Source organism: Corythoichthys intestinalis, chromosome 22 (genome assembly GCF_030265065.1).
Source record: "Corythoichthys intestinalis isolate RoL2023-P3 chromosome 22, ASM3026506v1, whole genome shotgun sequence".
In the NCBI taxonomy this organism is placed as follows: domain Eukaryota; kingdom Metazoa; phylum Chordata; class Actinopteri; order Syngnathiformes; family Syngnathidae; genus Corythoichthys; species Corythoichthys intestinalis.
This window is the reverse complement of record NC_080416.1, coordinates 6,137,832-6,426,189: the sequence shown is the minus strand read 5'-3', so window position 1 is coordinate 6,426,189 and position 288,358 is coordinate 6,137,832. Positions and strand designations below refer to the sequence as shown.

At 38.9% G+C, this 288,358-nt stretch overlaps 10 protein-coding genes across 19 annotated transcripts in view; 4 read left to right on the top strand and 6 right to left on the bottom strand.

Moving 5' to 3' along the window:
- Window positions 1–15,901, bottom strand: part of ripor2 (RHO family interacting cell polarization regulator 2) — a 60,788-nt gene extending 44,887 nt beyond the window's left edge. The window contains exon 1 of one of the 4 annotated variants that reach the window (XM_057827573.1): window positions 15,768–15,901. In XM_057827573.1, coding sequence (XP_057683556.1) covers window positions 15,768–15,828 — 61 coding nt within the window. In that variant the 5' untranslated portion in view covers window positions 15,829–15,901. Of the gene's footprint in view, window positions 1–2,710; window positions 3,051–9,343; window positions 9,917–15,767 lie in introns of those variants that run through there. The other 3 variants (XM_057827572.1, XM_057827571.1, XM_057827574.1) reach the window with 3 other exon arrangements.
- Window positions 15,902–28,109: 12,208 nt separating this feature from the next.
- si:dkeyp-120h9.1 (Y+L amino acid transporter 2-like) lies at window positions 28,110–45,525 on the bottom strand. Of its 2 annotated transcripts, XM_057827972.1 has the most exons (13): window positions 45,246–45,525; window positions 42,725–42,961; window positions 41,518–41,693; window positions 41,306–41,448; window positions 37,276–37,401; window positions 36,713–36,857; window positions 35,030–35,153; window positions 34,702–34,805; window positions 34,521–34,617; window positions 33,078–33,227; window positions 32,813–32,996; window positions 30,017–30,156; window positions 28,110–29,764 (listed from the first exon to the last, which is right to left on the bottom strand). In XM_057827972.1, exons 2-12 carry the CDS (start codon window positions 42,845–42,847, stop codon window positions 30,062–30,064), a joined length of 1,467 nt encoding a protein of 488 aa, XP_057683955.1. In that variant the 5' UTR covers window positions 42,848–42,961; window positions 45,246–45,525; the 3' UTR covers window positions 28,110–29,764; window positions 30,017–30,061. The 2 variants fall into 2 exon arrangements, with proteins under 2 accessions (XP_057683955.1, XP_057683954.1); XM_057827971.1 differs by having other exon boundaries at window positions 28,110–30,156; window positions 45,246–45,524.
- A 1,664-nt stretch (window positions 45,526–47,189) lies between these two features.
- On the top strand, window positions 47,190–63,695 carry stmn2b (stathmin 2b). The gene is made up of 5 exons (XM_057827974.1): window positions 47,190–47,368; window positions 55,899–55,994; window positions 56,058–56,230; window positions 62,694–62,885; window positions 62,967–63,695. Exons 1-5 carry the CDS (start codon window positions 47,350–47,352, stop codon window positions 63,024–63,026), a joined length of 540 nt encoding a protein of 179 aa, XP_057683957.1. The 5' UTR covers window positions 47,190–47,349; the 3' UTR covers window positions 63,027–63,695.
- A 1,923-nt stretch (window positions 63,696–65,618) lies between these two features.
- On the bottom strand, window positions 65,619–69,894 carry hey1 (hes-related family bHLH transcription factor with YRPW motif 1). The gene is made up of 4 exons (XM_057827973.1): window positions 69,686–69,894; window positions 69,525–69,608; window positions 69,119–69,200; window positions 65,619–66,506 (listed from the first exon to the last, which is right to left on the bottom strand). Exons 1-4 carry the CDS (start codon window positions 69,851–69,853, stop codon window positions 65,995–65,997), a joined length of 846 nt encoding a protein of 281 aa, XP_057683956.1. The 5' UTR covers window positions 69,854–69,894; the 3' UTR covers window positions 65,619–65,994.
- A 33,162-nt stretch (window positions 69,895–103,056) lies between these two features.
- zbtb10 (zinc finger and BTB domain containing 10) lies at window positions 103,057–146,522 on the bottom strand. Of its 2 annotated transcripts, XM_057828146.1 has the most exons (5): window positions 145,569–146,520; window positions 122,089–123,091; window positions 113,502–113,558; window positions 111,602–111,777; window positions 103,058–109,242 (listed from the first exon to the last, which is right to left on the bottom strand). In XM_057828146.1, the coding sequence occupies exons 1-5, from the start codon at window positions 146,193–146,195 to the stop codon at window positions 108,976–108,978; spliced, it is 2,130 nt and encodes a 709-aa protein (XP_057684129.1). In that variant the 5' UTR covers window positions 146,196–146,520; the 3' UTR covers window positions 103,058–108,975. The 2 variants fall into 2 exon arrangements, with proteins under 2 accessions (XP_057684130.1, XP_057684129.1); XM_057828147.1 differs by lacking the exon at window positions 113,502–113,558 and having other exon boundaries at window positions 103,057–109,242; window positions 145,569–146,522.
- A 2,687-nt stretch (window positions 146,523–149,209) lies between these two features.
- Window positions 149,210–165,826, top strand: tpd52 (tumor protein D52). Of its 5 annotated transcripts, none has more exons than XM_057828222.1 (7): window positions 149,210–149,377; window positions 156,897–157,024; window positions 157,853–158,001; window positions 159,026–159,127; window positions 163,722–163,763; window positions 163,870–163,918; window positions 163,982–165,822. In XM_057828222.1, the coding sequence occupies exons 1-7, from the start codon at window positions 149,359–149,361 to the stop codon at window positions 164,087–164,089; spliced, it is 597 nt and encodes a 198-aa protein (XP_057684205.1). In that variant the 5' UTR covers window positions 149,210–149,358; the 3' UTR covers window positions 164,090–165,822. The 5 variants fall into 5 exon arrangements, with proteins under 5 accessions (XP_057684205.1, XP_057684206.1, XP_057684203.1 ...); XM_057828220.1 differs by lacking the exon at window positions 149,210–149,377 and adding an exon at window positions 154,263–154,908 and having other exon boundaries at window positions 163,982–165,826; XM_057828223.1 differs by lacking the exon at window positions 163,722–163,763 and having other exon boundaries at window positions 163,982–165,819.
- Window positions 165,827–170,062: 4,236 nt separating this feature from the next.
- znf704 (zinc finger protein 704) lies at window positions 170,063–228,973 on the bottom strand. Its single transcript, XM_057828145.1, has 9 exons — window positions 228,096–228,973; window positions 222,358–222,527; window positions 179,404–179,507; window positions 178,547–178,809; window positions 176,416–176,516; window positions 176,082–176,352; window positions 175,889–176,023; window positions 173,809–173,900; window positions 170,063–173,730 (listed from the first exon to the last, which is right to left on the bottom strand). Exons 1-9 carry the CDS (start codon window positions 228,381–228,383, stop codon window positions 173,616–173,618), a joined length of 1,539 nt encoding a protein of 512 aa, XP_057684128.1. The 5' UTR covers window positions 228,384–228,973; the 3' UTR covers window positions 170,063–173,615.
- A 5,233-nt stretch (window positions 228,974–234,206) lies between these two features.
- Window positions 234,207–273,144, bottom strand: pag1 (phosphoprotein membrane anchor with glycosphingolipid microdomains 1). Its single transcript, XM_057827826.1, has 7 exons — window positions 272,872–273,144; window positions 246,597–246,822; window positions 246,453–246,510; window positions 245,498–245,594; window positions 245,253–245,425; window positions 243,380–243,763; window positions 234,207–235,399 (listed from the first exon to the last, which is right to left on the bottom strand). The coding sequence occupies exons 2-7, from the start codon at window positions 246,776–246,778 to the stop codon at window positions 235,073–235,075; spliced, it is 1,221 nt and encodes a 406-aa protein (XP_057683809.1). The 5' UTR covers window positions 246,779–246,822; window positions 272,872–273,144; the 3' UTR covers window positions 234,207–235,072.
- Window positions 273,145–281,682: 8,538 nt separating this feature from the next.
- On the top strand, window positions 281,683–286,401 carry mrpl53 (mitochondrial ribosomal protein L53). Its single transcript, XM_057827828.1, has 3 exons — window positions 281,683–281,822; window positions 282,154–282,266; window positions 284,930–286,401. The coding sequence occupies exons 1-3, from the start codon at window positions 281,728–281,730 to the stop codon at window positions 285,043–285,045; spliced, it is 324 nt and encodes a 107-aa protein (XP_057683811.1). The 5' UTR covers window positions 281,683–281,727; the 3' UTR covers window positions 285,046–286,401.
- Window positions 286,402–287,041: 640 nt separating this feature from the next.
- Window positions 287,042–288,358, top strand: part of fabp4a (fatty acid binding protein 4a) — a 2,857-nt gene continuing 1,540 nt past the window's right edge. The window contains exons 1-3 of the mRNA XM_057827827.1: window positions 287,042–287,193; window positions 287,356–287,531; window positions 287,599–287,700. Coding sequence (XP_057683810.1) covers window positions 287,121–287,193; window positions 287,356–287,531; window positions 287,599–287,700 — 351 coding nt within the window. The 5' untranslated portion in view covers window positions 287,042–287,120. The remainder of the gene's footprint in view (window positions 287,194–287,355; window positions 287,532–287,598; window positions 287,701–288,358) is intronic.

Here is a 288,358-nt window from a genome sequence, read left to right as displayed (position 1 = left end):
CTTGGCCACTCCAGAACGTGCATTTTGTTCCTCTGAAACCATCTTGAAGTTGATTTGGATCGTTGTTTTGTTGCAGCATCCATCCTCTTTTTAGCTAGAACTGTCTGACAAATGGCTTCAGGTTTTCCTGCGAAACATCCTGATAAACTTTTAAATTAATTCTTCCATGAATGATTGCAAGTTGTCCAGGCCCTGAGGTAGCAAAACAGCCCCAAATCATGATGCTCCCTCCACCATGCGTCACGGTGGGGATGAGGTGTTGATGTTGGTGAGCTGTTCCATTTGTCCTCCACACATGGCATTGTTACTCCCAAACAATTCAACTTTGGTTTCATCAGTCCACAAAATATTTTGCCAAAACTGTCCAAGTGCCTTATTGCGAACATTAAACGAGCAACAATTTAGACAGCATTGGCTTCCTCCGTGGAGTCCTACTATGAACACCATTCTTGGCCATAGTTTTACATATAGTTGATGTGTGCACAGAGATATTGGACTGCTCCAGTGGTTTCTGTAAGTCTTTAGCAGACACTTGAGGGTTCTTTTTTACCTGTCTGAGTATTCTGCGCTGAACTCTTGGAGTCATCTTTGGTGAGAGAAGCAACAGTGCCAAATTCTCTCCATTTGTAGACAACTCCTCTGATTGTCGACTGATGAACATCCAGACTTTTAGAGATGGTTTTGTATTCTTTCCCAGGTTTATTCAAATCAACAATCCTTGATCGCAGGTCTTCAGACAGCTGTTTTGACCAAGCCATGATGCACATCAGACAATGCTTCTCATCAAGACAATTCTCACCAGGTGTGTGTTTTATAGTGGGCAGGGCAGCTTTAAACCACTCATCAGTGATTGGGCACACACCTGACTTAAAATATTTGGTAAAAATTGGTTTCAGTTACTCTTTAAGTGTCCTTAGGCAGAGGGTTTACTTACTTATTTCCCCCACCTTCTGTCATTGTTTGCATTCTAACCTCATTAAAATATGAAAACCTATAAATGTTCAGGTGGTTTTAGTTAAAGCAGACAATGTTTTTACATCTGTGTGGTTTTTTACAAAGATCAGATCACATTTGATGGTGATTTTATGCAGAAATGTGAGAAATTCCAAAGGTTTCAGATACTTTTTCATACCACTGTATTAAGTCAAAATGAAGATCAGGTATAGCGACAAATGTTAGGGGGAGGTGTACTAGTGCCCTACCTATAGCAATAAATAATAGTGGTTAGAAAGCAAAATTCTCATGCTAATTTTTAAAAATTGAGTTTCGGAAAAGAAAAATATTACAATGTTTTGACGTGAAGTCTATCAAGATGCGAACCCATTGCAAAGTTGATTGTGATTTTGCATGAGGGGCAGGTGTATATGTGCCCCATCAGGAGAAAACTATGCTTTTTTTTTTTTTTAAATTGTTCCAGCGAGATAATAAAACTTCACTTTGTACAACAGAATCTGCCAAATAACAATAACTGTGGAATATTTTTACAAGTGCACTTGCTCACCAGCTTGCCTGAATTCAAATTCAGTAAGTGCTTTCAAATAAGTGCTTCTAATGAGAACATAAAATGAATGCTACAATTACTAGCGATTTCACATTAAAAGCATGTGTAACAGGGCTACAGCTATTGTATAAGCTATTTTAGTAGTCGTTTAATCGAATAACGAGTCCGTTCGAATAATCGAGTAATCGGATGAGGAACATGAAAAATTAAAATAGCTAAGCCTCAATCGGTATTTAAAAAATAAATAAATGAGGATCTAAGTACAATAAAAGAACAATTGGCTAACTTACATAGCAAAGGTCCGCTAACTTAAATGCCATAAAATGCTAAAAAAAAAAAAATTCCAACGCTTTCAATGGTTCAAAGACATATTCCCACAAAACACACACACACAAAAAAAAAAACAGCTAAATATACTCATAAACTAAATAACGAGTAAAAAAAAAAAAAAAAAAAAAAAACATTAGCTCAAACAAAAACTTAGCTTATGTTTGTCTTAACAGGGAACAGCTGGATTCAGCCATGTTAAATGAGTTATGTCAGATTCACTGTTGCCACTAGAGGGCAATGTATCCACCCAAACCAATAAAAACTAAATGGAAACACTTTCAAAACAAACCATTACAGCGCCACTTTAAACGAATACTAGAAGAAGCAAAATTTAATCCGAATCTTTTTTCTAATTACTCGAGTTAATCGATTAATCGTTGCAGCACTAATGTGTCATAGTGACACTAAGTGATAGTTGTCAATATTTGTTGACATAAATCAAGCCAAAGGGACCAAAAATGTGCAAAAAAATTCTGCAAACAGAACCTTCTTGTTTACAACACTTCAAACTTCTTAAGAAACATTTTTTTGCTATCGTTTGATAAATTATTTGTTCTTGTTTTCGTCTTTGATAGTCCACCGTTATGGTGCGTTTGCTCACCGCGGTGTCCACGGAAAAACGACGATTCCCCATAGAAATATGACGAAACTTGCACAGCGCAGCACATAAAAAGCGAAAATAACCTTACGCCTCTTGTATTTGGATATTTAAAGACGAGAACGGGTGCAAACTCGAGGTAAAAATAGAAAGGATTCGCGTGTCCTCAAACGCACCGTCGTCTGAATACATTGGCCAAAATCACTCTCGCTTTCTTCTTAATGCGCTCAAATTCAGCCGTGCTCCACTGACCCACTGGGAAAACAGGAGTTTCGACTCACCTATGCCAATATGGATATCCGTTTTTCGTTCAGTAACGCGGCTGGTCAAGGTTTTTTTCCGGGCTCGTCTACCTGCTCCCCTCCATCCATCCGCTCACTCATTCATCCAGGGAGCACCAGCAGCCACTTTCTCCTCCCTCCTCAGCTTGTTTCTCGCAAGCAGTTTTTTGTTGTTGTTTTTTTTAAGATAAGATAATGCTAAAAAAAAGTGTAGCTAAAAAGAATAAATCTCAAGGGTAATTCTGTGCCGAGTGTCGGTTTGGCTTCTGCCGTTCGTCCAGTCCACTACTAGAGCTCCCACTCCCACACATTCCAGTTTGTGTTCGGCTTGCTCCTCCTGGGCAACAGCCAGCCAATAGGAGGTTAAAGGGGCGGGAACAGACCAGATTTGACTTCCGCGTTTGTACGGGAGTCTCAAAAGGTCAAAAACATAACTCAAGCACAGCGAAACATCAACATGCATTATATTTTCCCTATTTCTGTTACATTTTTGGGATATTTTACATAAAAAAAGGTTTTTAAGATGCTCTTTTTCTGTTTCAGCAACATTGACTTAATTTTGCAATAGGATTGTGTTTACAAACTGTCTAAAACTGGTGTCAAACTCAAGGCCCGGGGGCCAGATCTGCCCCACCGGATCATTTTATGAGTTCTTCAATAAAATAAAAGAGATAATAATAAATATACGGGAATGCTTATCATTAGTGGTCCCTAACTGTCGTACGGGCAAGGTCTAGGAATTCTGGTTAAGTTTAGCCTCGGTGTAAGGGTAAGGGGTTAAAGGTTTAGGGCTCGGTGAGGTGGCGTATTTTGGTTATATTTTAAGGCTGGGGGGTAAGTTTTCCCAATGAAAGGGAATGCATGTGATTGGTCGACAGTTAGGGACCACTAAAAGTAAACTTTACCTAAATATACTAGAGAAATCTGAGATTAAAATAGAAAAAAATGTAAAAATGCTAAATTGAAAAAATGAGCATATACTCTCCCCTATTGTAGTTTTTTTTTCCAATTAAAATAAAAATTAAGAAAAAATATATACGGAATAAATTTAAATCCATAAAAATGAAAGATTGAGAAATTCAGCAACCTGAGAACATCATTAGGATGTCCTGATCGCATATTTTTGCACCTGAGTCAGTCACGTGATTTTGAGAATCTGCTGATACAGAGTCCCGATCCGAAGCTGATAAATCTTTTTATTTTTTGGAAAAAAAGTTCTAAACATGTTACAGTACTGTATCGTTTACAGTACTTCCTCTTCCGCTTTTCCGAAAGTGTTGCGGATTACAAAACGTATATATTTTTGTTTCTTTTGGCAATGCCATTGTATTTCTGGATTGTGTTACTTTTTAGCCCTTAAAAAAATAAAATCGATTAATAAAAATTAAAAAATTGAAACCCGATCCTCTGAAATACGCGATCGGATCGGGGACATCCCGACTCCCGAGAATATATTAGTGAACAAACTTTCATTCGCCCCATAACAGTCCAAACGGATTTGATGTCTAGCGCTGTCAATGTTTTTTGTTTTTTTTTAAAATCAGATGAATAACTTTTCTTCGTTTACTAACTACCACAACACATACTCCGTGAATACTCTACCAAACTGGCAGTGAATGAGTTAACGACAGTCCAAAACAGGCCCGTGAGTCAATAACAGAGTCTCTGAAGTAACATAATGGCCGCCATTACTCTTAATGTGTCTTCCTGCATGTGTCGTACACCGAAGAGACAGCGTTTATCATCCTTGTACTTTTCAGAACATCCATCTTTGTGCAAGTCACGCTAATTGGCCGGCGCAATAGGACGCGCTGTTCCGCCGGCTGCGTCCAAATCCAATTGAGCCAGCGTTCTTCCAAGAAGCAACGGGAGCAGAAAATGCTTTTGTCCCTTTTGATCCGTCACTCGGCATTAAACCGCTAGCGAGGGAGAAAGGAACGGATTAAAAAAAAAAAAAAAAAAGGGAGTAACATCACCAGAAAATACTAGGGGGAAAAAAAGGAATGTGGTCATTTTACATCTGTAATAGTGTCCTAAAGTGTCCATCAGATGGCGCTAAGGTCAAAACATAATTTATCGCCTTTCAAAGTTAGCTAACAAGTTAGCATGGTGTGAAGGATGCTAAAAAATGTATGTTACACAATGATTAAAGCGTTATTTTGCATTTGGGGCCAATTTTGTGGTGCCCCAAAGTGTCTACCAGATGGCGCTAAGGTCAAAACATTTTTGTTGCCTTCAAAGTTATGTCGCTAATAAGTTAGCATGATTTGGAGGATGCTAAAAAATGTATGTTACATAATGATTAAAGTGTATTTTGCATTTGGGACACCTTTTGCAATGCCCCGAATTGTCTAGCAGATGGTGCTAAGGCCAAAATATTTTTGTCGCTTTTAAAGTTACGTCGCTAACAAGTTAGCATGATTTGGAGGGCGCTAATAAATGTATGTTACATGATGATTAAAGCGTATTTTGCATTTGGGGCACCTTTTGTAGTGCCCCAAAGTGTCAAGCAGATAGCACCATGGTCAAATATTTTTGTCGCCTTTACAGTTACATCGCTAAAAAGTTAGCATGATTTGGAGAACGCTAAAAAATGTATGTTAAATAATGATTAAAGCGTATTTTGCATTTGGGGAACCTTTGTAGTTCCCCAAAGTGTCTTACAGATGGCGCTAAAGTCAAAAAGTTAAACAATAACTCTTTCTAATCTTTGTTATAATTGCTATGCTAAAAATGGAAGCTAAGTAATGGTTATGCTGCCATTAAGTTACGTCGCTAACAAGTTAGCATGATTTGGAGGACACTAAAACAATGGGACGCTGAAAAAAATGTATGTTTCATAATGATTAAAGTGTATTTTGCATTTGAGGAATCTTTTGTATAGCCACAAAATGTCTTGCAGATGCCGCTAAGGCCAAAACATATTTGGTTGTCTTCAAAGTTATGTCGCTAACAAGTTAGCATGATTTGGAGAACGCTAAAAAATGTATGTTACGTAATGATTGAAGTGTATTTTGCATTTGGGGCACATTTTGCAATGCCCCAAAGTGTCTAGCAGATAGCGCCAAGGTCAAATATATTGGTCGCCTTTGAAGTTACGTAGCTAACAAGTTAGCATGATTTGGAGAATGCTAAAAAAATGTATGTTACATAATTATTAAAGCGTATTTTGCATTTGGAGCAGCTTTTGTAGTGCCCCAAAGTGTCTAGCAGATGGAGTTGAGGTCAAAACCTTTTTGTCACCTTTATAGTTACATCGCTAACAAGTTAGCATGATTTGGAGGAAGCTAAAAAATGTATGTTAAACAATGATTAAAGCATATTTTGCATTTGGGGAACCTTTGTAGTGCCCCAAACAGTCTTACAGATGGCGCTAAAGTCAAAAAGTTAAACAATAAGTCTTTCTAATTTTTGTTATAATTGCTAAGCTAAAAATGGAAGCTACGTAATGGTTATTGTAAATTCTGCGCTAGGGGCAGGTATGGCAGTGCCCCACCATGTCCAATACATGGCCCAATCGGGAGAAAAAGCATCTTAAAGTTTTGTTCAGTTTCGTTTGACAAAAATCACTAGTCAGACATTTAAAAGTTGACGAAGGTTGGCTAAGTCGTCAATGTTTCAGTGCATTTTTAGGTTGACCTGAAAATTTCACCCCACAGCCCAACATGGCTATTTTCTGCAAGCGTCTTACAAGACGCAACAGCTGCTGTAAAGTCCGGCCTGTAATTACTTCGTCGACGCTGTCGGGTCGTGACTCTAAATTTACCGCCGTCCACGTACGATGACGTAAATGCCCATTTTCTGACGTTTCGTCGCACGAGAGTGTTTAAAAGTTCGAACGTCCTACATGCAAGAGCGCGGTAAGCTATCGACAGGTTGTCACCGTCATGCGTTTTCCTTTCCGAGACATCTGCAGCTGTCCAGAAAATTCCTCACATGTTCCCCATTTTTAGACAACTGGAATGCATAACAATACACAGTGGTTGAGCCAACAAAAAACATCTTGAACATGAACAAAATATGAAACGCCAACAAAGCTGGCACACTTACAAACCATACAAAGAAACATTTAACTGGAGTGGAACTTTGCTGCTTTTAGCAAACCAGCTTAAAAAATAGCAAGTCGTATAAAAAGTTTATAAAATGAGTAGCTTGCATGAGCGCTATTCTGCTCGTGTTTGTTATAAAATGAGCGAAGCGTTGCACACCGGCGTTCCCTTTTATTTTGGTGGTGTTCCACCTATAAATAATCAACCAGCCTGTCTAATGTTAGCCTTCCTTCTCAACTGCACTGCAGCAGCACTACAGTATGACTGAGGCCTACCTGCCGAGCGTATCGACGTGTTCTTTCACCGTAAAACAACAGTCTTCAAACAGGAGCACCCACGTCGCACCACTTTTTAAAAAAGTAGGCTTTCAAAATCAAATCCTTTCTCCAGCAAAGTTAAATGACTCACAAAATAAATGACCAAGTGGGGAGTACACAGCTAATTAAAACATCTTTCCATATGACAAACAGCTTAAATTTTTTTTTTTTAAAATGTTGAAAATGGCTTAATTCTGGGTGGAAAAAAAAAATTGAAACTCAACAAATTCCACATGATTTGCAACCAAGCAGCCTGCACTGAATTTCAATTCTTCCACCCACGCAACAAATGGTACATCACCTCTTAAGCTAAAAACAATGACCAAACCACTGAATCATTGGTGTCAAACTGGTGGCCCACGGGCCAAATCCGGCCCATCGCATCATTTTGTAAGGTCGCTGAACGTACAGTAAATCAGTTTTTTCTTCCCCCAAATTCAATTGATGTAGTGCATAAATCAGAATAGTTTCTGCCCCCCGCCCCACTTTCGTTAAGTACATTTTAGGGCTGCAGCTATCGAATATTTTAGTAGTCGATTAATTGATGGACTAGTTAGTTCGAATAATCGAGTATACGAATAAGGAACATAAATTAAAATACCCGAGCTCAGCCTCAAACAGTATAAATTTTAAAAAATGAGGATCTATATAAAACAAAAGAACAATTGGCTAACTTACATAGAAAAATTCCACTAGATTAAATGCTAAAGTTTTTTTTACAATGCTCAAAACAAATTGTTCAGACACATATTCCCACAAAAAACAGCTAAATATACTTATAAACTAAATTATGAATGGGTTAAAATTAAAAAACATTAGCTCAAACAAAAACTTAGCTTACGTTGGTCTTTGCAGGGAGCAGTTGGATTCAGCCATGTGAAAAGAGGCAGACCAGAGGGCAGTGTACCCACCCTAATCAATAAAACTAAATGCAAACACTTTCAAAATAAACCATTACAACGGCATTTTAATTAAACGAATACTCGAGGCAACAAAATTTAATTCGAATATTTTTTTCTAATCGAATACTCGAGTTAATCGATTAATCGTTGCAGCACTAGTACATTTTAATTCATTTTTTCCTATTTTTCATTAAATCCCAGAAAGTGAAAAAGTATACAGATTTTTTTCTCTTTTTAATAAAAATTGTAATTTAAAGAAAATAGTAAAAAAAAATTAAAAAAAAAAACACAACTAAATATTTACCATTTCCCACTAATTCTATTTTTTTTAATTAAAAAAAACTTAAAAAAAAAAACGTTCGCACAACTTTCAGGTCAACAACTTCTCCAAAAAAATGAAATAAGGTTTACCAATTAGCCAATCGTTTACCTGCCATTAACAGTAATGCTGCAACAATCAACCACTTAACTCGATTAGAAAAAAACATTTCGAATCCAATTTTGCTGCTTCGAGAATTCGTTTAATTAGAATAGCGTTGTAATGATTTGTTTTGACCGTGTTTGCATGTAGTTTTATTGATTTGGGTGGATATACTGCCCTCTATGGGCAACGGTGAATATGACATAACTCATCTAACATAGCTGACTCCAGCTGCTCTCTGTTAAGACCAACATAAGGTTATAAGTTTTTGTTTGAGGTAATACGATTGTTTATACATTTGTAGTTTAGTTTAGGAGTATATTTAGCAGTTTTGTGGGAATACAATTTTGAACAATTTGTTAAGAGCTTTGTAAAAAAAAAAAAAAAAAAAAAAAAAGGTAGCATTATACATATCGCATTTAGCTAGCGGACTTTTGCAATGCAAGTTAGCCAATTGTTCTTTTGTTGTACCATACGTAGATCCTCATTTATTTTTTTATACTTGCTCTTGTGAAATGAAAGTGCAATCCTACATTCTTTGAGGAAACACTCAGGTATTTTATTTTGTATTCATATTTAACGCTCTTTTGAAAGTGCAATCTTGGAAACTCAAATGTTATTCCAAGCATCAACATGTTTTCCTTTGATTTACATCCGCAAAAATGTATCCTGCAACGCAGTAAATGTCTGTAATCCGATTACTCAATTATTTGAGCTAACCAATCGATAGATTAATCGATTACCTAAATCATCGATAGCTGCAGTCCTAATTGGCAGCACGAGACGCATGATCCAATTTTGACTGGGAGAAATTGACCAGTCAGAATGGATTGGACCTCTCGCGCCGTCAACAGCAGGCAAATGAGTTAAACATTTCAACAGTATGGGCATGAGTTTGACACCTCTGATTTAACTCAAGTAACCCCCATCATTGATCATCCTACCATCCTCACAGAAGAAATCTTCTGCCTCCTGACGCATCATCGCCATCTCATCCACATCGTCCTCCATCCCGGCCATCGTTTTCTCGGTCTTTTTATTCTTCTGGCGGTGCGTACAAGTGAGCGCTCGGCGACTGCCATGCAGCGAGCCGCCCAACTTTCACCCACGGGGAGGACGCTTTCGTAATATCCTGTGCAAAGCTGAAGTGAGAGTGCGCGTGCTGGTAGAGGCGACAGATGATTAGCGGGAATAATTAGCCGTGGTGTTTTGAGACAAGACACAAGCCATCAAAGCATGTGTGAGAGATTCCGTCACGCTCCATTCTATTTTTTTCAAAATGGACAGGCTTCAACAATGCGGCTTTTAAAAGCTTTGGCGCTTAGATTTACATTTGACAGTCATAAAAAAAAAAAGCACTGGGTGAATGCATAAGTACTAGGGGATGTAACTGTACACATACGTCAAGAAAATCACAGCATTTGAAAGTTAAAAATTTGTTCTATTGGCTAAAACAAAAAAACTGTTTATTATTAAAGTGCAAAAATAAATAGAAGAAAACATCCAACTTGTGAATTTGTTACAGTTTATGTGCAAAAAATAGACAACACACGCTTTTTTTTGTAGGAATCAACTGAGGTAACCGTTAAAGTTAGGTAACACTTGCCAGTTTTGGCAAATTTTATACTAAAAAAAAGATACTGTACTACCATTTTCAATGTCTGATTACACACAGTTAATTGGAAACAATTACCAATGGACATATACTTCTGCCATAAGATATACTTTTATATTAGCTGAAATGAAATAAAATGTGCAAATAGTTTCTAAAACAAACAGCAGCTCTTGAAATAGTGTAAAAATACTCAGTTTTAATGACTTCAGCCGAGGGCTAGAGTAAAATAACCTTTTCCTAATTTGAAAACAAAAAATACACTTCAAAAAGTGTTAGTAATAATGCATTTGATAGTTCCCACTCTGTAAATTGCCAATACTTTCCTAGTAGGGATCAATGATCAACTACTTACTTCGTCTGTTTTAGTTTGTCTGGTTTTTCCCGTAATGCCAGTTGTTGGTTTAGGCTCTTTACCTCTGCCGCCCCCTGGATTTTAGGAGGACTAACTGACTTGGAATTTTTGTTTTTTGTTTTCGTCATACATATTCGCCATCTGATTGTGTGCACCAAACCATGATGTCTGTACCATAATGGCGCAGAACGAATATAAACTGTAATTTTTGGACTGTAAAGCCCTTTTCACTTATTTTCCGTGTAATGTGACACGGGATATAACCATGTCATAGCTTTCAGACATGGGGAAGATGTACTGGGAATTATCCAGTTGGACACTTTCAGACTCGTGCCGTGTTGGTGACTCGGCGCTCTCTATGCGGCTAGGGCGTGGACAGGATTTTTTTTTTTTTTTTTTGCCTCGTTCATGAGGAGGAAAGCAGCGAACAGGAAGGGGTTATGGGGGACAGAGGAAATCGGAGAAGGAACGAGAGACAGAGGAAGCTCAGATAACAAGAAATACATTGAACACCTACACTAACTATGAATATGTTGGTGCCATGGTTAGTTGTATTTCCAGTTGACACCATCTGGGGGGCCAGATGACCAAGGAGAAGGGGGGGGGGTCAGAAAGATAAGTGACTGGGAGGGGTGGAGTGTATACAAATCAGCCATGTGAGGTGTAGAACCCAGTATTTGTGCGAATCCCTTGTGAGTGTGAGTATATGGGCATCCTAATCTGTGCTGCCTGATCGCTAATCCTGACACCAATTTTTTCTACTTCACTGTGTCTTATTGTATCCAGTCATGCGTGAATCCCCTCAGTGGACGGGATTTTATAACACTGACATTACGTACTTTTTAGTCGGCATCGGCAACAAAATAAACATCACATTTCCAAATCTGGTTAATGGACCATCTCTTCCTTGGCACTAAGATCCAGTAGCAATTTCGTTATGTTTCCAGTTTGCCATGTGGATAATTGCAATGTTTACCACTTTTTGTCTTACTGCGAAGAAATGGTAAATGGTGTTATACTTATATAGCGCTTTTCCACCTTTCAAGGCGCTCAAAGCGCTTGAGGAAATGACAATCGGCCCGCCATGATCTATATGTCATCGGCCTTCACGCTGTGACCCGGGACTCAACTGGCTGCTTTCAAACATTACGCTACCCGGTAAAGTCCCGTACATTATACTAGGACGTGACCTGGTTAATGTCAGTGTCATTTCAGTGTCAGTCAACCCAGGAAATAGCTTTCAGACATAAGGGCAACGCGTTTAAATACCGGGATATAACCGGAGTTAAGCGTATGTCTGGAAAGGACTTAAGTCGGACTAGCCAAAGAATACGCAATGAAGAGGAAAAAAATATTTCTATGTCACACTGGAGTATAAGTCGCATTTTTTTTTTGGGGGGGGGGGGGGGGCAATTTTTTAATTTAGCAGAAACCAAGAACAACCATGAAACTTTAATAATAGTATAACGGTGAACAACAGGCTAAGTAGGTAACTATTAACATATCATATTTACCGTTTTTTGGATAACTACAGCGAAAACAACAAAACAATCTCACAGCTGTCTCAGTGTAAAAAAACATACAGTAAGTCACAAGCCTAGCCAAACTATAATTGCAAAACAATGAATCCATTCATTTACAATGGCACATTCAACTTTCAATGTTTCCTTTCACTCTTACTGAATTTCAACTCAGACCTGTATAAGAAATCCATTGTTGGTCATTACTATTGACAAAAACTAAACAAAACAAAAAAACTGGTCTCGGTACAAGAAGTGACCCTCAAAACCAATGGGAAGTTACCTGGAAATACCCTCAAATCAACAGGAAGTGACCAATGACAGTTTGTGTGCATAAAAAACCAACACATCCTTTTTTGTAGGGATCAATTGGGGTAACAGTTAAAGTCAGGTAGCACTTCCATGACTTGCAAATGCCCTAAAATCAAAAGGAAATGATCCAGAATGTACTGGAAGTGAAAGTAATTGACAAGGAAGTGACCAAAAATCTACCGAATAACTCATGGTAGAGCAATTTCTCCAGAAATGGCATTTTTCTCGTAATCACGTTTCATCTTTGCGTGCCTTCCTGAGTCGTTTCCTATTGGAGCAAGTGGAAATAGAAAGTAGGCCTTCATTAGCACTTTTCCTTAAGACTTCCTCTCAGGGGAAAACTTGCTACAAACTCATTTTCGCTCCCGGCAGAAGACGTGAGGCTCATTTAGACTCAGAATGTCGAGAGTTCGAGGTTTAATATGAAGGTTTTCTTCGACAAATGGACAGCGATGGACATCCAATGCAATTGGAGTGTGAGGGTCCTTAATTTTCAGACTATAAGGCGCACCTGACTATAAGCCACCACCCACCAAATTTGACACGAAAACTGCATTTGTTCATAGAGAAGTCGCACTTGACTATAAGCTGCAGGTGTCCTAACTGTATTATCGTATATTTACGCCAAAAGATATTTACCGGTAACACTTTGATTGCGGCAGCCAACAGTCAACCTACCTGCTGTCAACACTGTTTTCGTCCAACATGCCTCCTAGCATGCATTGCGGCACTACAGCTGTAAATAATCAAAATTTATTTTCTGTGCTAATTATTTCTTCAGTTACTCTTTCAGTTGTTTCATGAATTGCTAGCGCTGGTATTTGGCAACACTTTGAGAGTGGCGCTATAAAACTGTCATAAAACCATCATAATTATGACATGACACTGCCATGAGCATTAATAAATGCTTATGACAGATGTCATTTTGTGTTATCCAGCAAATGATCTCACTTTTGAATGGATGTAAAAGATCCGAGCTGGATTTAAATGGAGAATTAGTCAGAGGTGGGTAGAGTACCCAAAAATTTTACTCAAGTAAGAGTAGTGTTACTTCAAAATATTATTACTCAAGTAAAAGTAGTCACCCCAAAAATGTACTAAAGTACAAGTAAAAAAGTAGTTGGCTTATATTTGTTGTTGGATTTTTTTTTCAAACAATGGATTTTTTTTTCTGAGCACAAAATGTTGCTATAATGTCCCTTTAGGGGCACTGTTTTTTTTTAACTTCAACTTTTTTTTCCCCCACTTTTTTTTTTTTTTCCTCTTCCATGTCACAATAGGGGTAATAATGATCATGTACAATAACCCATAACATAACCACATTAAGCCAAATAAATACAAAAAAAAAAAAAATTAATAAAATTGAATTCTGACTAGAGAAAAAACAGTTACCGTATTTTTCGGACTATAAGTTGCACCTGAGTATAACTCGCACCAGCCAAAAAATGCGCAATGGAGAGGAATAAAACATATATAAGTCGCACTGGAGTCTAAGTCACATTTTTGGGGGAAATTTATTTGATAAAATCTGACACCAAGAACAGACGTCATCTTGAAAGGCCACCTAGCTCTTAGCCCATGATTAGCTATTAGTTTTCTAGTTTTTTTTTTTTTTTTTTAAATTTCAGTAAGAGTAACCTCATTTCACCAGTCCCTGACAAGTTTCTCGCCAACTCCAAACCTTCTCTCTGCTGCTCGATGCTGCTTTTCAAATGCATATTTTACTAGTTGCAGCTTGTTATCTGCAGAATATGATTTTCTTTTCAGTGCCATTTTGTTCAGCCCTTCTGAGTTGTTTTCATAAGTTAACCGTCAATGTTGTGACACAGGCCTTGACCACCCTCTTGCGGTTTAGTGTGAAAATAACATGTGAAATGATATAATAATGTGTTAATAATTTCACACATAATGTGCTCCAGAGTATGAGTTGCAACTCCAGCCAAACAATGGAAAAAAAACTGCCACTTATATTCAGAAAAATACGGTACATAAATGAATCATTATACGTCCAAAGAGCATGAGCGCCCTCTGGTGGACAAAATAGTTCCTAGTTTGAATAATGAAGAGTTCCTTCATAATTACTACGGTATTTTGAAATTAAAAGGATCATATCTACGGTTTTCTATGGTCAATCGGTGACAAATAAAAACTGGGTAAAATCCACGCTTTTGAGTCATGTTGAGAGCCACACTCTCTATCAAATACTTTTCAAATACTACATTGTTTACGATGCTTTAAAGGCACAACATGATTGAACAGGCAGGCGTGAAGCTAGAACGGCAAGCTTGCGTCTGATTGATATAATGGAGTCATGTGATTATTGTTCCGACCTCTCATTGGTGAAATCGGTAGAGCTACTCTTAGCATCGCTAGCAAAAAAAAAAAAAAAAAAAAATCTAGTTAAAGAGGAAAAATGTAACGACTCATGTAGCCCAAAGTAGCGGCGTAAGAGTAGCAATTTTTCATTACAAATCTACTCAAGTAATAAGTATGGCTTAATAAAACTACTCTTAGAAGTACATTTTTTTCAAAAAGTTACTCAAGTAAATGTAACGGAGTACATGTAACGCGTTTTTACGCACGTCTTGTATTAGTGAAATAATTTGCCAGTTGATACTTAATGACATATGTCATAAGCATTCATTAATGCCCATAATAGTGACATAATATTGTCATAATTATGACTGTCTTAAGACTCCGCTGTCAAATAAATTGTTAACTGTTAACCCAAAAAAAAAAAAAAAAAAATCAACAAAAAAGCCGTACAAGACTATAAGCCGCAGGATTCAAAATGAAGGCAAAAAAGTAGCAGCTTATAGTCCGAAAATTAGGGTATACATAAATATTTTTTTAATTATCAAAGAAATAAAATAGTATTATTTATATTTTACACGCTAAGGTTGCAGTCTTTTACAGAGGTAGTTGATTAACCCATTAGCCTACATTGACAGTGAAAGACTTGCTTTAAAAGATTTTAAATTGACGACAAAATCAAACTGAAAATACATCGACAACCTTCCTACTTTTTGATCAGTTATAATATCATGTCATCAGTAAACATTGGCTGCCAATAACAGTGATAGACATCCAATCCATTTTGACTATCATGGCTGGCGCGAGTTGGCGTCAAGTCTTAAGTCTGCTTATTTTCAACAGAGTTTGTTCAGGCTGCACTTTTTTTTTACCATGTGTTTCTTTTTAAAAGTCATTGGCTGCCACTGACGGTCATAGTCCGAATGAATTGCATGTCAATAACCATCAAAGGCACTAAAACATGATCAATCAATGCCAGTCGTCCCAGTTTGACATCTAATGCTGTCAATGGCAGTCAATGAGTTAATATTAAATTTAAAAAGCAAGTGTAGGACAGCAGGGGTGAGCCATCTTGAGCAACTTTCACAGCATGAAAAGGAAATTGCAACAAAAAGTGATGAAATTGGAACGTTGCGCATTCAGAGTGTATATTTGCGTTGCGGTAGAGAACTGTCATGTCAAGTGCATTAGAAAAACTATGTTCAAACTTCAAATGTTAGTATTGGATTAGTAATAATGGAAATGAAAATACATACTGTAATAGTAGCCATATGGCTTTCTCCAGCTATGGTTTAAGGTCTTGACTCGGCGCTGCATCACCAACAAGAAAGACGCCGACAACTGCTTCCCCTCTTAAATATTTTTTCTTAAGTGCTTTTTCCGCCCCTGGTTGCTATTGTCTTGCCTCCACAATTGTCTTTTTGTCACTGAGGCAAAGGGCAAGGCGGGCACGACGGGCATGAGACAATGGTGACTGGCACCACAAAAGGGGATGACACTTTGAAGCATTGCTGAACTTCTTTATATTTTAATTTTAATCTAGAAATTGTCTTGGATGACAACTCAGGATAACTTTTGGGGTCTAAAACTAATTATCTTTAATATTATTTTTTGGTGGATTTTATTTAAAGTGTGAACATAATTTCAACTCACAAAAAGTGCTGAAAAGATGCATTTTTGCAGATTGAAAATCTAAATATCTGCCACAATAATGCAATTTTGGGGTTGATCATTTTTTAAAAACTTGTTTAAGGACCCAATTTTTATTTATTTTTAGTATTTTTAGGTCAACAAACTTTTTTTTTTTTTTTTTAATTTAATGGAGGTGCCAAGAAATTATTTTATACTGTACCCAAAATGATAAAAACATAGTGTAGATATAGTATAGTATAGTATATACAGTCCCATGACAGCCCCAAAACATCACTGCTCTAGAGGAGATCTGCATGGAGGAATGGGCCAAAATACCAGCAACAGTGTGTGAAAAGCTTGTGAAGAGTTACAGAAAATGTTTGGCCTCTGTTATTGACAACAAAGGATATACAGTGGGGGAAAACAAGTATTTGATACACTGCCAATGGTTTTTCCCATTGGTAGTGTCTCAAATACCTAACCCAAGCCAAATTTAAGACTTTTAAAGACATTTTTTAAGACCATACTGAATAATAGTAAGACCTATTTTCTCATCGATACCATCCAAAAATGTACAAAAGAGTTGAAGGAGAATTGGAGGCAAAATGCAGATTGTTAATTAGTTATTAACTTATAACAGTTTAAAATAACTTTTTAAAAATTTAATTTAATAATTATTATTTATTATATATTACATATATAATATACATATTATATATAATATATATATTATATATTCTATAATAATTTCATTATTATAATAATTTAAAATTTAAAAAGAATTTAATTTAGAATTATTTTATTATTAGGTAATTAGTTATGATTGTCTAATTGGTCTTATGGCGCCACTGTCAAATAGTCTTACCAAATACCATAACTAGCAATTAATGAAACAATTGGAACAGTAAGTGAAGAAATAATTACCACCGAACATGAATTTTGATTGTTATTTACATCTGTAGCGCTGCAATGCATGCTAGGAGGCATGTTGAACGACAGCAGGAGGCAGCAGAGGTTGACTGTCTCCACCAAGGGAGCAGTGATGGCCAAATAAAGCTTTTTGAAGCAATTAAGTTTTGCAGCTAATTGGTTCAAAGCATCATGGTGGTTCATTTGGTCTTATGACAGTCTTATGACTGTCATAAGTGTCAAATAAAGTGTTACCAGTTACTATCTTTTGGTGTAAATATCCCATAATACAGTGAGAACAGCTGCAGCTTGTACTCCAGTGCGACTTATCTTTGAACAAATGCCGTTTTTGTGTCATATTTGGTGGGTGGCGGCTTATAGTCAGGTGCGCCTTATAGTGTGAAAATTACAGTAGTTTAAATGAGTTCTGTTGCGTTTTCTCCGCTAAAGCAAAACCTGCTTGTGTTTGATAAATTCTCACACAGGCAGCACAGGTAGTTCCGCTTTGTAGTTACGTTATCGCATCCTCAAAAGTCGATCAATAGATTTTTAAAGCCTTTCCAACTTGTATTTAAGACCTTTTATGAGAATTTAGACATTTTAAGGCCTTCAAATCAAATTACTGGATTTGACTTTTCTTCTTCTTTTAAAGGGAACCAAGGACAAAGACTTGTAGTTCCTAAAAGATAAATATACGAGTTATAATAATCTGATATTCAAACCCCTCAATGTTTTAGTTTTCTGAAATTTGAAAAATTAGTTTAACTATGAGGTTGCCATTTTTTTTGACGACGCAATGCACTTTGGGCGATGACGTCACTGGGCTGGCGCTGCGCTATGTCACTCGTTAGCTACATAAACATGTCGTCGGGTCCGCCCTTCCGATTTGAACCCGAGCGGAAAAGTGATGAGCAGGACAGCACTGTCGATATTTTACAAAACAAGCAGCAAAAGTAATTCAAAGACCATTTTCAGCAGGATTCAAACCCACGTTTCCCGTGCAACAGACGAGTGCGTAGAACACAGGACTATATCTCTACGTGACGTTAATCAGAATTTTCCTAGTAAAGCAAACGCAACCCACATTCGTCATCTGTCTGTGCAGTAAAGCCTGAAAAGATAGTGCGGCTGGCTTGACCATGGAATTAGAAAAGGCAGCTCACTTCAGACAGCAGGCAGACAATGATAACATAAGGATTGTGTAAAAGGGTTTATCGAACACACAAAAAACACATGATCGCGAAAAGGGAGACACAAAAAGGGTCCATAACAGTAGGACGGGCTCAATTGAAAAAAACAAAAAAAACTGTCTGAAACTGACTGAAATCAGCGGTGAGAGGAAGACATACGAAAAAAAAACAAGGCAACGATGCAACTAGCAACAAAGGGATATACAAACTGTCAAATGGCAGAAAGTCAATATCTCGGCAAGCCGCCTAGGATCGGTTGAAAGACACTGCTGATGAGCTGAAATTGGATAAAGGTACAATGTTGGGAACTCATCCCACAGCTCTGTAACAAAACAATGTGACCAGCAGCAGAAGGTGACAAAATCATGCCAGTCGTAAAACTAGCTTCAATTGCTAGCTAGCACAGCTATTCGCCCAGTCCAGCCCAACAGCGTCATCACCCATTGCACGCATCAAACATGGCGCCCTCTGTTGGTCAAAATATGTACTAAATATTATAGATTTTTAAATCAATGGCAATAATTAGGGCTGTCAAAATTATCACGTTAACGGGCGGTAATAAATTTTTTAAATTCATCACGTTCAAATATTTGACACAATTTATGTACATGCCCAGCTCAAACAGATTAAAATGACAGCACAGTGCAATGTCCACTTGTTACCTGTGTTTTTTGGAGTTTTGTCGCCCTCTGCTGGTGATTGGGTGCGACTAATTATATGGGCTTCAACACCCATGAGCATTGTGTAATTATTGACATCACCAATGGCCGGCTACTAGTTTATTTTTTAATTGAAAATTTTACACATTTTATTAAAACGAAAATATTAAGAGGGGGTTTTAATATAAAGTTTCTATAAATTGTACTTACATTTATCTTTTAAGAAGTACAAGTCTTTCTATCCATGGATCGCTTTAACAGAATGTTAATGTTAATGCCATCTTGTTGATTTATTGTTATAATAAACAAATACAGTACTTATGTACTGTATGTTGAATGTATATATCCGTCTTGTGTCTTATCTTTCCATTCCAACAATAATTTACAGAAAATTATGGCATATTTTATCGATGGTTTGAATTGCGATTAATTTTTAAGCTGTAATTAACTCGATTAAAAATTTTAATCATTTGACAGCCCTAGCAATAATATATGTGTTTCTAATAACATATTTTAGTATGAAAGAGAACAATTTTTTAAGTCTGAGGCTCCCTTAAAAAACCTTTTTAAGACCCCGCGGAAACCCTGTTGTTGATAGATATAAGCTAGCTTTATTCCCTCGCAATATTAAAATGTAGGTCATTTCTGGATGGAGTAACATCCTGCTATGCCAGGAAGGACACATGTGAGGGAGGTCAGGACAGATGGGAAGAAAACACACACACGTTCAGGCAGGCCTATATCCAACACACATAAAAGTGTTCCCATTTTTGGACGTTACCATGCGTGATGAAGAAGCGTCACAATGGCGCTCATTAGAGCAGAAAGTCACACGAGTGGCCACGATGGCTCTGTTCCACTTCCTGTTTTCTCATTTACGCATTAGATGTACTGTTGACTTTATCTTCTTCATTTTTCTCTTTCTCCAAAGCGCACTTTTTAAATTTTTCAATACTGTTACATTGGTTCCTCTTTTGCTTGATTTACTTAAATCATGTTCTGTTGTCTTTTTCCTAATTCAAACATTTTGTAAGCTCCCCACTTTTTTCCATCATCATTTTTTAAAACATTGTTCATTATTTTCATGATTACATTTATTAGCTATTGGCCAAGCGTCCTTCTACGTCCGCTTTCAAAAAATTTCACTTCCCTTTTCTGCAGGTGTTGCGATGCGTTTGGGTGGCGTGGGACAGGAAGTTGTTTGTTTCCTGACCCCACCCTAGTGCCAGATGATGACATCACTCACTATAATGACTGGCATGCACTCCTTGCTTTTTCACTTTGTTTTCAGGCCCGAAACCACAACCTTCCAACTTTGACTACTAACCACTAAAACCTTAACCCGAATGCCCTCAAACCACCATTTGCAGCGTAATTACGTACATAATAGCATTTTCTGCCTGATTTGAGTCTTGCGGGAACCATTCTTCCACATTACGGTGACCTTCTTTTCTGGGTCAACCGCGTTTGTCATCTTTTCATTGACACACTAACAAAGACCCCTTCAAAAGAGACTTCCAGACCACTGCTGCGATCTCACAAAGACCAAAAACTGGCAACGCTGATGTGAATGGAGTCAGAGTGACAACACTGCATGACTTTTACAGTCGTGGCAAAGCGAGATAAGAAAAAAAAAACGCTAGCGGGAAAATGAGCTAATCTGTTTAGCGTCGAACTAATTGGATTGTACTCCAGACTCGATGATACGCAGATGCTTTTTCAACCAATTAGCAGCTCATATTGAAGTTATTTTATTGTTCTTTTGTTTGGTGATGACAACTTCCTGCTCTTGTATTCTCTTTACTCATTGGCTGCCATTGACGGCGCTAGACGTCTAATCCATCTGGACTGGGAGAGGGCAAATGATCACTAATGTGATTTTTTTTCCTTTTCTCACCCATGCAGAATTTTCCTGTTGCCATTGAGTGAGATGTTACATGCAAATATCAAGGTTTTAACAGCCACGTGAGGGGGCAGCAATGATTGATAGGTGACTGACAAGCTAGTGTTTTAGTACAAATCAGTGCAATACTACTTACATATGTTAAACAATGAAGAAACTGCTGAAACACATGATGCACATGAAGATTAAAAGAAAGTTTAGGAGGACCTCTTCTGGCCAAGAGGAGAATTATCAAACTAAGCAAAAAACATGAACTGCAACTAAAAATACAGTGGTACAAATAAGTATTTAGTCAACCACTAATTGTGCAAGTACTCCCACTTGAAAATATTAGAGAGGCCTGTAATTGTTAACATGGGTAAACCTCAACCATGAGACAGAATGTGGAAAAAAACCCAGAAAATCACATCGTTTGATTTTTAAAGAATTTATTTGCAAATCATGGTGGAAAATAAGTATTAGGTCAATACCAAAAGTTCATCTCAGTACTTTGTTATGTATCCTTTGTTGGCAATAACGGAGGCCAAATATTTTCTGTAACTCTTCACAAGCTTTTCACACACAGTTGCTGGTATTTTGACACATTCCTCCATGTAGATCTCCTCTAGGGCAGTGATGTTTTGGGGCTGTTGTTGGGCAACACGGACTTTCAACTCCCTCCACAGATTTTCTATGGGGTTGAGATCTGGAGACTGGCTAGGCCACACCAGGACCTTGAAATGCTTCTTGCGAAGCCACTCCTTTGTTGCCATGGCTGTATGTTTGGGATCATTGTCATGTTGAAAGACCCAGCCACGTCTCATCTTCAATGCCCTTGCTGATGGAAGGAGATTTTCACTCAAAATCTCTCAATACATGGCTCGATTCATTCTTTCTCAGTCAGATCAGTCATCCTGGTCCCTTTGCAGAAAAACAGCCCCAAAGCATGATGTTTCCACCCCATGCTTCACAGTGGGTATGGTGTTCTTTGGATGCAATTCAGTAATCTTTCTCCTCCAAACACGAGAACCTGTGTTTCTACCAAAAAGTTCTATTTTGATTTCATCTGACCATAACATTCTCCCAGTCCTCTTCTGGATCATCCATATGCTCTCTAGCGAACCGCAGACGGGCCCGGAGGTGTACTGGCTTCAGCAGGGGGACTGGCAGTGCAGGATTTGAGTCCCTGGCGGCGCATTGCGTTACTGATATTAGCCTTTGTTACTGTGGTCCCAGCTCTCTGTAGGTCATTCACGAGGTCGCCCCGTGTGGTTCTGGGATTTTTGCTCACCGTTCTTGTTATCATTTTGACGCCACGGGGTGAGATCTTGCATGGAGCCCCAGATTGAGGGAGATTATCAGTGGTCTTGTATGTCTTCCATTTTCTAATAATTGCTCCCACAGTTGATTTCTTTACACAAAGCGTTTTACCTATTGCAGATTCAGTCTTCCCAGCCTGGTGCAGGTCTACAATTTTTTCGCTGGTGTCCTTCAACAGCTCTTTGGTCTTGGCCATAGTGGAGTTTGGAGTGTGACCGACTGAGATTGTGGACAGGTGTCTTTTATACCGATAATGAGTTAAAACAGGTGCCATTAATACAGGTAACGAGTGGAGCCTCGTTAGACCTCGTTAGAAGTTAGACCTCTTTGACAGCAAGAAATCTTGCTTGTTTGTAGGTCACCAAATACTTATTTTCCACTCTAATTTGGAAATAAATTCTTTAAAAATCAAACAATGTGATTTTCTGGGGTTCTCCCCCCCCCCCCACACACACACACACAGGGCCGGCCCAGCCTATACGCAGACTATGCAGCTGTTTAGGGCCCCTGACCACTTGGGGGCCCCCAATCTGGCAATTGTTTATTTTTTTTGGGGGGGGGGGGGGGGGGGGGGGGTTAGGGTTAGGGGGGGGGGGGGGGGGGGTTGTTGGTTTTTTTTACTCCAGTTTGCTTTATTTGACTTTTGTGAGTTTTGATACTTGATTACAAGCTTAAAAAATAAAAGTTCTTCCTTAACTGCTTTCTTTCCTCTTTTAGAAAAAGGTTTGGCACTAACTACTGTAAGTATTGACAATCACTTGGAGTGAGAAGTTTTAAGTATACAGTGCAACAAAATCTGATTAATATACAAAATATGGACGTATGGGTTGGATTGCAATCTTGGGTTTCACAGTATACTGTGACGAAATGGTGGGCCAAAAATACAGGCCCCTTTGCATTATTTTGCTTAGGGCCCCCAAATGGCCTGGGCCAGCCCTGCCCCCACATTCTGTCTCTCATGGTTGAGGTTTACAACCCATGTTGACAATTTCAGGCCTCTCAAATCTTTTCAAGTGGGAGAACTTGCACAATGGGTGGTTGACGAAATACTTATTTGCCCCACTGTACATACAAAGTTAATTCGTTACATGACCTTGTTTGTAATCCGAAATGGTTGTATGTCGAGCAGGAATTTCCCCATAAAAATTCATTATAATTCCATTAATTCGTTCCACAGCCCGAAAACCTACACTAAATCCTAATAAATACTGCTGGTACCATTACAAATGGCAATTAGACAAAGAAAAACAAATACATTTTAATCAAAAATCGGAATAATAAGATAATAATTCCTGTAATAATGTAACAAACCGGGTTCTAATGTGGCGGGTGTTTTTTGCGTGCTGTACCTGAACGCACCGCGTTATTGACGTGACAGTGACATAGGTGCGGTAGAGATTATTTTCACTTTTAATGTCCTGTTGTTGTTGGTGTCAACTCCGGCTGACAGTAGGTATGTTGTGTTGCACAATTTCTGAAATAATTAAAAAACTTGACAAAGCTTGGCTTTTTCTTTGGTGATGTTACCACAATAATAATTGTCACTTTAACTTATAAAGAGACCGTTGAGATTGTAGACATTCTACGGCCATATTGTCGAACCAGTTCACGGATGCGCACACCACGCTCATATTTTTCTATCATTTCCATCTTCATTTCAATGGTAAGCATCAACTTTTTCCTTTTTTTACCACCTGCACTAACTTACTTTGAACCCATGTTGATTTCTCTCACACGAAAATCCACCGTGCATCTGTCCTCGGTGAAAACGAAGAAACTGCGGTGCTGTCATAAATCGTCGCATTTCATTGGATATAGCAACAAATGGCGAGTCAAATTTTATGTCAGATGTCAAAAAGATCGTGTGTCAAAGTGATCGTATGTCGAGGTACCACTGTACAGGTAGTCCCCGGATTACACTGGATCCGACTTACGCGATTTCGACTTAACGACGCCTGCATCTAGTGTTTTGCGTTTTAAATGTTGACTTTGGTTTTGTGATACATGCTTTTGTTTTGGCGCAGGAAGTGTAGAACAGGAAGCCAGTGCATGTACACAAGCACCCGCCCACCCCACACACGTACACACAAAGCAGCCGAGTGACAGAGGTGACAGCCCGCGCACATTTTTTGCTTGAGAAGCATCCAGAGGTGACGGCTGTGTACATATATATTGTGGTCGAATACCTGGGGCAACTTTATGTGATTGTTTTTGATGATGTGCGGACGCTCACTGATACATGGTAATTGTTTGTTATAGTAGCTACTTGTCATCGCAAATTTGAATTGCTATTATCAAAATGAGACAGATTTAATTTCATTTTATTTTCACTCTGCAAGTGTTGGTGTCATGAGCAGCTGAGTAAAGTCAGCAAACCAGACGGACGTTTGACATAGTCGTTTCGGATTTTAGTCTAGCTAGGACTTAGCTCCAACGTTTTGTCGAGAACAGTACAATGACGTACAATACGTGTTTTGTTTTTTTTTTAATTAGAGGGTGTTTTAAGGTATTTCAAGGGTTAATTCCGATTTATGCGGAAATCCGGGTTACATCGCCAGCGCAGGATTGGAACTCATTCGTAAACCGGGGACTACCTGTAATCGAAAATCATTAGAAAAATCTATAAACATATTTTTAAAAATAATTTCTTGATTATTCAAAAAGACATTTTTCAATCATTTCAAATATTTGTAACTATGATGAAAGATTCTTCACATTTTAAGATAAAATGTCATGTGGAAAAAAGGGGAATGTGTTTTTATAAGTGCCAGTGTAGGGACAAATAAATATAAATGTTAATAATGAAAAAATAGAGAAAATGCGTTAGAAAATGTATTACAGTAAAAATAATTTCTTAAATATTTAAAAAGAAATCTTAGAACAATTTTTTTTTTTTTTAATTTTTGTACGTCTTTTCACTCTGTGGCAAGCTGGAAGCAAGCAACATTTCGTTGCCATAATCTCTGCTGTGTTTTTGTGTGCAATGACAATTAAGGGAAATCTGAATCTTTTTGGAAAAAAATAACCTGATTAAATATTCGTGATAATTCAAAATGAAATGTCCAGACTGATACGGATACAGAAGTGGTAAAATATGAAAGTGTAAGTTTTTTTTTTTTGAATACGTGTAACTGCAATGACAAATTTTATTAACAACTTTAAAAAGTACCAAACTAAATATGTCAGAAATTAAATAGAAAAATACAAATGTCTATAGAAGGAAACCTAATAAATTAAAAGCTGACTTGACAGCAGGTGCTTCACCCTAGCATGGCCTCTTTAGAGAGCATCATTGTGCCATGAGTGCATGTACGTCAAAGCAAATAAGTGTGGCAGTAAAACAATAACAATTCCCATGAAGAGACTTGACAACCAACTCGGGCCACTTACAAGCACTCGCTGTAAACCTCGAGTGAGCGCACACCACACAGTTACACCGATTTATTTATTTTACTTAGGGTTCAATACTTACGATTAAACTCTCTGGGTCGGACGCGAGGCCTCCGAGGCTGCTTCCGGAACCAGTAGAGCCGCTCCATCCGAATCTGACGGCTCCGTCCCGGATCAACCAGCAAAAACGCCGCCGCTACTTCCTGCTTTCATCCTTTGAGCGATGGCAGACAGAATCATCCTGCGGAGAAACATCGCAAAGTGCTGGCATCATATTTTATTTACGCGTGAGTCAGTGCAACATAACGCCAGTGTGTGTTACTTGCCTGGACCAATCAGAACACGGACTTCTGCAGGGCGTAATTTGACACCACCTTCCTTTATTCTGCAGAGGATTCGCCAACCGCGCCAAAGCACTACTTTGGGTGATGGATGTCCAATCTATTTTGATTGGGAGGCAGCCCCGGCCCTGGGTGACTCGGTGCTCTAGGCGAACGTATAGCTAGGAGCCCCCCAGAACCCCACCCCTCAAAGAATAACTATACATTTTGTCAAAAAACTGTCGAAGCTATCGTTTCTAAATGTAACTGAATAGTAAACCATCCTTATCACACTTGTTGCAGTCATAATTTTCTTAACTAGCCATAGAATTCTCAGCACTGTTTGCTTCATGACCACTTGATAGCGCCATAGAGCAAATGAACCACCATGAAGCTTTGAATCGATTGGCTGCAAAGCTTCATTGCTTCAAGAAGATTCATTTGGCCATCACTGCTCAATGTAATCTCTCACTTCCCTTGGGAGAGAGAATATCTGCTGCCACCTGCTGTCAACGCTGTGTTCGTACAACATGTCATGCCTCACAGCATGCATTGCAGCACTACAGATGTAAATAACATTTAAACTGAAAATTGAACTGAAACGAGTACTCGAGCAACTCGAGTAACTCGAGTTTAAAAACTGATCCGAGTAATTTTATTCACCTCGAGGAATCATTCAATTTTGCCAGCTCTAAGCATCACATTTTGCCCGGACTACTTTTAATGCGGGACAACGCGCTGAGGTCACGTGCGTAGAGGAAGAAGCAATTAACAAAAAAAAAAAAAAAAAAAAAAAAAAAAAAAAAAAAAACTTACTGCAGCCGACAGCCGCTACAAACTACGCCGACGTTGCTAAAAACCACCCCCGCATGATGCTAGTGTGGTAGCAGGTAATGTCCGAGGCGTCTCATAGACATAGCATGCATCTAGAACTAGATGCAAAATGACAGACTCGGCCACGTCTGGGCTGCGTTAGTAAACAGCCGCCATCTTTAAGCAGTAGACTTCTCAGCGCTAATAAATATAACGTTACTGTCACTCACTCACATAACGTTAGCCATTCGGAGGGCTAGGTTTCTATTGATTATGACCACGGCCGATGCGTGGCTAACGTGTCTTACATACAGGCTTTATTTAATCTGTAAAGACACAGCGCTGTAGAGTGATGAGGGTGTAAAATTAAAACATAATAAAGCTAACTATCAGTTTTAGCTCAGTAGTCATTGCTGAATAAAACACCAAGTAGCACTGGTCCTTAATGTGCTCCAATACAGCAGGTATAATACATTTATTTTGAACACTGCAAAAACTCAAAATCCTATCAGTACTTATAGTTTAGACTAACTTAAAACTTAAAAATAGCTTGACACAAATGGAAATTCAACTGAAACACGTGGGAAAAACACGTAGCTTTCAAGTGATGTGTGTTATCAAGCGTACTTACATTTTTAGGTAAGAAATATGTTTTTTTTTAATAAGAGCTAGAAGTTTTTTGAGTGAAAGCAGTGAATTTTTTTTCCTAGTCACATCTGAGATGCAATTGTTGGCTTTTTTTTTTTAAACAGTGTACATCGAAAATAAAGACATTGATTGACTAAAAATGGTTTAATATTGGATTAAAATGCCTTTTTCTCATGTATATTTATAATTGCTCTTTACCAAAAAAAAAAAAAAAAAAAAGTTTTATCCAATTCCTCGATTAATCGATAGAATTTTCAGTCGATTACTCGATTACTAAAATATTCGATAGCTGCAGACCTAAAATATTTATTGAGGTAATGTTCCAGTTGTTTCATTAATTGCTACTAATGAGATTTAAACTGAACTTTTTCAAACAGTGAGTTTGAATGACCTTTGATTTAATCACTTGCCATTTTTTGTGAAGTGGATCTGCTTACGCACTGTAAGCATGGACTGTACCTCCCGGCCTCATAAGTGCCACAAAATAGCAGGTGGCTAATACAATCGAAGGTTTGAACGTGCAAATATTTTTCGACCTAGCCTATTTAATGTACTTGATATATAAGAAGATGTTCGGGAAGTGTATCCTCAATTTTTCTTTACAGTGTTTTTTTCTCCTCGAAGCAATTTGGCGTTCCCGCCACTCAATGGCGCCCCAGGCAACCGCCTAGCTCTCCTATACCCAGGGCCGGCCCAGCTGGGATGGCCAACCTCCCGTTTAAAATAAATTGCACGTCTTTCGCCATCAATGGCAGCCAATCAAAAAGCAGCAATTACAAATCAAAATTTAGAACAGAGTTTAAAAAAAAAAAAAAAAAAAAAAAAAAAACGACATCTCAACTGAAAAAAAAAATCCACTTTATTCACATTTCTATAAAAAAACAACACACGCAATTGGTTTGTTCTTAATAAATAAAAACAAGACGTTTTTGGCACATCCACGCGTTTGGCATTGACACAAAAATACAACATTAAACTGTAACATCAAGACTTGATTGAAAATTCAGCTCTCGGAAGATAACATCTAGATATACTGAATATATTTCTATTCAATTCTTACCTATGATGGGTGTTCCTGCTAAAGCTCCATCTTTATATTTCTTTTTGTGCAACATTCAACAACAAATACACGCACAAAATCTAAATCTTGGAAAATTTCCAGCAAGTTATCGGTAGATTTCCACGCGAAAATAAGATAAAACTTTTAGAAACACTGCTTTTGATTTGGGAAAATTTGTGTCACAATACAAAAATGTGCTGTGATTAACATTTAAAATTGGCAGGAAATTGACACAAGGCACACCTCGATTACGCTCAAATGAGTTCTAGCGCCTCGCTGAAGGCAAACATGTGCAATGTGAATGGAAGTGAGGCGTGGGATAAAGAGGTCCAAGCAAGAGGATAGCTCTTAAGGCACCGTGAAATGATAGCAAACGTGAACGACAGCATGATCCTGAGGTTGGTTGTGGTGCGGAGGACAGTGAGGGAGGGCTGGGCTCCAAAACGTTAAATATTACAAAAAAATATGTTATCAAGATGAGGAAAACAAATGAGGTACTCATAAACCCTTGACACTTGTAATTTACATTTAACAAATATACATTAGGCATTGGATTGGAGAAATACTTAAGTACATAAAAAGTTAATTTAAAAAAAACAATATAGAATATTAAATAGGAAAAAATACAGCTAAAAATAAGAAAATTGTAGAATCAAAAAATAAAAGTATAGAAAATCCATATAAAAATACATATATATTTAGGAATTTTAAAGATAGAGTAATTTATTTCATTCCTTTTCATCTACAGTATATTTAATTAAATTTCCTTATTTTTATTTATTTTACAACATTTTGTTGTATTATTCTATTTATACAATAATTCTATATATTTTTGATTATTAACATCTTCATGTACTTACTGTATGAATTTCCCCCAATGCATTTGAAGTATACTTTATTTGTTAAATGCCTTAAATTGTAATATTACATGGAATTCTCAAAAAGTAATATCATATTTTGGAAGAAAACCTAATTATAAAATAATAAAATACCCCCCCCCCAAAAAAAAAGAATAAAGTTGCAACTTTACAAGTCATATCAATACCAGAAAAAAAGAATAAATTTGCAAGCGCAACCTGTAATGTAAAAAAAAAAAACATTTAAAAAAGGGAAGTACATTACATTCAACATCCTAATTTTTAGATAAAAGAAAAACTACAATTTATCAGTTGTTTTTTCCTATAACAAAAATCAAAACCTCCCCTCCTAATTTGATTTGACAACTTTCTCCTCCGCACCTTTTTTTGGACCCTCATGTGACAAAAGTAACCAGCATGATGAACTCTACGAGAAACAATTTGAACAGTAGACATTTTTAAATTAAGACTTATTTCATTCAAGTGTTCAAGTGGAGGAAAAAAACCTGACGTGATGCTTTCACCTTCCACCGGGTGACACCGCAACCACACTTGGGAGTGTAAAGCAGCCCTCTTGTGAGAAAAGGGGGAAAAAAATGTCCGTAAAGCCTTTACCTCTTTCATTGCCATTGACGACGATAGACGTCCAATCACGTGGCTCTTAGAACCCATATGAAAACTCTTTTAAAGGAGTTTATCACAAGCACACGTCCAATACATTTGAAGTGCGGCCCTTCAAATGGATTGGACGTTTGTCATCGTTAATGGCAGCCAATGAGTTAAGATTTTGTGCAAGATATTTCCTAAGTGTGAGTGTACCAGTACCGCTTTTTCTTCTAAGAGAAAAAAAAAAACAGGATTGTCTTCCTTTCACTCCAGCTTATTGGGGTCGACGTTGTCCAAGTCGATGTCGGGCGACGCTACGCAGCAGTAGCACAATTTCTGGGTGTAACACGACACCACGTCTGTGAGAAAAACAAAAAAACCACAATAACATGTGACCATTAAAGTATCATATCTTTTAGAGTACAAGGCTTTCCATCCTGCGGCTTTAATGAAAGAAGCGGCTAATTTATGGATTTTTACAAGCTAATTAGCGAGCATCATGCTTTCTTGAGAGTCATGGTAACGTGCCACGTTCAAGTTGCTAGCTACTAACGCAAATGTTCATTATTCAACACTGTAAATTTTCGAATGTATCAGCTTTGTTGCTACGTTTGTGAGGAAGTTATTTCCTGGTACATGTTGATTTATTGTCAAGAGAAGACCTTTGCTGCTACTACTGAAGAACTATTTAAAGCTAACCATGGGTGGTTTGAAAGATTTGTTTGGGAGGGTAGTATATTCAAAGTTGCTAAGACAAAGCTGCTACGCTAACATGTAGTTAGCCAAGTTTCTTAAGCACTTTATGGATTTTTTTAGGGGGATTGAAGAAGCTGTCCGATGCTTGATGCTACTACGGATGAAAGATTAAAAAAAAAAAAATTATCAACAGTTTGCTATGAAGAATCTGCTAATGCTAGCATGCTGCAAACCAAGTTTGTTAAGCACGATGTCGATCTTTTTGGCTGAAGAATGCTCTGTCTTATGTTTGATACAAAAATTGTTTTCCTAAAACCATAGTTACCGCAAAAACTGCTATGCTAGCATGCTGCTAGTCAGCTTTGTTACGGACTATGTGGATTTTTAGGGGGATAAAAAAAAAAAAGGCTGTCCAATGCAATTGTTACAGAACAATAGGGCAAATTTAAAAAGTGTGCGATGACAAAGCTGCTATGTTAACACGTGGTTAGCAGAGTTTGTTAGCTACTTTATGGAGTTTTTTTGGGTGGGGGTTGAAGAAGCTGTCCGAAGGAGCCCCTAAGGGGACATGGGAGATGGGGGAAAAAAAGAGGAAAAAACTAAAAGCTGACGTTAAAAGTGCCCCGAAAAGGACAGTTTTACTTTGGAATAGGCCTAAAATATGGTGACATAAGATCAATTCTTGATATTAGGCACTAATAAGCAGAAGACATTTTAAGCGAGTCTTAAACTCAACTGGACATTTTCGCCTCAAAACGTACTGTGATTTGGCGGTCCTTGTTGACTTCATTAGCAACCAATTGCTATACTCCGGACACATACATGGTTACCGATGAATGTCCAGCAAATGCAGAGAACGTGGACTCCACGTAAGAAAAGAGAACGTCCGTCTGGTTAACACCTTCCAATTATCCTCCAAGATTTTTTTTTTTTTTTTTTGGCTTTTTTTTTTTTTGGCTTCGATGCAAACTTTTTTCTCTCTCATTTTTTTCCCTTCGATGTAAAAAAAAATGTTCGCCTCGATTCGACCTCTATGTTTTTTTTTTTACTTCAGTGTTTGTTTTTTCTTCTGTGTTTTTTTTTCATTTTTTTTTCATATCACCTAAGGGGCTCCGTAGCATGATGCTTGATGCTAAAACGGATGAAAGATCTTTTAAAAATTGTATCAACGGTTTGCTATGAAGAATCTGCTAATGCTAGCATGCCTTGAACAAAGTTTGTTGTAAGTGCGCTATGAGAAAGCTGCTAAGCTAACACACGGTTAGCAGTTTGTTAGGCACCTTATGGATTTTTTTTTAAATTAAAGAATCTGTCTGATGCTACTAGGGATGAAATGATTAAAAAAAAAAATACAGTTTGCTATGAAAAATCTGCTAATGCAGTGGTTCTTAACCTTGCTGAAGATACTGAACCCCACAAGTTTCAGAATTAGATAATAAAAATCAAAACCAATATATCTAAGCTAGCAAGCTAATAATCGAGCAAATTCCGATTCAAAATTCTTATCATTTTGACAGCATGTTTTATCAACAGGTCAAAATTTGAGATCACGCTGCCCATTGGTCTGTTGTATTCCCTCATACTAAGTGCGAGTCAACCTTCCACTGAGCAAACCAGTTCCTCCTCCCATCAGATCGAGGACGAGTAGTTAAAGGAAATAAGTTAAGCCTGTAATTTGGAGCAAACCAGTCCAAAACCTGGTCTAAAAAGCCACTGTGCCTAGATTTAATCAGCGAAAATAGGGCTTTGCGTTTCTTTACCTACGCCAAAACCCTTAGGTTTACTCACCGAACCCCTGGGGTTCGATCAAACCCTGGTTAAGAACCACTGTGCTACTGTTAGCGTGCCGCTAACCAAGTTTGTTGAGCACAATGTAGATCTTTTGGGCTGAAGAAGGCTCTGTCCCATGTTTGATGCTACTACAGATATCCATAGTTTACTGTAAACACTCTGCTATGCTAGCATGCTGCTAGCCAGCTTTATTACACACACTTTGGATTTTAGGCAGGTATGAAGAACAGTGTCCAATGCTTGACGCCATTACAGAACACAAAGTTAAGGCAAATTTAAAAAGTGCGCTATGACCAAGATACCTTGCTAGGGCTAGCACTGACAGCTCTTCGCTCGGAGTTTGTTCAGCATTATTGTTATTTCGTGAAAGCCAAGACTGTAAATAGGATGATATTTTTACTTCTTGGAATCCACCCCCCACCCCCCCCCCACCCCCAAGCCAGGTGGGTTTGTCGTTTCGGACTGGCTGTTAAAACACCAACGGGACTTGTGACACTGCATACGAATCATTAGGAAGCAAATGCTCACGTAGGATTTTTCCAAGGAAGGCGGGCCTGGAGCTACGAGGCAGGTGAAGGCACAGGAAGTATACAGGCACGCCGGAGAGCGCCACGCCTATGCCCACCAGCGAGTTGATGGTGTCGCTGTAGAGGGGCATGACCACCAGGAAGAGGCTGCACAGGCTGTACACAATGGGGAAGAACAAGGACAGCTGCAAACAAAGAAGGAAGGAAGCGAGTCAGTCATTACAATATAAAAGAAGAACATTGAAGCAGAAAAATGGAGAGGCGACCTTGACAGGCCGGTGCAAGTCAGGGGCCTTGAAGCGTAGGTAGACGAGGCTGACGATGGACAGGCCGATGAAGAGCCAGTAGTTGAAGCTGAAGTAGTTGATCAGTTGGAAGACGTCAGGCACTGACAGGTAGATAAGCGACATGGCGCCCTAATGCAAAAAGAAATAATTAGCACATTAACTGACATTTAAAAACTTGAAAAAAAAAATAATAATAATACAGTGGTACCTCTACATACGATCGCTTCGACACACGAACTTTTCGACATCCGACGTAAAATTTGACTCGCCATTTGTTTCTACATCCGACGACATGCTCGAAATACGACGACAATGGCAGCACCGCAGACGAATGCACGGCGGATTTTCTTGTGTGACAAATCAACACAGGTTTCAGAAAAGGTTGGTACAGGTGGTGAAACAAGGAAAAAGTTGACGCTTACCTTCTAAATGAAGATGCAAATGACAGAAAAATATGAGCGTAGGGTGGGCATCCGTGAAATGGCTCAACAATACATCTCCACGGTCCTCCTCCGACCATCGTTCGCCAGTCTTTATAAGTTAAGCTGACAATTCTTATTGTGGTAACATCTCCAGAGAAATCGCCAGCTTCGCCACGTTTTCATCATTTCTTTCACAATTTATTTAACACAAAACGCCTGCTGTCTGCTGCAATTGACGATGTTCTCAAGAAAGCATTGAAAGCGAAAGTAAACTTTCACCCGCTCCCCTCCCTCTTTGTCACGTCAGCGCCGCGGTGCCTTCAGGTACAGAAAAAAACGTCCGCCTTATTAGAACCCGTTTCGTTACACTATTACAGGAATTATTATTATTATTACATTATTAATCCGATTTTTATTTATTATTTATTTGTTTTGCTATATGTAATTGCCATTTGTAATAGTACCAGCAGTATTTTTTTAAGGATTTAGTGCAGGTTTTTGGGCTGTGGAACGAATTAATGGAATTATAATGTATTCCTATGGGAAAATCCTGCTCGACATACGACCATTTCGACTTACAAACAAGCTCCTGGAACGGATTAACTTCGTATGTAGAGGTACCACTGTACTTGGCTTGATTCAAAAATGATTTTATGAATGGCACATGCTGTTCTTCTCCAGTCCAGTAGGTGGAAGTAAACCTTGACATTGAAATTATTTTTCTTTTGCATAAAATGACAACTTTTTCAAAAAAACACAAAAAAAAAAACTTTTGTGGCAAATCTCATTAATTACGATTTTTTCTTTGACATTTTGACTGCTAAAACAAAAACAGTCAACTTTTTTCTTGTAATATTACAAATTTATCGTCCCAAACAGTATGACTTTTTTACTCTTAGTATTTGTACTTGATGCCAGTAACATTCTGCCTTCTTAGCTTCTGTTTATTGTGACTTTAGCTAACTTGCCACTTCATGTGAGGTAACCCAAGAACACCCACATTAAAAAGCAGGGCTGGAATGGGTGTAAAACGCTTGACGTGGATCATGGAAAGCACGTTAGGGAGGTGGCCTTCTCGCGAGCCCACGAAAAACAACCTGAAAGTAAAAAATAATATTAAATATAGAAGTCAGAAGGCATTTTTTTCCGGTTGGCTAACATTTAAACACTCAAAATGCAACCTGGAAGCGGCGATGATGGAGGAGTTGAGTCCGCCGTAGCAGGAAATAGCCACCGAAAGCGGGATCAGCCAGCGGGCCCAGCCCAGGACCTCGTCGGCGAACGTCTGAGGAGAACGTGAAGGCGGACGCTCAGCCATGTGCAAATAATTAAGGCGCACTAATGGCATGGCTGGGGACGCTAAACCGGTTAAGTCAACAGACAGACTTTCCGCTCGCTATCAAGGCAGACAGGAAGAGCACCGCTAGGAACATTGTTTATATTAGCGATAAATGTCTATCGCCATCAATCTGGCTGAAACGTGCCTAGACTGGTAAAAACACTACTCACCACAGCGACGGCTTCGCTACCGAGCACCTGGTCGGCGTCCATCACCACATAGTAAGCCACGTTTGTCAAGATGTATATGATGGTGACGATAGGCATGGAAATGGCAATGCTCAGGGGGAGGTTCCTGCCAACACAAAAAAAAAAACAAACATAGAAATTAAGATTTCTTTTTGTGTACTGTTAAAAAATGCTGCAAAATACCATAAAATACTCTAAAATATATATACAGCTAGTCCCCGGGTTACGACATACTCTATTTACACGATTTTGACTTTACGACGCCGGAGTCTCATCCGCCATTTTTTGTTTGTTTTCAGTTGCACAAACAGTAACTTATTATACCTCACAGTTTATTATTTTTTTCTTTATTAATATGACGCGTTCTGTTCTCACTAAACGTGAAGTTGTTCAGCTTTACAGACATCAAACAATTGTGCTTTTTGAAGCTTTTGACTTCCTTCACTGTTGACAATTTGTAAAGCTGTAACACACATTTGTACGCTTATGTTCAAAACGATACACATTTTAACAATAAAACACTTGACACAAAACATTGGGTGTTCAAACTTCCATCTAGTCTGATCAATATGTTAATTTAGTACATTAGCCTAATTTGCCTAACAAAAGGCCGCTAGTTTAAATGGTTTAAATGCTAACGTATTTACAATTCTCATAGCAAATCACTCACACATAACTCAACAAACTATAGCTTTAAACTTAATTACAAATTCATGCACAAACATATATTAGCTGAAACAACTTACAGCCTTATGTGGGCCAAACCAGAGCACAGCTATCTTTTATCCATGTCAGACATCTGAAGGCTGAGATATGCTTCTGCGGCAGACCTACACGGCCAAGGCAGACCCGATTTACGACCCTTCGCCGTAGCCTGACGTTCATCTCCAAAATTTTCTGACTTTGACTTAGACTGCGACTGGTCTGTTCAGACTGCTGTTTCCTGTTCAGCGCGAAATCACCGCCATTTTCAAACATTGTTGTGCTACACGCAAAAATGGACCAAGCCAAAGAGAGTATCATCGAAGAGGTCCGACAACCTCTACAATATCTCGTCAAGACATTATACAGATTGACAAATTGGAAACAAAACTACGTTGGCATTGTTGTGTAACCGGAAGAAAACTAGAGGAAGTTGACAAGAGTCCCCCAAAACCGTACAACCACAGCGCCACACCCCTCTAGTGGCTTGGCAGTGACGCATTCTCTTGCCGCTGAACTATCGAATGCTCATTGACGCTGTCGTCATTACGTCGTCACCGTCACTCAGGCTTGAGTCTGCACCTCAATCATACAATGCGACAGTCCAGCCAGACCCAACATTGCCATTACAGGGCAGCGTATCCTCCATCATGAAACAAAATACGATACTTATGGACTTTTTGAATAGTTATTTTGTAGGGGTACTTAATGGGTTAATTCAGACTTATGTGGAGATTCCGGTTACGTCGCCAGTGTAGGAACGAAACACGTTCGTAACCCGGGGACTACCTGTATTGAATAACAGGAAATTGAGGGATCTGGGGGAAAAAATATTTTTCTAAAATAATAAACGTGAAAAAAGCGTCAAAATAACAATATTTTATAGCATTTTTAAAATATTCGATAACTATATCTTAAAATTTATTAATTTGTTGTTGAATTCATCCTCTGTTTTTTTTGTACCTCTCTGGGTTCTTGATCTCCTCAGTGATGAAGTTGAGCGTGTCCCAGCCGGAGTAAGAATAGAGAGCGGAGTAAAGCGCCAGGGCCATGTCGCCCGCGTTCATCTTGGAGCCTCGAAAAGAGTCCTCGAAGTTCTGGTTGAAACCTGTTCCATCGCAAGGAGACCACAGGAAATTTGAGAAGCTTGATTTCCTGCCTTCTTGCCATTTTGTGCCAAAAAACTAAGGTGAGTAGTTGAACAATTTAAAAGACAGATTTGGAGTTTGACTCAGATTTTCATTGTAAAAAAAACTCGATGCCTTAGGACTTCTATCCCCATCAATGGCACTGAAACATGAGCATTGACTAACAGTTCCTACATATTTTTGTGTGTTAATGATTTACATCAGAGGAGAGCTTATCCTCAACTTGATCAGTCACTAATGAGGGTTTAAGCAGTTTTATTACTTTACTGCAAAATGAACGGGATAACACCACAAGCAGTGACTGAACATAATTATTGCGTCAAAATTCAGTGGTGAACTGGCGAACGGCTGCAAATGAAATAAACGTTTGACTCGTACCTTGCCCCAGCTTGACAAGGCCGGTGATGATAATGACGATGAGCGCCAACACTTTGGCCACAGTGGAGATGACCTGAAGAATGGCGCCCCACTTCACTTTCATGCAGTTTACGCACGTCAGCAGGCCTGACAAACAGTGGTGTGGAAATTCATCAAAAGTTTTTAAATGAACAAACAACCCCTAAAATGTTAGAAAATAATAATCCTTTATAGGGTTCTCATTAAAGGTGGGAATCTTTGGGCACCTAACGATTCGATTACGATTCAGAGGCTACGATTCAATTATAAACCGATTATTGATGACCCCCCCACCCCGCTATTACGTAGCTGTTTTTGTACATTAGTTACAAAAACTTAAAAAAAAAAAAAAAAAAAAAGCCTTGCAGGCTTAAATAAACGACTATTTCAGTATCAAGTTAACAGTTAAAAACAATAAATAATATACTCAAATCCCCATTCTGTATCAGCAGCTTTGAACTACATTCAATTGATGTTGTGAATCAACCGTTAAAGTTGTTAAAATTGCTCCCGTTATTCCATAATTTCCCTTTTGTCTACTTTCGACATCTGAAAGTTTTAAAACTATTTTAAAGATAGATTCAAGTCAATATTTTACCGATTTAGGAGTATTTTAGATAAAAAGTTAATTAGGTTTGCTTGGAAGGTTCGCTACAACAGCCTTGCAGGGAAGTCTACTGCTTTAAGATGGCGGCCGTTTACTAACGCCCGCATCTAGCTTTCTGTGCATGTGCTTTAACGCCACTGAGTCTGTTTTGCATCTAGTCCTATATAAATGATATCTCCCATACCATTATGTGGACGTGCTTTGTAGAAGCTGTCGGCAGCAGTCCCGTATGTTGTTGTTTTTTTTTTTTATGTCGCGGCATGAGTTGAGCTAGAGCCGTGAGTTGAGCATTGGCATTACCCAAGGGGCCGGGTAATGAGAAGCATGATGTTTAGCTACTCTCGCTCCGTTCCTCATTGCGTCCCGAAGACCGCGCGGCACGCTGAGTGTGTTTTACTTTCGCTTTACTTGACATATTTCAATAATCGGAATTTGGATGTTTGTGAATCGTTCTCGAATCTTCCACGGCCGAATTGCGAATAATCTAAGAATCTGAAATTTCGCACACCTCTAGTTCTCATTTACCTCCCTGGTTGCCATTGACGTCCGTAGACGTCCAAATTAGACGTCCAGCGTCGTCATTGGCTTAATGAAGTAAATACTATGAAAATACAGGGATTGCAAAAAAAAAATACAGGTTTCAAAAAGTAAAAATGAAGACAGATGAAGACTTTTTTAAGAGCCTATTCTTAAAATTTGGTGTCAATTTCAATGAAAATTTATATAAAGTTTAAGAAATTGTAGGAAATGTGTTTATTTGATTATATTTTATTTAAACAAAATTGTAAGTTTCAAGAATTTGAAAATAAGTCCGTAATTAAAAAATTGTTTTTTTTTTTTTCATATTTTGCAGTTAATCTGTAAACAGTTGAATTTGCTTTTTTTTCTTGCTATGGGTTTTGCTTTGAAATGAGAACCTGAAAAGCAGGTTGGCAGCATTCATGCAGAGCTGGCGAAGTTGGTACACCCGTATTAGAGGCCTCTGTAAAGTCGAAATATGAGCCACGTTGGCAGGAGCGACCCCCGCGCAAAGTAACACATTTGACGGCTGCAAAGTGCAAAAGTCTGGCGGGGTCACGCAACGGGCTCCCAATCTCAACCTGGTTAGATTTACTACGCGGAAAGTGTCATTAAGCGCGCCGTCGCTCCATGTTGCAACTTTAACGCCAGTTTGACTTACGCTAGGCCCGCCCGCATTCACGGGCCTTATCAGTTGTGTGCAAATACCGCGCGAGACTTAACGCACTCCAGCACATGTCAACAGAATGCGTGTCCACACCATTCAGATACTACATGAATGAAAAATAGATTTTGTCAACATTTACACACGTTTGGGAGATTTAATCCAAGTGACTTCAAACTTTAACGTGTAACAGGTTCACTGGAAGGAAAAAAAAACCTTAAGGCTTTAAAATGACAGCAAAATATAATACAACAGGACAATAGGCCTTAGCCCAATTCTTTACCCTAAACTAGACACAAGGGAGTAGCGGATATTGCGATAACTAGATTGTAACTTTTGCTATGTTTGGAAGTAATTTAATGTTGTGAATCAACCGTTGAAGTTGTTAAAATTGCTCCCGTTGTTCCATTATTTCCCTTCTGTCTACTTTCGACATGTGAAATTTTAAAACTTTTTCATCATTTAAAGATAGATTCAAGTCAAGATTTTGTCGATTTAGGAGTACTTTAGATAAAAAGTTAATTAGGTTCGCTAGGAAGGTTCGCGACAACAGAACCTTCCTGAGAAGTCGACTGCTTTAAGATGCCGGCTGTTTACTAACACCGGCGAGTCTGTAATTTCAAATCTAGTTCTATATACACGTGATATCTACCGTAGCATTATGTGGGCGTAGTTTGTAGCAACAGGGCGTTGTTTGTAGCCGCAGTCAGGTATTATTGGTTCAAGCTGTGGCAGGGTCCTTCCGGGGTCCTACAGTCAGTTGCCCACATGGATGCCCGATCAAAATATTTTTTTATCAGCTTATTTTTTTGTTAATCGGCTAATGGTGGAAAACACATGCCATAGGTCGGCCTAATATATCGTCTAACCAATATATCAGTTGACCTCTAGTATAAATCCCCACTTAGTGTGACGCAGTACTTTTTTTTGTACTGAAAATCATGGAAATAAATGACTTGTAATTCTGTATACAATGATTGACTGCAAAAATACTTATAGGTTTTTACAGGTCACTGGACAAACAACAAGTAAAATAGTCATTTACAGACAATAAGCTGCTACCCCACACCGCTCATAGCGATAGACCAGGTTTTGACGTGAATTAGTGTTTCACAGATTAATTTTTGGTTCCCGATACAGATTCTACATTTTTTCCTTTTAATACTAAATCACTGCAAATCCACTAATATGTTTGAGTCATTTCTGTGATGGCTCATCAGACACTAGAGGTGTGCAAAATTTCCGATTCTTAGATTATTCGCGATTCGGCCGTGGAAGATTCGAGAACGATTCACAAACATCCAAATTCTGATTATTGAAATATGCCAAGTAAAGCGGGAGTACAACACATTCAGCGCGCCGCGCGGTCTTCGGTACGCAATGAGGAAGAACGGAGCGAGAGTAGCTAAACATCATGCTTCTCATTACCCGGCCCCTCGGGTAATGCCAATGCTCAACTCACGGCTCTAGCTCAACTCATGCCACGAGATAAAAAAAAAAACCACAACAACATACCTGACTGCTGCCGAAAAGCTGCTACAAAATACATCCACATGTTATGGTAGATATCATTTATATAGGACTAGATGCACTTTAGATTCGGTAGTGTTGCAGCACATCTACAAAAAGCTAGGTGCGGGCGTTAGTAAACGGCCGCCATCTTAAAGCAGTACACTTCCCTGAAAGGCTGTTGTAGCGAACCTTCCAAGCGAACCTAATTACCTTTTTATCTAAAATACTCCTAAATCGGTAAAATATTGACTTGAATCTATCTTTAAAATAGTTTTAAAACTTTCACATGTCGAAAGTAGACAAAAGGGAAATTATGGAATAACAGGAGCAATTTTAACAACTTTAACGGTTGATTGAATACATTAAATTAATTGAATGTAGTTTAAAGCTGCTGATACAGAATGGGGACTGGAGTTTTTTATTTACTGTTATTTTTGTATATTTGTTTACTGCTATATGTTAACTTGATACTGAAATAGCAGTTTGGTTTAGCCTGAGAGTATTTTTGAACAATTTTAGAACTAATGTACAAAACATTTAAAAAAAAAAAAAAAAAAAAAAAAAAGGAGGGGGGTGCATCAATAATCGTTTTATAATCGAATCGGAGCCTCTGAATCGTAATCGTAATCGAATCGTTAGGTGCCCAAAGATTCCCAGCTCTATCAGACACTGCTTAACTTATTCTCTGCCATTGACGCCACTATACTCACATATAATAGCAGCAGCAATGAGGCGGATGGCATAATAGGGGGCGGGGCATGTGGTGAAAAAGGGCTGGACCAAGTAGCTGGAGAAGGTCAAGGCGATGACCGCCTGGCATGCTGGCTCCACGATCAACAGCGATGTCCACAGCCTGCGGGGAAATGAGGAAAAACTATTGCATCGTGGGCCTCGACACGTCAGACCGGTCGGCGCCGCCTACCGGATGAACGCCAAGAAGCTCCCGAAGGCCTCCAGAATATAGGCATAGGATGCCCCGGATTTGCGGATGGTGGTGCCCAGCTCGGCGTAACACAAGGCACCGAAGACTGAGAAGACCCCTCCCACCGCCCAGATCACTAGCGACAAGCCGTAGGAGCCGGTGTACAAGAGCACCCCCTGCAGTAAAATGAGAGTACACGGCAGGTTAAACATAGTCGGGGCTGGTTCTGTGCCACTTTTGAGTTTGGCTTACAGCGCTGCGGTCGCCACGCCAAAAAAGTGCTGCTGTACAGATCGCTTTCTGTGCAGTGCGCGACTTGTGACACGGGGGATGGCACTGAAACTCTACTCGTCTATGGCAGGGGAGTCAAACGCCCATCCCGTATAAAATATTTAACCTATTTGGCTGCCATTGATGGCGTAAGACATCCAATCCATTGAGACTGGGAGAGGGTGAAAGAAATTAATTGGACCTCTAGTGCTGTCAGTGGTAGGTAAACAAGGGCTGCCGCGATTAATTGATTAGTCAATTTGTTTAGTCAAAAATTTTAACCGCTTATTATCAATTTAGTATCTTTTTTCCAATAAAAAAGTAGGAAACAGTATTGTTTTTTAAATGTTTTAATTGGGGAAAAAAAAGGTAGGAAACAGGACATTTTTTTTCATAAATAAGGAAAAACAAGTGTATAAAAATTCATTATTTTTAATCTTTTGTGATTTTTAATTCACACACAAAGGGAAAATAATCGATCATGATTCTCTTTTCTGATTCAATTAATAAACAACTATTCTATTTGTTTAATTTAATTGGTTAAAAAAAGGAAGAACAGTAAATATTCAGAATTTTGGAGTAGGGAAATCTTACATACATTTTATGTAGCAAAAAAACAATCCACTTTTTTGATAGATACTTAATACTGATTAGCCTGAAAAATATTCAAATGACTGGTTCAGGATATGCAAAGTGGAAAGAGGAAATTTTCAAGGCTTGTTTTATGCTCCCACGTAAAAAAACGAAACATGTCTAAAAACACAGCAAAATACCATAAAACTAGTTCTATACTAGTTCATTCAAAGAAGACACGTTTTTATCAGCCCCAATAACTTTTTTCCCCCTCGTTTGTTTGAACAGTAAAGTTAATGTTTAATTCCCGGAACGCTAAAACCTCGAAAGCCACTCACTTTAGCGGCGTCTCTCTTTACGTTACCTTGGGCGACACAAAGATGCCGGAGCCGATCATGTTGCCCACGATGAGGCAGACGCCGTGCAGCAAGGAAATTTCCTGCTTCAGACGTACGCCGCCGCCCGAGTCGGCGTCCTGCGCGACCATGCTGACGGGCTCCACGCGACTGCGAGAGTGGACGAGAGTGAAGCCGCTGCCGGGGCAGATGGGAGGGGATGTCAAACGGTGGGCGGGGTTTAGAGGGTGGCCGGGGGAGAGAGACTGAGACAAAGAGAAATAGAAACCACGTGAGAAAACTTTTTGAATAATGGCCGTTCTTCTCTACAAAACGATATGATAAGTCATCTCATTATAATGTATTAACTAGACATCCAATCCATTCTGACTGGGAGGGGCCAATGATTCATCAATGGCAGGCAATGAGTTAACCAACACTATTCTAATGCAAAATTTTGCAAGCAATGCACTTTTTAAAATTAATCCCGTCGAACGGACTTCGTCAAGTGACCATTGTTTCTTAATCCCGTCATCTTTTAACCCCCTAAAGAATGTGACTGTATGTACATTACACGTGACTGTCTGATCCCTCACCTGACTTTTTTTTCTCTCCCTACCGAGACCACCAACAAGCTTGTCACCTTACCTTGTTTGTACACAAATTTGAACTTTTCGCCCTTTTCCAACATGTCAACAAAAAGTTGAAATTTGCCAAGGAAAATATGTAAAGTGAGCTCATCGACTGTAAAAAAATTTACAGAAATTTTGGTAGACTTTTTTTTTTTTTTAATTAACATTTTGCTATTACAAATTGAAGAGAGAAAGTAAAAAATATGAAAATGTTGAGTTAAAATTTTTGAAATTGAACTAGTTTGTTAGCATAATGCTTCTGGAGAACCCAACCAAAGATAAAACATGAGGAAAAAATGTAAATAGAGGGTGCTCACAATAGCGTATCGCATGAATGCTATTTTTAGACCGTGACGTCGCTATAGTAATGCGGAAGTGGGAAATAACCATGTTATTTCTGCTTATTTTCTCCGGTAATCTTTCAAAAAAGAACATGCCGATCAAACACTGCTGCTATGGAACTTGTAGAAACGACTCTAGACATTACGACATATGAAGGATGGTTTCTTCATACGTTTCCTGAAACCAGAAACTCTGAGGAAAACATGAAGAATGGATCCACTTGCGCTGACGTCCAAAAGACCAGTTTAACGCCAGCAAGGTGAAGCGAATCATATTTCATATGCAGTAAACATTTTGTTGGGGGCCATGTCCTTCAGAGGACAAAGAGGTAAGCCATTTTAATATTTTTACTTATTTTTTAGCGTGGCCTTTTGCTGTGCTGCTTCTGTCTGACAATGAATGACATGGGAAAAAATTTTTTTAATTGGTATCTGACAGCCGCCGTTACCTTTTTTATTGTAAAGAAACAACTTTAGTAAGGGGGAAGTGTAAATAAATTATAGAATTAAGATTTATTAATGAAAAAATTAAAAGTGTTCGTTGGCTGTCACTGAGTAGCATTTGCGATCGCTGCACAAAACTAACAATATAAAATACCTCCAAGAACGGTCAGAGACGCAAGGCAACCGGAGAATATAATATATAAGAAAGACAGGGTATATGGGGGTAATTTACCCCCTTTTAACGCGGGTAAAAGAGAACGTAAGGAAAAAGGTGTGGATCAGCTCGGCTCTTTTTCAGCCCTCGACACGCAAGCCATCTCTTTAACTGAACATTTGTATGTTCTTCCACATCGGTACCAGTTAATTTGGCACCAGGGACATCATTTTCGGACAGAATTGGTAGGTTTAGCTCTGTAAACATCTCCTTCGTACACTATTTCCATTCATTTACTATTGGGGACAAACGGGAACGTGTCCCCCATAGCAACAGTTTCTCACGTCATGAAGATTAATGAACGGAAGTGACGTGCAGCGCGCCGTACGCCATTAGTAAAATGATCAGAAATTGATTGAATCCATCACCCCCAAATATTGTTTGGAATAAATCTTGCAATACACAAAAAGAAAATGAAGGGGGAAAAAACGAGTTGTTCTATTAGTGGTATTTGAGCAAATTTGGCAAAATAATACATCGTTACATTGAACGCCATTCACGAAGAATTACCCCCCCTCCCAAAAAAAAAAAAAAAAAAAACCCGGAAACGACCACCACATGGTCGTGGATGTCTGATGACGTCATGCTTTAATTTTTACTTCCACTCCTAAAAAATGAGATGACAGTTGCTGAAATTGATAGCGAAAAAAGTCGTGACCACATTATGACGTCACTAATAAACGGAATAGAAGCGCGACCATTTTGAATTGAGCTAACATTTGGCATGACGTTCCTCTGTATGCTAATGCGAGAGGATGCTGCGGATGCTAACCCGCGAAATGCTCGCCTCGCTGTCTCCGAGTCGTATTCTTCGACTCGCCCGAGGCGCTAAATTGTGACATTATGAAGAAAGTGTGAGTTTAACGGCGAGGAGAGAGACAAAAAGAAATGGAGTTGAGAGAAAATAAGGCAAACATACCGGTGAGTCCAACAGGAGGAAAAAAAGAGGAGGAAAGTCGCGCGGCTTCTTGAAGACGACGTCAGCGAGTCCACATCTATAGTTAGCTTAGCTCTCAGCTCCTCCTCCTCACTTAAGAGGCACGCAAGATGCTTGGTCACGTTTAAACTTGTTTAGCATATCACAAATTGCGGCAAGCGTACTTTTAGTCGTGACATGTTTCGTAAATCAAGAACATCCGTAAAACAGCTCTAACCAGCGGGCAGAGCATCCAGCGGAGGGATATGAGTAGCCATGTGCTCTTCTGTTGCTCAGCTGCACTTCGGCTAATAATTCTTACCTTCCTCCGCCGAAGATGAGGTTAGTCCTTCACTGGTACCCAACGTGGATTGATGAAATCATTGACATTCAACACATAATCATAATTTGGTTTATGCTTATTACATTTATATTTGCAATTTACTTATGTTGCATTGATATTTTTTTTTGTTTTTAAGGGAACTACGGATAGAAAGACATGTAGTTCCTAAAAGATGAACGTTATTATGAGGTAAAATCATTTGATATTAAAACCCCTCTTGATTTTTTCGTTTTTATACAATTTGTAAAATTAGATTAACTCGTAGGTCGCCATTGTTGTTGACGTCGCAGGACGGTGACATCACTGGGTTACACTGCCGGGCTTCCAGAGTATGATTCTTGCGACATAAACATGTCATCTGTTTACCCCTTTCAATTTGAACCCGAGCGGAACATTAATGAGCATGACAGCATCGTCGAAATTTCACAAAACGAGCTGCAAAAGCAAAATGAACAGGAAAGACGGGATGAGACCAGACGAGAGTAGGACAAAACAGTGTTCTGCCAAAATGTGCTATACCGGCGAAACATTCACAAGAGGTGAATTTGACACCCAAAGTATGGCCACACGCTTTCAGCTTGCTTTGTTTAGATGCTTACAGACAGAACATACTATAGATGCCTTAAGAAAATTCTTAAATGTATTAATATCAAATAAGGGTGGTTTAAATACGCTATGTAACTAATGTGGTCAACAGATCAACAATCTGTTTTAAAGTTACCACAAGAAAACACAGCGAGGGAAACATATGCAAAAAGTATTTTTAGGCAATGAGAGCGTAATAATACAAGACTAATTAGATTAATAAAGGAATTGGACGTCCACTATAGTGCTGCAACGATTTACTCGAGTAATTCGATTAGGAAAAAAGCTCCGAATTAAATTTCGATACAGTCAAAATATTTGTTAAATTAGAGTGGCGTTGTAATGGTGGTGTTTGCATTTAGTTTTATTGATTTGGGTTGTTACACTGACTTCTTGTAGCAACAGTAAATATGACATAACTCATTTAACATGGCTGAATCCAGCTGCTCCCTGTTAAGACCAACATAAGGTAAGTTTTTGTTTGAGCTATTTTTTTATGCATTCGTAATTTAGTTTGAAGGTATATTTAGGCGTTTTTTTGTTGGAATATGTGTTCGAATGTTTTGTGAAGAGCATTGTTTAAAAAAAAAAAAGCATTTTATAGCATTTAAGCTAGCAGACTTCTGTTATGGAAGTAAGCCAATTGTTCATTTGCTAAATTTAGACCATCAGTCATTTTTTTTATACCGTTTGAGGCTAACCTCAAACATTTGAATTTATTTTCAAATGAAAGTGAAAGTCTATAGTTTGAAGAAGCACTCGGGAAATTTATTTTGTATTTGCATTTAATGCTCATTGGAAAGTACCATCTTGACAAGCCTTTGTTTGTTTTACATATCCTAAAATTTATCCTGCAACACATTAAATGTCCCTAATCCGATTACGATTATTCAAACTGACTAGTTGATTAATTAATGTATTTAAATATAAGTACAACCTTACTGGAATTCCAATTGTCTGAACCCTAGTCTCCTGGTAATGTGAAGTAAAGGAAGTCCTTTCTTTTATTTTGAAGGATCCAGGGCCACACGCGTACCCCCGCCACCTGCTTCCTGTCGCTCATAACGGAGCAGCAGGCGCACCGGCAGCCCCCCTTTCTCTCTGCTGACTCAGTGCCTTAGCAGCAGTCCTGCCCATCCCTGAGAACCAGCAGCATCCTCCTCCTCCGCCGCCGCAGAAATGGCCAAGACCGCAATCGGTAAGCTTTTGGAAATTCACAATTATCATGATTACGAGTCTCAGCGTTATATTTGAGGATGCTGCGGCGACACCCGTAGCACAAAAGGATGCTGAAGGGGGAGCGGCTCCTGCATGTATTGCGCATCCTTATCACCAACGTGCAAATTCATGTATTTTCCCCGATTGTATATTTTGCACGCGACACCTTTCGTCTCCTCCCGAATCCTAATCCGAACAAACTCGGAGTTCTTTGGTGACCTATATTTTTTTCAATCACCCGGAAATAAGGCAAAGTTATCATTTTTGGCGTGTTTTTGCCTTTATTCGGTCATTGCGCCACCTGCCCCGTATCGCCTGAGTCACGGCCACGCAGCATAATGCAGAGCCAGCGACCCCACCCAACATCGCCGGTGTCCCCCCCGCACCCGCCGCTCCCCACCCTGCTTCTTCTCCTCTTAGCCCGCCCGCCTAATTGGCAATTCTGTGCTTTCTATTGTACCAGGACGCAAAGAGATTGTCGTTTTTTTGGGGGGCAAAAACACAATGAAACGCATCACAGGTTACCAAATCACAAAAATTGAGGCCTTTATTACCCATTTAGCATTTAACAATTTCTTCTAAAGAGCTGTTGTCTGGCGTTCTGCTTGAAAAGGTGCTTGATGGATGGGGGTGCGCGCAGACAGACGTGGAAGAGGGGTGGCGGTGTCCCTGAACATTTATATATTTATTTGACGCCGCCCTACATTCTCCCCATCGTCTTGACCAAAATGTTTCATTGTTTTAATACTAATTTGGGACTATAAAGGGCGGCGCCCACTTTAATCAAAGTCATTAGTTTAACTCAGTGGTCTCCAAACTATTCCACATAGGGCCGCAGTGGGTGCAGGATTTCATTCCAACAAAAAAAGACAACACCTTTTCACCAATCTGGTGTTTTATAAGTGTAATCAGTTGATTGGAGTCAGGTGCTGATTGTTTTAGGAGAATCCACAGAGGTTAAAAGGTCTGTGCTTGATCGGTATGAACAAAAACCAAGACCCACCGCGGCCCTCGAGGACCGGTTTGGAGACCCTGATTTAACTTATTCAGTGCCAGCCCAGTTCACAAGAGTATGTATTGTAGTTGTTAGTGAATGAGGGGAAATTGATATTGAAAACACTTATGGCTGACAATAGACGTCCATCATTTCAAGTGGGAGGGCCAACCCCTCCCAGCTGAAATTGATTGGACGTCTATTGTCGTCAATGGCAGCAAAAAAAAGTTATGTGAGGTCACAAGAGGCCTATAAAACAAAATTCCCAAAGCAAAAATCTCACAGGCCACACTTATTTGAATTTGTCTTTATTATTATTCAACTGATTACAATTAGTTTATCTTTATTTTTTTTACTTTTTTCAATTTTAACTTTATAATTTTTTTTATCATTTTATCAAACATGGCATTTTTTTTGTGTTTTATTTATCGCTATTTAATTAATAGACATCCCCACCTCCAAAAGTGGACCCTTAGATTAATTTATTCATTTTATTAGAAATACAACAATTGGATGTCAAATGGGGGCCGCAAGATATTGTCCCGTGGCCCGCAATTGGCCCGTGTGCCGCATGTTTAAGACCCTTATGAATTTCTTGCATGAAATAGTCAAGTCATGCGGTTCATGACATTTTACACTTAAAAACTAGGCCACGCCCCCAACACACCCATTAAATATTAGCAAAAAGTGCTTTTAGCTCACTAAAAGTACACAACCCCATCAAGACACAGCTGAAAAATACTTTATATGTATTCTATGTTGATTATAACTTAACTAATTGAGTTCCATTGACCGTGAGAGATGTACAAGTTGAAATGCTGTTTTTAAAGAAAATGATGTATATACTGTATTTTTTAAGACAATCATCCCAAAAAATAAAGACGTAATTACTTCTTAGTGCATTGCATGTCTTGGTGTGCTGTATGTAGCGCATATGGCGTGTTAGTTAGTAAAAGGACATTGAAACATGAATTAATTCACTGCTAGTCCAATGGATTGGGCGTCTATCGCCGTCAATGGCAGCCAAGGAGTCACGCCAGAGACCATTTCTGCTTTTTTCCGCCAATAAGGTGTGGTCATAAAGCCTGAGCTTTGTTTTTTTTTGTCCCTCTTCTGGCCCTTTTTGTCACAAGCGTGCATTTATCAGCGAGGTGAACTAATCAATGGCGCACACGCCCATGCGGGCTCAGATGACTATTGCTTTTTAAAAGGCAGCCGTAGGGGAAGAGATGACATCAGTGCAAGCGTCCGATCAGAAAGAGGCCGGCTAACGTTACTGCTGATTAACCGCCAGCATTGCGACTGATTGACAGGAAATCGGGAAATCCATATTGGTTCTATGCCAGGGGCACTCAAAGATGTTTTACAATGAGTCAAATGTGCATTTATTGAGGTTGATAATGAATATTGATGTCATTTTTATCCAAAACAACAATATGAGCTGAAATAATACAAATGAAATCGAGATTGCTGTTAAGCCAGTAACATTTATGGAGTAACATGCCATGTCCTGTTCTGTACACTCTTATTCTGAAAGACCAAAAATTATAAAGTGAAATAAAACAGATGATATCCGGATTGATGTTAAATCAGCAATATTTACTGTAACTACTTCCTGTTTTGTCACTCATTTTTAAAGACTGAAATGACTGAAATAAAACTTTAAAATTGTTAAGTCAGGAACTTTTACAGATACTACTTCCTGTTTAGTATACTTTGAAAGAAAATTACAAACTGAAACAAATGATACGATGCATTGTAAAGTGATTTTGAGAGTACTAAAACATACAAACATTATTAATATTCCTGTTAAGTCAGTAACATTTACATTTGCTACTTCCTGTTTTGGTGCTCTTATTCTGAAAGACTGAAAAGTACTAACTAATATAAGGTTAAATCAAGATTGGTGTGAGGTCAGCAACATTTACAGTTACATACCGCTTCCTGTTTTGTTCCCTCTTATTCTGAAAGGAAAAAAAATACAAAGTGAAATAAAAAAAAAATCTTAAGATTACTGTTAAGTCAACAACGTTTATACAATAACATACACTTCTATATTGTTTGATCTTACTCTAATAAACGGAAATAAAACAAATATTGAAATTGTTGTTAGGACAGGAACCTCCTGTTTAGAATACTTTTTTTTTTTTAAAGAAAATTACAAACTAAAATAAAACAAACGATACGATGCAATGTAAAGTGTTTTTGAGTGTCATTAAAAAATACTTAAATATTTTTGTTAAGTTGGTAACGTTTTCACAGTTGCTACTTCCTATTTTAGCACTCTTATTCTGAAAAACCAAAGACTACAAACGGAAAAAAGACAAGATTTTAAGATTGGTGCCAAGTGAGCAGCATTTACAGTTCCATACCACTTCCTGTTTTGTACCCTCATATTCTGAAAGAGAAAAAAAAAATACTAAGTGAAATTTAACAAATATTAAGATCACCATTTTAGTCAGCAACATTTATCCAATAACATACTCTTATATTGTATGATCTTATTCTAATAAACGGAAACAAATATTGAAATTGTTGTTAGGTCAGAAACGTTTACAGAGTTACTACATCCTGTTTAGTATATTCTTAAAATTACAAACTAAAATGAAACAAAAAATGATATTATACAATGTATGTTTTTGAGTGTATTAAAAATATAATTATTAATATTTATGGTAAGTTACACAGTTTCTATTTCCTGTTTTGGCACTCTTATTCTGAAAGACTGAAAACTACAAACTGAAATATGAACGTTAAATCAAGATTGGTTCCGCAGCAATATTTATACATACCACTTACTGTTTTGTACCCTCTTATTCTGAAAGGGAAAAAATGAGCAAGTGATATTCAACAAATATTAAGATGACAGTTAAGTCAGCAACATTTATACAATAACATACAACCCTATACACGGAAATAAAACAAATATTGAAGTTGTTGTTAAGTCAGGAACTTTTACACAGCTGTTTAGTATAGTCTTAAAGAAAATTACAAACTAAAATAAAACAAATGATATTATGCAATGTGTTTTTGAGTGTACAAAAAAAAAAAAAACATGAATTATGATTAAATATTTCTGTTAAAGGAGTAACGTTTTCACAGTTGCTACTTTCTGTTTTGGCGCTCTTAATCTGAAAGACCAAAAACTACAAACTGAAATAAAACAAGTTAGATCAAGATTGGTGCCAAGTCAGTACCCTCTTATTCTGAAAGGAAAAAAAAACATGAATTGAAATTAAACAAATATTAAGATCACTGTTAAGTCAGCAACATTTATCCAATAACACACACTCCTATATTTTATGATCTTATTCTAATAAACTAAAAATGACAAACTTTAAAGTTGGCAACATTTACACAATAACCTCCTGTTTTGTCACGCTTATCCTTAAAGACAAAACTGTTTAAAAAAAACAAAAACAACCATTGCTGTTAAGTCAGCAACATTCACAGTGACATACCACTTCCTGTATTACATGCTCTTATTCTGAAAGTTAGAGTGCACCACTTCTGGTTACTCGTCAATCGATACTTTTTCACTAATTAACATCACATAAAACACTAATAACGCAGTCTGGAAAACAAGTAATGACATAGACTTCCTGCTTGAAGATATTTAGGTGATTAACTGCCACCATTGACGTCGATCGCCGTCAATGGCACTGAAACAATCACTCACCATCGCCTAAATTAGCAATTTCCTGCCTGGTCACCCTGCAGTAAGCCACTTTCAGACCCCCTAAGTAAAATTTAGTGGCTTTTGTTGGCTCTGAAGATTTAAAATTCCCATTGGGACCAGCCCTCAAGGCCCCCTAATGGCAGTAGCTCAGGTGGAAGCACTTTACATTGCTCATTAGCGGACCTAGCTATTTCTTGACACTTCTGCAGGCATCATTACGCGCACATTGCCGGTATCAGCGCTCAGCGGGTGGGAGGTCATTGGAGAGGAGTGCTTTTGGAGCTGATTGACAGCTTCCAGTGTGTCGCACTTCATGTGGATGGAGCGCCGGCGCCTGCATTACTCTGAAAATGATTTTTTTGGGGCGGTTGGCGGGTGAATTCCCCTGAAAAAGCCGGTTCAGGTGTCAGATTGAGTTTTTTTTCCATATTTATATGACAGCAGGAGGTGTCCAACCTATGGCTCTGGGAGTGCAATTTAATCCAGCCCGCCATGCAATTGCAAAAACAAATGAAATGATATGAAAAAGCATCAAAAGCCCTTGAACCTTTTTACTAAATTAAATAAACATTACTTTTTAGTTTTTTGGCACACTTTGATAACAGCCACTTTCATTCAGTATGTTAAAAGTACACTGTATGAAAAGACAACAGTAAAATACGGGCAAAAATTGGAAACGAAAAGGTTTACTGACAAGTAGACAAATTATCGTGCAAATGATTATAATGGACATATTTTATAGAAACCAATTGTAAAAGCAGTATAGATATGTATTCTTTTCTAACAGTAAATTAACTCATTTACTTACAGCCACTTTCACCGGTGCAACCTCCTTCGCTCCCGGCCGTTTTATTGGATTTTGACTGATTTTGCAAGGCCCACAGAAAATTCTGTTCTATTGCTATATAAACATGGAACCCACCAAAAGATTCAGATTCAGAATATTTATTGTCATTGTTACAAAAAGCACAACGAAACTTTGTTTGGAGCATCCATACAGCTCATGCAGCTAAGTTGGTAAAGTGCAAAACCCATCAAATAAATACCCTTCAGTAAAAGATTAGACTCTCTTCTTTCAGCAGGAAAAAAGTTAGTTCATATATTTTCCCATTCTTTAGAAATCAGCATTAGAAAATAGCTTAGTTTGAGCAATTTTCCAATTTCTGATGAAAAAAAAGAAATTGAGGTTTTTGTAAAAGCATACATTTCAAACATAACTTTGACATTACCGGCTCTTTTTTGCTTTCGTGACATCCCAAACATCTGAATAATGTTTTCCTTCTACAAAATAAGATAAACAACAAGACAAATAAAGCTTTTGATAGCAAAGTAACAATTTATTTACACATGACTAACTGAGAGATGACGCTATTGTGGCCGCCTGTCTCTGCTCGGCGAACAGCAAGGACTCAATGGCATCGTCCGCAGCACTGGTGCTCCCAGTAGTTCTGCTCGGTCGTCCAGCGCCTGGCATCACAGGCGTCCTCCCGGTTGTTCTACTCGGTCGTCCGCCGCCTGGCTTCCTGGACGTCCATTCAGTCGTTTTCCGCCGGCGCCCTGGTCATGCGGCCCGGCGGTTCGTTCCGTTGAATCGGGTTGCGGGTCTTACCAAATGCACTACTGCCCTCCAGTGGCCAGTTTTATTGCTTTAAAATGGATTTTCAGCATTGTGCTTTGGAGCCAAGTTGAATCAGAACCCAGAGATGTCTCTTGTGAAAAAAAACCCGTAAAAGACATATAAATAAGTCTTTGGGACACTGAAACAATTAAAAATAGAACGTATTTATACATTTTTGGGAGCAAATGAGTTAAAGTATGAAAAAAATGACTACAAGGATTATCATTAAAAAGGCTATTGCTAACAAGATTTACACTGCCGATGAAATAAAAACTTTTTGGCCAAATAATACCACTAAGATTTACAAACTTTTTACATTTTTTCTTTTTTTACATGGTAGTTCAGTGGTACCTAGAGATGGACCGATTATCGCCTAGGAAGATATTTGGAAATTTGACGTATACAGTGGGGAGAACAAGTATTTGATACACAGTCAATGGGAAAACCCATTGGCAGTGTATCAAATACTTGTTCTCCCCACTGTATCAGTATCTGCCTTTTTTGTTTTTTTTTAAACCCGACCCACCGATATGAAAATTGAAAAATCAATTTAAAACTTGGTTATTTCTGCTCAGATCCAGCCACGCACCCCCCTCCTGCACAGGTATTCACCCTGTCCTCTGATTGGTTAGATGATAATGGAATTACACTTGTATTGCACATTTCCACCTTTTTAAGGCCTTCAAATCGCGTCATGCTATACGCTCATCTACCTACTAGTGACGCAGCACCAGGAGCAATGTGGGGTTCAGTAACTTTCTCAAGAATACTTAAACAATGTCATCAGGGCAGAGAATTGAACTTACGACACCTGGGTTGGTGAACGACTACTCTACCACTGAACTACGCCACCCTCTATTATTATTATTTTCTATTCGTGTGATTCAGTAAACATGCTTTCGCTCATTTGCTCCCAAAAACGTGTAAATACGTTCTATTTTTAATTGTTTCAGTGTCCAGTGTGTTTTTTTCCACAAGAGACATCTCTAGGTTCTGATGCAACTTCGCTCCAAAGCACAATGCTCAAAATCTATTTTAAAGCAATAAAACTGGCCACTGGAGGGCAGTAGCGCATTTGGTAAGAACTCATATCGGACCATGAAAGGAAATGAATGAAGAGAAATAGTTCGGAAACGGAAGTTGGAAAAAGTAAGAAGCGTGAGAAAAATGTGGAGAACAATGTAAAACGCAAGGCACATGCCCCACACAAGTTCCCTAGGTGAAATCTGTTATGAGGTAGTGGTCACTACAAAAGAAAGATTCAAAAAAATCTATCTTGATGAGACAGGCGGTGATGAGGGAAAAATTTACCCCGTCTGCCGAAACAGCCACGGCCACAACAGCGTCATCTCTCAGTTCAATAGTTTAGTTATGTGTAAATAAATTGTTACTTTGCTATCAAAAGCTCTATTTGTCTTGTTGTTTATGTTATTTTGTAGAAGGAAAACATTATTCAGATGTTTGGGATGTCACAAAAGCAAAAAGTAGCTGTGTTAAAGTCAAAGTTATGTTTGAAATGTATGCTTTTACAAAAAGCTCGATTTCTCTGTTTTTTCATCAGAAATTGGAAAATTGCTCAAAGTAAGCTATTTTCTAATGCTAATTTGTAAAGAATGGAAAAAGATACAAACAAATTTTTTTCCCTGCTGAAAGAAGAGAGTAATCTTTTTTTTGGTGGGTTCCATGTTTATATAGCAATAGAACAGAATTTTCTGTGGGCCTTGCAAAATCAGTCAAAATCCAGTAAAACGGCTGGGAGCGAAGGCCTTGCGCCGGTGAAAATGGCTGGGAGTGAATGAGTTAAAAAGAAATGAATTTTTTTGTTGTTTTTTTTTTTTTTACAGTGTACGTGGCTGAAATCCTCTCCTCCAAAATCAGTTCTGTGTCGATGCCTTTCGGATTCTATGTAAATCGGACGCGCTGGAGCCAGATGCTAATATTTTCTATGTAGCCTAATTATTATGCATCAGTCAGTTGACGTTGTTGCTATTTGCAGAACCCGACAGCCGAGAGGCAAAGTAGTACAAAAAAAATGGGGGGTGTTGTTGTATGAATAAATAATGCGCCGATATCAAAGAGCCCCCTGACGGAAAACGCCGGCGGCATAAAAAGGATGACAATCGACCACCCGAGCCTTTCTTTCATCTTTGGAACGCGTGATGACGAACGTCATCCGAGCGGGTTAATGAAATTCCCTCCGTCGTGTTTTGTTCGAGCAGCTTACAAGGAAAAGATGAAGGAGATTTCCGTCTTCTCGCTCATCTGCTCCTGTCTCTACCCCGAAGTCCGCAAGAACACCATGGGCGACTTCGAAGGTAAGCTGGCTGCCGTCGGGCGGGCCCGGGTCAGAGGTCATTAGTTTGGCTTTGCTCCGGCAGAGCTGGACATCAAGCCCATCGACAAGCGCGCCTCGGGGCAGGCCTTCGAAGTTTTGCTCAAGCCCACGTCGCCCGTGTCGGACGCCGCCCACGCCGTCACCTCGCCCCCCAAGAGGGACATCTCCCTGGATGACATCCAGAAGAAGCTGGAGGCCGCCGAGGACCGCAGGAGAGTAAGACCATTTGGCCTTTTATTGGTTGCGATCTGCCGACGGGAAAAAATATTGATCTCATTAGCTACCATGGGCGGTGATAGACGTCCAATCTGTTTGGAACGGGAGGTGCTACTAGCGATTGTTCAATCGTTTGAATCTGTTAACTCCACTTTAACCTTCAATAACTGACTTTGACTGTTGCTAGATAATGTCAGGTAAGATGACGCCATCTGCAGGCAGAAAGTCTAACGTGCACCCATAAAATTTGGAAAAACAGATTTTTTTCCCCCGAAGTGAAGCGCAGAATTAGAGAAACGGCATCTTTCAGATGAATACTGGTCTAAATCGAAGTTTAACATGGGTTAACTCTAGGGCTGCAGCTATCGAATATTGTAGCAATCGAGTAATCGACTGAAAATTCTATCGATTAATCGAGTAATCGGATAAAACAAATATATTTTTGGGTGAAGAGCAATTTTAAATATACATGAGAAAATACATTTCATCTAATCTTGAACCATTTTCAGTCGATCAATGTCTTTATTTTCTATGTATATGTTGAAAACAGCCAACAATTGCATCTCAGATGTAACTAAAATAATTTTTTAAAAAAAAGCCTAATTCACTGCTTTCACTCAAAAAACCTTTAGATCTTATTTTAAATTTTAAAAATTACACCTAAAAATGCCGTTACGCTTGATAACACACATCACTTAAAAGTTAGGATTTTTTCCCCACGTGTTTCCATTGAATTTCTATTTGTGACAAGCCATTTTTAAGTTCTAGTTAAGTTTTAAGTTAGTCTAAACTGTAAGTCCTGATAGGATTTTGAGTTTATGCAGTGTTCAAAATAAATGTATGATACAGGCTGTATTGGAGCAAATTAGGGACCAGTGCTTCTTGGTGTTTTATCCAGCAATGACTACTGAGCTAAAATTGATAGTTAGCATTATTGAGTTTTTATTTGACACCCTCATCACTCCACATCGCTATGTTATGTTAAAGCCTGTATGTAAGACACGTTAGCCAAGCATCTACAGTGGTCATAATTAATAAAAAACCTAGCCCTCCGCAGGGCTAACGTTACGTTGATCTTATTTATTAGCACTGTGCGCTCTTTATTAGCGATAAGCGCTCTACTGCTTTAAGATGGCGGCTGTTTACTAACGCTGCCCAGACGCGGCCGAGTCTGTCATTTCGCATCTAGTTCAACATACATGTGATCTCTATGAGACTCATCAGACACTACCTGCTACCAACCAGCATCGTGCGGGCTAGTATTAAGCAACGTCGGCATCGTTGGTAGCGGCTGTCGGCTGCAGTAAGTTTTTTTTCTCTTCTTCTTCCTCTACGTACGTGACATCAGCGCGTCCCGCATTAAAAGTTAGTCCGAGCAAAACGTGATGCTTAGAGCTGTCAAAATAAACGATTACTCGAGGTGAATAAAACTACTCGGATCAGTTTTTAAACTCGAGTTACTCGAGTATTCGTTTCTAGTTAACTCCATTTTTTTTAAGTGAAGTGCAGAAGTTAATGGAGAACAGCATATTTTTCAGATGAATTCAAATCTAAAGCTAAATTTAACATGGACTAAGACCATATATTTTTGGGGGGTATCTTGCTAAAAGTCAAGAAAAAAGTTTATATCTCAGACGACTACTGGTCTAAATCAAGGTTTTACATCCAGCCCATTATTGCCATCACAACTGCATGTTAGTACATGTAATAACAATCATCTAAAATCTTGCTTGACATATCAACGGCTTTGACAAATTGGAGATCATTATTGCACTCTAGACGTCGACCAATAAGGGATTTTCAAATGATGATACAGATATCTATAAGAAAAATTTCAGCTGATTGCCGACATCCAAAGCCGATATTTGAGGCCAATATACTTTTTATTTTTATAAAGCATGTAGATTATGAAAGGCAATTAAAAAAAACTTTAAATTGACAATGATGACATAAGACTTCAAAGATTAATTTGGTCTAGTGCTACCAAACCAACGAACACAGCACTTTTTTTTTAATGATTATACACTCAGCAAGAACACTACATTATTTTCAAATAAATAAACCCACCAGGACATCACGATGTAAACAAGGGAGAGTGAGAATTTAGGACGATGCTCACCATGCTAATGCTAACGTGAATACTACGCTAGGGTGACCAAACGTCCTCTTTTGCCCGGACAAGTCCTACTTTCATGTAGTATCCTCGTCGTCCGGGCGGGTTTTTATAAATTCTTAAAAATTTCCGGTTTTTATGATTTTTCATGGGACCAATTTGAAGAGAATCCCTCCGGTCGCTGGGTGGCAGCACCTGCCTGCGATGACATGGCTCCTAGTAGTAGGGAGGGAAGGAGTAGTTGTTCTTGTTTTTGTTGGCAGTTAACCACTATCATGAGGCATTACCGCCATCTACTGGGTTGACGATTTGGCCACAACGCCTGAAGTTTTTTACGATAAATACGTATATAATGGCAACTGTTGACTTCTGTCGGAGCTTTGACTGTAAAATCCCGTTTGGTGTCGCATCGTTGTGCTGCCGATGATTGTAAACTTTTATAGCAAAGTTTGATTTTTGCCTCAGTTAGCTATCAGTAAGCTAAACCGCGCTAGTCATTATGGGAAACATAGTTTTGAACTGCTACGTTTGGAAACATGCTGGTTGAATAGTTTGTCAGTTTATTTCGGTTTTTGTTTGTGTGCAATATAGAAAATTGAATGAGAATATCACTTGAATGGGAATAACAATTTGTCAAGAACAATTGTCGTGATAGTAATTTATAAAAATGTTTAGTTGGCACATAGCCTACTGTGTGTATGTGTATTGACTGGACTACATTTCTATGGGTCTGCATATATATATATATATATATATATATATATATATATATATATATATATATATATATATATTTTATTTTTTTTTAAGTCATTATTATTTTTTTTTTCAAACTGCATTTTTCCATCCATAGTGAGGGGCACACTTTAAATTTATTGAAGTGATAAAGGCATCTTTGAGTAAACTTCGAGTAAAATTCAAGTATCTTGAGGCCGGGCTGAGTGTCCTCTTTTTTGGAAATCAAAATATGGTCACGCTACACTATGAGATACATTTAGAGTGTATTGATCAATACAGTAATTACAATAAAAGGCTAAAGCATCATTGCATATTCTCTCATGCGAGATTACAAAAAAAATCTTACAATATTTACAAAACAGGCAAGTCTGAAGCTTCCTTTCGTAGCCAGCCTTCTAGCTGCTGCAGGGTCCTTCCGGGGTCTTACCGTCAGTCAGCGGTGGCCACAGTTGCCCACACAGATGCCTGATCAAAATACTTTTTATCGGCAGTTTTAAAAAAGTCCATATATCAGTCAGCTATATCGGTCGACCTCTATTGCACTCAGTAGAGGTGTGCAAAATTTCCGATTCTTAGATTATTCGCGATTCGGCCGTGGAAGATTCGAGAACGATTCACAAACATCCAAATTCCGATTATTGAAATATGCCAAGTAAAGCAGAAGTACGACACGCGCCGCGCGGTCTTCGGTACGCAATTAGGGACGGAGCGAGAGTAGCTAAACATCATGCTTCTCATTACCCGGCCCCTTGGGTAACGCCAATGCTCAACTCACGGCTCTAGCTCAACTCATGCCACGAGATAAAAAAAAAAAAAAAACAAGAACATACCTGACTGCTGCCAAAAAGCTGCTACAAGCCACATTATGTTACGGTAGATATCATTTATATAGGACTAGATGCATTATAGCTTCGGTATCGTTGCCAGCACATCTACAAAAAACTAGATGCAGGCGTTAGTAACGGCCGCCATCTTAAAGCAGTACACTTCCCTACAAGGCTGTTGTTGCGAACCTTCCAAGCGAACCAAATTAACTTTTTATCTAAAATACTCCTAAATCGGTAAAATATTGACTTGAATCTATCTTTAAAATAGTTTTAAAACTTTCACATGTTGAAAGTAGACAAAAGAGAAATTATGGAATAACAGGAGCAATTTTAACAACTTTGACGGTTGATTCACAACATTAAATTATTTGAAAGTAGTTTAAAGCTGCTGATATAGAATGGGGACTGGAGTTTTTTTATTTACTGTTATTTTTGTATATTTGTTTACTGCTATATGTTAACTTGATACTGAAATAGTAGTTTGGTTTAGCCTGAGAGGATTTTTGAACAATTTTGGAACAAATATACAAAACAAATTAAAAAAAAAAAAAAAGGAGTGGGGTGCATCAATAATCGTTTTATAATCGAATCGGAGCCTCTGAATCGTAATCGTAATCGAATCGTTAGATGCCCAAAGATTCCCAGCTCTAGCACTCAGCACTTTTATATTTCACCTAGATGCCAAAGCAAGTTGAGTCGTGAATTCTAATTGAACATCTCTTACGACATATTGAAATCTTTGACGGACAACTGGATGAAAGCTCTCTTCAGACTGCAGGCATATCCAGTGGCGGACTTGGCAATTTTGGGGCCTAAGGCGAACATTATCCAGGGGCCCTCTTCTTGGGTCAGGGGTTAAAAAGGTGAGAAGCGTGTGGAGGAAATATGTTTAGGGCTGTCCTAAACGACAAATTTTCTCCTGATTAGTCAGCCGACTAGTTTTACGATTAGTCGACTAATCTAATAATTTTCTTTTTTTTTTTACTAATTTAGCAATGAAATTTTTGTTGACGCTTATTAATTCACTAAACCATTTTGAAACACTTAAATTCTTTATTAAAGTACAAATAATCATGTAGATAATTATAATTAATCACAAATACACAATGAGGTTAAATGCTGATAGCATTTACTAGTACAAAAGAATGGAAAGTGAACAGATTCAGAACACTGACTTTGCCTTTCCAACATGATTCAAAACAGTTCTTTAAAAAAAATTTCTAACATTATTATTATTATTATAGTATACTTCTATATTTAATAGTAGTATAATAATTATTCATTGCCAATCATATTTGTCATAAAGAGTGTCATTTGAAAGCTATTCTTAGTGAAGAATCTGTATTCTGTAGTATTTACTTAACATATTATAAAATTAATTCTGAAGTATGTGGGATTAACTCCAGAAATTGTTATTTATATGACGAACATGACGTGCTTTTATTTTGAAATGTTCACCGGAGGTACTTTTAGCTAAACCGCTAACCGAAAGCTTTACACAAGCTTAAAAAACATTCTTCGTCATTGCTTGTGGTGTCACTAATAGATTTTTTTTTTTTTTGTTGTTAGCAAATTCTGTTAACCAGCTGTTGAGTGTTATTGTATGACTGATTGGAACTGTACTGCATTGTTTCGCCACAGGGTGTGCTGTCGTGTATTTTATGTTCATTTTGAAGAAGAAGTAGAAAGTTAAAAGAGGCATTAGCGGCCTGTTCTCAACTTCTCCCTCACTGCACTTTGGCTCTCATGGAGAGCACGTTCGCTCATGTGTTCGAAATAAACGATAGCAGACGTGCAAAGTAGCTAGTGAGCTGTAAAAATAGCGAGCTTAGTGGCGTGAAAAATGCAGGCGAGCTAAGTGAAGCTAACGAACAGCTAAGCGGAGCTAAGCGATGCTAAACGGAGCTAAGCTAAACGGCGCTAAATGAAGCTAAGCGAATGATACTCAGTCAGTCGTGGTGGAACAGTCCATTGTAGTGCGTGTGTGAGGGGGAGAGATAATATAAAAGCAGCATTCAAATGGCTTTCTTTTTTGTTATGTTTGTTTGGTATGCTGACATAATTATACATGACGAATAGTTGGGGGTGCTGCTGGCTCCGGTGGCCCAAGCCCTTGCTCGTTGGGGCAAGGGCAGCTGGTTGGGGGCCCCCTACTGGTTGGGGGCCGAAGGCGATCGCCTACTTCGCCTGAATAGTAGATCCGCCTATGGGCATATCTGATTCCAATCGTATTCCTCCTCAAATCTGATTCCTAGGGCTGACTGTTCACACTGTTTATAGCAAGGGTTCAAATCAGATCTGGGCATGTTCAGACCTGGCCACAATATTGACACCCCGGACAGGTTGCTGTGGCATGGAAGGCGTCATCCAGCATAGAGTGATGTCACAGACAATCAAAACCCATCTGAGCTGTTCAGACTGAGTAGCATCTTGTCCATATCTGATATGAAACTACCTCCCGTATGTGGTTTCACATTAGATTTCTGTGCTTTGTGACTGTTCGGATTATAAAAGAGGAATCCAATTTCAATCGAGATGGGCTAAAAAATCATACAGCTACGGTAATAAGCTTAGACCTGAGACCAATGTTGCACTCATATTTGGTGGCAAACATGAATCTTTTAATTGTCCCCCACAAAATATTATTTTAATCTCTCACATTGAAAGCCTTGATTGCAGTTAAATCTTACAATTCCTCCCTTTAACCTGCATTTAGTCCACATTAGCTCTTAGTTGTTTTCATTCAGTTGATCTCGTTGCTTACCCTCTGCGTATCACTGGTCAGTCTCAGGAGGCGCAGGTTCTGCGGGCGCTGGCGGAGAAGCGTGACCACGAGCGCGACGTTCTGCTCAAGGCCATGGAGGAGAACAGCAACTTCAGCCGCATGGCTGAGGAGAAGCTGCAGCTGAAGATGGAGCAGATCCAGGAGAATCGGCAGGCTCACATCGGCGCGCTCATGGAGCGCCTGCACCAGAGGGTCAGCAAAAAAAAAAAAAGAAATGCTTTAGTCATCTTGGCTTTGGACCGATTTGTGCTGACTTTTTTTTTCCCACCTCAGGAGGTGCACGCTCAGGAGGTGCGCAGGAACAAGGAGTTGAGAGAAGAGGTGATGGCATGAGGAGCTCCAACTCCATTACCCTTGTTCCCTTCCCCAGGGTCCTAGTGTCCACCTCCCCAATTTGGAAAACACCACCACACCTTTCCAGTCCTTCCTTCCTTTCCACATGACATCCCGACGGTGGCGCTCACACATGGAAGGGTTTTCGAGGGTGTCATTAATCATTGAAGTCAGCCACTCCGCCCCCCCACCCAAAAAAAACCCTGATTGCCAGAAAGCGAAAACGGTGGTGTAAATACTTTTTTTTCTTTCTTATATACGGTACAAAAAGTATTGATTGCAGCGTGGCTTTTTTGTGGCTTAGGTGTTTTTGTGCCGAGTTTGCGAGCCCCGCCCCTTTCCGTCCCGATGATTAGCATTTCATGCTAGGCTAACATAGCATAGCATCCCGATTTCTTCCTCGGTCACAACGCATTTAGCATAGCACACAGCTAGTTAGCATTTAGCAAGGCAGCAGAATTCAAAATCCAGGAATCCCGCCCCCTTCTTTGTACCCCCATTTTTAGCAGGGAAGAGCCACGCCTGAGGTTGAACCCCATTGGTTGGTGCCGTGTCATGTGACTCTTTCCATTCGTGTGTGTGCGTTTGAGTGACCCGCTTTCTCTCTCTGCATTACTGTACATCTTTGTCAATCAAGCTGTGGTTAATAAAGATTCGGGGTTCAATGAACGACTTTGCTTTATTTGTTGATGTGGATTTAGATTGGTTTGAAAAGATTTAATATTTTTGGAAAGTTTATAAAGTGCATTTTTCCTTAAACCCTTCAGACCTAAGCATGCTGTTGAAGGATATGACACCTTTGCGTCTCTAAACAAATAAATACACTGAATTTAGTTGATATTGCCACTTCTGGGAGGTGATTGGATGAACCATCGAAATCAAATCATAAGTTTTGGCACGCCCTCTTTGCTATTTATAGCTCTTCGAAAATGGCTAACTAAACGCAACTTTAAAAAGGATAACGTGAAGTGCTCATTTTTCATTAAAAAGACATTAACATTAAAAAACACCGATAAAAGCATGAAAATCCCCGACTAAAAATGTTCACTTTATTCTGGGGTTTGAGCAGGGCCGGCCCAGGCCATTTGGGGGCCCTAAGCAAAATAATGCCAAGGGGCCCATATTTTTGGCCCACCATTTCGTCACAGTGTACTGTGAAACCCATACATGCAATCCAACCTACATGTCCATATTTTGTATAATAATCAGATTTTGTTGCACTGCATTCTTAAAACTTCTCACCCGAAATGATTGTCAGTACTTACAGTAGATAATGCCAAACCTTTTTCTAAAAGAGGAAAGAAAGACATTAAGGAAGAACTTTTATTTTTAAAGCTTGTAATCAAGTATCAAAACTCACAAAAGTCAAATAAAGCAAACTGTAGTAAACAAAATAGAATATAAAACAATTGCCAGATTGCCCCCTATCTGGCCCCCCTAGTGGACAGGGGCCCTAAGCAGCTGCATAGTCTGCATATAGGCTGGGCCGGCCCTGGGTTTGAGTAAAAATAGGCGCAGATTTTTTTTTTTTTGCCCAGCAGAAAAAAATGCAGGTCTGAAAGGGGTTAATAGCCGTTAATTCAACTGCAGTACCACGTCTAACCACATAATGACGACAAAGATCAAGCCTTCACGATGACACTATGTTGCAATAATCATAGATATCACTTAGCAATTTAAACCACCGCCAATCTAGAGCCAGATAACACCAGTAATATATAATTAAAAGTAAATTAAATCAAGAACTTATTTTAGAAGAGGTTTTTTATTTAAAAGTTTGTATTAGTGTAAATATTTTTCAAGGGTTAAAGTTCCAAATTTTCCCTTTCCTCAATTTTATTTGACTGCAGTACCGCTGTCAGCCACACAACGGCGACAAAGGTCTTCAAGTTGACGTTCATGTCAGGAAGTAGTTAGCAGTGTTGCTAATTATGTAACAATGACGCACAAATGTATAATTCTCGACTTTAAATCACCACCAATGCACAAACTACAAATGAATATATATTTGTAGTTAAGACAATTTCAATTAAATTGCAGTTCTTCTTTTAGAAAAGGTTTTTAAATGCAATTATGGTGCCCACTGAATAGCATTGCATAAATCGATCAGCCAAACAGCGACTTTTAATACGCAGTACCGCTGAAAGCCACACGATGGCGACAAAAAAAAAAAGAATTCAAGATGGTGTTCATGTCAGCGGGAAATCACACAATTACAAAAAAAAACTATCAATTTGCACTTTAAACCATCGCCGATCTACAGTTAAATAGCAACAGACTATGAATTTGTTGTGAAAAGTTGTTTTTTAAATCACAACAATTATTTTAGTAGTATCTAGAAGTTAAAAAGTTGTCTTTTTCTTAATGGAGTTCAGTTGTCACTTCAACTTAAAAACCCCTAAAAAGCAAACAAATTGTGTTTATGGTGCAGGTATACCTGATCAAATGGCCATTCCCATCTTCTCCATTTGTTCACACTCGGTGCACATCTGGGCGTCTTGGTGGGCCTCCATTGTCCTGGAAATCCCCTTCTTTTTAATGGCTTCCTGTGTGCCAAACAGACGACAAACACAAGTCCACCCATCTCACAGATTGATTCATCAGAGCGTGTTTATTAAAGGAAACCGTCGTGAAGTACCAGCAACAATAACCGATCTGTGCCATTGACGGCAATAAACGTCCAATCCAATTTGACTGGGCGGGCTGGCAGCGATCGAACAATGAGTTCTTAATAATAAAAAAGGGGGAAAAACTTTTTATATTAAAAAATTGTTGATTTATGATTATCAGAAAAGGAAAAAAAGGAAAAATTCCCTCTGATTTGAAATTTTCTTAGATTACATCGATGCACATGATTTACTTTCACGGGCCAGATCAGGCCCCCGGGCCTTGGACGGAAGGCGTGAGGACAAAAAATAAAGGAGACGTGCTGGGTTTTCCCGAGTCCTGCTCATAGCGAGTCTTTGTGTCAAAAAGCACCAATCTCCATCATCCCCCAAGGTCTGTAAGGTTTGCCAACAGTGGGCGCCGTCTGGCTCGGGGGGCCCACGGTTGGGGCGATCAGCGGAAAAGCGCCAAACGGGAAAGGGAACGCCGAAAGGAGGTGTTTGGTCGTTGTCGGGGACGTCAAAGCGGGGTGCGGGACGGGGGCTCGTATATCGGCGGGCGAGAGTTCCGAGCGAGGGGCGACGGCGCTCCGCCTCTCGGGTGACGACGAAGCCGACGAGGGGCCGACGTCGTTAGCCAAGAGCGGGCGGAGATGGGCGACTGGCGAGCCAAAAGCGGAGCCCCAGGCCCCTAGGTGGCCCAAACCCGGGTGGGCCTCGCGCCGGCCGGCGTAGTTGTTCAGGTGCGACAGCAGCCGGATCCGCAGGGGGTCGGCGTTGTCCATGGATCCCAGGTAGCGAGCTGTCTCCGCCAGACACTCGCGGAAACCCAGACCCCGGTAATCCATGGCCAGTGCGTGCGCGTCAAAAAAGCCTGGAAACCATCAACCACGTCCAATTCATTTCAGCTGGGAGGGACGACACTGAATGTATAAACTGCTCTTATTGATCCTTTTGAATTGGGAAAGGCCAACAGTAACAAAATGAGTTTTAGTATTGTTTTGTTTTGTTTTTTTTAATTAAATTTGGGATTTATTTTGTATAATTTAATTATAATCTTAATTAATAATTAAATGTATTTATTTACAATAATTTAATTTAAATAGTTATTTGACAGTTTTATTTTCTTTGTGATTTTTTTTTTTTTTGCATTTATTTGTTGTGGAAAAAAAAAAAGCTGGTATTTTTTTGGTTTTGTTTAATTTTCATATATTTTATGTATTTAAATTTTATAATTTCATTCTTTTTTTTTTTTTGTTGTGAAAAATAAAATTTGGTATTTTAAATGATGTATTTACCATAATTTTCGGACTATAAGCCACTACTTTTTTCCTTCATTTTGAAACCTGCGGCTTATAGTCCGGTGCGGTTTATTTGTTGATTTATATGGGTTAATAGGAAACACTTTATTTGACAGCAGCATCATAAGACTGTCATAAGACTATCATGGGCATTACTTACATTACATTACATTGCTTATGACAGATGTAACTAAGTTTCATCTGGCAAATTATGTCACTAACTCCATTTATGTCCAGCTCGGATCTTTTACATCCGTTCAAAAGTGAGACCACTTGCCGGATAGCACTAAAGGACGTGTTATAAGCATTCATTAATGCTCATGACAGCGTCATGTCATAATTCTGATTGTCTAATGACAATCTTACAGCGCCACAGTCAAATAAAGTGTTACCAAAAACCATAACTAGCAATTAATGAAACAACCGGAACAGTTACTGAATAAATAATTAGCACAGAACATGAATTTTGATTGCTATTTACATCTGTAGCGCTGCAATGCATGCTAGGAGGCATGTTGGATGACAGCAGTGTTGACAGCAGATGGCAGCAGAGGTTGACAGTCTCACCCAAGTGAGCAGTGATGGCCAAATGAAGTTTCTTGAATCAATGAAGCTTTGCAGCCAATTGGTTCACAGCTTCATGGTGGTTCATGTGGTCTTATGTAAGTCGTATGGCGCCGCTTTCAAATAAAGTATCACCAGTTAATATTTTTTGATGCAAATATCCCATAATACAGTGAGGATAGCTGCGGCTTATCTATGAACGAATGGCGTTTTTGCGTCAAATTTGGCGGCTGGCGGCTTATAGTGAGGTGCGCCTGATAGTCCGATAATTACGGTATTTTATCTGTGCGGAATTTTGAAAAAATTCTGAAAATTTAGTTTGATCTCTGTAAAAAATAAAGTGAATTGTGTTTATTAAATCATTTTATTAATTCATTTTCATCATTTCATTTTAGTTATTGCGGAAAAAATCATTTGAAAATATCATTTATTTTCATTACTGATGTGTTTGATCTATTTAGATTTTTTTTGTGTGCTTATTTTTATATTTTGTTTTTTTTTCTGCCAAATAAAGGTTTATTTTCTTATGTATTGATCTATTTTTATTTCTCTCTCTCTCTCTCTCTCTCTATATATATATATATATATATATATATGTATATATACAAGATATATGTATATATGGATATATATCTATATTTTTATATTTGTTAAATATTGTTTTATTTATTGTAGAAAAAAAAAGTTTGATATTTGTATTTATTATGTATTTATTTGATTTCATTTATTGTGGGAAAAAAAGTTTGGTATTTGTATTTGTATTTTTTTAATTTTCACATATTTTATGTATTTTTTTTTATTTTCATTTTTTTGTGAAAAATAAAATTTGGTATTTTAAATTGTGTACCTATGGGATTTTGAAAATTGTCTTAAAATGTAGTTTTATCTCTGAAAAATGAAGTTAATTGTGTTCATTAAATCATTAAAAAAAAAATAATTTTCATCCCATTTTAATCTAATTTTTAATTATTGTGGAAAAAATATTTGAAAATATTTTTCTTTACTTACATATTTGAACCATTTGAATTTTTTTGGGGGGGGGGGATTTTTTTTGTTAAATTTTCATTTATTTACTGTGTAAAAAATTTAAGTTTGACATTTGTATTTTTTTGTATTTATTTGATTTCATTATTTAAAATATTTGCATTTTATATCTTCATTTTTTAATCATTTTTCAAATTTAATGTATTTAATTTTTTTTATTTTCATTTTTTTGTGAAAAATAAAATTTTGGTATTTTAAATAATGTATTTATTTTATCAGTATGGGATTTTGAAAATTGTCTTAAAATGTAGTTTTATCTCTGTGAAAAATGAAGTTAATTGTGTTCATTAAATCATTTTTAAAAAATAGTTTTCATCCTATTTTAATTTAATTTTCAATTATTGTGGAAAAAATATTTGAACCATTTGGATTTTTTTTTTTTGGTTAAATTTTGTTTTATTTACTGTGTAAAAAATAAGTTTGACATTTGTATTTTTTATGTATTTATTTGATTTCATTATTTAAAATATTTGCGTCTTATATTTTCATTTTTCAAATCTATTTTAAAACAATTTTGCAAAAATTTTTGGCATATTTTTCAACTATGTATTTATTTCTCAGTGAGTTGTAAATGTACCTTTGCTGCCAGCAGCATGGAGCATCTTGAGGTGGTCCACTGTCATCTGCAAAATTTCAGCTTTTTCCAACTTGGCCGAACCCTAAAATTGTGTGGGAACAGCAGAAATTTTGTCAAAAGCATCAAGAAGTAAGAAAAAAAGAAAAATCGATTAAAATAGTATGGATACTTGATTTTGCACTTTTGATTGTTAATTTTTGCATTTTCCTCGTGAAGTCATCGACGGTACTAGACGTCCAATCCGCTTGACGTGGAAGGGATGGCAGCGAATGAACGTTCGTTCATTCGCTGCCATCCCTCCCGCATCAAACGGATTGGATGTCTACTCGTGATAAACTCATCGTATCAACCGTTAAAATGTTAGTATCGTGATTATAGTAATCATAGGATTTAAAGGGAAACACACCTGCTTTTCAAAGGCGCTGGGCACCAGCCGGCGAAGTTCGCTCAAGCTGTTGTTGATCCTGTCGCGACGCCGTTTCTCAATAATCTAAAAGACAAAAAAGACGTCGTTGAAGCGTCCGTTTTTTTCCTGAGGGTTCATTTTCAAAGTGTGGTCGGACTCACTCCTCTCCGCCGTTTCCTCGCCTGAACCTGGGTGGAAGTATCGGGCGATCCGAGAGCGAGAGGACGGGGGGAACCGACCCGTCCGTTCTCATCGCCGCTGTCCTTCTCCACCTCGACGGCTTCGTCCAGCTCGCTGTCGGACGAGCTGAAGTCGCGGTTACGTTTCATGGCGTCCTGGCGGAAGGGACGGTTAAGCTCCACCGGGGACTACTGAGTGACTCGCTGGGCTTTCCCACGGTGTCATTTGAAGGAGGGAGGGTGGGCGGGGCCGATCCCTGGGGGCGGCCTATCAGAGAGCGAGAGGAAGGCGTCGGGGAAAGTCGAGAGGTCTCACTCTGGGAAGAAAAAAAGGGACTGTTACTTTAAACTTTAAATTCATCACATTATAGCATGAAATTTAGCAAACTATAGGATTTTATCAATCTATTAATTCATTGCCAGACTTGAACAGTGATAGACGTTCAATTTTTTGAACTGGGAGACCTGGTTGTGAATGCTAATTTTTCAATGCCATTGACGGCAATAGATGTCCAATCCATTTTGGACTGGGAGAGGCGAGTCTAGTCCCGTCAATGCCAGTTAATGAGTTAAATAGAAATAGAAAGTCTTTCACGTATTGTATAAATGAGTACTAGAGTTGTCCAATAATGGCTTTTTAACCGATAATCAATATCGCAATATTGGGTGACTCCAAAAATCCGATACCGATATCAAACCAATACCTATTAAGTCATGGACTTAACATATAATGGCTAATTGTAGGGTTGTTCCGATCATGTTTTTTTGCTCCCGATGTGATCCCAATCGTTTTAGTTTGAGTATCTGCCGATACCGATATTTCCCGATCCGATGGCTTTTTTTTGCTCCCGATTCAATTCCAATAAATCCCGATAATTTTTCCCGATCATATATACATTTTGGCAATGCATTGAGAAAAAAATGAATAAAACTCGGACGAATATATACATTCAACATACAGTACATAAGTACTGTATTTCTTTATTATGACAATAAATCCTCAAGATGGCATTTACATTATTAACATTCTTTCTGTGAGAGGGATCCACAGATAGAAAGACTTGTAATTCTTAAAGGATAAATGTGACTTTGTATCTTGTGACTCAATATTGCCATGTAGTGTATTTGTTGAGCTTTCAGTAAATGATACTGTAGCCATTTAACTGTTCTGCCCAAATGCATGATGGGAAGTGCAACCATGACTGTGCGTAGTGGTAGTAACTGATATATCTTCTCTGCGTTGGGAATTAACATAGGGTGTTAAGAAAAAGATCAATTACTACCTTTCTTCCCTACATTGCTTCCCACGACAATTCTAATCGTAGGGAGAGGGATTGTAAGGCTTTAGACAATTAAAAAAAGGCTCCAAAAACTGCCAAAATTCACTCTACTCATTTTACACTGCCTTTTAGCTCTATTTATAGGTAAAACGGCGCCATTACAGATTGAACACGACAATGTGTGAGTGGGTCGTGCAGCGCATGCGTTAATTGCATTAAATATTTTAACGTGATAAATTTTTTTAAAATTACCGCCGTTAACGGGATAAATTTGATAACCCTACCTTAAGCCTAAACTAAAGACTCTGGATGAGTGTAACATATTATGTCTGTAACATTAAATACAATTGGAAAATGATTTAATTAAAAAAATAAATAAAAAAAATTAAAAAAGGCATGTCCGATATTTTTTTGCCAATTCCAATACTTTGAAAATGACGTGATCAGACACGATCGATCGGGATGCCGATCGATCGGGACATCTCTACCGATAATCAATATCCCAATATTGGCCGACTCCAAAAATCTGATACCGATATCAAACCAATACCTATTAAGTCGTGGACTTAACATATAATGGCTAATTGTATTGTTCTGCCTCACTTGATGCTTTAATAATGATAAATGTAACAACTTTAAAGTTTTCCAAATAAACTCTAATCATCTCTAATAATCCACTGAAGTTGTGGAAAAAGTGCCTATACAGGTAGTGCCCGGGTTACGACGGACTCGACTTTACGACACCAGAGTCTCGTCCGCCATTTCTTAAGCTGCGTAAACAGCACCTTATTGTACCACACAGTACCGTATTGGCCCGAATATAAAACGGCTTATAGTCTGATCACTTTTAATATACTCCCATTGAGGTTGTTTATTATGTTTTTTCAAGACTCAAGTTTGAAAAAAAGACTTTTTGAACACCAAATAATTTTTTATACAGAAAATAATTACAGTACATCTGAAACAAATGATTCTAACAATATATTTGAGAGAAAAAGCATGTTATTTTGCCTCATTTAAATCTTAATATCTCAAGTAGTGCTGCAACGATTAATCGATTAACTCGAGTATTTGTTTAAAAAAAATATTCAAATTAAATTTTGTTGCTTCGAGTATTCGTTTAATTAAAGTGGTGTTGTAATGGTTTATTTTGAAAGGGTTTGCATTTAGTTTTATTGATTAGGGTGGATACACTGCCCTCCGGTCTGCCTCTTTTCACATGGCTGAATCCAACTGCTCCCTGTTAGGACCAACATAAGTTAAGTTTTTGTTTGAGTTAATGTTTTTTATGCATTCATGATTTAGTTAATAGGTATATTCAGCCGTTTTTTGTGGGAATGTGTCCGAAACATTTGTCAAGAGCATTGTAAAAAAACTTTAGCATTTTATAGCATTTAAGCTAGCGGACTTTTTCTATGTAAGTTAGCCAATTGTTCTTTTGTTGGACATAGATCCTCTTTTTTTTATTATTATTATTATACTGTTTGAGGCTACGCTCAGGTATTTTAATTTTTCATGTTTCTTATCCGATTACTCGATTATTCGAACTAACTAGTCCATTGATTAATCGACTACTAAAATATTCGATAGCTGCAGCCCTAATCTGAACAATTAAATATGTAAACCAGTGGTCTCCAAACTATTCCACATAGGGCCGCAGTGGGTGCAGGATTTCACTCCAACAAAACAAGACCACAATTTTCACCAATCTGGTGTTTTATAAGTGTAATCAGTTGATTGCAGTCAGTTGCTGCTTGTTTTAGGAGAAACCACATTGATTAAAAGGTCTGTCCTTGGTCGGTATGAACAAAAAACACAGCGGCCCTCGAGAACCGGTTTGGAGACCCCTGATGTAAACTAAAGTGCAATCACATTCGCAAATGAACGGCTTCTGGTTTTTGAATTGCAAATAAACCAATCTATTGTGATAAAACAACAAAATTGCAATAACTGCATTAACTATCAAAGTGAAGTCTAACTGTAACTGTAGTCTTGAAACAAATCTGAATAAGGAAAAATATTGCAATAAAATAATGCAAACTGGTTAAACTTGAGAGTAGCCGAGATCTGTCATGACAAAACATCACTTCAATGATATCTGGCGCCATCTAGCGTCATGAATGCGTATAACGTCTAGACCGCGAATATAAGACGACTCCCACTTTTTCAGTCTTATTTCAATGCATAAAAAACAGTCTTATATTCCGGCCAATACGGTATCTTATTTTTTACTTTATTAATACGACGTGTTCTGTCATCACCAAACGTGAAGTTGTTCATCCTGACAGACATCAAACAATTGTGCTTTTGAAGCTTTTTCCTCCCTTCACTTTGACAATTTGTAAAGCTGTAGCACAGATATGTACACTTATGTTCAAAACGACACATTTTTCCAATAAAACACCTGACACAAAACAATTGGCTGATCAAAATGAAAATTTAGTTTAAATTAGCCTAATTTGCCAAGAAAAAGTCAGCTAGCTTAAATGCTACCAATGCTAACGTATCTACAATTTTCATAGCAAATCGCTCACACATAATTCTACAAACTGTAGCTTTGAACTTAATTATAAATGCATACACAAACATATATCAGCAGAAAAAACAAACAAGAGGGCAGCTGCCCTATATCCATGTCAGACGAGTCTTCTACTCAGTCATAGAAGCCAAGGCAACAATCCAGCAACACCCAACATTGCCACCAGAGGGCAGTGTATCCTCCATCAGTAAACACAGTACAATACTTTTGGACTTTTTGGATATTTAATTAGATCGTTATTTTTTTAAAGGGTTTATTCCGACCTACGCGGAAATTCGGGTTACGTCGCCAGCGTAGGAACGGAACTCGTTCGTAACCTGGGGACTACCTGTAGTGCAAACATCAGTTTTTTTGGGATGAAGTGCAAAGTGCCAGAAGGCACAGCCATATGAATATTGGCCAAAAACCGAAAATGAAAAACCGATGTCGATATTATCCGATAGCATTTTAAAAAGCTTTTATCGTTCAATATTAACTGCTACCTGACAATACTGGATAACTCTAATGAGAACGGGTAAATAATAAAAAATATGAACACACATTTGGATATTTGGCGCCACCAATGGCCGCCAAAGAGTTCATGAAAAATTTGCTGGAAAAATTTGTGGGTACGCAAATGAGGGGGTTATTGTTAATTTTTTTTTACCTTTTTACAGGTGATTAGACATGGAGAATACTGTGTCCTTATAGCTTATAGTCTGATCAGTTTTGATATACTCCCATTGAGGTTGTTTATTATGTTTTATTTATTGGGAGAAAGCAGCAAACAGAAAGGGGTTAAAGGGGGACAGAAAGGAAGGAAGCAGACAGAAGAGAAGAACAATGTGAAATACATTATAACACACCTATGCTACCTATGACCATAGTGGTGCTATTGTTAGCTCATTTTATTTACCCATTGAAACCTGATAACCGTAGAGAAAGAGGGGGGATGGTGAGTCAATAGAAGACGTGATTACATCTGACAGCCTGAAAAAAATTGTGAGTAGAAGAGTGAGGCGTTACCTTTTGAAGAGACAATCTTTGAAGAGACTTTGACAGCGGTCCAATGGTTTTTCGGTCCGTGAGTGCAAAACGCCCGTCCCATCCCGTCCCCGTGCGTGTCAAAGCGGCCGCGCCGGTGGTTGGCCGGCTGTCAGCACGCGTTGGGCCGTGGGAAAGTTCCCCCCAGCCGACGCTGATAACCAATCAGAGGCCGGCGGCCGTCTCCTCCGGCGCTGCACTGAATGGAGCAATTGGTCGGCAGGGCGACGGGCGGTCTGCGAGCCGGCGTGTGAACGTGTAATCCAATACAGACACATCCACCCGGCCGGCCCAGACGTCCCCAGCCCCCCCAACCCGACCCTAGAGCTTCCTCCTCCCCCTCCCCCTCAATGCAATGCAATGACGCCATGTTCTTTGACAGTCCCATTGGAGTGTTTGTATACAAGAGGGGTCTCGTGTTACTACATGGGGGGCCCCCTGAAGATTGCGCAATGTAAACTGCCGCCATTCCGACACAATTACAAGACCAAAACAGTCCCTCATATGCTGTCATTGACGGCAATAGACGTCCAATCTATTTGGACTAAAGGAGGCTGAGCTTTAAATCCAAAATGGCAGATATCCTTTGCATTTTCAGCCATGGCTTCTTGGGACTTTTTTGTAGGTCTACATATGATAAACAGGACCAAATTTCATGACGCCAAGTACATTTTGCTTCAGATCAAAATGGCCGACTTCCTTTGCGTTTTCAGGCATAGCCTCTTTGACTTTTTTTGTAGGTCTACATGTGATAGACACGTCTACCAAATTTCGTGTTGTTAAGTGAAACCACTTTTGGGGGCAGAATTTTTAAACACTTCAAAGGACTGCCCAAATAATCCGTGGACAGTTGCTCACAATCAAAATGGCAGACTTTCTGTACCTTTTCAGGCATGGCTTCTTGAGACTTTTTTGTAGGTCTATGTATGATAGACATGTCTACCAAATTTCATGAAGCCAAATACAATGGTTTTCAGGGGCTGAATTTTCAAACAACTCAAAAGACCGCATAAAATTAATAAAATGACCTGAAGATAGTTGCTTCAAATCGAAATGGCTGACTTCCTTTGCGTTTTCAGGCATGGCTTTTTGAGACTTTTTTGTAGGTCAATTGCTGTTAGACATCCCCGCCAAATTTCATGTTGCCAAGTACAACGCTTTTCAGGGGCTGAATTTTCAAACAACTCAAAGGACAGCATAAAATGAATAAAATGACCTGAGGATTGTTGCTTCAAATCAAAATGGCTGACTTCCTGTGTGTTTTCAGGCATGGCTTCTTAAGATTTTTTTGTTGGTCCATTCTTGTTAGACATCCCCACCAAATTTCATGATGCCAAGTACAAAGGTTTTCAGGGGCTGAATTTTCAAACAACTCAAAGGACCAGCGCAAAATGAATAAGATGACCTGAGGATAGTTGCTTCAAATCAAAATGGCCGACTTCCATCGTGTTTTCAGGCATGGCTTCTTGAGACTTTTTTGTAGGTCCATTGCTGTTAGACATCCCCGCCAAATTTCATGATGCAAAGTCCAAAGGTTTTCAGGGGCTGAATTTTCAAACAATTCGAAGAACCACATAAAGTGAATAAAATGACCTGAGGATTGTTGCTTCAAACCAAAATGGCCGACTTCCTTTGCGTTTTGAGGCATGGCTTCTTGAGACTTTTTTGTCGGTCTATTGCTGTTAGACATCTTCGCCAAATTTCCTGATGCCAAGTACAACAGTTTTCAGGGGCGGAATTTTCAAACAACTCAAAGGACAGCATAAAATGAATAAAATGACCTTAGGATAGTTGCTTCAAATAAAAATGGCTGAGTTCCTTCGCGTTTTCAGCCACGGCTTCTTGAGACTTTCTTTTGTAGGTTCATTCCTGTTAGACATCCCCACCAAATTTCATGATGCCAAGTACAGTGGTTTTCAGGGGCTGAATTTTCAAACAACTCAAAGGACAACATAAAATGAATAAAATGACCTGAGGATAGTTGCTTCAAATCAAAATGGCTGAGTTCCTTTGCTTTTTCAGGCATAACTTCTTGAGACTTTTTTTGTAGGTTCATTTCTGTTAGACATCCCCACCAAATTTCATGATCCCAGGTACAACGGTTTTCAGGGGCTGAATTTTCAAACCGCTCTAAGGACTGCATAAAATCAATAAATTAACATGAGGATAGTTGCTTCAAATCAAAATAGCCAACTTTTTGAGTTTTCAGGCATGGCTTTTTGAGGCTTTTTTGTAGGTCTACGTAGGACAGACACGTCTACCAAATTTCAGGACGCCAAGTAGAGTGGTATTCGGGGGCTGAATTATCAAACAGCTCAGAGGACCGCACAAAATAAAACGACCTGAAGATACTGCAGTTGCTTCAAGTCAAAATGGCCGATATCCTTTGCATTTTCAGGCATGGCTTCTTCAGACTTTTTCGTAGGTCTCCTTATAGTTAACATGCCCACCAAATTTCATTTTGGTAAGTGAAACCACCTTTGGGGGCTGAATTTTTAAAACAACTCATGGGCGATCCTGCAATGTGTATTCAGGGTGAAAATAGAGGAACATTGTTCGCGTCAAAAACATGATCGCCCCCCCCCTCCCGAAAAAGTGGTGATGCAACCTGAATCCTTTGTCAGAATAAACACAGGTGCGCGTGTGTGAAAGGGGGGGGGGGCTTTGAGTTAAAGTTGTGTTGAGCTCATTTGTTGTATTTCAAGTTGAGCCAGAGTTCCCACGCTGTTATTTTCTGCCCCTCCACTCTTTGTTCTAGCCGTCTCATCACATGTTGTGATTAGTCGGGCCGCCCTTTCAGGGGCCGCCCTTTGAAGGTGAGGGTTGCCCCCCCCCCCCAACCACCACCCTCTGTCTGCAAATCAGGCCACCAACCCAAATTGCACTCCAAACAATGGCGGTTTCGGCGTCTGGATCTAATCTTGGCTGTCTTTTATTTTGGACGCTTCAAGGTTAGCAGTGACATATGAAGGGATTTTATTGTGAAAGGTTGTTGTGTGAAGGTCTTCCATTGCAGCGATATAATAAATACAATTTGAAACTACCGAAGCAGCGGGAGCGACTGTACGCCATTTATGCCAATTCTTCTATCGCATTTTATGTGAAATGATAGCTAACATCAAGCTAGTTGACAGTCTTGACTTTCCTATCTTGCTCGGCAGCTTGTTTGTTTTGCTTTGGACTTCCTTGTAAAAAGCAAGCAGGTTTAAACTCGATGACGAGTGACGTTCAGGAAGTCGCCCGAACGTTAAAACCGGCTGACGCTAATTAAACGCTCTGACTGGCGACCGCTAACGTCGTCGCAGGAAACGCGACGTCTGACACTCGCTTTGTGGAGCCGCTTTTAGCCCCTTTCGCCCATCATACCGCCTTTCAAAAACTTTATCACATGGGGCTTTGCAAGGCAAAGCCTCAGATAGTAAAAAATGCTTTTTTTTTTGGAATGGCGTTTCTTCGGCGCACTGCACAGTCCAAACCGTTTAACCAACCGTCACCGTTCAAATATCAAAATGACCAAAAGTGGGGTTGTAATGGTTTGTTTTGAAATTGTTTGCATTTAGTTTTATTGTTTTGGGTGGATACACTGCCCTCTAGTGGCAACAGTGAATATGACATAACTCATTTCAAATGGATGAATCCAGCCGCTCCCTGTTAAGACCAACATAAGCTAAGGTTTTGTTTGAGCGAATGGTTTTTTAATGCATTTGTAATGAAGTTTATAAGTATATTTAGCCGTTTTTGTCGGAATATGTGTTTGAAGCAGTTGTCAAGAGCAATGTAAAAAAACTTTAGGATTTTATGGTATTTAAGTTAGCGGACTTTTACAGTGTAAGTTAGGCAATTGATCTTTTGTTGTACTTAGTTCCTCATTGATTTATTTTTTTATCTAGTTTGAGGCTCAGCTCAGGTATTTTTTTATGTTCCAAATCCGATTACTCGATTAATCAAACAAACTAGTTCATCGACTAATCGACTACTAAAATAATCGATAGCTACAGCCTTAGAATCTAGTCCTACAATTTTTGACCAAATCATACAATTTATACAAAAAAAAAAAAAAAAAAAAAAAAAAAAAAAAAGGGGCATAAAAGTTGCAGACAGAATGTGCCAAAAACTTAGGGTTCCCCCAAAATTTGCCAAAAACTGTCCCATTCCTTTCTAATGGGATGCCATTGACAGCCATGTACATCCAAATTTCCCATTCATTTTTAATGGCAGGAAAACATATGTCCTTGTGATTTTTTGACCATTTACCATGAAAGCCCATTGACGCTCAGCTGACGCCCAAGTAAGTGATGTCAATGCCTGCCATGCACGTCCATGCCATTGACGGCCATGTATGTCCAAATTTCCCATTCCATTTTATTCATTTTCAATGGCAGGAAAACAGGTCCTTGTGATTTTTGACCATTTACTAGGACAGCCCATTGACATTCAACTGGTGCCCAAGTAAGCCGATGCCATTGACTGCCATGCACGTCCATGCCATTGACGACCGGGTACGTCCAAATTTCCCATTTATTTTCAATGACAGGAAAACATAGGCCCTTGTGATTTTCGAGCATTTACCATGAGAGCCCATTGATGCTCAACTGACGCCCAAGTAAGTCGGTGCCATTGGCGGCCATGTACGTCTAAATTTCCCATTCATTTTCAATGGCAGAGAAACCTGTGGGGTTGTGATTTTTGACCATTTACCATTACAGTTCAACTGGCACCCAAGTAAGTCGAGGCCATTGACAGCCATGCAACAGGACATGTCGCCGAAATGTCCCCAAATAAAAAGGAAGTCACCTAATATCAACAGGAATTGCCCCAAAAATGTCCCCAAATCAACATGACCGGATTTCAACAGGACGTGTCCCTCAAATGCCCCCAAATCCATATGAAATTACTTGATATCAACAGTAAGTGTCCCCGAAATGTCACCAAATCAACCTGGGTGGGTCTTGGATATGTATCTACCACAACAAAGCCTCATCGTAACTTCTCCACAAATTGCAGTTTGTAGTTCTTTATCAAAGTCAACCAATTTTTTTCTGCCTCAGGAAGTAGCATCAACGAGGTGATGGAGGCTGAATTGGAGTCGGCATAAATGGTAAATATCCGCCGATCTTATTTGTTAGAGCTTAAATTTAAATTCGCTGGGAAATAAATATGGTGAAGCTAATTCAAACATGCTAATGCTAAAGCGTCTGAATTCACGACCTGTAAACAATTCTTGGAGGCCGCTCATTGTTTAAAAAAAAAAGAAAATGGCGGAACTGGTCCCCGCTGACGGCGAGAGGAAGCGGCGGCTAATTCTGCCGGCGACGTGCGCGACACCCCGCCATTGTGTGTGCGCGCGTGTCACCAGTATTGTGAAGGTTGGGTGCTGCTAGGGGGGTCGCTGGCGCGCTATTGTTCAACCTTGTCGGTTCCCCTGTTGGCTTTGTTAGCGGGTGGCCTTGCATTCATACGCTAATATTGAGGAAGTTGACCCGCTGACACCTTCCATTAGTTTTGGGAGAAAAATCGGAACGTCAGGTTGAGTTCTATAGTGCCAAATTCTAAAACATGAAAATACTAAATAAGCGTGAATATAATATTAAACAATATGTTAAATTAGAGCAGGGATAGATCATTTCCGATAGATTTTCAGTGAATTCCTATTAATTAGGGGGCATTTTCTGGTCACCTGTTATCTGTTTTTACAGCAGCGTGCATAGTTGACGGCCATCTTGGATAGGGCAACTGGCAGTTGGAAACCAGATCTCACATTGTACACATTGCGCGTCATCGGCACGCTATTTCCTACTACTCCACGATACCAATGACATTTTAGTGCCGTATCGGTACCGATACTACTATCGGCATCGGTGCAACACTACTGTACTTTCGCCAACCCTAATTATATGATTAACATCCAATGCCATATATTGTGATTAGGCATGTGCTGGTTACTGGTTTCAAGGTTTACCGTGGTATGAAAACGTCACGGTTTCAAAACCACAAAAATTTTCCGTCATACCGTATTAGCTATTTTTTATGTCCGAAAAATGCAGCAAGAAATCCGTGGTTTGGAGCGGCAGCGCTCACCCGTTCCCCTCCGATTATTCCTCTGTCCCGTGTCTGTCGGTGACAGTATATTTGAGCTTTTTCCCCCTTCAAAAAAGACAAAGTCGCTAGTATGGGAGCACTTTGGCTACCGAAAAGAAACAAACGCCTGCGGCTTAGAGGAGGAACGACAGCAGACCTGGTTGCAGAGGGTGGTTGCCAGGGGAAGCAACACCTCCAACATGATTTCACAGACCATCATGCGTCACTTTACACAAAATTTAAAGAAAGTAATCGCTGTCATGAACGTTTTTCCGCAAGCAACAAGAGTTCACTCCAGCGTGTTTAGTGTGTCTAGCGATGGTTAAACAAATACTATGACGTAAGCTTGTTAATGAGGCAGACAACATGGCGAGTTAGCATGCCAAGACGGCCAACTAGTTTCCTCTCTACCATTAGCCTACTTTTGTAAAATGTTCCGCTATTGTTTAAACATCTGTTCAAAATAACATTTTCATTATTCAACCTGTGGTGTTTTTTTCTCGCTGGCGACTTTGTGTGTTGAGAGAGGGTGTGTGTGTGTGTGTATTACGTGTAAATAATGATACGAGTCATACACACGCACTCTGTCTCTTATTCTCACGCTCCATCAATATTTGACTGATTAATATTAATAGAAGTAGTAGTGGTATGTGTTTCACATAAAATCAATTAAGTCCAGTTCTATATTATCAAGGGTTCTTGTTCTATGTCGAATAATCTTGTAATATGTCGAAGAAATTTGTTTTCAACACGATCATGAATTGGAAACGCGCGTAATCCGTCACCTCGAGCCGCTAATTCAGTAAACGGTCTGAACATAAGCGACAGCTTTCAACGTTTGACACTTGGCCCGAGATACACGCTGGGAACTGTAGTAGGGAGGAGGGGGGGGGGGGATCCCGCCCCGCGGCGACTGCGGCGGCGAGGGGGGTCGGCGGTCCTCTGACCTCGCTAATGGCGACGGGTCAGGAGTCAGCCGCTGTGACGGGAACGTCGGCGGAGCGCGTGACGAACTCCTGGGAACCAAAACATCCACTCGGGAGCCCGCCGAATTCACCCCCACAGGATACGCGCTAGCGTGCGTCCCGTTTAATCGTCTGTCTAGAAAAGTTGGGAGGGTTGACGTTAGCTTTTAGCATTAAAAAAAAAAAAAAATCAGGTCCAAAATCACGACTAAACTTTCAGGTAGTCACATGTCGTTAGGTGCTGCCATATTGGCTAGCGGTGATGTGATGTCACAGGGCACGCGCTAGCATGCATCCCGTTTAAACGCATGTCTAGAAAAGTCGGATCTACGTTAGCTAAAAGCAAAAATATGACGTAATTTTCTTTGTATATTTTTTTCCAGAAAGGTGCAAAATTAGGGGTAACATTTAAGGTACCGTATTAACATATCGGTAGGCAAGCTCGTCGACGGCGGGGGGGCAACCGGGTATGTTGTCCTGGGCCTCAGGACCATAGGGACCCCTAAATGACCTTTGATTTATTTTACACACATTTATTTTTATGTGCATAAAAACGCAGAGACATGTCAGATGGCTTTTTGCTGGAAGTTTTATTAACAATAGGAGACTCACAGCCACTCAACTCAGCACTACCGCGCAACAACTCTCAACGATTCCTATCTCAGCCCCTTATGTCATATTGCAGGGGACAGCGGCCCCATGCCGGTAACACCATGCTCTCCATTGAGCGTGAGCTTGCTCAAAAACTGGATTTCACTGATGTTATATGTAAATTACTTTGCTGTCAAAAAATCTAGGCGCATCACTGTTCAAGGGCTTGATAAACCCAGGGATGTGGAGGAGGCAGGCACATGATGTTTAGTTATACTGTTTTGTTGATTAGCAGGCAGGCATAGCACTCTCAGTTGTTTTGTATTTTTGCTTACATGGGACAATAGATGGAAATTGTGTGTTTATATTGTGTCACATCACATTACGGCCTGTTAAATTTAACTGACCATCTCAAATTGAATAATTTGACATTTACACTGTCATTGCTTGCAAAGCGTTAAAGTACTGCGTATGTTGTCGTGACAAGCCGGTGGCGGGTGGAGTGGGGGCCTATAATGGTCTCATGTCCCCGGGTCTGTGCAAGTCTGTTGACAGCCCTGTCGGTAGGTGCTGCTGTTTTGGTGAGCGACAGTGTGACAATGTCATCAATAGAAGTCCAATCCATTTGGTTATATAGATGAGTAATAAAATGTAATTATTATTAAATGAACAAATATACATATACATTTTTTTCTCCAACTAATTTAAATGTCAGTAGTCATTCCCAAAATAACTGACACTTTTGAAAAAGATAAATAGAAGAAATGCATTTTTAAACATCATAAAAATAAATGTTTTAGAAATTTTTTTTAAAAAATAAAGAAGAAATTAACATTTGTTTTAAAAAATATGTTAAAAACAAACAAAAAACAAATCGCATTTTCAAAATACAAAGTAATTGAAATCAATTTCATAAGGAACACAAATTCAAAACAATTAAAAAAATACCCACACATTTTTGTCACTGCCTGTCAGTCCAAACAGATTGGACGTCTATTGCTGTCAATGATAGCCAGCGACTTAATTCCAATAAATCTACAAACCAACATGACGTGCCATGTTGATTTGTTTCTTCGAGGCATTAAAACGTCTTTGAGTTGATTTAAAACGGGAGGCCGCAGACCTCGTGAGGACCCGGCGGCCTTTTTTTCTCTCTTCTTCTTCTCTTTCCAAGCCTTAAAAGCGTCTTCCATCAGTTTATCCCGCTTTCCCTCGGCACGGACATTTCCCAACAATCCCGACTATTAGCGGAGGCTTGTGATGTCTGATCCCCCCGTCCGTGGGGGCCAGTTGCGGAAAAGGCAACTTAAAAAAAAACAATGACGAGAACCCCGTCTGATTATGATTGGCGTGCGACGAGCGACGCATCAAACTGCGCTTGGCTTTTCTTGAAAGGACATGTGCGGCCCATATGGAGCCTCGCAAACGCGCATTTCGCCACAATAAAGTTGGGGTGTCGGGATCAGAGCCCCCCTCCCACAAAAAAACACAAAAAAGACCAAAATGCATATTTTTAAATCATTGTCTGCCATTGACAGCGCTAGACGTTCAATCCATTTTGACTGGAATAGCCACCCCAAGTCAAAATGGATTGGACCAACATGAAATTTGGTATGCACGTCAACTATAAAGAGACCCACGAAAAAGTCTCTAAAAGCCATGCCGGAAAACGCAAAGGAAGTCAGCCATTTTGATTGTAAGCAACTATCCACTGATTATTTTGGCTATTTTGGGTAGTCTTTTGAAATGTTTAAAAATTCAGCTCTCAAAGGTGGTTTCATTTACCAACATAAAATTTGGCTGGGATGTCTAACAGGAGTGGAACTACAAAAAAGTCTCAAGGCCCATGCCTGAAAACGCAAAGGAAGTCGGCCATTTTGATTTGAAGCAACTATCCTCAAGTCATTTTAATTTTATGCGGTCCTTTTAATTTTTTTTGAAAATCAAGTCCCTGAAAACCGTAGTACTTGGCAACATGAAATTTGGCCGGAATGTCTAACAGGAATGGACCTACCAAAAAGTCTCAAGAGGCCATGCCTGAAAATGCAGAAGTCGACCATTTTGATTTGAACAACTATCCTCAGGTCATTTTAATAGTTTTATACGGTCCTTTAAATTGTTTGAAAATTAAGCCCCTGAAAATCGTTTTACTTGGCATCATGAAATTTGGCCGGAATGTCTAACAGGAATGGACCTACCAAAAAGTCTCAAGAGGCCATGCCTGAAAATGCAAAGTAAGACGGCCATTTTGATTTGAAGCAACTATCCTCAGGTCATTTTATTAATTTTATGCAGTCCTTTTAGTTTTTTTTTTTTTTTTAATTAAGCCCCTGAAAACCGTTGTACTTGGCATCATGGAATTTGGCGGGAATGTCTAACAGGAATGGACCTACCAAAAAGTCTCAAGAGGCCATGCCTGAAAATGCAGAAGTCGACAATTTTGATTTGAATAATCAGATCATTTTAATAATTTTATGCGGTCCTTTGAATTGTTTGAAAATTAAGCCCCTGAAAACCGTTGTACTTTGCATTATGAAGTTTGGCGGGGATGTTTAACAGGAACGGACCAAAAAAAAAAAAGTCTCAAGAAGCCATGCCTGAAAATGCAAAGGAAGATGGCCATTTTGATTTGAAGCAACTATCCTCAAATCATTTGATTTATTTTGTGTGGTGCTTTGAGTTTTTTGAAAATTCAGCCCCTGAAAACCGTTGTACTTGGCAACATAAAATTTGGCGGGAATGTCTAACAGGAATGGACCTACCAAAAAGTCTCAAGAGGCCATGCCTGAAAACGCGAAAGAAGTTGACCATTTTGATATGAATAACTATCCTCAGGTCATTTTAATAGTTTTATGCGGTCCTTTGAATTGTTTGAAAATCAAGCCCCTGAAAACTGCTCTACTTGGCATTATGAAATTTGATAGAGGTACCTAACGTACATACACCTACAAAAAAAAAAAAGTCTCAAAAAGTCATGCCTGAAAACGCAATGGAAGTCAGCCATTTTGACTTGAAGTAACTATCCTCAGGTAATCTGATTTATTTTGTGTGGTCTTCTGAATTGTTTTAAAATTCAGCCACTGAAAACCGTTGTACTTGGAATCATGAAATTTGGCTGGGAGGTCTAACAGGAATGGACCTACAAAAAAAGTCTCAAGAAGCCATGCCAGTAAATGCAAACGAAGTCAGCCATTTTGATATGAAGCAACTATCCTCGGATCATTTAATCTATTTTGCGCGGTGCTTTTAGTTGTTTGAAAATTCAGCCCCTGAAAACCACTCGACTTGGCAATATGAAATTTGGTAGACGTATCTATCATACGTAGACCTACAAAAAAGTCGCAGAAGCCATGCCTGAAAATGCAAAGGAAGGCGGCCATATTTATTTGAAGCAACTACCCGCAGGTCATTTGATTTATTTTGTGTAGTCCTTTAAGTTGTTTGAAAATTCAAACCCTGAAAACTGATGTATTTAGCATCATGAAATTTGGTATGCGTATCTATCATACGTAGACCTAAAAAAAGTCTCAAGCGATCACGCCTGAAAACGCAATGGAAGTCAGCCATTTTTATTTGAAGCAACTATCCTCAGTGCATTTGATTTATTTTGTGAGGTCTTTTGAGTTGTTTGAAAACTCAGCCCTTGAAAACCGTTGTACTGAGAATCATGAAATTTGCTAGGCGTGTTAACATACGTAGACCTACAAAAAAGTCTCAAGAAGCCGTGCCTGAAATCACAAAGGAAGCCTGCCATTTTGGATTGAAAGCTCAGCCTCTTCCATTCAAAATAGAATGGACGTCTAGCATCATCAATGGCAAGTAAACTAGGGCCGTCACAATGAAGCCTTATTTTGATAGGCAATTAAAAAAAAAGAAAAGTTAAAAAAAGTAAATATTCTCCAATATCTGGACCATGGAAATTTTACATACATTTTACATCCTTCTTAATTTTATCATTGTGAAATTTAAAATTAAACTTTACAAATTAACTTTCACGATCCACACAAAATGACAATCACTTTAAAATTTGGGATCTAATTTAAAAAAACTAAGCGGGAAAAATAGTAAATATATGTTGTTAGAAAATATAAACAGTAAATACATATTACAATTCCTGGACTACAGATGTCTACATAAATTTTACTGAAAAACATGAAGTAGATGCACATATTCACTTCATTCTCTAATTCAGAATTTTCTTTCGCGGACCGCGCAAAATGACGGGCCGTGATACAGCCTGGTCCCCCGGGCCACCGTTTAGACACCTGTCATCAATAAAGTGCTGCTTCAAAAATTGCTGTCCCCTTAAATCAAAAGTCAAGCGCACACACAAACTTCCTATATTTGTGATGTCAAGTGTAGAAAGACATGAATGCAGACGTCCGTGAGAATATTGGGGGTGGGCCCGTGGATGTACTTGAGTGCGTGCGTGCGTGACGACGGCTGGCGGCCATCGGCGCAGCTGTCTGTTATACACGCGCGCGCCCCAGTACAGCGTACTACAGTGTGCGACTGTGAGAGCTCCCCCCCACGACTCTTTCCCATGGAAGGAAAACAAAGAGCAACACACATCAGCTGACCACACGGGACAAAACACACGCACACACACACGCAGCCAAATTTTTCTCTCAATTTGCTATGAACGATTAGACGCAGGAATCATCACTTTTATGACGATTCGTTATCAATTCATTGAACAATATAGTATTTGCCGATATTGCAAAGTCTGACAATTCGATTGGATCTACGATTGATTTAAGGCAATATTACGTCTACATTTTAACAATGGTTGCATTTAACCCCTCGACGTCTAAATTTACATTTAACAAATAATAATCACAAACTATTGAAGAACATATAGGTACATTAAACGAGTATTCATGAAAAATGGCCGCCAATGACTTGGAACATGGTGAAAAAAAATGAGTACATAAAAAAAAAAAAAAATAGCATTCCATACATATATATTTTGTAGAATAGCAATAGTCCCCTAGCTTAAATGCTAGCGTATTTTTACAATGCGCTTAACAAATCGTTCAAACAAATAATCCCCCCCAAAAACGCCACATATACCTATAAACTGAGTCACGAATGAATAAAAAACATATTAGCTCAAACAAAAACTTATCTTAGGTTGGTCTTAACAGGGAGCAGCTGGATTCTGCCATGATAAATGAGTTATATCATTTTCACTGTTGCCACTGGAGGGAAGTTTATCCACACAAATCAATAAAACTAAATGCAAACACTTCCAAAACAAATCATTACGTCAGTAATTAAACAAATACCCGAAGCAGTCAAATCTGATTCCAAGCTTTTCTCTAATCGAATTAATCGAGTTAATCGTTGCAGCACAAGTAGTAATACTATTTTCCTATGTTTATGTGCTCCTCCAAATCTTTAATGTATATTTAACTCATTTGCTCCCAAAAATGTATAAATAAGTTCTATTTCTAATTGTTTCAGTGTCACAAAGACGAATTTATACGGCTTTTACATTTGTTTTTTTTCTTCAAAAAACACATATCTGGGTCGTGATTAAATTCAGCTCCAAAGCACAAAGCTGAAAATCCATTTTAAAGCAATAAAACTGGCCACTGGAGAGCAGTAGTGCGTTTGGTAAGACCCGCAACCCGATTCAATGGCAACGAACGGCCAAGCCGCACGGCCGGGTGCCGGCGGAAGACGACCAAATGGATGCCAGGCGGCGGACGGCCGAGCAGAAAAACCGGGACCACTAGTGCAGCGGACGATGCCTTTGAGTCCGTGCTGCTTGCGAGCAGAGCCCGCAAAGACTCAAAAAAATTCATCTTTATGAGACAGACGGCGATGAGGGAAAAGTTCAACCGGCTGTCGCGGCCAGAAGAGCGTCATCTTTCAGTTAGTTATGTCTAAATAAATTGTTACTTTGCTATCAAAAGCTCTATTTTAGCGCTGTCAAAATTATTGCGTTAAAGGGCAGCAATTAATTTTTTAAATCACGTTAAAACATTTGACGCAATTAACGCACATGCCCCACTCAAACAGATTAAAATGACAGCAAAGTGCCATGTCCACTTGTTACTTGTGTTTTTGGGAGTTTTGTCGCCCTCTGCTGGTGCTTGGGTGCAACTGATTTTATGGGCTTAAGCACGCATGAGCATTGTGTAATTATAGACATCAACAATGGCGGGCTACTAGTTTATTTTTTGATTGAAAATTTTACAAATTTTATTACAACGAAAACATTAAGAGGGGTTTTAATATAAAATTTCTATAACTTGTACTAACATTTATCTTTTAAGAACTACAAGTCTTTCTATCCATGGATCGCTTTAACAGAATGTTAATAATGTTAATGCCATCTTGTTGATTTATTGTTATAATAAACAAATACAGTACTTAAGTACCGTATGTTGAATGTATATATCCATCTTGTGTCTTTCTATTCTAACAATAATTTACAGAAAAATATTGTATATTTTATAGATGGTTTGAATTGCGATTAATTACAATTAATTACGATTAATTAATTTTTAAACTGTAATTAACTCCATTAAAAATTTTAATCGTTTGACAGCCCTACTCTATTTGTCTTATCTTATTTTGTAAAAGGAAAACATAATTCAGATGTTTGGGATGTAACTAAAGCAAAAAAAATAGTTGTGTATAAGTCAAAGTTATGTTTGAAATGTATGCGTTTACAAAAAGCTCAATTTCTCCGTTTTTTCATCAGAAATTGGAAAATTGCTATACAAAGCTATTTTCTAATGCTGATTTCTAAAGAATGGAAAAAGATACGAACTAACTTTTTGTCTGCTGAAAGAAGAGAGTCTAATCTATTAAATTATATTGCAATAGAACAGCATTTTCTGCGGGCCTTGCAAAATCGTTCAAAATCCAGTGAAACGGGAGCGAAGGGCCTTGCTCCGGTGAAAATGGCTGGGAGTGAATGAGTTAATGTAAATTCAGTCAATTTTGTAAATGACAAAATAATGCAATGTAAAACAAACAACAAAAATATATGAAAAAAAGTAAAATAAAATACATACGTTTAAAAAAAAAAAAAATTAACATACCCAAACCAAATATTTTGGTTTGGACGTCTACTACTGTCTAAAAAAACAAACAAACAAACCAACAACTCCTTCTACGATACTTGATTTCCGAGAAGGCGAAAACCCATCCCGGTTGTCGTGGTCTTACTGGAAAAGTTTGCTTATTTTTCAGCGTTCTGACGTTATTAGCTCGCATGTGTGCGTCTTATTCACTTTAATGTCGGCAACGTTTGTCATCCCGCGTTTGAAGTATGACGGCAAGTCACGTGACAGGCGAACGAGAAGTGCTTTTTTTTTTTGACGCGACTGCAACGCCGACCGCACATACTTGCTTTGTAGCGTTTTTGGTCGGGTACGCTTGTGGTTATTGATGGCGTGCTTCTTGCACAACACGCACGTCGCCGTGGCGTGTGTGAGAGCGAGACTCGGCCAGGCAGACAACAGCAGATAATAAGGCGACGCCTACAAGAAAAGACAACAAAGATTCTTGCGTTCAAAACAAAAAAATGCAAAATTGAATGGCAGATGTGCTTGATAGTGGCCGCATCGTGTGCGTCTCATTTTGATGCGTGGGTTAGGTTAGGTTAGGTTATTCGTAGCAATTTTACAGAGCCAGGGTGGAAATGGGAAAAAAAAATATTTCCATAGACAATCTGAACCCACAGTTTAGTAATCTTTACCCACAATCTGTACCCAAATTTTAGTAATCTGTGGGTGCAGTTTAGTAAACTGTGGGTACAAATGGCTAAACAGTACCCACAGTTTAGTCATTTGTGAGAACAATTTAGTAATTTATACACACAATTTACTAATCTGTACCCACAATTTAGTAATCTATGGGTACAGTTTAGTAAACTACGGGTACATATTACTACACTGTTCAACAGATTCATAAACTGTACCCACAGATTACTAAACTATGGATACAGATACAGTACCCACAGTTTAGTAATCTGTGCCCACAATTTTGTAATCTGTGGGTACTGTTTAGTGACCTATGGGTACAGATGAATGAACTATTGGTTCATATTACTAAACTGTGGGTACTGTGCCCACAGTTTTGTCATCTGTACCCACACTATAGTAATCTGTGGTTCAGTTTGGATACAGTAAACTGGGTACAGATGACTAAACTGCGGGTTCAATTTACTAAATTGTGGGAACAGATGACTAAACAATTTAGATGACTAAACAATTTAGTTTTATGTACCCACAGTTTAGTAATCTGCACCCAGTTTACTAAACTGAACCACAGATTACCAAAATTTGGGTACACGTTACTAAATTGTGGGTACAGATTACTAAATTGTAAGAACAAATTACTAAATTGTGTGCACAGATTACTAAACTGTGGGTACTGTACCCAGAGTTTAGCCATACTTAAAAACAATTTAGTAATCTGTGGGTATAGATGAATAAACTATGGGTTCATATTAGTAAACTGTGGGTACTGTACCCACAGTTTAGTATTCTATACCCGCACTTTAGTAATCTGTTTTTCAGTTTAGTAAACCCCGGTTACAGACTACAGAGTAGTGAAATGTGGGGACAGTTTAGTAATTTGTGGATACAGTACCCACAGTTTAGTAATCTGTACCCATAATTTTGGAATATGTGGGTGCTGTTTAGTCATCTGTGGGTACAGATGACTAAACTATGAGTTACTAAACTGTGGATACACTACCCACAGTTTAGTAATAGGTAAACACAATTTAGTAATATGTGGGTACAGTTTAGTAAACTGTGGGTACAGGTTACAGATAACTAAAGTGTGGGTACATGTTACTAAATTGTGGGTACAGATTACTAAATTGGGTGTACAAATTACTAAATTGTGTGCACAGATTACTGTGGGTACTGTAGCCACAGTTTAGCCATACCCACGATTTAGTGGTCTGTGGGTACAGTTTAGTAAACTATGGGTACATATTACTATACTGTTCCCAAACCTTACCCACAGATTACTAAACTCTGGTTACAGATTAGTGATCTGTGGGTACAGTAACCACAGTTTAGTAATCTGTACCCACAATTTAGTAATCTGTGGGTACTGTTTAGTCATCTGTGGGTACACATGAATAAACTATGGGTTCATATTACTAAACTGTGGGTACTGTATCCACTGTTTAGTAATCAGTGAGTCAGTTTAGTAAACTGGGTACAGATTACTAAACTGTGGGTACAGATGACTAGACTTCGGGTGCTTTATCCACAATTTTGTCATCTGTACCTACAATTTAGTAAACTGTGGGTACAGAGTAGTAAACTCTGGGGACAGTTGAGTAATCTGTGGATACAGTACCCACAGTTTAGTAATCTGTACCCATAATTTTGGAATCTGTGGCTACAGATGACTAAACTATGAGTACGTATACTAAACTGTGGGTACACTACTTACAGTTTAGTCATCTGTAGCCACAATTTAGTAATATGTGGGTACAGTTTACAAATGACTAAACTGTGTGTACCCACAATTTAGTAATCTGTGGGTACAGTTTAGTAAACTATGGGTACATATGACTAAACTGTTGGTACAGATTACCAAATTGTGGGTACAGTTTAGTAAACTGTGGGTACATATGACTAAACTGTTGGTACAGATTACTAAACTGCGGGTACAGTTCTACCCTGCCACTCAAATGAGTTGATTTACTGGCTGCTATTGACGGCTAGATGTGCTTTTATTTTGAAAATTTAAAATTATTTGAACATTTGTTCATTCGCTTCTCCCAGTCCAAATGGATTGGACGTCTAGCGCAGTCCATGACACTGAAATATGAGCATCACAGCGTGCCTAATTCAAATCCTACGTTGATGCTTAGTGATGACGATAGATTGGAATTATACCGATTGTAAATTTACAATGGTTTTGGGCAGTGGTCCCTCAGTATATATAACCATTATACTGGGAGGTAAACAGTACCCCCCCCACCCCCCATATCCATTGAATGAATGTTTCAGTGCCACTGACGGCAATACACGTCCAAACCATTTTGACGTTTGTTCATTCGCCCCTCTCAGTCAAAACGGATCAGACATGTAGCGCCGTCAAAGTTCAAATGAATTTGGACGTTGATTTTAGATTGGAGGGAAAGCGCCCCTTTGGTTCTTTATTTGACATCAGGCTGGACTTTTATGTCTATTTGCGGCACGCGTTTTCCCGGGAGGTGGAAAGCCCCTCGTTCGGACCGCCGACGCGACGGCCGCGCTGCAGTCTCACAGCTATTTCCGTGCCGGGCTTATTGGAGACGTTGCGAAAACAGACAGCCCCGAGAGGGACGCCCGAGCCCTGGGAGAGGGCCGACCGACAGACGCAAAGGTGGCTGTGTGAAATTTTGCTTTGAAATCTCCACGATTCCCACTAAACTCCCATGACGTTGGAGGAATGTTTTTTGTCGAGCTTTTGGACATCCAGCACTGTCAATGGCAGTTAAAAAAAATCTAATTTGTTCTTCCTCTGGTTAAGATGCACCCTCCCACGAATGAGTATCATTAGAAGACATCCAATCCATTTGAAGTGGGAGGGTGGCAGCGAATGAACGTTCGCTGCCACCCTCCCACTCCAAATGGATTGGACGTCTAGAGCAGTCAATGGCAGCCAACAAGTTAACAGTCCACGTCCAAACCGCTATTTTTTTTTTAGTTTGCCCACCAAGGTTGCAGGCCGCCACGAACTCAAGTTTTTTTTTTTTATCATGCGAGAAAAGCAGGAAGCTTTTGAAATTTCAATGCCAACACTTGAAAGAAAAACATATACGGTCAATCATGATTTAAACAAACAGAAAGCCTGACAAGGCCAAACAAGCCTGTTGAAGCTAGCATACACGCACGCCGGAATTATTCCCCGCCCCCCGGCGACCCTGCTGCTGCCGCGAGCGCCATTGTCAACGGCGCACAGCATGGGCCTTGTGTGTGGAACAACTGTGCCTGCGACCTTTGACCCGTGACAGCATGAGAAAGTAGGTGTATTCAGCTGTCCGGACTCCCGAGTTGGGAAAGCGCTAGCGATGTCATAAGCGCTAATTTGAGTGATAGAGAACCAATATCTAATTGACTCAAATTTAAAAAATATATATTTTACTGACTTTCTAATTTAAAAGAAAATGTAGTAAAATTAAATACCGTATACAGTCCCTGACTAAAGTCCATTTTGTAGAAACAGTTGCTAATAACCTGACTTTTAATTATTGAATTAGTTTCAGAAATGGCTCATATGAAAGCTACGACCCTCCCAAATGATGTTGAATGTATAAAAATTAGGGGTGTCGAACAATTAAAATTTTTAATCGAGTTAATTACAGCTTAAAAATTAATTAATCGTAAATAATCGCAATTATTCTCAATTCAAACCATCTATAAAATATGCCATATTTTTCTGTAAATTATTGTTGGAATGGAAAAACAAGACAAGATGGATATATACATTCAACATACGGTACATAAGTACTGTATTTCTTTATTATAACAATAAATCAACAAGATGGCATTACCATTATTAATCCATCGATCCATGGATAGACTTGTAGTTCTTAAAAGATAAATGTTAGTACAAGCTATAGAAATTTTATATTAAAACCCCTCTTCATGTTTTCAAAAATTTCAATCAAAAAATAAACGAGTAGCCCGCTATTGTCGATGTCATTAATTACTTACACAATGCTCATGGGTGCTGAAGCCTATAAAAACAGTCGCACCCAAGCGCCAGCAGAGGGCGGCAAAACTCCGAAAAACACAACAAGTACACCTTTCACTGTGCTCATTTTAATCTGAGCGGGGCATTTGTGCGTTAATTGCGTCAAATATTTTAACGTGATTAATTTAAAAAATTAATTACCGCCCATAACATAAGCGAATTAAGTAGTGGTGCTGTGAGATCCAAATTTAATATTTTGTATGACTTCCATGGGCTTCGGCAAGGATTCATACAATTTATTGATAAAGTCATCAGGAACATCAAAGAAAGCAGTCTTGCATCTCCCGGCTGGCCTGGGAACGCCTTGGGATCCCTCAAGAAGAGCTAACTGAAGTGGCTGGGGAGAGGGAAGTCTGGGCTTCCCTTCTAAAGCTGCTGCCCCCGCGACCCGACCTCAGATAATGGATGGATGGATGTCTAAGAAAATCATATGTCGATGTGTTCATATGACGAGGTACCATGGTATATGGGTAATTTTTCTTTATAAAAAATTTGAAGTGAATAAAAAAGACGATATTCGCTATTATCTGATAATTGCTGAAAGCCCTTCCCAGTCCAAATGGATTGGTCGTGTATTGTCATCAGTGGGAGTCATTAAGTTAATTTATGAAATAATATTAGAGCCGTTAGAAGAGCAGGAAGTTTGGTTGATGCGTTTCCTTAGTTTAAGTGTTGGAAGTGGCAATATGTATAAGTTCCCGTGTGGTCAACATCAAAATAGTTCATTTTTAAAGCAACTTTGGTTCATATATTGCCATCCCTGGTAGCCAATGTGACGAATAAAACTAATTTAAAAAAGTTTTTAAAAAATTGATAAAATAAAACTAATTTATTTATTGCCATAATATTAACAACAACAACTGGTATATGCGATTTCTGGAGAAATAGCGTGGGGATGCTAGCTCTTCTGACCCATAAACTCCTGTAAGTCACTTCCTGTTGATTTTGGGGAAATAAATTCAGGCTATCACCCACGTAATGTACGTAGATGCCTAGAACCGGAAATCTGGCAACATCTCCACCCTGTTCCCGTGTATGGTGAGACCTCCTGAAGTTGATAAACATGTCCTGTGGTGCACCAAGTCAATCCAACGCCACTCTGGAAGCAGTTTTGTTCCCCACAGAGATGGAATAAGGCACCATCTCGAGCTGCTTCCCATGGCCGCTGTGCGACTGATACCGTAGCTCAGCACCGACTCCACTGGGCAGCTGGAGCTCAGCTGGCAAAGTTGCCAAGGGGTGAGACTTCCAATTTAGGCTTTCACCCAAGTAGATGCCCTGGAAGCTGAAATCTAGGACCCTCTCCACCCTGTTCCCATTAATGGTGACACCTCCTGAAGTTGGCAATCATTTCCGGTGTTGCGTCAACTCAACTCTGGAAGATGACACACACTATCGCATCTTTTCTTCTGAGAACTTGAAAGTGTTGCTCAGGTAGGTGGTCGTACACAGGTGTAGGGGTAGCAGTAACCTTGTACTGATGTTCAGTGGCGGGGTAAGGTGACCTCCTTAATCTCTCGTCTGAACGGTACCAGCCAAGGGGTGCGAGCAGGCCTGTTAGGAAGTTTCTGTTATCTTATCTGCTCCGCCCCTCCCTACTTTTATCACTTGGCTCGAGGCAGCGAATTAGCGCCGCCATTAGCAGCCATTAGGCCGAACATCAAATAGATGACGTGCGTCGATTTCCCTCCGACGTCCGCTCGGAACGCTTCAAAGGCAGAAAGTCGGCCGGGTTTGGCGCTGCCCGCTGGGAGCGCGGCCCGGGAGGCCGACGGGATGCCTGACATTCCAGCGCTGGCTGCGGGACTGTGAGAAATATGTCTCCAAAAGCCCCCACGCCCCCTCCGTTCACGTCCCTTTAGGCTGTCTAAGCACGTGACCCGGCGTAGGGGTGCGTTGATACATCTGCTTGGATGGATTTGAACCCTTTCATGCACCAATTATAATTTTCTAACTCTTACAAAGGAGTTGTTTAACTCATTGGCTGCCATGTACAGTGCTAGTCGAATGAAACATGAGCATTCATAGCTTGTCTTCCCAATTTATATTGGACATCTATCCACGTCAATGGCATGCAATTAGTTAAAAACGATGGGGAGTGGGAGGGGGTCAACTTCAGAGTGTTACTTGGACTGTAACAAGTGTTTTTCCTATTTTTATTCAATTTAATTTCAATAATTTAGTTTTTATTCACATTGTATTAATTTACACATTGATTCATAATTACAGAAAATCGCAATACAAGGATGCTTATTAATATACAGTAGGGGTGTGACATATCGTGTATGGGGCGCCGTTTGTAAAGCAGTACATGCTAAAAATTACATCATTTTCTCACATTTAGGGCCACACAGTGTTTAAAATGGTTTGAAATTCTTAGTCACTTTTTTTTTTTTTTTTTGCACATTTACAACACTATTTAGATCTTAAATATTTAGTTTTTAATAAGAAGTTTTAAACCTGACTGTTTAAATCCAGAATTAAATATTTAATTTTAATCACAAATTTATATCCTATATCCTAAATGTTAAATCTGGACACGCTTGGAACTAAATATTTAGCTTAATATGCAAATTCACGTGACTGGAGACCGGAAGTAACAAAATAAAAGCTGGAGCAACTCAGACTGTTTGTTTATGTTGAATAAAAATGAATAAAACCTACTCAACAGTGGCAGTTGGTCAGCTCTTGGACATGACTCATTGTGATTATAACAATACTGTATATAGCTAAAATGCACATTTAGGAGAAACTATTTAAAGAGTACTTTGAGTGCGCCAGCATTTATTTTGTTACTTCGGGTCTCCAGTCATGTGAATTTGCATATTATGCTAAATATTTAGTTCCAACTGTTTCCAGATTTAACATTTAGGATGCAGGACATAAATTTAAGATTTAAATTAAATATTTAGTTCTGGATTTAAACAATCAGATCCAAAACTTATTTAAAAACATATATATATATATATATATATATATATATATTTTTTTTTTAAGTTGCTAAATAAAGTTTTAAATGTGCAAAAAAGGTGACTGTGTGGCGCTAAATGTGAGAAAATGTTGTCGTCATTTTCAGCATGTACTGCTTTACAAACGGCGCCCCATAATCGTGATACTTTGCATCCCAAAAGGTTATCGATACGCTCATGCCAAGAATCGAGCTTTCGTTTTGAAAAGGTATCAATAATTAAAATTGAAAAAAAAAAGAAGGAACCAACAAGTTGCTACCAAAATCTTACTACATAATAGTGTTTCGGTTCACTCAATGGCAGCCATTGACAGCCACTCTTTCCGATTTTCAGGGCATTCACAGGTCACTTTCTGTTCATTTTAGGGCATTTACAGGTAACTTCCTTTTGAGTTTGAGTCATTGCCTCTTCATTTGTGGGATTCCCGGCTCATTTCCTGTTCTATAACACAAAATCAACAGGAGGTGCCAATAAAATGCCCCAAAATCAACAGGTAATGACTAGGGGTGGACAAAATATTGAAATGGTGATATATCCTGATACTTTGTATCACAAAAGGTTATCGATATGCTCCTGCCAAGAATCGAGATATCGTTTTAAAAAGGTGTCAATGTCTAAATAAAATAAATAAAAAGGAACCAACAAGTTGCTACCAAAATCTTCCACCATAATAGTGTCTCAGTTAACTCTAAGGCTGCATTGACGGTTCACGACGCCGAATCCATTGAGACTGGGAACGTTCTTTCATTCGAAACCAGAGCATTCACAGTCATTCTGTCCAATTTTCAGGGCATTTACAGGTCATTTCCTGTTGAGTTTGAGTCACTGACTATTCATTTGGGTGATTCCCAGGTCACTTCCTGTTCTGCAATGCAAAATAAACAGGAAGTGACCCGTAAAATACCCCAAAATCAACAGGAAGTAACTGAAAATCAACAGGTAAATGACCTTAAATAGCCCAAAATTACCTCATTGCCTGCCACTGACGACCATAGACGTTCAAATGGATTGGACGTCTACTAGTGATAAACTCATTCCAATTCACACCAGATGCTTGTTTTTCTGTTTATTAGTAGTTTGTAGAATATTCTAGAATGACTTCCTGACCAATGTATCGATAATCGTTGTATCGCCATATCGTCAAATCATCGTTATCGTGAGCTTTGTATTGCAAATCGTATCGTGAGGTACCAAGAGGTTCCCACTCCTATTATACAGCATAATGAAAATAATTTCCAATAGTTTTTTTAGTCAGTTACTCGCCCTATGAAGGGTCAAAAGTGTCAAAAATGGGGTTAAAGGTCATGAGTGTCAACAAAAAAAGTTAAATTAACAAAAACATGTATATAGGCACCCCTGCTACCATCCGACTTGAACTCAGTCCCACATTTTTATAGTTTTGGTTCCCTTCCGAGTGTTTTGCCTCACGCCAGCTGTCCTTACGACCGCTGATAAACACGCCTACACATTTGCATACGCAGACACTCGATAGCGGAGGTGCGCCCACGCACCCGGATTTGCTGAGACGCAGGTATGCACACACTTGGAAGCAACGCAGATCGCTCCCGTTTTCCCACCCAGACGCCGGTGACGCTGGGAAAGTCTTAACTTGGACGCAATTGATTCCGAGGCAGATGTTTAGAAACACACGGAGACAAACACACACTAGGACTGAAAAATACACCCCCACATTTCCCAATACAGATTCAAGACACTCTGGTTACTACTCTGTACTTTTTAAATGGATACAGTGCTTAAACTGATACCGAGAAACAAAACAAAACTGCCCACAGACCTTTCCAGGGTCAATCTAAATACAGTACAGTGAATCTTTTGACAATACAGCGGTACACCGACATACGATCTTTTCGACGTCAGACGTAAAATTTGACTTGCCATTTGTTTCTACATCTGACGACATGTTAGAAATACGACGATTTATGACAGCGCCACAGTTTTCCCCCCCGCAAGACAGACGCATGGCGGATTTTCATGTGAGAGAAATCAACATGGGTTCCAAGAACGTTAGCGCAGGTGGTGAAAAAAGGAAAAATGTGACGCTTACCACTGAAATGACGATGGAAATGAATAGAAAAATATGACCGTGATGTGTGCGTCTGTGAACTGGCTCGACAACACGGCTGTAGAATGTCTACGATCTCCTCCTCCTCCGACCTCCGTTCGCCAGTGTTTATAAGTTGACAATTATTATTGTGGTAACATCACCAATGAAATCACCAATGAAAATTAAATCCCTACCGCACCTATCTCACTGTCACGTCAGCCACGAGGTGTGTTCAGGTACAGCACTCAAAACACATCCGCCACATTAGAACCGATTCATTACAATATTACAGGAATTATTATTACTATACTGTATTTTTATTCAGATTTTTATTTGTTTTGCTATGTGTAATTGCCATTTTTAATAGTACCAGCAGTATTTATTAAGGATTAAGTGTAGGTTTTCGGGCTGTGGAACGTATTAATGGAATTAAAATGTATTGTTATGGGAAAAATTCCTGCTCGACATACGACCATTTCGACTTACAAACCAGGTCCTGGAATGAATTAACTTTGTATGTAGAGCTACCACTGTATAATTACAAGTTAGGTTGTGTCATATCGACTTAAATGAGCTGCCACAATAATACAGGGCGACACCCCTCCATCACGAAAATCAACAGGCCCCTAATTTTGATATGCTTCATTTCTAGTTGTATTTTTTTTCCAAAATGAAATAGAAACTACCATATTTCATTATTTTCAAATACATTAAAAATAAGTTACTTTTAGCCGCAGTCTCTTTTTCTTCTGGAAAAAAAAAATTCAAATGACACCTATCCACATTTGGGGCCCGTTTATTTATTTTTTTGTCACACCTGTATTGTAGATTACATGTGTCAACACTGCCATCTACGGGTAAAGGTTCTGTAGTGTACCACTTTAGCCTTTTTTCCTCTGTACAAGTGGTTCTTAACCTGGGTTCAGTGAGTAATGGGTTCAGCGAAGGTAAAGAATCGCAGAGCGCTGTTTTCGTACGTTGATTAAAGAGCATATGACACGAGAAAAAAAGTCTTAAATGGCATTATTATGTGAATTAGAATCATATTTTGAGACGATTCGACTATATACAACAATTTAGAAAAGCACAGATGATGAGAAATTAGTTTTTTAATCTGCCGGTTAGCCACGCCTACCATTATAGGGCTTTAGCGTCCCCAACAGGTGGATGACGTCAGCGGTAGACTGGGCTCATCAGTTTTACTATTCAGCCCATTGAGGGGGAATTATTCAGAACGAGGAAAACGCGACGAAGAGAGCCGCAAAATGTCATTGTTTCTGTCTCTTTACTTCAATATTTTTACAGGATATTCTTTTTATCCAAGTATTTTCCCCAATTGCTAAATAAATGGCATGTTCATGACAAATAACAGTCTTGTGCTGAATGGAATATGAAATAATAAGAATGCATTTATTCAGGACGACATGGCAAAATTACTCCATAATGGTAAAAAATGTCGACTTCACCTTTATTGTCGCACCTCCCGAACGATATTTTATGACACCTAAATCGGACATATGCCATTTCCCTTCCCCAGCTTCGGAAAATGTAAACAAACCAGAAGCCGTGACAGCTAGCCGACATGCTAACCCGAACCGAGTGATGTTTCAAAGTCTTCGAAGTGGAAAATCACACATAACTATCCTGGATTATTTGACATGACGACCCGGTTGTCGAATGTCTTAGTGGATCGGCAAACCGCCCGGCGGAGAGCAATTTAAAGTTCGTTCCCTGGAGGAGGGTGGCTGGATTTGTTGTGCAGCTAACGTGCTGCTGCTAATTAGCATTAGGAGAGCTTTTTACATGCCTATCAATGATCAAACGTAAGTAGTCCTTCATTTAAAGGAAGTTTGTAGTGTTTACTTTGTAATCGCTGTATTCGTATTTGACATAATACAAAACAAGATGTTTACTCACTTCCTCATAAGTCCAATGGTCCCACAGTAAATATCCACGGTGAATGGGAACCTTTTGAAACTCCCAAAAGGTGCATACGCCTCTCCCTCATACAGAATGATTTTTCTGCAGCCGTTTGGCTGGCGTGATGCGAAAAATAAACGTATTAATCCGCAAAATCAGCTGAATCCTTCGTCCTCATACACAACAGTACACTGTAGCGTGAAGAGGACGTCTTCTACCGTACACGTCACAGCGCCCTCCTCCTCAATGCAAGACCGAAGCCGGAAGTCACTCATTTTCATGGCGCGGGATTCAAAAAACTAAATAAAAATAGCGATCGCTTCCACACACATCCAAGCGGCCCATATCATTCAGGGGCATTAAAAATACCGCGTGTATTATGAAATAAACATGCTTTTTCGTGTCACAGGCACTTTAAATCTGGGCAAAGTGGCTTTAAGACCAGGCATAGACTTCAAGATACCTTGACATTAGGTATTCTCTGCGCCCCGCCGGCCCGTAGGGGACTGTGTGAGTCAGCCTAATTTATTAGAAGTCGGTGGGACTGACTCTCACACATGCTTTTGAACACAAAGCTGGCGCAACCTTCTAAAAGTACGAAATCTGGACCGCATACTAACAACAAGGATTGTCTGAGGAGTGTTTTGTTCGAGGATTCAAGGTAATTATTATATTTTTCGTACAACACATGCATTTTGAAACGTCGTGAAAAAAATCAATTGGAGCCGTCACGGCCTTGGCGTCATTCTTCGACAAATTTAAGTAAAATAACTGCCAACTGCCCGGTTTTTGCTTTTAACCAAGAATCAAGACTGATTCAAGTCCATATCTATAACGAATTCAGTGATTTAAGCATTTAGTCACAAGAATTTTGAACGGAAAAAGCCATTGTGGCAGCCCCCTTACCACAACAAAGCTAATAGACTGGCATCATTTTTTGACAGATTTAAGTAAAGTAAATTCAGACTGCCAGTTTTTTTGCTTTTAACCAAGAATCGAGACTGTTTTATGCCCATATATATAAAGAATTCAGTGATGTAAGCATTTATTCATGAGATTTTTCTTCTTTTGTTTAAAAATGGAGGCGGCGAATTTTGGTAACTGAATAGCCTATTTGTTCGCAATATTTACGCGAAATAAATGCTACCTGCACGGTTTTGTATTGCTTTTAACCAAGAATCGAGACCGTTTTACGTCCATATCTATAAAGAATTCAGGGATTTAAGCATTAATTTGCAAGAATTTTCTTCTGTGTTTACACATGGAGGTGGCTTAAAGACGAGCCACACATTCGCCATATACAGTATACGTAAAATACAAGCTACCTGCACAATCTCTTTTGCTTTTAACCAAGAATTGAGACTGTTTTACGTCCATATCCATAAAGAATTAAGGAATTTAATCATTTATTCACAAGAATTGCAACGTAAAATCCTCTTTGTTTTGCTACGGCGGCCATGTTGGATTTTGTTTCTCTAGATTTTATTTTAGACATTTCTGCGTCCAGATTAAAATCAATCAGCTTTTACGTGTTTTATTTTATGTAATATTTCAATCTAATAACATTCAGTGAAACATCATGGTCCTACGCCAACCCCTACTGCGACGGCAACAAGCAGATCTTCGTCTACTTCGACCCCGTGCATCTTTGGAAGAACATCTACAGCAGCTTCCACAACAATGGCTGTATGGTGCTGCCCAAGTGTCCTGGGCTGAAGTAAGTGTGCAGCATTAATCACTTTATAAAAAGGATGAATCAAAACGCCTATCTTTCTAAAACAAACATGTTTTGTAGGAGCCTGAGAGGATGAGGACGGCCCGATTCTCGAGCATGAAGGCGCTGGCCAGCTGGGAGAACTACATGTCTGTTGGTTTTAGGTCGGTAGTAGCTTTGGTTTTGAAAATATTTGAAGTTTTTAAAATAGGCCCCCTACGGATCGGCCCCGTTTCCCATGTCCTGTCAAGTATAATGACGTCTATGGACCAGGTGTTGAACTGGTTTGCTCCCAATTTACAGGTTTTATCTATTTCTTTTAACTGCTAGTCCTCGATCTGATGAGAAGAGGAACTGGTGCTCAGTGGAAGGTTGACTCGCACTTGGTATGAGGGAATATAACAGACCAATGGGCAGCATGGTCTCAAATTTTGACCCGTTTATTAAACATGCTGTCAAAATGAGAGGAATTTTAAAGGGAAACTTACTAAATTATGAGCTTGCTAGGTTATATATACAGTATGTGTTTTGAATTAGAAAAAAAATGCCTTTATTATCTAATGCCGAAGGTTTCAGTAAATCCGCATGTGAAACTTGCGGGGTCCGATGCTTTTAACACGGTTAAGAACCACTGCTCTATACAGTCAGAGCAAAGCCTACCATTAAGCAGTTTTATTACATTTGACTTGGAGGGCACTATTTCAGTTTCCATTTCAGTTATCCTTAGCACTATTGACAGATATAGATTGGACGTATCGTGCCGTCAATGGCAAAGAGACGATCATTCAATGCCAGCCCTCCCAGCCAAAATAGTTTTGATATCTATTGCTACAGGTATAAAATATAGATTCTACTAAATCAACTCATGGACAATAAATCAGATTAATAAACAGAAGCGAACACGCACGTGCAAGTGCTGCCACCTGCCGGTGAATAAGGCAAACAGCAGCGTAAGTAGTGGCCGGCAGGTGGCAGTACTATAGTATGAAAAGGTTCAAAGAGTTGACCACCCCACAAAAAATGAGAGCAATATCAAAGTTTTATTCTTAAAATGTAGTATAGAGAGGAACAGTAGTACAATTTGTTTTTTTAAAACACAGAGAGAAGAGAAACAAACCAGGAGAATGTTAACTTCCATCTTTGAAAAGTTCCGGTACAAACGTAAAAAGAGTAACCTGAATTTCGCTTTTTCTGTGTTCGGAGGGCACCGAGTTTTGCATCGCTGTCAGAGAGCAAACAAGTTGAAAAATACTTTTTTTTTTCCTTTTTAAATCTTCTTAAAAGCGTAAAAAAATACAGCCGGTAAGTGAAGATGGGGATGATATTCATGTGTGTGTTTGTGTGGGGGAAACAAAAATGTAGTGTGGTGGGGGTATTTTTTTTGTGATTTTTTTTTGTGGTTGTTGTTGTTGCATGTTGTCCATACAAGAAATACAGCATTTAAAAAAAAAAAAAAGAACAATAAAAATCAGTAGGATGGCGCGAATCGTATATTTAAAAAAAAAAACAAAGACAGGAAGTGACGGACGAGCAGCACACAGCAAAGCGGAAGGAAGTTAAATAATAGATCTTTTTCATATATTCATCTCATAGATTCTCCACGTATATATATATATAGTTGTTATATCATAATCCCTACCCACAGTGATTTTTATTATGAAAGTGACACGAGGAAGATGAGGTGTCCCGTACAAACTGCATATGAACACACATACTGTACGTGTGTGTGCATATTTTACATACACACCCACACGTACGTACATACATATATATATACTGTATCTCTACTGCTGCGCTATTAATAAAAAGATGTGCTGAAGTCATGGGAACAAACAATCAGAAAGGTGGAGGCGTAAAGTGAACGGTAGCGCTAACATGTGGCCCGGCCGGCTCCTCCCGTACATGAATAATTAACAACAATAATCATCATTTTGGTTGGACAAAGTAGAAATAAACAGTCTTGATTGCATTTTTTGGAGTCAATATATATATATTAAATAACAAAAGAAGAAAAAGTTCCATTCAGACCCGCTTTTTGGGGAAATAAGATCACAAAAAGTAAGTGCATGTCTATGATGGCGCCATAGAGCTTCACTTGTTTTTGGAAACAAAGAAGTGTTTTTTTTTCGTTTTCATTTTTTTTTTTCTTTAAAACTACCTGGCAGACCAAATGAACTGGAAAATCAACGACAACAACAAAAATGAAAGCAAGACAAACACGTTGGACGTCCCCTCACAATCAAATGATCTCAAATATATATACCTCGGTACCAAAAAGAAACAAAAAGACGTCCGTTTAGGTCCTCATAACGAAAAAAAAAAAGTACTGCCGGTAGTTAGACGCAAAACAAATAACTCACTCCTGTTAAAAACATCAACGAAAGAATGGCAAAGATTACCTGATAGTCCACAGAAGCCCCTTTTACGCTGGCTTTTTTTTTGCCATGACCCGACAATTTGTTCGCCTTTGGCGCTAGTGGCGACACTGTAACCGATTTTCCCTCTCGTCGAATTATCGATGCGTTAAAATCCTGATTTGTATACGTTTGGCAAAACGTAGATTGTATAGTTTGGTACAGTCAGGCGTTAATTTTGCAGGACAAGATTTAGCATTGTCGGATTTTATGACAATTTAACAATGAGTTTCTGTAGGTCCAGCATTCCGCGTCAGGTTTAAATACCCGATAAAGGTAGGCATCGACAGACGCTAGCATTTAGCGGGATATCTGCGTAAAACAGACTAACGTTACGTTTTACATTGACTGAAATTATCATTTAAATCCACAATTTCACGTTTCGACAAAGCTGTTAAGTTTTTTCTAGACTTTTGACAACGCAAAACCCGAACTATTTGTAGGCAACGGCGGACGCTAGCTGTGAAATATCCACGAAAAACAAGCTAGTGTCTTCAAAAATTTAGCGTTTCACACCGACAGACGTGAGATTAAAGTCGGACTTCAAGTACAGAATTTCATGCGACGACAGAACTGTAGTCTTTTCCGAGAATGTGTGAAATGGGCTAGTGCTGTCGAAAATGAAGGTTTTGATGATGAGAAATCGTATGGATTAAAGCTGCGTTGTAGGTCCAGTTTTGTGCGACAACACCACTTGTAAGGTGTCGTAATGCCCACACGGGGGGGTGAAATTCACCCCGTTCTGTGTTTTTTGCAATATCTGTGTTAAAGAGGCTAGTGTGTTGATAGAGGTAACTTTATAATAACGACAGACAACAATTAAAGCTGTACTCACTCATCACATGGCCCCTTAAAATCTAAATTAAAACTGATTTAGACATCCAAACCATTTAAAGAGGTAGGATTCCAATGGATTGGATGTCTCCTAATGATAAACTGATTGAAATTCAAAGCAGAAGTAGATACCTTCTGTCGTTTCTAGTAAAATGGCCTATGGGTGGCCATGTTGGTAGGGGCTGCCATCCTCTTGCTTCAAATGGATTAGACGTGTATTAGTGATACACTCATTAAAATCACTACAGAAGGATGACGATTTGATGTCTATCATCTTTGGAAAGGATGACAAAAGACCCCTTTTTTAACGGTAGAATGCATAGCTAGCTAGTGACCATCTTGGGTCGGGTGAACCATCGATTGGACACTAGATATTTGAAAAATACACACGGCACGTTAGTTCTTTGTACTCCACAATACTAATGACGTTATTCTAGTGTTATATCAGCACCGATACTGATACTATTATCCAACACTACTGGAAATACGGCCTTTTATTCACGTTTTTTTTTCTATTGTTGCAAAATAATTCTCTTATTTGATTTATGGGACACAGCTGCGAGCCATCTTGGGTATAGCAACCATCAGTTGGAAAATAGATGCCGAAAACTACATACAGCACGTTATTTCTTAGTACTCCCCGATACCAATGACGTTGCTTTAGTATTGTATCGATACCGATATTGATACTACTATCCAACACTACTGGAAATACGAGCTTTTAACCTTTTTTTCCCCACTGTTACAAAAAAAAAATCACTTATTTCATTTATGGGACGCAGCTGCTTGCCATCTTGGGTAGGGTGACCAGTGGTTGGAAACTAGATGTCGAAAAGTACATACTGCATGTTATTTCTTAGTACGCCTTTGTTCTGGTGATGTTATTTTAGTACCGTATCGGTACCGATACTAGAGTCCAACACTACTGGAAATATGGGCTTTTATTAAAGTTTTTTTCCCCCCATCATTACAAAAAAAAATGCTGATTCCATTTATAGGACACAGTTGCTAGCTGGTGGCCATCTTGGGTAGGGCGACCAGCGGTTGGAAACTAGATGTCAAAAAGTACATACTGCACGATATCTTTTCGTTCTCTCCCATACTGATGACGTTATTTTAGTGCCGTATCGGTACTAATACAGGTATTCAACACTAGAAATAGGGGCTTTTAACAATGTTTTTTTCCACTGTAAAAAAAAAAAAAAAAAAAAATCTCTTATTCCGTTTATAGGATGCAGCTGCTAGCTGGTGGCCATCTTGGGTAGGGCGACCAACAGTTCGAAACTAGATGTCGAAAAATATATACTGCACGTTATCTCTTAGTACCCCCATATTCGGACGATGATATTTTAGTGCCTTATAGATACCAATACTAGTATCGAACACTACTAGAAATACAGGCTTTTATTCATGTTTTTTTCCATTGTTTCAAAAAAAATGTCTTATTCCATTTATGGGATGCACCTGCTAGCCATCTTGGGTAGACCAGCGGTTTAAAACTAGATGTCGAAAAGTACATATTGCACATTATTCCTTAGTACTCCCCGATACTGATGTTATTTTAGTGCCGTATCGGTACTGATACTAGTATCCAACACTACTGGATATACGGGCTTTATTAACGTTTTTTTCCCACCATTACAAAAAAATTTAACTGATTCCATTTTTGGGACGCAGATGCTATCTGGTGGCCATCTTGGGTAGGTTGACCAGCAGTTGGAAACTAGAAGTCCAAAAGTACATATTGCCCGTTATTTCTTAGTACCGGTACTACCTGATACTGAGGTTATTTTAGTGTTGTATTGGTACCATTACGACCGATACTGATATTAGTATCCAACACTACTGGCTTGTATTAAAATTTTTTCTTTTTCCCCCAGTCATGGGACGCACATGATAAAGTTGTCTGTCACTTTAAAAGAATTAAAGTTATGCTGTAGGTCCAGTATTCTGCAATAAAGCCACTTTTGTGTAAAGGTATTTGTGAAATCTAACACCTGAAACTTCTGGTGTACAAAAATGACAATGATATGATTTTTTTTTTTTTTTTTTTTTTAAGTCATGCTTTAGGTCCATCTTTAGTCGTAACGATGAAACTTAACTACGAAAGTGTGCGAGAAAGGCAAAGTCGGATCAATTTCGGCTCTCGCATTACGGCTCCGGAGCTGGAACGCTGTCGGAATTAAAACCAGGCTTTTGCGCCAAAGGCAGACAAAGGTGGGGTCTTTTGGTGTTTGTTTGGGGCGGCTTCTCTGCGTGAAAGAGGCTCTAGTGTTGTCGAGAGGAGGTGAAGCGTCAGTTGAACAATTGAAGCTTATTTTTCAGACATCATAAGAATTAAAGCCTCGCTTGTTTCATAGGTCCAGTATTCTGCGACAAAGCATTACAGCACCAAACGTCATCATTTGGCAAAAACAAAAAAAAATAACGATTCAAGCTTTAAGTGAAGGTCAAATGCTTTTTTTTAAAGTGTTAGCGTGACGCGGCGATTGGTATAAAGCTAGCTAGAATAGCCCCCTCCCCCCCTTGCGCTTTACTTCGTATACTTTTTAAATAATTTTTCATAAAACTCTAGAAAGAAAACAAACATGAAAAGGTGTCGTATTCAGTAGTTTTTCCTGCTCGGTCTCGGTGTGCGGTCTGTTCGGCGCGACGCGGTCGCAGCCCTCGTTTTGTACGTTATTTTTCTCGTGTGAATACGTCATATAAATATGGCTGAGAGTCACCCTACAGACTTTTTGGTTCCGAGATTTGCGCAGGGAAAGAAAAACAAAGGAATATAGAATATTTCAGCGCCACTAAACGCCATCTAAACAGCAAGAAACAACAGAAAAATTAAATCATCTGCGATAAGACCATAGAATCTTCTTTAAATTAAATAATTAACATTTTTTTGTTTAACTCTGATGATTGGCCCTTCCCGCCTACTTTCAAAGGAAACATACATCGAAAACAAAAAACCTGATTACTCGATATAATCTTTCTCCGGTGGGCATAATTAATAATAATAATAATAATTAAATCTGTACACGGCGGGCTTCCCACGCTACCTTTTTTTCAACTTTGTCAAACTCGCATAAGGTTTTCGATAGCACTTTTGGAGTTGATTGTTTACCAGCTTAGGTTTATCGGACAAAAAAATAATCAAGGCTAGAACTCCTTGTCGCGGTCGGGCGGAGCGGCACCGGCGTCGCCACCGCGGGCCCAGGCGGCACCGGCGTCGTCCGCCTCCGGCGGCTCGTCGTCAAAGTCGTCGTCGCGCGGGAACTCCAGGCCGTCCTGGCCCGCTTGGTGCGAGTCGGCGCAGTCCACGCACACGCCGTAGCGCCGCGAGCCGTGCCGGATGCCCACGCTGGCCGCCAGCATGAAGATTTTCTTGCACACCATGCACTTGTACTTCTTGTCCTTCTTGTGGACCTGCCGGACGGATCGGGACGGGTCGGGAAAGGCAGGATGGATGGATAATTGGGATTAAATGCACCGCTACAATCAGCGTTTTTTTATCTTTATTTTCCTCGTTACATGCACCGTGATTGTTTGTACCCGACTAATCGTGAGTTAACAAGTTGCTTGGACGGACTGCGAGGTTCTCCAAGCAGCGACGGAAGATTTCAATAATAGTCCAACATTTACAAACTTGGGTCATATGGAAATTTATCACGTGATGAACCAACCGCAATTAATCACAAGCAAATGTTGTGATTAGTTTGTTTGCAATCATGTCTGTGTTGATTCTACAAATGTTTAAGTATATTACACAAGGAGGTCGGTTATTTTGACGAGAAAAAAAATCTCTTCACTAAGAAATCTTAATTTACTGGTCACCATCTTGTTTTTCCCGTACATGTATTTTTTCTTGTATGCACATGCAGAAAAGAAAATTTTAAGAATAAATAAATAAAAGCTAAAATGCCAAAGGTCTGCAATGCTGTAAATGCTATGAATGGAGCATTCTTTGCACAAAATTATTATATAAAATTTATTTTATAAAATACATTATTCTTAACCTTGTCAATGTCTTGACAATATTTTCTCTTCGTTTTGCAACTTATTTAATAAGCAAAAGTGCAACTTTTCATGGATAAAACAAAGTGGTCTAAGTTACTGACCCCAAATTTTTGGATGGTAGTGTATATAGAAGAATAAATGAAACTATAAAAACATTGGGTAACACTATTTGACAGTGGGTTCATAATACGGTCATAAGACAGTCATAATTATGACATGAAACTGTCATGGGAATAAATGAATGCCTATGACAGATGTCATGAAGTGTCATTCAGCAAATGATTGTCACTTTTGAATAGATGTACAGTGATCCCTCGTTTTTCGCGCTTAACGGGCCCCCCCCAAATGAAAATTTTAAAATCTGTGAAGTACAGGGGGAGCTTATTTACATACATTTTTTTTTGGGTGTGTTCAATGGACGTATTCAGATTTAACAGCATTGTAAAGAGATACATACTGTATAAGACATTAAGACATGTTTTTTCCATGTTTCCCCCAAAGTATAAATCCTAAACCCTTAAAAAAACAACAAAAAACGATAAATGCTTTGTAAACACTGCAAATGTACCGTATTGGCCCGAATAAAAGACTGTGTTTTTTACATTGAAATAAGACTGAAAAAGTGGGGGTCGTCTTACATTCGCGGTCTAGACGTTATACCCATTCACGACGCTAGATGGCGCCAGATATCATTGAAGCGATGTTCTGTCATGACAGATTTCAGCAACTCTCAAATTTAACCAGTTTGCATTATTTTATTGCAATGTTTTTCCTTATTCAGATTTGTTTCAAGACTACAGTTACAGTTAAGACTTCACTTTGATGGCTAATGCAACTATTGCAATTTTGTTGTTTTATCACAATAGATTGGTTATAGCACTATAGTTTACAAAATAACATGCTTTTTTCTCAAATATATTGTTATACTCATTTGATTCAGATGTACTGTCATTATTTTCTGTATAAAAGTTAATTTGGTGTTCAAAAATTCTTTTTTCAAACTTGATTCTTGAAAAAGAGGGGGTTGTCTTATAATCAGGGCCATCTTATATTCCGGTCAATACGGTAATAATTCTAATATTAAGAGATATATATAAAAGAAAAAAATGATTTGTACATGTATACACGCATATATCTTAACATTTTTTAAATACTGTAATTATTTCTTTAGTTTAAAAAAATCCACGATAGACAGAGGACGCGAAGTTTGAAGTGTGATATCGCGAGTGATCACTGAGTTGGGGACATAATTTTCCAGATGACACTTCATGACATCTCTCATAAATAATCATTAATGCTCACGATAGTGTCATGTTATAATTATGATGGTCAAATAAAGCGTTACCGAATATTGTTTGTGTAGAAAAAGAAAAATTACAATTAGGAAACGGAAAACTTTGTTCACAGATGTAACAAACTAAGCGTTTCCGCTATTGGCATAAGATAATGAGGGCTGTGCTAATAAATTTAAATCAATACGTATATGAAGATGTATATCATTTGTTGGCAATACACTTATCGATATCGATAAAGAGGCAAACATTTCTTGTTCTAATGGACGCAGAGTATCATATATTTTTGCTATCTAGCAAAATAAAAATGTGTCAGATTTTTTAGCTGTTTTGGTATTTATATCGCCCATGTAACGGGATACACGTATCATAATTTGAATTGTATCGTGACGTTGTTGGCAATACCCCGCCTGAAAGCTAACGGTTACTAATGTCGACCTATGCTAACAAAACACTAAAAAATGTGTTTGACTAACCAGGGAATGTCTCTTGACGTGCTCGCGTCGGGTGAAGAGCTTCCCGCAGATGTCGCAGCTGAAGGAGCGTACGCCCGAGTGGATGACCAGGTGCCTCTTCAGGGTGCGCCGGTGCTTGGCGATGTAGTTGCAGTGCGGACACTTCAGCTTGTTGATGGCCAGCAGCGGCGACTCGCCTGACGCCCAAAAACATGCCAACCGTTGAGGATACTCAAAGTATGGGTGGTGCTAATCAGTAAAGAAAATTGATTTTGAAAACAGACATTGACAGCGATAGTCGTTCAAAGCGTTTGCATCAAACGGGTTGGACGTCTATCGCCGTCAATGGCGGCAAACGTCAGGTGCTCTCCTTCCCCCTGGTGCGGACAGATGGTTTTGAGCGTAAATTAGTAGTCTATTGATTTTGAAAGCACTCGAAAGGGGAAGAGTAGGGGGAAGTGAAGAGTCACTGCCTTTTGTTTGAACTCACAACAGTGCTGTCGTCAAGGCAGGTTGCTAAGGGGGAAGTCATAATTCAGGGTGGGGGTTGATGAATCCCAGGTTACCTGTGTACGGGCCCTTTTTTTTTTAATCCACGAATGTTGATTTTTCAACCCCTTATGTCTGAATTTACATTTGACAACTATACATCAAAAAACATTGGGTACATACACTAGTATATACTGTATATATATTTTATATATACATACACATATCGATAGGTACCTGAAAATTGTAATAAAAAAACAGAAAATTAAAAATCCTATAAAAAAAAAAAAAACAGGAAAAATATAGGAAAATTAGGATAAGGATAAACAAAATAATGCCCCCCCAATTGCTTAATTGTTATTATTTATTTTTTAACTCAATCTCTGCCATTGACGTCAATCACACCGAAACATAAGTCAGTCCTCGTTTAAAGAAATTGGATGTCTATCGTTGTCAATGGCAGGCAATGAGTTCAATGTTTTGTTTTTTTTTTTGTTATTTACTACACACTCCATTGACCATTTCATTTCTTAGCTTAATGTTTTTATTTTTTCTTTTTTTGTAATGTAATAAGCGCCTCGTAAAATGAATGAATTAATTTTCAATGTTTCGTATTAACGAACACCATTTTTATGTATTCCTCCAATGTTTTATGTATAGTTGTTGTACATATTCAAGCATTAAAGGGTTAAAATGTGCATTTTCCTTTGAGAGGCTGATTGAGCTTGCACCCTTATGTCAAGTGTCATTACGGCAGTGCACACTTTTCCTCATTTAGCATCCATTTTGCATACAACCACACCGTTGCCGTGGCAATGACACGCTTATATAGCTCAATCTCCATTCGGTTGAATTAATGACCCGGCATAAATTACCAAAACTCAGTTGGGAAGGCTGAAAATAATAAGATGGTATATATATATATATATATATATATTGAAAAAGGTATTTATATTTTGGATATTTACTTATTTATTTATTTTTTTAGTTATTACATCACTTTTTTCCTAAGCCATTAGAACATATTGTCCCAAAATGTTTCTTTTATTCAATACTGTTAAGGATTCTTAAAAATATTTCATTTCTGCACCCAAAAAAAAAAAAAAAGTTTTTCCTGCAAAGAAGCTGTTAGAGTATGCACGTCTTTTGAACACAACAATCTCTTGTGTCTCATTCACTCATACAACCAGAGTGTTGTCATAGCGATGACACACCAATTTGGGAAATCCATATTTTAAAAACATCTATTACATCAGAGTCGAAAATTTGAACAAAATACTGCATGAACAATTGTTATTGGTTCTGTGAGCATTTATACTTGGGAATGCAAGCAGACCCACATTTGTCCCACACACTCTAATTTGCCCACTTTTGATTTACGGTTATTTACAACATAAATCAATAATAACGTGTTGTAATTCTCGTCTCTTACCATTCTCCCAGGATTCCCCTGGCTGGATGATGCTATATTGGATCTGATTGGCCAGCTCTGGGAAAAGGAGGCGGGGTTAGGGAATTGAGGAGAGAGAAAGGGAGGGAGACACAAAAAAAGGGAGAGGTGAGAGGTTTGTCCAAGGGGAGGCGGGCGACGTTTTGTGTACACGACTAACCAGTCCACAGATATACACAATGTAAAGCCAAACACACAGACAGGGCTCTATTGTATGTAAAGCAGCGTTGTGGGAAAGGGGAGGGGGTAGGGAACACCTGCGGGTGTCCGGTTCCTCCATGTTTGGTACTACAGACCTCCTACAGAAGCGGCTCACACGCTCCCTTGTTCAATATTTGTAAACGGCGCAACTATATTAGAAGGCTAACTATTTTCTTACTTCAACACCCCTTCAGTTAACAAAGGTGTAAAACAACAAAAAATACCTTACAACTTAGCATTAACGCATTGGCGGTCATTCATGGTGATAGACGAACCGAACGGATTGGACTCCCACTGCTGTCAAAAGCAGCACAGGTTAAATTATGAATTAACATTAAAACTGATACGAGAGTAGGAAGGTTGTCGATTTATTTTCCGAGTTTCACTGTTGTAATTGCCAAGATGCCAAAATTACTTAGAGGTCAGTGTAGAAACTGCTCATTTTTAAAGCAACTCTATTGCAATCTATCAGTTTCAATAGTTAAAATGGCAGAAAGCGCTTTGCCCTATAGCCCCTACCCACCGACGTCACAAAATCACGTGCTCGCTGTATGGTTCCGCCCCCTTGTCCGTCATTTTGTGTCTGTATTATCAATGGTCTCAATTGCTCGAGCAATTTATAATGCATTTCATGGAAGACCCGGTGCTTTCGGATGCCGTAAACTCACTTGATGCGTTGCATAAAAGGCGTTATGTGGAAAAGCTTCAGTTTATCCATTCGCCAGATCCATATTTGATGCCTAAATCGATGTTTTTCGACCCGCTGTCTCCGCCGTATTTGCCTGACATCTGCTAGCTAGCCTGATATGTACAACTATCTTGTCAACACAAAATCAGCCTATTTTCACGAAAGTTTGAAAAACTTTAAGAGCTTGGAGGCTTATAAATACTTCGTTGCTGGTTGGGTGAAACAGGTCCTCGTCCACGAAAATTCGGCAGGAATCTATCTTGTGCTTGGAAAGGTGAGTTACGAAATTTTCAATTCAAAATCTTTTGTTATTGCTAACATCCACTGTCAAGTCTAATGTATTTCATGTCGTTTGTCAATGGAGTTAGGGCTTTCAATGTTTATATGGTTTAGCGATAGCACTCTCACTACATACATACGTGTATGTTGTCGGCGATTAGCCTAGCAATGATCTTAATTGTGGTTGTCAGCCCAAAACCCTCTAAATATATATTAAATGCATCTTACCAGATATAAAATGACTACTACATAATCTGTGGTAATCGTTTGGAGCCCAGTTTTCTCGTCGAATTGCAGCAGCCCATCTCGCTCTCTTCTCTCCGGGTCTCTCGGAATCCGGTAGAACTTCAAGTCTCTCCGTCTTCTCCGTCTATCTTCTCTGTTATTGCAACCGACCGCCACACACGCCTTCACCATTTTGATTATTAATGTTAACGAGCAGAAAAACACGTCGTAAATAGGAGGAATGTACGTAGCCGTAACAGGTAAACATGATGTGTTGACGGACAATTGGGCGGCACCAGTCAGGAGGAAGGAGTTGTGACGTCACGTGGGTAGGGTCTATAGGCTTTTTTTTTAACCTTCAATTCTCAGTCAAACTACCACAGATTCACCAAACCACAGAGTGGAAAAAATGTGATTTATAGACAGGGATGAAAGTGGGCTGAAAAGATCCGTCACGTCGTTTCGGTAAAAGATTACGGAGCGGAATGGTGCTTTGATCCCAAAAATATGACAGAAACTGTCAAAATCCACTCATGTCAAATTGACATCCATAAGTCTGAACAACAAGCCTAATAAAGTGCTTGTGTAGCATAATCTGTTTGAACCGAAATTATTCATTTATCCCACGGAGTTCTGGCGAACAGCTCAGTCTCAGTGAGAGTCTGCGAGTCGTGTCGATGCAAACCACCCTTGACTCAGTCGTCTGTTCAATTGGCTGACAGACTGACATGTGATCAGCATGGATAGTTAGCTCTCATTGGTTCGAATGCACTAGTGTTTACTGGAACTAGGCATGTGCCGGTATGAGATTCTCACGGTATGATGACCGTAAGCAAATATATCACGGTTTCATGGCATCACTATATTGCAATTACAGCTCTAAAATGTATTATTTTGAGATTTCTGGGTTACAATTTCCCCCCCCCCCATTGAACAGGATTTTTATTTTTCAAAACAAAATATTACCAAATTGGAATATAAGTATAATGTTAAGTCAAATAAATAAAAATAAATGAAACATTCTGAATAAAATGAAATTGGCATGCTAATTAGCCACGTTATCTGCCTCGTTAACGAGCTTATGTTACACACGTATGTTTTACCACTTCTAGACACACTACACATGCTGGAGTTAACTATTGTAGCGAATGGGAAACGTTAATGACAGCATTTACTATCCTTTAGTTTTGTATGAATGCAAAATCATATTAGAGATACTGTATTGCCTTCTATCGTAGCCCCCCCCCCCCCCCCCCCCCCCGCAAATATGTTGTCTAACTTTCCTGTACCCGAAGTATTCCCATACCAGCGACTGTTTCTTCGATGAGGGAAAAAGTTCAGGCGTTTCACCTCCTCTAGCCTTTGTGTAGCACAGCTGACTCACTGACACTGAGCAGCAACTTGAGGGGGAGGGGTGAGCCCTGCATTTTTGGGACATAAAAAATAGCTAATACCGTAGGAACGGTATGACGGAAAATTTTAGCGGTTTTGAAACCTTGACGTTTTCATACCACGGTATACCTTGAAACCGTTGACCGGCACATGCCTAACTGGAACAACAAAAAAAGAACAAACCAGAGAGGTTTCCGACAACTTGTTGAATTAATGCAACAAAAAAGGACAATGCAACGGAAAATTGATCATATTTGATTTGCTCTGATGTGAAACTAAGTCAATGTTTATATTATTTTGAATTTTAATGCACATTGTTTGTTCTTTTGTTATTCTCATGTATGCTTTGTTACATGCAGTAGCCTAATGCTTGTGCGAAACCTGTTGTGTTTTATAGGTATACCGATATTTTCGGACTATAAGACGCTACTTTTATCCCTCATTTTGAATTCTGCGGTTTGTAGTCCAGTGTGGCTTATTTGTTAATTCATTTGGGTTAATAGGTAAAACTTTATTTGACAGCGGCTTCATAAGACTGCCATAAGACTGTCATAATCATGACATGACATTATCATAGGCATTAATGAATGCAGATATCATTAAGTGTCATCCGGCAAATTATGTCACTAACTCCATTCATGTCCAGCTATTATCTTTTACATCCATTCAAAAGTGAGATCATTTGCCAGATGACACAAAATGATGTATGTCATAAGCATTCATTATTGCTCTGGGCAGTCTCATTTCATAATTATGATGGTCTTACGACAGTCTTACGGTGCCACGGTTAAAAAAAAGTGTTACCGAATTCCATAACTAGCAATTCATGAAACAACAAAAACTAGGGTTGTTCCGATCATGTTTTTTTTTGCTCCCGATCCGATCCCTATCGTTTTTGTTTGAGTATCTGCTGATCCCGATATTTCCCGATCCGATTGTTTTTTTTTTGCTCCCGATTCAATTCCAATCATTCCCGATAATTTTTCCCGATCATATACATTTTGGCAATGCATTAAGAAAAAAATGAATAAAACTCGGACGAATATATACATTCAACATACAGTACATAAGGACTGTATTTGTTTATTATGACAATAAATCCTCAAGATGGCATTTACATTATTAACATTCTTTCTGTGATAGGGATCCACAGATAAAAAGACTTGTAATTCTTAAAGGATAAATGTGACTTTGTATATTGTGACTAAATATTGCCATCTAGTGTATTTGTTGAGTTTCAGTAAATGATACTGTAGCCATTTAACTGTTCTGCCCAAATGCATGATGGGAAGTGCAACCATGACTGTGCGTAGTGGTACCAATTGATATATCTTCTCTGCGTTGGGAAATAACATAGGGTGTTAAGAAAAAGATCAATTATTACCTTTCTTCCCCACATTGCTTCCCACGATATTTCTAATCGTAGGGAGAGGGATTGTAAGGCTTTAGCCAATTAAAAAAAGGCTCCAACGGCTGCCAAAATTCACTCTACTCATTTTATGCTGCCTTTTAGCTCTATATATATAGGGAAAACGGTGCCATTACAGATTGAAAGCGACAATGCGTGAGTGGGTCGTGCGGCGCATGTGTTAATTGCGTTCAATATTTTAATGTGATAAATTTTTTAAAAAATTAATTACCGCCGTTAACGGGATAAATTTGATAACCCTACCTTAAGCCAAAAGACTCTGGATGAGTGTAACCAATTATGTCTGTGACGTTAAATACAATTAGAAAACGATTTAATTAAAATACATATATATATATTAAAAAAAGGCATGTCCGATATTTTTTTGCCGATTCCGATACTTTGAAAATGACGTGATCGGACCCGATCGATCGGGACATCTCTAACAAGAACAGTTAGCGAAGAAATAATTGGCGCAGAACATGAATTTTGATTATTATTTTCATCTGTAGCGCTACAATGCATGCTAGGAGGTATGTTGGACGACAAAAATATTGACTGCAGGTGGCAAAAGAGGTTGATTGTCTCCTTCAAGAGAATAGTCATGGCTAAATGAAGCTTCTTGAAGCAATGATGGTGGCTGATTTGGTCTTATGATGCCGCTGTCAAATAAAGCGTTACCACTCAATATATTTTGTTGTAAATATCTCATAATACAATGAGGACAGCTGCGGCTTATAGTCCAGTGCGGCTCATCTATGAGCAAATGCTGTTTTCATGTCAAATTCGGTGGGTGACGGCTTATAGTCGGGTGCGCCTTATAGTGCGAAAATTACAGTAACTGTGTTAAAAGCAGTTTTTTGTTGGTTTTAGGATAGGTTTTACCACCACCCACCCTCGCCAAAAAATAAAAAATTTTGGGTCCATGGCGGCCTCGGTCAGGGAGTTCCTGCAAGAAATTTTAGCCACTTTACGCCTTGTTTATAGGGGTGTGTAGACCTTTTCCATCAGCGCTTCCCCTCACATTTTGAGAACCTCGTGGGTTCGTTGATCGATTCACTCCTTAAATTCCCACTAAATCCATGGCAGAAGCCATGTGACGTGCTCATCAAACGGCGCCACTGTGAGGCGGCTAATCGGGCATGTCGACCAGACTCCTAAGAGAAAATGATAAGCATCATCAAAAGCGTGCGCGTCTCCTTCCCACGTCGCTGCCAAAAACGTGAGAAAAATGTGGGCGGCCGGGAGCCGCATGGCGCGCGCCCTTGGGTGCGGACCATTAGCGGGCCTCCCCCGAGGCATCGCTTGTGGAGCGCATTAGAGGAGCCGCAGGCACTAAGAGCATTGCGGCGCATTTAGGGGGGGAGGCCTGAGGGAGAGAAGCCACCCCGCCCGTTTCCACCCCCCACGCTTTCTTCATTATCCTGCATTAGGGAGGGAAGAGAACGTCGGAAAAAACACGTCCCGCGCTTCCGCGGCGGTGGAGGAGCGGCGCTTTAATGGGCGAAGGAGAGATTACGGCCCGCGAGAAGGGACGGCGCGCAGATTAAAAGGTTATTCAAGGATAGCGACGCATGTATGGAAGAACACAAAGAGGATTTCCGAATGGGAAGCATCCAGATTTTTATTGTGGAAGGGCCTGCGCGCGTAGCGGCGGCGTCCACCGAGCGGTCGTTAACGCGGGTATAAGCCCCACCCCCCCGACCTGGCTCTGGAGCGATTAGCGGGGGATCATCGTGAGCGAACGCCGAGGCAGGTTGAGCTTCAACACTGCTATGGACGCGCTCAAGCCTTTCGAACGTGCGCACGGACATGCATTTACATGTACATTCGCACACACTATTGCTGTTGCGATAGTAAAATTGAATTAAAAATGAATAAAAACTCTTAGAGTTTATGACTAGTAAATATCCAATCCATTCGAAGTGGGAGGGTGGCAGCGAATGAACGTTCGTTCATTCGCTGCCACCCCTTCCACTTCAAATGGATTAGACGTCTATAGCAGTTGCTGGCAGCTAATGAGTCAAAAAAATGAAATGACGAGTGGACATCCAATCCTTTTAAAGGAGTGACAAACTGATTTCAATTCACAGTGGATGGATGATTGGACACCACGCAATTGGACGTCTATCACTGTCAATGGCACTGAAACACACATGAAAACTACACACAAAGTTGACACGTGAACACAATTTTTTCAATATTTGAATAAAATAATCTGTCTTTTTAAATTAATTATTTCATTAATATATTTTTGATTTAACTCTTTACAACAATTTTTTTAAATTAAAAATTTCTCACTTGTTTTTGCTTTTACGTAGATGCTAAATCAAGTTCATTAAAATACATAATACCGTATTGGCCCGAATATAAAACGGCCCTGATTATAAGACGACCCCTCTTTTTCGAGACCCAAGTTTGAAAAAAAGACTTTTTGAATTAATTTTCATACAGAAAATAATTACAGTACATCTGAAACAAATGATTATAACAATATATTTGGGAGGAAAAGTATGTTATTTTGCCTCATTCAAATCTTAATAACTGAACATTTAAATATGTAAACTAAAGTGCAATAACATGATATGGGATGTCCCCAATTTGTGACAATCAGGGTTAAAACAATCGGATTTGACATCTATCACCGTCAATGGCAGTCAATAAGTGAAATTCCTCAAGTTATGCTGCGGTTACTGTGTGATTAATGTACAGTGGAATGAAAAAGTGTCTGCACCTTTTGGAATTCCTCACATTTCTCTATAAAATCCCCATCAAATGTGATCTGATCTTTGTCAAACTCACACAGATGTAAAAACAGTGTCTGATTTAACTAAAACCACCAAACATTTATAGGTTTTCATATTTTAACGAGGATAGCATGCAAAAAATGACAGAAGGGGGAAAAATAAGTGAGTGAACCCTCTGCCTAAGGAGACTTAAAGAGCAATTGAAACCAATTTTTACCAAACAATTTAAGTCAGGTGTGTGCCCAGTCACTGATGAGGGGTTTACAGCTGCCCTGCCCACTATAAATCACACACCTGGTAAGAATTGTCTTGATGAGAAGCATTGTCTGATGTGCATCACTGCTCGGCCAAAAGAGCTGTCTGAAGACCTAAGATCAAGGATTGTTGATTTGTATAAAGCTGGTAAACGACACAAAACCATCTCTAAAAGTCTGGATGTTCATCAATCGACAGTCAGAGAAGTTGTCTACAAATGGAGAGTTTGGCACTGTTGCTTCTCTCTCAAGGAGCGGCCGTCCACCAAAGATGATGCCAAGAGATCAGCGCAGAACACTCAGAGAGGTAAAAGAGAACCCTAGAGTGTCTGCTAAAGACTACAGAAATCTCTGGCACAGTCCAATATCTCTGTGCACACAGCAACTATATGTAAAATGAAGAATGGTGTTCATGGGAGGACACCACGGAGGAAGCCACTGCTGTCTATATAAAAAAACATTGTTGCTTGTTTAATGTTCACAAAAAGGCACTTGGACATTCCACAGAAGTTTTAGCTAAATATTTTGTGGACCGATGAAACCAAAGTTGAATTGTTTGGGAGTAACACACAACGTCATGTGTAGAGGAAAAATGGAACAACTCACCAATATCAACACCTCATCCCCACCGTGAAGCATGGTGGAGGGAGCATCACGATTTGGGGCACTTTTGCTGCCTTAGGGCCTGGACAGCTTGCAATAGTGAATGGAAGAATGAATTTTAAAAGTTTATCAGGGTGTTTTTGCAGGAAAACCTGAGGCTGTCTGTCAGACACTTGAAGCTAAAAAGAGTATGAATGCTGCAACAACACAATGATCAAAAGACAGAAGTAAATCAACTTCAGAATGGTTTCAGAAGAACAAAATACACGTTCCGGAGTGGCCAAGTCAAAGCCCAGACTTGAACCCCAATGAGATGCTGTGGCATGACCTACAGACAGTGATTTATGCCAGACATCCCAGGAATCTGACTGAACTACAGCAGTTTTGTAGAGAAGAATGGGCCAAGATTAGTCCTGATCAATGTGCCAGACTGATCTGCAGCTACAGAAAGGCATGTGGTTTAAGTTGTTGCTCCCAAAGAGGGCGCCACAGAATATTAAATGTCATGGTTCACTTACTTATTTTCCCCTCCTTCCGTCATTGTTTGCAAATGATCATCATTAAAATATAAAAACCAATAATTGTTTGGGTGGTTTTAGTTAAAACAGACAGTTTTTTCATCTGTGTGATTTTGACAAAGATCAGATCACATTTGATGGTGATTTTATGCAGAAATGTGAGAAATTCCAAAAGGTTCAAAATTCTTTTTCATACCACAGTAAAAGAAAACTTCAATTTTAGAGCAGACTTGGTTCAAGGACGGCGGTCCTACCTGCGTTTTCCGAGAGCGAAGAGAAGTCGTCTCTGGGGTAGGAGGCGGACGGCTGGACGAACATGCCCTCGTCGAAGCCCTCCTCGGGCTCGGGCGGGAAGTTGTAGACGAACCTTCGCGCGGTGGCTGTCTTTTTCCTACGGCCGCTGCCGGCGGCGGCCGCATCGTCAGGGGCCTCGCGCTTGATGGCGGCGCCGCCCGCTTCGTTCCAGACAAACACCTGCGCGCGGGCCTCGTTGTTGTCGGCCGAGTCGGAGGAGTTGTCGTGGTGGCTCCAGCTCGCCGGGGGCGCGCCAGGGGGACCGGCCCCGACCAGCGTCACCTCCACATCGCTGGACTCTTCCTTCACCCCGGCGTCATCGATTGGAGCGGCGGGGAGTTCGCCGTCGGCCTCCTGGACTCGGTTACCGCCAGCCTGGATGGAGAGCTTGGAGAGGATGCTGGTGGCCCAGAAGTTGCCGGGCTTGCGCTCGCGACGCCCCCGCTGGACATCCTTGGCTAGTGTCGGTCGCTTGTTGTAGTCCAGCAACACCGAGTCGGGCGCCTCCTGCTTTATGCTGATGTTAAGCGCGTCCTTGATGAAGGCCCGGCAGGACTGCACCACCTCCGTCATCTGCAGGTAGCTGGCCACCGACATGACCTCGATGGCGTTGTGGCTGGTGAGCAGCAGGTTGCCCGAGTAGAGAAAGTCCAGGATGACTGAGAAACCCTGCACGGCGGCCACGTCGAGGTGCGTGACGGTGGCCCGCTCGGCCGCTTCGCTCTGCGTCAGGCAGTAGAGGGTCTTGAAGTAGCGGCTGCCCGCCACCAGGATGTTCTTGTGGGCGCGGAAGACCTGGCCCGACACCACAATGTTGACGTCGCACAGGATGCCGCTTTTGCGCTGCTTGTCCAACTCCCGCAGCAGCTGGTAGCAGTACGAGTTCTCGTTGGCCTTGTTGCGATAGTCCTCCTCCGACGAGTTGGTGGACGGGCTGGCGTTGTCCAGAGGCCTCCCCGACTCCTTTGGCCAAACATCCAGAAAAAATGAAAAACAAAACAGAAAACAACTCAATTCAATTGAAAAATACATATTTAAAGAACTTGTAGGCTCAAATAAGCCATAATAGTTGTCTTTTATTAAAATATGTTATTAGTAACACATAAAATATTGCCATTAATTTAAAAATCTATCATGTTTAGTACATGATTTGACCTACAGAGGGCGCCATTTTTTATGCGCGCAATGGACGCTTGGGTGACGACATAGTTTGTCACTGTCACTAGACGAACACTACCGGTGTTCTGCAATTCCTTCCTATGCGGCGAGACGTCCAACGTATGTGCTCATTGGTTTAAAGCAGCGAGTACTTACTATTTGTGTTTTTATTGTGTCTTTTATTACCTTTTCGTTGCCTCAAAATACTTTTTGCATGTGTTTCCCTCTCATACCTTTAAGCATAGTGTTTTCTTGTGGTGGTTTTAAGCAGATTGCTGATCTGTTGACCACATTAGTCACGTCGTAGCATATTTAAACCACCCTTATTTATATTACTACGTTTAAATATTTTCTTAAGGCATCTTTAGTATGTTCTGTTTGTATGCATCTAAACAAAACAAGCTGAAAGCGCACGGTAGTACTTTGGGGGCCAAATTCGCATCTTGCAGACATTTCGCCAATGTAGCACATTTTGGCAGAACACCTTTTTTTCCCCAAATCTCGTCTCGTCTCATCCAGTCTTTCCTGTTCATTTTGCTTTTGCTGCTTGTTGTCTTGTGTCAACAGTGCTGTCACGCTCATTAATGTTCCCCTCGGGTTCAAATTGAAAGGTCAACAGATGACATGTTTATGTCGTTAAGAGTCATACTCTGGAAGCCCGGCAGCGTAACCATGTGACGTCACTGACCAACTAGTTAAACTAATTTTACGAATTGTATAAAAAGGAAAACATCAAGTGTTGACTGTTATTTTGTGATGCATGCTTTTATTTTATCGCACGCGAGAGCATTTACCACCCACCCCACACACAGCAGAGACGGCACACGCGCATATGAGGAAGCAGCCGAGTGAAGAGGTGACAGCCTGCGCGCACATTTGTTGCTTGTGAAGCATCCAGAGGCGACAGCTGTATATAACCCCTTTAGTACTGTAAATTGTACGTTTTCAATTGTGGTCGAATACTTGGGTTGAGTTTATATGATTGTTTTTGGTGATGTGCGGACGCTAACTGATACATGCTAATCGTTTGTTAATGCTTTATCAGCAGCTACTTGCAAATACAAATTTGAATTGCTGTTATTGAGGATGAGACTTAATTTCATTTCATTTTATTTTAGTTACATTCAGCAAGTGTTGCTTTCATGAGCAGCTGAATAAAGTTCGCAAACCACACGTATGTCTGACATTGTCATTTCGGAGCTTAGCTCACTGTCTAGCTAAGACTTAGCTTCATTTTCTTGGCAAGGACAGTATTCAATTCAATTCAATTTTATTTGTATAGCCCTCAATCACAACAGAAGTCTCAAAGGGCTTTACAGAGGCAATATGATACACAATTAGACATGAAGCAACAAACATAGTATAGTAACATATCATACATTAGTTGTGGTTTAGTACATTACGTTTATAGCACGACCACTTCCTCTTTTTGTCACTTTTTTTCCCACGACTTCCACAGCCCTTCTTCCACTCGCTGTTCAAGCCGGCTGGGAGCGACTTCGCTCGGCTTTGTTGCTGCTAGAACTCGCCCCACTCGCCTGGCTCTCAATTGATTGCACTTGTTGTAAAAGAAAACACTGAGTCTTATTTAAAGGAGTACGATAGATTGGAATGGCTTTGTAAAGAGCTTTACTAGTTTCAGTGAGAATGGAATAGTTTTTTTTTATTGTTGTTGTGAGCTAGAGTTCCACACAAACGCACATAGTACTTATACTGGCGTGGCTCAGTGGTAGAGTAGTCGTTGGCTGAACCAGAGGTTGTGGGTTCGATTCTTCGAAGTATCCTTCCGCAAGGAACCCAACAGTGCTCCTGGTGCTGTGTCACCAGTAGGTAGATTATGATATAGTGTCAAAGCGCTTTGAGTGCCTTAAAAGGTGGAAAGTAGGGTTGGGAATCTCTGGCATGAAGCTGATTCGATATGTATTTAGATACACTGGTTACGATTCGATAAAAAAAATAAAAAAAACGATACATTTTTAAGGCCGAGCAATTCGATACGATAGTAAACATTTGTGTGTGTTCGTACAGTATTTTAAACATATAAAAAAAAGATTAAACAACAAAAGGCCGAGCAATTCGATACGATAGTAAACATTTGTGTGTGTTCGTACAGTATTTTAAACATATAAAAAAAAGATTAACAAAATTTCATACCAATGTTATGTTTTATTTTTTCATGAAAAAAAATAAAGCTTACTATATGACCGTCATTTTGTTGGATGGGATTGATAATAAATTAAAACTCAGTGCAGTAATTTAATTACTGTATTTCCTGGTGTTTTGAACACAATAAGTAATTTAAGTGCAAACTTTCAATGTAAACATCTTACAGGCAAAAAATATTAATTATATGCAGCAGCTCTAGAAAAAAAGAATTAAACCTGCTAGTGTTATCATAAATAAATAATAAATTGTGCTTTACCACTAGTATAACTGGGGGAATAAAAACATGGCATTTTAGACAGACGGGTCTATAATCATTACTTTAACCTTATACACAGCAAAGTCTTATGCCTGTGCTTTCACATTTTTTATTCTTCATCACTGTCTATATCTTTTTCTTGAGGAAGATCAACTGATCCACATGTTCATGTTTAAGTAGACTGCGTTTCGTGGAAACAATATGCCGCCCTTTCCACCATTGTAGTCGGTTATTTTTCAGGGTTAAAAAGTCACGATCTCCGTACCGCTTCACACTTCACAGTAGCTCTGTCCCATGTGAACAGATCTGGCTGCCTTTGTCACTTCAAAGTCCGACTTTTGTTTTCCTGGGTGCGTTGAAAATCAATCGCTGCACGTCGCTGGCGTTGCGCGCAAACTGTCCATTGTTTTAGCATGTTGTTTCGTTGCCACTACTAGTTTCGTTTTGGGCTGTGAAGAAAATGCTACGGAGCATGCGTTTCAGTGGTTTTGTTAGCTCTCGCGTTATGACACGCCCGTGACGATCGGGTAATGACGGCGACTACTAGCGGTTCTGCCGAAATTAATGGGAAGTTGAGGCAACCACGACGGTGGTCACAATCTAATTGGGCTGTGTGGTGAATGACACAAGCGCAGCATGTGAGGTAAAAGCTAAATTATTATCATATTAAGCAGTGGATTGAACTAGGCATTAGAAGCCGATTCTTGTGCTCGCGATAGCCGAATTCTATTCTATCTCTACTATCGGTTCATTGAATATTTAATGGCTAATTACTGTCGAATGGTAACTTTACTATCGATACAGCTGTATCTCTCACCTGTAAAACCAGATATCCGGTCGTATCGGTTTATCGTTCTCCAGCTTAGTGGAAAGGCTCTTAATAAGTGTAACAACATTTACCATTGAGATTGCATTTAGGTTAGCAATTGGAGACTTGAGACCCATTTTTCAAGTGTGCCGAACTTCCAAGATTTATCAAGGTTTCATCAGCCGTGACGTGTCTCCGTCCACCGAACAGAATGGTATGACGACGCCAGCACTGCTGCTGCCAGGAACGCACCCTCCCATAGGGTTTCAGATTCGGCAAGTTTCAAACTAAATATCTCGAGGTTGTAGAACCAATTCCAAGGCAAAGGGCATCAATCAGAAAATAATAAAGTAATAATAAATAAAAAAATAAAGAAAAAATGAATTATATTCATGTGAATTTTCTGGCCTTTCGGTTTTGTTTCCAATATTCCTCTGATTGTTAAGATGTATAATTTTGGGGTTTAATAAAATTTAAAAAAATTTTTTTTTACAAGTTTTCATATTTTACTTAAATTTTTAAAAATCTTTATGTTTTTGTATTTTAGGATTGCCTCAATTTTAGCTGTACTTTTTCATACATATATAAAGTATTTAATTCATTAATAAGATCTTTATGTACTTATTTATTCCTCTCATACATTAAATAGATTTGTTCACTCTTTGGCTGCAATTCACAGCGCTATACGTCCAATTATTCGTTGCCACCCTCCCACTTCAAATGGATTGGATGTCTACTAATGATAAACTCATTTTAATTCACAGCAGAAGTACGACTGGAAACCACACAATGGACGTCTATCGCCGTCAGTGGCAGCCTAAGAGTTGAATTTATCCCAACCATGAAAAGAACGTTATTGAAAGGGCCGCGTGCCAACTCTGTTGTCGGAAAAGAACGCAACGCACTGCTCGTAAAGTTGGCAGTAGACATTTTCAGCACACAGTGTTCAAAATAAAAAGCCAAATTGTGTGTTTATCCAAATACGAAGTGTTCCTCGGCGGTCGCCTCATCTTTAGTAAAGAGCGTGGCGTCTGTAAACACCCCCCGGGTTCCGGACACGCCCGCCGGAGGGGAGAAACTGGTCCAACAGGCTCCAAAAAGGGGAGCGGGGATAAAAATGAGGTACAATGGAGGGATGGGCCAAAGAGAACTTCATAACAAAAAGGTATTTTTGACTAGGTTTTCTAGCGAAGTTGAAGAAATTCTTATAATAACTTGAAAATACCATTTTTGGATCATAAGTGTGAGAATGCTTTGCTCATGGCTTACTTCCTGTAGATTTTCGGTCACTTCCTATTAATTTCAAGGTATTTGCAGGTCACTTACTTGTAAACTCGGGGGATGGAACCAACTCTTGTCCTCCCCCCCCCCCCATCCATTTCACATAATTCACACATCAAACAGGTCTGGAAATTAAGACACACAAAAGTTGCCCAAAATACATAAATCTCCTACTTCATTTCCAAAGACCACATTCCTTTCACATGGGGACAGAAAAACTGGATATGAACATGAAGTGACTTGCAAAAGCCCCAAAATCACCAGGAAATGTGACTCAAAATGTGCGGGAACTGACCCATAATTAATAGGAAGTGACTTGTAAGTACCCTAAATTTAACAAGGAAGTAAGCCAAAATGAACTTGTTGCCTGCCATTGACAACAATAGACTGGATATAGACTTTAATACACATGCATATATATATACATATACAGTATATATTAGGAGTGGGAACCCCTGGGTATCTCACGATGCGATCTGCGAGACCAGGCTCAAGATAACGATCTCACGATATGGCGATACAACAATTATCAATATATGGGTCAGGAACGCATTCTATGACATTCGACAATGCATTTAATAAACAGAGAAGTTTATTTTCGTCCTTCTACTGCAAATTGAAATGAGTTTATCACTAGTTGACATCCAATCCATATGAAGTGGCAGCCAATGAGTTAATTTTTAGGGCATTTCAGGTCATTTGCTGTATATTTTGGCTCACTTTCTACTGCTTTTGGGGCATTTATGGGTCATTTCCTTTTGATTTTGGGTTACTGAACAGGACGTGACCTAGGAATGCCCTAAAATGAAAAAAGGTGACTCAAAATCAACAGGAAGTAACCTTTAAATGCCCCCACAACCAAGAAGACTGGCTTTGAAGGCTCTGGTTTCGGTGCCACTGACGGTGCTCGACGTCCAATCCATTTGGACTGAATGAGTTAACAGACACTATTCTGAATAAAATTTAGCTAACATCCTATTGGTTCTCTTTTTGTAAATGGTGACACCTTTTTAAAATATGTCGATACTTGGAGGAAGCATATCAATAACCTTTTGGGACAGAAAGTATCGTGATTTGTTACCATTTCGATATACAGTGATTCCTCGTTTTTTTGGGGGTTAATGGGGAACAACAAAACAACCCACCCCAAAAATAAAACATGTATAAATGTGTATTTTTATAGATGGTTTTTAAGCACTGCAAATGTAATAATTATATAAATGAGATACATTTCAAAAACAATGATTTGTACACATAAACATGCATATATCTTAACATTTTAAATATATTAAAACAATTTTAATTGAAAAAAAATATATGCGATGGACCTAGGGCGCGAGGTTTGAAGCGTGACGTAGCCTTTTCACACCCCTAGTATAAACAGAACACTTACATACTGTATACACTAGTAGTTCAAGCCTTTTATTGTTTTAACATTGATGATTTGGGCAAAAAAAATCAAGAAAACCCCAAAATCCCCATCTCAAATTAACATATCATGAAAAGGTACTTTAAAGAAGCCACTAACCTAATCATCTGAATCAACAAATTCACTCAAAACCCCTGCGAAAGATTCCTGAGGCTTTGAAAAACACCCAGGCTGTTTCATTACTCAAAACCGCAATCATGGGCAAGACTGCCGACCTGACTGCTGTCCAGAAGGCCATCATTGACGCCCTAAAGCAAGAGGCTAAGACATAGAAAGAAATTTCTGAGCAAATAGGCTGTTCCCAGAGTGCTGTAACAAGGCACCTCAGTGGGAAGGAAAATGTGTGGCAGGAAACGCTGCACAACCAGAAGAGGTGACCGCACCCTGAGAAAGATGGTGGAGATGGGCCGATTCCAGACAATGGGGGACCTGCAGAAACGGTGGACTGAGTCTGGAGTAGAAACATCAAGAGCCACTGTGCACTGTGCGTGTGCTGGAAATGGGCTACAGGTGCCGCATTCCCCTGGTCAAGCCACTTTTGAACCTGAAACAGCGGCAGAAACGCCTGACCTGGGCTACAGAGAAGCAGCACTGGACTGTTGCTCAGTGGTCCAAAGTACTTTTTCCAGATGAAAGCAAATTTTGCATGTCATTCGAAAATCAAGGTGCCAGAGTTTGGAGGAAGACTTGGGAGAAGGAAATGCCAAAATGCCTGAAGTCCAGTGTCAAGTACTCACAGTCAGTGATGGTCTGGGGTGCCATGTCAGCTGTTGATGTTGGTCTACTATGTTTTATCGAGGACAGGGTCAATCCAGCTAACTATCAGGAGATTTTGGAGCACTTCATGCTTCCATCTGCTGAAAAGCTTTATGGAGATGAAGATTTCATTTTTCAGCACAACCTGGCACCTGCTAACAGTGCCAAAACCACAGATAAATGGTTTACTGACCATGGCATTACTGTGCTCAATTGGCCTGCCAACTCTCCTGACTTGAACCCCATAGAGAATCTGTGGGATATTGTGAAGAGGAAGTTGAGAGACACCAGACCCAACACTGTGGATGAGCTTAAGGCTGCTATCGAAGCATTCTGGGCCTCCATAACACCTCAGCAGTGCCACAGGCTTATTGCCTCCATACCACGCCGCATTGAAGCAGTCATTTCTGCAAAAGGATTGAGTGCATAGCTGATAAAATCAATTGAAGGTTGACTCTTTTTGTTTCAAAAAACACTTTTTTTTGTATTGGTCGGATGAAATATGCTAATTGAGATAGGGATTTTTGGTTTTTCTGGACTTTTTTGCCAAAATCATCAATATTAAAACAATAAAAGGCTTGAACTACCGGTACTTCAGCTGTGTGTAATGAATCTAAAATATATGAAAGTCTAATGTTTATCAGTACATTACAGAAAATAATGAACTTTATCACAATATGCAAATTTTTTTAGAAGGACCTGTAAATTCATATGTAGAGTTACCACTGTATATCGACGTATAGTGGCTTTGAATGCTCATGTTTGAGTGCCACTGACGGCATTAGACTTCCAAATCATTTTAACTGGGAGGTCATAGATGCAAAATATTGTGATATGGTATGTCGTAGTACACATAACTACTCTATCTCGTAAATGGTGAAAGTCAGTCTGGCTTGCCAGGCTCACAAATCACATCAACGTCACAAGTTTTTTTTTCTCCCCGCGACAAAATTGCACAGCAGATGTCCTAATCCAGAATAATTCACATTGCTCTGGCATTTTTGCCCCCGCCCGCCCGCGCGTGCACACACAGCTGGGGGTTTCAGCCGATTAAATCCATTTCTCTGAGGTCCCCACCCAGCCCCCACTCGGGCACATGGGATGGCACATAAAACGGGGCGAGAGGAGCGGGTGGGCGAGGGGGGGGGTGTTATCATCCATCCTCGGCCGCACAGCTGGAGGGAGATGGGATGCGCTGGATTGAGCTAGAGAGCCAATGGGAACGTGCTTTTGCAGGCTGCACGTTCTGTATAATGGTTGAAAAGGAGGCGCATAATGGAGGAAAAGTTACAATGGAGAGATAAGAGACGGCTGATAGGCGCCAGACCTTGAGAGAAAATGTGGAGCGGAGCGGAGCGCCATGAGGGGGAGGCCGAGGAACGCCGGTCGCCCCATTTTGGAGCCGCCTTCACAATGCTTGCCGTTCTCCCCGAGGCTCATTGTCCACTCACTGTGGGCCTTTTGTCAAAGGGCAAACTCAGACTGCGACGGGACCGAGCCGGGGGGCGCGCGCGGGTCGGGACAGAGCCGACGCGCCTAAGTGTATTTCGTGTGTGGCGGAATGTCGAAAAGTCGGGCAAAATACTTGTATGGGGGGTTGTTGGCAAATGCAGAGTCAGGATGGCTACCCTCGAAAGTAGTGTGAAAACATGGACGTTGCATCGCATGCCATCTTTGAACAAGATGAGAAACTTTTAGCAGATTTTTTTTTTTTTTTTGCCTTTAGCCTGGATTTTAGATGACATTAGGTCGAAAAAAAAAAAAAGTTCCGTTTTGCTTTCAAAACACTTTGGTCTGGAGGAACTTGAATTTAAAATAATGTTTTATGTCTTTCTATATAAAACATACAAAATAATTTTTTTTAATTAACTCATTGGCTGCCATTGGCAGTGAAAGGATAGATGTCCAATTATATGGCTTCCAATCATCCTACTAATGTATATTTAAATGAGTTCATCACTCGTAGACATTTTCTTTATTGGCAACCCTCCCACTTTAAATGGATTGGACATCTGGTGCCATGAATGTCAGCCAGTAAAGTCTTGATTTATGCTTCTGCGTAGCAGTGACGGCAGACCTACGTCGTTCACGCAGACCTGATTTACTACCCTACGGCGTAGCCTGACGTGCACCTCCAAAAAATTGTCGAAGGACTGTGACTGGTCCACTCAGAACGTTGTTTCCGGTTCAGCACAACATCACCGCAGTTTTCAAACATTTGCAAATGTCTGCTGTTTTGCATACGCGTCAACATTTGTCTTAACAACATTTGTTGTTCAATATTGATTAGCTGCAAATACACACGTTCAATCTCCGTTGTCACTGCTGTCAAAGACCGGAGGAAAACTAAAGTGATTCGACAAGAGTCCCACAAAATTGAACAAAGACAAAGCCAGAACCCTCTAGTGCAGGGGTGGGCAAACCGGTCCTCAAGGGCCGTAGTGGGTCCTGGTCTTTGTTCCAACTGATCCAGCACAGACAGTTTAACCAATGACGTTTCTGCTGAAACAAATAGCACCTGACTGCGATCAACTGATTGCGCTCGCAAGACACCAGATTGGTGAAAAGGTTTCCTCTGGATGGGTTGGAACAGAAACCCGCACCCACAGTGGCCCTTTGCGGAATAGTTTGCCCGCCCCTGCTCTAGTGGCATGGCGATGAATTACAGAGCATTGCATTCCCTGACACAGAACTTCGAATGCGCAATGACTAGGGTTGGGCATCGTTGGAAACTGAAAGATTTCGGTTCCGATTCCGGTTCCATGTTTCGATTCCGGTTCCGAATGATTTCGAGTATTTTAAGAGGCAGGTTAAAAAAAAAAAAAAAAAAAAAAAAAAGGCAGGGTCAAAAAAACTGTAGTTTAAAAATTAGTTTATATTAATGTCTTAACTTCTCGATTTTTTTTAATTACATGAATTTAAAATGTATTCTTATCATTTATATGAATTATAAAATTATTATTATTATTTCATATTAATTAATATGAAATTTATGATTTATATGAACTTCTCACAGGGCTATTTTAACCTGCCACCCTCCCAGTTCAAATGGCTTGAACGTCTTCTAGTAATAAAATCATTCCAATTCATGGCAGAAGCTTGTTTTTCTGTTTATTAGTTTTTTTATAGAATATCCTAGAATGATTTCCTGACCAATGTATCAAAAATCGTTGTATCGCTATATCGTCAGATCATCATTATCGTGAGGTTTGTATCGCAAATCGAATCATATCGTGAGGTACCGAGAGGTTCCCACTCCGACTCCCACCAATAACGTACTGCATGAATGCTAATTTTAGACCGAGACATCGCCATTGTAACATGGAAGTGGGTCATCACAGACACACCCTCGCATACAATCCATGTTATTTCTTCTTTTTTTCTCAGGTATTCTTTCAAAAAAAGAACATGCCGAGAAAACACTGCTGCTACGGAACTTGCGGAAACGACTAGACATTACGACATATGAAGGATGTTTTCTTCATACGTTTCCCGAAACCAAACACTCGTAGGAAAAAATGTGAAGAATGGATCAACTTGCGCAGACGTCCGAAAGACCAGTTTAACGCCAGCAAGGTGAAGCCATTCACATTTCATATACAGTAAACATTTTGTTGGGGGCCATGGTCCTACAGAGGATGAAGAGGTAAGCGATTTTGATATTTTTACTTATTTTTTTAGCATGCCGTTTTGCCGTGCTGCTTCTGTCTGACAACAAATGACCTGAAAAAAACTAAAAAGGTATATGCCTGCCAATATTATTTCTATTGCAAAAAAAAAAAAAAAAAACTTAAGGGGGAAGAGTACCGTATTGGCCCAAATATCAGACTGTGTTTTTGCATTGAAATAACACTGAAAAAGAGGGGGTCGTCTTATATTCACGGTCGAGACATTATACCCATTCACGACGCTAGATGGCGCCAGATATTATTGAAGCGATGTTCTGTCATGTCAGATCTCAGGTACTCTTTTTACTTTAACCAGTTTGCATTATTTTATTGCAATGTTTTTGCTTATTCAGATTTCTTTCAAGACTACAGTTATAGTTAGACTTCACTCTGATGGTTAATGCAGTTATTGCAATTCTGTTGTTTTATCACAATAGATTGGTTTATTTCCATTTCAATAAACCAGAAGCCATTCATTTACGAATGTGATTGCACTTTAGCTGAGATATTTAAATGTTCAGATATTAAGATTTGAATGAAGCAAAATAACATGCTTTTTCTCTCAAATATATTGTTATAATCATTTGTCTTGGATGTACTGTAATTGTTTTCTGTACAAAAATTAAATGGTATTCAAAAAGTCTTTTTTCAAACTTGAGTCTTGTAAAAGAGGGGGTCGTCTTATAATCAGGGCCGTCTTATATTCAGGCCAATACGGTAAATAAATTATTGAATTAAGATGTGTTATTAATGAAAAAATGTAAATTGTTCCTTGGCTGTCACCGAGTAGCATTTGCGATTGCTACACAAAAATAGCAATGTAAATTGTCCCTAAGAACGGTCAGAGACATAAGACAACCAGAGGATATAATATAATAGAAAGACAGGGCATATGGTGTTAAAGGATAGATTGTTGAAACAGGAGAATGTCATTGTCAGTGGCGTAAGGCAATGCACAGTAGAAAAAGGTGTCGATAAAAAAGCTACATCTGGATCAGGTCGACTCTTTTTCACGTCTTTTTCAGCCCTCGACACTCAAGGTACTCTTTATCCGAACATTTATATGTTCTTCCACATCTTTACCAGTGAATTTGGTACCAGGAACATCATTTTTGGCCAGAATTGGTAGGTTTAGCTCAGTAAACGTCTCGTTCGTTTACTATTACCATGCATTTACTATTAGGGACAAACAGGAGGTTGACCTGCCTAGCCACAATTACTAACTTCATGAATATTAATGAGCAAAAGTGACGTGTTTCTTGCGGTTACGCCATTAGTTTATTGCTAGTAGACGTTTTTTCATTGCCATCGATAGCAAACAATTCTTCAAAGTTTTTTTTTTTTTTTTTCCAATAAAAATACATTTTTAAAAAAACTATCGAAAGAACTTTTAATGTGTAAACCTTTAAGGTTGTATTCAAGTTTCATTTTAATTAAAACATAAGTAAAACTAACTCATTGGCTGCCATTGGGTATCCAATTTGTTTTGAACTGTGAGGCAGCAACCAAATTCACCAAACAATGACGATGTTGGTCAAGAATACCATACTTGGAACGTTTATTTTCAATATTACTCAGTGTCATACATTTGTACATTTAAACCATCAGCCTAAAATGAGTTGAAATATGATGCAAATCACATAGTAGGCAATGCAACGTGTACAAGACCCAAAGGGTTCCAGCATACCTGAGAATTGGCAGTTCCTGTTAATAATTAGCCACTCTGCTCAACTTCCTGCAGTTTTTTTTAGTTGTTCACACGCAGCCAGACAAAAGGCCAAAAAGGGAAGATCTAAAAGATTATGTAGGTATGTGTACTGTACATTTTCATATGCTGGCTCGAGCGAACATGGTGATGAACTAGGAAGTGATTCACAGTCCGCTAATTTACAGCTAAAATGCGCAGTGTGATTTGTACACCGACGAGTCGACAAACGCTGATCACTCGACTATTGTAAGAATTATTTTTGAGCAAGGTAACGCAGAACAGTCAAGGTAAAACTGAAAGGCAGGTGGAGGCAAGATCGGAGGTGGGGGGAGGTCTCTTGGCTGACCAAGGCATCAAGATAGGCCAAAGCGCAAATAAACCTCCAACCTAAACAAACCGCCACCCGAGGCAAACAGGCCACACCCCCAGCAGTAATCCAGCACTGTCCCCATGCAGAAATTACACATGGCGGGAACCCCACCCAAAACTCATGAGCCAGCCCCTGAGGCTGCAACGGTGCCCCCCCTCACAAAAAAATTCACGTTTGTTGCCCCCTCTGAACAGATAGCAGAACAATACGTCTGTGTGCATTTGGCCCAAGGTGTGGGAGGGCCGCAACCAGCGTCTCCCGGCCTCTCGACAATGTCGTTCCAGAGAAGAAGTACGAGTAAAAAGGGGGCCAGGAGGCGGGGGCGCACAATTCAACAAGAATTCTCCCTCTGGCCCCGTTTCAATGACCAGCAGCCCCCAATAAACGTCTCTACCGGCCGCCGCGTTATCTGGCCGGACGTGTGTCCCTCCAAAACAGGGGGCCGCCTTGTCTTTGTTGAAGGTACAATCAAGGGTTGAAATCCCCCCGCACCCCCAATCTACAGTCCTTGGGGATAACTTCAGTCAGGTCCTCTTTGACCCAAAAGTAAGGAAAAAGGACTCAAAAGTAGTGTTGTCCAAAGTATCCAAGTATTAATTCAGACATCTTGTATCTGGATACAATATTATTAAACAATATTCAGCTATTTGAACTGTTAGCACTAGAGGCATGACAATATATCAAAATGGTGTTATACCGCGATTAATGCTGCAACAATTAATCGATTAATTCAATTAGAATAAAGCTTCATGTTCAATTTTACTGTTTTGATGATTCGTTTAATTCAAGTGGCATTGTTATGGTTTGTTTTGATAATGTTGCATTTAGTTTTATTGGTTTGGGAGGATACACTGCCGTCAACACTGAATATGCCATAAATCGTCTAGACTGAATCCAGCTGCTCCCAGTTCAGACCAACATAAGGCTTTAAGTTTTTGTTTGAGCTAATATGTTTGTTCATGCATTTGAAATTTAGTTCTGAAGCATATTTAGACTTTGTTGTGGAAATATGTGTATGTAAAAAAAATGTTCTCATTTTATAGCATTTTAGCTAGCAGACTTTTGCCATGCAAATTATGATCTAATAAAATTACCTATCAATTTGACTAATTAGAAATTTAGACTCCAATTTTTTTATTTTGTCTTGCTTAGATCATTTTTTATACCATTTGATGCTAAGCTCAGGTATTTTTATTTTTTATTTGATTGAATTTTATTTAGTATTCGCATTTTATACTCTTTTGAAAGAGCAATCTTGGCACCAATGGATGTGCAGGACAACATGAATCTTAATGCAAGCAAGACTTGTATCTTTGTTTTACATCTCCCCATATTTATCTGCACCACATTAAAATGTTTGTTATCCGATTACTCGATTAATCGAACTAATCCATCCATTGATGAATCGATTACTTAATCGATAGCTGCAGCTCTAATCACTATACATTTTATCCAAAAAGGTTATCGATATGCTTCCGCCAAAAATCAAAATATAATTTTATAAATGTGTCACTGATTGGGGAAAAAATGAGCCAACAGGTTGTAGAGGTGGTATGAAAACGTCAAGGTTTCAAAACCGCAAAAATTTTCCGTCATAACGTCCCTACGGTATTAGCCATTTTTTATGTCCTAAAAATGCTAGGAGAAGTCCCTCACTTGCAGCTGCAATGCTCAACCCTCCCCCACCGTTTGTTGCTCAGTGTCGGTGAGTCAGCTGTGCTACACAATGGCTGGAGGAGGTGAAACTCCTGAACTTTTTTCCTCCATCGAAAAAAACAAAATCGCTGGTATAGGAATACTTCAGTTACAGAAAAGTTACAGATGGCCGTGGGTTAGACGACGAAGGCCAACTGACATGTAAAAAAACATGCTTGCGGATGGTGGCTGCCGAGGAGGCAATACCTTCAATATGATTTCGCATTTATGCAAATTTAAAGGTTGGTAACACTGTCATGAACGTTTCCCACCAGCTACAAGAGTTAACTCCAGTGTGTTTAGTGTGTCTAGCAGTGGTAAAACATGTTTTTTCTCTCTCTGGCAACTGTCTGTGTTGAAAAAGAGCGTGTAAAATGTAAACATGATACGAGTCATACACACCTGCTATTTATGGAAAATAATTCAATTATTTTTGTTCTGATGGTAATAATATTCACCTAAAGGATTGGATGTATTTTAATATTATTTAGAATATTTTGTTATTTTTTATTTATTTTAACTTAACATTATACTTATGTTCCAATTTGCTAATATGTTTTAAAATATAAAAATCCTGTTCAATGGAAATAAGTTGCTAGCAAAATTTTCCAATTGAACACAGTCTACATTAGCACAATAGCTGCCATTGATTATGGTTGACATCCAATTCATTTTGACTGGATTGGACACCTAGCGCCGTCAATGGTACTAAAACCAGAGCATTCAAAGCAAGTCGAGATTTACAGGTCACTTCCTGCTCATTTTAGGACATTTACAGGCGACTTCCTGTTGATTTTGAGTCCCTTCCTATTCATTTGGGAACATTCTTGAGTACCTTTGTTTTTGCTAAAGCAAAATCAAGAGAAAGTGACGTGAAATGCCCCCAAATTTTACTCATTGCCTGTCATCAGCTGCCACTGACAACAATAGATGTCCAATCCATTTGAAGTGGTGCTTTAAAATGACCAAATTTTCGCTAATTTTCACCAAAAAAATGCAGCTAGGTTTTCGTTTTTAGTAGGGCTGTCAAATTTAGCGCGTTAACGGGCGGTAATTATTTTTTTAAAAATTAATCACGTTAAAATTTTTAACGCATTTAACGCTGCGCGGAACGACCCACCCACGCATTGCCGCAACCAGACCACGATGACGCGGTTTTATGTATATTGAGAGTTAAGAGGCCAAGACAAGCGAGTGGAGTGGACACAGGCATTCATTGGGGCCGCGCTACTTATTGACAAAAGCTTTAGCATCTCTTCCGCAACTATAATATCTATTGTGGCGAGCAACGTGGGGTAGAATGACAGGAGATTATCTTTTTCTTAACACCCTGTATTGAACAAAACGCAGAGAAGATATACCATTTGCAGCCAACACCACTGACAGTCATGGTTGCCCAACTTCCCATCATGCATTTGGGCAGAACAGTTAAGTCGCTACAGTATCATTTACTGAAAGCACAATAATATTTCTATCTCTCAAAAAAAAAAAAAAAAAAGTCCACAAAAAGAAAAGCGCTCAATGCAAAGAGAACCGGCATTCCCAATCAAAATAGCTATGCAAAATAATACTCAGATTTTGGTCGAACTCTATTCAAACATTTCGTTTAGCTCAACAAATACACTAGATGGTAATATTTAGTCACAATATACAAACTCACATTTATCTTTTAAGAATTACAAGTCTTTCTATCCGTGGATCCCTTTCACAGACAGAATGTTAATGCCATCTTGTGGCTTTATTGTTATAATAAACAAATACAGTACTTATGTACCGTATGTTGAATGTATATATCAGTCTTATCTTTCCATTCCAACAAAAATTTACAGAAAAATATGGCATATTTTAGAGATAGTTTGAATTGCGATTAATTACGCTGAATTAATTTTTAAGATGTGATCAACTCGATTAAAAATTTCAATCGTTTGACAGCCCTAGTTTTTAGTTGTCGGTATCCACTAACGTCAGGTCTAACGCAATCAAATCCTTGTTTTTTTTGTTTTGTTTGTAGTTTGTTAGCTAGCTCACAGGGTGATGCGAAAACTAGCCAACTGTTTTTTACGATGTATTACGCTAGCTTGGCGAACATTTTAAGCGCGGACAGTTTCCAAATTAAGGTGCGCATGCGGTCGTTGTTTGACGTTTTGTGGTTATGAAGGCGTTGAGACATGAAAATTTTATTTTAGTTGCCAACAAAAAATGGCTCAACCTGTTGTAATAGCAGTGAATGTGACAAAATAGCATTGTGTTGTAGTGTTTTACTTATTGGCTGCCATTGAAAGTACTAGACGTTCATTCGCTGCCACCCTCCCACTTCAAATGGATTGGACGTCTACCAGTGATAAACTCAGCTTATTTTTATGTTTATTCGTTGTTTTGTAGGATGTCCTTGAACGTTTGTTCATTCGACGCTATCTATGGCAGCCGATGAGTTAAAAAGAGCTATTTTGTCACATTTTAACCTTTTTAACCTAATTTTCATTTGAAAGAATCCTTACAAGAGACCACACCTCTCCAATTGCTTCCAACCCACTCTCTCTGAGGAGACCCACTTTTAGCCCAGCTGGCGACTAATCGAGTTATCTTTTCTCCCGACCCACTTGAACGCGCTTCTTCCAAAAACGGCGTATTAGTAGGACGCGGCTCGCTCAGCGTACGGGGGTTCTGGTTGCCGGGGAGACTCCGCTGCCCCCTAATCCACCGGCGGGTGAGGCGCTCCTTCCCAATTAGACATGTGTACAAGTTAGCGGATCACTTTAAGTCATCGTGATTAGCGATTGCGTGCGCCCCGGGAAGGAACTAAATGCGGTCGGCCCAATCCTCTTCCCACCCAGTCAAACGGGCCGTGACAGCTCGCTCGGCAGCTTCGTCGGGCGAAATGCTCTTTGACACCGGATCGGGACGATCCGGGACGTCGCAACACACTCCCTCTTTTTATGGCGGCCCCGAACAACGTGTAACTGTCGGCGCCATAAAAAATACTGATAAAAAAAGCACAGGGTGGACGTGGCTCGGTTGGAATAGTGGGTCGTCCAATGGTCGATGTAGTAGCTTTTTTTGTAAGCTTGATGACTGCAGCAAGAAACAGAAAAATTGCATTCTTGTGTGAAAAATACTTCAAAAAAAAAAAAAAAAATACTGTCATGCATATGGCGGAAAACATAGACAAGGCTGAAAAAGCAGTTTCTGCTGTTGCACCCCTCTTTAAAATAAACTGCCATATCTTAAGCCAAAAGACCTGTTATGTTTGCTAGAACAATATGTCTATATGCCGCCATAGCGGTTTCATGGCGCGTTATGCCCCCAAACTATTTTTAATTTGTCCGTTTTACTCTGGAGACCCCCATTTACAGACGCCACGCAACTGCTTTCGTTTCAACACAGCCATAAAAAGAATTAATTATATTTATTAGAGCTGCAGCTGTCGAATATTTTAGTAGTCTATTAATCGATAGACTAGTTAGTTCGAATAATCGAGTAATCGGATAAGGAACATGAAAAATTAAAATACCTGAGCTGAGCCTCAAAAAAAAAATTTTTTTTTTTAAATGAGGATCTATGTACAACAAAAGAACAATTGGCTAACTTACATTGAAAAAGTCCACTAGCTTAAATGCAATAAAATGCTAACTTTTTAACAATCCTATTAACAAATGGTTCAGACACATATTCCCACAAAAAACAGCTAAATATACCACTAAACTAAATTATGAATGCATTAAAAAACATTAGCTCAAACAAAAACTTAGCTTATGTCGGTCTTAACAGGGAGCAGTTGGATGCAGCCATGTGAAAAGAGGCAGACCAGAGGGTAGTGTATCCACCCTAATCAATAAAACTAAATACAAACACTTTCAAATTAAACCATTACAATGCCACTTTATTTAAACGAATACTCGAAGGAACAAAATTTAATTTGAATATTTTTTTCTAATCGAATACTCGAGTTAATCGATTATCTTTGCAGCACTAAAATTTATTATTCGAAATGTTTGTCATTTTTAGCTTAGAATCACTAATTGATGTCTAATATTTAGCTTAAAAAAAAAACGACTTTAAAAAAATCATTCACATATTTTTAACTTTTAAACGAATTACGTCACAATGAAAAAAATGGTGTCTGGACATAAGTAACGGCTATCTACCTCATAACTATCGCTTAATTGTATTCTTTTGTCGCTGTTGCCTTTCCCCCGATATTTTAGATGATAATCGATCCAAACAAAGAAAAATTGGAGAAAAAAAACGTTTAAAAGGGTACATATAACATAATATATATACATACATATAATATATGAAAAAGTCTTAAATCTTGACCACTCCTTGATGTCTGCGAATTCTGCATCGCGGCCCTTGTTATACTACCATGTTTCACCAATAAAATCCCTCCCAAAAATCCGGCTGTGGCCATTCACGGCTGTGTCTTAACACTCGGTGATACATGCTACAGTTTTTGAATCGGAACAAGGTAAGTATGCGATAATATCTCGTTAAAATCATGGCGTCTTTAATTATGTTCTCACCTACAGTTAGGGTTTCGCTGTTTAAACATTTTTTTTTTGAATGCACTCCTGTTCAAAATTTTTCTTTCACCAGAAAATTGAGATTTTAAGCTTTCCAATGATGTATCACACATGCATATCGGACAATTTTGAAATTTGGCCAAATTGGAGATCTCAGAGCGGACCTTCAAGTCACCTGAGTGTTTTCCGCCATATATAGATTTGTACTTTTTGAAAAGACAAACATTAAATATTAGGATTAGATTTCAAACCTGAACCGCAAGATATATATGTCCAAAACAACAATTAAAAATGATAAAAATTGACTTAAAATTTACACTTCTGGCTCGGCTTATGAGTTCAATCAAATCAATTTTCTGCATTGATACATTTGGAATTCCAAATACAATTGCTGTGTAATACAGACCACTTTGAAACACTAAAAAGACTGAATAGTATGTCATTTCTCATCAATCATTTCAGAGTCACTTGCTGTAGTATTTCATAGGAACTTTACTGTATTTTTTGGACACCTGAGTATCAGGCTCGGTTCATACCGCAGGCCATAATTCACAAATCAGATTTTTTCGTGTTTTTCCCGACTTGAGTGAGGCATTAACCTGACGGTCTGAACAGGACACGTCACATTAAGTGGACCATTTCTAATCCAATGTAGGTCACTTTTTTTGTGGTTGAAATCCGATGGTCTACATTTTTCAAAAATGTGGCTGCGGTCTGAACTGTCAAGTCCCCCAAATCAGAATTCATGCCGCATTTACGTCAGCAAAGAGCGAGAGAGATGGGGCGCTACAGTAGCGATTGAGCTGTGCATTAGCGTTAGCGCCTATCTTGAGCACAGCTTTTAGGTAAGAGGCGGTCTTGAGAACAGTCATAAAAAATAAAATGGGGGTGGGGGGGGGGAGATAAGCCAGAGAATGCTCGATTTTCTTCCTGTGCTCCAAATTAGCAATATTTCGAGATTGCTCACACGGCCCAGAGTCGGGCAAACTGTCCGTATGTGTGTGCGTCATGCACGCTATCAATCCATATAAACTTTGAATACAAGACTAAACGATTCCCGTTTATGTCTTATTTGTTGTACCCTTTTTGGAAATCAAAATATGATCACACTAGAATGACTTTGATGTGTAGTCTTTTGTTTTGATGCTCCTGCGCATGCGGGTCAGTTTGCTCAGCGCATCTCGGACTGCGAATTATCTTCATGCGTGATACTTGAACGGCCATGCCAAAAAAAACAGATATGACAAAAAAATCGGAATTGTGCATTACGATCTGCGGTATGAACCTAGCCTATATGCACCACCCGAAAAATGCTCAATGGAGAGGAAAAAAAACATTTTCACACTGGAGTACAAGTCACATTTTTTCGGGAAATTTGATCAAATCCAACACCAAGAGCAGACATGTCATCTTGAAAGGCAATTTAAAATAAAAAGCTTTCCAGTAATTTTTTTCCAGAAACATCTTTTTCCCTCCCATATTTTCCCCACTTAGGTATGTCATTTTTGACCCAATTTTACACTGATTAGCACGTTTTGTGGATTTTTCATCGCTATCTTAGCGATCATGCTCAATCTTTCACGGATTTTTGTCATTTGCGGTCATGTAACCTTGTGCCCCAAAGGTGGGGAGACATCAGACGGCGCATGGAACACAGCCTACTGTTGTCATTTGATTGTATATGGAGGGGGACAGAATATGGCAATGTTTGACTCAAAAGCCAAATCACACTTCAATATTATGCCCCAAAGGGTGAACAGTAGGGCCCATTAATCCGCAAATATGTGGATGACGGGAATCAGGTGATGCCGTGTCATTCTATTAAGTGTCAAACTAGAGGCCCGCATACCCGATCCGACCCACCGCGACATCTTACGAGCAGACAACCTCAAAACGATGTCTGATTTCCACTAATGACTGAGCATTTTTCTGCATTAATATAACCGAAACAAGAACAGGATAACATTTAACCTTTATAAAAAGAAGAACCTCCTATCGCCTTTCTACTTATTTGACAGCCTTATGATCAATTGGTCATTCAATATTCCACTTACACAGCAATTTGGACAAAATGTTCCGAAAAAAAACTTGGCTTGGCTTCACTTTGTGTTCAAAACAACCTAGCCTTGCCAACAAACCACCGAAATATCTCAATTTCCCATTAATTTCAGTAAACTTTTGTGGAAAGTACGACTTTCACATCCCACAATTCAAATAGATTAGATGCCTATAGCTGTCAATGGCAGCTAAAAAGGACACCATTTCCAACCGCGGACACTTTTTTTTTTTGTTGCGCTTGTCCGGTATGGATTTTTCGGGGGGTGATTGTGGCACAATGCCTGTAATTTAGCTCCCCAAGGGGAGGAGGGGGAGGATGGGGAATGTTGTGTAAAAGCACCAGAGGTCACCAGGGAGTGCGAACCTTGAGAGGGCCCGCACAGGAGGCCCACCGGAGGGGGTTGGGGAAAGGTGCGGCTCCCCTTGTCATTGTGACCTCTGGCAAGATAGTGATCAACCTCAGATGCTGATGCAATGCAAAAAATATTAAACTACACAATGCCAACAGAATATGAACATATTTTAAGGAGGATGTGCAAACGTTTGTACCCGAGGGTTACATTTTACACCATATTATTGACACATGCAGATGTTTTTTTGAACTGCAGTTTAAAAAAAAAAAATACACACTAGGCTTTATAATATATATTTTTAAATAATTAGACAAATTCATTTTAAAATTCCTGTTTGTGTATAAATTGATTCTAACAAAAATATTTTATTTAAATTGTAGAATCAATTTATGTTTTACTAACCAATTCCTTACACAAAAAGTATGAACATTTCTTCAAATAAACTTATGACAATATGATAACTTATGATTGGTATTTTAATAAATTGTTAACTAAAAAAATGAATAATTTTATTTTCATTTAATTGAACATTAGAACATTGTTAATTTCTACAATACAGAATTTCTTCAGATTAAAAAGTATTTTCCTTAGTTTTTATCTTCGTCAATTTAAAAAACTTTCAATACACTAATGAAATATTAAAGATGACATTTCGACACGAAAATGTTTTCGTGGACAAGAGCAATTGATGCCACAAGTATTCCAAGCCTCTTGGTCATGTAAAAGCTAGTCAGGCAATATTAAAGAAAAGCCCCTGGGGCCGTTTGTAAACCCGCGGGCTGTACTTTGCTCACCCCTGTCTATAACAACCACTTTGTGTTGTTTATGCCACCCCAAAACGATATAAACAACTCAACACAATAATAAAATAAGTACGACGGTATTGACAATCCGTAGAACTACAAGATGGTTCGGGGCATGATTTTCAGCGACTCCACCGAGAAGTGCCCCCCGGACTCGAGGCTTCAATCCAGGCTACGAAGAAGCTACGAGCTAGTTTAGCAGCGAGCTAGCTCGCAAGCTAATTTAGCCTAGAGGACCGAACAACGAGAGGAGGGGGCTCTTCGACAAGCTCCTTCGCGACACGAATTGTTGAATAAAGTACCAAAACCCCAACCGCGAGACGCTATTATAGTGACTCAAGTGCGCGCGGGTGAGTTACAGTCGTTTGACAGGGTTTAGAGTGGTGGGTAAGCTGGCCAAGCGGTTACCTGTTTGCTCGGGTCATTCCTGCCGTGCTCGGACGACAGGTGATGTCGGAGGAGCAGGGCCCGCTTGTAGCTCCGGCTGCCCTTGGCGAGCTCGTCGCCGCAGCGGGTGGCGACGTCGCGGCACCACGAGCACGACATGAGCCCCGTCTGCTGACAGAAGCGCAGCCAGGGGAACTCGTGGAGCCAGGACGCGTGGAAGAGCGAGTGCTTCTGGAGGAGCGTCTGCGGTCTCATCTCCACGCCGCATTTCCTGGGTCCCGCCTCGCCGCTCCCCGACTCTGCGCCGTCTTCGCCGGCCGCTTCCTTGTAGCCGTTGGCCGCCGAGTCGCCTCCTTGGCCCGTGTTGTCGGCCACCCCCTCCGCGTCCTCTTCCTCCTCCGCCTCGGGCTCCGTGCTGTCGCTGACCGAGCCGGCGCCTTCCAGTCGCTTCCGCGTTGGTCCCGTCGCCCCGGGGTCCCCGTCGTCGTCTTGGTCCGGCCGGTTGCCGTTAAAATGTCGGTCCTGGCTCGCCGGGGCCTCCCAGCTGTTACAGTTCCCCGCGCTGGCGGAACCTCCGCCGGAGCCCGCTAGCACGGCTAGCCCTCCGCCTCGGAACGCCAGCGACCTGCGGTTCCTCTCACCGGACATTTTCTTGCGCTTACGGTAAATGTCTCGACAGGATTCCCCCCGCCGCGGCAAAATGTTCTTTTTTCCTTCCGTCTGGTCGCCGTCTCCCACCCGCCGTCGCTGCTCGTCCACCCTCCGCCGCTCTTCTTTTTTTTGTCGGTCGCGGAGCCCCCGGCCGGTGAGAGAGTGTCGCTTATGCGGAAATAAATAGCTCTTTTAAGCGCATAATGACATTTTCAGGGTTCTCGCTGCGTCCGCGCAGGCCCCGCAGAGGTCGAATGGCAACGACTTTCCTCCCCACAATGCACCTCGACTGGTGGTGGAGGAGGAGCGGAGGGGGCCGCTCGGAAGAGGGGGAGATGAGATGGGGGTGCTGCTGCTGTGGATCGCCAATGGGGGCTTTTGTGTGCGCGAGGCTGCACCCATTTTCCGCATGCTTCTCATATCTCGCAGTCTCCCTCGCGCTCCCTTTTTTTATTTAGTTATCTTTTTAACGCTTTCGGGCTCTGCTCCTAGCACACAAATGCACTTTTTCCCTTCCATCCCTCTTGTATGTGATAGTATAAGCACGTGACGTCATGCTATTCTGACGTATGCTCTCATGGTATAAATAGAAAATGTATACAATTCCGCAAAAAGTATCCATAAAATGTTTTTATATAAAAACATTTTATATTTTACAGTATTTTTATTAGTGTTGTTGAATGCGGATTCATTATTCTATTTTTTTTAATTGTAAAAACAATGCTCAATAGAATACAATGCATAATAATAAAATTAAATAACTTTACTCACTTTACTAGTCATAAAATGTTTACTTTTTAAAAACAATACAAATAGGCTTATATTTCCTGTCTCTATAAATACCTTGTGATTATACATTTATGTATACGTAAAGAATTCTTCATACAATATAATAAGGATACTTTAATAGTTTTAATCATAATAATAAAATTAATTAAACAACAATTTACCATTTTAATACTCATCAAATTTTTACTTTTTAAAAATAATACAAACAGGATCATATTTCCTGTCTCTATGAATACCTTGTTGTTATACATTTATGTATATGTAAATAATGATTTATACAATACAATAAGAAAACTATTTTTTTCATAATTTTTTAAAAAATATATAAATTAAAAATATATACCATTCATGTATACATTCATACTATTCAAAAATTTATTCAACAAAAACATTTGATATAAACTACCGTATTTCTTTTAAAAATGACTCTTATTGCATTTTCATGTTTAATTTAATATAATTGTGTAACATATATCTATTTTTTATTTTTTAAATGTAATATCATGTCCACATTAACTTAATGGATTGGACTAATTAGTGGAAAGGTGCATATTGGTCAGAGGAAGAACATTTTTTTTTAACTCATTAGCTGCCATTGATGTCTACCAGTGATAAACTATCCCAATCCATCCTATAGTGTTGTCCTGTTCAATGTGGAGTGCAGAATGTCCACTACTAGCAAGCAGCATTCATTCATGAGAACCTCCCTGCTTTGTGCATGGGTGATAGTTTGCATAGCCGGGTGTAAAGTTTCACCGCCGTCCAATTAAGGGCTTTACAGACAGCGTGTGAACAGCAGTGGGGGCGCAACCCGGCCTTAGACAACATTAAGGGAGCTCTTTGGGGATGTGTCGCACCCATGTAATGGCCGATCGGCACGCCTGGCGGACGCACTGCTACCGCATTGTTGGCTCACGCTTCCTGCTGGAATTAAAACTATCTTTAAATGACTATAGAAGCGCGTGTGAAGATTACCGTACAGAAGGAAATGAAACTGGGGCTGGCAGATTACTTGTTTGTAAGTTTTTTTAGTTTTGAATGGTTAGCATGTTGCTAGGAGGTTAACAGCTAATAAAACATTCTGAGTGTTTTCAAAGTTGGGATGTTTTTACTTGATTTAAGTTCTGTGATAGTGTTTAGCTTTGCTTTATAATTGTATGACAGTTACTAATTAGTTTCTTGACAATGTTTTGCAAAATCAAATAAAAACGTTTTTAAAATTTAACTAAGCTTTTGAAGTAATCAATAGACTGACACTTTTTATACACTTCGGTTATTCTTAACCACTTCAAACCTGAGCATGCTGCTGAAGGACATGACGCGTTTGCGTCTCTAAACCAATAAATGCACTGGATTTAGTTGCTATATCCACTTCCGGAAGATGATTGGACGGAACTTTACCCGTCAAAATCAAATTATGAGGTTTAGCACGCCCTCTTTGCTATTTTTGGCTCTTTGAAAATGGCTGAGACAAAACGCAACCTCAAAAAGGCAAACGCAAGTCCTCATTTCTTATTAAAAAAAACAACAACAACATGAACATAGACATTAAATATAATTAATAAAAGCATGAAATATCCCCAACCAAAAAATGTGGTGGTATTTTGGTAGAATAGAAATCAGTAATTTTTAAAAAAAATTTTGCCCAGCAGAAAAAAATCGGTTCTGAAGGGGTTAAAATATTAATTTGACGATTATAGACATCCAATCATTTCCATTCATCCTTGAGTTTATCACTCGTAGACGTCCAATCCGTTTCAACTGGGAGTGGTGAGCTGGCTCATTGATTCGCTGCCAGCCCTCCCACTTGGATTGGACATCTATTGTTGTCAATGACAGGCAATGAATTAATAAAGTAGGTTAATCATTTAAATTTATGAATTCTCATGGTAATAAGATGATGTTTTGTGGACTGTACAAAGCATTAGAAACTTTTTTTTAATGAATTTATATGCACAAACATGAGTAAAATAATTCAATTTTAGATACATGTACTATAATTTTACAGTTCTTCTCTTATTTGAGTCAAAAAACGGATCAAAACAAGATTTCCGGGTTCACTTTTGCCAAAAACACGTCAGGACAGCCTGACTTCCATTGTGCGCCTGCGCTATATTGACAGCGTTGAGTTGACACCCACGTGCTCGCCACTGTTTACACTTGTACGTCATGACGTCACGGCAACAGGCCGCGCCCTCCACGGTGCGAACGGCAGCCAGTGAGCGACAAGAAGGCAGGGCAGGGACCAGGAAGAGAAGAAGAAGAACAAGTGGAAGACGAAGAAGAAGAGCGAGAGCTTCAGCTTCAAGAGTCAAAAAGCGTCAGTCGTGACTGGAACTACCTGCAACTTTTTCCACACCGAGACGCATTCATGGAGGACAACGACAAAGGTTCGTTTGAATATCTTCCTCACGTTTTGTCTTGCTGTCGCTTTAAAAAAAATAACCGACTAATAAAACACAGAAATTCTCGCTTCACGACAAGCAAACAGTTTCGTTTTGCTTCCCCACTCAACAAGTATAATTTCCCCTCCTAAATATTTATATTTATTTATTTGCAATGCCACGTTAACTCAATACGGAAGTAGACTCGTGTGCCTGTGAAGGAGGAAATCACTTAGCACGACGAAAACCAATAAAATACCTTCTAAAACTGTTTTCAATGCCACGTGGACACAGTGGTTCTAATCTATAGATTGTGTTTTGTTTTTCTTGACTGTGTATCTAATCTTTGAGTTGCCAAACAGAATCGAGTGCGCATGTCAATAAATAAAAGCAGGAAGTGAAGTGAACACAGGTGTACAACAGCAGTACAATGGATGATGAGTATTTTGTTCCAAAACGCTCAGTATTTTGACATTTAGTACTATTTTCACAGTGTATCACGTGTTACAGTATTTGGTCTGCGTAGTATTTTCAGCTGTAGTACAAGGAATGTTTATGAGTTTAAGTACATTGATCTTTGTTTGACATCTAGTGTTTTTATACATTGCATTTGTAGTATGTAGGATATTTTTTTTTTTTTTGTACGTACACTGTACATTAAGTATTTTTAGTGCTTGGTATATGCATTTTTTGTGTAATACTGCACTGGATGCTGGCTATTTTGTTAGTACACTGTATGTGGAATAGTTTTTTAAAATGATACTTTATATATCTTGTTTTAGTACTTGGTTTGTGCAGTATTACGTGTTCTAGTACTGTATATGTTGATTATATTGTCTCATAATATACTTTTCAGAGTCTTTTGGGTTTTAGTACACTTTTTGTTATGTTATCTTGTTCATTAGCACATTAGCGCTACATTATGTTGTGTTTGAATGCTTTAAAAACAAGTAACCCATCAGATTGAGTGCTATTAAAAGCCCCCAAAGCACAACTTTTCATAGTAATGAATAATGACGTGTATTTGTTGTCCTATTATATTTGAAAGGAAGGAGAAGGACAACTTTTAGAACAAGTTTATCTATCCGTAGCGCTTCATTTTACAGCTAAATGTATGCAAATGTGGCCTTGGAAGTGGAAATTCTTATCATTCATCTTTTATTTATATGAAAAGTTGACGCTAGCACGTTGCAGAGCTTCTATCGGACCATTTGTCATCATGGCAACCCACTTCCTCTCCTCTCTAAAGGTGGAAACTTGGATAGCGGACCTTGTTTTTCCCCTCCGGATGCGATTGATCGTGAGTGACGAGAGGATTAGTCATGATTTGATTTCCACCGGTGCACTTTGAGGAAGCGTCAGCACTCGGGACGATATCACGTTATCATATTTGACCAACTTATGATGCGTTTATCTGTTTTTTAAATCCGTTTTACATGTGACCATAAACGCCCCCTCCCCCTTTTGTCCCGTGATTTTGGTTTTGGGACCCACCATGTGATGCGCTATGCGGCAAATATTACGCTAATTGATTTGATGCTGCGACCCATCAGGACACTCAAACGGACGCTTGTTTCTGTTGGGCAGAAGAAGAACGCGCTCGTTACGTGAGCAACAAAGTCCGATTTTGAAATGACGTTTGAGTAAAGTAAAAAGTACTTTTACATTTTGTTCAAAGGGACAAAAAAAAACATTAAAATAGAATTTATACTGCTTATAACTTGTAGGCCAACATTGACAGCAATAGGCTACCAGCCTCTCCCACTTCAAAAGGGTTGGACATCTATCGGCGTCAATGGCGGTGAAAGAGTAAAGCCTGATTCATAGACTTCATAATGATATCGACAGGTCAGATTCGACCTTTCGTGCGCCACGTCTTCAAGTAGGAGGCCATCACACAATCCACTTCAGTTATTCGCAGTCGGTCGCAGCGACACATGCAACGATCCAAAGCCGGGTCTAGGTTGAAAAATTACAAAAGCTGTACCGCATACAAACAGGAAGGATTGTCTCAGGAGTGATTTGTTCGAGGATTCAAGGTAATTCTTATATTTTTCGTACTATGCATGCGTTTTGAAACGTTGTGGAAAAAATCAATGGGAGAAATTACCCGCTACAGCGTTGGCATTATACTTCACAATATCTACGTAAAATAAATGCTACCTGCACGTTTTTTTAAATGTTATTTTAACCAGGAATCGAGACTCTTTTACGTCCATATCTATAATGAATTAAGGGATTTAAGCAATTATTCACAAGAATTTTCAAGGGATAAGCTCTCTGTTTACATATGGCAGCCGCTAATTTCCTTACTGACTGGCCTTATAGTTCGCAATATTTACGTAAAATAAATGCTACCTGCATGTTTTTTTTGCTTTATCGAGACTGTTTTAGGTCCATATCTCTAAAGAATTCAGGGATTTAAGCATTTATTCACAAGAATTTTCACCGGAAAAGCTCTGTTAACATGGCGGCCACCACATTGACTGACAGACTAGTATCATACTTCGACATATTTATGTAAAATAAATGCTAACTGCACTTTTTTTTTGCTTTTAACAAAAAAATCGAGACTTTTACGTCCATATCTATAAAGAATTCAGGATTTAAGCATTTACTCACTGGAATTTTCAACAAAAAAAAGCTTTGTCGGTGAGTCCACTCGATCTGACGGTCACGCCAACAATGCAGGCCCCTTATTTAGGAGTGGGAACCTCTAGGTACCTCACGATGCGATACGATTTGCGATACAAAGCTCACGATAACGATGATCTGACGATATGGCGATACAACAATTATCGATACATTGGTCAGGAACTCATTCTAGGATATTCTACAAACAACTAATGAAGAGGAAAAACAAGCTTCTGCTGTGAAATGGAATGAGTTTATCACTAGTAGACGTCCAATCCATTAGAACCGGGAGGGTGGCAGCAAATGAACATTCGTTCATTTTCGTTCACGCGCCATCCCTCCCACTTCAAACGGATTGAATGTCTATGGCCGTCAGTGGCAGCCAATGCCAGGCAATGAGGCAATTTTGGGCCATTTAAGGTCATTTACCTGTTGATGTTCAGTTGCTTCCTGATGATTTTGGGGTATTTTATGAGTCACTTCCTGTTTATTTTGAGTTACAGAACAGGAAGTGACCTGGCAATAACCTAAATGAATAGGCAGTGACTCAAAACTCAACAGGAAATGACCTGCATGTGCCCTAAAATGAACTGCAAGTGACCTGTAAATTCCCTGAAAATGAAAAAATGAACGACCGTTCCTAGTCTAAATGGATTGGGCGTCATGCACCGTAAATGCAGCCTTAGACTTAACTGAGACACTATGATGGCGGAAGATTTTGGTAGCAACTTGTTGATTCTTTTCTATATTATTTTTTTTAGACATTGACACCTTTTTAAAACGATATCTCGATTCTTGGCAGGAGCCTATCGATAACCTTTTGGGATAAAAAGTATCACGATATATCACCATTTAGATATTTTGACACACCCCTACCCCTATTCATTGGCCCCGCGCCCCGTCAATATCATTATGAAGTCCATGGCTGATTTATGCTTCTGCGTTGTGGTGACGGCGGACTTATGGTGTAGTGCTGTAACGACTAATCGATTAACTTGAGTATTCAATTAGAAAAAAATATTCGAATTAAATTTTATTGCTTCGAGTATTCGTTTAATTAAAGTGCCGTTGTAATGGTTTATTTTAATAATGTGTTTGCATTTAATTTTATTGATTAGGGTGGATACACTGCCCTCTGGTCTGCCTAATTTCACATGGCTGAATCCAACTGCTCCCTGTTATGACCAATATAAGCTAAGTTTTTGTTTGAGATGTTGTTTATGCATTCATAATTTAGTATATAGGCATATTTTGCCGTTTTTTTGTGGGAATGTGTGAACCATTTGTTAAGAGCATTGTAAAAAAAAATGTTAGCATTTTATAGCATTTAAACTAGCGGACTTTTGCTATGTAAGTTAGCCAATTGTTCTTCATTTATTTTTATACCGTTTAAGGCTCAGTTCAGGTATTTTAATTTTTCATGTTTCTTATCCGATTACTCGATTATTCGAACTAACTAGTTCATCGATTAATCGACTACTAAAATAATCGATAGCTGCAGCCCTACTATGGTGTTAACGCAGACCCGATTTAGGACCCTACGCCGTAGCCTGACGTGCACCTCCAAAAAATTTTGACTAAGCGTCACGTCAATGCCTGTGACGTGAACGTTGAAGGACTGTAATTGGTCCGCTCGGAACGTTGTTTCCGGTTTAGCACAACAACACCGTTTTCAAACATTCGCAAACGTCTGTGTCGCCTACGCTTCAACATTTGTATCAACAACATTAGTTGTTCAATATTGATTAGCTGCAGCTGCAAATACACACGTTCCATCTCCTTTGCAATTGCTGTCAATGACCTGAGGAAAACTAAAGGAATTCGACAAGTCCCCCAAAACCGTACGAAGACAAAGCCACACCCCACTAGTTTTTGTTGATATTATTCCATTATATTCGATCATATTAATAGGACAAGTGCTATAATTTATGTTTCAGGTCCACTGACTATGATAGACATCCAATATATTGGAGTAAAAATTAACTTAAAACATCATTGGCGGCAATAGGTGTCTTGAAATGGCGTGAAAATTCATCATTAAAAAGATTTAAAAAAAAAGAAATTTAAAAATATATTTTTTCAAAAGAAATTAATAAAACAAGAAAACTAGCTAACTAACTAGCTAATTTATTTTGTCACTGCTATTCCTCCCAGTCCAAACGGATTGGACGTTTATTAGGAGCCAACGAGTCAATCATCCTTCAAAAGAAATTTTTAAAAATTTAATCAAAATAGATTTTAAAAAATATATCAGTAAATTTGAAAAAAAAAAAAAATTATAGCAAGTTATTCTTGCCACTGCCTAAGTTCAAATGGATTGGACGTCTATCAATGTCAATGGCAGCCCATGAGTTGAAGTGATAGTTTTGCTTCACATTATGCCTGGAATAATAATAATCTTAAAATCCAGCCCGACATCCTCTTAGAAATGCGCTTGTCATATGAGGGACGCCTGTCTCACACACACACATACACACACTGACATTCATCTGAAGCACACACAATTCCCGCGCCGACCCCTCGGGCGTCCCTTCCGCTTGACGAGCACGGCCGCTTCCCCAAGATGGACGGACAGGCCCGGATTAGTTGTAATCTGGGACACGGCAGATTACGCTTTTCACGTGACTCGCAAACGAGACCTCCAGAACGGACGGGTGGAGAGATGGATACGCAGAGTGGAGGAGAAGGGTCACGCGATGACACCGCCCAACTAGGATGTCGGGAAGCGACGAGCGGATAGAACCAAGTTCCAGATGTGAAACAAGAACTGCTAGTCAGCATGGAGGTGCTGGAGGAGTACTGCTCCCCGTTTGATTTTGAGCGAGGCGTCGACACGAGCTACCTACACCTGGCGCCAGCCTTCTGTGATACACCGCCTGGCTCTCCGGCGCCCCCTAGCCGAGGTAAAGGTCCAAACGCGAGGACGGAAGACAGTTTCATTTCCTTCGTAAGATGTTTTTAATGCATTGGGTTCTGCTTGTCTGCTTAGTCTTGAGATAAGAACGAATAAAGGGATCATTTAGAAAATTTATTGGATATTTTTGGAATATGAAACGGAAGAGCCGATTCAATTTTGGGGTCGTGAGGTCAAAGGTCCCAAAACCAAATTGATTTTGTACATGTCAGTGTTGTTTTCGTCAATGTTGACCATAACGAAAATATTTCGTTGAAGAACAATTTTTTTCATGACGAGAAGATAACAAGCTAAAAACATATTTTGGGAGACGAAAACATAACGAAACTATTGCCAGTTTTCGTCTGACGATACGACAGCGAAACGAAAATGAAGAACAGTTTCTGTCACATGTTCACAATGTGTGACATTTTATGTGTAGTTAGCTTGCATCGTAGCAGTATTTGGTTGTGTCACTCATGTGACGTGCTGCTGCTCTCCAGACTCTGGGCTTGCACTCACGGAAAGATTTGCTTTCTTTATTTTGCCAGAGAGAATATGCAATGTTGCTTTAGCCTTTAATGGTCTGTGCTGAGTGATTATCACACACTAAATGCAAGTCGTAGTGTTAGCATAGCATAGCATTCACGTTAGCACTAGGCTAATGGTTATGGCGAGTGTCCTCCTCTCGGACAACCTTTTTTGATAAACCGTTTGTGGCGTCCAGGTTGCTATAATTAATTTAAACTAATGTACTGTTTTCCTGCCGAGTGTGTATTATCACCAAATTAGTGTTGTCCTTGTAGATACTACAATATGTGCTCATCTGTCAATGTTCATTCGAAATACTTGGAATCCTTTATTTATTTTCTGGAGTAATCATTTTTTTATTTTACAGACGAAAACATTTTGAGAAAACGTGGAATAAAAGTTTTTGGAGTTTTTGTCAACAAAAACTAGACGAAGACACTTTTTGAAATGACTAAAATATGACTAGGACTAATAAATTTTATATTCCAGAAGACTAAAACTAACACGAAAATTAAAAAGGCTGCCAAAAGCAGCACTTGTAAATGTTCAACATAACTCAAGAACAAATAAAGGGGTTATTCTCAAACTTTCAGGATGTACTTCTAATATGAAATAGAAGAGATAGAGAGTGATTATATTTTGGGGTCATGAGGTCAAAGGTCAGGGGGCCAAGTTGAATTTGGCTGCGAGGGCAGAAGTCTTCTCTCAGTGATACTAGTTTAATAATAAATAATTTTAAGCCTCCACTGGTTGACAACCCCTGATTTAAAGTGCAAATATGCATACATCAAAATTCCCGCAGGGTCTTGAAAAGTTGAATGACTAATCTGAGTCTGGTAGATGTTAAATTTCCTTCATTTTAAATTTTTCTTGAATTTGTGTCTGAGAAATTCAGTGTTTAATCTAGGTCGATAGTGAAATTTAAGCTGGAATTGGCAATAAATTCTGTTCTAAGTGCTCTTAAAAAGAATCTTAAAATACACGTACAACAACAAAAATGAACCCAATCGACAGTGATATTTGGATTCAGCACTTCAAAATTGTCCAATAGCAGATAAATTTTTTCAAGACTAAATTTATTGTTTAAACATTTAATAATAATATTGATATCTACATATATTTACATTCACTGCCATTAACAGCTCTAAACGTCCAATCCATTTTCACGGGAAGGGACAAATGATGGATTGGACTCCTAGTGCCATCAATGAAGCTAATATAATAAAATTATAAAATTGTATTTCCCTGTCAACCAAGCGTCTCATTACTTTTGCCTACATCTACTTCTCTCCGTGTTGAAATCTCTTTGTATTATTGATGCGCTGCAGCTCCCTTGATGTATTTGAACTCATCACCCGACTCCATTATTGACATTTTTTTTTTCTCCTCTCTCCATCGACCCGCCGGCCACCTCCCACGCCCCCCCTGTTGGCAGTGAACCCACCTTGTATTTTGTCGCCCTCCTAGGCCCGCAGCAGCATCTGGACCCGGCGGCCGAAGTGGGTCAGGACGCGGCGCTGATCATCGGACCGCCGCCGCCAACTTCCGCCATGACGGAGGAGGAACGACAGGAGCTGCAAGTGGAGTTGTTGAGGGTTAGAAGCCATTTTAGAACTTCCTGTTATATTGTAAATATTGTCCTATTCATTTTTTTATTTACGACATGAACAGTAATCAATGCTGTATATGTTGAATGGGAAAACAACACACATACAAACATGAACACATAAAAAAAAATAAAGTAAATAATAGTAATATTAATAAAGTGCATAGAGAATCCATTTAGTAATTTAAAAAAAAAAAAAAAAATTATTTTTAATTTAAATATTTAATCTTATATTTAAATATAAAAAAATAATTCTTTTATAAATAAATATACATAAAATATTTTTAAAATAATTTATTCTTTATTTATTTAAATATTTAATATTTGAATATTTAATATTTAAATATAACAAATAATTTATAAAGGTAAAAAAAAACAGTCCATTTTATGCATTTATTTAGTTTATAAATATAAAAAATATTTAGATGAAAAAAATACTCTGAAATATACATTTTTTAAAATTTTAATTATATTTCAATGGCACTGAACCAATACAGTTCCAATGCATTGGACTTCTATCGCTGTCAATGTCAGGTAAAAAGTAACATTTATTCTTTGCACCCTCCCGCCAATTAATCACTCGTAGACGTCCGATTCATTTGAAGCGGGAGGGATGGCACTGAATGAAAATTCGATTGGACGTCTGTCACAATCAATGGCAGCTAGTGGATTCAAAAGCACAATTTGTTCTTTGCACCTTACTACCAATGAGTTGATCACTAGTAGACGTCCAATCCATTTCAAGCGGGAAGGATGGCAGCGTCGTCAATGAGTTCAAGACTTAACGGCCTTAAGTGATAAAATGTTGCGCGTCCAGGTGGAAGACGAAATCCAGACGCTGTCTCAGGTCCTTGCGGTGAAAGAGCGACAACTGGCCGACATCAAGAGGAAGTTGGGGGTGACGCCGCTCAACGAGCTCAAGCAGAATTTCACTAAAACCTGGCAGGAGGTCACTGCCTCCACGGCGTACGTACGATAATGTTTCAAAGTGACAACGACGACAACGGAGGACGAGATACCTCTGTGAAGTTGACCCACCATCAGACGCAAATTTATATAAAAATGATGTAAATTGTTTGTGCTACGTTTGTGCTGTAAAAAGTTTTGTTTGTGCTATCATTAAGATATTTACAATTCTTTTATAAGTCAGTCCGCGGTCAACCAGTCCCCCATTTTAATCAAAAATGGTGTCAATTGTTTGCGCTGGGGTTTGTTCTGCTGTCGTTTTTTTAAATATTTCGAGTGATGACGTCACGCAGCCACCCTATTTATTGCAAAATGGACCCAATATGGTGCCATTCGTTCATGCTACTTTGTGCTGTAAAAATTTTCATGTGTGCTGCTATTGTTTTATAGATATTTAGATGTTAATTTCAAGTGATGACGTCAATCGCAGCCCCACCATCGCGGCTGATGGAGCATACCAACTCTCTCAATAACAGAGGGGGGTCCCAACAACTTGCACAAGTGTAGCACAAACAAATGGCACCCTTTCGGGTCCATTTTTCAGTCAGTGGGGGGCTTGCGATAATAATTTCAAGTGTTGACGTGGGTAGCAGCTTCCCCATTGACTGCAAAATGGACCCGAAGTGGTGCCATTTGTTTGTGCTACATTTGTGCTAGTTGTTAGGACACCCCTCTGTTATTGAGAGAGTTGGTACTCTCCGTCAGCCATTGGAGTTGGATACGAAAAAGCTAGGAGTCACGTCGTCACTCGAAATTAATCTCAAAAACGATAGCAACACAATCAAATCTTTTCACAGCACAAACGAAGCATAAACGATTGACACAATTTTTAATCTAAATGGGAGGCTTGTTGACCTCAGATTGACCTATAAAAGAATTGTAAATACCTTAAAAACAATCGTAGCACAAACGATTGCGTCATTTTTTTTTATACAAATTTGCGTCTGATGGGGGGCCAACTTCACAGAGGTGGGCATGAGCATCCGTCTGCATTTGAGTTTTTTTTCGCCATTTCTCCCATCAGCTACAAGAGGACGTCGGAGACGCTTTCTCAAGCAGGATCGGCGGCCACGGCGGCCTTCACCAACATGAGCTCTGCCATCAGCCGTAAGCTGGACGACGTCAGGTGAGCTTCGAGCGGACGCCGGGTTGTTCATGCCAGGTGGTCGACGCTAATGTTAATGTAATCATAATTAATGCTACGCTTTCCTGAGGAGAGTCTGCCCATTAATGCTGCCACAATTTATCGACTAAATCGACAAATACCGTAGTCGTTTATCAAATGAATTGAATTTTTCTTTGTCAGTTGATGAATGGCTTAGACAAATTTGGTCATTGAGTTTCATCAGAAAACATTATCTCAAATATTTTTCCGTTTTATATTTTGATTTTGACTTTTTATTGACTTGTCATTTTTAAATATTTGTAATTTAAAAAAGGGGAAAAAATGGAAATATTCTGTTAATATTTTGAAGTTTAATTTTTTTATTGAATTTTTTTTAGGTTTTAAATCAGGAAAAATATGTAAATATTTTTTGTTTGTGATTAAAAAAATAAAGGAAATATTCTAACGATTAAATTTTTTTTTTTAATTGTTAATGTAAAATTTTTTTTTTCATGAAAAAAGGGGGGAATGCAAATATTTTTTAGTTAATAGAATACCATAAAATACAATAGTTTTTGTGTTCTAATTGAAAATTATGTCTAAATACTGTAGTTTTAAAATAAATGGAAAAATATGATTAAAATATTTTAACAAAAGTCAGAACAGTAAATGTCAGAATTTTTGAAATTCAGAAATTTTGGTGAGAAGCACATGATTTGCTTTAAATATTTTCTTAAAAATTTTTCCATTTTATATTTTGATTTACTTTTTATTTAAAATGTTTCAAAAATTTTTAATTCATTTTTTTTCAAGGACAAAAACACAAATATTCTCAATCTTGTGTGTTCTAATTGAAAAGGTTTTTTCCATTTTGTGATATTTAACAAACTTTTATTGGGGAATTTCAGAAATTTTATTTTGGTGAGAAGCGCATGATTTACTTTAAATATTGGCCAAAATATTTTTATATTTTGATTTACTTTTTATTTAGCTTTTATATTTATAATTTTTTCAAGGGGAGAAAAACGCAATTTTTTTTTTGTCTTCTAATTGAAAACCATACGTATATACTCTTAGTTTTTAAAATAAAAAAAATATGATTAAAATATTTTTAACAAATGTCAAAGAACAGTAAATGCCAGAATCTTTGAAATGTTGAGATTTTGTTTTGGTGAGAAGCGCATGATTTACTTTAAAAATTTGCAAAAATATTTTTCGGTTTTAAATTTTGATTTACTTTTTATTTACCTTTATATTTTTCATTTTTTTTCTAGGGAAAAAATGCAGATATTTTTGGTGTTCTAATTGAAAATACTTAAATAATTTAAATAGTTAGTTTTAAAATAAATGAAAAAATATGATTAAAACTTTTTTTTAACAAATGTCAACACTAAATGTCAAAATTTTTGAATTTCTGAAATTTAATTTTGTTAAGAAGATCATGATTGGCTTTAAATGTTTGGTTAAATATTTTTTCCATTTTATATTTTAAGTTACTTTTTATTTAAAATGCAATTTTTTTTTCATTTTTTCAAGGAAAAAAAACATTGTCTTTTTTTATTTTATTTTATTTTTTTCATTTTTTTACATTTAACAAAGTTCAAAAAACAGTACCGGTAAATTTCAGAATTTTAATTTTGGTAAGAAGCTTCAAGTATTTGCTTAAAGATTTTGATTTTTTTTTTAACTTACCTTTATATTTTTTGTTCATTTTTTCAAGGAAAAAAAAAAACGCAAAAAAAATTTTTTTTGTGTTCCAGTTGAAAATAATATGTAAATACTCATTAAAAGAATCTTTACATGTATTGATTTTTTTTTTTAACAAAGGTCAAACAATAGTAAATGTCAGAATATTTGAATTTTAGAAATTTTACTTTTGTGAAACGCGCATGATTTTACTTTCGCGGGCCCTTCAAAATGACACGGCGGGCCAAATCGGGCCCCTGGGCTGCCAATTTCACCCCTCGGCTAATTTAGCAAGCAAACGATTTGCTTACCCTGAGCTCGCAGCGACCCAATGGCTCTGTCAATTAATTAGCGGGATGACCTCTGTTTGTCGTCATTGGTTAAAACAAACCAGAAGGACGCTCGCTAATTGTTTCCGGCTTAATCCCGGCGTCGGAACCCTTTAACCCCCACTCCGAAGACCCCCCCGTCCCTCCTGAGTGAGAACGCTAATCCAACTTCTCCGCTGTCATCCTTCTTCTATGGATTAGCGAGCCACTAACCAGATTAAGTAACTCCTCAAAGCTCAGCTGTGCGCGCAAACGCAGCATCATGATAAATGGGATACGCTTGATGTATTGTCTGCCATTGACAACTATAGACGTCCAATTAAAATGGCTAAAACGTCGATCACTGCAAATTGCATTTGATTTTTTTTTTTTTTTTTTGGGGTAATCGTTGGCTAGCCATGTGCTAGACGTCCAATCCATTTTGACTGGGAGGGCTGGCAGTGATCATTCGATCGCTGCCAGCCCTCCAGTCAAATTGGATTGGACATCTAGGGCCGTCAATGGCAGTGACACATGATCACTCAATGGCAGCCATCTCTGTTTAAATTGAGTTAATTTCATATTTTTGTCAATGGCAGTGAATGAGTTAAATTATAAAACATATAAAATAAGGGTCGTGGGGGTGCTGGAGCTGATCCTAGTTAACAATGGCACCACCTTGAAGTAATTGCCAGCCCCCCAAAAAAACATTTTAATATGAAACAAATTTCAAAAAACAAAAATAAAACGGAGTTTTAAATTTCTTTTAAAAAATAACTTTTGAAATTTGATTTTTTTATTTTGATAGGATCCTTCTAGTGGCCCTAAAACATTATTATTATTTTTTTTAAATTACATATAATGCAGAGATAAAATTTGCAGTTTTGAAGTCAAAAAGGGGTGACCTAAGTGAATTGTGTAAATCCGAGGAGAAAATTTTTAAGGAGGGGCCAGGGGATTTTTTTAATGTCGGACGCTTGGTATGCAAGCGGGGAAAGCGCACAAAGCCAAAAAAGCGCACCAGCGTGGCCTAAACATTGACTTATTTCAACAAAACAAAGAAGGGTACACTGTTGTGTCCTGTCTCTTCAAACGTTCAGACGTACAAAATAATGAAACACATCGATATTAAACACCGCAAACGTTAGCATTGCTACATTGAGGCTAATGCGGAAAAAAGAGAACCTACGTAGTTTAGCCTGCTATAAAACATTAGCAGTCTTCTCCAAAACACAAACTTGTGGTTAAAAGGTGACACTTCAAACATGAAAAATCACTGGTTAACAGCATTTGCAAAAGAAAAAAAAAAAAAAAGATTATTGACACCACAAGCAATGACAAAAAGAGCTTTTTTTGCGGACTGTAAAGCTTACGGTTAGCGGTTTAGCGAACGTACTTCCGGTGAACATTTCAAAATAAAAGCACGTCATGTTCGTCATATAAATAACGGTTTCTGGAGTTAATCCCACATACTTCAGAATTCAGATTCTACACTAAGAATAGCTTTATAATAGTGCTGCAACGATTAATCGATTAAATCGAGTATTTGATTAGAAAAAAAAGAATTAAATTTTGCCGCTTCGAGTATTCGTTAAGTTAAAGTAGCGTTGTAATGGTATGTTTTGAAAGTGTTTGCATTTAGTTTTATTGATTTGGGTGGATACACTGCCCTGTAGTCTGCCTCATTTCACATCGCTGAATCCAGCTGCTCCCTGTTAAGACCAACATAAGCTTAAATATGTTTTTATTTGAGGTAATTTTTTTTTTAATGCATTTATATTTGTCTGTTCGTTTTTTGGTGGGAATTTGTTAAGAGCATGGAGAAAAAAAAAAAAAAAAAAAAAAAAAAAAAAGCATATTATAGCGTTTAAGCGACCGGACTTCAGCCAATTGTTCTTTTGTTGTACATAGATCCTCATTTATCTTTTTTTTTTTTTTTTTAATACTTTTTGAGGCTCAGCTCATGTATTTTAATTTTGTTATGTTCCTTGTCCCATTACGCGATTATTCGAACTAACTACTTAATCGACAGCTGCAGCCCTAGTTTATAATGACACCCTTGATGACAAATCTGATTGGCAATGAATAATACTATTATATTTACTAGTATACTATATTATTTTTGCTGGATAAATTTTGTAAGAATTGTTTTGAATCATGTTGGAAAGGCGAAGTCAGTGTTCTGAATCTGTATACATTCCATTTATTTGCACTAGTTAACGCTAATGCAGCATTCGATCTCATTGTTTATTTGTGATTTATTGTTGTTATTTACGTTTTTATTTGTACTTTAATAAAGAATTTAAGTGAAAAGTCGGCTGACTAATCGGGAGAAAATTAGTCATTTAGGAAAGCCCTAGTTGTACAGTGTACCGGAGCATATTTCTTCCACACCCTTCTCACCTTTTTAACTCCTGACCCATTTTCATGCCTGATTATGATAAGTTTTTCTACTTCCACCCAACGGATTGGACGTCTGTTGCTGTCAATGGCAACCAGTGGGTTGATAGGATATAGCAGGATGTGTCCGGGCACGCGGGAGTGTGTGGTAAAAGTGTGTGGCGAGCATTGTGAAATGAGCACTAATCCGCCCCCCCCCTTTTCTTAACGCTGCCGGCTAGCAAGCGCTCAATGCAGCACTCTGCTAGCATGCCAGTCATGAGGTAAGAACGCCATCTTGTGTCCACACGAGGCATCTTTTAAATTCTTTTTTTTTTCTGACTGAATTAAAGCTAAAACTTTTTAGTTAATTTTTTTCTCATTTTTCAGGAACACCACTTCCTTCAAGTCATTCGAGGAGAAAGTGGGCTCATGGAAGGTAACAAAAATATAAAACAAAAAAAACATTGAACGCATCACCAAACGCTTTTTCCTGTCCCAGAACAAGATGAGCCCGTCGCAGATGGACGCCGGCGAGCAGATGACCGTACCCGACACGGAGCCTCAGCACCAGGACACACCCACCACTCTCGACGCACCCTTGCACTGACCCCTTGACCTTTGACCCTCCCCCCGTCAGCATCTTGACTCGATTAGAAGCTCGCGACATTTTGACCCGGCTCTATACGCGGCACGTGCCGACTACGCTCGGCTTGACCTCGCGCACGCCTATTGTTACGCTAGTTTCATGGTGTTAACAATTTCATTTTGTCATTTTTTTGGGGGCCAAAACAGCTTTATTTATAGTCATCTAACACACATGCACACTCTTACACATGGTGGAGACGGACAAAGTGAATATATTTGAGAGGGCTGCTGCATTACTAACACAGTTTAAACAAAAAATGGAAATGTTACACTGTACAAGCTGCAAAATAAAACTCCTTAGTGCGCTTAAAGATATTTTTTTAATATAATTCTCTCACTTTAGCATTGATTTTGTTGTTGAAATAAAGAACTATATTAAACTGCTTAAGAGTTGTTGTTTTCAAATTTACAACGTAAAATGTATTAAATATATTCAGAGAAATTGACTGAAGATATATTCGGGTAATATATGGCGGAAAACACTCGGGTGACTTGAAGTTCTGCTCGGTGACCCCCAATTTGGCCAAATTTTAACATTGTCCGATATGCATGTGTGATACATCATTGGAAAGCTTAAAATCTCTATTTTCTGGGGGGAGGAAAATTTTTGAACAGGAGGGCTTTTTTTTTTTTTAATGCACCCGAGAGTATAATTAAAGACGCCACAATTTTAACCAGATATTACTACGTACTTATCTCTTTTCAATCCAAAAACATCATGTAGCATGTAACACCGAGTGTCAAGACACAACTGTGAATGGTCACAGCCGGATTTTGGGGGGATTTTATGGGTGAAACATGGTAATATAACAAGGGTTACGAAGCAGAAATCGCAGACATCAAGGAATGGTCGAGATTTTCTATTTCATGTATTTACCCTTTTAAATGTTTTTATTTTTCCAATTTTTCTTTGGATCGATTATTTATCATCTAACATATCGGGGAAAACGCGTCAGTAACAAAAAAAATACAATTAAGCGATCGTTATGAGCTAGATATCCGTGACTTATATCCGTGACTTATTTACAGACACCAATTTTTTTCATTGTGACGTAATTTGTTTAAAAGTTTAAAATATGCGAGTGAATAATTTTTTTAAAGTTTTTTTTTTTTTTAATTGATTAATGATTCTAAGCTATTTTGAATAATAAATATACTTTTTTTATGGCTGGGTTGAAACAAAAGCGGTTCCGCGACGTCTGTAAACGGGGGTTTTCAGGATAAAACGGACAAAAATAGTTTGGGGGCTTAATGCACCATGAATCTGCTATGGCAGCATATAGACATATTGTTCGATCAAACACAACAGTTCTTTTGGCTTATTGTAAAGAGGGTGCAAGAGCAGGAACTGCTTTTTCAGCATTGTCTGTTTTCCGCCATATACATCCATTATTACAATTTGTGAGCCTAACCTGCAGTTTACAATTTGTGAGCCTAACATGTAAACCTGCAGCAGATCCCAGTTTGACCACCAGATGGAGACAAACAAGCGTAGCTTTCAAAAGAAAACAGCTGAGGAAATTTGGTGCAAAGCTGCGCAGTTACATACTTCGATAAGTAATTTTAAATATTCTAAATTTGATGTTACTGCGGAATTATTGTCTGAAAAGTGCAGTAATAAAAGTGGAATTGCTCATTTCAATGACAACTTTGGCTTGGTTTATTTCCTGGTGAAACTGATTACGGTATTATTAACACATAATTGTTTTTTTTTGTTTTGTTTCTTTTTTAATCCAAACCGATAACTGATAATGGTTGTACACACTGTAAAAATAAATACAACGACCCTGTCAAATTTTGGGTTAAAAACTAGAAGCTTTGTGTGTGGAAGCTAAACGTTATACTGTAAATTGTCAACAAATTACCGTAAAAATTATTTTAACTGTTCAAAAATCCGATATATTATGCCAAATTGTTATTTAATGTATTCAAAAGAACATTAACTCACCGTTTTTTTCCTGTTGGCGCATACTCCGACAACCATTCTATAAAAGAAACGCATTTTCTTTTTACTTTTTCTTGCTTCGAGGATGTACCACGTCCCGTTCATTTAGCCATTAAAATAAAATATCAACTTAAATACATAAAAATGGCAAAATATGAAACTAAAAAAGAATTTATTTCGTCACTTCGCGGTTAGTTAGCTAATTAAAACACCTGTAGCGGCACTTCGGGACGCATATCAATTACGTCAGTTGCCTGCGTCATGGCAAATGAATGTAATAGCCTAAAAAAATTTGTGCGTGTAGGTGTTTAAAGAGGAAAAAAAAAACACTCGTGACACCACTTGTAACAAACAGCTGCCAGCAAAGAAAGCCAACTTTTTAATTTTGTTAAAATCTCCACAGTTGTGACCTCACGTGGATTACAAAAAAAAAAAAAAAAAAATCGTACAAACAGCAACAACAACAGCACCAGAACCAATGCAAGTGTCAGTAAACACATTTATACGGGGAGAATACCATTCATAGAGAGAGAGAAAAAAAATACGTGACAGGAGTTAACAGTCAGTGTGTATGGTTTCATCTTTATATTTCTTTTGATTATGATCATAATAAAAATAAAAAATAAAAAAAAAACTGGGTGCAATAGAGTACTATTCGAGATACATTATATATACTTTGATATATACACTTTTTGTTGATATGGCAAGTGCTTGAAGTGGAGCGCTCCAAGAAAACAAACCGCTCCGACATGTTAGCTTCATTCGCTTAGCTTTGACGCAGAACGCCCATGAAGTTTTAGATAGGCTTTTGTTCATAGTAATATATATATTTATTTTTTTCCATATAGCACACTAGTGGTTATACTCTTTTGTTCCCAATCCAAAAAGAAGAAGAAAAAAAAAAAAAAAAAAAAATCTAGCTTTTTCCCTGAACTATTCAAGACATAAGTAAAAACATCCAATTTGAAAAGTTTTTTAATTTGAATTTAACACATTCTTTTGATATATATATTTGTTTAGCTACAAAGGATTATTTTTATCCAGTTTCTATTGTCGTCCTGAAGCAAAATACAGTGGTATGAGAAAGTATCTGAACCTTTTGGAATTTATCACATTTGTGCATGACATCACCATCAAATGTGATCTGATCTTTGTCAAAATCACACAGATGAAAAAACAGTGTCTGCTTTAACTAAAACCAGCCAAACATTCATAGGTGTTCATATTTTAATGAGGATAGCATGCAAACAATGACAGAAGGGGGAAAATAGGTAAGTGAACCATCACGTTTAATATTTCGTGGCCCCGCCTTTGGCAGCAATAACTTCAACCGGATGCTTACTGTAGCTGCATATCAGTCAGGCACATTGATCAGGACTAATTTTGGCCCATTCTTAGCTACAAAACTGCTGTGGTTCAGTCAGATTCGTAGGATGTCTGGCATGAATCGCTGTCTTTAGGTCATGCCACAGCATCTCAGTGGGGTCAGGTCTGGACTTTGACTTGGCCACTCCAGAACGTGTATTTTGTTCTTCTGAAACCATTCTGAAGTTGAATTACTTCTGTTTTAGATCATTGTCTTGTTACAGCATCCATCCTCTTTTTAGCTTCAACTGTCTGATAGCCGGCCTCAGGTTTTCCTGCAAAACATCCTGATCAACCTTTGAATGAATTCTTCAATTAATGACTGCAAGTTGTCCAGGCCCTGAGGTACCTAAACAGCCCCAAATCATGATGCTCCCTCCATCATGCTTCACGGTGGGGATAAGGTGTTGATGTTGGTGTGCTGTTTCATTTTTCCTCCACAAATGACGTTGTGTGTTACTCCCAAACAATTCAACCATGGTTTCATCAGTCAACAAAATATTTTGCCAAAACTTCTGTGGAGTGTCCAGGTAACCCTTTTTGCAAACATTATACGAGCAACAATGTTTTTTTTTTAGACAGCAGTGGAGTCCTCCCATGAACACTATTCTTGGCCATAGCTTTACATATAGTTGATGTTTTTTTTTTAGACAGCAGTGGAGTCCTCCCATGAACACTATTCTTGGCCATAGCTTTACATATAGTTGATGTGTGCACAGAGATATTGGACTGTGCCAGTGATTTCTGTAAGTCTTTAGCAGACACTCTGGGGTTCTTTTTTTACCTCTCTGAGTATTCTGCGCTGAACTCTTGGCGTCATCTTTGGTGGACAGCCACTCCTTGGAGGAGAAGCAACAGTGCCAAACTCTCTCCATTTGTAGACAACTTCTCTGACTGTCGATTGATTAACATCCTGATTTTTAGAGATGGTTTTGTATCCTTTCCAAGCTTTATACAAATCAACAATCCTTAATCGCCATGATGCACATCAGACAATGCTTCTCATCAAGACAATTCTTACCCGGTGTGTTTTTTATAGTGGGCAGGGCAGCTTTAAACCCCTCATCACTGATTGGGCACACACCAGACTTAAATTGTTTGTTAAAAATTGCTCTTTAAGTCTCCTTAGGCAGAGGGTACACTTACTTATTTCCCCCCGTTTGTCATTGTTTGCATGCTATCCTCATTAAAATATGAACACCTATGAATGTTTGGCTGGTTTTAGTTAAAGCAGACACTGTTTTTACATCTGTGTGATTTTGACAAAGATCAGATCACATTTTATGCAGAAATGTGACAAAATCCAAAAGGTTCTGATACTTTTTTTTAATACTTTATACGCGACCACAGTAATTAGAGTGAATCCTCACGGCTAACGTTAGCCTCGCCAGTTAATGTCCAGTTACAAGTAAATTATTTATTGTCCTTGTTATGCTAATCATTACGTTTCTTTGATATGAATGAAAATGGGTCGAAAAAAATGAGAGATGAACAAATTAAAATTGCTTTGCTAATTTCAGCTAAGCTAAACTACATTAAGACAATGGAGATTTTTGTTTTAAAGGATAGAAACACATTTCAACTTTTATGATTTCTCTTGGGGAAAAATAGCAACTGGACGAAATGTTTTGGCGGGAAATGAAAAATTTCTTTTGTGGCAAACATTTTCAAAAGATTCCGCGTGACACTTTGCTCTCGAATCGGAAACATGAACAACACATCACAATTTTTTTTTTTTAACCTTTTAAACTAATTTCAACGCGTTAGCATGCACATGCGACATAGGCAAGTCTTATAAAAGAATTCAAATTGTTATCGTATTTACACCACATGTGTGTTGAATTCTTGAGGTTATGATTGTAGTTTCGGCTAACGAGATCGTCCCGGTTGCATATTCACCAGCTGCGGAAAAAAAAAAAATCCATCACGGTTCCAGCGATTCCCTCGAATAAGCGGACGTAAAATCCAACCACGACACTGACGTCGGAATTATGTACAAGCCCTTGCCGAGAAGGGGGAGACAAAAAACGGGACTTGAACGCAGAATGGTCGTAAAATAACGACAGCAAAATTCCCAAGGTCGTTCGGGAATAAAAAGAAGCCAACCTGGAAACATTCCCGCCGCTTCCAGGAGAACGTTGGCTCCGGAATTTCAATCAAGGCACATTCGGGAATCCGGAAATCATGTTAGCTAACGTCGCTGACGGTACGTTACAAATTGACGAATGTTGTGCTGACAAAAGTAAACGCGAACCAGTTGGTATTCTTATTTAAACGTTCCAGAAATGATCCTGATTTGATCTCAAATTTAAGTCCCTATCCAGTTTCGATCTGAATCTAGTGTAGACGCTCTTAGCTTAGCTGCACTGTTTAGCATATTAGCTAACACTGACAGTGATAGACATCCAATAACATGGTGTCCAATCATCTATTTAAAGTGGGAGGGTGGCAGCGAATGAACGTTCGTTCATTCGCTGCCACCCTCCCACTTCAAATAGATTGGACGTCTAACACGTTCAATGGCAGCCAATAAGCACAGTGCTAGCCAAAAGTATTGGCACCCCTGCAATTCTGTCAGATAATGCTTAATTTCTCCCAGAAAATGATTGCAATTACAAAGGCTTTGGTAATAATATCTTCATTTATTTTGCTTGTAATGAAAAAACACAAGAGAATGGGAAAAAAAAAATCACTATCATTTTACACAAAACTCAAAAAGTAGGGCGGACAAAAGTATTGGCACCCTCAGCCTAATACTTACTCCAAAATGATTTCGGCTTCCTCAGTTAAGTGTAAGCAAACTCCGGCCTGGCTTTTTTATGTCTCTGGGTCAGAAGTGGGGTCTTCCTGGGTATCCCACCATAGAGTCCCTTTTCATTCAGACGCCGATGGATAGTACGGGTTGACACAGTTGTACCCTCGGACTGTGGAAAAGCTTGAACTTGTTCGGATGTTAGTCGAGGTTCTTTATCCACCATCCCCACAATATTTCGTTGAAATCTCTCGTAAATTTGTATTTTCCGTCCACATCTATGGAGGTTAGCTACAGTGCTGTAGGCTTTACACTTATTGATGACGCTGCGGACGGTAGACACAGGAACATTCGGGTCTTTGCAAATGGACTTGTAGCTTTGAGATTGCCCATGTTTGCTCACAATTTTGCTTCTCAAGTCCTCAGACAGTTCTTTGGTCTTCTCTCTTTTCTCTATGCTCAATGTGGTACACACATGCACACAGGACAGAGGTTGAGTCAACTTTAATCCACTTTAACTGGCTGCAAGTGTGATTTAGTTATTGCCACCACCTGTTATGTGCCACAGGTAAGTAACAGGTGCTGTTAATTACACAAATTAGAGAAGCATCACATGATTTTTCAAAGGGTGCTTTTGTCCGGCCCATTTTTGGAGTTCTGTGTAAAATGATAATGATCATGATTTAAATTTTTTTTTTCATTGTCTTTTTTTTTTGTTTTCATTTCAAGCTAAATAAATTAATATATTACTACCAAAGCATTTGTAATTACAATCATTTTCTGGGAGAAATTGAGCATTATCTGACAGAATAGCAGAGGTGCCAATACTTTTGGCCATCATTGTAAAATACTACAACACAATACTATTTTGTCGCATTCACCGCTATTACGACAAGTCATTTTTTTGTTGGCTAATCAAATAAAATTTTCACCTTTCAACGCCCTCATAACCTCAAAATGTCAAACAATGACTGTTCGTGCACCTTTATTTGGAAGCTCAAGCTGTCCGCGCTAAAAATGTTCCCCAATATAGCGTAAAACATCGTAAAAATCAGTTAGGTAGTTTCCGCGTCACCCTGTGAGCTAGCTAATAAACTACAAACAAATAAACGACGTATTTAATCACGTTAGCCCTGACGTTAGCGGATTCCGATAACTGAAAATGAAAACCTAGCCAAGTTTTTAAGCTAAAATTAGCGAAAATTTGATCATTTTTAGCATGATTTATCAGGAAAGGAAGAACATTAGCAATCAAACACCCCTTGATTCTTTTTTTTAGAAAATCACTTTGAATGTTCTGCTTGGACTGAAATATACCCAAAAAAATGTCATTCATACCTCTGGCACTTGGCGAGTGCACTCGATGGACTTTGAGTCAGGTGTTTTTTATTTTCATCTTCGACAGCAACAACAATTCGTACAAGATGGCAGCCGTTGGCGGGAATAGCACCTCCATCTGAACAAGATGGCGTCCGCTCCGTTTTACAGTCCAACTTGGTCAAATGAATCTGGTTAGCGGCTAACGTAGCACCTCGGCCCGGCGTCGCCGAGCCATCGATCAACAACGCGAAAACATATCGGAAAATAGAGATACGGAATACTGTATATTTCAATGGAAAGCTTCAAAATTGAAACTTTTGAACGTTTTTTTGGTCAAATCCTGGAAATATTTTTCCCCTGACGAAAATGCACGGAAGCAGTACAACGAGCTTTACTATTTGTAAGCATTCGACAGGTCGTGTTTAAGGAGGTCGGAAACGGGCATATCGGACGACAATTACTTACATGTTAACGACGGTTAGTGAAATGAAAATTAGCGAAAACAGGTTAAAAAGTAGGACAAAAATGTTAGTAACGTCGCAAAAAAAAAAATACAAAAAAATATGTAAACGTTTTTTGGGCTATCTTAATGTTTTGCGTCAACTAGCGACAAAAATATACAATCAAAACCGAAAAATGACGTACGCTAAATGACTAAAAAAATGCAATCAAGTGCTTTTTTTTCCCCCGCCTGGCTGCTAACTTTTAAAGTTCTTCCCGTTTTTTACACCTAGATATATTTTTAAAACGGGAGTGATGTTAAGGCGCTAACAAAAATTGAACAAGTGCTCTGTTGAAGTGCTTGCTTTTGGTTCGAGGCCCTCCTCCTTTGCATGCTAGCATCAAAATTCGTACAAAAAGAAAATATGAAAGAATGATTTTGCGGAGGAGGGCGTTTTTTTTGTTGTTTTTATTTTTTAACGTTTTCGCCCGTGGGTCTCGGTTTCACCGAAGAAGAAACATCAACAAGCGTAAACATGGTAACGTAGCATAACGCTAATCGAACGAAATGAACAAACTTTTGGTTGCAAAGTTTTCTCGTGCGATTACAAAAAAAGAAATATCCCAAGATATTTTCATTCCAGAACTGGTAAAAAAAAATTCAGTTCCAAATGTCCAAGTTTGTCTAAATGTTCCCTCCGTTTGTTAGAAAATAAAAAACAAAAAAGTTGTTCCTTGACTTTTCCTTCAAATTGTAGCATCAAAAGCTGGTCTTGTTCAAAAGTTTCTTCACTTGGATCATTTTTTTTTCATTTTCAAAAAGCTGAAAACTTGGTCAAAAATGGTCACAATGTTGTTTCGTTGCTTGAATGTTTGCTTCTAAGTAGCTAAAACAAAACATGCAATGTTCCTTCTTGAAAAAAAATAATGTTGAAAACCTAAAAAAATGAGATGAAAAAGATGATATTTGTCTCAATTTTTTGCTCTCCCAAAAATGTTAAAAAGTGCACACTAAAAAAAAAAAAAAACCTTACAAATATCTGTTTTTTATGCTATGCTAGCTGAGTTGACAATCTTAGCTAGCTTAGCTTATCTTACTTTTGAACATCAGGATTTTTTTTCTCTCATCGGCATTGTTTCCCGAATTTTCCCAAACTCGCAAAAACAAAAATTTGTTAATTTTCTGAGCCATTTTCGACAAACAAAAGTGCTTTCTAAAAAGAGCGGAAATTTACAAAATTCTCAGAAACAACATTGACAAATTGTCTCTCAAAAAGCTAGCAAAATGGTTTTTTTTTCAGCTAATTTTTAGAGGTTCAATTTTTAAAAACCCGAACTTTACAAATATTTTTTCAAAAAGTTGGTTCCCGACTTTTATAGCAAATTGCTACTCGATTTTTTTGGAGGGGGCATTTGCTAGGACGTGATTTAAGATCATCTTTTCAAGAAAAAAACGAAAACAAATACATTACGATGTTCCTTTCGGCTCAAAAACGTCAAAAAAACCCTCTCAAAAAAATGAACAAAACACAAAGCGACAAATAAAAGTACGCCGGAAATGCGTGGTTTTTCCTTGACGTTTTTTTTTAGCTGCACTTTCCCGAAATGCGGGAATGACGTTGAACGTCTGGGCTCGGCGCCACCTGCTGGACGGGAGGTTGGCGTCTAGTCGGTGAATCTCTGGCAGGCCTTCTTCCAACGGCAAGCGGTGCACCACATGTCGCGGTTCTCCATCCCGTACACTTTGCGGCACTTTTTGCCTTCGCCGCGCACTTTACGACTAATGCCGAAATAGCAAAGGAGAATGAGGAGCGGGGTTTCGGAGCGGGTGATGAATAAGCGGTCGAAATGCGGCTACCTGAGGGCGGCCGTGGCTCTGGGCGGCGAGGAGAGGACGGCGATGGTTTGGGAGCGCTGCTCGGCGAAGCCTTGACTCTTACTGGGTGACACCTGAGGAAAAAAAAAATAGGTAGACGTCTAATCATGTGGCGTCCAATCGTCCGTCTGCTGGGAATTGGAATTCGTTTATCTCTAGTAAACATCCAATCCATTTGAAGTGGAAGAGTGGCAGTGAATGAATGTAATGTACAGTGGTATAAAAAATTATCTGAACGTTTTGGAATTTCTCACATTTCTGCATAAAATCACCATCAAATGTGATTTTTGTCAAAATCACACAGATGAAAAAAAAACTGCCTGCTTTAACTAAAACCACCCAAACCTTTATAGGTTTTCATATTTTAATGAGGATAGTATGCAAACAATGAAAGAAGTGGGAAAAGTAAGTAAGTGAACCATCACACTTAATATTTTGTGGCCCCTCTTTTGGCGGCAACAACCTCAACCAGACGCTTCCTGTAGCTGCAGATCAGTCTTGCACATCGATCAGGACTAATCTTGGCCCATTCTTCTCGACAAAATTGCTGTAGTCCAGTACTGGGATGTCTGGAATGAATCGCTGTCTTTAGGTCATGCCACAGCATCTCAATGGGTTTCAAGTCTGGACTTTGACTTTGCCACTCTAGAACGTGTATTTTGTTCTTCTGAAACCATTCTGAAGTTGATTTACTTCTATGTTTTGGATCATTGTCTTGTTGCAGGATCCATCCTCTTTTTAGCTTCAACAGTCTGACAGACGGCCTCAGGTTTTCCTGTAAAACCTCCTGATAAACTTTTGAATCAATTCTTCCATTAATGACTGCAAGTTGTCCAGGCCCTGAGGGAGCAAAACAGCCCCAAATCATGATGCTCCCTACACCATGCTTCACGGTGGGGATGAGGTGTCGCTGCTGGTGAGCTGTTCCAGCTTTAACCAGTCATCAGTGATTGGGCACACACCTGACTTAAAATGTTTGGTAAAAACTGGTTTCAATTGCTCTTTAAGTCTCCTTAGGCAGAGGGTTGACTTATTTTCCCCCTTCTGTCATTGTTTCCATGCTATCCTCATTAAAATATGAAAACCTATAAATGTTTGGGTGGTTTTAGTTAAGGCAGACACTGTATTTTCATCTGTGTGATTTTGACAAAGATCAGATCACATTTGATGGTGATTTTATGCAGAAATGTGAAATTCCAAAAGGGTCAGATACTTTTTCATACCACTTTTTCAAACCAACGTATTTTTTTGGGCCTCTTAATTCTCCCCCTACATAGTTTTTATATTTAGAAATTTGTTTTTTCATTTGAAGAATTAATTAATCAAATCTAATAAGTCTTATTAAATCTAGTTGTTATTCTTTTATTATATTTATTATCACATAATTTTTAATTATTTTCTATTACTGTAATGAAATATATATATATAGTATATTTATTTATTCCTTTAAAAATGAGTTATTTGTATATTTTATTATCAATATTTAAAATGAAAAAGAAAAAAAACTAAATATTGACTTTTCTTTCTATATTTTAAAACTATGTTTTAACTTTAAAAAAAATTAAAAACTGTAAATAATCTTAATTATTATATGTATAAATGTGTATTTATATTTTCTTTAATAATTTAAAATACTTAATAAACAAATTAATAGCTTAATACAAATAATAAAATTTTTCAAATTTATCTTAACTTAATTTTCAATTAAATAAAAAAAGAAAAAACTGAACACTCTTTCGTCTGTTTTATTCAATGAAAATCAGTAAACATTCCGGTTTTCTGTTATTTAAAAAAATATTTTTACCTTATTTATAAAAAGCAATAAAGTGTATTTTATCTCCATTTTTAAAAATGCCTTTTTCTAATTTCTTTATTTAGAAAATTGATTAGAAATTAAATAAACGAATAAACAAAATATTTGGGTTTAAATGTACAGTTTATTTTTCTTAATAAAAACACAACTGAAAAAGGAATAAAACAGTTAATGTTTTCCTATTTTTGTAGTCTTTAATAACTGGTGATTAGTCAACGGATCAAATATTGGCTTGCGGTAGTTGCTGACCGTGTTGCCGGTGAAGGCGACGGGCGGCGATTGCCAGGAGATGCTGAAGCCCGATCCGTTGGTGGGCGTGAAGCTGTACGACGACGCCGGGTCGGCGGGGGCGCCGTTGGACGGGATGGACATCGGGGCCGTGGCCTAAGGGCGGAGGTCACCGGGTCATGCCAGGGAGCGGTTTAAGGGGGCGCGTCCTTACCTGGTAGGCGTGGTCGGCGTGGATGAGGTAGAGCGCGCTGGGCGCGGAGCGGCTGAGCGGCGTGGCGCTGCCGGCGTGAGGCTCCTTGGTGCAGGGCGGCGGCGGGGGCGAGGGCAAGGGCGGCGGCCCGTCCGGCCGGGGCGGCGCAAGCGCCGAGGGCGACGCAGGCGAAAGACCGCCCGGGACCTCGGCCGACGCGTCCGTGTTGAGTTTGATCTCCGTGTAGTAGAAGTCCTCCTCGCCGTCGCTGCAGTCCGAGTCGCAGTTGCGCCTGAACCAAAAAAACGAGAGGTGAGCCGGCGGAGGGTGCGGGACCAGGGCGTGCTCAGCCTACCCCAGGTGGATGGTGCGAATGTGCCTCTGGATGCCAGCGGCCGTGCTCAGAACTTTGCCGCAGTTCTTCCACAGGCACTTGAACATCACCTTCATGGAGTTCTGCACACAAACAGTGTTAGCCCTTTATAATGGCTACCATTGACACTGCTAGATATTACTACTATATTATATATATATATATATATATATATATATATATATATATATATATATATATATATATATATATATATATATTATTTTTTTGTCATTAAAAACAAAATAGGGAATTTTAACTTACTTACTTGGGCTCATAACCAGAGTTTTTTATTCATTCATAAATGTATTCATTAATTAAAATAAAAAAAAAAAAAAAAAAAAAAAAAAAAAAAAAAAAAAAAAGATTTAATAATGAAAATAAAGTAATGAAAAAATAAATATATATATATATATATATATATATAGTATATGTTAGGGCTGTCAAACGATTACATTTTTTTAATCGAGTTAATACAGCTTCAAAATTAATTCATCGTAATTAATCGCAATTCAAACCATCTATAAAATATGCCATATTTTTCTGTAAATTATTGTTGGAATGGAAAGATAAGACACAAGACGGATATATACATTCAACATACTGTACATAAGTACTGTATTTGTTTATTATAACAATAAATCAACAAGATGGCATTAACATTATTAACATTCTGTTTAAGCGATCATGGATAGAAAGACTTGTAGTTCTTAAAAGATAAATGTAAGTACAAGTTATAGAAATTTAAATTAAAACCCCTCTTAATGTTTTCATTTTAATAAAATTTGTAAAATTTTGTCATAAGACCAAATGAACCACCGTGAAGCTTTGAACCAATTAGCTTCATTGCTTCAAGAAGCTTCATTTCCCCATCACTGCTTCCTTGGAGGAAGACAGTCAACCTCTGCTGCCAATACTGTTGTTGCACAACATGCCTCCTAGCATGCATTACAGCACTAGGGATGTAAATAATAATCAACATTCATGTTCTGTGCTAATTATTTCTTCAGTTGCTGTTCCAGTTGTTTCATTAATTGCCAGTTATGGTATTTGGTAACACTTTATTTGACAATGGTGCCATAAGACTGTCATTAGACCATTGTAATTATGACATGACACTCTCATGACCATAAATGAATGCTTATAACAGATGTCATTTAGTGCTATCCGTCAAATTGTCTCACTTTTGAAAGGATGTAAAAGATCCAACCAGGACATAAATGCAGTTAGTGACATAATTTGCCGGATGACATTTCATGACATCTGTCATAAGCGTTCTAGGGCTGTCAAACGATTAAAATTTTTAATCGAGTTAATCACAGCTTAAAAATTAATTAATCGTAATTAATCGCCAAATTCAAACAATCGATAAAATATGCCATATTTTTCCGTAAATTATTGTTGGAATGGAAAGATAAGACACAAGACGGATATATACATTCAACATACTGTACATAAGTACTGTATTTGTTTATTATAACAATAAATCAACAAGATGGCATTAACATTATTAACATTCTGTTAAAGCGATCCATGGATAGAAAGACTTGTAGTTCTTAAAAGATAAATGTTAGTACAAGTTAAAGAAATTTTGTAATAAAACCCCTCTTAATGTTTTCGTTTTAATAAAATTTGTAAAATTTTCAATCAAGAAATAAACTACTAGCTCGCTATTGTTGATGTCAATAATTACACAATGCTCATGTGGTGTTGAAACCCATAAAATCAGTCGCACCCAAGTGCCAGCAGAGGGCGACAAAACAACAAAAAACACAAGTAACAAGTGGACATTACACTGTGCTGTCATTTTAATCTGTTTGAGTGGGGCATGTGCGTTAAATGCGTCAAATATTTTAACGTGATTAATTTAAAAAATTAATTACCGCCCGTTAACGCGATAATTTTGACAGCCCTAATATATATATACACACATACTTTTGGAGTCTACATACTGTATCACCTGTAGGCCACACTTTTATATTTATATTGTGGCCCACATAACCCAAAAATATGATGGTCTTCATAGATTATGTATTTTTAATGACCACAAATAGTCATTTGCCACGTTAGCGCTCTTTCAGTAGATTAGCTTAGCATGGTCGTTAGCACCTACCTTGCGCTTGCGCGGTATGGGCTCGTCGAAGAGCAAGCTGCTGCCGTCCGTTTCCTCCAGGCAGGGGTCCTCGGCGTTGAGGGCCCCGCCGCCAGGGACCCGGAAGGGCTTGAAGCTGTCGGCCGACAGGGGCGGAGACGGCGTGGACGGGTTGGACTGGTCGCTGGGCGCCGACCAGCTCCAGTAGCCGCCCGACGAGCTGTTACTGGACGGCGTGAAGGGACCCGCGCAGCCGTTCTCTTTCCACGAGCCGCTCAGGGCCTCTGAGAGGGGGTGAAGCGTTCACCCATTAAGTCATTGGCTACCATTGACGGCATTGGACGTCCAATCCATTGGATTGGAATGACTCAAATTGAAAATTACTCGATTAGCAAATTCATCATTTAGCACCATTGTTTCACTTTCAATTTTCAAAATGACAATGAAGTAATAATGTGACATATTATTAATTTTCCTGTGACAAATTTGAACCAGTGTCACATTTTAACAATGAAAATTTCACATTTTAACATTAGACTTGACGTGAAAATTTTAGATTTCAACATGACTGACATCACAGTTTAACAAGACAATTTTTTTCCATTTCATGTGACAAATTGAATGTCTTAGCATTATAAAATTTTAATGTGATAAATTTCACATTTCAATGCAACAAATTTCAAATTTTGACTAAAGTTTCACATGAAAACTTTCTTGATATAACGAGACAAAAATTTCAAATTTTGACATCATAAATTTGACATTTTGATGTCATGAATGTTTTTTTTTCCCCCCAAATGCACGAAAATCGACTAAATTTAAAAGACAACAGTGTTAATTTTGTCATATTAAACTTAAAAGTTTCTTAGCAGGCTTACCGCTAACTTTGACGGGCGGACTCCTGACGAGCGGGCTGGTGGACAGGCTGGTCAGCACCATGGCCGCCGTCACCTTGTCCATGTCCACTTCCTCCTCTGACCGCCTGCAGAAACAACATTGCAAAAAATAATATTAAACACCATGCGAGAACAATAGCATATTAGCTCCAACACCTTTAAATAATCTCATGTTGCTAGGCTCATCCGTCTTAAGTAGGGCTGTCAAACGATTAACATTTTTAATCAAGTTAATTACAGTTTAAAAATTAATTAATCGTAATTAATCGCAATTCAAACAATCTATAAAATATGCCATATTTTTCTGTAAATTATTGTTGGAATAGAAAGATAAGACACAAGATGGATATATACATTCAACATACGGTACATAAGTACTGTATTTGTGAATTATAACAATAAATCAACAAGATGGCATTAACATTATTAACATTCTGTTAAAGCGATCCATGGATAGAAAGACTTGTAGTTCTTAAAAGATAAATGTTAGTACAAGTTATAGAAATTTTATATTAAAACCCCTCTTAATGTTTTCGTTGTAATAAAATTTTCAATAAAAAAATAAACAAGTAGCTAAAGATACTGATTGATCGGGTCCAATCACGTCATTTTCAAAGTATCGGAATCGGCAAAAAAGTATCGGACATGCCTTTTTTTAATATATATATATATTTTTTAATTAAATCGTTTTCTAATTGTATTTAACGTTACAGACAAAATGTCTTACATTCATCCAGAGTCTTTAGTTTTGGCTTAAAGGAGGGCTATCAAATTTATCGCGTAAACGGCGGTAATTAATTTTTTAAAAATTAATCGCGTTAAAATATTTAATGCAATTAACGCATGCGCTGCACGACCCACTCACGCATTGTCGCGTTCAATCTATAATGGCGCCGTTTTACCTGTATATAGAGCTAACAGGCAGCGTAAAAGGAGTAGAGACAATTTTGGCAGTCTTTGGAGCCTCTTTTTAATTGGCTAAAGCATTAAAATCCCTCTCTCAACAATTAAAAATAACGTGGGAAGCAATGTGGGGAAAAACGGTAGTGGTTGATCTTTTCCTTAACACCCTATGTTACTTCCCAACGCAGAGAAGATATATCAATTGGTGCCACTACGCACAGTCATGGTTGCACTTCCCATCATGCATTTGGCCAGAACAGTTAAATGGCTGCAGTAACATTTACTGAAAGCTCAACAAATACATAAGATGGCAATATTTAGTCACAATATACAAAGTCACATTTATCCTTTAAGAATTACAAGTCTTTCTATCCGTGGATCCCTCTCGTAGAAAGAATGTTAATAATGTAAATGCCATCTTGAGGATTTATTGTCATAATAAACAAAACAGTACTTATGTACTGTATTTTGAACATATATATCCGTCCGAGTTTTATTCATTTTTTTCTTAATGCATTGCCAAAATGTATATGATCGGGAAAAATTATCAGGAATGATTTGAATTGAATCGGGAGCAAAAAAAAAGCAATCGGATCGTGAAATATCGTGTTTGGCAGATACTCAAACAAAAACGATCAGGATCGGATTGGGAGCAAAAAAACAGGATCGGAACAACCCTACTAGTAGCCCGTCATTGTTGATGTCAATAATTACATAATGCTCATGGGTGCTTAAACCCATAAAATCAGTCGCACCCAAGCGCCAGCAGAGGGCGGCAAAACTCCAAAAAACAAGTAACAAGTTGGCATTGCACTGTGCTGTCATTTTAATCTGTTTGAGCCGGACATGTGCGTTAATTGCGTCAAATATTTTAACGTGATTAATTTTAAAAATTAATTCCCGCCCGTTAACGCGATAATTTTGGCAGCCCGAGTCTTAAGCATTCATATAATGCTCATAACAGTGTCTTGTCATAATTATCATGGTCTTGACGGTCTTATGAACCCAAAGTCAAATAAAGTGTTCCCGAATTTTTTTGTAAAAACATTTTATTGTAATACAATAAGAAGTTTATACATGCATATTAACTCTATAATTGGGATTCATTTTCTTAAGCTGTGTAATATATCAATTAACTCAATGGCTGCCATTGACGTTAATAGACGTCCAATTCATTCGAAGCGGGAGGGTGGCAGCGAATGAACGAACGTTCATTCGCTGCCACCCTCCCGCCTCAAATGAATTGGACGTCTACTCGTGATAAACTCATTGAAATTCACAGCTCTGTATTAAATATCAATTTGGCGGTACGTCAATGACAGCTTCCCTCATTGTGCCCCTGATTTCCAAATGCATCAAACGCAGATGTTTGCGAGTCATAAAGTGAGTCACTCAGCGGCAGCCATCTGGGGGTTCCAACGGTGTAAATTACCTCCACATCCAACCTTATCATGTCTTTTTAACCGCCGTCCTTGACACTTGCGCTCCAGTTGTGTCGCCGGGGGGCAAAAAAACGCAATTCAACGTACTACAAACAAGCAAAAGGGGTCGAAAACGTCAGAGAGGAAAACAAAGATATTGTGACTTCTTGTCGTCTTGTGATCGGAATGTGTTTTTGCTTGAAACTCGAGACATGATCGTAGTGGCACGCTTTTTTTTTTTTAAATGCCTTTGTTCATACCGTGAAGTGTGTGAGTGATAATAAGTCAAAGGCCAGGGAGGAGGACGAGTGGAAAAGAGGAGACAAAAGGGGAGACACGAGGAAGATTAAGGGAGAAAAAAAAAGGGGAGGAAACAAAAAAGAGGAGGGACTGAGGAGGTGAACAAAGAAGGGTTAAAGGTAGTAAAAGATGAGACAAAAAGGGAGGAGAAAGGAAAAAAAAGGGAGTAAAGGGAAAACACAAAAAAGGGAAGGGTAATGACTTTTTTTCTTACCATCATATCACCTACCATGTAAATTTAAATAAAAACAAACTCATTAATACTCAAGTTATCATGATACTCCTTTTCAGACCTATGTGGCCTTTGACCTCATTAATCACCTCTTCGATATTATGAAAATAACCCTTTATTCATTATTGAGTTTAGGGCTGCAGCTTTCGATTATTTTAGTAGTCGATTAATCGAGGAAGTAGTTAGTTCGAATAATCGAGTAATCGGATAAGGAACATCAAAAATTAAAATATCTGAGCTGAGCCTCAAACAGTATAAAAAAATGAATAAATAATGATCTATGTACAACAAAACAACAATTGGCTAAAGTCTGCCAGATTAAATGCTATAATATGCTAGTTTTTTTGTTTTTTTTTTTTTTGCAATGCTCTCAACAAATGGTCCAGACACATATTCCCACGAAAAAACCCAAACAAACGGCCAAATATACCTATAAACTAATTTACGAATGCATTAAAAAAAACATTAGCTCAAACAAAAACTCAGCTTATGTTGGTCTTAACAGGGAGCAGCTGGATTCAGCCACATGAAATGAAGCAGACTTGAGGGCAGTGTATCCACCCAAATCAATAAAACTAAAGGGCAGTTTACATGGCGACTCTGCGACACAAAGACGCAATGACTGAGTTGCGGACTCGCCTCGCGTGCATATGGTGTCGGCGAAGACGAAAAATTCTGAATCCTTCCTCCAAAGTGGAAGAATCCGATTGCGGGGGGTTGAGGGGGGCTTCCTCGGCATGCATATCAAAGGCTCCTGCGGCGCGAGACCGCGTCGTTAACGTCAGCACTCGTACACGTCACATTGGGCGTGCGCAGCGGTGCTACTAAACATTAAAAACAGCAAATATGGCGGAATGTTGCCTTGAAATGTACTGTTTTAATAATATTTTTAAATTAAATATGTTGAACGTTTCAATTTTTGTGCCTTTTTGAGCAAAACCAAAACGACATTGCTTAAAGTGGGCGGGCATATTTTTTTTTCGGGCTGAGGGAGCTTGGTGGGGTCAAAGTGCATCATTCTCTGTCGCCCAGTAAATCTGCACTGCCCCCTAGGGTCTGGCATGAATACTATATCGTTTTCATGCGAAATCGCGACATTGTTCAAATGGAGACACAAATGCAAATGGAAATTTCATATTTTTCGTATTCTCGGAGAGTCACCATGTAAACAGCCCCTAAATGCAAACACTTTCAAAACAAACCATTACAATGCCACTTTAAACGAATACTCGAAGCAGAAAATTTTAATTTGAATCTTTTTCTTCCTAATCGAATACTTGAGCTAATCGATTAATCGTTGCAGCACTAATTGAGTTATCTTGAACACATACCGTAATTTTCCTTCATTTTGAATCCTGCGGCTTATAGTCCAGTGCGGCTTATTTGTTGATTAATTTGGGTTAATAGCTAACACTTTATTTGACAGCGGCGGCATTAGACTGTCATAAGACCGTCATAATTATGACATGACACTATCATGGGTATTACTGAATGATTATGACAGATGTCATGAAGTGTCATCTGGCAAATTATGTCACAAACTCCATTTATGTCCGGCTCAAGTGAGACAATTTGACGGATAACACTAAATGACATCTGTTATAAGCATTCATTTTTGCTCATGACAGTGTCATGTCATAATTACGATGGTCTAATGACAGTCTTACGGCGCCACTGTCACATAAAGCAATTAATGAAACAACTCGAACAGTAACTGAAGAAATAATTAGCACAGAACATTAGGGTTGGGCATCGTTTGAAATTGAGCGATTCCTGTTCCGATTCAGACTTCACGTTTCGATCCCGGTTCCAAACGATTCTCGATTCAGATTCTTTCAAGAGGCAGGGTCAAAAAAAAATGCAGGGTAAAAAAAATTGCATAGTTAACTTCTCTACGATTTTTTAAATTAAATGAACTTCTTACAGGGCTAATTTTAACTTGTATATAAATATCAGTCTTTGAACTCGAGCAATTTTTCCCCCCTATGCGGTCAGGGCATCAAAACAAGGAATCGAAATTTTAAAATTCGAACGATTCCGGGAGCGTCAGAGTGTTAGAACTGGTTCCCATCGATGCTTGATTGGCAGCTGAGGTTGACTGTCTTTCCCCAAGGAAGCAGTGATGGGCAAATGAAGCTTCTTGAAGATATGAAGCTGATTGGTTAAAAGCTTCATGGTGGTTTATTTGGTCTTATGACAGTCGTATGAGGCTGCTGTCAAATAAAGTGTTACCAGTCAATATATTTTGGTGTAAATATTACATAATACAGTGAGGACAGCTGCAGCATATAGTCCAGTGCAGCTTATGTATGAACAAATGCCGTTTTTGTGTCAAATTTGGTTGGTGCCGCCTTACAGTCAGAAAATTACGGTACATATTTCCGATTTCTGTGACATTTGACCTCATGATCCCCAAATTTTTATTAGCGATGTCCCAGTCCGATCACATGATCGGTAATCGGACCAATCGCGCCATTTTCCAGAGGATCGGAACCAGGTGAAAAGGATCAGGTTTTTCTATTTAAATTTTTTAAAAATGTATGTTTTTCTGCTACAAGCTCGTAAAACAGCAGATGGCAGCACTGTCGCATGGTAACAAAACGAGTTTTCCTGAGTCGACTTAAAGTTAGTGAGTTGAAGTTTGCATCAGTGGCTGCCATCTTGGATCCGCGATGTTTCATGTCTCTGCCGAAATAATCAATTTCGACAAAATGGCATCACAACGACAAGGCAGGGGTAGAAGAGGTGTAGAACACTACTAGTACAAAAGCCTCCGGTCCCTAGCGGGCGAATAGAAGTAGTGAATTATGCAGAGTCTGAAGATGAGTCCCCAGAAAGATGGGACATGGATTCGGAGGAAGAGGATTTGATCAATAATGGCATTGATCCCCTCCAAAAGGTAACAAAATGAAAAAATATAGTCATTTATCATGAACAGAACCCTCCCAGTTTCATTTCATTGAAATGAATAGAAAATATAATTTTTCAGGTTTCATGACAATAATGTCTATTGTTTATCAGTAATCAAGCAATATGTGTGATTTTCCATATTTGGCATTTGAAATTTTTCAACTTTGGCTGGTTAATAGACTTTCAAAAATGTAAACATTTTTGAAAAAAAGTTCATGACGTAAAAACAAACAACAAATAAAAACAAAACTTCTTTTTCGCTGTCGGATCGAGACTCGGTTTCGTCAGATTCTCAAAATAAGGTGACTCGGGAGCAAAAATGTGCGATCAGGACATCCCTACGTTGGATCATAATTGCTTTATCTGTTCTTGAGTTATTTTGAACACAAACAGACAAACGTACGGAACTGAAGCCGTAAACGCCAATTTACTTATGTTTATTTAAGAAAAAAAAGCCATTCCTCCTGCTCCAAATAGATTGCACGTCTATCACCATCAATGGCAACCCATGAGTTAAACTACAATGCTAACACGCTAAGTGGCTAAAGTAAATTATCTCGTCTTCCGCTCGTAAACAATCGACTCGGGGACCTCTGGGGTCTCGCCCAGATATTTTATTGCCAGTTATCTCACGCGATTGGTCGCGCACACACACATATGAAAGTCATTCATCAGAATTGACCCGTCGTTAATGACGCCGAGTGCCGCCACTCGTACATCACGACCTGATCGCGGCTCGTTATGAGCGGTCACAGTTGCCATGGCGACGGGCGGTCCCCCCCAAGGTGACCAGGAAGTGGAGTAGGAGGTGTGCCAGGGCCTTTGATTGATGGGTCAAGCTTGATGACATCATAATCAACACTGATCTTGAGGTATCTTTTAAGTCATTGTCTGCCATTGACGGCGATAGACGTCAATGGCAGACAATGACTTAAAATCATTAACCGTAGTTCATTGTAGTTCAAATCAATTTGACCTCTATTGCTGTTAATGCGCTCACCATCATCTCCGAAGAGGAGACGTGGTGTAAAAAATAGGGCTGTCAAAATTATCGCGTTAACAGGCGGTAATTAATTTTTTAAATTAATCACATTAAAATATTTGACGGAATTAACGCACATGCCCCGCTCAAACAGATTAAAATGACAGCACAGTGCAATGCCAACTTGTTACTTTTTTGGAGTTTTGTCGCCCTCTGCTGGTGCTTGGGTGCGACTGATTTTATGGGCTTAAGCACCCATGAGCATTGTGTAATTATTGACATCAACCATGGCGGGCTACTAGTTTATTTTTTGATTGAAAATTTTACTAATTTTATTAAAACGAAAACATTGAGAGGGGTTTTAATATTAAATTTCAATAACTTGTACTAACATTTATCTTTTAAGAACTACAAGTCTTTCTATCCATGGATCGCTTGAACAGAATGTTAATAATGTTAATGCCATCTTGTTGATTTATTGTTATAATAAACAACTACAGTACTTATGTTCTGTATGTTGAATGTATATATCCATCTTGTGTCTTATATTTCCATTCCAACAATAATTTACAGAAAAATACGTCATATTTTATAGATGGTTTGAATTACGATTAATTAATTTTTAAGCTGTAATTAACTCGATTAAAAATTTTAACCGTTTGACAGCCCTAGTAAAAAATAAAGATGGCTGGCTATGTGCCTCGGGGCGGCCATGTTGGTAGGGGCAACATTCCCATCAAAAGCAATAGATGGACATTTAAAACTAAGCCATTAAGTCAAAACAAGCAACAGCACGCAATTTTGATCTTTTTTTTTTTTTTTTTTTTTTTTTTTAAATCACTGCCTCCCATTGACGTGGATAGACGTCCAATCCTTTTGGACTGGGAGGGTTGGCGGCGAATAAACGAAAGCATGCCACAGAAAGTAGATTAGCGACCTCCGTATGTGAGAAAATTGGAACATTCCTGAAGTTTCCCCTCCAACTCAACTTAGCGAGTTGAGTGTGCAGCAACTGAAAGCCAGGTGTCTTTGCTTTCCAAGCCGGCCTCTCGGTGATCAATCATCGGTAATGAAGGCCGCGCTGAACGGCGTGCCGGATTACAGGAATTCCCCTCCGCCCGCCAAATGTCGGGCCGGACTTTCAGCCATTTTGTCTCTCCGCTGCGGCGTATTTTGACGACGCCAAACGAAGCTACGGGATCAACCTTGACATTTTCTACATTGATATGTAAAAGTTGTGTCTATCGGACTTCCTGTGAGCGCGGTTGTGAAATGACAAACATGGGAGTGCGCGCCAGGTTTTGGGCAGGTGCCGTTTGTAGCTGCGGGTTAAAGTTTGCATCACGGGAGGTCTAAATTTGGGTTAACCTTAAGTCTCCATCATAAGGTGGTCATTTTGTGGCCAAATAGCAGACTTCTTGTATCTTTTCAAACGTGACTTTTTGAGACTTATAGGCAAAAACAACCCTAGAAGAGTCACTTTGAGACTAAATAGCAGGCTTCCTGTGTCTTTTCACAGAGGCTTCTTGAGACTTTTTTGTAGGTCTCCTCATAATGAACAAACCTACCAAATTTCATGTTGCTACGTAAAACTATATAGCAGGGCTGAATTTTCAAAAGAAAATTTGGACCCCTGAAAAATTGCAAATATGACCTTAAAACAGTTATTTTGAGGTCATATGGTGGACTTCCTGTGTCTCTTTGTACATGGTGTCTGAGACTTTTTGGTGGGTCTAAACATGACAGACTAGCCTACAAAATTTCACAAAGCTTAGTCAAACTGGTTTTGGGGGCTGAATTTTTTTTTTTTTTAATGGTAAAAACGACCCTAGAAGAGTCACTTTGAGGCTGAATAGCAGGCTTCTTGTGTCCTTTCACACATGGCTTCTTGAGACTTTTTTGTAGGGAAACTCATAATGAACTCGCCCACCAAATTTCATGTTGCCACGCGAAACTATATAGAGGGGCTGAATTTTCAAAAATTTGACCCCTGAAAAACCGCGAAAAGGACCTTAAAAGTTATTTTGAGGTCATATGGTGGACTTTAAGTGTCTTTTTTTACACGGCGTCTTGAGACTTTTTGGTCGGTCTATACATGATCCACTAGTCTCCCGAATTTCACACAGCTCAGTCAAACTGGCTTTCGGGGCTTAATTTTCAAATAAAATTTTGACCCCTGGAAAATGGCAAAAACAACCCTAGAAAGGTCACTTTGAGGCTGAATAGCATGCTTCCTGTGTCTTTTCACACATGGCTTCTTGAGACTTTTTTGTAGGTCTCCCCATAATGAGCACGCCCACCAAATTTCATGTTGCTATGCGAAACTATATAGAGGGGCTGAATTTTCAAATGAAAATTTGGACCCCTGCATAACTGCGAAAATGACCTCAAAACAGTTATTTTGAGGTCATATGCTGGACTTTTAGTGTCTTTTTGTACATGGTGTCTTGAAACTTATTTGTAGGTCTCCTCATAATGAACACGCCCACCAAATTTCATCTTGCTACGTGAAACTATATAGAGGGGCTGAATTTTCACAAGAAAACTTTAATCCCTGAAAAACTGCAAAAATGACTTAGACACAGTTATTTTGAGGTCATATGGTGGACTTTCAGTGCCTTTTTGTACATGGCGTCTTGAGACTTTTTGGTGGGTTTACACATGATCGACAAGTCTACCGAATTTCACACAGCTCAGTCAAACTGGCTTTGGGGGCTGAATTTTCAAATAAAATTTTAACCCCTGGAAAACGGCAAAAACAACCCTAGAAAGGTCACTTTGAGACTGAATAGCATGCTTCCTGTGTCTTTTCACACATGGCTTCTTAAGACTTTTTTGTAGGTCTCCCCATAATGAGCAGGCCCACCAAATTTCATGTTGCTATGCGAAACTATATAGAGGGGCTGAATTTTCACAAGAAAAATGTAACTCCTGAAAAACTGCAAAAATGACAAACACAGTTATTTTGAGGTCGTATGGTGGACTTTGTGTGTGTTTTTGTACATGGCTTCAAGAGACTTTTTGGTGTTTCTACCCATGTTGGATCAGCCTACCAAAATTCACGAAGCTTAATCAAACAGGCTTAGGGGGCTGAATTTTCAAATAAAACCTAGACCCATTGAAAATGACAAAAACGACACTAGAAGAGCCACTTTGAAGCTGAATAGCAGGCCTCTTATGTCTTTTCACACATGGCTTCTTGAGACTTTTTTGTAGGTCTCCCCATAATGAGCACGACCACCAAATTTCATTTTGCTAAGCGAAACTATATAGAGGGGCTGAATTTTGAAATGAAAATTTGGACCCTTGCAAAACTGCGAAAATGACCTTAAAACAGTTATTTTGAGGTCATATGGTGGACTTTTAGTGTCTTTTTGTATATGGTGTCTTGAAACTTTTTTGTAGGTCTCCTCATAATGAACATGCTCACCAAATTTCATCTTGCTACGTGAAACTATATAGAGGGGCTGAATTTTCACAAGAAAAAATTTACTCCTGAAAAACTGCAAAAATGACAAACACAGTTATTTTGAGGTCATATGGTGGACTTTGTGTGTGTTTTTGTACATGGCTTCAAGAGACTTTTTGGTGTTTCTACCCATGTTGGATCAGCCTAACAAAATTCACGAAGCTTAATCAAACAGGCTTTGGGGGCTGAATTTTCAAATAAAACCTAGACCCATTGAAAATGACAAAAACGACACTAGAAGAGCCACTTTGAAGCTGAATAGCAGGCTTCTTATGTCTTTTCACACATGGCTTCTTGAGACTTTTTTGTAGGTCTCCCCATAATGAGCACGCCCACCAAATTTCATTTTGCTATGCGAAACTATATAGAGGGGCTGAATTTTCAAATGAAAATTTGGACCCTTGCAAAACTGCGAAAATGACCTTAAAACAGTTATTTTGAGGTCATATGGTGGACTTTTAGTGTCTTTTTGTATATGGTGTCTTGAAACTTTTTTGTAGGTCTCCTCATAATGAACATGCCCACCAAATTTCATCTTGCTACGTGAAACTATATAGAGGGGCTGAACTTTCACAAGAAAAAATTAACCCCTGAAAAACTGCAAAAATGACTTAAACACAGTTATTTTGAGTTGATATGTTGGACTTTCAGTGTCTTCTTGTACATGGAGTCTTGAGACTTTTTGGTGGGTCTATGCATGATCGACTAGTCTACTGAATTTCAAACAGCCTAGTCGAACTGGCTTTGGGGGCTGAATTTTCAAATAAAATTTTGACCCCTGGAAAATGGCAAAAACAACCCTAGAAAGGTCACTTTGAGGCTGAATAGCATGCTTCCTGTGTCTTTTCACACATGGCTTTCTGAGACATTTTTGTAAGTCTCCTCATAATGAACACGCCCACCAAATTTCATCTTGCTACGTGAAACTATATAGAGGGGCTGAATTTTCACAAGAAAAATGTAACTCCTGAAAAACTGCAAAAATGACTTAAACACAGTTATTTTGTGGTCATATGGTGGACTTTGTGTGTGTTTTTGAACATGGCTTCAAGAGACTTTTGGTGTTTCTACCCATGTTGGATCAGCCAACCAAAATTCACGAAGCTTAATCAAACAGGCTTTGGGGGCTGAATTTATAAATAAAACCTAGACCCATTGAAAATGACAAAAACGACCCTAGAAGAGCCACTTTGAGGCTGAATAGCAGGCTTCTTATGTCTTTTCACACATGGCTTCTTGAGACTTTTTTGTAGGTCTCCTTATACTGAACATCCCTACCAAATTTCATATTTCTACGTAAAACTTTACAGAGGGGCTGAATTTTTAAAAAACAAAACTTGACCCCTGAAGTAAGGGGTCAAGCTCACCACAATCCTGTGACATATAACACTGATAATTGCAAGTTTGTGAAAACTTTTATACCCCGGCTTTTACGTCATGCCTAAAAGGCACACGCGGATAAATAAAAGAGTCCTTGTATCGGAATCATTTGGACGGGTATCTCCACATTTCCAGAGGGCACATCTGTTCTAGAAGACACACAATAATCAAAGGCCCGTGTCACGTTCGCAGTCAAAACAACATATGCGCTGGCCCGGAGCCACGCCGTCGGTTCCGGAACATCCTCGTGAGTCGGACCTGTACTTTTGCGGACTCTGCTCGAGGTAAACAGAAGGGATTCTGATTCGGTTATGAAATGTTAGTGGAAATTCATGCACACTGGGACCAAAAGTGCGCTAAACAACATGTGCTTCTATCAGACGTAACAAATACAATCGGCTCTAGTGAGAGCAACAGGGTGTGGTGTACATTAGCTGGGCGCCGCGCCAAATACCCTGTGACTGTGTGTGTGTGAGCGCGCGACGCTTGCCAACGAGCGCTACTGCTGGCCAACAGCGATGCCGAAGCAAATCAACAGAAAGTGTGTCACATGCACATTAGCCTCGCTTTTGTCCCTTTTCTGCCTCCCGCAGTGGACACGTTGGGCTTGACGAGACAAACAAATAACATAAGGACGTCAACCGTTTCGTCTTTGCAATACGTATTGATGCCAGAGGACAAAATATTGGAAACTGTCCGTGCATATTCAAATATGGGAAGTGAAATGGACTTTTCAGGCCGAATTTTCAAAAAGAGAAGCTGAGCTCTGGAAAATGGTCGAAATAATCCAATTAGGGTCACTTTGAGGTCGATTGGTGAACTTCCTGTGCCTTTTCACACATGACTTTTTTGGCGCTTTTTTGTGGGTCTCTTCATGATAGACAAGTATACAGAATTTCAAGTTGTGAAGACGAACTGCCTTGAGGGGATGAATTTTTAGAGTTTTGACCCTCTAAAATGGTTAAAATTACCTTAGTGAGCCTCACTTTGAGGACAAAATGTGGACTTTCTGTGCATTTTTACACATGGCTTCTTAAGACTTTTTAGTGGGTCTTTTCATGATGAAACAAGCCTACCAAAAATTTAAATTTTGTAACATAAACAGACTTTGGGGGCTGAATATTTAAGAAAAAAAATGACCTATGAAAATGGTCAAAAGAATCCTATTACTGTGAATTTGAGGCCAAACTTCCTTCGTCTTCTATCACATGGCTTCTTGAGACTTTTTTGTGCATCTCCTCATGATGAACAAGCCTTCCAAATTTCAAGTTGCTAAGTGAAACAGCCGTTGGGGGCTGAATTTTTTTTTAAAAGAAATTGACTCCTGCACAATACTAAAAATTACCCCATTATGGTCAGTTTGAGGTCAAATGGTGGGTCTCCTGTGCCTTTCCACACATGGCTTCTTAAGACTTTTTTGCGGGTCTTCTCATGATGAACAAGTCTACCAAATTTCAATTTAGTAAATCAAACAGACTTTGGGCGCTGGATTTTTAAAAGAAAAAAAACCCTCTGAAAATGGTCAAAAGAACCCTATTATGGTGAATTTAAGGCTGGACTTCCTTTGTCTTCTATCACATGGCTTCTTGAGACGTTTTTGTGCATCTCTTCATGATGAACAAGCCTACCAAATTTCAATTTCGTAAAACAAACAAGACTTTGGGGGCTGAATTTTCAAAAGAAAAAAATGACCCCTGAAAATGGTCAAAATAACCCTGTTGTGTTCACTTTGAGGTCGAAATCTGGGCTTCCTTTGTCTTTTATCACATGGCTTCTAGGGACTTTTTTTTTTTTTTTGCATCTCTTCATGATGAATAAGCCTACCAAATTTCAAGTTGCTAAGTAAAACAGACTTTGGGGGCAGAATTTTGAAACCAAAAATGGTTTCCAGGAAAATAGTAGAAACTACCCAATTAAGGTCGCTTTGAGGTCAAATGGCGGAACTCCTGTGCCTTTCCACACATGGCTACTTGAGACACTTTTTGTAAGTCTCCTCATGATGAACAAGCCTACCAAATTTCAAGTTACTAAGCGAAACAGACTTGGGGGCTGAATTTTGAAAAGAAAAAAATGACTTCTGAAATATGGTCATAATTGCCCTATTAGGGTCTCTTTAGGGTCAAAACATGACCTCCTTTGTCTTCTATCACATGGCTTCTTGAGACTTTTTTGTGCGTCCCCTCATGATGAACAAGCCTACCGAATTTCAAGTTGCTAAGTGAAACAGACTTTGGGGGCTGAATTTTTAAAACAAAAAAATGACCCTTGAAAATGGCCAAAATAACCCTTTTATGGTTACTTTGCGTCCAAAATGTGGACTTGCTTTGTCTTTAATCACATGGCTTCTTGAGACTTTTTTGTGTGTCTCCTCATGATGAACAAGCCTAGCAAATTTCAAGTTGCTAAGTGAAGCAGACTTTGGGGGCTGAATTTTGGAACCAAAAATTGACCACTGGAAAATAATAAAAAACTACCCCATTGTGGTCACTTTGAAGCAAAATGGCAGAGCTCCTGTTCATTTCCACACATGGCTTCTTGAGACTTTTTTGAGGGTCTCCTCATGATAAACAAGCTTAGTAAATTTCAGTTTGCTAAAAAAAAAAAAAAAAAAAAAAAAAAAAAACAGACTTTGGGGGCTGAATTTTTAAAAGAAAAAATTGACTGCTGAACAATGGTCAAAATAACCCTATTAGGGTCACTTTGAGGCCAAAACGAGGACTTCCTTTGTCTTCTATCACATGGCTTCTTGAGATTTTTTTTGTGCATCTCCTCATGATGAACAAGCCTATCAAATTTCAAGTTGCTAAGTGAAACAGCGAACAGTGAAACCAAAAATTGACCAATGGAAAACAGTAAAAACTACCCTATGAATGTCACTTTGAGGCAAAATGGCGTAACTCCTGTACCTTTTCACAATGTCTTCTTGAGACTTTTTTGTAGGTCTCTTCATGATAAACACACCCACCAAATTTCATGTTTCTACCTCAATCTGCCTACCAGGGCGGAATTTTTTTTAAAAAGTGGAGAAACGTAACAGTAATCCTTCCTTTTTGATCATCACATCCAATTTTTTTCATGTTGAAACTGTGCCAACTTTTATGATTGGATGACATACGGCACTCCCATAAAAGTGTGAGCGGCATGTGCATGCCAAAATATGCTGGAGTCTATGTTCTGCTTTGGAAATGAAGTGACAGAGCTGAGCGAATGCGTGTGTGACAGTTTGATGTATAGTACCGTATAGTCCTTCTTTTTTATTATTTCCCACCCCCCCACGTGGAGCAACCTCCTTGAGCGAGCCAGATAAGGGGAAATGATCATCCTCTCTCTTCGCTTCGCTTTACCTTGAGATGATTGACACACGCACACTTGAGTCGTGAGTGGTGTGTGCCCTACATTTCCTACTATACATTGGGGTTCCTTCACGCTCCCCCCCCGCCTCGATGGGCCAAATAAAGACACTTGGATGCCCTATATGTAGCTTGGTTGAGGTCTGACTTGGCGGCTTGCCTCTGGCATAACTGCAAACACGTGATGAAAGGCGCTCTTTGTCCACTGGAGCAGCAGGTGACGAGAAAAAACAAGAAAACGGCATTTCGGCGGACGTCCGCCCAGATATTGGACAACCGATGACATTCGCGGCGACCTTTAGAAAAAAAATCACGGGTAAATAAACCCCCCGCCCGTTGCGGCGTATCTCTCCGCTTAATGCCGTATACCGGCTTTCATTTAGGAAGAGGCACGTGCGATCTATACGACGCGGCGCTGAGCTAAACAAAGAGAAGAGGCTCAGTGAAGCGAGTAAATGAAGAGGCTAAACGTGCTGGAGGTAAACATGAGGAAGTGCCCCCCGCCCATCCTCGCTTTGTGCCGTCCTTTGTCCTCTTCGGTTTCATGTAAAGGAATGAAGTAGCGGAGACAGAAATCGGGAGCTTTAACGGAAAGGAAAACAGCTTAAAAATGATGTAATGCGCATGCCGGGCCAGAAGTTGGCGACGTGCTCTTGCTTAATTTGCATTTGTACTTATCTCGATTAAAGTTTTTAAAAAGGTTTTGGCTAGGAGTGTGACAATATATTGAAAAGATGATACATTGTGATACTTTGTAGCCCAAAAGGTTATCGATATGCTCCCGCCAAGAATCGATGCATTGTTTCAAAAAGCAATCAACAGGTTGCTGACAAAATCATCTGTTTAAAAAGTGTCGAAGTTAGCCAAATGGCTACCATTGACGGCGCTAGACGTCCAATTCATTTTGACTGGATTGGCAGTCAATGGCACTAAAACCAGAGCATTCACATCCAGTCGAGATTTAAAGGTCACTTCCTATTTGTTAAAGGGCATTTGCAGGTTACTTCCTGTTGATTAATTAATTTCTTATTCATTTAGGGAAATTTCTTGAGTCGCTTCCTTTTCAGTAACCCAAAATCAACAGGAAGTGACCCGTAAATGCCCTTAAAAGAAAGGAAGTGACTGAAAATCAACACGAAATGATGTCAAATGGGCCAAAATGAATCATTGCCTGGCACTGGCTGCCACTGACTTATTAGAGGATATGTTCAAAATATTGCAGTACCGTCAGGAATCCAGGGGTGGCAGAAAGTGGATATGTGTCAATTTTCTAAGGGGAAATAAACAGATTAGAACAAAAACATTTTTCTCAAAAATTTAAATATTCCTTTTGTGTTTTTATAATAAATGTAAAAAATACAGTAGACAACAAATAACATTTTTTTCTATTCTGTACATTCAAAATACTGCAATATCATCATTAAACTGCAGGGACATAAAGAGGGGATAGTTGTTATTTTTTTAGAGATAAAAAAAATACTTTGGGATTTTTTTTTTCCATTTAAAAATGTTTAATGTTGTATGAAAAACATTCTCACATTTCTGCATAAAATCTGATCTTTGTCAAAATCACACAGATGAAAAAACTGTCTGCTTGAACTAAAACCACCCAAACATTTATAGGTTTTCATATTTATAGACAGAAGGGGGGGATGCCCCCCCTTGGCAGCAATAACTTCAACCAGATGCTTCCTGTAGCTGCAGATCAGTCTGGCACATCCATCAGGACTAATCTTGGCCCATTCTTCTCGACAAAACTGCTGTAGTTCAGTCAGATTCCTGGGATGTCTGCCATGAATCGCTGTCTTTAGGTCATGCCACAGCATCTCTATGGGGTTCAAGTCTGGATTTGACTTGGCCACTCCAGAACGTGTATTTTCTTCTGAAACCATTCTGAAGTTGGATTTACTTCTGTGTTTTGGATCATTGTCTTGTTACAGCATCCATCCTCATTTTAAGTTCAACTGTCTGACAGACAGCCTCAGGTTTTCATGCAAAGCATCCTGATAACCTTTTGAATTCATTCTTCTATTAATGATTGCAAGTTGCCCAGGCCCTGAGGCAGCAAAACAGCCCCAAATCATGCTCACTCCACCATGCTTCACGGTAGGGATGAGGTGTTGATGTTGGTGAGCTGTTCCATTTTTCCTCCAGACATGACGTTGTGTGTTACTCCCAAACAATTTATCTTTAGTTTCATCAGTCCACAAAATATTTTGCCAAAACTTCTGTGGAGTGTCCAGGTGCCTTTTTGCGAACATTAAACGAGCAACAATGTTTTTTTTTTTTTTTTTTTAAAACAGCAGTGGCTTCCTCCATGGAGTCCTCCCATGAACACCATTCTTGGCCATAGTTTTACATATAGTTGATGCATGTACAGAGATAAAGGACTGTAACAGTGATTTCTGTAAGTCTAGGGTTCTTTTTTTTTTTACCTCTGAGTATTCTGCGCTGACCTCTTGGCGTCACCTGCGGTGGACGGCCACTCTTTGGGAGAGAAACAACAGTGCCAAACTCTCTCCATTTGTAGACAACTTCTCTGACTGTTGATTGATGAACATCCAGACTTTTAGAGATGGTTTTGTATCCTTTCCCAGCTTTATACAAATCAACAATCCTTGATCGCAGGTCTTCAGACAGCTTTTTTGAGAGCAATTGGCAAAAGAACAACTGGCTAACTTATATTTGCCTGGTACACTAGACTGACCGCTGTTCCTTCTATTGAGTCTGGCCACCATTCACGCGGATACAATTTCCAGGGCGGAGCAAGCCACAGCAAACAGACAGCGGAGTGGACCAATCAGCGACGGGCAGACGTGACGTTAGTAAAATGACGACATCTCTCAATGACGAGGGAAGGATGAGGGACTTGCGCGCGGAAGTAAACATATGAAGAGAGCGGAGTTTATTCAACGTGGCTAGCGCGAGACAGACTGTTGTCAATGACTCGTGTCGATGTGTTTTTGGTCATTTAAAACAGATTTTACCGTGGATTGGAACATATTCTCGGCTCTTCCGTTCACCATCTGTGTTGGAGACGACTTTGGACGCGCAAGAGTGACGTTGCTCGTTAAGAACATGTCACGCAAATAAACGAATCTGATTTGTCGATTGATTTTGTACCTGCTCGAAAGGCCGTTAATGGGATGGTTCCCAGACTATTTACCTCAGTGTTTGAAAAATACAGGGAGAATAGTCTGGCAGAGCCAGGTAAAACTTATATAGCAAAAGACCGCTAGCTTAAATGCTATAAAATGCTAACTTTTTTTTTTTTTTTTTTTTAACAATGCTCTTTGCAAATTGTTCAAACACATATTCCCAAAAAACAGCTAAATATACCTATAAACTAAATCAGGAATGCAAGCAAAAAACATTAGCTCAAACAAAAACTAGGAGCAGCTGCATTCAGCCATGTGAAATTAGTTATGTCATATTCACTGTTGCCACTAGAGGGCAGTGCTTCCACTCAAATCAATAAAACTAAATGCAAACAATTTCAAAACAAACCTTTACGACACCACTTTAATAAAGCAAAAAGCACCTAAATTTACTTCAAAATTTTTTCTAATCGAATTGCTCTAGTTAATCGATTAATCGTTGCAGCACTACAGTCACATATGGATAAAATAAAAAGGACACTTTCAAGTATATTGACACTTGAGTCTAATCAAATGATGTACAGTAGACGTGCTGCGGACCATATTGTCACAGACAGCAAGGTAGCTGATGGCTAGAAATCCGATCAGTTCTTGAACGCGACACGAGCAATACCTCACTCATCTGCACACAACCGCAACCTTCTACCTACTCCTTCTTTCCTACTGCAACTCCGCACAACAACGAAAAAAAGAAAAATAAAGTGATATTGGATCATTTCTCACAGCACATTGGTTGAAAAACACTGGTCTAATCCATTTCAATTGGGAGGGGGCGAATGAGCGCCCTCTCCCAGTCGAAATGGATTGGATATCCAGCGTCGTCAACAGCAGCTGATGAGTTCACAAAATGTGAAAAATACATTTTCTGAAGTACTGTAACCATCACATATCACCCTCCCAACCTAAAGGCGGTCATCCCACTCGCACCGTCAGCCTTTTATCACTAGAGCTCTCAATTTTGAAGACCTCGCCGCGCATTAAGCCAGGCGGCGCGCACACACGGACGCTCATCTCCCAGGAGGACCCCGGAGGAGGGGGACCAATTCCCAATTACACTTCCCCGCGCGTGCGCTCGCTAGCCGTAGGCGCTCACAAAAGCCGGCGGTGATGGAGCTGATGGAGGGTGTAGTAAAAAGCGGCGCTAGGCGCCTGCGGGGAGGACAAAGGATTCACCGGCCGCCGCCGCTGCTTCAACGTTTACCTAAAGGCCTTTGAGTTACTCCCTCGTTAAGTGACGCTCCCCCCCATCCTTCTCACGGGAGTTTATGTGGCATCGTTAACCTTTACGCGCCCGCGAAGACTCCACCTGGATGGGTTATTTCCAAAGCTCTTTGTAAGCCATTAGAAGCAGTAAACAACAATTTTGGAGCTGGCGTTGCGATCAGAACGTGGCAAGCAGCAGCGTTTTTATATTTGTTGGAGAATGGGTTAGGTTAGGGGTGTCAAATGTATGGCCAGCGGACTGAAGCCAGCCCGTGATGGGGTTCACTCCGGCCCACTGGTGGGCACATTGTAGCTCATTCATACTGTGCATACAAAATAACATGCTTTTATTTTGACATCTGGGCCATAAAACCAGAAATGTTTTCTTTTGTGTGATTGAGTGCGTCCACTATTGCACTTGGCTCACTCCCGTGTCCGCAGTTACATTCGTTCATTCCCAGTAAAAATGAATTGGACGTCTAGCTCCACAATGGCAGCCAATAACTCACCACCCAAACAGTTACCATAACTGTTACCTTATTATATCTAGTGATATCGGGCAATCTTGAAAAAAAAAGTCCATACGTCGCTCTGATATAATAGCTATCAAACTAATCGGTCGATCTTTAGGCGAAAGATTCGTACCCATGCAGATAACATAGGGTCTTGTATTACTAGTTTATCAGCTATATATTGGCAAATTGGCAATCTTGAAAAAAGAAGTCCATATATTGGCCCGATATATCGGTTGTCCTTCATAAGAAAAATCACCACCTTAACAGTGAGCATAACAGTTATCTTATTATAGTGACCGATATCAGGCAATCTTGAAAAACGGCCATATATCGGCCCGATATAGTAGCTACCAACATATCGGTCGACCATTATGAAACAGATTAGCATCCAAGCAGCCAACATAAGTTTTTCTATTATATCGGCTATATATTGGCTAATGGCCGATCTTGAAAAAGTCCAATTATCTGCCCGATATATCGGTTGACCTTCATGAGAAAAATCCCCACCCAACAGTGAGCTTAACAGTTATCTTTTATATCGACCGTTATCGAACGATCTTGAAAAAAAGTCCAATTATCAGCCTGATATATTGGTCAGCCGATATATCGGTCGACTTATTACGCTCATTTTCCGTTGCCGGCGCTCAATGTCCAACCCATTTGGACAGGGAGGGGCGAGTTCATTTACAAACCCTCACCACTCAGTTACCATACCAGTTACCGCTTTATATCGACTGATATCGGGTAATCTTGAAAAAAGTCCATATATCGGTCCGCTATAGTAGCTAGTCAACTAATTGGTCGATCTTTCGGAGAAAGATTACAACCCAAGCAGTTAACATAAGGTCCTATTATATCAGCTAGAGTATATTGGTTGATGGCCCGATATATAGGTTGATCTTTATAATAAAAATCATCACCCAAACATTGAAGATAACAGTTATCTTTTATATCGACCGATATCGGGCGATCTTTAATTTTTTTTTTTTTAAGTCAATTTATCGGCTGACCGATATATCGGCTGACCGATATATCGGTCGACCTATTAGGCTCATTTTCCTTTGCCAATGACGGCACTCGGCATCCATTTTGACTGGGAGGAGCGAGTTAATTTACAAACCTTCCCCACCCAGACAGTTACCATAGCCGTTATCTTATTATATCAACGGATATCGGGCAATCTTGATAAAAGGCCATATAGTAGCTAGTCAACTAATTGGTCGATTTTTCGGACAAAGATTAGTACCCAAGCAGCTAACATAAGGTCTTCTATTATATTAACTATATAATGGCTGATGGCCGATCTTGAAAAAATTCCATTTTTTTGGCCCGATATATCAGTTGACCTTCATAAGAAAAATCAACACCCAAACAGTGAGCATAACAGTTATCTTTTATATCGACCGATATCGGGCGATCTGGAAAAAAAAAGTCAATTTATCGGCCCGATATTTCGGCTGACCAATATATCGGTCCATCTTTAGTCTATTCTGTGTAAATGACACAAAATGGCCAGACAAAGTTAATCTGTCCTGACTTTTGGAGGTCAGAAAAGCCATAAGAGAACCCGCCATCTTAAGTGTAGTACCTGACGCTCACTTTTCATGCCTTATAGTAGTTTACACATGACACCAGATGTTCTATTAGGCTGTAAATTTTAAAGTAAAAGAGGCTACGGCTTGTAAAAGTTGGCATTTTAAACCCATTTCCAGTTCTCTGTTCAGTTTAATCAGACATAAAATACAGTCGGAAAAAAAAAAAAAAAAAAGAGATTCAAATCAGGAAGATTCACCGTAAAACAAAATAGACGCTAAATTCTTTGTCTTGCCGTTGCCAATTTAGCGGGAAATCCCCATCCAAAAAAAAAAAAAAAAACATCGGCGATGACACCATTAATCATTCCGATTGACACATTTGCATAAATAATTACACGCCGGCGCGTGGGGAATTCGAGACCACGCATGTAAATGAGCGTGTGTACCATTTACCGTCGCTTTATCGTACGCGACACGCGTGCGGCGATGTCGACGGTGATTGCGCGCCGTCACGTGTGCGCCGCAAGTACACGAGACAGGACAAAGAAAGAGAGAGAGCGGGCGGGCGAGCGAGCGAGAGGGAGGAAATGAGAGGAGATGGAGAAGATTGAAGAAGGGAGAAGACGTCGCTAGCCAGCCAGGAACAATGGAGGAGTGGGAAAATGGACGCTGATTGGTAAAAACCACAAATGGACACAGCGAGCCTGATGTCAAACATGTTGCAGTGCACGGGTGTCAAAATGGCGGGGCGGGGGCCAGATCCGGCTCGTCACGTCATTATACTTGGACCGCAAAAGCAAAAAGAAACTGCTTTGTTTGCGAAAATAAAATTTTAATTTGATGATATGTGTATTATGTTTCATTATGAGAATATTCACTGCTTTTTCTTTTATTATTTCTATTTAATGTAAAAAAAAAAAAATCTATCTTTAAAATAAAAAATAAAGAGAATGTTTACTGGGGTTTTTTTCATTTTTTGATGGAAAAAAATCAAAATCAAATAAAAATGAGAATATTTAGTTTAATCCCCTTTTTGTTTTTGAATGAAAAAATTAAATACATTTTAAAAATAAAAATTCCAGAAAAATTGAAATAGACGAACAAATGCAAACAGATTAGTTTTTTTAGTATTTTAATTAAAAACAAAAATATAAAAATTTGAAAAAATATGAACAAATAAAGGGAACACTGTTTTGTGTTCTCTTAATTGAAAATAATTTCTAAATAAATAAAAATACATAAAAAAATAATAAATTCAAAAAGAGGAAAAATAGTTATTAAAATATAAGTACATTTAAAAAAATAAAAAATATATGAACAAATAAAAAGAATATTTGCAATTTCTCCCTTTTTTTGTTATTTTTCATTTAAAAAAAGATAAAATAATAATAATAAAAATACAATCGAATATTTCCTATTGAAAGGTATTGAAAAGACGATTTAGACCATTTTTTGGGGTCAACAATGTCTCCCAAAAAATGTATCGACTATTTAAATAGTAGTCAATTCATCTGATTCTTGATTATTTGTCGATTAATCGATTCATTGTGGCAGCCCTAATTGGCAGACATTCGAGATCTGAAAACCTTAACGACAATGATTCCCACTCTAAAGATTATTTAGAGCCATTGACGGTACTAGATGTCCAATCCGGGATTAGGAGTGGGGGAATTGCCCCTCTTAGTCCAAATGGACTGGACGCCAAGCGCTGTCAATGGCACGAAAAGATGAGCATTCACAGACTTAATCATATAGCTGCACTCCCATATTTTTTTACCCAGATATTTCTCGTATCGATGATTAACTACCGCGATATCACGTGCCACTCAAGTACAAAAGTTGAGCGAGAGCAAAAAAAAAAAAGTTAAAAAAACGAATCTGAGTTACTCCAAAGAAAATAACAGAGGCCTCTTTGACGGGCCGAGACGGAGCTAGTGATGGTAAACACATCCATTTTGGGCTGGCGGCCTGTCAGAGCTCAAGCCCGCACAAAGTCGGGACGTCGGGGGTTTTGGCAGGACGCGGCACCCCCTCCCCGTCCAAACCGCGTGCGCGGACCGCGTCCCGTTCTGCCAACGCGGCCGGAATCAAAACAAAAACAAGCCCGGCGGCAGAGACGGGCGACCGGGAGTTGTTTACGCCGGAGACTGCCATGCTGATTGGAGAAATCGATGCTTAAATGAATTTGATACTATTTTGATAGTTGTTGAATCCTTTAGAGACACTGTTGACTTCATAATTGCTCCAAATTTTGGCTGTTATGGTTGTTATGGTCTGTATGTTTGCATTCAAGATAACACAAGAATGAAAAATGGCATTACTATCAAACTTGCAGGATATGTTGGTAATATGAAAAGGAAGAGGTGGTTCAATTTTGGGTGAAAGGTCACAAAAGGTCAGAATTCAGACTACTGGGTTATTTATTTATTTATTACTCAACTCAGATTTTCAGTGTAAGTGATATGATGACAAAAGAAAGGTCAAAGGTCAGCTTTGAATTTGGCTGAAATCTGTCAGAGCGACAGACATCCAAACGAATTTAGACTGGGAGGGTCAACAGCAAATCATTACAATGATTACAAAACACTTTTTACGCTATTGACAGCTGTATGTGTCAAGATAACTAAAGAACGAATATAGAGATTGTCATTAAACTTTCAGGATACGTTGTTAGTATGAAATGGCAGAAGTGGTTCATCTTTGAGGTCATGAGGTCAAAGCTCATCGAGGTCAGAAAACAAATTTGATAACGGATTAGCCCATTTAACTGAAATTTCAGAAGTCAGCTTTGAATATGGCTGCTAAGGGAGAAATCGACTCTGTCAAGGCGATAGACATCCAATTCATTTGGACTGGGAGGGACAACAGCAAATGATTGTATTGGTTACACAGCGTTTTTTAAGTCATACTTGTGTTCAAGAACTAAGAAACGAATAAAGGATTATTATCAAACTTCTTTTATATTTTCGGTAATATGAAACAGAAGAGTTGGTTACATTTTTGGGGTCATGAGGTCAAAGGTTACGCAGGTTAGAAAAGGAATTTAACTTTTCAATTAATTAACGGCAGGGTACGCAATATGATGACAAGAGAAAGGGTCAAAAGGTCATCTTTGAATTTGACTGCTTAGGCGGAAATCTACTCTCCAAAACCCCCAAAAAAATATTGTTTCAAAGCCATTGAGGGCAATAGATGTCCAAACATTTAGACAGGGAGGGCCTGGCAGTGAATGATTCCATTGATTACACAACACTTTTTAAGTATCTTAATTTTCGTACTATAAACCGCTCCTTTTTTTAAATCCAGCGCCTTATAGTCAAGTGCATCTTATTTCTTGATTAATTTGGGTTAATAGGCAACACATGTCTCCTAGCATGCATTGCAGTGCTACAGATGTAAATAACAATCACAATTCATGTTCTTTGCTAATTATTTATTCAGTTACTGTTTCAGTTGTTTCATTAATTGCTTGTTATGGTATTTGGTAACACTTTTTTTGACAGCAGCGTCATAAGACTGTCATAAGACACTATCATGGGCATTACTGAATCCTTATGACAGATGGCATTAAGTGTCATCCGGCAAATTGTGTTACTTACTCCATTTATGTCCAGCTAGGACCTTTAATAGCCATTCAAAAGTGAGATAATTTGCTAGACAACACTAAATGGCATCTGTTATAAGCATTCCTTAATGCTTATGACAGTGTCATAACATAATTATGATTGTCTAATGAGAGTTATATGGGGCCACTGTCAAATAAAGTGTTACCAAATAGCATAACTAGCAATTAATGAAACAACTGGAACATGAACTGAAGAAATAATTAGCACAGAACATTAAATTTGATAGTTATTCACATCTGTAGCACTGCAATGCATGCTAGGAGGCATGTTGGACTACAACAGTGTTGACAGCAGGTGGCAGAAGAGGTTGAGTGCCTCCCCCAAGGCAGCAGTGATGGCCAAATGAAGCTTCTTGAAGCAATGAAGCTTCATGGTGGTTCATTTGGTCTTATGACAGTCATATGATGTCGCTGTCAAATAAAGTGTTACCCGCTAATAACGTTTGATGTAAATATCCCATAATACAGTGAGGACAGCTGCGGTTTATAGTCCAGTACGGCTTATCTATGAACAAATGCCGTTTTCGTGTCGCATTTGATGGGTGGCGGCTTATGGTCAGGTGCGCCTTATTGTGCGAAAATTACGGTAATTGCCTGCCATTGACAGCAATGGACATTTGACAAGTGTCCTGATTTTTGGCAACCTAAAAAAAAGATCTTTTTTCTTTTTTTTTTGAACATCCCGCAGCGCATCAAATTCCCCTTTACATCCACCGTCTGCTGCTGCAGATGCGTTCAATGTCTCTTGGCACACAAAGAGAAGATAACGCGTTTAACTCGGCGTTTAATTTCGCCTAAGTGAACAATCGGCTGCGCGTCAATCCTTTACATGTGTAATTTCATCAAGTTAAAAAAAAAACAAAAAAAACGCCTTCCCGTAGATAATGACACCGAGTTGAAAGCACGCAACAGATGTCCCGGCGAGCTATTAATTGAAAGTTTCGAACATCAAATAAGCATCTGCTCTTCTTCTGCTCTGCATAAATCTTAGCCCAAGAAGAGCGGGAATATCCGTTTACGTGGCAATCCAATAAGAGGCCGGCCGACCTACGCTCGGGTGTCTTTTACTTGCGAGCTGAACGGTAAATAAGAGCCGGCGAAGGAAATTTAAAGGCTAATCCGTCATCTGTCGGGATGGCCTGCTAGCTACAGCGCTCGGCCAGATGGAGGGGGGGAAAACAACCTAACAAGAAACAAAGACTGACTTTGCCGATCGTAAAATGGAAACTTTGTTAACTAACCGGCTGCCATTGATGGTGATAGATGAACCAAAGCTGCTTTAAAAATGACATTGACCGTAAAGTAACTAAGGAAACACTTCAACAATCATACTACTGTTCATTCAGCTTTAATAATACAGTATTTCATGTTTGTCACTTGGAGATGTCCGATACGTTTGAAGCGTTTGAAACTTTCGTTCATTTGTTGCCACCCTCCCGTTTAGTCTTGCGGCGCCGATGGTGGTCAACGGGTGATTCTCATGAAAGCTATCCATTACGGTAATGGAGGACATTTACCAAAGCTAGCTTAAAACAGTAGAACTCAGATTTACTATTGTCATGTGATAAAACCATTTATTTTGTTTAAAAAAAAACAACAACTGATGTTCGCACTACAGTTAGTACCCGGTTTATGAACGAGTTCCGTTCCTGCGCTGGAGATGTAACCCGGATTTCTGCATAAATTGAAATTAACTCTTTAAATACCTCAAAACACCCTCTAAATAAGAAAAAACTATCCAAAAACATGTTTTGTACGTCATTGTACTGTCCCTTGCCAAGACGTTGTAGAAAAGTCCTGGCTAAACAGTGAGCTAAGCTCCAAAATGACGATGTCAGACGTCCATGAGGTTTGCTGACTTTATTCAGCTGCTCATGACATCAACACTTCCAGAATGAAAGTAAAATGAAATGAAATTAAATCAGTGTCATCTTCAATAACAGCAATTCAAATTTGCCTTTACAAGTAGCTGCTGATATAGCAACAACAAACGATTAGCATGTATCAGTTAGCGTCGGCACATCATCAAAAACAACTCACCCCAAGTATTCGACCACAATTGAAAACGCACAATAAACGGTACAAAAGGGGGTATATTCAGCCGTCGCCTCTCGATGTTTCACAAGCAACAAATGTGCGCAGGCTGTCACCTCTGCCACTTGGCTGCTCTGTGTGTGTGTGCATGTGTGGGGTGGGTGGGCGCATCTGTACATGCGTTCACTTCCAGGCCTTTCTGCGCCAAAATAAAAGCATGAATCACAAAACAAAAGTCAACATTTAAAAAAAAAAAAAAAAAAAAAACGAGGCGCAGGCATCGTAAAGTCACGAAAGTCAGGTCCGTCGTCACCTAGGGACGACATGTATTTTGATGTCAATAATAAATATAGTGGGGCAATATAGGCACTTTTTCCATAACTGCAGTTGAAATTGTTTTCTTAGTTTATTGGAAAATCTGGAAGTTGTTACATTTATCATTATTAAAGCATCCAGTGGGTCATCACAATACAATAAGTCATAATATGTTAAGTCCACGACCGCATATATTGTATCGGTTTTTTGGAGTTGGATAATATCGGGATATCAGTTGAAAAGTTATCGCACACCTCTAGTTGTCTTGATACTAAAATTTTCAACTCAATATTGATGCTAAAAAAAAAACAAACAAAAAAACTATTATTATTAGGGTTGTTCCGATCATGTTTTTTTGCTCCCGACCCGATCCCGATCGTTTTAGTTTGAGTATCTGCCGATCCCGATATTTCCTGATCCGATTGCTTTTTTTGGCTCCCGATTCAATTCCAATCATTCCCGATAATTTTTCCCGATCATATACATTTTGGCAATGCATTAAGAAAAAAATGAATAAAACTCAGATGAATATATACATTCAACATACAGTACATAAGTACTGTATTTGTTTATTTTGACAATAAATCCTCAAGATGGCATTTACATTATTAACATTCTTTCTGTGAGAGGGATCCACTGATAGAAAGACTTGTAATTCTTAAAGGATAAATGTGACTTTGTATATTGTGACTAAATACTGCCATCTAGTGTATTTGGTGAGCTTTCAGTAAATGATACTGTCGCCATTTAACTTACTGATCTGCCCAAACGCATGATGGGAAGTGCAACCCCTGACTCAGCGTAGTGGCACCAATTCATATATCTTCTCTGCGTTGGGAAATATTACAGGGTGTTAAGAAAATGATCAACTACAACCTTTCTTCCCTATATTGCCTCCCACGTTATTTCTTAGTGCTGAAAGTGGGATTGTAAGGCTTTGGCCAAATAAAAATAGGCTCCAAAGTTTGTCAAAATTCCCTCTACCCATCATACGCTTCCTTATTGCTCTATATATAGGTAAAACCGCACCTTTATAGATTGAACGCGACAATGCTTGAGTGGGTCGTGCAGCGCATGCAATAACTATTTAACGTGATTAATTAAAAAAAAAATTTAATGCCGTTAACGCAATAAATTTGATAGCCCAACATTAAACCAAAACTACTCTGGATGAGTGTAAGACACTTTGTCTGTAACGTTAAATACAATTAAAAAACGATTTAAATTAAAAAATATATATATATACTGTATATATATATGTATATGTATATTTAAAAAAGGCATGTCCGATATTTTTTTGCCGATTCCGATACTTTGAAAATGATGTGATCTTTAATTATTATACTTTTTTTTTTTTGTGCCATTGACTGTGATAGGCGTTGAATCCTGCGGCTCTTAAGAACTAATTTAAAATTATTTAAATAAGTTTCTCACTAGTAGATGTCCAAATCAATTTGAAGTGGATTGGATGCCAAGTGCTGTCAATGGCAGCTTATATTTTAACAAGGAAAATTATGCAAAATTATCCTCATGACTATCAAAAGTAGTGCAATATCAAATTCGACAATAAATTTCTGGTCACCTGTGGTCATGCAAAAACGAATGAATACTGTATTTTAATAAGTACTGTATTTGTACTATAAAGCACACCTAAAAGCCTTCAATTTTCTCAAAAGTAGACAGTGTGCCTTATAACCCAATGCAACTTATATATGGATCAATATTTGTTAATCATGGCATGACATTCCCTTTAGCGCAGCACCAACTAGTGGATGTATAACGCAACCCCAACCACTACTACTACTGCCCCTTATAATGGGGTGTGCTCTATACATGAAAACAGTTTTTAAATATGCCATTCATTCAAGGCGCGCCTTATACTCCGATGCGACTTAAAGTGCAGAAAATACGGTCCATGGGTATCGATAGTTATACATTTCAATCTCGATGCATTGATACTTTTCAATGCTTTTGACAACTATATTCAAATTTTTTTTTTTATCAAGTTTGAGATCCCGAATATTATATTTAGAGTAAAATATCTATTTGATTGTCTGAAAATATGTAATATTACACATCATGGTAATGATCACCTATGGTGGGGAAGTAGACATAGAAAATAAACTTTTAACTAGGACTGCAGCTATCGATTATTTTAGTCGTCGATTAATCGATTAACTAATTAGTTCAAATAATCGAGTAATCGGATTAGGAACATAAAAAATTAAAATACCTGAGCTGAGCCTCAAACAGTAAAAAAAATAAATAAATGAGGATCTAAGTACAACAAAAGAACAATTGGCTAACTTACATCCCAAAAGTCGGCTAGCTTAATTGCTATATAATGCTTACGCTTTGTTTTTACAATGCTCTAAACAAATGGTTCAAACACATATTCCCACAAAAAATGGCTAAATATACCTATAAACTAAATTGCGAATGCATTAAAAAAATAAGCCCAAACAAAAACTTTGCTAATGTTGGTCTTAACAGGGAGCAGCTGGATTCACAAATGTGAAATGAGGAATGTCACATTCACTGTTGCCACTAGAGGGCAGTCTATCCACCCAAATCAATAAAACTAAATGCAAACACTTCTAAAACAAACCATTCCAACTAGCAAAATTTAATTCAAATCTTTTTTGTAATCGAATCACTCGAGTAAATCGATTCATTGTTGCATCACTACTGTTACCAATTGGAAAAAAAAAAAAAAAAAAAAGGCCAAACAATTTTAACTTGCTAATAACTGTTGTCTTGCATTCTTCATTGTGCATTATGGGTCAGAATAACTTTATTTAAAAAACACTGTGATTATGACAGGAACAAAGTGCAACAGTTATGAAAGCCGCATGCTTAGACACTAGATTTTCCTTCAAATTTTTTTATACAAAGTAAGAAACCATTAGAGTTTATCATAATCTGCTAAATGACATACTTTAAACACATTTTTATATTTTTGATTGAATTTTTATGATGCTGCATTGAGGTGAAAGCATTAAAAGCTTGTCAGGGACGCATAATAGTCATGATTTTACAAATCTAAAATCAGTACAAAATACTATTTTGGTTACAAATCATGGACTGACACAAATAATAGACATCAAAATCTATTTCAGGTTTCATGACTATATCTCTAAAATATTCCAAAACATAATTTAGGTTAGCTTCATGAGAATCACCCCATTGCGTTCATTTGTTCTGCAAATTCTTGGGTTCGTGGCTAATGACGGACGTTAGCGAGAACGGCGTTAGCATATTGGCACTGGGGGTCATCCGGAGTCCCACCCTGCAAAGCTGCGATAAAATTAATGACGAGGGAGCGGCGCCGCAATTAAAAATGGGCCCCCAATGATGACATCCCGACGCTGTGCGCTTAATTAGTACATCTCCGGTTCTAATTAATAGCGGGCGCCAGGCGGACGTCCGTCAATAATTCAACAATATTCGCAAAACTGACATATTGGAGGAAGCCTGGAAATGATGGTCTTTAATTAAAACGAGTGGGGGGGGTACAAACAAAGGCAATCTGGCACGTGCTGCCGTTTACGTGAATAAAATCTTCATGTGTTTAGGCATTTCTAAGGTTTTTTTTGTGTTTATTTTATGTAGGAAAATCAACAAAAACACTAGGCCGTGATCACTTAAAAATAGTCTTGTTCAAGTTACTTTTGAAATTAAAGTTACTTTTTCTGAAAAAGTCTCATTAGCGCATTTTTTTCTGCCGCAAAGCACGACGGCAGCGGCTGTCAATTATCCTCGCCTGGCGTAGGTGAATAAGTGTCTGTAAACGCGCGCCTGTCGATAGAATCGATTAGTGCCTTTTCTCCGGGCGCGGCACTTTGAGTGGCCGCTCCATTAAAGTCCCGGCTATGGATTAGCACGAGGGGGTCGGTAATGTATAGGTTCGTTGATTCACTGCCAATCTAACAGTTGAAATGGATTGGACGTCTGTGGACGTCAATGGAATTTAATGAGTTAAAAATGTCAAATTTGTTCTTCCTCCTACCAACGAGTTTATCACTAGTGGACGTCAATAAAGCAGTATCTGACCAACCTGATATGATGATAGCAATTACACCACATTCAAGTGAGTATGCAGTAGGGCTGTCAAAATTATCGCGTTAACGGGCGGTAATTAATTTTTTTAATTAATCACGTTAAAATATTTGACGCAATTAACGCGCATGCCCCGCCCAAACAGATTAAAATGACAGCAGTGTAATGTCCGCTTGTTCCTTGTTTTTTGGTGTTTGGCGCCCTCTGCTGGCACTTGGGTCCAACTGATTTTATGGCTTTCAGCACCATGAGTGAGCATGGTGTAATTATTGACATCAACAATGGCGAGCTATTAGTTTATTTTTTATTGAAAATTTTACAAATTTTAATAAAACAAAAAGATTATGAGGCGTTTTAACATAAAATTTCTATATCTTGTACTAACATTTATCCCTTAAGAACTAAAAGTCTTTCTATCCACGGATAGCGTGAAGAGAATGTTAATAATGTTAATGCCATCTTGTTGATTTATGGTTATAATAAACTAATACAGTACTTACAGTATGTACCGTATGTTGAATGTATATATCTGTCTTGTCTTATCTTTCCATTCGAACAATAATTAACAGCAAAATATGGCATATTTTAGAGATGGTTTGAATTGCGATTAATTACGATTAATTAATTTTTAAGCTGTAATTTACTCGGTTAAAAATTTTAATCGTTTGACAGCCCTAGTATGCTGTAATTATAGTATTAGGTACTGTATTTAAGGGCTGCAGCTATTGATAATTTTAGTAGTCGTAAATGAATGTAAATAAATGGGGTTATAAGTACAACAAAAGAACAATTAGCTAATTTACATTGAACAAGTCCGCTAGCTTAAATGCTGTAAAATACTTTTTTTTTTTTTTTTAACAATGCTCTTAATAAATGGCTCAAACACATATTGCCACAAAAAATAGCTAAATATATAAACCAAATTACAAATGCAAAAAAAAACAACAACAAAAAACATGAGTGCAAACAAAAACTTGGCTTATATTGGTCTTAACAGGGAGCAGCTTGATTCTGCCATGTGAAAGGAGTTATGTCATATTCCCTCTTGCCACTACAGGGCAGTTTATCCAACCAAATCAATAAAACTAAATGCAAACACTTTCAAAACAAACCATTACAATGCCACATTAATTAAATGAATGCTCAAAGCAGCTAAATTTAATTTGAATCTTTTTTCTAATCGAATTACTTGAGTTAATTGATTAATCGTTGCAGCACGACTGTATTTATTAAGTATAAAAAAATATACCGTACATATATGCTTGGTATATCTTTCCCTAAAAAATGATGTCGATACAGTATGAGCAGCGGACATTCCAGAAATAGTTTAAAAAGACTTTATAGATATGGACGTAAAACAGTCTAGATTCTTGGTTAAAAGCAAAAAAACTGCAGTCAGCATTTATTTTACGTAAAAATGTCGAAGTACGATGCTAGCCTGTCAGTCAATGTTGCGGCCGCCATACGTAAACAGAGCTTTTCCGGTGAAAATTCTTGTGAATAAATGCTTAAATCCCTGAATTCTTTATAGATGTGGAAGTAAAACAGTCTCGATTCTTGGTTAAAGGCAAAAAAAAGTTATCATTTATTCTACGTAAATATGTCGAAGTACGATTTTAGTCTGTCAGTCAATGTGACGGCCGCCATATGTAAACAGAGCTATTCCGGTGTAAATTCTTGTGTACAAATGCTTAAATCCCTGAATTCTTTATAGATATGGACGTAAAACAATCTCGATTCTTGCTTAAAAGTAAAAAGAAAGTTTGCATTTATTGTACGTAAATACACTATGTTGAAGTACGATGCTAGTCTGTCAGTCAATGTGGCGGCAGATTTCCAACAAAGAGCTTTTTACGTTGAAAATTGTTGGGAAAAAACGAAAAACAGAATCATTACCTTGAATCCTCCTGCCATATGTAAACAGAGCTTTTCCAGTGAAAATTCTTGTGAATAAATGCTTAAATCCTTGAATTCTTTCTAGATATGGACGTAAAACAGTCTCGATTCTTGGTTAAAAGCAAAAAAAAACAAACTGTGCAGTTATCATTTATTCTACGTAAATATGTCGAAGTACGATGCTAGTCTGTGTGGTGGCAGATTTACAACAAAGAGCTTTTAACGTTGAAAATTCTTGTGAAAAAACGAAAAATAGAATAATTACCTAGAATCCTCAAACAAATCACTCCTGAGAAAAACCTTCCTGTTTGTATACGGTACTTTCGTACTTTTTCAACCTAAACCTGGCGTTGGATCACTGCATTTGTCGCTACGACCGACTGCGAATAACGAAAGCGGATTGTTGGATGGCCCCCCATTCGAAGGTGTGGCGCAGTGAAAGTCGAATCTGACCTGTCAATATCATTATGAAGTCTATGGCGTGTCTCCAAACAAGCAATGGGTAGACTAAAGAGGACACTAGTGGGTGAATGGGGGGCAGGCTACAGCACGTCACATGAGCGACACAACCAGATGCTGCTCGACACGTAAAATGTTACACATTGTGAACTTATGACAGAAATTGCTAAGGCACATTTTTGTCTTTTAAGACAAAAACTGGCATTCGTGGCATCTCCCAAGACGCGTTTTTAGCCCGTTATCATCTCGTCATCGTTATGGAAAAAAAAAGTTCATCAACGAAATATTTTCATTATCGTCTTCACAGACGAAAACAACACTGTTCGTGATTGTTCAGACAGCAAAAGAGACATCCAGTTTCAATCTGGATGGGCTAAAAAACAGATTTTGGCTGCCAGTCTGAACAAGGCCTTAATGCAGAAGTTGCCATTCATCCGCCCTCTACCACTCAAAATGGATTGGACGTCAATCACCGTCAGTGGCGGCCAACGAGTTGAAGAAAATGCAGATTTCCGCAATCAATAGGTCTTGTCCCTTGTGATTGATCTGTTTTCTGGCGAACGCCCCCTTGAACAATTTGTCCGGACGCCGGCCGGTTGCAAATTGCTCATTGTGGCAGATTTCTGATTTGTTTACAACACATTTATCAGCGTCGGCTCTTTTTTTTCACCTTCCACCTTCTGCCTCAGAGGCTTTAGTGTGCTTTCCTGACACGCAGGAAGCAGCCAATTGTAACCGGAGCCGAGCAGCGCTTGAGCTTTTTGATAAATAGCTTCGCGGTTGCTAATTGCGAGAAAGGGGCAAGTCAAATACGACTTCTGGTTTTTGAACTCTGAAACAAAAAGGAGTTGTCAGGAAATAAGCGACCAAAGAAACTGTTTTTCCCGTAGAGATTGTTACGGCGGCGCGGCGGTGGCTGACTGGCAGCCCGGGGGTCAGATTCCGTCCGCCGTGTCATTTTGTGCGGCCCGTGAAAGTAAATCACGTGCTTCAACTCGGAGAAAATTTACATGTTTTTTTCCCGTTTTAACGAAAAATAAAATATAAAGAAAATATTTACTGTCTATCACTTTGCTTTTGTTTTTTAATGAATTACCGAAATGAAAAAAGTGTTCATTGACCTTTCTTGTATTTTTTTGTATGTAAATGAATAAAAGATCAAATTAAATAAAAGTAAGATTAAATAAATTTAACCCTTCATTTAACAAATATACATTAAAAAAGTAAATAACAATAAAGAACTTTTTTAAATTATGACATATATAATATGATATATATTTAATTAGAAATAAAAGTATAGAAAATTAATTGAAAATAAAAATAAATGAAAAATTCATTCTTTTATTTTTTATCTTTTCCAAAAAAAATTGTTTAAAATGTTTCTTTTTAGTTGAGTAACCTTATTTTCTTCTACTTCCATTTTTTAATCACTTCATATTTTTTTGTTTATTATATTTTTCAATTTAATTATATATATCAATTTAATTAAATATATATCATGAAATGATTTATAAAATTAATTATTTGTTTTATTATGATATGTTTTTAATTTAGTCTTATGAAAAAAAAATCATTTTAATTTGATTTGGAATTTATAAATCGTATTAAACTTTTAAGACTTATATAATATATAAAAATAAATTTTAAAAATATAACAAAAAGTTGGAAAATTCTAAATAAAAACAAATATGAAAAGATTAAAAATAAAAGGAGGTAGAAGAAAATATCGTAGCTTAACTAAAGAGAAACATTATAAACAAATTTTTTTGAAAAAAAAAAAGGAGGATTTTTTTCATTTATTTTCATTTTGAATTCATTTCCTATACTTTGATTTCAAATTATTTATCTGTTTATAATTTATTTTTTAATTTAGTCTATTGAAACATTTGTATTATTCCTTTTTTATTTGTTATTTAAATAGTCTTAAAAATTTAAAACTAGATATAAAACTAAAAAGCATGACAAAAAAATATGAAGAGATTAAAAATAAACGGAGGTATAAGAAAATATCGTAACTTAACTAGAAAGAAACATATTAAACATTCTTTAAAGAAAAAAAAAATGAAAAATTGCCTTTTATTTTAAATTAATGTTCTATACTGTTATTGCAAATCATTTATCTCTATGATTTATTTTTAATTAAGTCTTATGACAACTTATTATTCCTTTTTTTTAATTCGATCTTTTAAATTCATCTTAAAATGTTAAAACTTGATATATATGACATTAATTTTAACAAATAATTTATTTAATTTATTTATGTATTTTTAAACGCACACCTAAAAGGCCATCCGACAAAAGCGCCTCTTGTGTGGAATCGACTTTTCCTTCTGGCGCTCTTTGTAGATGACGTAAATATTGTATTGTTTGGCATCCTCCGTCTTTGTGGACCTCCGCCAAGGAAGAGAATTTTAAACGCCGGCTCCGCGAAAGCGTTTGGGTTCAAGGCTGAAAAAAACCACAAGACTCGCCAGGCCTCGGTGAAGATTTATCGCCCGGCGGCGTCCAAAATAGTCCGGCGTAAAGTCCGGAGCCAAAACGCTCGGGGTTATATTGGGCGAATCTTTAAATATTCTCTCACGGAGACAGAGTCACTCGTAAACACATTTTGCAGCGTTTTCCAATAATTGTATTTCAGTACCGTTAAAGGTGATAGGCGGCCAATCCATTTGGACGTTTATCACCGTCAACGGCAGGCAATCAAGCAGCCAAAACACTGGCACGATGACATCATCATGATTAGGGCACCCGGAAAACGGCTGGCGGGAGCGAAGCGGATGTCAGTCGCTATCGCTTCAGTCGGCGTTGACACAACTGTGCCATAAACCTTCGCTGAACTTTGCTAGTATGAACTCCCCCGGTGGGAAATCACACTCGCTGTCAAGTCGCCTCAACAAACACACACACACACACCTTCATTCAATGATCCCGTTTCTTATGTTTGGAGTATACTATATTTTTGCAAATAGCAAGTATAAAAAAGGTGCTCGGGGCATCTAAGCTAATTGCCCCCAGTTATCGAGAGATATATTTTATGTTCCTTTTCCCCCCAAACAACAAAAAACATGACTAGCTCATATTTTGACTTAGTGGAGGTATTTTGGTTCTATACAAAGTAATTATTAACAATCAGTGCACTTAGGACAATTACACAATTGCCCTGAGCTGTCCCAAGAGATTGGTGAGCAATGTTTTCTTTGTCCCGAATCCCAAAATTCACTCGCAGAAACAACTAGGTAGTCATCATCATTTATATTCTAACTTTTCGGATGCATTTTTGGATTATATAAAATTACGACGGCTAACTGATGTCCTTGTGGAAGCAGCGCAAGTGCTTGAAGCTATCCCAAGAAGTTGTTTTCTCTATTCTTTTATGCCAGATCGCAAACTTAAGCCACATAAAAAAAACATGTAGCCGTCGTCACAGTTGTAGTTCATCTTTTTGGGTGGAGTTTGCTATTCTAAATGAAAATGAAGGCTAACCGTACCACTTGGGGCAGCTGCACAAGTGCCCCATGCTATCCCGAGAAATTGATGAGAATTGTTTTCTTTGTCATTTTAAGCCAGGGGTCGGCAACCGAAAATGTTGAAAGAGCTATGTTAGACCCCCCCCCCCAAAAAACACAAAAAACAAATATGTCTGGAGCCGCAAAAAAATTACAAGCCTAATGATAAGCCTTATAATGAAGGCAACACATGCTGTATGTACAGTGGGGCAAAAAAGTATTTAGTCAACCACTAATTGTGCAAGTTCTCCCACTTGAAAATATTAGAGAGGCCTGTAATTGTCAACATGGGTAAACATCAACCATGAGAGACAGAATGTGGAAAAAAAAAAAGAAAATCACATTGTTTGATTTTTAAAGAATTTATTTGCAAATCAAGGTGGAAAATAAGTATTTGGTCAATATCAAAACTTCATCTCAATACTTTGTTATGTACCCTTTGTTGGCAATAACGGAGGCCAAACGTTTTCTGTAACTCTTCACAAGCTTTTCACACACTGTTACTAGTATTTTGGCCCATTCCTCCATGCAGATCTCCTCAAGAGATCTAGAGAGTGGCTAGGCCACTCCAGGACCTTGAAATGCTTCTTACGAAGCCACTCCTTTGTTGCCCTGGCTGTGTGTTTGGGATCGTTGTCATGCTGAACAGTGTTGTTAATCTTACTTTAAAAAAGTAATTAATTACAGTTACAAATTACTTCTCCCAAAAAGTAATTGCGTTAGTAACTCAGTTAACTGAATGTAAAAGTAATTAGTTACTTGGCAAAGTAACTGGTGATGATTTTCTTTTTTTTTTTTTTTCTCAAAAAAAAAAAAAAAAAAAAAAAAAAAAAAAAAAAAAAAAAAGGTCACACAATGCGAAGTTTAAAGGGTTCTAGCCCAATTCTTTACCCTAAACTTAACTAGACACTGGGTTATTGCGGAACTTGTGATAACTAGATAGTAACCTTTGCTATGTGTGAAAGTCATTTAATGTTCTGAATCAATCGTTAAAGTTGGTAAAATTGCTCCCGTTATTGCATTAGTTCCCTTCTGTCTACTTTCGATGTGTAAGTTTTAAAACAGTTTCATCACTCAAAGATACATTTAAGTCAAGATTTTGCCGATTTAGGAGCATTTTAGATAAAAGGTTACCTAGGTTCCCTAGGAAGGTTCTCTACAACAGAGCTTTCCGAAGAGGTGTACTGCTTTAAGATGGCGCCTGTTTACTAACTAGTTCTATAGATAAGTTGCAATTGCCATCGCGTCTGTCATTTGCATCTAGTTCTATAATATATGATTTCTACCGTAGCATTATGTGGGCGTAGCTTGTAGGCTATCGGCTACATAATTGGAGCTACCTAGCATCGCGTTTGCAACGGCGTCTTCCCCACTCCTGCTCCGCTCTCTCGTCTCCGTGAGTCCGTCTCTCTCAGACTTTTCTCGCTTCCACCAGCATAGTAACACATAGTAACGCACGGCTTTCCCACCTCAGTAACGGTAACGGCCCTGCCAAGATGAGAAAAGTAATTACAGTGGTACCTCTACATACGAATTTAATTCGTTCCAGGACCTTGTTTGTAAGTCGAAATGGTCGTATGTCGAGCAGGATTTTCCCATAGGAATACATTATAATTCCATTAATTCGTTCCAAAGCCTAAAAACATACACTAAATTCTTAATAAATACTGCTGGCACTGTTACAAATGGCAATTGAACATAGAAAAACAAATAAGTTATAAATAAATAAGTCAGAATAATATAATAATAAGAAGAATAATTAATAATTATTCCTGTAAATAATGTAACGAATTGGATTCTAATATGGCGGACACTTTTTACTGTCCCTGAACGCACCGCGAAGCTGACGTCACGGTGAGATAGGTCGGTGCGGTAGAGATAATACTTTCGTTTTCTAGAGAGCAGTCAACTGCTTAAGACAATGGGCGTTTTGTGTTGGATAAGTTCTTAAATAAATGATAAAAACGTGACGAAGCTGGCGATTTCCTTGGCAATGTTACCACAATAATAATTGTCACCTTAACTTATAAATAGTGGCGAACGGTGGTCGGAAGAGGACCATGGAGCTGTATTGTTGAGCCAGTTCAGGGACGCGCACACCAAGCTCATATTTTTCTATAACTTGCATCTTCATTTCAAAGGTAAGCATCACTTTTTTCCTTGTTTCTCCAACTGTATCAACTTTTTTTGAAAACTGTGTTGATTTCTCACACAAGAAAATCCACCGTGCGTTCGTTTGCAGTGCTGTCATGTCGTCGTATTTCGAGCAACTCGTCGGATGTAGAAACAAATGGCGGCTCAAATTTTACGTCGGATGTCGAAAAGATCGTGTGTCGAAGTGATCGTATGTAGAGGTACCACTGTAATTAGATTACTCACTACTGAAAAAAATAACGCCGTTAGTAACGCCGTTATATTCTAACGCCGTTATTAACAACACTGATGCTGAAAGACCCAGTCACGGCTCATCTTCAATGCCCTTGCTGATGGAAGGAGATTTTCACTCAAAATCTCTCGATAAATGGCCCCATTCATTCTTTCCTTTACACGGATCAGTCGTCCTGGTCCCTTTGCAGAACAACAGCCCCAAAGCATGATGTTTCCACCCCCATGCTTCACAGTGGGTGTGGTGTTCTTCGGATGCAATTCAATATTCTTTCTCCTCCAAACACGAGAACCTGTGTTTCTACCAAAAATTTCTATTTTGGTTTCATCCGACCTTAACACATTCTCCCAGTCCTCTTCTGGATCATCCAAATGCTCTCTAGCGAACCGCAGACGGGCCTGGACGTGTACTGGCTTCAGCAGGGGGACACATCTGGCAGTGCAGGATTTGAGTCCCTGGCGGTGAATTGATTGATTAGCCTTTGTTACTGTGGTCCCAGCTCTCTGTAGGTCATTCACTAGGTTCCCCCGTGTGGTTCTGGGATTTTTGCTCACCGTTCTTGGTATCATTTTGACGTCACAAGAAGAGATCTTGCATGGAGCCCTAGATCAAGGGAGATTATCAGTGGTCTTGTATGTCTTCAATTTTCTAATAATTGCTCCCACAGTTGATTTCTTTACACCAAGTGTTTTACCTATTGCAGATTCAGTCTTCCCAGCCTGGTGCAGGGCTACAATTTTGTCTCTGGTGTCCTTCGACAGCTCTTTGGTCTTGGCCATAGTGGAGTTTGGAGTGTGACTGACTGAGGTTGTGGACAGATGTCTTTTATACCGATAATGAATTAAAACAGGTGCCATTAATATAGATAACGAGTGGAGCCTCGTTAGACCTCATTAGAAGTTAGACCTTTTTGACAGCCAGAAATCTTGCTTGTTTGTAGGTGACCAAATACTTATTTTATACTCTAATTTGGAAATAAATTCTTTAAAAACAAACAATGTGATTTTCCTTTTTTTCCCCCTACATTCTGTCTCTCATGGTTGAGGTTTACCCATCTTGACAATTACAGGCCTCTCTAATCTTTTCAAGTAGGAGAACTTGCACAATTGGTGGTTGACTAAATACTTATTTGCCCCACTGTATCTATATTATATTATATTATATTATATTATATTATATTATATTATATTATATTGTATTATATCAAATTAGATTAGATTAGATTCCTTCGGGCAAATCATATCACATTTTGTAATTGTCAATGACTGTCAATGATACCGATGATGATGACAATAAAATTCCATTCCATTAGATGAGAAAATTACTAAACTGGTTACAAATACATCATGAGCCTTCATGATTAAATGTTCATTTTACCTGCAGTGCATCCTATAGAGAATGACGCACCGGGTGACTACTCTGTTGTACGATGCCACCTCAAGTTTTAAGTTCATTACAATATTAATTAATTAAAAGAATGTTTGTGTCATGTTTTTCCTCCTATAGAAACCACATTAAAATAAAAAATTACCTCCTCCATCTTTTTCCATTTTCAAACATTTTTGAAAAAGCTCCAGGGAGCCACTCGGGCAGCGCCATAGAACCACATGCGGCTCTAGAGCCGCAGGTTTCTGACCCCTGTTTTAAGCAAATCACAAACATAAACCGTTGAACTTTTTGGATTTATTTTGCATTTTTAAATGAAAACAAACGCTAATCATCTTTTCAAGGGTCCCGATTTACACTGAGAGGTTTATGATATATCGTCTTAGATTCTTTTTGCTAAGACACAATCGTAACCCAAAAAAATTAAAAAACTGCAGTCATCAAAGTTTTATTTTAAACTTGTGGATGAATTTTGTTCTTTTGCTCGAAAACTATGACTAAACGATGCCCTTTCAAGATGCCCTGAGACGATCAAACGGATTGGATCTATGGCCATTGATGGCAGTCAATGCCAGGCAATGAGTTCATTTAGGGGCATTTTACATCATTTTCTGTTGATTTTTTAGTCACTCCCTTTTCATCATGGGGCATTATGGGTCACTTTCTGTTGATTTTTGGGCATTTACGGGTCACTTCTTGTTGATTTTACGTTGGGTGACTCTAGAAAGTTCCTATTTATTTGAGGACAGACTCAAAACTAGTGCTGCAACAATTAATCGATTAACTTCAGTAATTTGATTACCTAAAAAAAGCTTTGGATCAAATTTTGCTGCTTCGAGTATCTGTTTAATTAGAGTGGCATTGTAATGGTTTGTTTTCAAAGTGTTTGCTTTTATTTCTATTGAATTGGGTGGATACACTGCCCTCTAGTGGCAACAGTGAATATGACATAACTCATTTAACATGGCTGACTGTTTGAACTAATGTTTTTTATGCATTAATTTAGTTTAAAGATATATTTAGCCATTTTTGTGGGAATATGTGTTTGAACAATTTGTTAAGAGCACTGTAAAAAAAAAAAAAAAAAAGTTAGCATTTTATAGCATTTTAGCTAGCAGACTTTTGCTGTGCAAGTTAGCCAAATTTTCTCTTGTTATACTTAGACTTTCATTTATTTAATTTATTTATTTCTAGCCGGTTAAGGCTAAGCATTTTGTTTTTAAATGAAAGTGCAATTCTTCATAGTTTGAAGAACCACTCGAGAATTTTATTTTGTATTCTTTTGAAAGTAGCAAGCCTTTGTTTCACATGTCCTAAAATTTATTCTGAATTGAATTAAATGTTCCTAATTCGATTACTTGATTATTCGAACTAACTAGTTGATAGATTAATTGACGATTAAAATATTCAATAGCTGCAGCCTAAAAACCATCCGTAAGTAACCTGTAAATGCCCTATAAATGAACAGGAAGTGACCTGTAAATGCCCACAAAGGACTGGCTGTGAATGCTCTGGTTTCAGCGCCATTGATGGCGCTAGACGTCCAATCCAGTCAGAATGAATTGGACATCAAGCAATGGCAGCCAGTAAGCCAACATCGTAAGCTAACATAGACACTATTTTAATGGAAGATTTTGGTAGTCACCTGTTGGTTAAACGGTAACACCTAAAACGATATATCGATAACCTTTTGGGCTACAAAGTATGACGATATATCACCTTTTTAATATATCGTCACACCCCAACTAGAGAGCTGTCCTCATCTTTTTATTCCAACTTTTTTAAATGTATTTTCCTCTTTTAAACAATAGTTACAGCTAAGTAGCTAGCAAGACAAAAACAGTTTTCTTTGTTTCCTTTTCCCAGGATGAAGCGACACAAATGACAACGTGCATCCAAAGAAAGCACCTACCTAGCGTGTGGGACGTCGATACTGGAGGAGACCACCTTGCGCTTCTGCTCCAGCAGTGACACGGATCGACAGGCGTCCATCCGTTTGCCGTTGCTCTCGCGGTGGTCGCCCTCCGCCGCCGCCTCGGGGCAGTCGCTCCTGTGCCCTTCCGGGCCTCCGTTAATGGAGTTCTGAGTGAGAGAAGACGCGGTCACGACGCTGCCCGAGTGCCCACGAGGCTTGTAAACATTCAAAGGCAAATAGTCATAAATTATTCTCCCTCACATTCAAATGTGGAGAGCATGTTGTATAGGCGAGCCCATGCATTTTAAATGATGGACTGTATACGCTCTATCATCTTTTGTGTACACTGGGATCACATTGCCAACATGAAAATAAACAGTTGAGGAGAAAAAGGAGGGGGAAAATTAAGGAGCCGCATTATAAATGATGAGGGGATGACACTAAAACAAATAGCTCTTCACAACATAATGATTCCATTCAAATGCACAGTAAAAATTTGACCTAGAGAAATAGTGAATCATTTCGAAATGAAATGTTTTGTGCTTCACAGTTAAATACAGAGCTGTACATTGCAAAAATAAAAATAAAAAGAAATCATTTCAATATTAAATTGAGTGATTCCTTGACATACCACAAGAGGGGGTTGATGTTTAAAAGTCGATTGCTTAAAAAATACCATTCTTGATATTTAAATACTTTTTTGAAATTTTAATATAATTTAAGTACATTCATTTGGGTCTATGCTTTAAAGCATAGTTCGGAAACATTACAGTTTATTAATGCCTAATCACACATTAGCTAAAGCTAGTTAGCTAGGTGGGAAAATGTTTTCTGACAGCTCAAATGTATGTGCAATGTAAATTGTTTTTTATATTATTTCATATTAATTTTTAATATAAAATTTGGTAATATAAATAAAAATATTAAATTATATAGAAAAATAATTTATTAAATAATTGAATATTAACATTTGAAAATTGTAAAAGATATTACTGCTGCAACGATTAATCAATTAACTCGAGTCATTTGATTAGAAAAAGATTCAAATTAAATTTTGCTGCTTCGAGTATTCATTTAATTAAAGTGGCGTTGTAATGTTTTGTTTATAAAGTTTTTGCATGTAGTTTTATTAATATGGGTGGATACACTGCCCTCTAGTGGCAACAGTGAATAAGACGTAACTCATTTCACATGGCTGAATCTAGCTGCTCCCTGTTAAGACCAACATAAGCTAAGTTTTTGTTAGAGCTAATGTTTCTTTAACGCATTCATAATTTAGTTTATAAGTATATTTAACTGTTTTTGTGGGAATATGTCTAAAAAAAAAAAGTTTGCATTTTGTACCATTTGAGCTAGCGGGCTTTTACTATGTAAGTTAGCCAATTGTTCTTTTGTTGTACTTAGATCCTAATTTATAAAATGTTTTTAATACCCTTTGAGGCTCAGCTCAGGTATTTAATTTTTTTTATGTTCCTTATCCGATTACTCTCTTATTCGAACTAACTAGTTCATCGATTAATCGACGACTAAAATAATCGACAGCTGCAGTCCTAACAGAAATATATAAATTAGGGCTGTCAAAATTATCGCATTAACGGGCGGTAATTAATTTTTTGAATCAATCACGTTAAAATATTTGACGCAATTAACGTACATGCCCCGCTCAAACAGGTTAAAATGACAGCAGTGTAATGTCCGCTTGTTACTTGTTTTTTGGTGTTTGGCGCCCTCTGCTGGCGCTTGGGCCCAAATGATTTTATGGGTTTGAGCACAATGAGTGAGCATGGTGTAAATATTGACATCAACAATGGCGAGCTACTAGTTTATTTTTTGATAGAAAATTTTACAAATTTTAGTAAAACGAAAACATTAAGAGGGGTTTTAATATAAAATTTCTATAACTTGTACTAACATTTATCTTTTAAGAACTACAAGTCTTCCTATCCATGGATAGCTATAAGAGAATGTTAATAATGTTAATGCCATCTTGTTGATTTATTGTTATAATAAACAAATATAGTACTTATGTACCATATGTTGAATGTATATATACGTCTTGTGTCTTATCTTTCCATTCCAACAATAATTTACAGAAAAATATGGCATATTTCATGGATGGTTTGAATTGCGATTAATTACGATTAATTAATTTTAAGCTGTAATTAACTCGATTAAAAATTTTAATCGTTTGACAGCCCTAATATAAATAAATACAAAACTATTATTATAAAATTGATTACAACTTCAAAATGAAAAGAACAATCATATTTTTAAAAAATCAACTCCTTAATATAATCCATTAAACGTATATCAGAACTATTTTTTAAGGGTTTTTTTTATATTCATGAACAATTTTAATCAATTTTGGAATTAAAAGACTTGTACAGACTTGTATTAATGAAAAAATATTAAAAATGTAAAAAACAAATTCAAATACATGCCATAAATATTTTTTTTAATCAAAAGAGCAGCTTGTTTTCAGCATTCCAAGCTTTTGACCCTCTCAAGAGTTTAACATCAACTCGTCATGCTACACATGACTAAAACTACAACAACAATGCAACATGGAGACGGATGACGAGATGGATGCCGCTTGCCCTTCTTTGTTTAGTGTGGCTTGTTACATTCCGCACACAGGAAATTAGATTTCATGCCAATTGTGCCCAGGAAGCGGCACTTTTTCATTCAAGAAAAACTTCCACGCCAGCAGCAAAACCGCTAAAGTGCCAGTCAATAATTATGTTTTGATCTTTTCATTTTTCTAACTGAAAAAGAATGTTTGAGCACCAATAACGGCAATAGGCATCCTTTTGGACTCCCATTCAATGCCAACCACCCTGGTTCAAATGGATGTGTGTCATGTGACGTCTGTTGCCGTCAATGGCAGCGAATGAGCTCACCATCATCTACGAAAAGAATAAAACACAGATCGCTGTCAAAGTGCCTCAAGGCGGCCATGTTGGTAGGGGCGACCTACCATTCAAGGCAATTGATGGACTGACCAATCCTGAACAAAGACAATCGTTGGCAACCAATCATGACATTGACGCCTCTTTTGTCACGGCGCCGAATCACAAACACACTTGTCAACAAGTGGCAACACACACACACACCCGGGTTTGTTTGTGAGTGCGGGCACAGCGCCAAGCGCTCCTAATTCCTCGGAGGATGCCACCCGCTGCCGACCCGGGGCTGCCCGGCCCGCTTTGTTGGCCCGTGCAGCTGCGTCAATGGCGTCCCCTCACAAACAACAAAAATAGCAACACACACACACAAGAATACACACACACATGCGCCTCTTCCTCATTTTACAGCTTGTTTTCCAGCTCGGAGGGACACTTGTGACCATTGTGCACTGCTAAGAAACACACACACGGCCATTTTGTTCCTCGAGGTTAGAAACGTAAACAAGATGACGCCGACGTTGAACAATTTGAGGTTTCAAGACAAAATAAAAAAGCCTCAGAATTATGACAAACTCGTTTGTGACACTTCAGGTTAGCGAAGCATCCAAAGGAATGTGATGACAACCATAGAACAGCCTGTTAAACTCCGCCTAGCAACAAGTGACAATAGTTAAGAAGCTAACAATAGAAGTTTTAGGCTTTTCTGGTGTTTAAAATGAACGTTTGTACATTTCTAATGCAATAACAGCCGCGTTTACTCTTACCGTAAGTAATTTTACTTTATTTTAGTTGGATTTCCCAATGTGTACCTTCTTTTAAAACTTGGAAAAACTTTAAAATACCACCGTGTAAACAAAGTATGCTTAAAATTAGTGCTGCAATGCTTAATTGATTAACTCGAGTATTCAGTTAGAATGAAACATTCAAATTAAATCTTGCTGCTTCGAGTATTCGTTTAATTAAAGTGGCGTTGCAATGGTTTGTTCGGAAAGTGTTTGCATTTAGTTTTCTTGATTTGGGTCGATGCACTGCCCTCTAGTCTGCCACATTTCACATGGCTGAATCCAGCTGCTCCCTGGTAAGACCAACATCAGCTAAGTTTTTGTTTGAGCTAACGTTTGTTTATGCATTTATAATTTAGTTTACAGGTATATTTAGCCATTTTTTGGGGTGGGAATATGCATCTGAACCATTTGTTAAGAGCATTGTAAAAAAGATGTTAGTGTTTTATAGCATTAAGCTAGCCAACTTTTGCTATGTAAGTTAGCCAACTGTTTTTTTGTTGTACTTAGATCCTCATTTATTTATTTTTATATAGCGTTTGAGGCTCAGCTCAGGTATTTTAATTCTTTATGTTCCTTATAGGATAACTCGATTATTTGAACTAACTAATTATTCAATTAATCGACTACTAAAATAAATGATAGCTGCAGCCCTACTTTAAATGAGAATGTACTATGTGCAGTAATTTTATACATCCACAATTAACAACCAACATGTGTCAATGCTTAAAAGTTCAATGGGATGCCTGCAACAAAGATAATTGTTCTAGTTATATTTACTACTTTTTTACACTTGTATGACATTTAAATATATTAAAATGCAATGTTTTAAGGTGTCAGAATTGAAATAACATTATTTTTCAGGACACAAATGCAGCAAAATACCAAAGTCCAAATCACAATCTTATGTCACGATTTGAATGTTGACCTTTCTGGGGAAAACAATGTGCTATGAAGGATGTGGAGTCAACCGCGTCTAAATTCAAACTGTGGAATTAGACCAAAACAAGCTCAAACACACTTGGTCCAAAGACCCAAAAAAAATCAAAGTTCCAAGAATATACCTACCAAATTTCATTCTGATCTATCTAAGAATACCAGAGGAGTAGCATTTTTTGGTCCTTATCAAGAACTAGAACAAAGCGAGTGAGATCTGGAGCCCTCCCTCAAGACGGTCTTTAAAAATCTTGTAACGATGAATCTAACTGCACATAAAAGGGTCCAGAGTTTGTAACACACTTTGGAAATGTAACATAAAATGTATCAAAACATGAGCAAGGCACAATGGAATTTGCGTTCAACAATGCCACGTGACAATAACAGCGAAACATAAGCAAACTTAGGCTGAAAAGAAAATGTGTCATTTTACAGAAAGTGGAATGATTCACAAAATCGGACAATTAGTTGAAACAGTCATTGAAAATGGTGTAAGATATGAGCAAGACGTGCTTAAAATAGCATTGTCCAGTGATGGGCGGTTTACATCACGCCATGTGACAAAGGAAACACAAGCAAACTTTGGTTGCATGGGGAAAAATATGTCGCATTTTATGTTAAATCAAACAATTGGTGGTCATGGTCATGCAAACTCGTCCAAATGGACCCGGGACATACTTGAAATATCAATGTCGAGTTTTGTTTATTGTTTACATCGTACCATGTGACGAAAACCAACAAGTACGTACAGTCAGAGAGAGGATGCGTCGCCATTTGATGCTTAAACGGGATGCTTGAGATGTAATAGTTGCTTGCAAATACCACGACAACGTGCGAAAGTGAAGCCAGCAGGGGTCCAAATGGCTGCTGTTTGTTTGCCTCTGCTCACCCGCCCACTAGTGCACATAAACACGGCGCAGGCCCCGCAGTCGAGCCCTTTGTCCCACATTTCAGAACGTCTCCGAATGTCATGACAGCGCGCCTTTTTTGCACCTTCTATGCTTGTGGCACCTTGTTAATCACGCCCCGGCTGCTTACAGTCAACGCGCCCGGCGGAGGAAGCGCTTAAACGGGTATAACGACACCCCCGGCAGCCCTGACTTCTACGCACCTTCAAGCTGGACTTGAGCGGTCCCTTAGTGTGGTTGAAGCCCGCGGCGGCTATCTCCTCCTCGGCGAACTCCTTGAGGCTGCCGTCCGGCATGAGCACCGTGTAAACGCTGCTGGTGTTGGTGCTTCCGCCGCCGCGCCGGGCCCCGGCGGCCGCCGCTGCTTCCCCGCCGCTCTCCTGCTTGACAGCCTGGACCACTCCGGTGACCGGAGCGCCGTCGCCGGTCGGACTCGGCGCGTACACTCGGCTGCCGAGGATGGAGCGCTTGACCAGGCGCCGGCCGTGCATTTCTACGCGGGTGTCCGAAGCGAATTTACCCGAGGGGAGGGATTTTTTTTACAGCATGAAGCGGCTCGGCTGGTAAACAACGTCAAGGAGAGGCATGAGCAGGAGCCCTGACAAAACGTCCGGAAGCGGGAACATACTCCACGGGCCCGACGCCGTCGACTTCCGCGGTCAGGACAAGACAAACAAATTCTCCCCACGTCCAAAACCGGCTGCCGAGCTCGCTCCTTTTTCCTTTTTTTTCCTCCCCTCGACCTGTTTGTTTTCGCTGCTTTCCTCGCTAACTGGGAGAGAAGTTATCGGGAAAACGCGGAGCATCCACAACCACCGTCTTACGCGTACACGATTGAACAAAATGGCACCCGACTGGTCGTATAACCTTTTCTCGTCGACGAATTCGCTTTAAATGAGCGAAATGAAGCAGGTTCACTCGACGTTATTCGCTGTCGTACACGCAAACGACGTTAAAAAGGTTAAAATTCCACGCTTTCGGGGGCTCCGCGTCCGGCTGTTGGTTATTCCAGTCCGGAGTCGGCTCCAGCCTCAACCGGCGGAATGCTGCCCGTAAACATGTGCGGTCCCGCGGTCGAGACGCTCCGTGATTGGCCGTCGGAGCACACGCCTCCACAAGCCTCCACCCCACCCGCACAGCGCCCCCTTTCCTCCCCGCCCCTCGCGGTCCTCCTCCCGGCTTGCTCTCTCGCCTTCTGTCGGGCCCGCTCCATTCAAAACAATGACGCAAGGAAGCCAGGGAGGAAAGGAAGGAGGGAGAAAAGGGTGGAAATGGAGAAGACAGACACACTTTATGCGTTAACCCACTTTGTAGACGTGTAGCCTACTTTTTATGTGTCACGGCATTTACCAAATTACCACTTAATAAACGCAAATGGGAGTATTAAAACGCCATGCTCCTCTTTTGGAGGAGAATGTAAACAAAGTTTCATGTTGACTGTCAGTCCTTGCAATCAAAATGAATTGGACGTCTATAGCTGTCAATGGTGCATGTGCAAATGCTGTTAAACTCACATTTATGCACTTTAGTTGTCTTTGTACATCACATAAGATGGCGCCAAAGCACGAGCTAAACAGGAAAGTACTGTAATTTTCGGACTATAAGGCGCATCAGAATTTAAGCCGCCGCGCACCAAATTTGACACAAAAACGGCATTTGTTCATACACAAGCTGCACTGGACTATAAGCCGCAGCTGTACACACTGTATTATGTAATATTTACACAAAAAGATATTAACCGGTAACACTTTGACAGCAGCATCATACTACTGTATTAAGACCAAATGAACCTGCGTGAAGCTTTGAGCCAATTAGCTTCATTGCTTTAAGAAGCTTCATTTGGCTTGCCTGGAATTCCAGACTCACCGCTGTTCCAGCGAAATGTCTGGCAACCATTCCATGGATCAAATTTCCAGGGCGGAGCAAGTCACAGCAAACAGACAGCTGAGTACACCAATCAGCGACGGGCGGACGTGACGTGGGTAAAGCGACAAAAAACTAGCGCGTCGAAATAAACATACGAGGAGAGCGGAGAAGTTTATTCAACATGGCTAGCACAAGACAGACTGTTGGTTTTAGCGACTCGATGTGTTTTTGGTCATTTTAAACTGAATTTACCGCGAATTGGAACATATTCTCAGCTCTCCCGTTTGCCATCTGTGTTGTTGTGGAGACGACTTCTGATGCACAAGAGTGACGTTGCGCGTTAAGAACACGTCACGCAAATAAATGAATCTGATTGCACGGATGATTTCATTCTGGCTCGAGAGGCCAATAAGAAGATGGGTCACTGACTCTTCTCACGGTGTTTGAAAAATACAGGTAGAAGAATCTGGCCATGCCAGGCAATCATTTGGCCATCACTGTTTCCTTAGACAGACAACCTCTGCTGTCACCTGCTGACAACACTGTTGTTGCCCACATGCCTCCTAGCATGCATTGCAGCGCTACAGATCAACATTCATGTTCTGTGCTGATTTTTTTTTTCAGTTACAGCACCAGTTGTTTCATTAATTGCTAGTTAAGGTATTTGGTAACACTATTTGACAGTGGCGCCATAAGACTGTCGTTAGACCATCATAAGTATGACATTACACTGTCATGAGCATAAATAAATGCTTATAACAGATGTCATTTAGTGTTATCCGTCAAATTATCTCACTTTTGAATGAATGTAAAAAATCCCAGCTGAACATAAATGGGAGTTAGTGACATAATTAGCCGGATGACGTATCATGACATCTGCCCGAAGCATTCGTTAATGCCCATGATAGTGTCATGAGAATTATGACGGTCTTATGACAGTCTTATGACGCTGCTGTCAAATAAAGTGTTACCTATTAACCCAAATAAATCAAGAAATAAGTCGCAGGATTCAAAGTGATAGAAAAAGTAGCTGCTTATAGTCCGAAAATTACGCTCGTAATTGTGTCAACAAGTTGAACTGGTTTTCATACTTTTGGCATGTTTTTAGATTATAATATATCCTGAATATGAGTACTATTACAGAACAAAGAACATGAAAAAAATTCATGTGACTTCCCTAATTTCTTTTCATACTTTCTTCCATTTCCGTTCAGAATTCTAACGATGTGCTAATTCCCCCTGATGAGCTTTAGCCTTGCAACAGTAACAAATGGTGCAATTAATGTCAAGCGAAACATTTAAAAGACCCCCCCCCCCTTTTTTTTTTTTTTTTTTTTTTTATGGAATGTTGATAACTTCCACAGTGGGGAAACCAGGCTTATCAAATATTTACAGCTTGGATGGCCAAGTTGACAATGTGCCGCAAACCGAATGTGAGACGGACAGAGACTAGATGAGTTTTGGGGTTTTATGCCCCAAAATAAACAGATATTGACCCAGAATTGCCCCAAAAACCAGCAGAAAGTGAAACAAAATTGCCTGAAAATTGAAGTTGAAGTCTTGAATGTGTTTTTATTTAATTACACAACCACAAATCTAATTAAAAAACATGTACAGGGGATTTCTTGATATTTACAGAAAACATTTTCACAAAACACACACAAAAAGAGTACTTCATTTGTTTTTTTTTTTTAAATAAAAGTACCACAAAAACAGAAAGTACCAACACAGTACCAATTTTTTTCCTGACATTTGATTGGCTACTAGCTCGAAGCAAGGTGACTAACTATTGGACGCCGTTTGCACATGTCCATCAGTGCTTTTCTAATTAAAAAAAATTTAAACGCACAGGTAAAGCTGGGATAAAATAGTGCTTTGTGTTAAGTATTGTGCTAATATACACTTAAGCGTTAAGATACTGAAATTGTGCAGAGAAAAAAAAAATACTGTACCACAATTGCTGACCTTGTGCTTGGACGCCATTACGGAAGTCAAGACCATGTCACGTACCGAAAATTCACAAACTAAACGTCTGCTTTGATAATGATAACGAAAATTAAGTTATTTTCTCGAAAAAGGCTAGGTCAGGCGTACCCGACATTTTCCGTCCAAAAAAAAAAAAAGCTTAACGCAACACTTGGTAACTTTTCAGTTTTGGTCAATTTTAGCGACGCCTATGGACAAAAGCGGTAGTGTTTTGCCTCAAAGAAGACTGCACTTCCCATGAGAAGCAGAGCACACCCGCACAGTGTCGTAAAATCAATCATCAATCAATCAAAAATCCATCTCTCGGTTGCCTGCAGCTGGATTAAACAATATTTATATATGTAATATAATACTGTAATGAATCCAGTTGTGGCTTAACAATAGCATATGATGGTTAGCAAATGTGTGGCTATATCACCCCCACCCGAACCCAACAGGCCAGCGAGTGAAAGCCAGGCCAATATTTATTCTGTATATCTTGATAGTCTCAAGCAGTCAGCACATTTGTAATTTACTTTGTGTGGCAGGGATCCTGCCACACTCCTCAAAGTTAATTAGTGCCGATGAATGTGATACAGAAGTGTCATTCAACTAGTTGTCAGTCGACATATTATCACAAATGTTATGAAAATATTTTATCAAGGTTGAAAAGTTAGCTAGTGTTGCTTTAAACCTCTGAAAATATCCAAAAAGAATTATCTTCTAGCAGGCAGGCACACGTTCACATTGGCACGTTGTTCGTCAATAAATAGCAAATTCACAAAAAAATTGTCCATGTAGGACAGCGAGGGAAAACATTTTAAAGGCTACTACGCTAGCGAAGTGCTAAAACATGTTGCTAGCATGCAGCTAACTAACATTGTGGCGTAAGGGCGACACGCGTCTAAAAAAACTAAATTTAAACTTCAAGAAGTTTGTCGCTAGCAGACGTCTAATCAATTTGAAGCGGGAGGGTTCATTCATATATTCGCTGCCGTCCCTCCCACTTCAAATGGATTGGACGTCCAACACCTTCATTGGCAGCCAATGAGTTAAAAAGGGCGGGTTCTTAAAAGGTGCCGCCCCTTAATGGGACGTGTTTTCAAAGCTAGGTGCAAAGGTTGCCGCCCCTTGTTGGGGACACTACTCAAGACTTTGAATCTTGAACTTACAAACACGCATGTTCTTGATATGAAACTACCAAAAGTCTGTCTCGGGTTTGTCTTAGGAATGGGAGGCGCAAAGTCCTTCGCCGTAACATTGGAAAACGTCCGAGATTCTTCACGTGTCACTTTTGAAATGCAGCATGTGTGGTGATATGTCATCCAGTGGTATTTGCTACTACCATGCGGGTATTAGCATAGATATCACATATATACAGAGCTACATGCGTCAGGCGCATTGTGAGCCAATCGGCTAGTTTGCGTGGTTGCTATTCGGTAAACGTAACGTTACAGCGCTTACTGTGAAATTGCTGTAAATTCCTAAATTTTCAACCTGTTTTCAAACGGTTTGTTTTATTTATACAGTGCTGGCCTAAAGTATTGGCACCCCTGCAGTTTTGTCAGATAATGCTCAATTTCTCCCAGAAAATGATAGCAATTACAACTGCTTGGGCAGTCATATCTTCATTTATTTTGCTTGCAATGAAAAAACACATAAGAGAATGAAAAAAAAATTAAAACATTATCATTTTACACAAAACTCCAAAAATGGGCCGGACAAAAGTATTGGCACTCTCAACCTATTCCTTGATAGCACAACCTTTAGACAAAATAACTGCAAACAACCGCTTCCGGTATCCATCAGTGAGTTTCTTACAATGCTCTGCTGGAATTTTAGACAATTGTTCTTTGGCCAACTGCTCCAGGTCGCTGAGATTTAGAGGGTGCCTTCTCCAAACTGCCATTTTCAGATATCTCCACCGCTGTTCTATGGGATTCAGGTCTGGACTCATTGCTGGCCACTTTAGAAGTCACCAGTGCTTTCTCTCAAACCATTTTCTAGTGCTTTTTGAAATGTTGGCCCTATATTATGCTGCAAAATTTGTTGGTAGTCTTCAGACTTCATAATGCTATGCACACGGTCAAGCAGTCCAGTGCCAGCGGAAGGAAAGCAACCCTAAAACATCAAGGAACCTCACCATGTTTGACTGTGAGGACCGTGTTCTTTTCTTTGAAGCCTTCGTTTTTTTCCTGTAAACTTTGTTGATGCCTTTCCCAAAAAGCTCTACTTTCGTCTCGCCTGACCAGAGAAGATTCTTCCAAAACGTTTTTTGCGTTCTCAGGTAGATTTTGGCAAACTCCACCCTGGCTTTTTTATGTGTCTGGGTCAGAAGTGGGGTCTTCCTGGGAATCCTTTTCATTCAGACGCAGACGGATAGTACAGGATGACACTGTTGTACCCTCGGACTGCAGGACAGCTTGATCTTGTTTGGATGTTAGTCGAGGTTCTTTATCCACCATCCGCACAATCTTTGGTCCAAATCTCTCGTCAATTTTTCTTTTCCGTCCACATCCAGTGAGGTTAGCCACAGTGTCATGGGCTTTACACTTATTGGTGACACTGCACACGGTAGACACAGGAACATTCAGGTCTTTGGAGATGGACTTACAGCCTTGAGATTGCCCATGCTTCATCACAATTTTGCTTCTCAAGTCCTCAGACAGTTCTTTGGTCTTCTTTCTTTTCTCTATGCTCAATGTGGTACACACAAGGACACAGGTTGAGTCAACTTTAATCCATTTTAACTGGCTACAAGTGTGATTTAAATATTGCCACCACCTGTTATGTGCCACGGGTAAGTAACAGGTGTTGTTAATTACACAAATTAGAAAGGCATGATTTTTCAAAGTGCGCCAATACTTTTGTCTGGCCCATTTTTGGAGTTTTATTTAAAATGATAATGATTGTTTTTTTTTCGTGTTTTTTTCATTCCAAGCAAAATCAATAAAGATATTGCTACCAAAGTATTTTTGATTGGAATCATTTTCTGGAATCTGACAGAATTGCAGGGGTGCCAAAACTTTGGCCAGCACTGTAAACACAAAAAAATGCAGTAAATTATATGAATCATACCCATGTTTATGTTTTTTTTTAATATAACAAACCGATTGAAAATCCAGAAATTGGAGTATTTGAGTGGAGACAATCACTCACCTTAGGTTCGCTGGCAAAAGATCCCGCCAGAGAAGTCCACTGCTTTAAGATGGCCGCCGGTTACTAACACCGCCGACTCCGGCTTTTCGCATCTAGCTTCCTATATATGTGATATAGGTGGGAATTAGTACCAACGAAGTGCACCAAAACATGCCGACGTGTCTACAAGAGTATGATAACGATTGGTTGCTCAAAGACGAGACATTTCCCGCCCCAGACCCAACTCCCCAACACTCTCGTAGTCGGGTTCAGAGTTTTCGTGAGCACCGTTTTCGCGGTCCTCGTCCCCAGTCTTTGGAACGCGGATGCTCTCGTAGCCCGGGTCGGCGGCGTCCCGGTTAGCGTCCCCCGCCGGCTGGGCGTAGACGTCCTTCACGCTAGCGTACAGGTCCCCGGAAGACCCGGTCGGGATCATTCCTTTGAGCTCGGCGATGCTGCTGTAGTCGTCCTCCTTGTCCTCTCGGGCCACGTTAGCATCGTCCGAGCTTGTTCGGTCTGCAGCAGAGTCCTCGCAAGACTGAAATAAAAATTAAATAGTTTTGTCAGGTGACAAACCAGATTTGGTGACTTAATTCTTACCGAAAAGTGTATCTTAGTACTTTTTTCCATAAAGTTTAACCCGGTTAAAAGCACATAATGGCCTAAACAAAGGAGGTACAGCGGAATCCCCGGTAGGTTCCCCCGCCTCGGAGCATCCTTATCTGATCTCTTCTCGTCTTTTCATTGTTTGCCGCTCGCCTCCGGCAAAGCGCTAACGTCAGGGGAGAAGTGTGAACAGCTTGCGTTTGGGGAACAGGGTCGCCTTTTTCTGACAGGAGCGCCTTGCCGATCTCCGGAGACAAAGCGCGCGTTCACAATCCGAACCGACCTCGGGCTACAAAGTCTCTCAGGAAGAGAATCGCTAATTTGCCGACTTGTTCCCACACTTTCTTCCGTCAGAGTAGGCTAGAAACTAGGGGTGTCCCCATCAGATCACGTGATCGGAAATCGGGCAAAAAGGATCACATTTTTAATTTTAAAAATTATATGTTTTTCTGCTCTATGCTCGTACAGCCATACTCTCCCTCCTGCTGCTTTTCTTGGTCAGCGGTGCACTGTGAGTTTTGCTTGTTAAAGTTAACAATGATTGACAGGCGTTGACGCTTTGATCTTACCAGAGAAGCTTGGCAGCGCCAAAGACGCCAAATGTGTCAATCATCGTTTAGCTTGTGAAATGCTAAAGGGCTGTGGCAACTCATTGTGTGTATGTGCTGCTCTGTTGTTGTCAGCAGTGAGCGGATTTGACTGGACTCAATCAATGAATAAAAACAAGCATTTGTCTACGTTATTCTTGTTTTAAAATAATTTGCATTATGAAGGCGGCACGGTGGGACAGTAACATGTTTAAAACGTTTTGTTTTCTGGGGGGAACAACGCATTTCTTCCAGGGAGCTAGAAACTTTTATTCTACTTACAGTTGGGCAAATAAGTATTTAGTCAACCACTAATTGTGCAAGTTCTCCCACTTGAGAATATTAGAGATGCCTGTAATTGTCAACATGGGTAAACCTCAACCATGAGAGACAGAATGTGGAAAAAAAAACAGAAAATCACATTGTTTGATTTTTAAAGAATTTATTAGCAAATCATGGTGGAAAATAAGTATTTGGTCAATACTGAAAGTTCATCTCAATACTTTGTTATGTGCCCTTTGTTGGCAATAACGGAGGCCAAACGTTTTCTGTAACTCTTCACAAGCTTTTCACACACTGTTGCTGGTATTTTGGCCCATTCATCCATGTAGATCTCCTCTAGAGCAGTGATTTTTTGGGGATGTCGTTGGGCAACACGGGCTTTCAACTCCCTCCACAGATTTTCTATAGGGTTGAGATCTGGAGACTGGCTAGGCCACTCCAGGACCTTGAAATGCTTCTTACGAAGCCACTCCTTTGTTGCCCTGGCTGTGTGTTTGGGATCATTGTCATGCTGAAAGACCCAGCGACGTCTCATCTTCAATGCCCTTGCTGATGGAAGGACATTTTCACTCAAAATTTCTCGATACATGGCCCCATTCATTCTTTCCTTTACACAGATCCGTCGTCCTGGTCCCTTTGCAGAAAAACAGCCCCAAAGCATGATGTTTCCACTCCCATGCTTCACAGTGGGTATGGTGTTCTTCGGATGCAATTCAGTACTCTTTCTCCTCCAAACGGGAGAACCTGTGTTTCTGCCAAAAAGTTCTATTTTGGTTTCATCTGACCATGACATATTCACATACCACAAGAAGTTTCAATTTGGCCATCACTGTTCTCTTAGGGGAGACAGTTAACCTCTGCTGCCATCTGCTGCCAACATTGTTGTGTCCAACATGCCTCCTAGCATGCATTGCAGCGCTCCAGGTGTATTTAACAAATCAAAATTAATGTTCTGTGCTAATCATTTCTTCAGTTACCGTTGTAGTTGTTTCATTCATGGCTAGTTTTTGGAATTTGGTAACACTTTATTTGACAGTGGCGCCATAAGACCATCATAATTATGACATGACACTGCCATAAGCATTAATTAATGCTTATGACAGATATCATTTTGTGTCATCCAGCAAATTATCTCCCTTTTGAACGGATGCAAAAGATCTAAACTGGGCATAAATGGAGTTAGTGACGTAATTTGCCGGATGACACTTACCATTCATTAATGCCTATGATAATGTCATGTCATAATTATAATGGTTTTATGGCAGTCTTATAATGCCGCTGTCAAATAAAATTGTTACCCATCAACCCAATTAAATCAACAAATAAGCCGCACTGGACTACAAACTGCAGGATTTAAAATGAGGGGGAAAAAGTAGCGGCTTATAGTCTGAAAATTACGGTCAATAACAATATTTTCCAGATATAAGTAAAAACAAGATCAGACATTGATACAGTGCCTTGCAAAAGTATTCGGCCCCCTTGAACCTTGCAACCTTTCGCCACATTTCAGGCTTCAAACATAAAGATATAAAATTTTTATTTTTTGTCAAGAATCAACAATAAGTGGGACACAATTGTGAAGTGGAACAAAATTTATTGGATAATTTAAACTTTTTTAACAAATAAAAAACTGAAAAGTGGGGCGTGCAATATTATTCGGCCCCCTTGCGTTAATACTTTGTAGTGCCACCTTTTGCTCCAATGACAGCTGCAAGTCACTTGGGGTATGTTTCTATCAGTTTTGCACATCGAGAGACTGACATTCTTGCCCATTCTTCCTTGCAAAACAGCTCGAGCTCAGTGAGGTTGGATGGAGAGTGTGAACAGCAGTCTTCAGCTCGTTCCACAGATTCTCGATTGGATTCAGGTCTGGACTTTGACTTGGCCATTCTAACACCTGGATACGTTTATTTTTGAACCATTCCATTGTAGATTTGGCTTTATGTTTTGGATCATTGTCCTGTTGGAAGATAAATCTCCGTCCCAGTCTCAGGTCTTGTGCAGATACCAACAGGTTTTCTTCCAGAATGTTCCTGTATTTGGCTGCATCCATCTTCCCGTCAATTTTAACCATCTTCCCTGTCCCTGCTGAAGAAAAGCAGGCCCAAACCATGATGCTGCCACCACCATGTTTGACAGTGGGGATGGTGTGTTCAGGGTGATGAGCTGTGTTGCTTTTACGCCAAACATATCGTTTTGCATTGTGGCCAAAAAGTTCAATTTTGGTTTCATCTGACCAGAGCACCTTCTTCCACATGTTTGGTGTGTCTCCCAGGTGGCTTGTGGCAAACTTTAAACGGGACTTTTTATGGATATCTTTGAGAAATGGCTTTCTTCTTGCCACTCTTCCATAAAGGACAGATTTGTGCAGTGCACGACTGATTGTTGTCCTACGGACAGACTCTCCCACCTCAGCTGTAGATCTCTGCAGTTCATCCAGAGTGATCATGGGCCTCTTGGCTGCATCTCTGATCAGTTTTCTCCTTGTTTGAGAAGAAAGTTTGGAAGGACGGCCGGGTCTTGGTAGATTTGCAGTGGTCTGATGCTCCTTCCATTTCAATATGATGGCTTGCACAGTGCTCCTTGAGATGTTTAAAGCTTGGGAAATCTTTTTGTATCCAAATCCGGCTTTAAACTTCTCCACAACAGTATCTCGGACCTGCCTGGTGTGTTCCTTGGTTTTCATAATGCTCTCTGCACTTTAAACAGAACCCTGAGACTATCACAGAGCAGGTGCATTTATACGGAGACTTGATTACACACAGGTGGATTCTATTTATCATCATCGGTCATTTAGGACAACATTGGATCATTCAGAGATCCTCACTGAACTTCTGGAGTGAGTTTGCTGCACTGAAAGTAAAGGGGCCGAATAATATTGCACGCCCCACTTTTCAGTTTATTTGTTAAAAAAGTTTAAATTATCCAATAAATGTTGTTCCACTTCACGATTGTGTCCCACTTGTTGTTGATTCTTGACAAAAAAAATTAATTTCATATCTTTATGTTTGAAGCCTGAAATGTGGCGAAAGGTTGCAAGATTCAAGGGGGCCGAATACTTTTGCAAGGCACTGTATGTGAACATTTCTTGATAAAGAACTGAATATTAAAAGGGGTGTCCTAATTTTTTCACATGACTGTAGTTGTCGATCAATTTGCTTATCGATCAGTGGCGGATTAATGGTAGCAAATCCTGACCAAAATTGGCTCTACCAACTCACACCACACCTGAGAGCAAGTTTGCTCATACAGCTCTTTGTTGAGATGTACTTAATATGGAAACATGTATCTTGTATATGTACGTTTGCATATATTGCTTTACACGCATCCCCCTAGGGGCTGATTTAAGATTAACCCTGAGTGGTAGAGGCTCCCCGCGGTTTACACCGGCGTCCAACCGGGAGGTGATTTATCTTGTCGGATCGTTTGCGCGCGTGTGCGGCGAGAGAACCAGCTGCTATTCGTTTGGGTGACACTTATTCCGCCGCCAAGATGGATGACGGCACGTCCTCAGTTTACGCGCCGTATGTAAATGCCCCCCGGGTGGCGTACAGTAAGCGCACATGCTTCCCCCGGATCGCTATCGGACGTAAGCAGACGGCCAGAACGATCGCCAGCCTCGCCGGCGGGCCTTTACAAAATGAGTTTGACCCACCTGACGGGCTCAACGGACCCTCACCGCACGCTCTGTGCTTCCGGAATTCAACCATACGTGTTTTGCTTATGTTGGCATTGTTATTGTTATGCTAGGATATACGTACCGGTGAAACAGGAATAGCAGATGACTTGTCCACTTAGCAAAATATAATCAGCTTTGTGTTTACTGAATAAGCAACATACCATAATCCTATACCATAATCTATATGAGGGATGTTCCAAGCCCATATTTTTGCATGTGAGTCCAAGTCACCTAATTTTGAAGATTTGCTGAGACCGAATGTGTTGCGGGAAAATAAGCACGTCCAGTCAAAATAAATTGGATGTCTATCACTGTCAATGGCAGCCATGGGCTTATTACTTAAAAATAAATGAATATATTTTTAAAACCTGATCTTTTTGACCCAATTCTGTTGACCAGAGACGCGACAGTGGACAACCGCCGGGTCTGATAGCGTTTTAGAAAGCGCCATCAGTCATCAAAAGATGTTTCTAGTGGAGGAGTTTCCAAAAAATCAATTATTACATGCATCGCGATTCGAAACGTGACGATTTCCGTTATGATTCATAAAGGTTAAAAAACGATGAATTTTCCCTCATAACTTTATGGCAGCCGCTCGTAGCGGAAGCGAATTCAAGATACATCTGTTGCCCACACACCGTTAACGGGCGCATGCACGTTATGATGGATGCTGCCGGTTACTGAGAGAGATTTGCTCCTTTTTAAAAGACTGGAAAATAAATTTGTGTATGAGACAGGCAGGCACATAAGCGGTCGCGCTTTTTGTGCGCAAGTTTTGTTTTTTAGAGCAAGAGGGAAAGAGAGATAGATCGTTCCTCCTTGTTTTTCAGATGTCCAGCAGTAGTTTTAAGGCATTTCAATTGAAAAATGTCCTGAGTGTGTTGCTAAGACCCGTGTGCATCTATAAGAGGTGAATACACGAACCCTCTTGTACTGTTTAGCCTTGATTGTTGTTGTTTTTTTCTAGATGGTAATAGTTAGCGCCGAGCGCTAAGCTAATTAGCTAATTCGCTAATGTGAATTATTATTATTATTTCATATGCTGACCGTGTAAAACCGTGATTAAGTACAACAGTAACCCTACAAACATGCGAAATAGTACAGAGATCTGCGAAAACAAAGTATATTTGCTAAGAGAAGTCTTACTTCGAAAGACACTTTGTTTCCAGAAAATGTGCAATTCATTCCACCTGTGTAAAGGTTATTGTATTGTTGAGAGAAATAAGTATTCCCTTTAAAATGGTTAATGTTTCTGCACTTTCTAGTAAAAAATAAATAAAAATAAACAAAAAAGCAGCTTGAGGGCAGCTTTTCGTTGTATGGGCATGTTTCCATCATGCCTGTTGAATCATTAGGATATTTTGAATAAATAATGGACATAAATTTGTTTGGCCACTGTATTAATTAGTAATGCATGATTCATAGATAATCGCGATAACCGTGATTATCGCGATGATCATCGTCAATACCGTGATCATCATTCAATAATCGAATCGTAGCACCCTTAATCATAATTGAATCGAATCGTGGGGTGCCTAAGATGGCACACCCCTAGTTTCTAGTAGGGATGTCCCGATCGAATATTTTTGCACCCGAGTCCTAGTCACCTGATTTTGAGAATCTGGCAATACAGTCCCGATCCGACACTGAAAAAAAGTTGTAAAAAAAAAAAAAAAAGTTCCAAACATGTTTCTTTCCCACCATGCCGCCTTCATAATGTGAATTATTTTTAAACAAGAATAACGTAGAAAACGCTTGTCTTTATTAAATGCTCCATTGAGTGAGTCCACTTACACTTTGACTCTCACACTGCTGAGAACAGTGACTTACCACTGATTGACAGATTTGTGCCTTTGATCGTAGAGCTACCAAGCTTCTCTGTCAAGTTCAAAGCTACAAACCTGTCAATCATCGTTGACTTTAAGTACCAAACGCGAGCAGGACAGTTTAGCGTACTGCTTAGCAGAAGGGTGGGTGAAAGGTTATGGCGCTGTACGAGCTTGATGCATAAAAACTAGAGGGGTGTGAAATTTCCGATTCTTAGGGGCAGTTTACATGGCGACCCTGCGACAAGACGAAAAATTTCAAATGTGCATTTACATGGTTTCGTTTCCATTCAAACAATGTCGCAATTCCACATGAAAACGATGTAGTATTCAAGCCAAGCCCTGGGGGGCAGTGCAGATTTACAAGGCGACAGCGAATGATGCACTTTGACCCCACGGGGCTCCTCAGCCCGGAAGAAAACATGCCCGCTCATTCGAAGCAATGGCATTTTACTTTTGCTCAAAAAGGCACAAAAATGGAAACATTCAACATATTTAAATTTTAAAATATTATTAAAACAGTAAATTAAAGCCGACGTTCCGCCGTTTGCAATTTTTAATGTTAAATAGCACCGCTGCGCACACCCAATGTGACGTGTATGAGTGCTAACGTTATCGGCGCGGGTCCGGCGCGGCAGTAGCCTTCGATATGCATGCGAAGCAAGCCCCCCTCAATTCCCCGCAATCGAATTCTTCCACTTTCGAGGCAGGATTCAGAATTTTTCGTTTTCGCCTTCCGTCTTTGCCGACACCATATGCACGCGAGGCAATTTCGCTACTCAGTCATTGCGTCTTCGTGTCGCAGAGTCGCCATGTAACTGCCCCTTAGATTCTTCGCGATTCGGCCGTGGAAGATTCAAGAGCGATTCACAAACATCCAAATTCCGATTATTGAATTATACCAGGTAAAGCAGAACTAAAACACAATCAGCGTGGTCTTCGGGACACAATCGTAGTTTGGTTTAGCCTGAGAGGATTTTGAACAATTTTGGAACTAATGTAGAAAACATTAAAAGGGGTGGGGGGGGGGGGGGGGGTTATGGGGGTGGCGCTTGTGCACCAATAATCTATTTATAATCAAATCGGAGCCTCTGAATCGTAATCGAATCGTTAGGTGCCCAAAAATTCCCACCTCTAATAAAAAACATATATATTTTATATATTATATATTTATTTATCGGTCTATCTCTAAAAAAATCATGATTAAAAATAAAGAAAGAAAGAAAAGCCACTTTTTTGTGAAAACATTACCAATAAAACAACAAAAAGCTAACACATGATTTATCGACAGACTTATTAGTTGGACTAATCACAAAAATAACTGGTGATAATCAGCCATCGAAATAATAATTTGGGGCAGCCTTACTATGGCGACAGCGAATCAGGCAATGTCTGGCAATGGACGTCCAATCCATTTCGACTGGGAGTTCGCTCATTCGCCCTCTCCCAGTTGAAATGGATTGGATGTCCACTGTTTTCAATGACTGCCAATGAGTAAAGTCATGAAAAAAAACATTAAAGCAATTACAACAGCTCACCTTCCCATCATGCGACTCAGCGTGTCCATTTAGCAGCGCGGGCTGATTATCGTTTTCATCCAGAACTTTCTCCGGTAGCGGTGGCGGCAAATCCTCGGGTTCCGTCTTAGTTGTGCCTCCGGAACGCCGCTTGGCCTCCAAGTCGGCACTGTAGCGGCTTTTCTTGTTGCGGTCCACCGAGGCGTATTCGGGCGTGCCGGGGCTGACCGCCGGGACGTGGCCGTTGACCAGTGGCGGAGGAGGTGGGGCGTCTGTGGGCGACTGGCCGGCGGTACCGTTGGGGAGGACCGGCTTCGTCTGGTGGTCTTTGAGCTCCTTCACAGTCTCGTAGAGCGAATCCTCCACGCTGACGTCGCGGGACGCTGTCGATATTTCTTTTACCATCTGTGTCCGTGACAAAAATTTGTTATCAAAGTATAAAATTGAGATATTATAATAATTATTAGGGCTGCAGCTATCCAATATTTTAGTAGTCAATTAATCGATGGACTAGTTAGTTCGAATAATCGAGTAATCAGATAAGGAACATGAAAAATTAAAATACCAGAGCTGAGCCTCAAATGGTATAATTTGAGCTGAGCCTCAAACAGTACAATTTAAAAAAAAATTTAAAAAAATAAACTAGGATCTGTGTGCAACTAAAGAACAATTTGCTAACTTACGTAGATGAAGTCCGCTAGCTTAAACGCTATAAAATGCTAACGTTTTTTTTTTTACAATCCTCTTAACAAATGGTTCGGACTCATATTCCCACAAAAAAACTGCTAAATGTACCTATAAACTAAATTATGAATGCATTGAAAAACATTAGCTCAAATAAAACATAGCTTACTTTGGTCTTAACAGGGAGCAGTTGGATTCAGCTATGTTAAAAGAGGCAGACCAGGCAGTGTACCCGCCTTAATCAATAAAACTAAATGCAAACACTTTCAAAATAAACCAGTACAACGCCACTTTAATTAAACGAATACTCGAAGCAACAAAATTTAATTCGAATATTTTTTTTCTAATCAAATACTCGAGTTAATCCATTAATCATTGCAGCACTAATAATTAAAGATATATTTGAAAAAATAAACTCGGGAGTCAGTAAGCTCTTTTTATTAGATGCTTGAAAATGTTGATATGAATTAAAAAGTGATTAGTAATTGAAAAGAATGTTTGGTAACACTTTCACAGTGGGTTCATAAGGCCGTCATAATTATGACAGACACTGTAATGAGCATTTTTGAATGCATATGAGAGATGCCATTAAATGTCCTCCAGCAAATTATGTCACTAACTCCATTTATGTCCAGTCCTCAACTTTTATATCATTTCAAATGTGACATAATTTTCCAAATAACACTTCATGACTTCTGTCATAAGCATTCATTAATGCTCATAAGCATTAATGAATAAGCATTCATTAATGCTCATGACAGTGTCATGTCATGATCATGACGCTCTTATGACAGTCCTATGAACCCACTGTCAAATAAAGTAATACCGAATATTCAGAAATACTGTATTTATTAGCAAATTAAGGAAAAAAATGACAGTCATTGATTTTTTTTTAAAAGTGTACATTTCTAAAAATATTTTATTAATTTTAATTAAAAATCTTGTAAAACCGTGTTTATCCTAAAAGTGTTTTCAAGATATAAACAATTTTAAAAATGTGAAAAATTATGTTTTTTAAGTTAAAAAAGGGACTTTTTTCCCAGATGCAAAATGTTTACGAAGTCATCACTGACCTGTTAGTATTGACTCCTAATTATTTAAATCGTTACCCCTAAACCAATTCATAATAATAGAAAATTAAAAATTTCAATTCTATTTGACATTCGTAAAAATATTTGCTACAGTAAAAGTTTCCAATTGTGTTAGCAACCTCGTAGGTGGCGTCCGCCGACGTGGGCGGGGCGGCGCCCCTGACCAAGGAGCCGCTGGGCGGGATGCTTGGCAGCTCGCGCCCCTGCGGACACTTGGAGGACCTGCGCTCCCATTGGCCGGTGGGCGTGTCTTCCGACGGCTGGGGGCTGCTGGCTTGCGTATCTGTGAGAACTTCACCGACGAACGACGCAACCAGTTACGAGCGTCCCCGCGGCTTGAGAGGAACGAGGCGAAGTCACTTACTCGTACCGCTGGTCAGAGGTCCGTTGTGCGAGCCGCTCACACAAATGTCTGTTGCCGGACTGTCGGCCGATTGGCTGATGGTCTCCTTATCCGATGTCTGGTAAAGGACAGAAAAAGATCAGGTTTTAGTGACAGTGACGGACATTCACATCCGATACATTTGGACATGGAGGAGCTGGGAGCATTTGAATGTCACAAAAAAATAAATGCAACATTAAAAGACTAATTAAATAAAAAAAAATATATATATACGTTTTAGTCCTTTTGTGATCCACTTGAACCACAAAAAAAAAAAAAAAAAAACGTTTTACACACGGACTGATTATTCATTTTTAAAAAAACACACAGACTTGAACTTGAACTAACTCAGTCTAATATATTCCAATGCAGATAATACTTAATTTTTGAGCTAATGAGGGGAGTGCATTATACATGAGAAAAGATGCTAATTATGATAAAACGCTGCATTTTTGAGTCCACAATCTGGCCAATGTCCCTCTTGTATAAATTTCTTTTTTGCTCTCCTTCGAAACAAACAGGTGAGACGCATCAACCTCTGCAGAACTGAAAAATAAAAAACCAAACAAGGCGTCCTCCTCCTTCTCTTTTTCACTCACACGTGGCTCATAACGAGTTCACTTGAGGACGAGGAAGGTCTTTTTTTTCCACGTGTTGTTTACCTATTGCGAGGGACAGACAGGCTGAGACAAAAGCGGCACCCAGTGGACGCAAGCAGTCATTGCAGTTTAATGTTCAATTACGTCATTCTTGTAACTAAAACCAGACTTCAGAAGACGTAATCGTTTTTTACAACGGTGATTAAAACGATTACTTACGGTTAATGTGAAGATTTAAATGTCATGTTATCATATCACATTGTTCTTTCACTATAAATGAAATAATAATTTTAATTGTAAAACACTGTGCATGCAGGTGTGCGTGTGTGTATCCTCACTCCATCCATGAGGTCGACTCGGTCTCCTGCTGGATGCCCATTGACTGCTTTCTTCTGCCTGGAAACGATGACACGAAAGCATTTTAATGCACATTATCATCCAGTGACTACATCTCCCATCATCCACTGCGCTAACTCGCTCACCCGCGGCATCCGGCACACAGCAGCAGCAAAACGGACATCAGTAGTAAGACGGCCAAGGCGGCGAAGGCAACCGTAAGGAGCGGTGGAGCCCCGCCGTCGCCCAGCCAGACCGCCGCTCGGCCCCCCGGCCAGACCGCGGCCGCCTCCGGCCCCCACCACACGCCAGTCGGCAACGGGGCCATGACGCATCACACCGGGGCGCCAGATGACATCGGGCAGGCGCCAGCTGCACACAAAACCACACATAATTCAACTTTTTGGTCATTCTTAGACAGTCATTACAGGGTGTAATGTGTTGATGATGCACCAGGTGGCAGAAAAGAGCAACATTTCAGTATTACTAAGGGTACTTGTGGTGCATTGACCACACTGGCCAAGGTAACACACGAGTTTACCCATTTGGAATTAAACTGGGTGGATTATGTCACTGATTATTCAACTGCAGTATGGGTCTCCTTAGTCTCCACTTGGCTTCCGTTTGCCCTTATTCTACTCTGAGATCAAAATGGCTTTGCTAAAACAAAAATCACCTGTTCAGCTTAATTACTGTTGTCTGTTAGCACTTTGTTTTGTCAGTGCCCATAGTCTCCTCTTGGATTAATGTACCCCCCCTAACAAGTTCTCATTTTGTTAATTGTGAAAGTGTTGCGTTTAGTACAGTGTGACTTTTGCAGTTTTCTGTTGTACTAATTTAAATTCTGTGAAATACAGGACTGCCCATAGTCTCCTCTTGGATAAAAATGATGTTCCCGGCCAAGATTAAGGTTTAAATGTCTTTTTGTACTAACTGGACCAACCCAAGTGTTCTGTGTAGTTTGTTTTTTCATATAGTATTTTGAAGTGTGAATACAACCCTGCCCTTAATCTCCTCTTGAATTAATTTACCACACCATAACATGTTCAAATTTTGGTAATTGTGGTGCATTTAGTGTGGCAGATCAGTTTTAAGGTGTTAGTTTTATTTTGAAATGGGGAGGGGTGGTGCTGTCCTTAGTCTCCTCTTGGATAAAAATGCAGTTTTTTGGCCACGATTAAGATCTAAACATGTTTTTCTGCAAATTGACATGTTCTGTGTTGCTTGCTTCCTTAAGGACTATTTTGAAACACAAACCTGCCCATCATGTTTCAGTGCCATTGACAGCGATAGACCTCGCCAGCCCTCCCATTCCAAATGGATCGGACACCTATGGCTGTCAATGGCAGCCAATGAACTAATGCCATTAGTACCCGCACACACTGCTTGTCATTTTGTGCCCTGACTGCCTCAAGGCCATTTGGCGGGTGGGAAAAAGAAAACGCCTGCAACCGTAAACAACACACGCGACGACCTGGCGGCCGGGAACATGTTGCCATAGCAACCCCGCCGGAGCAGCAGCTCTTATGATTTTGGCGTGACAAATGGACGTGTCCCCTGAAAGTAGGAAAGAGGAAACCTGCATCATTTAGCCACGCTCGGGTTACAATTTGAATCAATTATTTTAATCAATCTGGAGGTGAACAATATCCAAACAGAATATTCAAACGCGCCAAAATAGAGAAAAAAAACATATTTTTGCTTTAATAGGGGACAAATGCCATATTTTGCTTTTGTCTATGAAGTTTATCTTACACTCGCAGGGACCGCAAACTCAAACAAGTCTACGTCCCTGCATTGCAGCACACAGGAAGTGACCAGACTTTTGCAGGGTGTGTGCCAGAACTAAATAAAGACCTAAAATGCAGACCAGCATGTGGTTGAATTTCCTCTTTGTTTCTATTTTTCACAGTTCACTTTCACATGCCCCATTTTCGCTTCCGTTCTTAAGAAATCAAAAGAGGAAGTGCCAAGCTAATAAAACAGCTAATTTACGATCTATACCGTTTAACAGCATCATCAAGAATAAATCCGCGCGTACCATATTCTATTTTACACGTCATAGTAAAGAGATGCTAAAATATGAAAGCTTGTTAGCGGACACCGATGGATTCAATCAAGACAACAGATGGGATTGGGGGTGCACAGATAGACCAACATACATGAGTGTGTGGTGTGAGGTGATTGGGTTCAGGGGGGTGAATGCACAAGGGATGGCAATCCCCTGAAAGCAATTTTCAGATTTCTAGCTAAGTCCGTCCACTTTAATAGCTTTTTTTTTTTTAAATGTGATGTCTGATGTGTAACAGGAAAAATAATGATAATCAGAATCGAGAAACATTTGAGTATTTTTAAAGGTTGTGTACTAGACATGTGCTGTTTACCGGCTTCAAGGTATACCTTGGTATGAAAAGATCAAGGTTTCAAAACCGCAAACATTTTTCCATCATACCTAGGGATAGGAAATGATAACATTTTTACGATTCCGATTCCATTATCGATATTGCTTGACGATTCGATTCTTTATCGATTCGCTTATCGATTCTAATTTGGACTAATGGACTGTATGAGGTTCTGGGTTCAATATGTTTCATGGTTCATTCCCCTCTGGGTGTCGGTTAGAACACAAGGAGCGGAGAGTGGAGTTGGTCTTTGACACTTTTAATCCAACTTGATTTTTAATCCAACACAGGTTCTCTTGTTTGGAGGAAAACGAATACTGATTTGCACCATACCCACTGTGAAGCATGGGGCTGGAAACATCATGCTTTGGGGCTGTTGTTCTGCAAAGGGACCAGGACGACTGATCTGTGTAAAGGAAAGAATGAATGGGGCCATGTATCGACAGATTTTGAGTGAAAATCTCCTTCCATCAGCAAGAGCATTGAAGATGAGACGTGGCTGGGTCTTTCAGCATGACAATGATCCCTAACACACAGTCAGGGCAACAAAGGAGTGGCTACGTAAGAAGCATTTCAAGGTCCTGGAGTGGCCTAGCCAGTCTCCCGGTCTCAACCCCATAGAAAATCTGCGGGCTAAGTTGTGTTGCCCAACGACAGCCCCAAAACATCGCTGCTCTAGAGGAGCTCTGCATGGAGGAATGGGTCAAAATACCAGCCACAGTGTGTGACAAGCATGTGAAGAGTTACAGAAAACGTTTGGCCTCCGTTATTACCAACAAACGTACGTAACAAAGTATTGAGATAAATTTTTAGTATAGACCAAATACTTATTTTCCACCAAGATTTTCAAATAAATTCTTTAAAAATCAAACAATGTGATTTTCTGGTTTTTTGTTCCACATTCTGTCTCTCATGGTTGAAGTTTACCCATGTTAACAATTACAGGCCTCTCTAATATTTTCAAATGGGAGAACTTGCACAATTAGTGGTTGACTTAATACTTATTTGCCCCACTTTATATAAATGTATATAAATATACCAATAAACTTGGTCTTAACAGGGAGCAGCTGGATTTAGTCATGTTAAATGAGTTATGTCATACTCTAATTAAACGAATCCTCGAACCAGGAAAATTTGATTCAAAGCTTTTTCTAATCGAATTACTCGAGTTAAACAATAAATCGTTGCAGCACTACACCAGAGAAATACGCCAAAATCTAAAACTAAAAATAATATTAAAACTAATCAAATTTAAATCAAAACCAATCCTGTTCAAAATTAAAATGAATAAAAACTAGCAAATTCACACCAAAAACTAATCCAAACTGATTGAATTAGAGAAAAAAAATCTTAACTATTATGAAAAATCTGAAACTATTACTATCTTTATGTTTACCATGTTACAGTGAATATAATGAATAAATCAATTATGGTTCAGTCTGTCAGCGTTGGGTTTGCTATGCGACTTGTATCCAACAGGGGGCACATGCCTGAATTCAATTTTTTTTTTTTTTGCAATTTTTTAAACCGCTTGAAAAAGTCATGTGTAATCCTCCCATGACTAATTTCCTTGAAAGCGGGGGAGGATAAATCCCACAATTTGTGTGGGATTGGGAGGACGCTCACCAACTGTTCAGATCTCTTTGGAAAAAAAATCCTAATGGATTGGATGTCTATCACCATCAATGGGACTGAAAGAGTTAAAATCAATAAGATAACATCTAAAACCGTTATAGGAGTAAAAAAACTAAACTCCGCCAGCAGGTAGTGCTACTAAATTTAACAGTAAAGCATTTAGAGCAATTAAATTATTGAAATTCTTGGGAAGAAGATAAATCTCCATGGCGACATCTCCATCATCAGACCGCCGCTGTGTCTGCGCATCGTCAAACAGGCGTCGCCGCGGGTTACGAGGTTGCTAGGGGTACGCGAGAAGAGGCTGGCATCATCATCCTCATGCGCCGCTTCGCATCCTAATCTCTTCTTTGAGCCCTTTTTGTGCCGCATCCCTATGAATAGGCGTTTGTCCCGCCCTCCCCATGGAGGAATTCTACCTCTATTGGACCCGGTCGAGTCCCACTGGTGCAATTAGTCGCACTACATAGTAAAATAAAATTTAAAAAAAAACTTTTAAAATAAATTGGCTTTTTTATATTTATTTTGAAATATATATATTAAATTCAAAATAAACATTAACCCCTTCTTGCCAAATGTATGTATCACATTTTATAAACTTAGAATTTCACGATTTTGAGACAAATTCAGAATTTTGAGATATCTTTCCCCATAAAAATAATGGATGCAAGTCAACTCATGCATCTGCGGGTTGCATGAGAAAGAAAAAAAACTGGATTTAGCAAGGGTTATAGATTTTAGAGCGCTTATTACACATATTTTTTTTCTTTTTTACAAACTTAAAAAAAAGGTTTCATTAAAACCTTATTTTTCAAATTTTGTGTTTCTCTGACAATTGCTTCATACTGCATATTAGAAAAAGCTTTGAATTAAATTTTGCTGCTTTGAGTACTTTTAATTAAAGTGGCGTTGTAGTGGTTTGTTTTGAAAGTGTTTGCATTTATTTTTAATGATTGGATGGATACACTACCCTCTAGTAGCAACAGTGAATATAACATAACTCATTTAACATGGCTGAATCCAGCTGCCACCTGTTAAGACCAACTTCAACTTTTGTTTGAGCTAATTTTTTTTAATGCATTCGTAATTTAATGTATAGGTATATTTAGCTGTTTTTTGTGGGGAATATGTGTTTGAACGATTTGTTAAGAGCATTGTAAAAAAAATAAAATTAAAAAAACATTAGCATTTTATAGCATTTAAGCTAGCGGACTTTTGCTATGCAAGTTAGCCAATTGTTCTTTTGTTGTAATACGATCCGCATTTATTTATTTTTTTTTATCCCATTTGAGGCTAAGCTCAGGTATTTCAGGTATTTTAATTTTTTATGTTCCTAATTCAATTACCCGATTAGTCAAACTAGTTCATAGATTAATCGACTACTAAAATAATCGTTGCTGCAATCCTAAAATACATCTTTTTTTTTAAATGCAAAACAAAAAACAAAAAAAACAAATAAACATTCCATTTTACTTATATTTTATGTTTATATTTTATTTAATTTCAAATATAAGTATTACATTTTTTTAAAACCTTTCGAAAAAAAAAACATTCCCTCCTTTATTCGTTTTTTTCTTTAAATTTGTATTTATTTATATTCACATATTTGTTTCTAGTTATATATCTATTAAAAAAATAAAGAGAAATATCAAATATATTACACTGGAAATAGTCAACTAATTGCAAAAATGATTGGTGAATAATTAACCCTCAAAATAATTATTTGTATTCGGCCTAGTTATGACACGTTTTTGTTTTAGCTTTATCAATGCTAACAGTTTACAAATATGTAAATTTCCTACATAAACCCGACTGATACCATTTTCCGGTCGCATCCATATAATGCAATTAAAGACGTCAACGGTAAGTAAAGGTTTGTTACCATGTATTTACATTCGGATTTGTTTTTATAGGCTTAGCGTTTCGTGCGTGCGTAGATTTTGCAAGCAAGTCGCTAACATGCTAACTGTGCAACCATGTCCAGAATCTTATTTCATTTTTACTGTTGTTGAACTCATTCACTGCCCATTATTGGTCAATGGGAAGCTAGCCACATGCTAACACGTGGGTAAACAAAGCAGCAATGGACAGTAGCCAAAACACAGGAAGTGAGATTATATTAACATCCTGTTTAGCGAGTTGTAGTGAAGCTTGGTTTTGAAATGGAGCGGTGTGACCCATTTGTGGACCCTCGACCCGCCGCCCCCACACGCCTCCTTCTTGGACTTTAATAATCCCTCCGCGACCCAGAAAGTTTTTTCTAGAGCAGGTGGCGATGTCACTGTGCAACAATGGTGCTAGCAGTTGTTTAGCAATGCATTGTATAGTGAATGATCCTGTTTCAGTGCCAATGACAGCGCTAGACGTCCAAACCATTTGGACTGGGAGGGGTTGGCAGTGATTCAAACTGAATGGGCTTCTCGCGCCGTCAATGGAGATTGAGTTTAGTCTTGTTCAAACTGTGCCAGTTTCAGTCAAAATTGGTGAAAAAAAGGGACAATTATTTTGATAGCCAATTGTTTGTATATTTGTTGAGCTAAAAAATGCTGAACCTCTTCATCGGAAATCTTTTCTTTTTATTTATTTATTTAAATTTCAACATTTAAAACACATTTATTGTGTTTTGTTTAGGGCTGTCAAAATTCTCGCGTTAACGGGCGGTAATTAATTTTTTAAATTAATCACGTTAAAATATTTGACGCAATTAACGCACATGCCCCGCTCAAACAGATTAAAATGACAGCACAGTGCAATGTCCACTTGTTACTTGTGTTTTTTGGAGTTTTGTCGCCCTCTGCTGGCGCTTGGGTGCGACTAATTTTATGGGCTTCAGCACCCATATGTATATAGCCATCTTGTGGCTTATCTTTCCATTCCAACAATAGTTTACAGAAAAATATGGCATATTTATAGATGGTTTGAATTGCGATTAATTACGATTAATTTTTAAGCTGTAATGAACTCGATTAAAAATTTTAATCGTTTGACAGCCCTAGTTTTGTTTAATTATATTTAGTTTAAAATATATGTACATTGTAAATTAAAATACAAAGACAAAAAAAAAAAACAATGAACTAGTGCTGCAACGATTAATCGATTAGCTCGAGTAATTCACTTAAATTAAATTTTGCTTCGAGTATTCGTTTAATAAGAGAAGGGTTGTAATGGTTTGTTTTGAAAGTGTTTGCATTTAGTTTTATTGATTTGGGTGGATACACTGCCCTCTAGTGGCAACAGTGAAGAAGATATAACTCATTTCACATGGCTGAATCCAGCTGCTCCCTGTTAAGACCAACATAAGCTAACTTTTTGTTTGACCTAATGTTTTTTAATGCATTTGTAATTTAGTTTCTACGTATAATTAGCCTTTTTTTTTTGTGGGAATATGCGTTTGAACCATTTGTTAAGAACATTGTATAAAAAAAATAAAAATAAAATTTTTTTAAAAAAAGACTTTTGCTATGTTATCCAATTGTTCTTTTGTTGTAATTAAAACCCCCTTTTTATACCGTTTGAGGCACAGCTCAGGTATTTTAATTTTGTATAGTCTTTATTCGATTACTTGATTATTCAAACTAACTAGTTCCTCGATTAATCGACTACTAAAATAATCGATAGCAGCAGCCCTACAATATACATTTTTTTTTCATTATTATTTTAAATTTGTATTCATTTATGTAATTATTTATTTCCAAATTAAAAACAAACAAGGAAAAACATATTCTGTGCTTTAACTTTATATATATATTAATATATATATATATATATATATATATACAGTGGTACCTCTACATACGAAGTTAATCCGTTCCAGGACCTTGTTTTTAAGTCGAAATGGTCGTATGTCGAGCAGGATTTTCCCATAGGAATACATTATAATTCCATTAATTCGTTCCACAGCCCAAAAACCTGCACTAAATCCTTAAAAAATACTGCTGGTGCTATTACAAATGGCAATTACACGTAGCAAAACAAATAAATTATAAATCAAAATTGGAATAATGTAATAAAAAGAATAATAATAATTCCTGTAATAGTGTAACGAATCGGGTTCTAATAAGGCGGACGTTTTTTTGTGTACCTGAACGCACCGCGGGGCTCACGTGCCAGAAACAGACCGGTGAGCTTGAGTTTCACTTTCACTTTGAATGTTCTCTTGAGAACACCATCATTTGCGGCTGACAGCAGGCGTTTTGTGTTGAATAAGTTGTAAAAGAAATGATGAAAACGTGGCGAAGCTGGCGATTTCTTTGGAGACAATAAGAATTGTCAGCTTAATTTATAAAGACTGGCGAACGATGGTCGGAGGAGGACCGTGGAGATGTATTGTTGAGCCATTTCACGGATGCCCACCCCACGCTCATATTTTTCTGTCATTTGCATCTTCATTTCGAAGGTAAGCATCAAATTTTTCCTTGTTTCACCACCTGTACCAACCTTTTCTGAAACCTGTGTTGATTTGTCACACAAGAAAATCCGCCGTGCATTCGTCTGCGGTGCTGCCATTGTCGTCGTATTTCGAGCATGTCGTCGGATGTAGAAACAAATGGCGAGTCAAATTTTACGTCGGATGTCGAAAAGTTCGTGTGTCGAAGCGATCGTATGTAGAGGTACCACTGTATATATATATATATATATATATATATATATATATATATATTTAATCTTAAAAAATAATGAACTAAAGTATGTTGTTATCGCTGTTATTCTACAACAATTTATAGCATGAAAACAACTGTATTATGAAGTGTTCAAAGTCTTTTGTTGTCGTTTCTTTGAGCGGACATTTTTGAAAGGATCGAGCGTTTCGTCTAAGACTGGATTGGAGACATAAGGGACAAATGTGATGTGGTTTCTGGAACAGCGCTGCTATTGTTTGGCAAACGCGGATGGGGTGGGTGTTTGGGGACGGTTTGCGGGTTACAATCACTGCATTGCTTCTGTTTTAGTGGACGAGTGAAGGGAATGAACAGCTGGAAACAACTGGCAACGTCTGTTGGCGCGCGACTGTGTGGGCTTCTGTGTGTGTGTTACAAGGCTACACAAAGTCATTAGCTTTGTTCCTTTCTGTGTACAGTGGGTTTAACGACCCGCCAAGGCCACGCTAAGTGATGAGTGTGGCAGCTTTGGGACAATATTGATCTCGGTGTGTGTTTGTGTGCTTATGTGTAAAGACATAAGGAAATAGCGAAAATGGCTGGATTGAACCCAACTAGCAGTCTTCCCGTTTCATTTCCAAATGGCTTCCTTACTTTTTTTGCACGTCTATTTGTGACAGTAACATGAAATTGGGTAGCCATGTCTAACTCAAACTGGCTTCAGGGGCTGAATTTTTTATTTTTATTTTAAGGGACCGCGAAATATCAAAAAATGACCTGTGGATCGTTGCTTAAAATCAAGATGGCCGACTTGTCGTGTTCTTTCAGGCATGGCTTCGTGAGACTTTTTTCTAGGTCCACTCATGATAGACATGCGTACCAAATTTCATGAGGCTAAGTCAAATTGGCTTTTGGGGCTGAATTTTTAAACAATTCAAAGGACTGCCTAAATAGTCAAAATAACCTGTAGATTGTTACTTCAAACCAAAATGGCCGACTTCCCATGTCTTTTCAGGCATGACTTCTTGAGACTTTTTTGTAGGTCTACTCATGATAGACATGCGTACCAAATTTCATGAAGAAAAGTCAAATTGACATCAGGGGCTGAATTTTTAAACAATTCAAAGTACGACTGTGAAAAGCCAAAATAATCAATGGATTGTTGCTTTAAGTCAAAATTGCCGACTTCCTGTGTCTTTTCAGTCATGGCTTCATAGACTTTTTTGAATGTCTACTTTTAATAGACATGCGTACCAAATTTCATGAAACCAAGTCAAATTGATTTTGGGGGCTTAATTTTTAAACAATTGAAAGGACTACTTTAAAAAGCCAAATTAATCAATGAATTGTTGTTTTATATTAAAATTGGTGACTTCATGTATCTTTTCAGTGATGGTTTCTTGAGACTTTTTTGTAGGTCTACTCATGATAGACATGCGTACCAAATTTCATCAAGTTAAATCAAATTGGCTTTGGGGGATGAATTTTTAAACAATTCAAAGACTAGCTTAAATAGCCAAAAACGACCCATGGATAGTTGCTTGAAATCATGATGGCCGACTTCCTGTGTCTTTTCAGGCATGGCTTCTTGAGACTTTTTTGTAGGTCTATTCATGATAGACATGCCTACCAATTTCATGAAGCCAAGTCAAATTGGCTTCGGGGGCTGAATTTTGGAAGCAAATCAATGGACTGCTTTAAATAGTTAAAATAACCTGTGGATAGTTACTCCCAACCAAAATGGCCAACTTCCCGTGTCTTTCCAGGCATTGCTTACTGAGACTTTTTTGTAGCTCTACTCATGATAGACAAGTCCACCAAATTTCATGTAGCTAACTCAAACAGACTTCGGGGGCTGAATTTTTTATTGCCACAAGGCAGCGCGTGTGTAAGATATTGCATATAAAGCAAAACTTCATATTTTCATACGATGTAAGCTAAACGGGAGGGAAGCCATTTGGAATTCCCCATCCGTCTCTTCCTGCATTTAGCATACAAAAGCAGCGAAGGAAGCGAATATAGTAGCAAGCGTTTATTGTGAGGCTGCCCGACAGGCAGACGTTTTCTCATTTATTCAAATCAAAAGGAACAATGAAGCAGAACCGACGCTGACGATTGAAAAGCAATGAGCGGGGGAAGAAAGAGTCACGGGTCAAAGTCAAGCATAAACGTTGTTAAATAAAGCCTCTAAGCTGGTCATTAACACAAGCAAATCATTGTTTCAAGCATGCTTTCAGTCCGTTATAAATCCGATTAATTAGTAGCTGAGCGTGCTTTGTAATGGGATTCTTTGGAAATTCAGCATCCTAAGCCAGTTTGAGTTACCAACATGAAATGTAGCAAGCAGGTTGAACATGACGAGACCCACAAAAAGTCTCAAGAAGTCATGCCTGGAAAGACGAAGAAATTCTAATATTTTCTTTTTAAACGGCCAGTTTGGCATTTTCCAGGTGTCCCACAAAAACAGACTTCTCCGAGCATTTCCAAGCAAAACGTGTCCTGGGAGGCTAAAACATAACGAGACAAATTCCAGTTTTCATCTGACGAGACGACGACGATATGTTCACAATGTGTGACATTTTCTCATTGTATGTATAGTTAGCCTGCATCATAGCAGTGTTTGGTCATGTCACTCATGTGGCCTGCTGCGGCCCCCAAACACATACACACTCACCGGTGTCCTCTCCAGGCTCCAGATTTGCTTGTTTTGAAACACTAGGTAGGATTTTTCTTCTTATCTTTGTAAGAGAGAATATGCAATGTTGCTTTAGCCTTTGAAGGTCTATGCTGAGTGATATTCACACACTACATGTAACTCATAGCATTAGCGTAGCATTTGCCTTCACCTTAGCATTAGCATTTAGCGTGGTGAGCATTGTTTTAAACTCTCGGACAACTTTTTTCAAGTAACGTCGTCCACGTAGACGCTAAAATATGTGCTCAATATGTACTTGTCTGTTAATGTATATAAGAAATAGTTGCTAACCTTTATTTATAGCTTTATTTTTGGACTATATGAGGGACTGCAGCTATCGATTATTTTAGTGGTTGATTAATCGGTGAACAAGTCAGTACAAATAATCAAGAATTTGGACAAGGAACATAAAAAATTAAAATACCTGAACTGACCCTCAAAGGGTATTAAAAAAAACAAACAAAGATCTAAGTACAACAAAAGAACAATTGGCTAACTTACATAGCAAAAGTCTGCTAGCTTTAGTTCAATGAAATGCAGACTTTTTCTTTACAATGTGCTTAACAAATCGTTCAAACACATATTCCCACAAAAAAATGGCTAAATATACCTAAAAACTAAATTACGAATGCATTAAAAAAACCACTAGCTCAAACAAAAACTGAGCTTATGTTTGTCTTAACAGGGAGCAGTTGGATTCAGCCATGTTAACAGAGGCAGACCAGAGGGCAGTGTCTCCACCCAAATCAATAAAACTAAATGCAAACACTTTCAAAATAAACCATTACAATGCCACTTTTATTAAACGAATACTCGAAGCAACAAAATTTAATTTCGAATATTTTTTTGTAATCGAATACTTGAGTTAATCGATTAATCGTTGCAGCACTAGAACAGTCATATCAATAAAATAAAGTCAAAATTAGATACTGTGAGGTACAATAAGGTATTGTTTACGCGACCATAAAAAAATAAATAAGACGACTGGAGACTTGAATCGGGTACGTCGTTATCTTCGGACTCCCTGTAAAAAACAAACAAGGATCTAAGTACAGCAAAAGAACAATTGGCTAACTCACATAGCAAAAGTCCGCTAGGTTTAGTTCAATGAAATGCCGACTTTTTCTTTACAATGCGCTTAACAAATCGTTCAAACACATATTCCCACAAAAAAATGGCTAAATATACCTAAAAACTAAATTACGAATGCATTAAAAAACCATTAGCTCAAACAAAAACTGAGCTTATGTTTGTCTTAACAGGGAGCAGCTGGATTCAGCAATGCGAAATGTGTTATGTCATATTCACTGTTGCCACTAAAGGGCAGTGTATGCATCCAAATCAATAAAACTAAATGCACACGTTCAAAACAAACCACTACAACGCCACTTCAATTAAGTGTTAATTAATCGTTGCAGCACTAACTTAAAGTATTGAATTTGACAAAATAAAATGAGTAATCATCAACTTAAGCTGGACAAAATTAGGCTGAATTTTTGTTAACGAAAACTGGATGAAGACAAACACATTTTGAAATTACTAAAATATGATGACTAATACGTTTTTTCGGAATGGAATTAAAGGGCTGCCAAAAACAACACTGTTTCCTTGATATGATAGTTTGCTACTAAATTTGAGCATGTATGAAAGAAGCATGGTTTTATGTCTATGCGGTCAGGTGTTGGGAATCATGTGTTGTAGTAAAATGGCCCTTTACAGGGCATTATAAGAGGAAACAAATACGGGTTAAGATAAAAAAACAAAGAAAGGTTTGCGTTTCTGGTGACATGCTTCCATTGGGATTAAGACGCTTTGGATTTCCCCCTGGGCGACTTTCCCTCTCTCTCCTTCGGGGAAATGCCGACTCAGCAGGATGTCTCCCGAAATGGACCAATCGCCTTACTTCCTGTCTGCAGCGATTTCTTCAAGCAGCGGGGCGCCGTTTTTTTTCTTCTTTTGAAGGCAGCGTGCGGTTATGGCTACAAAACTCTCGCCTAAACTCTTTACTAACAGCCATTTTCTTTGGCTGGATCATTTTTGAATCCCCTCCAAGGCAAAGAGGTATTGTTTTAATTACAGTGTATTATTATGCAATGATTTCACAGTGCATTGCCACACACTATAACTTTCTTTTTGAGACAACGTAGATTAACAATTAGAATATTTTTGTGCTGTGCAATATGGAAAAAAATCTATTAGGAATAATCATCTGCTTTTATCAGGGACAACAGAAATCAAGATATTTACATTTTTCCCATTTTAAATATAAAAGAAATGACAGAAGAAAAAATTGGCTGCCATTGACGGCGGTAGATGTCCCATCCGTTTGAAGTGGGAGGGTTGGCAGCAAATGAACGGATGATTATTCGCTGCCACCCTCCTAGTCAAAATGGATTGGAGGTGTGCTACTGATAAATTCATTTCAATCCACAGCAGAGGGATGAAAAAACACCACATAAATATTCCGAGTAAGCAGCCAAGTTCAAGTCATTTCTATTCTGTTCATTTCAATTTCAAATGTATTCAACTCAATTAATCGTGGCAGCCCTATTTTTGACATATGTACACATAAGAAATTGACAAAATTTAAAATTAGCGAAGAATCGAGTATTTTTTAAGATTTTTGCGCAATATAACTTCATTCCCGCAGGGTCTAACTGTTACTCAAATGACCCTCAAAGTCAGTGATCCCCAACCACCGGGCTGGGGACCGGTACCGGTCCATGGCGCATTTGCTACGCTGCCACAGAGAAATAATGAATCATTTCTTAACGACCACAATCTGGCCTGTGCCTCTTGACACAGCTATACTAATCAGAGTAGAGATGTGTGTACTTAGCCCTCTAGTGGTTTGCCGCCATTACTGGCGTGTTTGCAGCCCAGTCAATGTAAACAGTAACGTTAGCTGCTGTTGGCTGTGCGCTGCGGCAGGCGACGTGTTTGGACAGCTTTTTTACAGGGAAACGGCCACTTGCAGAGCCAGAAGAAGAGCCTACAACCAAGTCTATTCTGCATAATATTTGGCTAAAAGCTAGCAAACGAAGCAACAAAAGCGAATGCACTGAGAGCATCATACCTTGTGGTGAACTGTATTGCTAAAGCCAAGAAACCTTTTACAATTAGGGATAACACATTATGCTTGCGACTAGAGAGGCCGTTGTTAAAAAAGGTTGATTCAGCGTACAGAGAGTTACATTTTCCCTGCACTTAATGTTCGTTTTTAGCCCCGTCGTGTTATTTTATATTTACTGTCAATTTATGCCACATATTGCCGGTCTGTGGAAAAAAATGCCTTTGTCAAAAAGGTCCGTGGTGCAAAAAACGTTGGGGACCACTGCTCTAAGTTATTCTGACAGGGTTAAAGAGCATACGATAGGAGAAAAAAAGTCTTAAATAGCATTATTATGTGAATTAAAATCATATTTTGAGGCGATTCGACTATATACAACAATTTAGCAAAGCGCGGATAACGAGAAATTAGTCTTTTAATCTGCCGGTTAGCCACGCCTACCACTATATGGCTCTAGCGTCCCCAACAGGTGGATGACGTCAGCGGGAGACTGGGCTCATCGGGTTTACTATTCAGCCCATTGAGGGGGAATTATTCAGAACAAGGAAAACGCGACGATAAGAGCCGCAAAACGTCATTGTTTGTCTCTCTACTCCAATATTTTTACAGAATATTCTTTTTATCCAAGTATTTTTCCCAAATAGCTAAATAAATGGCTTGAGAAGGACCAGTCAGCCCATCGAGGGGGAACTATTCAGAACGAGGAAAATGAGACGTGTGCTAAATGGAATATGAAATCATAAAAATGCACTTATTCAGGACGACATGGCAAAATTACTCCATAATGGTCAAAACTGTGGACTTCACCTTTACTGTCGCACCTCCCGAACGATATTTTATGACACCTAAATCGGACATATGTCATTTCCCTTCCCTGGCTTCGGAGAATGTAAACAACCCAAGAGGCGTGACAGCTAGCCGACATGCTAACCCGAACCGAGTGATCTTTCAAAGTCTTCGAAGCGGTAAATCACACATAACTAGCCCAGATTATTTGACATGACGAGCGGGTTGTCGATTGTCTTCGCGGATCGGCAAACCGCCCGGCGGAGATTAATTTACAGCTCGTTCCCCGGAGGAGGGCAGCTGCAGTTGTTGTGCAGCTAATGTGCATGAGGAGAGCTTTTTACATGCCTATCAATGATCAAACGTAAGTACAGTGGTACCTCTACATACGATCACTTCGACACACGATCTTTTCGACATCCGACGTAAAATTTGAGCCGCCATTTGTTTCTACATCCGACGAGTTGCTCGAAATACGACGACATGACAGCACTGCAAACGAACGCACGGTGGATTTTCTTGTGTGAGAAATCAACACAGTTTTCAAAAAAAGTTGATACAGTTGGAGAAACAAGGAAAAAGGTGATGCTTACCTTTGAAATGAAGATGCAAGTTATAGAAAAATATGAGCTTGGGGTGCGCGTCCCTGAACTGGCTCAACAATACAGCTCCATGGTCCTCTTCCGACCACCGTTCGCCACTATTTATAAGTTAAGGTGACAATTATTATTGTGGTAACATTGCCAAGGAAATCGCCAGCTTCGTCACGTTTTTATCATTTATTTAAGAACTTATCCAACACAAAACGCCCATTGTCTTAAGCAGTTGACTGCTCTCAAGAAAACGAAAGTATTATCTCTACCGCACCGACCTATCTCACTGAGACGTCAGCTTCGCGGTGCGTTCAGGGACAGTAAAAAGTGTCCGCCATATTAGAATCCCATTCGTTACATTATTTACAGGAATAATTATTAATTATTCTTCTTATTATTATATTATTCTGACTTATTTATTTATAACTTATTTGTTTTTCTATGTTTAATTGCCATTTGTAACAGTGCCAGCAGTATTTATTAAGAATTTAGTGTATGTTTTTAGGCTTTGGAACGAATTAATGGAATTATAATGTATTCCTATGGGAAAATCCTGCTCGACATACGACCATTTCGACTTACAAACAAGGTCCTGGAACGAATTAAATTCGTATGTAGAGGTACCACTGTAGTCCTTTATTTAAAGAAAGTTTATAGTGTTTACTTTGTAATCGCTGTATTCGTGTTTGACATTATACAAAACAAGATCTTTACTCACTTCCTCGTAACTCCCATGGTCCCACAGTAGTAGGGCTTGTTTTGGCCTATATCCACCGGTGAATGGGAACCTTTTGAAACTCCAAAAAGGCGCACATGCCTCTCTCTCATACAGCAAGATTTTTCTGCAGCCGTTTGGCTGGCATGAGGCGAAAAACGTATTAATCCGCAAAATCAGCTGAATCCTTAGTCCTCATACAACAGTACGGCTGTATAGTGAAGAGGACACCTTCATCCGTACACGTCACTTCGCCCTCTTTCTCAACTCGAGACTGTTGCCGGAAGTCACTCATTTTCATGGCACGGGAGTCAAAAAAACTAAATAAATATAGCGATCGCTTCCACACACATCCAAGCGGTCCATATCATTCAGGAGCATAAAATACCGCGTGTATTATGAAATAAACATGCTTTTTCGTGTCACATGCACTTAAGGGCATCGCTAAAATCGACCGAAACTGAAATGTTAAGTGTTGCTTTAAATCAGGGGTGCCCAATCCCGGTCCTCGAGAGCCCCTATCCAGCATGTTTTCCGTGTCTCCCTCCTTTAACAGACCTGAATCAAATGATCAGTTCATCAGCAAGCTCTGCAGCAGCCTGATAACGATCCTGATTAGTTGATTCAGGTGTGTTAGAGGAGGGAGACATGGAAAACAAGCTGGATAGGGGCTCTCGAGGACCGGGATTGGGCACCCCTGCTTTAAATAATCCCTTAGCAATGCTAAATTGGTTTGGAAAAAAAAAAGCCTTTCAATGCTATTCCTCCTTAATGTTAGCATTTTATGACGTCTTCAGCTACACCGGTTTGACGGTCCGTCAGCATACTGTCCTTAGTTGACATTCTCAAGATGCCAGCGCTTCTTACACATTCCCAAGTACTACACGTGCAATAACATGAGGTGGTAAGATGTGCTTTATTTGTATGTTTTTTTGTTGTTGTCGGACTTCTTGCGTATTTTTTTCTTTCCCCGGCATGATTGACACTACTTTTGTGTGAGTGCAAGGAGGCGGAATGATCTTTCTCCTTGTTACACTGGTGGTGCTAACGCAGCTAGGCAGTGGTTCTTTTGCATGAAACCGAACAAGCCATTTGAAACGAGAGCAGATAAATACTGTAGTCGGTTCTTTACGCACGAAAAAATCTTTTAAAAAAAAAAAAAAAAACATCAGCTATATTGAAAACAAAATTTTATAAATGCTGAAAAAGACAACTAGTGCTCAAATTTACCACCAATTTAATACCATATGTATGTGTTTCTGTGAACAGGAAAAATATTTAGTTTAGAATTTTTTCCTCTCATTTTAAATTGGAAGTTCTAACACTGTTAATGGCAATTTCAAGTCCATTTCAATAAATAGTGAAGATAATTTCAATTATCTAATATATGTAGCATAGAGTTTTGTAAACATTTATCTGTTCAATGAACATGTTTCTATTGAAAGACAATTTAATGTCTGTTCACTTTCAAGCTAATTCAAAGAGAAGGCAAATGCTGCATGCTATTTCTTTGTTAAAATCATAATACAGTGTATCACAAAAGTGAGTACACCCCTCACATTTCTGCAGATATTTAAGCATATATTTTCATGGGACAACACGGACAAAATGACTAACTAACTATAAATACATCGCATAGAAACGACGTACATCCCTAAATGTCCAAATTGAGTACTGCTTGTCATTTTCCCTCCAAAATGTCGTGTGACTCGTTACAAGAGTGCTGTCAGCATTGCTGCAGAGATTGAAGAGGTGGGGGGTCAACCTGTTCTTGTTCAGACCATAGGCCGCACTCTACATCAAATTAGTGTGCATGGCTGTCACCCCAGGAGGAAGCCTCTTCTGAAGACGCTACACAAGAAAGCCCGCCAGTCTTATCAGACCATAGGACATGGTTCCAGTAATCCATGTGCTTTGTTGACATGTCTTCAGCAAACTGTTTGCGGGCTTTCTTGTGTACTGTCTTCAGAACAGGATTCCTCCTGGGGTGACAGCCATGCCCACCAATTTGATGTAGAGTGCAGGCTGACCCCCCCACCTCTTCAATCTCTGCAGCAATGCTGACAACACTCCTGTAACGAGTCACATGACATTTTGGAGGGAAAATGACAAGCAGACGTGTCCCCCTGCTGAACTCAGTACACGTCCAGGCCCGTCTGTGGTTCGCTAGAGAGCATTTGGATGATCCATAAGAGGACTGGGACAATGTGTTATGGTCAGATGAAACCAAAATAGAACTTTTTGATAGAAACAAAGGTTCTCGTTTTTGGAGGAGAAAGAATACTGAATTGCATTCGAAGAAAACCATACCCACTGTGAAGCATGGGGGTGGAAACATCATGCTTTGGAGCTGTTTTTCTGCAAAGGGACCAGGACGACTGATCTGTGTAAAGGAAAGAATGAATGGGGCCGTGTATCGAGAGATTTTGAGTGAACATCTCCTTCCATCAACAAGGGCATTGAAGATGAGACGTGGCTGGGTCTTTCAGCATGACAATGATCCCAAACACACAGCCAGGGCAACAAAGGAGTGGCTTCGTAAGAAGTATTTCAAGGTCCTGGAGTGGCCTAGCCAGTCTCCAGATCTCAACCCCATAGAAAATCTTTGGAGGGAGTTGAAAGTCCGTGTTGCCCAACGACAGCCCCAAAACATCACTGTTCTAGAGGAGATCTGCACGGAGGAATGGGCCAAAATACCAGCAACATTGTGCGAAAGGCTTGTGAAGAGTTACAGAAAACGTTTGGCCACAGTTATTGCCAACAAAGGGTACATAACAAAGTATTGAGATGAACTTTTGGAATTGAACAAATACTTATTTTCCCCTCTAATTTGGAAATAAATTCTTTAAAAATCAAACAATGTGATTTTCTGGGTATTTTTTCCACATTCTGTCTCTCATGGTTGAGGTTTACCCATGTTGACAATTACAGGCCTCTCTAATATTTTCAAGTGGGAGAACTTGCACAATTAGTGGTTGACTAAATACTTATTTGCCCCACTGTATCTAATCCCCTGGCCTAAAAGTGAGTACACCCCTTAGAAACTACATCCCTAAATGTCCTAATTGAGTACTGTCTTCTTGTGTACTGTCTTCAGAAGAGGCTTCCTCCTGGGGTGACAGCCATGCACACCAATTTGATGTAGAGTGCGGCGTATGGTCTGAGCACTAACAGGCTGACCCCCCACCTCTTCAATCTCTGAAGCAATTCTGACAGCATTCCTGTAACGAGTCACATAACATTTTGGAGGGAAGATGACAGGCAGTACTCAATTTGGACATTTAGGAATGTACGTAGTTTCTATGGGTTGTACTTACTTTTTGTCCAGGGGTATAGATATTAATGGCTATATTTTGAGTTATTTTGGGGGGAGAATAAATTAACTCTATTATATAAGCTGCACACAGACCACTTTTCATTGTGTCAAGGTGTCATTTTGTTAGTGTTGTCCTATAACAAACACATACTTAAATATCTGCAGAAATACGAGAGATAGGGGTGTGACAAAATATCGAAATGGTGATATACCGAGATACTTTGTATCCCAAAAGGTTATCGATATGCTCCTGCCAAGAATCGAGATATCGTTTTGAAAAGGTATCAGAGTTTTAAAAAAAAACCTGGGAACCCTGGGAACGTTCGTTCGTTCATTCCAAATAGGGCTGCAGCTATCGATTATTTTAGTAGCCGATTAATCGATGAACTACTCATTTCGAATAATCGAGTAATCGGATAAGGAACATAAAAATTAAAATTCCTGAGCTGAGCCTCACACGATATACAAAAAAAAGATCTATGTACAACAAAAGAACAATTGACTAACTTGCATAGTCTGCTAGCTTAAATGCTATAAAATGCTAACGCTTTTTTACAATGCTCTTAACAAACGGCTCAGACACATATTCCCACAAAAAATGGCTAAATATACCTTTAAACTAAATTACACAAGCTCAAACAAAAACTTAGCTTATATTGGTCTTAACAGGGAGCAGATGGATTTAGCCATGTGAAATGAGGTAGACTAGAGGGCCATGTATCCAACCAAATCAATGGAAATAAATGCAAACACTTTCAAAACAAACCATTACAACGCCACTTTAATTTTATTTGAATCTTTTTTTCTAATCGAATACTCGAGTTAATCGATGAATCGTTGCAGCTCTAATTCGACACCAGAGCATTCGCAGTCATTCCGTCTGATTTTTCGGGGCATTTACAGGTCACTTGCTGTTCGTTTACAGGTCATTTCCTGTTGAGTTTGAGTCACTACCTAATCATTTGGGTGATTCCCAGGACACTTTCTGTTCTGTAACTCAAAATCAACAGAAAGTGACCCATTAAATACCCCAAAATCAACAAGAAATAACTGAAAATCAACAGGTAAATGACCTTAAATGGCCCAAAATTACCTCATTGCCTGGCATTGGCTGCCAATGACGGCGATAGACTGGGAGGGATGGCGGCGAATGAACATTCGTTCATTCGCCGCCATCCCTCCCAGTTCAAATGGATTGGACGTCTACTAGTGATAAACTCATTCCAATTCACAGCAGAAGCTTGTTTTTCTGTTTATTAGTTGTTTGTAGAATATCCTTGAATGATTTCCTGACCAATGTATCGATAATTAGATCATCGTTATCGTGAGCTTTGTATCGCAAATCATATTGTATCGTGAGGTAACAAGAGGTTCCCACTCCTAACGAGAGGTACTCACTTTTGTGATAAACTGTATATCCAACAAATAAGATGGAGGCATGAAGCCGTCAGTGTTTTCCGTGCAGCGACGACGTCCGCCGCAGAAGAGGGACTCTTGATTTCCCGCAAGCGCGTCCCCGGAGCAATCTCGGTAATCGCATCCACCGCGTTTACTCGCCGTGAACACACAGTGAGAGTACGAGCGTTGTCTTCAGAGGCTCCCCGCGGACAGGAATGCATCAGGACGAACGAGTCTACCTTTAATTAGCACTGCGTGACATTTGAGGTTTTAACATTTGAAATGCCTTTAAACGCACCAGGTCAGTTCGGTTTCCCTTTGCGGCTTCGGGATGTGCCGGTCTGGCTACTGCAAATGGGATCCGGGAACGCTTGCCAAGTGGCCTTTGCGCCGTCCGCTACAAACGACCAATCAATTCTCAGAAGGTCAGCGGCCCCGGCGATGAAGATCAATACCCTCTTTTTATTATTACAACTGCTCTCCTCCATTTTCATCTTCCTCATCAGTCTTACTTTACGTGTAATCACGTTCTCTTAGCGAATAAGCATTTTTTTTCCCGTTTGTCATGATTTACCAAATTTTCCTCAGTCACTGGCCGCATTTAAATGCATTAAATTCCATTTTTATAGTCCAAGAGTGTCCAAACTTCAGCCCCAGTATTGATTAGCAGTAAAATAAGAACACAGGTAGTTCCCGGCGTATGAAGGAGTTCCGTTCCTACGCTTCTGACGTAACCCGAATTTCAGCGTAAGTCGGAATTAACCCATTGAGTACCCCTAAATCTCAAAATAACTGTCCAAAAACATGTATCGTACGTCACTGTAATGTCCTTGCCGTGACGTTGGAGACGTTGGAGCTAAGTCCTAGCCAGACAGTGACCTAAGCTGTAGTCTTTCCCCTCTCTCTCTCTCACTCGGCTGTGCGATTTCTTCATGGTAGCTAATGCTACCTCGTGTGTGTGCGTGCGCTCGTCTTCATGTGCGATAATGCTGCAACGATGAATCGATTAACTCGAGTTATTCGAATCAAATGTTGCTGCTTCTAGTATACGTTTAATTAGAGTAGATTTGTAATGGTTTGTTTTGACAGTGTTTGCGTTTAGTTTTATTGATTCAGGTGGATAGACTGCCCTCTGGCCCAACAGTCAATATGACATCTCATTTAACATGACTGAATCCAGCTGCTTCCTGTTAAGACCAACATAAGGTAAGTTTTTCTTTAAGCGAATAGGTTTTTTTTATGCAACAGTTAAATTTACGGTAGCTGTTTCTTTTGTGGGATTATGTGTTTGAACGATTTCTTAAGCACATTGTAAAAAAACATAAATAAATAAATCAAACATTAGAATTTTATAGTATTTAAGCTAACTGACTTTTGCTATTCAAGTTAGTCAATTGTTTTTTTTCATTGTACTTGGATCCTCATTTATTTATAATACTGTTTGCGGCTAAGCTCATGTATTTTAATTTATTTATTTTACGTTAAAAATTCCTGTGAATAAATGCTTAAATCCCTGAATTCTTTATAGATATGGATGTAAAACAGTCTCGCATCTTGGTTCAAAGCAAAAAAACGGGCAGTTAGCATTTATTTTACGTAAATATGTCAAATGTGCTGCTAGTCTTTGAGCCTCTGCGGCGCTGCCTTATCACCACAGAGCTTTTTACGTTGAAAATTCTTGTAAATAAATGCTTAAATCCCTGAATTCTTTATAGATATGGACGTAAAACTATCTCGATTCTTGGTTAAAAGCATAAAAATTGGGCAGTTAGCATTTATTTTATGTAAATATGTCGAATGTGCTGCTAGTTTAGTCACTGTGGCAGCCCCCTAAGTACAACAAAGAGCTTTTTACGTTGAAAATTTTTGTGAATAAATGCTTAAATCCCTGAATTATTTAACAGGCAGTTGGCATTAATTTTACGTAAATATTGCCAATTATAATGCTAATGCTGTAGCGGCTAATATCTCCCATTGATTTTTTTTTTCACGTTTCAAAATGCATGCATGGTACGAATAATATAATAATTACCTTGAATCCTAAAACAAATTACTCCTAAGACAATCCTTCCTGTTTGTATGCGGTACAGCTTTCGTACTTTTTCAACCTAAATCCGGCTTCGGATCGTTGCATGTGTTTGAGTAACTGCGACCGACTGAAGCGAAGTGTGGGACAGCCCCCTACTTGAAGGCGAGGCGCAGTGTCTGGAGAATGTGTCCCGTCAATATCATTAGGAAGTCTATGATAAAAGCATAACTCATAAAACAAAATTCAACATTATAATCAAATACACCTTTTGCCAAAGGTCAGAACAGTCTAGGGCTGCAGCTATCGAATATTTTAGTAGTCAATTAATCGTTGGACTAGTTAGTTCGAATAATCGAGTAATCGGATAAGGAATATGAAAAATTAAAATACCTCAGCTGAGCCTCAAACGGTATATATATATATTTTTTTTTTAAATGAGGATCTATGTACAACAAAAGAAAATTTGGCTAACTTACATAGAAAAAGTCCGCTAGCTTCAATGCTATAATTTTTTTTTTTACAATGGTCTTAACAAATGGTTCAGGCATATGTTCCCACAAAAATGGCTAAATACACCTATAAACTAAATTCTGAATGCATTAAAAAACATTATCTCAAACAAAAACTTAGCTTACATTGGTCTTAACAGAGAGCAGTTGGATTCAGCCATGTGAACAGAGGCAGACCAGAGGGCAGTGTATCCACCCTAATCAATAAAACTAAATGCAAACACTTTCAAAATAAACCATTACAACGTCACTTTTATTAAACGAATACTCGAAGCAACAAAATTTAATTCCAATATTTTTTTCTAATTGAATACGCGAGTTAATCGATTAATCGTTGCAGCACTAGAACAGTCATATTAATAAAATAAAGTCAAAATGAGATACTGTGAGGTACAATAAGGTACTGTTTACGCGACCATAAAAAAATAAAACGACTGGAGACTTGAATCGGGTACTACGTTACCCTCGGACTCTCTGCACAAGAATCTTGAGTTCAGCATACATTCTGTTGCACTTCTCAGCTTCAACAATAGATGGAGCTAGTAATTAAAACATTGCCTTACCGTGAGCTCAGCAGTCAAAACCTGGCAACGTGTTTAAATCAAAATAATTGTGTATAATTTCAGTTGATGAATGTTCATTCGCCCCTCCCAGTCAAAATGTCTCCAACAGACAACGCCACCCAATTCCAAAGCCCTTGTGGTCTAAAATTTCCGTACGATAAAAAGAAATAACCACCAATGAAGTTCTTAAACGTTACACAGATGTTTTAAGGAAACCAAAATATTCATGCTGACAATCTTGGAAGCTGTCGCATTCTCTTAACATGCAACAGCTGCAATAATAACCTATCATCTAATTCCATGCCGACATGCTCCGGATTCCCTCCAGCTGCCGTCCAGCAACATTCCCCGAGACGTGGACTTTCTTTTACGACGTTGGACGAGCACAAGGGCACTCAGTTGCAAAAGCCAGCCAGGATGACAAAGTGCAAATTGTGCGGGCTAGAGACTTTTTTTGTGAGACTGCGGCAGGGAAGATGTGCTGCCGTGAGGCGCCTGCATGTATAGGAGGTTTTGAAAACATCTAGGGTAGAAAAAAATGGGGTTTTTTCCATTACTATTAAAATAAATAAATAAATAGCCAAACACACTACACACCCACCAACCACAATATTAGGTACAACAACACTGTTTGGCAACATTCCAATCATGTGCTCAGGCTAGGCCAAAGATGAAAAGACCAAAGTTGTTAATCCACTTTGGTCATGTCACAGTATATTGTATTTGTATATTGTTATTTATTAGTCGATTAATCTATCAACTAGTTAATTCGAATAATCGAGTAATCAGATCAGGAAGATTTAATGTGTTGCTTAAATGCTCTAAAATGCTACCTTTTTTAAAAACAATATTATGAACAAATGGTTCAAACACATATTCCCACAAATAAATGGCTAAATGTACCTATAAACTAATTACGAAAGCATAAAAGAAACATGTTAGCGCAAACAAAAACATAACTTATGGTAGTCTTAACAGGGAGCAGCTGGATTCAACCATGTCAAATGAGTTATGTCATATTCACTGTTGCCACTAGAGGGCAGTGCATCCACCTAAATCTTTTTTGTGTGTGTGTGTGTGTGTGTGTGTGTGAGACTGCTGCAGGGAAGATGTGCTGCCGAGAGTCGCCTCCATGTATAGGTCTTGAAAACATTTAGGGTATAAAAAAAGATTTTAAATTGCTATTTAAATAGCCAAACACACTGCACACTCAACAGTCACAATTCCAGGTACAACAACACTGTGTGGCAACATTCCAATCATGTGTTCAGGCTAGAGCAAAGATGAAAACACCAAATTTGTCAATACACTCTGGTAATGTCACAGTATATTATTACTAGGGCTGCAACTATCAATTATTTAAGTATTCGATTAATCTATCAACTAGTTAGTTTGAATAATCGAGTAATCGGATTAGGAAGTTTTAACGTGTTGCTTAAATGCTATAAAATGCAAACTTTTTTTTTCAACAATATTACTGAAAAATCTTTCAAACACAAATTCCCACAATTAAAACGGCAAAATATACCAATAAACTAATTACCAAGCATAAAATAAACATGTTAGCTCAAACAAAACCATATCTTATGTTGGTCTTAACAAGGAACAGTTGGATTCCACCATGTCAAATGAGTTGTGTCATATTCACTGTTCCCACTAGAGGGCAGTGCATACACCTAAATCATTAAAACTAGACGCAAACATTAAAAAAAAAAAAAAACAATGACAACGCCACTCTAATTAAACGAATACTCGAATCAGCAACATTTGATGATAATTTTTTTTTTTCTAATTGAATCATTCGAGCTAACCGATTACTCGTTACAGCACTAACTGTATCAGTATTGCAGGTGTACCTAACAAATTGAGCGGTGTGAGTGACATATTCTCCCACCCACTTAGATGGTCAAAATGTAAACACAAGGGAGGTTACGTATGATGCGTTCAATGACAACGCAATGCATTTGCAATCATAATGAGGAAACGGGCAACAAGTCACCGCTGAAGCTTAGCTCGTATCCCTTTACCGTTTGAAACAACACGTTAAAAAAACACACATTGTCATAGAAGTTTAAATAAATAATTAAAACATAAAAACGTAGCGTTTTGTACCTCGTGAGGGTCTTTGACGAAGAAGCTTCCCGCCGTTGAAATGCGTCGTATCGCTCCGTTAAACGTGCCCCCGTTGTCGTGTTATGGTTTCCCAGGGGGAAATGAAGGTGTTGTCGTGTCGGGGATGCGGCAGTGGCTCTCTTCAAACTGCGTACATTTCTCCAGACGAAGGGAGAATGGTCGCCGTCACCGGTTCCACTGCCGCTGCCGAGTGAGCCCCGTTGCTCCCCCGCCAGCAGCGCGCTGCCACAGCCGGGGAGCGAAGCAGCCAATCGTAGAGGGCCTTGGTGAAGCGGGGCCTGATGGGTAGTGTAGTCTTAATACACAGATCACCTGCAACGATGAAATGCCTTTTTGAAAGCCGTCTAATGTTAATTAATTGACCAAATATTTCATTAAATGAACGACTTTACTTTTTTTACTGGTAAAATAGCTATTTTACGAAAAATTACCAAGACTCAGTGAGAAGAAGGACTTTAAAAAACGAACAAGTGTATTTCAGTTCACCCAATTTTACAAAGAACAGATAAATGAATCCAGCACATAACAGTTTTAAATGGAGGCACCGAATATAAAAGACAAAATTATGTATTTTCAACTTTTCATAGATATAATATTAGCATTAAATTCCTTAAAGCAACACTAAGTAACTTTTCAACCTTTATAAAATATCTTCATAACATTAGCGATAATATGTCGACTGACACCTCTTTTATATCTTGAGGGGGACTATATTGCTTTCACTGGCACTAATCAACTTTGAGGAGGGTGGCAGGAACCCTGCCACACTAAAAAAAAACTGCAAATGTGCCGACTGCTTTACGGTATATGTCACTTTCCCCTTTCCTCATTCATTATTAGGACAGAAGCTGCTACCAGGATATACAGCGTAAGCACTGACCCGGCTTTCACTCGCTGGCGTGATACCCCCCCCCCCACCCCCACCCCACCCCTCAACTGAACTCATCAGCGCTGACAAGTTCGGGTGGAGTGGCAGGGTTGGCCACACTAAGCCACACGGTTGCTAACCGTCATATACTATTGTTTAGCCACAACTGGTTTCATTTCCATATTACTATTCGTCCTTTAAACAGCCGCTGGAAACAGAAATGTTATTTAATCCATCTGCAGGCAACCGGGAGATGAATTTTTGATTGATTGATGATTTTACAACACTGTTCCGGTGTGCGTTGCTACTCATGGGAAACACAGTCTTCCTTAAAGAGATCCTCTATTTTTAAGACAAGTAATTCTTAAAACATAAATGTTAGTATGAGTTATAATAATTTGATATTAAAACCCCTCTTAATGTTTTTGTTTTAATAAAGTTTGTAAAATTATTTTAAGTGATAGGTCGCCATTCTTGTTACGTCGCAGTGCGTGACGTCACTGGCCCCGAATGCCGAAATTCCAGCTTGTCACTCTTTAGCTTTCCCAACATGTCGTCAGTTCTACCCTTCCTATTTGAACCAGATCTGAAAAATGAAGAGCAGGACAGCACTGTCGGTCGTTCACAAGACGAGTTTCAGGGAAAAATGCGTGCAGCAAATACCTGATAAGACAAAAGTTGGGCAAAACTGGTGATGCGAGAGAGTCCTGTTGGGAACCCCGGTTGGGAGCGAGAGTGCATGCTGTTGGGATTCGGGAACTCCGGTTTTATTAGCAGATATTCAAGGTAAGCATATTGCATTTTCAAACATTTTCCCAATATAGTTATGTAGATTGTTAGCATCCAGAGCTGTCGTGTGCTTTACATACCGTACAGGCCAAAGAGCACACCTTGTGTAGACCAGATCTTGTACATTGTAACGCGTGGTAGCTAGGATACGTGTATAAAAGTACCAGAAAGGGGAGAAGCTTCCACTTATGCACATTTATTCACAAAAAATAATATTTCCACATTGACCACTCTTCACTTGGGAGCTCAGCAGTACGCAAACACACATTCCCTGACGAACTCCAACATTGTTGTAAGGTCCATGTCAGAGTCACTGACGTCACTGTAGCGTGCCATAGTGCTTTAATTATTTAGTATGATTTGGGGAAAACTCCCACGAAGAATAGTCAACAAAAAAGATAACAATACTAATCCAAATCCGCGTTTTTTACTCACTTGAAGATCCAGGAATTAGACCGATCCCATGGCAATATCGCAGCCGCGATTAGGCCGTCGATTCCACAGAATAGACTGATCCGAAAAGCTGCTGTGGGACCGACGAATAAAAATAAATGGACAGATCCAAAACCATTATTGCAGACGCGATGGGACCCTTACTTGACTGAGGATCCAGGAAAAATGTTCGGGCGCCAGTTGTAACGCGTGGTGGGTAGGATACATGCATACAGGGACCAAAAAGGGGGAGAAGCGTCCACTTATGCACATTCATTCACTAAAAATAATAATTCCACCTTGACCACTCACGTCACTCCCCTTTTTTCCATTTGACTGGAAATTGCATCCAAAAGCAGTACCGTACATCGTGGCATTTTACTTCGCGAGTTTAGGCAGCAATAAGCAATTGTTGAACACGCTACACATTCGGAAAGATACCAATTACGTCATCACTGCGAGCCCGCAAACCATGGCGCCAACTAACAGTCAAAATATGGACTAAATATTATAAAATATTGCCATTGATTTAACATTTTATTTACATTTTATTTACAACATATTTTAGGACAAGAGAACAATTGTGGTTTATTAGAGCCTATATGTATTTAAATCAGAGGATCATTTAAGGCAAAACACTACCGCTTTTGTCCACCGGCGTCGCTAAAATCGACCAGACTGAAAAGTTATCAAGTGTTGCTTTAAACCAGTGCAGGGGCACCAAAAATAGTAGCAGCAGCATTATTTACCTATATGGTAGTTTAGGAATCTAACACAGTACAATTTCGCTGTTCAAAAAAGACCTTGAAAGCGTAGGCCGGTGAGTCTATTTTGCAGTTTTCACTTCCTCCGAGTGTTTTGGAGGGCGTGTGATGTACCAACGTGTTGTTATCGTGCCTCCGGCCTCCTTCCTGAAACACAAATGTGACCGCCGCCTGTGACAGTTGGACAGTAGTGCAAAATGCTGGCTAAATTTAGATAAAGACTCAAGCATTTCCTCAACACACACACACTAAGTACTGTAGATGCTTATTTGAGTCATTTTTAGGACTCGTACTGTAAGAGAGTGGCGACAGTGTGGAACAATGAAAGCTCAAGGGGGAGGCTGACCTCGAAGAATGGACTGCTAATTGTTTACATGTAGGACTTCATCTGTCAGTACTCAGCTAAAGAACAAATGCGATATTTACAATGTATATTGTCTGGGACAACCCCACCAAATATCCAAATTGATCCGGCACCATGTGACGTACATGAGGATTTCTATATTGACGGGTTGTATGAAAATGAACAAAGAAGCCATTTTACATTGAAAGTGCTAGTTTAATAATTTACTATGAAAAGTATTTGAACATATTTGCTTTCAGCACCAGTGCGTCCGATTGACAACAAAGTGGTCGGCTATTATGCTTGACAAAAGCCACCAAACTTGTCCTTTTAGGTCTTTATCATGTTTTTCATTTTCTAAGTGCTAATTAGAAGAAGCATGTCTACTTGATTCTTTTATTGACTTAACTGTCAGCCACATTTTTATTCTGTTTGTCACACCATCCGCAACTACCACAGCACCTGCCACATAAATTGTGACCCATTTCAGCAAGAATCTCACCTGGGCGTTATTTTGCTCTTTAGGGATAATAGCGATAGCAAAGGTACAAAGTCTCGACACCACCCTTAATTGAGAGCCATTAAAAGTCAAGAACTGAAATTATCTGCCCGATAAACAAGAAAATAAAGGTTACTGGAGCGTTCTGATTATACTAGTCATTATGAGTCATTCAACTTCATATGTCAAGTTGGAATGATGATTACACATTTTGTGATGTAGAAAACCACGTGGGCTAAAATCCTTGTTAAAGAAGGCATGTGAGAAGAAGAGAATCGATTATTTTATATATACAGTACATGTACATACACTACTGTTCAAAACTTTGGGGTCACTTTGAAATGTCCTCCTGTTTGACAGAAAAACTGTTTTTTTTTCAATGGAAATAACATTAAACTAATCAGAAAAACACTCTATACATTATTAATGTTGTAAACGACTATTCTAGCTGGAAACGTCTGGTTTTAATGCAATATCTACAGTGCCTTGCAAAAGTATTCGGCCCCCTTGAATCTTGCAACCTTTCGCCACATTTCAGGCTTCAAACATAAAGATATGAAATTTAATTTTTTTGTCAAGAATCAACAACAAGTGGGACACAATCGTGAAGTGGAACAACATTTATTGGATTATTTAAACTTTTTTAACAAATAAAAAACTGAAAAGTGGGGCGTGCAATATTATTCGGCCCCTTTACTTTCAGTGCAGCAAACTCACTCCAGAAGTTCAGTGAGGATCTCTGGATGATCCAATGTTGTCCTAAATGACCGATGATGATAAATAGAATCCACCTGTGTGTAATCAAGTCCCGTATAAATGCACCTGCTCTGTGATAGTCTCAGGGTTCTGTTTAAAGTGCAGAGAGCATTATGAAAACCAAGGAACACACCAGGCAGGTCCGAGATACTGTTGTGGAGAAGTTTAAAGCCGGATTTGGATACAAAAAGATTTCCCAAGCTTTAAACATCTCAAGGAGCACTGTGCAAGCCATCATATTGAAATGGAAGGAGCATCAGACCACTGCAAATCTACCAAGACCCGGCCGTCCTTCCAAACTTTCTTCTCAAACAAGGAGAAAACTGATCAGAGATGCAGCCAAGAGGCCCATGATCACTCTGGATGAACTGCAGAGATCTACAGCTGAGGTGGGAGAGTCTGTCCATAGGACAACAATCAGTCGTACACTGCACAAATCTGGCCTTTATGGAAGAGTGGCAAGAAGAAAGCCATTTCTCAAAGATATCCGTAAAAAGTCTCGTTTAAAGTTTGCCACAAGCCACCTGGCAGACACACCAAACATGTGGAAGAAGGTGCTCTGGTCAGACGAAACCAAAATTGAACTTTTTGGCCACAATGCAAAACGATATGTTTGGCGTAAAAGCAACACAGCTCATCACCCTGAACACACCATCCCCACTGTCAAACATGGTGGTGGCAGCATCATGGTTTGGGCCTGCTTTTCTTCAGCAGGGACAGGGAAGATGGTTAAAATTGACGGGAAGATGGATGCAGCCAAATACAGGAACATTCTGTAAGAAAACCTGTTGGTATCTGCACAAGACCTGAGACTGGGACGGAGATTTATCTTCCAACAGGACAATGATCCAAAACATAAAGCCAAATCTACAATGGAATGGTTCAAAAATAAACGTATCCAGGTGTTAGAATGGCCAAGTCAAAGTCCAGACCTGAATCCAATCGAGAATCCGTGGAAATAGCTGCAGACTGCTGTTCACAAACACCATCCAACCTCACTGAGCTCGAGCTGTTTTGCAAGGAAGAATGGGCAAGAATGTCAGTCTCTCGATGTGCAAAACTGATAGAAACATACCCCAAGCGACTTGCAGCTGTAATTGGAGCAAAAGGTGGCGCTACAAAGTATTAACGCAAGGGGGCCGAATAATATTGCACGCCCAACTTTTCAGTTTTTTATTTGTTAAAAAAGTTTAAATTATCCAATAAATTTTGTTCCACTTCACGATTGTGTCCCACTTGTTGATTCTTGACAAAAAATTAAAATTTTATATCTTTATGTTTGAAGCCTGAAATGTGGCGAAAGGTTGCAAGGTTCAAGGGGGCCGAATACTTTTGCAAGGCACTGTACATAGTTTGTAAAGATGCCCATTTACAGCAAACATCACTCCAGTGTTCTAATGATACATTGTGCTTGGTAGTTGCCAATGTTGTCACAGATAACTTAAAAAAGTCATTTAATTACTGATTACACCTCAAAAAAGTAATCTACCGATTTACCGATTACTTTATTATCAAAGTAACTAAGTTATTTTAAAAGTAACTTATCAGTTACTTTTTACCAATGTTTCTCCTTTTGCTGCCTCAACATAAAAATGACAACAAAAAAATGTCATCACATGTAATTGAATTTTTCACATAAGACTTAATCTTTGAGTTAGCGGGGGTTTAATTAGTCGATGGAGTTGATTTCAACCACCATTGACTCGCGCTAGCTTAGCCACCCTGGAGCCCTGAAACTAACAAATAACTTACAAACTGCACGGAATTTGTTCAAATCAACTCCAACGACTAAATAAACCCCCACTAACTCCAAGATAAAGCCTAATGTAAAAAATTCTGAACTTCCCCTTTAAAATAAAGACCTAGCTGTTAAAATATCGTCTATAAAAGTTGTAAAACAATAAAACAAACAACAAAAATTAATGTAATGAACAAGAATCCTACAACGTATTTCATAATGGGCTTTTGCTTTGCTAAGCCAAAACTACACCTGTGGAGGCAAGATGGATATTTAGAATTTCTGTAAACCTAGGCTTTCAGACGCAACCAACAACAACTGAGCTTGAACAGTTTTATATATATGTATATATACAATATTGGCCAAAAGTTTGGCGACACCTCAAAGGTGGATAATTTGAAGAATGTAGGATATAAAACCTGTTTTCAGTTATTTCACTTTTTTTGGCCATTCCACATGTTCGTTCATAGTTTTGATGTATTCAGAGAGGATTTACAAGAGTAGTGAAAACATATGAAATGTAAAAATGTTTAGGTGTGTCCAAACTTTTGACTTTTGTTTGTCATCAACATGCTTTATCCCCAGCCCCACAAAAGTAAAACTCCGCCTGCGGTTACAAACACTGACAATAAAATGTGCATAAAGGCTGGTTACAAACTGTAGAAGTGCTGGCTGTCTTGTTACCTGTAGGCTGTTTCGAGTTTTGTCGCGTTGTACTGTATTCCAAGTGCTTCTTTGTTGATTTAGCGACCGACAGTCATTTTCAGCCAGCGTAAAGTTTGCAACGCACTGAGATATTTTTGTCATCTTTACTGGACAAAAATGTGAAGTAATGGCTGTATTGCCAGTGAGCAAAGGCATCCATTTGCAGTATATATCCTGCCTTTCACTGTTAGCCTCGCTGCCTCGTCAGAATGCTATGTTGTTGACCGCCGTGGCAGACAGCGCTCAGCCTCAGACAGCACCGTAATACACATGACCCGTCCCCCCCCCCGATGAGAAATGCTCTTCGTACATGACTACAAAATAGTAACGCACAGGCACTAGGGAAACTAACTTTAATCGGATTATTGGCTTGGAAAAATGAACGTGTTAGATTATTCGTTACTGAAGAATGTAACACAACACTGGTAGTTGCCTTAGAAGGATAATAGATGATTAGAAAACCTTGTGCAATTATGTTGGCACAGCTCAAAACAGTTTAGGTGGTTAGACAAGCTATAAAACTGATCTTCCTTTGAGCTGGTAGGGTATCTGGAACATCACCTTTGTGGGTTTGATTAAACTCTTAAAATGGCCCAAAAATGACAACTTTCACGTGAAACTCGACAATCTGTTCTTAGAAATGAAGGCTATTCCATAAAAGAAATTGCCAAGGAATTCAACATTTCCTATAACGCTGTGTAACACTCCCACAAACAAGATCTAACCAGAGTAGAAAGAGAAGCGGGAAGCCCCACTGCACAACCGAGCAAAAAGACAAGTACATAAGAGTCTGTAGTTTGAGAAATAGATGCCTCAAAGGTCCTCGTCTAGCAGCTTGATTAAATAGTACCCGAAAAATGCCAGTGTCAATGTCGACAGTGAAGAGACGACTCCAGGATGCTGGTTTTCAGGGCAGCGTGGCAAAGGAAAAAGCTTTATCTGAGACTGGATTTTTAAAAAGGGAAAAATTAATATGGGCAAAAGAACACAGATATTGGACAGAGGAAGCTTGGAAAAATATGTTATGGACAGAAGAATCAAAGTTTGAGGTGTTTAGAATTTGGATCAAAGCACAGAACATGTGTGACACACAAAACAACTAAAAAGATGCTGTAACAGTGCCTGATGTCATCTGTCAACAATTGTGAAGGTAATGTGATGGTCTGGGGTTGCTTTGGTGCTGGTAAAGTGGGAGATTTGTACAAGATCAACATGATTTTAAATAAAGAAGGCTATCACTCCATTTTGCAACACCACGCCACACCCTGTGGGCAAGGCTTGATTGGAGTCAATTTCATCCTACAACATCACGGTGACCCAAAGCACACCTCCAAATTATGCTAAAACTATTTAGGAAAGAAGCAGGCAGCTGGTATTCTATCTGTAATGGAGTAGCCAGCACAGTCAACAGATCTCAAACCCATTGAGCTGTTGTGGGAGCAGCTTGACCGTATGGTACGCAAGAAGTGCCCATCAAGCCAATCCAACTTGTGGGAGGTGCTTCTGGAAGCGTGGAGTGAAGTTTCTCTTATCTTCTTTCTCTTCTTCTCAAAATTAACAGCTGGTACACCATAGGTCTGCAAAGCTGTAATTGTTGCAAAATGAGCTTTCTTTGATAAATGCAAAGTTTGAAGGAGAAAATTCTTATTTAAAATAAAAATCCTTATTTAGAAACCTTATCAATGTCTATAATTGACTATATTTCCTATTCATTTTGGAACTCATTTTAAAAATAAAAGTGTGACTTTTGAAGGAACACACAAAATTGTCTGGGTGACCCCAAACTTTTGAACTGATGTATATATTCATAACAAATAATAAAGAAACAACATAACGATCAGCAAAGCTTTACCTTGCCATCTGGCGTCCTCTTGTGGCTACATTGGCAAAGCACGCATCTCTTAGCGTCCCTCCCCTTTGAGGTAAAAGGTGAAAACAAACATGGCAGCCTCCGGTAAAGCAGCCATAGTGCTGAAAGCGGTAAAGAAAGTCGCCGTCCACTTTTGTCCCTTTGAGGCCAACGTCCGCTCGACTCGGTAAGACGTGCGTTGACGAATTTGTCGTGCCTCAATTTGGTAATGATGAAGTTTTCCACGGTTTCTCTACAAGAGGGCGCCCCGTTAGCATTTTGCTAATTAGCCACTTCAAATTACTATTCCAATTTCCCTTTTGCCATGCTATTTGCACATAAAATGATGGTTCTGTCTTATTTAAACTTCCAATCGTTCTGTCGTGCTAAGTCCTAATTGTTTTGTTTGAATGAGTTCTGCTAAACACTGCTCTGTTTTAATCAACGCCAGGTTTGCTAAAATGTGCCAAACAAGCTTCTTATATGAGCTCAGAACCTGTCTTGGTCGTCTCTTTCAGGGAATTTCTTGTCGTGGTGGGCTCGGAGAAGGCTAGATCCACCAATTTAAATTGCGAAGTGATATCTGTGGTGAAACACGACAAATCTGAACCTTTAGTGGATATCTCTTATAGTAAGTGTCACTAATTAATTTCCATTCAGACACAACAAGTGATAATTGTATGTCAGTTGATGAGAATACACTTGAAACATGCAAAGTTTTCTACAATAAACTGATGAGAATACAAAGCCCTGAGGTGATTTTTTTTTTTTAAATTTCATTTTCTGCCACAAGATGGTGGCAAAGCACAACTTTTGTCAAGGGAAGTTCCTCAACTCAATTCAACAGGGCTTCTTTGGCATCAAGATATTTCAAACCACCTGCCAAGGAAACCTTTACTTTTTGTCTAAAAATACATTTTACAATTGTCATTCCTAAAGCCATGATGTGACAAAATATTCTGGTTGAAAAAGAAATGACACCAAAACATAAGCACACGTACAATCCATTGAATCCTACAGTACATTACCTGCTAGCCGGTAGCTAATAAAATGAGCAACTTCAAATGTATTTATTATGGATGTCCTGATCTGATCGCGCCATTTTTTCAGAGGATTGTAATTGGGTTAAAAGGGTTTTTAATTTAAAAAAAAAAAATTAAAAAGGGGGTTCTGCTTCATGCTGGTACAGCCTCTCACGCTCCCTCCTGCTGCTTTTCTTTGCTTTTCTTGGTCACCAGAACACTGGAGTTTGCTTGTCAAAGTTAACGATGATTGACTGGTTTGAAGCTTTGATCTTGCCAGAGAAGCTTGGTAGTTCTGTGATAATAATAATTGACGCCGAGCGGTGACGTCAAAGCCGTTCTTTCACAGTGTCTTTAACTACGTAAGGTAGTGATTATTTGAAATACACCACAAGGTGTCAAGAGCGGGTTTTAAATTAATTAGAGATCTAGCCAAGTTTTCTAGTGCGTTTTGCCCCTCGACTGACGCCGTAGTTTCCGGGTTCATTGTATCTTACGTTCATTTGAGTGTTGACTTCACAACGTACGAGACCTCAACGTACGAGACCTCTGATAGTTTGTGTATTGTGACTAAATACTGCCATCTAGTGTATTTGTTGAGCTAAACGAAATGTTTGAATAGACATATCGAGAAATAATTACTGCCTTTTGAAACGGCTAATGTTTTTGCACCTTCTTGTTAAAAAGAGCATCTCTCGGTCAGCTGTGTGTTTTATAGGCATGTTGAGAAATAAGTACTGCCTTTAAAATGGTTCATGTTTTTGCACTTTCTTGTAAAAAAAAAACAAAACAAAACAAAAAAAAACAAAAAAAGCTGTTTAAGGGCAGCTTTGTTATATTGGCATGTTTCCATCGTCCCTGTTGAATTATTAGGATACTGTATTTTACATAAATAATTGACAAATTTGTTTGGCTACTTTATTAAATAGTAATGTATGATGGATCGATAATCGTGATCATCGTCAATACTGTGATCATCGTTCAATAATCAAATCGTTGCACACTGAATTGTAATCCAATCGAATCGTGCCTAAAATGGCACACCCCTAATTGCAATGTGGTCACCCCCACACTAAGCCTGAACGATATATCATTTAAACATCGCCACCGCGATCTGCGCGTGCGCGGTGGTCCCATCGCAAGCACGTGCGATAGTTTTTTTTTTTTTTTTTTATCCACATACGTCTTGCTTTCTGCTCTGCACACAGCCTCACACCCTCCCTCTCCCAGCCCTTTGTTCCTCTCAGTCATTGCGGCACTTGCTTATTAAAGTTAACGATGGCTTTGATCTGGCCAAAGAAGCCGGGCAGCAATCTGTCAATCATCGTTTAACTTGTTAAACAGTTTCTGCAAGGAAGCCGCGCTGGAATGAATGTGTGTGTGTGTGGAGACGTTGGAGACATAAAAATGCCAGAAGTGATCATGAGGAGTTTGAAATTTCTCCATGTCACTCCAACTGTCACAGCTAAGGTAGATAAACAGAAGCATTTAATAATGCCAAGCATTTATCTACTCCAGTAATTTATTCTTGTTCAAAAATGATTTGGTTGGCCAGTTATGTTTAAAACTGATCATAATTATGACATTTGAAGTGCTTAAAAACCATTTATTTATATACATTTTTTTAAATCACTTTGGGGGGAAAAGTGAGAAAAAAACATCTTATATGTATCTCTTTCCAATGCTAAATCTGAATAAATACATTGAGCACAAAAAACAAACACACACAAAAAAAAAAAAAAAATTGGGGGGGGGTGCGCTACTTTCGCATTTTTTCACTTATCGCGGCGGGTTCTGGTCCCCATTGACCGCGAAAAATGAGGGATCACTGTACACTGTGGTGATGGTGAGTCATCCAAAGACTTTCCAAAAAGCTATTCAAGTCATCTAGTGAAAATTTCTTTAAAAAAATATAATTTTTTTTTTAATATCGCAATATATCGCAAACACCCAAAAAATGGCAACAATAGTTTTTTCCAATATCGTTCAGGCCTACCCCACACCCAAAAAAAATATCACCAGATTAAAAATGGCGGACATCGGTTGAAACACTTAAGCTTAATTTGCATTTTGGAACCTAAAAAAAGCAACTGGTGTATGACTAAAGTTCTGCTGTTGTTGCTTTGCCATATGTTTTTTCTGACAAAACACATGCATCTCTGCCTTAGGTCACCATTGTGTACGCGCCGCTTGACTTTTACTCGCACTTAACTTTGTCCGGCCATTGTGTCATTGTCTTGACGAGATCCCCCTCCTTTGTTCTTTCCCTCAGTTGACGGTGAGAGGCTGCTGATGAAAGGCGCCAACCTGACCAGTAAAGAGATGCTCAGCGCCTTCCAGGCCCGATGCAACGCCAAGGATCCCCAAGGCCAAACTGCTGCCAAATAACAGACAATATACATACTGTGTGTACATAACTAGATATTTATATTAAAAAAAAAAGTATGGTGATAGTTTTCTTACTTCTCACCGTGTGAGTTGAACCTCAATGTTTCTTCTTCTGGTGTACGTTGATCCATAGACGAGCATGTTGCATAACATGCCTAAATAAAAAGTGGTGACCTTTATACACAAATCCTTTTTTTTTTTTTTTTTACATGGAGGAGGAAAAAAGTTGACCAAACAAAAATGAATACCTTTCACCCAGTCACACCCACAAGTCTCTTTTTGCACTTAAAGTGAGCATACTTGATTCACAATATCTGTGAAGAAAAAGTGTACTTTTAATCCTAGTTCATTTTGGCGGGTAAACATTGAAAGGAAAAGGCGATTAATCCATCAAATTCAGAAATGCTCTTCTTTGTTACAAATTATAAAGTGTATTTTCTGAAAGAATTTGAACGCAATTATTGACGTTTCTTACCGTTTTGAAAAGCTAGCCAAAAATGCTCAAAGCTTGCTTAAAGAGGTAAAAGCGGGAATTCACTACTTTCTAGTTTATATGGTAGAAAATACAGGCATGAAAATTTCCTTTTGGCGAAATTCGCCATTTTGAAGTCAAAAAGGGGACCTACACTGCTGTTCAAAAGTTTGGGTTCACTTTGAAATTTTTTTTTTGAAAGAAAAGCAGTTTTTTTCAATGGAAATAACATTAAACTATTCAGAAAAAAAGTATACATTATTAATGTGGTAAATGACTATTCTAGCTGGAAACGTCCGGTTTTAATTAGGGCTGTCAAAATTATCGCGTTAACGGGCGGTAGTTAATTTTTTAAATTAATCACGTTAAAATATTTGACGCGATTAAAGCACATGCCCCGATCAGACAGATTTAAATGACAGTACAGTTAACTGCCCACTTATTAATTGTGTTTTATGGAGTTTTGCTGCCCTCTGCTGGCGCTTGGGTGCAACTGATTTTATAGGCTTCAGCACCCATGAGCATTGTGTAAGTTATTATTGACATCCACAATGGCGGGCTACTAGTTTATTTTTTGATTGAAAATTTTACAAATTTTATTAAAACGAAAACATTAAGAGGGGTTTTAATATAAAATTTCTATAACTTGTACTAACATTTATCTTTTAAGAACTACAAGTCTTTCTATCCATGGATCGCTTTAACAGAATGTTAATAATGTTAATGCCATCTTGATTTATTGTTATAATAAACAAATACAGTCCTTATGTACCGCATGTTGAATGTATATATCAGTCTTGTGTCTTATCTTTCCATTCCAACAATAATTTACAGAAAAATATGGCATATTTTATAGATGGTTTGGATTGCGATTAATTGCGAATTGATTTATTGTTGATATTTACGTATTTGTACTTTAATAAAGAATTTAAGTGTTCCAAAATGTTTTTGTGAATTAATAAACGTCACCAAAAATAAAATTATTTAATTATTTAATTTTTTATTAAAAAAAAAAAAAAGGTTGGGGGGATTATTAGATTAGTCGACTAATCATAAAAATAGTCGGCTATCTAATCGGGAGAAAATTAATCGTACAGTACCGGAATGTATTTCCTCTAACACCCTTCTCACCTTTTTAACACCTGACCCATTTTCATGCTTCATCAAAATAGTTTTAAGTGTTCTTTTTTGGGTTCAACATACATACATACATCCGTAGAACTTGTAATACAGTAAATACTAAAAATATTTCATGTGTTCATTTTACATAACGTATGTGCAGACCAGATAACGTGTGTTTTGTTACTTATATTTTTTCAGCCAGTCAAAATACACTTTTGAGGACTCTATACATTTGTTTTAAATCGTGTTATTTTTAAAAATACTTCTTAAAAATAAAAATGTTCACATTACTTACTTAGTAAGCTAAAGATGCTCGTAGCCCGCCAAGTGAAGCTCAAACGGGAGTTCTCAATCCGTCCCCCACCTATGACGTCTCATTCTCTGATTGGTCCTCACCGCTAATAAATACTGAGCGCATCTCCTTCAGAGTCAAATTTGGACGCTAACACTTTTAAATTTCATCAAAACAACTTTCGCAACCATGGTTGAAAAGTTTGTCGGGACGTGGAAGATGGTTTCCAGCGAGAACTTTGACGACTACATGAAAGCAATCGGTAGGATTCTATTTTTTTCACTCGTTTTGATTTCATTGACAATTTTGAATTTAATTAGTGCACGGAATCCCATTCGGAAATGTGCTTTTTCTGCATATTCTTGCCATTTTCTCCACTTTTTATGACGTCTTTGACCTAATTCGTGCTCGTGCTGGTGCTCAGGCGTGGGCTTCGCCATCCGGCAGGTGGGCAACCGCACCAAGCCCAACTTGATCGTGACGGTGGACGACCAAGGGACCGTGTGCATGAAGACGCAGAGCACCTTCAAGACCTCCGAGATTAAATTCAAACTCAACGAGCCTTTCGAGGAGACCACCGCCGACGACAGAAAGACGCGGGTGCGAATCCCACTATTTTTCTGCTCTATGCAAAAGATTTTACTCAATGTTGTGTTTGTGCGTGCAGACCGTGATCAGCTTGGAAAACGGCAAACTTGTGCAGAAACAGAGCTGGGACGGTAAAGAGACCAGCATCGAGAGGGAAGTGACGGATGGAAAATTAATAGCGGTGAGAACTTTCATTTAGATTCTATTTATTGAGGAAAAATAATAAAATAAATCTGGTTAGTTAAGTCAGAATTAACTCACATATAAATCAACAGTCACTTATCGTGAGTTAACTTTGTAATATAAATTAATTAATCAATACTTTTGTAAAGTGCTAAATACTACTTTTTAATTCATGCAGATTAATCGCAATTAATCTCAGTTGATTATTCTAACTGCATTAACTCACTGGCTGTCATTGACGGTGATAAACGTCTGATTCATTTGAAGTGGGAGCGGTAGCAGTCACCATTCCAATATGTGTATGGAAACCATCTATTAAAAAGTATGATTATTAAATGGCATATGTTTATTTTTTATATTTATTATGATCCGTATGCAATGAAAACGTGAATAGAAAAAAAAACATAGTTAAACTTAAAAAAATATGGATGTATATATATATATATATATATATATATGTATATATATAGAGAGAGAGAGAGAGAGACTCAAGACATTTTTTTCAATACATAAGTAGCTTCAAAACCATAGAAATTATATCAATGTTGAAACGAACTATGTGTATGAAGTCATTCCGTTAAATAGTATTTTTATTATTATTCGAAAATCATATTCATTAATATATAATGATATAATAATAATAATATTTAATATAT

Bases quoted from the DNA above. Each gene is read 5' to 3' on its own strand.
- mrpl53 (XM_057827828.1), top strand. From the start codon at position 281,728: ATGGCAGCCTCCGGTAAAGCAGCCATAGTGCTGAAAGCGGTAAAGAAA. The intron at 281,823-282,153 runs GTAAGACGTGCG...CGTCTCTTTCAG, and splicing joins GCCAACGTCCGCTCGACTCG to GGAATTTCTTGTCGTGGTGG. The intron at 282,267-284,929 runs GTAAGTGTCACT...TCTTTCCCTCAG, and splicing joins TTTAGTGGATATCTCTTATA to TTGACGGTGAGAGGCTGCTG.
- tpd52 (XM_057828220.1), top strand. From the start codon at position 154,785: ATGGAGGTGCTGGAGGAGTACTGCTCCCCGTTTGATTTTGAGCGAGGC. The intron at 163,764-163,869 runs GTAAGAACGCCA...CTCATTTTTCAG, and splicing joins GCTAGCATGCCAGTCATGAG to GAACACCACTTCCTTCAAGT. The intron at 163,919-163,981 runs GTAACAAAAATA...TTCCTGTCCCAG, and splicing joins AGAAAGTGGGCTCATGGAAG to AACAAGATGAGCCCGTCGCA.
- znf704 (XM_057828145.1), bottom strand. From the start codon at position 228,383: ATGCACGGCCGGCGCCTGGTCAAGCGCTCCATCCTCGGCAGCCGAGTG. The intron at 179,508-222,357 runs GTAGGTGCTTTC...TTGTTTCTGCAG, and splicing joins ATCGACGTCCCACACGCTAG to GCGGTCAGAGGAGGAAGTGG. The intron at 173,731-173,808 runs GTAGCCGCATTT...TTTCGGCATTAG, and splicing joins AGAGCCACGGCCGCCCTCAG to TCGTAAAGTGCGCGGCGAAG.
- zbtb10 (XM_057828146.1), bottom strand. From the start codon at position 146,195: ATGTCCGGTGAGAGGAACCGCAGGTCGCTGGCGTTCCGAGGCGGAGGG. The intron at 123,092-145,568 runs GTAACCGCTTGG...GTTTGGCCAAAG, and splicing joins GGAATGACCCGAGCAAACAG to GAGTCGGGGAGGCCTCTGGA. The intron at 111,778-113,501 runs GTAAGAGACGAG...TTTGGGCGTCAG, and splicing joins AGGGGAATCCTGGGAGAATG to GCGAGTCGCCGCTGCTGGCC.
- si:dkeyp-120h9.1 (XM_057827972.1), bottom strand. From the start codon at position 42,847: ATGGTCGCGCAGGACGCCGACTCGGGCGGCGGCGTACGTCTGAAGCAG. The intron at 41,694-42,724 runs GTAACGTAAAGA...ATTTTACTGCAG, and splicing joins GCATCTTTGTGTCGCCCAAG to GGGGTGCTCTTGTACACCGG. The intron at 37,402-41,305 runs GTGAGTATAGTG...ACTGTTTGTCAG, and splicing joins CATTGCTGCTGCTATTATAT to GCCTGCTGACGTGCGTAAAC.
- stmn2b (XM_057827974.1), top strand. The intron at 55,995-56,057 runs GTAAGCTGGCTG...TTGCTCCGGCAG, and splicing joins CACCATGGGCGACTTCGAAG to AGCTGGACATCAAGCCCATC. The intron at 62,886-62,966 runs GTCAGCAAAAAA...TTCCCACCTCAG, and splicing joins TGGAGCGCCTGCACCAGAGG to GAGGTGCACGCTCAGGAGGT.
- pag1 (XM_057827826.1), bottom strand. From the start codon at position 246,778: ATGGCCCCGTTGCCGACTGGCGTGTGGTGGGGGCCGGAGGCGGCCGCG. The intron at 245,595-246,452 runs GTGAGGATACAC...GTCCTTTACCAG, and splicing joins GAGTCGACCTCATGGATGGA to ACATCGGATAAGGAGACCAT. The intron at 235,400-243,379 runs GTGAGCTGTTGT...TTTTTATTTCAG, and splicing joins CTGAGTCGCATGATGGGAAG to TCTTGCGAGGACTCTGCTGC.
- hey1 (XM_057827973.1), bottom strand. From the start codon at position 69,853: ATGAAACGTAACCGCGACTTCAGCTCGTCCGACAGCGAGCTGGACGAA. The intron at 69,609-69,685 runs GTGAGTCCGACC...TTTGTCTTTTAG, and splicing joins CGAGGAAACGGCGGAGAGGA to ATTATTGAGAAACGGCGTCG. The intron at 69,201-69,524 runs GTGTGTTTCCCT...ACACAATTTTAG, and splicing joins CCAGCGCCTTTGAAAAGCAG to GGTTCGGCCAAGTTGGAAAA.